Source organism: Plecotus auritus (assembly GCF_963455305.1).
Source record: "Plecotus auritus genome assembly, chromosome: 6".
In the NCBI taxonomy this organism is placed as follows: Eukaryota; Metazoa; Chordata; class Mammalia; order Chiroptera; family Vespertilionidae; genus Plecotus; species Plecotus auritus.
Genome location: NC_137773.1, coordinates 176440463 through 176647408, shown reverse-complemented (window position 1 = coordinate 176647408; position 206946 = coordinate 176440463). Strand labels below are relative to the sequence as shown.

Sequence of the window (206946 nt, the reverse complement as noted above, 5' to 3'; positions counted from 1 at the left end):
CGACGCAGGAAGGCAGAGACCTAGGAGCAGCAGAGGCGGAGCCCAGGGCAGGAACCCCTGATCCAAGGAGGAAGCACTTCCGACCGTGATTGTTGTCCCCAAACATTTACCACGCAGCCAACTCAGCGAACCACGGGCCTCGAAGGCTTCGGGCCTCCGCGAGCATGTCCCACCTGGTTCTCCCGTGGCCACGCCACCCCCCGGGGCCTTTCTGGGGATGGTGCTGGGGCAACGCGGTGGGAGACCCTGGACGGATCTGGAAACGGTATCCTCTTCCGATGGGCTCTCCCCTCTCCGGCCAGGGGGCCCGCGGCGACCTCGACGTGCCCGGCAGGAGGCAGTGGACGCGGCAGCCGGGGTCCTGGGTGCGCCAAGAGCCCGTCCCGACCTCCGCCGGGCGGGCTGAGAGCCTCTCGCGGACTTCCCTGGGCGCGGCGGGGGGCTCTCGCGCGGCTCGGGCGGCGCGAGCTCAGGCAGCGCGAGCCCCCGCGCGGGAGCGGCGCATGCGCGGGAGCCGAGCCCGCCGAGGCGAGCCGACCAGACCCGCGGCGGCGCCGGAGCCGGAGCCGGGCAGCGCGGCGGTGAGGGGCCGAGCGGCGGCGCGGGAGCGGAGGTGGCGGACAGGTGGCGAGCCCTCGCCCACACCGCCGGGGACCACTCGGTCGCCCGCGGAGCCTCGCGGCGCGGACGTGGCGGCGGCGGCAGCCTCCCGGGCGGCCTGTGAGCGATGCGCCACCCGCTGCCCCGCGCCGCCTGACCGCCCCCGCCTCGGCTCGCGGTGCGCCACAGCCGGGCCCGCGGCCGTCCCCGCCGCGCTGTCGCCCGGCCGCCGCGCCCGCGGGGCCGCGCCCGGCCCGGCCATGTGGACCCCCACGGAGGAGGAGAAATACGGCGTAGGTAGGTGAGGCTCGGCCTGGCGGCGGGGGTCGGGGGGCGCGCCCGTGCTCTCGGCCCCGCCGGCCCCGCCTCGGCTCGCGCCCGCGCGCCCCCGGCCCTGCCCGCAGGCTGCGCGGCCTGGGCGCGGGGGCGGCGCGGGCGCGGGGCGCGAGGCGCGAGGCGCGGGGGTGGGATCGGGTCCCGAGCGCGGGGAGGGCGGCAGGGGGCGCTGGCGGTGCGGCCGCGGCAGGTGCGGCCGGCGGGCGGGGGGCGGGCAGGGCCGGCGGCCGCCCAGGTTTCTGGTGCGGGGCACCCGGCAGTTTTACCCGCGAAGCCAGGTTCTGGAAATGGGGTCTCTCCGCTCCCGAACCTCAGTGTGAACGAGTTTCCGCACCGAGGGCGGGGAGCCCAGTGCTTGTGGACCGGAACGTTACACAACGAAGGGTGAAATACACTGACATCATTTTCCCAATTCACAGTTCTGCAGACATTTGACTTCCGATGTTCGGCCCGTTTTAATTTGTTTTGCCGTCAGTGTTACAAATACTACCGTGAGTGGGAGGCGATTTGGGAGATTCTGGGCGTTAAGTGCGGGGTGCACCGTAGTCCCGGCTTTGTTCAACCTGCTTTCAGAGGAGACCGTCATTCCTCTTAGAACCCCCGTTTTAATCCGTTACAAGTGTTCCATTCCAGGGGTTAAACACTCCTTACAACGTGTAATTGAAAAGAGTATTAAATGATTTAAGGGATTGAACGTCACCTTTACTTTTTATAACGTTAGGGTTCTGTGGCAATTACGTGAGGAGTGCAGGTCACATTGCATTCTTGTAAGTCACCTGTCATCTCCATCAGTTCGAAACAGATTTAAAATGCCGAGTGTACAGTCCCCCCCCTCCCCCCCGCTCCCCTAAGCTGTAATGGAAAAGTATAGATGGGTAATCTGGCTAAACATAGATTTTTGTTTCCCATTTTTTTACTGCAGCTAAATCAAGATTTAGTTCACAGTTCAGTACAAAATCACTTTTTAAACTGGCAGTGGTAGCAGACGTTTAGGAATACCATCAGGCAAGTTATGTGCGAACTGAATTTATTTAAATTTAAGGGCTTGCAGTGCGATCTGTGCTGGTGGCAGATCTTGTTTTGGAAAGGTAACTTTCTGAAGTTGGAATCAGCTCAGCTCTGTTGGCATGATGGCATGCGCTGGGAGGGAGGTGAGGACAGGAGCCCTAGCGCTGGAGTCTGCTAGCCGGACTTGGGCAGTGATGCCAAGGGGCGGGATTCACCTCGGGGGACATTTTACCCCTTCTCTTCGAGCTCCCCCTAAAGACGACATGGATTCTGTGAAGGGAAGAGTGGGTGGCCTGTCTTCTCTATAACTTGCACTCAGAACTCCCTATCTGGAATAATGAATAATTGACGTGAAAGTGGTCAACTGTCCAGTGGTACCCCATTTCTTTCCTTTTGGGGAGGTGGTACCCCATTTCTTTCCTTTTGGGGAGGAATCCTAGGGTAGTGGAGTTTGCAGAGTTGTGAGTCTTGGCTTCTTTCTTTACTGGTGTTGTGGGCAAGTTATTGAACATCATTTTCTTTTGAAAAAATATTTTTATCCATTTCAGAGAGGAAAGGAGAAGGGGGAGAGAGAGAGAGAGAAACATCAATGATGAGAGGGAATCATTCATTGGCTGCCTCCTGCACGCCCCCTACTGGGGATCGAGCCTGCAACCTGGGCATGTGCCCTGACCAGGAATCGAACCAGTGACCTCTTGGTTCCTGGGTGGACGCTCAACCCCTGAGCTACACCGACTGGGCCATCATTTTCTTACTGTGTACCTTGGGGATAATATTTACCTCCATGGTTTTGAAAATCAATTGAGAGCCTACCAAGTGCTTAATAAACGTTAATTTCTTATTTCCCCTTAGCACTTAGAGGAATAACAGCACGAGCTAGCTCTTAGCTCAGGTGTGTGAGTTCTGAGAAGGAGGCAGTGCAAGGCAATCACGACAGGCACATGTGAATCTCAGCGCGCTAGGATTTAGTATGTGATTTACTCAGGAAGACGGAATGAAACTCTTGATTTCCTAGGACTGTGGATTTAGCTTTAGAAAAATGGTTATTTCCTGTGGAGGGGCACAGCATGGGCACAGGGAAGGACTTAAATGCTTGTTAGATGAGAGAGAGTTATTCTGAAGATGTGAGCAGCTGGGGGTTAGTATAATTTAGCTGCCTTTTCTGCCAAACAAGGCAACTCTCTTCTTCTCTCATTGCTTTCTTCTTCTGTCCCTTCCTTAGTTATGGCCTGAAAGTTATTGTATAAATTGTCCAAAACTCAGGGTACATCCCCGCCCCCCCCATAAGCATGCTAGGGCTATACTCCTAGGCCTGTTCATAAAATCCAGGTCAATTTATAATGTAGCTTAAATATTGTACATAAAAGAAGAAAAATAGTCAATTAGAAGTGGTGTGTTAGCTGCATTATTTCTTTAATTACTAACTTGAAAATCTAATCATTATTTTTTCTGTGAGAAAATGTTTTTAGTTTTAGCTTTGATTTTTTGTTGTTATTATTTACTCTCACCCGAGGATATTTTTCCATTGATTTTCAGAGAGAGTGGAAAGGAGGGGGAGAGACAGAGAAACATCGATGTGAGAGAGAGACATTGATTGGTTGCCTCCCGAACTCGCCCCAACCAGGGCCGGGAATTGAGCCTGCAGTGGAAGTCCGTGCCCTTGGACAGAATCGAACTCAGGACCCTTCATTCCACGGGCAGACACACTATCCACTGAGCCAAACCAGCTAGGGCTCAGCTTTGATTTTTGTGACCAGCTTGGAGCACAGATTTCTGTCTGCTTGCTAACGCATTACCCTTACAGCAAGGGGGGAAACTTTGTATTTGTACGTCCCACCGATGGGAGGAATTGCTCAGATGTTGGTGAGGGAAGGAGCCCTTGTTGCAGCCGTGCGAAGGCGTTTTTCCCACGGCACTGGGAAGATTTGATTTGGTAAGATTTCTGAGATCCTGTAGTAACATTTTACTGCCTTTTAATTTTTAAAAATAATTTAGAGATTATGTACAGCTTATAACATTTTAAAATTAGTTGATTTATTAACTTTGGACAAGGTGATATCTGAGCTTCCCTTTCAATTAAATTTTCTGTGGTTGACTTTAGAGGGAGGGAAGGAACCTGCCCTTTTTGGAGGATCAGAAAAGTCGGTAGCCAGTGTGCCCCGGGTTCTCACTGAGGTCGAGCCATGCAGATGCCTGGTGCCGTGCTGATGTTATCTCCTCCTTCGGAAGAAACTGCCTCCCGGAGGCTGCTAGTCCTTTATTGTCCTTCAACAGTTGACTCTTCCCCTTACGCTTCTTCTTGCCAACGGCAATATTTTGTGGTGTTTTTGACTCTCATGCTGTTCTTTTCTAGCATGACGAGAGGCTGTTCTTTCCGGAGCCCTTTGTTCCATATTCTGAGTCCTTCTGTCTCGTTCCCTGATGGAGATGGTCTGCTCTCCTTCTGTGGCCTCGGATGCTTGGGAAGCCTCGCGTCCAGCCCTGCTTTATTTCAGCTTTCCGAGAAGCTTCTTGCTCTCAAGTGCATTAGGTGAGAAGAATCCAGCTATTTTTGTGAAACACCTGTCTTTTCCTATAGTGATTGCATCCATTCTACCAAATATGGAAACCAAACCCCAAGAAATACTTTTCCTGTCCTATAACCGCGGCAGCGAACACCGACAGAGAACGGTGTTTGTCGTTAAACTCCGGAAGGGGACTGGCAGTACAGGTTTGAATACGTACACGTTCGTTAGGGGTCTTAGCAGTGGGAACGGCTTCAGAAAGTCATCTTTTTCTGCTCCATGAGGCAAATTTTTAAATAATTCAGGGCATTTGTTGCTTATTCTTTCCTAATCCCCACTTAGTAGACCTTGAAAATTTCTTCTTATTACCAACCAGAATACCTTATATTTTAGTTTTGTAATGTCACATTTGTTTTTTTCTAATTTAAAAAGTAATGCATATTTTCTTTTACCTGATTTCCTTTTGCTTTATTTTCTCCAGATAGAGGGAACCCTCCCCCCATGTGGTTTTGTTTTATTTATTTATTTATTTATTTATTTAAAAAGCTTTGAGTCTTTACAAGAAATTCAACTTTTGAAGTGTCTGTGGGAACTGAAAGAACCAGTGTTTACAAAATGTCACTAAATCTGTGGTAAAGGGGCTCCAGCTCGGTGAAATACGGCGGAGGGCTCTTTAGCTGCTTGCTCCGTTAGGATCCCAGCCTCGGAAGCCTCTGAAAGGGCCCCATACCTCTCAGAGGGAAAGGCATCCGCTAGGAGAAGAGAACTGTCATACCCAAGACTGAATTCTGTTCGAAAAGCAAGGATGTGCTTGATGTGCTGTGATTCAGTGTTTACAGGGACTTCCACAACATGATTCTCCTGAGCCTTACACCATAATGTCACCCGCCCCTCTTTTTAAACAGACGAGAGAGAAACTTGAGCAGAAAGAAGTTCAGTGGCCGTGATCTGAGATACTTAAGCAAGTCCAGAGTTGAGATTTGAACTTTGGACTTTGGGATTCTGAGCCAGTTTCTTTCTTTTTTTTTTTTAAATATATTTTATTGATTTTTTACAGAGAGAAAGGAAGAGGGAGAGAGAGTTAGAAACATCGATGAGAGAGAAACATTGATCAGCTGCCTCCTGCACACCTCCTACTGGGGATGTGCCCGCAACCAAGGTACATGCCCTTGACCAGAATCGAACCCGGGACCCCTCAGTCCGCAGGCTGACGCTCTATCCACTGAGCCAAACCGGTTTTGGCCTGAGCCAGTTTCTTTTATTGCATGGTGTTGCCTTTGAAAGGAATTTTTTAGTATTGCATCTCGGTGAAAGATAAAGGATTTTTTACAGACTTTTCAGTAAGTTGGATAGTTATATCTAAGGAATTTTATTTCTATATTAAACTTTTTAAAGACTGTATAGTATTTAGTATTCTGTTTTTGAATGGAATGATTTACATTGATAGTGAGTACAGATTCAGGGCATGACATGTCAGAAGGGTTTTTTTTTTAAACAGCTCTGAGGAATATGTTGGGTACTATTGCCCTCTTTTAAAGACATTGTTAGTAGGCACATTTATTGAGTGCCTTCCCAAACAAAGAGGTCTTTGTTTTGATCTGTCATCCCATAAAGCAAACAGGAAATGATCAACTGGAAATTATCAACATTTTTAATAGAAAAGGCAGTATGCAGCAATATTCTATAGACTATTCAAATGTACAGTTCATTTTATCATGCATTCTTTTAAGAGACTGTGCTTTAGAAACATTAAATTGTAAACATGAGACCATTTTCTCTCTAGCATTTTTAGACCCATTCTGAAGTATGACGGTCTCAAAAGAATGGTCATTGAGGTTGAAAGTACTTTATACTCATACCATATTTTTACATTGGTGCTGAATTTTAATTTTTAATAGTTTGTATTTTGAATTTTTTTGAATTCTTGTGTCTTTATTCTTGATTATAAAGAAATTTCATTCGATCTGAAATTACTCCCAATGTGTAAGAGTTATTGGATATGCTATATTAGGGCTTTAATTCCAATGTTATGCTTTTCCTGTAATAAAAAAACATGTTTATGATTATGCTCTCAAGACTCTTACATAACCCCTCTTGACATATTTTGTGTGGAAAAGCAAGATTTTTTTTTCCACATAGAGGCTCTGGGAACTTAAAAATTTCATAAAATGCATTACCAAATTATTTTAGCTGTGGCCCAGGTACTTGCAGTTCATTTGCTGCATCGCAGTTAGTATACTCCAGTAAAGGCAACTACTGGGTGGGGAAATGCCGTCCAGGAGTGTTCTGTTTTCTTATGTACAATGGAATATACTGCCAACCTCCTGCTTACATCTGTTTCTTTCCTCAAAATTAACTCATGAGATCTTAGCGATTGATGAGTGAGAACCAAAATTGATGGAAGAATTAGTGTACGATAAATGCAGGGCTTTATATTGTAGACTGAGTATCATCCTTCAAACACATGTGCATGTGGCCTTTATTCACATACATGTAGTCACAGCGCCCTCACCACTTTTTGGGACAGTCAATTTTATGGTTAGAGAGCTGTGATTAGAACATTCTTCCTTATTGAATAGAAGAGATTCCCTGTCATTTCTTCAAAGTTTGTGTTCTGTTCCCACGTATAAATTATTTGCTTAAATAGCCCTTTAGTAATTCATGAAATTTTAGAATTGGGCATCTTCGAGGTGAGGATAAGGCTCCAGAACGAAGTGAGGCTAGTTGACATAGCTACGTTCATCAGGTGTTTCCAGTGCACTGCACTTCCATGTTACAGCTCAGAGGGCCTCCTCCGCCTCATCCGCTAACCTGCCTGTACTTTCCTCTTCAGCCAAACTGCACTTGCCCTCCGTCTTGACTTAATTATACCAGTGCTGCCGTGTGCCAGGACATTTGCCATCTCTTAAAAACCTCCTGTTATTTGTTGCATTATGTCTTTATTCATATTATTCCTTCTACATGGGGTGCTTTTCCCTGTCTTCATGTCTCAGATTGTTTTCTATCTGTAAAGGCTCCCTTCATGTAACGTTATTTTTGTAAATCTTTTTCTAGACCCTTGATCATACCCCTCTCTTTCTCCAACCAGAGAGATTTTATACTTCTACTAGAGGCCTGGTGCATGAATTCATGCACTGTTGGGGTCCTGCCAGCCCACCCTGGGGCAATTGGGCTGGGCTGGCGTGGGGGAGGGGACGCGAGAGGTTGACCGGCCGGCCCCGCCCCGTGGTCGAACTCTTGGTCGAGGGCACAGTTTGCATATTAGTCTTTTATTATATAAGATAGGATATTCTATGATACTTTGTACCTAACAGTGGTATATTTAATCCTGTTTCATTAGATTAATGTCTTTCCAACTTTTGTCTGATCTACAATAAGAAATACATTTAAGCCGAAACCGGTTTGGCTCAGTGGAGAGAGCGTTGGCCTGTGGACTGAGGGGTCCCGGGTTCGATTCCGGTCAAGGGCATGTACCTTGGTTGCGGGCACATCCCCAGTGGGGGGTGTGCAGGAGGCAGCTGATAGATGTTTCTCTCTCATCGATGTTTCTGGCTCTCTGTCCCTCTCCCTTCCTCTCTGTGGAATATCAATAAAATATATTTAAAAAAAAAGAAATACATTTAAGATGATCTCTATGTGTGTATGTATATATAGACATACATCTACATATGTGGAAAAGTACTTACTGTATATTTTGTACAGTATACTCTGATATTTTCTGTTCATTTCTATTTCATTAAAAATATTGGTGGCAACTCAGTTGATTTTATGGTTAAAAAACAACACTGCTTTAGAACTATGAATTATGTTATATTTATATTTGTATTATTGACAGACACAGCTCAATACCCGGGATGTAGAAGGTTTTATACACATATTTGTAGCATTGAATTGGACATTTTTTGTTAATGTGGCATAAAGCCTGGTTTTGGTGACTTTTGAGGTTGCTATTTCACACTAATTACTTATATTGAATTCATAGCAACTAAACTCTTATGTTTTATTTCATATGAACTGAAGTTAAGCTAGATCTCCTCTATCCTGAACTTACACAACCGCTAATAAGCATAAATATGATAAGCATAAATAATTTGTTTCATTTAAAAAAGATATTACATTTATTTCCGTTACATTTCATTGAGGTGAGTATATTTGGCTTGCTCTGTTGGTCCTAAATTGGGGGAGGGGCTAGATGTGGTTGGCTCATCAGTATAACCTCTCAAGTCTTTTTGAACTTGAATTTGTGATCCTGCAAAGCACTGTTTTCTTTGAACCTTCACGTAATTCACAAACCTGTCTTTTTCAAGTGGCTGATAAAAATGTTGAACAGAATCTGAAGAAATTTTATTATCTAGAGGAAAGTGTCCAGTTTATAAACAAGTAGATTTTGCTTTGAATGCAACTTATCTGGGTAACTATCGAACATTTCCTGACAGTGGATCTGGGCTACCTTGGTGAACCTGATAGTGTTTGGGGTTAGGATGGGCTCCTTGACAGACCATGATCTATAGCCAAGGAGGAAAGATGCTTCTAGGAGGTCTGTGTGGCCTTACTTTTAAGTGTGGGAGCAAACATGGAAAAGATGTTAAGTCCATTTGCATTTGCATGTATAGGAGGAGGGTGGCACCAAACTTTTGAGTTTTTTTTCTGACATTTCTCCACATTCCCTACACTGTAGGTATGCTGGACAACTCACCCCTTTCCAGACAGGCCCAGAACTTTCCTACCTCTGTTGCTTTGCAATGACAGGAATGCAATGACTGCCTTTCTGTGCCCGGAGAGTGCCCCCTTACAGAGTTCACATGCCATGCCTTTGATGCCTTCCCCAGCTCTGCCCTGTGTTAATAAGCTCTGCTTCTTGCACCTGCAGCAGTTGGACCAACTTCCAGTGTGGCACTTACCCGTTCAGAGCATGCTTAATTGCATCTCTTTGCCTCAGGGGATGGAGCGTCCCAGGATAAGGAACTTGGTCCTCACGTTTGTAACTCCAGGACTGTCACATAGTGAGCGATCAATAAACGCTTAATGAGGAGTGCAGCCCAGTGAAGAGTTTTATTTGGCTTTGTTAACCCTGATAGTATTCTAAAAGGCAGGCGGTAAATCTAATGTTTGGTGCTTAGAAATTTGTGACGTAATGAGTAGACGTTTTCCCCCTTGGTTTTTCTCTTTCTTGAGCTTGTTAGGGAGGTTTATTGCTGAGTTCAGATGACTGATTTTGGGTGGGAGCCTTAGGAGTCCAATATGAATCCATTTCACCTGGAATTCCACAGTTATCACAACAGTGATTCAGAAATCTTGCAGCAGATAATAGGGATGCAATTTGAACTTACCCGACAGTTCCTCTTTCATTTGACATCTTTGGGGAAGCTGTGTTTTGGTTGAGTGACTTTTCCAGAGAGCTCAAGGTTAAACCTTTAGAAGCACAGAGAGAAGATTCTTATTTTTTTGTTGGACTTTTATCTAAAATATAATATATTCTATACTTCCCTGTGTTGTGAATTCCTTTTCTGTGTAACATTTTCCCTCTGATTACGTAAGATACAAATTCATTATAGAAATGTTGGTAAATATAGAAAAATACACAGAAAGGAAGTAAGGTGTATCTTATTTCTGTTACCCAGGAAACTACCCTTCTCAACATATTAGTATATATTTACAGTCTCTTTCTGTACATACTAGAGGCCTGGTGCATGAAATTTGTGCCCGGGGCTGGGGGGGGGTGTCCCTCAGCCCAGCCTGCACCCTCTCCAGTCTGGGACATCCCTCTCACAATCCAGGACTGCTGGCTCCCAACTGTTTGCCTGCCTGCCTTCCTGATTGCCCCTAACCGCTTCTGCCTGCCAGCCTGATCACCCCCTAACCACTCCCCTGCCAGTCTGATTGATGTCTAACTGCTCCTCTGCCGGCCTGGTCACCCCTACCTGCCCTCCCCTGCAGGCTTGATCACCCCTACCTGCCCTCCCCTGCAGGCTTGATCGCTCCCAACTGCCCTCCCTTGCAGGCCTGATTGCCCACAACTGCCCTCCCTTGCAGGCCTGGTCCCTCCCAACTGCCCTCCCCTGCTGGCCATTTTGTGATGGCCATTTTGTGTCCACATGGGGGCAGGATCTTTGACCACATGGGGGCAGCCATCTTGTGTGTTGGAGTGATGGTCAATCTGCATATTACTCTTTTATTAGATAGGATAGAGGCCTGGTGCACGGGTGGGGGCCAGCTGGTTTGCCCTGAATGGTGTCCCGGATCAGGGTGGGGGTTCCCTTGGGGCGTCGGGTGGCCTGGGCGAGGGGCCTGTGGTGGTTTGCAGACCCGCCACGCCCCCCAGCGGTATCTGGGATTTATTTATCTTCTACAATTGAAACTTTGTAGCCTGGAGCGGAGCCATGCCTTCTGCTCCCTCCATGGCGGCAGCCATCTCTGTTGGGATTTATGTATCTTCTATAATTGAAACTTTGTAGCCTTAAGCGGAGGCCTGGGCCGGCCAGGGTGTGCGGAAAGCTTGGCTTCCTCCATCGCCGCGGGCAACCCTAGCCTCCTGTTCTTTCCAGCTCCATGGCTGCCGCCATTTCTTTTGGGCTATATTTATCTTCTATCATTGAAACTTTGTAGCCTTGAGTGGAGGCCTAGGCCGGCAAGGGCATGTGGAAAGCTTGGCTTCCTCCATCGCCGGGGAAACCCAAGCCTCCCTCCTGCTCTCTATGGCTGCAGCCATCTTGGTTGGGTTTATTTGCATATTCCCTCCTGATTGGCTGATGGGCGTGGCTGGTGGGCGTGGCTTGTGGGTGTAGGGGAGGTACAGTCAATTTGCATATTACTCTTTTATTAGATAGGATATTTAAGTAGGCATTTAAAATAAATTTATGACCATGCTGTATATATTCTTATAATCTTTTATTTAAATCTATTATACTGTGAACACTTTTTAATGTCCTGAATGTTCATTGTTTTAATGACTGCTGTTCACAAAATGGATGTACTATAATTTACCTAATCTACTTCGGAGCAGTTGGTTGTTTGCAATGAATTATTGCCAGAACAGTGAGGGTGCTTGTTTTTCTGCACCCCTGTCAACATAGGAGAGTAGTTCCTCCACAGGTTTGTGTTCTCAAAAAATTCAAGATCAGTACATGCTTGAGAGGAATAAATCGCCAAGTATTACAGAAATTAAGTGTCCCCTACTTCCAGTTCAACTTCTTGGGCATCATTGTTTACTTGAGCCTTCTGATGATTTGGTTCTGTTAAAACTAATAAGTGATTATGACGCTAATACAGGGATATTTGTTTGCTTCCTCAGGGAAATCCCTTGGAAAATCACTAATTCCAGTTGGTGGGTCTCTTGTTTGTTCCTTTTCTAATTTGACTGTGATGCTCAGGGAATTTTGGGGACTCTGACTCACTGTCAGTGTATTCTTTCTGTCTCTGTACATTTCTTTCTCTGTAGCTACTTCAAATATCATCCTTTTCTTTTTCCCATTTGCCAGCCACTCACTTCTGTTTGCTTCTCTCCCCAGCCACACATTTACAAGCTAGACCTCAATTGAACTTGTTCAAGGGAAACTGGATAATCAGCTGGTGGCTCCTTTCCTCTCCTCTGAAGTGAGATTCAGTGCCTTTGTGATAGACTCAGCTCTGCTGAAAGAACTGACTGACTCATGGTCCAGGCTCAGCTCTGTAGAAATGCCTGTTCTGGAACAGAGGCAGTGTTCTGGGAGGGACAGAGTCTGAGGCAGAGTTGTTCGGTGCTGAGGGCAGTGTCCTTTCTGGGCGGGGGCATGGAGACATGACATCTGGTCCTGCTGCACCATCTTGTCATGAGGAAAGCCAGGAAGGAGGGGTTTTGTTTACTTTCTGGTATGGGAAAGGGAAGAAGCACTTGGGGGTGCATTTAGCACTATGGATGTAGGGAGGGAATCTTTGAAAAGAAAACCTTTTGATACATTCAGACATACTGAAATATTAAAGCTCTAATGAGAGTGTATAGAATGTGTTGTTCCACAAAGCACTGTTTTTATCCATTTGCTTTCTCAGAAACTAGCAGATTTCTATGTTGTATATGTAATCTGTTTTAATTGGTTAATTCTTCACCTCAATATTGAAAAATTATTTTTATCATAAAATGTACATTTTACCCATATTTAAGTGTATAATTCACTGGCATTAAGTACATTCAAATTGTTATAGAACCAAAACTACTATTTATTTCCAGAACATTTTTATCATCCCACTCTATATCTCTCACTCCAGCTCCTGGTAACCTCTTTCTGCTTCCTGTCTCTATAAATGTGACTATTCCATATACTTCATATACATGGAATCATACAATATTTGTCCTTTTGTTTCAGGTTTATGTTACTCAGCACGATGTTTTTAAGGTTTATTCATGTTGTAGTACATATTAGAATTTAAAATTTCTTTTTATGAGTGAATACTCCATTTTATGTGTATATGTCACATTTGTTTATCCATTCATTCTTTGATGTACATGTAGGTTGTTTCCACCTTTTGACTCTTGTGAATAAAGCTACTGTGAACATTGGTATGTAAGTGTCTGTTTGGGTCTGTATTTTCCATTCTCTTGGGTATATATCTAGAATTAGACTCCTGGGTTCAAATCCTTTGGGTATATACCTAGAAATAGAATTATCACATGGTAATTCTACGTTTAGTTTTTTTGGTTTCCATAGTGCCTGTACCATTTTAGTTTTATCTCTTTTTTTTTTGCAGTGAAATGCCTGCACCATTTTACATTCCCACCAGTAATGCAAAATAACTTCAATTTTTCTATATCCTTGCCAATGCTTAGTTTCTGTGTGTGTGTGTGTTTTTAAAGTGCTTGTAATAGCCATCCAAATGGATGTGAAGTGATCTCATTGTGGTTTTGATTTGCATTTTCCTAATAATTAGTGATGTTGAGCATCTTTTCATGTACTTATTTGCCATTTGTATATGTCTTCTTTGGAGAAGTGTCTATTCAAATTCTTTGCCCATTTAAAATATTTTTTTGTCATTGTAGTTCTTATATATTAACACAATTCTTTATGTTACATGGTTTTCAAATGTTTTCTCCCATCTCACTCTGTTTTAGTGTTCTTTGACCATCAAATTTTTACATTTCGATGAAGTCTCATTTACAGTAGTCTCCTCTTATCCGTGCGGGGCATGCTCCAAGACAACCAATGGATGCCCCAAACCACAGATAGTATGCTATGTTTGTTTCCTATACATACCTTTTCATTTAAAGGAAGCGCTGTGAATTTTCTTTGTCATATCAAAATTTTTTTTAAAATATATTTTATTGATTTTTTACAGAGAGGAAGGAAGGGAGAGGGATAGAGAGTTAGAAACATCGATGAGAGAGAAACATCGATCAGCTGCCTCCTGCACACCCCCTACTGGGGATGTGCCCGCAATCAAGGTACATGCCCTTGACCGGAATCGAACCCGGGACCTTTCAGTCCGCAGGCCGACGCTCTATCCACTGAGCCAAACTGGTCAGGGCCATATCAAAATTTTTAAAATATATATATTTTAATTGATTTCAGAGAGGGAGAGGAAGAGAATCATTGATTGGCTGCCTCCTGCACACCCCCTACTGGGGATTGAGCCTGCAACCAGGATATGTGCCCTGACTGGGAATCAAAACGTGACCTCCTGGTTTATAGGTCTATGCTCAACCACTGAGCAACACTGGCTGGGCCCGAATTTTTGAGGGATGTATTTGAATCTTGATAGGAGTACACTTGGATTCTGCCAATATCAGGTGACGATTTTTCCCATAAAGAGGATGGCAGCTGCTCCAATAGGGACAAGTGGTCAGTGTTCCCAGATTGAGCTATAGTGCCATCATAAATGGAGCAAATAAAAGATGTTGAAGAGGCATTTAGTTCACTTGATTGGCAGTTTTGATGGTTACTGTCAAATTATAGAATTATTTCCCCTTTTTGGGAGAAAGAAATTCCAGCATGATGCTTTTCTAAGAAGACTTGGCCTAATAAATGAGGAGGAGCAGAGGAACAGAAAAGGGTGAGTATTTCTCAGAGGAATAGGTTCAGAGACAGGAACCTGCAGCTTATTGGTGATCCCCACTATGTAAACGGTTTTAGCACTCCGAGGCAAGGCCTGCTTTTTAGCAGTGGGGTTGAGCATCAAGAGTGTGGCTCCAGTGTCACAGAGAGACTCATTTCCAATCTAGAGTGTGGTTTCTCCAAATGGATTACGAGGGAAGGTTGGGAAAAGCCCTGCAGTTTCTTGGAGCCCATCACTGGGGATTAGGAGGACATTGGAAGTGTTGGTTCAAAGACTGAAGGTGTCTGAAGGGTTTCAGTTACGACAATCTTTTTTCCCGTGTCCTGACTGCAATAATGGCAGGAGGTAGGAGGCTTTCGGTTTTGCATAGGGGCCTTCATTTGCCAGGGCTGGAAATGAAGAACTTTAGCATTCTCCTAGGTGATTCATCGAGGCTGGGCACAAGCTCATTTGCTAAATTAACCAAATCTAGAGTGGACATCGTCTCCCATTCTATCCTCGTCATTTTAACTAAAAAAAAAAAAAAAAAAGAAATCTCGGGCCAGCCTGTTAATAAGCATATAGACTTAAAGGCTGCGCCAGTGGAGTCCACATCGGAAGGAAGATTAGAATTTTCTTCAGAAGCAGTCTGAGGATGATGATAATAGGAACAGTTTCAACAGGTTTTTTGAGCAAGCCTGCATTTCCCCCCATCAACAGGCTTAGGAAAAGCACTGTGATTGCTTGGTGGAGGTCTCCAGTGAGTGTTCCAGCATTTTCCAAAAGTTAAGGGTTTGTTTTTCTAAATTCCTTTCAGGATGTTCCCATCGAGCAAGTTTCATTCAGTGCCGAGGCTGACCTTCCCTGTCAAGCATATGAACTAGCTGATATAAGTCAGAGAAACCAGGCTGATAAGTTTGAATAACTATTAAATTCCTCACCAAATCCATGAGGATTTTCAGGTACTTCAGGAAGCTGAATAACTATGGATGCAATTTGGCCTTAGTCCAGGGAATGTAATAAACTTGGGGTTTATTAGGATCCTCAGAAGGCTTAACTTTAGAGGGACAGGTTCTGATAGGCTGATGAGGAGGGAGCGCGAAAGGTTCCCTGGAGGAGGAGGAAGATGGCACCGAGGGGGAGCCAGAGACAAAGTGGCTGAGGGAGAGGATGGGAGGCTTTGGAAGCCATTTTTTTCCTTCAAGTGCTTATTTGCCTCAGTTAATCTCAGCACTTTATTTTGTACAGAGGCAATTTTAGACTCATAGTGAAGTTTGGAAGCCTTGAAATACCAATTGAAATATGTGTTCCACTCATTTCAGAGCTATGGTTGACCAGTTTGGTTTTAAGAAAAGTAAGTTTGGGGATTTCAAAAGTTCATAATGGCCATTGGATATTCTAAATTACTTTTAGTCATATCCGTCCATTTAGTTAGAAATGTACATGAGGGGAGACTGATGCCCTGAAAATATTTAGATGAGTGGGATCCCATTTTTCAGAGGCTTTTCTTTAGAGCAGTGGTCGGCAAACTGCGGCTCGCGAGCCACATGCGGCTCGTGAGCTGCAGTCTGCCGCTCTGTTGACTAATGAGTTTGCTGACCACTGCCTTAGGGAAAAACACTTAAAAAACATTTTAATAATGTACTAATGTCTTCAACCTGAAGTCAAAACTTCTGGGTAAGGGGAATGCCTTACGCAGTGGTCAGCAAACTCATTAGTCAACAGAGCGGCAAACCGCGGCTCGTGAGCCGCATGTGGCTTGCGAGCCACAGTTTGCCAACCACTGCTCTAGAGCAAAGGCCCAAATAGCCTGCTGGCCAAATGCCAGCATCCCACTTTAAGAACAGACCATCCAGAGAAAACCAAGATGGCGGCATAGGTAAACACCTGAACTTGCTGCCTCGGACACAACCACTTCAAAACTACAACTGAAAGACAAAACGGACATCATCCAGAACCACAGGAAGGCTGGCTGAGTGGAAATTCTACAACTAGAAGGGAAGAGAAAAGCACACTGAGACTCAGAGGAGCTGCGGAAGTAAAGTGCAGAGGTACGGAGGCGCGAGCGCGGAGAGGGCTGGCAACTGAGGACGTGGCTGTCTTTTTCAATCCAGAGGGAGACACAAGCTCCCGACTGCTCTGAACTCCAGTTCTGGGCGAGAAACTGGGGACCCAGACTCATAGGGGAGAAACTGGACTGTCTGGCAGTGGGCAGAACTCGAGGGCAGCTTTCTCTCAGGTGCTTGCAGCGATTACCAAGGGACACTGACACCTGGGGGCCTCTTAGGGCAGGGCTGATGGGAAGCCATTGCTGTTTGCTCCGCCCTGAGACTCCGCCCTATCCAAGCTGTGCGCACAGGCTTTTGCATATGAATGGCCTGTTCCTTTGAAATCTAAACTTAACCTAACTGCAGCTGAGTCAGTGAGACCCAGAACATCCAAAAGAAGGCCCAAGGCTCCACAGCAGCTTGCATTGCTTCACAGCTGGGCCTCATCTGGGCACCTCCAAAACCCAAACAAAGAAGAGGAATCTGCAGATCTCTCTGTAGCTCCTGCTGGGTGGCCTCAGGCAGAGGCTAAATTAGCACCTCCTTGGAGATCCAAGAGCCAGTGTACCCAGGGGTCAGAGTGGGACCATCCAGATTACAACTCCTCAGATCCATAAGGGACACACTCGGGGGGCAGATTCAGCAAGCACCAAAGCCCCACTGAAGCAAGTCCTGCCTCATAAGGGTGTTTCCAGCACAGAAGTTCTCCCATCGTAGACACAGCTGATCCTCACAGCCAATTGGACTGGAGGTCAATTCCTCCCAGTGATACCAACAACAATCAAGGCTTAACTACAACAAGACTGTGCACACAGCCCACAAAGGGGTGCACCAAGAGTGTCCACCTCAGGTAACTGGGGAGGCTGAGCTACTGGGCCCTATAGGACACCTAGCACACAAAGCCACTCTACCAACTCAGGGAAGCAGCCAAAATGCAGAGACAAAGAAACAGGTCACAAATGAAAGAAATGGAGGAAAGCAAACTACTGGATATAGAGTTCAAAACCATAGTTATAAGGTTTTTAAAGAATTTTCTAGAAAAAGGCTGATAAATTTAGTGAGACCCTCGAGGATATGAAAAAGGACCAACTAGAAATTAAACATACACTGACTGAAATAAAGAATAATATACAGAGATCCAATAGACTAGAGGATCGCAAGAATCAAGTCAAAGATTTGAAATACAAAGAAGCAGAAACCACCCAACTGGAAAAGCAAAAGGAAAAAAGAATCCAAAAATATGAAGATAGTGTAAGGAGAAAACTTACTCTCAAACTCCAGGGTCGGAGAGAAAACAGAGAGCTCAGCGGGCTCGGTGGGTCCTCACCTGTTTGCTCACCAGCCTCGGAGCAATTAGGGCTCTTCTCTGGATCCTGTACTGGCCACTAACTAAACCTCAAACAAAAGCCAGATATTTCCCCAGCAAGGTGAGTTTATTCAGGACAACAAGAAATTGCAACTCAGAACGTGCAATCATGTGGGTCATGTCCAAGTCCACTAAAACAGAAAAGAGGAAGTTACTTTATAGGGCGAAAAGAAGTTGGAAAGGGCTATTAATAAAGAGTTTCCCTGTGCTTCCTAATTGACACAGGGCATGAGAGCTCCCCATTCTGGCCTCCCTACTTTAAATGAGGTTTCTGATGATGATTTCCGTTTTTTTTTCAACAGTGTCTTGTAATTTTCAGTGTACAAGGCTGTCACCTTTTTGGTTAAATTTAAACCTAAGTATTTTATTTTTATGATGCTGTTGTTAATGGAATGGTTTTCTTAATTTTTCATATTCATTGTTAGTGTTTAGAACTACAGCTGATTTTTGCATGTTAATTTTACATCCGGTAACTGCTGAATTCCTCAATTAGCTCTAATGGTTTTCCTTGGGGGGTGGGGAAGGAAGAGTATGGATTCTTTAAAGTTTTCTACATATAAGATCATGTCTTCTGTGAAGAGAGAATTTTACTTCTGCCTTTCGAATGTGGATGCCTTTTGTTTCTTTACCTTGCCCATTGCTCTGGCTGGAACTTCCGGCACTATGTTGAATAGGTAAAAGCAGGCATCCTTGTCTTGTCCCTGATACTTGGAGAGGAGCTGTCAGTATTTCACCATTGAGTATGACGCTAGCTGTAGATTTTTCAGATTCATTTTTTTTCTTTCATAGCGAGGTTAGTTTCCATTTCACTGTTCGTGGCCCTGCTGCGTGTGTTTGTGTTTATAAAGGCATGTAACATGTGATCTGGGCATTTCATCTCCTCCTTCCTTGCAGTATCCATGCCCCATTTTGCTGGTAGTTCTGTGTTCGTCCTCAATCCTGACTCATCCTTTCTTACATATTAGTTAATACTCAAGGTCAAGATACTGAACTTTATTTATATAATTTTAAATAATAATTGAAAATTACACACGTTAACATGTTATTGTTGGAAAAATAGCAAGTCGAGATGAACAAAAAGAAAAAATTTTACTTAGCCAGGATCTAACCACCCAGAGATACTTATTTTATGATTCTTCCCAGAATCCCCTAATCAAATTAAAATAATTTAGAAGTTGAACATCAAGACAACTTATTTTAAGTCACTCTGATCTTCTTGAGTCAACACATTGGAGTGCTTCTCCCTTTCACTGAGAGGTGTTCTAGTTGGATATTCTCTAATCGTTCATTTCGTAGAGGCTGCATAGTTAAAATAAATTCACTGTTGGGTGAGAGGAATTCCTAGAATTGAAATGATTTTTAGTTATGATTAAGAAAGAGGCAGAGTATAAATATGGTACTGAGATTACATGGTACAAAGATTGACAAGATGGTATCAACTATACTATCTAATAAGAGTAATATGCAAAGTGACCATCACTCCAAGACACAAGATGGCTGCCCCCATGTGGTCAAAGATGGCTGCCCCATGTGGACACAAGATGGCCACCACAAGATGGCCTGCAGGGGAGGGCAGTTGTGGGCAGTTAGGGGTGACCAGGCTGGCAGAGGAGAGCAGTTGGGGGAGACCAGGCCAGCAAGGGAGGGCAGTTGGGGGGGACCCAGGCCTGCAGGGTAGGGCAGTTGTGGGCGATCAGGCAAGCAGGGAGGGCAGTTAGGGGTGACCGGGCCGGCAGAGAGGGCAGTTGGGGGAGACCAGGTCAGTAGGGGAGGGCAGTTGGGGGGGACCAGGACTGCAGGGGAGGGCAGTTGGGGGGGCAGACCTGCAGGGGAGGACAGTTGGGGCTGACCAGACTGGCAGGGGAGGGCAGTTAGGGGTGACCAGGCCAGCAGGGGAGGGCAGTTAGGGCCAATTAGGCTGGCCGGGGAGCAGTTAGGCGTCGATCAGGCTGGCAGGGGAGCAGTTAGGCGTCGATCAGGCTGGCAGGAGAGTGGTTAGAGGTGATCAGGCTGGCAGGCAGAAGCGGTTAGGGCAGGGGTGGGCAAACTTTTTGACTCGAGGGCCACAATGGGTTCTTAAACTGGACCGGAGGGCCGGAACAAAAGCATGGATGGAGTGTTTGTGTGAACTAATATAAAGTCAAAGTAAAGGAGCGGAGGGGAGAGCAAGAGAACCCTCTGCTCTTTCGGCTCCGCGGGCTGGATAGAACAGCCAAACGGGCCGGATCCGGCCCGCGGGCCGTAGTTTGCCCACGGCTGGGTTAGGGGCAGTCAGGCAGAGGCAGGTGAGTGGTTGGGAGCCAGCAGTCCTGGATTGTGAGAGGGATGTCCGACCGCCCGTTTACCGGGATCGGGCCTATATGGGCGGTCAGACATCCCTCAAGGGGTCCTAGATTGGAGAGGGTGCAGGCTGGGCTGAGGGACAGCCCCTTCCCCCCCGTGCATGAATTTCATGCACTGGGCCTCTAGTAGTTATTATATTGACCGTAGGTGGATAGGAAAGTTAAATTTTATTTCTTGGCAAGAGTGGAAGAGGAAGAAGGTTTTTTTGTTTGTTTGTTTGTTTTTTGAGGTAATTTAAAACATAGGTAGTAACATGAAGTTAAAATAAGTCTAACTGGAAAGTTAAGATACCTCATTGAATTTTTTTATTGATTCAGTAGATATTTATTGAAGTTAAGGTTCTGGGGAACAATGAAGGAAGAAAGAAGGTACTACCTACTTTCAAGACCCTTAATTTAGAGGACTGTGAAAATTAGATTTGGGAAGTTTTATTTTATGATGATAGTAGATGAAACAGTGCCAGTTGACAATAGTTTTTAGCTGAGAATTATATATTCATGGAATTTTAGGCCTAGAAGGTACCATAAAGATATAACTAAACCTTCTGGTTTTTCACGTGGGATTACCAAGGTCAGAGACATTGCCTTGCTCAAGGTCACACAGTTTGACTATTTGGGTTTTGAATTCAGATCTAAGTCCTTGTACAGGGCTTTTTCTCCTATCATTGAATCTTGGATAGAGCCACAGAAGATAGGTATCAGTTTAGAAATATTTATCAGATGCTTACCATGTGGAGTATTCAGTGGAGGAAACAAACATATTCCTGTTCTTGTGTTTATCCGAAGAATTCTTTTAATTATAATTAATAGAAATCCATCTTAAACTGAAGAAGAAGGGAGAATTTATTGGTTCATGTAACCAGAAAGGCATGAATGGGTCTGGCCTCAGGTTAGACTAGGATCAGGACCTGTATGTCTTCACCTTACATTTGGCATATCTATGCGTTGGACTCTTATTTGCAGTTTGGAAACACTCTTTTAAGTTCTGGGGTTACATCTTTACAGCTCATGATAGAATAGGAAAGAGCTCTTTCCTGTTGGGAAGACTTAAGGGAACGAATAGTATGGCTCAGTCTATTTCATTTCTCATGGCCACCTGTGGTTGAGGGCGTCTGACAGCCCCATTGGAATCCACTGGAGTGGGGGTTAGGCATGCTTGGCACACAGGATAGTAAGGAGATAAGACTGCCTGATGCACATATACACTCTGCACACAAAGCTAGAGTAAATGTCAAACATACTATAGAAGTAGAATGTGCCATAGGAGGTCAGAGCCTGGGGGCACCAGGAAAGGTTCCTAAGGATGAAAGAACTGAGGCTTGTTGAGTCAGAGGGTTTTGGTTAGTGAAGAGGAAGCATGAGAGGAGATCCAGGCAGTAGAAAGCAGTGAAGTATGGATTTGAGACGTGTAAGGTGTTTTGGGGGAACTGTTAATAGACCAAGTCCTGGGACATTGGGAGAAGATTGGGAAGATAGGTTTGTCTGAGCGTGTGAAGGGCCTTGAATGTCAGAGTAAGGAATATAGCCTTTATTCTGTAGGCAGTGGGGAGTCATTGAAACATTTTGATTGAAGGACAAAGGTATTTTAGAAAGGTAAATTGAGGAGCCTAAGAGTGCTTTTAGATTTAGAGAAACTAGATAAAAGAATAATGGGATTTATTTCCAGAGGAGCTAGGCAATACTGTTCCTAACATGGAAAACCTATAATGATTGTGAACAAATCACTTAACTAACTTCTATTTGCCTCTTCAGTAAAATAAATACACTTATCTTTCCTCACATGAAATCAGAATTTATATATAATTTCACTAAGAAAATATTATGTTCTAGTCGGCATTATTGCTTTATAAATGACCTTATTACCTTTGATACATATGAGAGAGTATTTTCCTCTGTGGTATTTGGAGATGGTAAGTTGGAAATAGATTATTGATTGAGGAAATGATAGCTACATTTTATTAGTTCATAAAGTAAGTGGAATTATTACCTTGGGCTGCATTTTCTTTTAAACTTGATATTTCAATTAGTTAAATGGCAGAAACAAGTTCTGAAATGAAACTTTAGTGCTATGTGTTAATACTCTTTTTTCCTTCTGCTCTTATGATTTTCTTTATTACTAAAAATTCTCAAAAGTGCCCTCATAACTGGGATTTTTGACATATGTACCCTAAAACAGTGATAAACTTGCTCTGAGCACTGCTTGCACTCCTGAGTTTCAAGTTCTTGGAAAGAAAGCTCCTTCAACTCTTCTGTCTGCATCTCTCCCAAAGAATTTACTGTCTTTGGCCAGGATATCCTAATATATAAAAATCCGGGGTCCATAATGACCGAAGGCTCGACGGAACGCCAGGCTGTGCACGCAGCAGGCTCCAGTGGGTGGGGACTAGCGAGCGGGCTGAACTGCTGACCTCTCCGGGAGAGAGAGAAGCGGGGCTGATCACCGGCTACCGTGGCTGCTGGCTGCGGATCAGACCCTGCTTCTCTTTCTCTCAGGGCCTCGCCAGCAGCTGCGCCTCTCTCTTTCCAAGAGATCAGCAGTTCAGCCTGTTTGCAGCAGCCTGGGGTGGCTGTTGATCAGCCCTGCCTCTCTGATCAGGCCTGGAGATGCTGACTGGCATAGAAACTGACCAATCAGAACCAAATCTGGTTGAACTGCGAGGAGCCAATGGCTGCGTGGGAGGCGGAGCTTTTGACACTGACTGGAATAGAAACCAGCCAGTCAGAATCTAATCTGGGTGAACTGCGAAGGCAGAACCTAAGGTGGGGGCTAAGGAGAGGTTTTTAAGGGCAACAGCTGTTTGGTGTAAGGCAGTGGTCGGCAAACTGTGGCTCGCAAGCCACATGAGGCTCGTGAGCTGCGGTTTGCTGCTCTGTTGACTAATGAGTTTGCCGACCACTGACCTAGACTCTCAATTCCAATAATTACAGGCTGTTGTTGTTCCTTGTGATTAAGCCCCTATCCCAGTGGTCGGCAAACTCATTAGTCAACAGAGCGGCAAACCGCGGCTCCGGCTCGTGAGCCGCAGTTTGCCGACCACTGGTGTAAGGTGTAAGAAAGCGGTTCAATTTTTTAATGACTGGTTTGGCAGTATAGTGCATATGGCTGGCTATCAGTCCAGATATAGGGATTATGTATTTTTGTCTGCCAAGAGCATCTCCTCATGCTGAAAAAGGCTCCCTCCCCCTTTAAGCAATCCTATCCCATATAATCTATCTATACTAATAAAAGGGTAATATGCTAATTAGACTGGGTCAACTGGCCATCTTCCGGATGTCCGACTTCCTTCTGGACAAAGCCATGGTGGTGGGGGCCGAGGCAGAGGCAGTTAGAGGCGAGATCAGGCCGGTAGGGGAGGGCCGTTGGGGGCAAGATCAGGCCAGCAGGGGAGGGCAGTTGGGGGCGAGATCAGGCTGGCAGGGGAAGGCAATTAGGGGCGATCAGGCAGGCAGGCAGAGGGGTTAGGAGTGATCAGGCAGGCAGGCAGAGGGGTTAGGGGCAATCAGGCAGGCAGACAGAGGCAGTTAGGGACGATCAGGTAGGCAGGCAGGTGAGCGGTTAGGAGCCAGTGGTCCCAGATTGCGAGAGGGATGTTCAACTGCTGGTTTAGGCCCGATCCCTGTGGGCCTAAACCAGCAGTTGGACATGCCCCAAGGGGTCCCCGATTGGAGAGGGTGCAGGCTGGGCTGAGGGACCTCACCTCCCGTGCACGAATTTCATGCACCGGGCCACTAGTTATCTATACTAATAAAAGTGTAATATGCAAATTGACCGAACGGCTGAACAGCGAACAACTGTCCAGACAGCCATGCTATGACACCCACTGGTGCCAGGCCAGCCAAGGCGGGTGTGATGTGATTGGTTGGGGGCCTGGCCATTGCCCCGTGATTGCCCCGCAGAGTGAGGCCCAGGCCACTGGCTGGTGGGGCGATCAATCGGGGTCTCCATGATCACCCCACAGAGGGAGGCCCAGGCTACCTGGCCAGCGGTATTGCGGCGGGTGGGCAGGGCCTCCCTCTGTGGGGCGATTGATTGTGGGGCTCCCAGACTGTGAGAAGGCGCAGGCCGGGTTGAGGGACCTCCCCCCGTCACCCAGTGCACAAATTTCGTGCACCAGGCCTCTAGTTAGTGTATAAAAATGCAACTGGTTTTTGTATGTTGATTTTGTATCTTTTGACTTTACTAAATTTGCTGATTAGTTTTGTGTGTTTTTTAAATCCTTACCCAAGGAGTGAGTATATTTTTTCCATTGATTTTTAGAGAAAGTGGAAGGGAGGGGGGAAGAGGAGAGAGAGATTGAAAGAGAGAGAAAGAGAGAGAGAGATGTGAGAGAGACACATTGATTGGTTGCCTCCCAAATGCACCTCGAATGGGGGCAGTAATCAAACCCACAACCCTCTGGTGCACAGGCAATGCTCTAACCACTGAGCCACAGCAGCCAGAGCTGCTGATTAGTTTTAATAGTGTTTTGTGTGTTTTTTTTATAAGTGTTTAGGGTTTTCTATGTATGATATCATGACATTTGCAAATAGAGACAGTTTTACTTCTTCCTTTCTGATTTGGGTGCCTCTTTTTTTTCTTGCCTAATTACTCTGGCTGGGAATTTCAATGTATGTTGAACAAAAGTGGTGAGAGTGGGCATCCTTCTCTTTCTTGTTCTTGCTCTTAGAGGAAAAACTTCCAGCTTTTCACCATTAAGTATGATGTGGTTTGTCATATGTGGTTTTTTAATAATGTTGATGTATGTTTCCTCCATACCCACATGTTGAGAGTTTTTAATCATAAATGGATGTTGAATTTTGTCAAATGCTTTTCCGTGTCTATTGAGATGGTCATATCATTTTTGTTCTTCACTTTGTTCCCGGGGTGTATCACCTTGATTGGTTTGTGGCTGTTGAACCATCCTTTCGTCCCTGGAATAAATGCCACTTGATCATGGTGTATGTCACTTTTAAAAAAAATGTATTTTTATTGATTTCAGAGAGGAAGGGAGAGGGAGAGAGAGAGAGAAATATCAATGATGAGAGAGAATCATTGATAGGCTGCCTGCTGTATGCCCACTACTGGGAATGGAGCCTGCAACCTGGGCATGTGTCTTTGACTGAAATTGAACCTGGGACCTTTCAGTCTACAGGCCGATGCTCTATCCACTGAGCCAAACTGGCTTTACCTATTTTTTTCTTTTGTTGCTTGTGCTTTTGGTATTGTATCTAAGAGATAATGCCTAATCTACACTCCTCAGGATTTACTCATTTGTTTAAGCATTTTATAGCTCTTGCATTTAGGTCTTTAATTTATTTTGAGTTAATTTGATGTATAGTGTTAAGTAGGAATACAAATTCATTTTTTTTTAAAAGTATATATTTTTATTGCCCTGGCCGATTTGGCGCAGTGGATAGAGCGTCAGCCTGCAGACTGAGGGGTCCTGGGTTCGATTCTGGTCAAGGGCATATACCTTGGTTGCGCGCACATACCCAGTAGGGGGTGTGCAGGAGGCAGCTGATTGATGTTTCTCTCTCATCGATGTTTCTAACTCTCTATCCCTCTCCTTCCCTCTCTGTAAAAAAAAATCAATAAAATAAAAAAAAATAAAAAAATAAAAGTATATATTTTTATTGATTTCAGAGAGGAAGGGGATAGGAATAGAAACATCAATGATGAGGGAGAAGCATTGATTGGCTGCCTTCTGCACATCCCCTACTGGATCAAACCTACAACCTTGGCGTGTGCCCTGGCAGGGCTGATTTTATATATTGATCTGTGTCCTCAACATTGCTGAACTTTTTTTTTCATTCTAGTATTTTTTAGTGGACTCGTTAGAATTTTCTATATAAAGTATCGTATCATCTGGCTGGAATGGTATGTGCCAATAGAGTTTTACTTTTTACTTTCCAATATGGATGCATTATTATTATTATTATTATTATTATTATTATTTTGCTGAATTGCCCTGGCTAGTACCTCTACTACAGTGTTCAGTAGAAGTGACAATAGTGGACATTTTTGTCTTGTTTCTGATTTTGGGGAAAGCCTTCAGTCTTTCACATCATAATTATGATGTTAGTTCATGATGAGTTATTCAGAAGTGCCCTTTATCAGGTTGAGGACATTCACTTCTATTTTTAGTTTGTTGAGTGTTTTTATTAAAAAAGGATGCTGGGTATTGTCAAATGCTTGTTCGGTATATACTTTGATTATTGTGTGGTTGTAGTCTTCTATTAGCATTGTGCATTATATTAATTGATTTTGATATGCTGAATCAACCTTGCAATTCCTGGGGTACTCGGTAATGTTGTATAATCAAAACATTACTTTTAAAAAAAGTGTTGCTGTGTTTGGTGTGGTCACATGTTGCTGAGGGTTGCTGTGTGTGTATTAATGAGAAGACACCGGTTTGTAGCTTTCCTGTGATGTCTGTCACATTTTATCATCAGGGTAATACGGCTCTCATAGGATTAGTTGGAAACTGTGGTTTACTTCTATGTTTCTTGCAAGAGTTTATGAAAGATTGATGTGAATGACTCGCTGAATGTTTGGTAGGACCCTCCAGAGCAGCCATCTGTCCTGTGCTTTCCTGGGGGATGCCTTTCTTTGTGGGAACTTTTAAAATGATTAATTTGATTTTTATGCTTGTTATAGACATAATTAGATGTTCTGTTTCTTCAGTAATTTGTGTCTTTCTAGGAATTTGTTCAGTTTGTATGTTACCTAAGTTGTTGGCATATAGTTGTTAATAGTGTCGTCTTATAATCCTTTTTATTTTTATAAAGTAGGTAGTGATGTACCATCTTTCATTCTCCATTTTAGTAAAGTGAATTCCCTATCTCTCCCCCTTTCCAACATCAATCTAGCTAAAGGTCTGTTAATCTTATTGATATTTTCAAAGAACTAACTTTTGGTTTTGTCTATTTTTTCTATTTTGTTTAACTATTATATTTACTTCAGTTTTAATCTTTATAATTTTCTTCTGCTGCTTGTTTTGGGTTAATTTTCTATTCTTTTACCAGTTCCTTAAGGTGAGCAGTTAGGTTGAAATAATTTTTTAAAAAACCATCTGTGGCTCTTTCTGTATCTTTTAGTAGGACTTCAGCTGCCTGCAGAGGTATGTATACCTGAGGTTGAGGATTTTGAAGTAAAGGCTTACGATTTATGATTTGCTTTTGTATTCTTTGGGAAACTACAGAAATTTTAGACACTAAATGTTTTAGTGAAGGGAATCTGTAGTATGAGCAGTGGGAGCAGGAGATGAGTTATGGAGCCTGTTTTGAGTTTATGCCGAAAGAAGTTCACTTTCAAGTCCTGGAGAACTTACTGAGCACTTTGTGTTAGGCCTGGAGGCTGAGCTCCTCGAGAATTTGTGGTCACATTCAGTGCTTCCGGTGCAGTGATTCTGGTATGTCCTGGACGTGGCGGTGGCACAAAGGAAGAGTTCCTGTCTGCAGGGCGGTGGTAGTACTCTGCTTACCACTCTGAATACACGTGTTCCGCTGCAGCAGGCGTCTCCGTTCGGTGTCGCACAAGCACCTGAACTACTGGTCCAGGAGGCGCGGGCGCTCCTCCGTTTCCTCCAGCCTGTTCTGAGTTCGCACCTTCTGGTCTGACACGTGCTCTCAGCCAGGTGAGGCCAGGAGTGTGCCAGTCTGTGTTCAGCACCCACCAGGCAGTGGTTCTGGGGAACTGAGGTGAGGACAGAAGCAGCGGGACCTCTGGATTGCCGCGTCAATCTTTTCATCGTCTGCCTGCGTTCCCTTTTGGTCCGCTTCCCTGTTTACTCCCTTTCCTCCACTCACCTCCTGGGTGATTTCACTAAAACGGGGTCTTGGTGCTCACTTTCTTAGAACCTTTACCTTGCTTCTCTGAGGGTCAGGCCCAAATGTCTTAAAATGATGTAAACGCCCCTTTTACTCTGGCTTCTGCTTACCTCTCCAGCTTCATTTCCGGGTCACCAAGGTATTAGTCTGCTCTGCTGAACCTCTGAGTCAGTGGTCGGCAAACTCATTCGTCAGCAGAGCGGCAGACGGACCACTGCTAAGTAGTTTAAAAGGTGGCATGTCCTCTCCAGCCTCTGTGTTTTGGAGCGCTGACCTTGGTTTCTGTCCCTGACTACCTAACGGTAAGCCTCCTCCTCTTCATGCTACAGCCTCCCGAGTTACCACCTCCAGATCCTGGGAGCCTGCTTTCTCTGTGCTCGTCACACGTGCTGCTCGCACTCTTTTCCTCTTGTTCTCCCATTTTGTCTTACTCACACTCACCCTGCAGTTCCGTTTCCTCAGGGAGGCCTTTTCTGACCTTGGGGCCAGGTTTGATTCCTCTGCTCTGTGCATCATTACATTTTACACCTTCAATGTGCTTCACATAGCAGTCAGCACGTTTCCTAGGGATTACTTGTTTTCTTCTCCACTGAACTCTGACCTCCGCAAGGGCAGCGTCTGGGTCTGTCTTATTCACAGCTGTGTCCCCGGCACCTGGCATCTTGTTGGACACATGGAGAATGCCCAGTGCATGTTTATTGACTGTTGACCAGTGAGTGACACAATTAAGTTTGCTTGGGGTAGGTCAGGGAATATTTCAAAGAGAAGGAAATGCATGGATTAGGGTTTGAGAAGTGAATAGAAGTTTTCAGAAGATTGGAGTGAGGGTGAGTATTAGGAGGAAGGGCATTTTGGAGAACACCATTTACAAAGGTATAAAAAAGCTTGGGCATAGGGGAGCCAATTTCTCATCATTCCAACCAGGTAAAGTGTGAATCAGAGGAATTGCAGAGAGGGGAAGCTAGAGGAGGAAGAAGAGATCAGGTCATGGCAGTCCTGATATGCCACATTCATCCTGTTGACACTGGGAACCACTCATGTTAAGAAGGGAATTTTACCATCTATTAAACTCTTATTGTGTCTTAGGTTTATTTTCTTAACATATATTAATTATCTCATTTAATGCGCACAACAGTCTTTTTCCTGAAAACTGAATTTCATCGGAGCTGAATAAAGGCTGGTATCTTATTTATTCTGACATACTTGATGTTTATAATTACATCCTAAGTAGCATCAGCATTCTTTGAAGTCACTTTTGTTTTTTGGTTGTTTTTTTTTTTGGTTTTGTTTTTGGTATTATGCTTCTTTCTAGTCCACAGATAATTCAGGGCAGTGTTGACATAGTTTTATCTGTTTCCCAGTTTTGATTTAGTGTTATCAGTGCCTCTTTTATTTATTTTTTATTTTAAAAATATATTTTTATTGATTTTAGAGAGGAAGGGAGAGGGAGAGAGATAGAAACATCAGTGATGACAGAGAATCGTTGATCAGCTGCCTCCTGCACTCCACCTACTGGGGATCGAGCCCACAACACCCTCCAACCCCCGCCCCGCATGTGGCCTTGACTGGAATCGAACCTGGGACACTTCAGTCCACAGGCGGACGCTATCCTCTGAGCCGAACCAACTAGGGCTCAGAGCCTCTTTTACAGTGTCTCCCAGCTGAGCACGGCCTGCCAGCGGTATCCTGGTTCTTCATTTCAGAATAGGACAGAACTGACACTATCCGTGTTCTGTGTCCTAAGGTTTTGTTAGTTAAGTTGACAGTGACTGACTTTTTTGGGGTAACTGTTTCATGCTGTTTATATTAAATATCCAAAGCTAAGTAACTTTTTCACATGTATTACCTTTAAGACCTTTTGTATTTGTTTGGTTGATCATTTGGAACCTAAATTAGGGATTTTCATCTTTATTCCTATTAAACCTCATCCTTTTGGGTTTAGCTCCTCCTAATGCTAACTAATTTGTCTATTGGGATTTTTTTAAATGGTTTTTTTTTTGCATTTTCAGTTGACATTCAATATCTATATATATAAAAGGCTAAGTGACCGACCGTCTGACCAGACAGTCCATATTGATGCACACTGGCAATCCTGTATGATAAAAGGGTAATATGCAAATTGACCCTAATGGCGGAACGACCGGGAACGACCGGTTGCTATGACACACACTGACCACCAGGAGCTCAACACAGGAGCTGCCCCCTGGTGATCAGTGCACTCCCACGGGGGAGCTCCGCTCAGCCACAAGCTGGGCTGACGGCTGCGAGCGCAGTGGTGGTGGCAGGAGCCTCTCCCCCTCCTCTGCACACTAAGGAGCCTCTCCCCCTCCTCTGCACACTAAGGAGCCTCTCCCCCTCCTCTGCACACTAAGGAGCCTCTCCCCCCTCCTCTGCACACTAAGGAGCCTCTCCCCCTCCTCTGCACACTAAGGAGCCTCTCCCCCTCCTCTGCACACTAAGGAGCCTCTCCCCCCTCCTCTGCAGTGCTAAGGAGCCTCTCCCCCTCCTCTGCAGCACTGAGGAGCCTCTCCCCCTCCTCTGCACACTAAGGAGCCTCTCCCCCTCCTCTGCAGCACTGAGGAGCCTCTCCCCCTCCTCTGCACACTAAGGAGCCTCTCCCCCTCCTCTGCAGTGCTAAGGAGCCTCTCCCCCTCCTCTGCAGCGCTAAGGAGCCTCTCCCCCCTCCTCTGCAGCGCTAAGGAGCCTCTCCCCCTCCTCTGCAGCACTAAGGAGCCTCTCCCCCTCCTCTGCAGCGCTAAGGAGCCTCTCCCCCTCCTCTGCAGCACTGAGGAGCCTCTCCCCCCTCCTCTGCAGCGCTAAGGAGCCTCTCCTCCCTCTTCTGCAGCACTAAGGAGCCTCTCCCCCCTCCTCTGCAGCGCTAAGGAGCCTCTCCCCCCTCCTCTGCAGCACTAAGGAGCCTCTCCCCCCTCCTCTGCAGCGCTAAGGAGCCTCTCCCCCCTCCTCTGCAGCACTAAGGAGCCTCTCCCCCTCCTCTGCAGCACTAAGGAGCCTCTCCCCCCTCCTCTGCAGCACTAAGGAGCCTCTCCCCCTCCTCTGCAGCGCTAAGGAGCCTCTCCCCCTCCTCTGCAGCACTGAGGAGCCTCTCCCCCCTCCTCTGCAGCGCTAAGGAGCCTCTCCTCCCTCTTCTGCAGCACTAAGGAGCCTCTCCCCCCTCCTCTGCAGCGCTAAGGAGCCTCTCCCCCCTCCTCTGCAGCACTAAGGAGCCTCTCCCCCCTCCTCTGCAGTGCTAAGGAGCCTCTCCCCCCTCCTCTGCAGCACTAAGGAGCCTCTCCCCCCTCCTCTGCAGCGCTAAGGAGCCTCTCCTCCCTCTTCTGCAGCACTAAGGAGCCTCTCCCCCCTCCTCTGCAGCACTAAGGAGCCTCTCCCCCCTCCTCTGCACACTAAGGAGCCTCTCCCCCCTCCTCTGCAGCACTAAGGAGCCTCTCCCCCTCCTCTGCAGCACTAAGGAGCCTCTCCCCCCTCCTCTGCAGCACTAAGGAGCCTCTCCCCCCTCCTCTGCAGCACTAAGGAGCCTCTCCCCCCTCCTCTGCAGCACTAAGGAGCCTCTCCCCCTCCTCTGCAGCGCTAAGGAGCCTCTCCCCCCTCCTCTGCAGCACTAAGGAGCCTCTCCCCCCTCCTCTGCAGCACTAAGGAGCCTCTCCCCCCTCCTCTGCAGCACTAAGGAGCCTCTCCCCCTCCTCTGCAGCGCTAAGGAGCCTCTCCCCCTCCTCTGCAGCGCTAAGGAGCCTCTCCCCCCTCCTCTGCAGTGCTAAGGAGCCTCTCCCCCCTCCTCTGCAGCGCTGAGGAGCCTCTCCCCCCTCCTCTGCAGCGCTGAGGAGCCTCTCCCCCCTCCTCTGCAGCGCTAAGGAGCCTCTCCCCCTCCTCTGCAGCGCTAAGGAGCCTCTCCCCCTCCTCTGCAGCGCTAAGGAGCCTCTCCCCCCTCCTCTGCAGCACTAAGGAGCCTCTCCCCCCTCCTCTGCAGCGCTAAGGAGCCTCTCCCCCTCCTCTGCAGCGCTAAGGAGCCTCTCCCCCCTCCTCTGCAGCGCTGAGGAGCCTCTCCCCCTCCTCTGCAGCACTAAGGAGCCTCTCCCCCCTCCTCTGCAGCGCTAAGGAGCCTCTCCCCCCTCCTCTGCAGCGCTGAGGAGCCTCTCCGCCCTCCTCTGCAGCACTAAGGAGCCTCTCCCCCCTCCTCTGCAGCGCTAAGGAGCCTCTCCCCCCTCCTCTGCAGCGCTAAGGAGCCTCTCCTCCTCCTCTGCAGCACTAAGGAGCCTCTCCCCCTCCTCTGCAGCACTAAGGAGCCTCTCCCCCCTCCTCTGCAGCACTAAGGAGCCTCTCCCCCCTCCTCTGCAGCGCTAAGGAGCCTCTTCCCCCCTCCTCTGCAGCGCTAAGGAGCCTCTCGCCCCTCCTCTGCAGCGCTAAGGAGCCTGTTCCCCCCTCCTCTGCAGCACTAAGGAGCCTCTCTCCCCTCCTCTGCAGCGCTAAGGAGCCTCTCCCCCCTCCTCTGCAGCGCTAAGGAGCCTCTCCCCCCTCCTCTGCAGCGCTAAGGAGCCTCTCCCCCTCCTCTGCAGCGCTAAGGAGCCTCTCCCCCTCCTCTGCAGCGCTAAGGAGCCTCTCCCCCTCCTCTGCAGCGCTAAGGAGCCTCTCCCCCCTCCTCTGCAGCGCTAAGGAGCCTCTCCTCCCTCCTCTGCAGCGCTAAGGATGTCTGACTGCGGCTTAGGCTCGCTCTCCCAGGGAGCAGGCCTAAGCTGGCAGGTGGACATCCCCCAAGGGCTCCCGGGCTTTCATCTCTGACATTTCACTAATTTCTTCCACCTCTATTATAAAGAAAGGGCAAATGGTGATATTACGATATTTCTTCTGATTAATTTCCTTTCAGTGTGCACGAATCTGTGCACCGGGCCACTAGCTATTTTATATTAGTTTCAGGAATACAGGATAGTGGTCAGGCAGTTACATAATTTACAAAGTGATCCCCCCGATCATGCTAATGCCCACCTGGCACCATATATAGTTATTACAGTTTTATTGACTGTTTCTTTTAATTCATATGTTGGGACAGGCAAAAATAGGTTTACAGTGTATGTATATGAAAGTTTATTCCTGTATTATTATTTATTAATTATTGTATTGTTTTCCATACAAACAATAATAAACCTACTTTTGCCCACCCCTGTATTTGAATAGCTAATATATGGCTGAAAAGTCCCAAGATCTAAATGGCTACACACTCCTGTGATGTTCCCCTTGCCCCTCAGTCCTTCACTCTTCCCACAGTTGTCCCTTATGTTTTTGTATGTATACACTGTACAAGCAAACATCAACACACAGTCGTTTGCATGTGCCTTCGGTGTGGCTTCAGGTCTGTTTCCCGGTCAGGTCTTGCCTGTTTTCTAAGTTTGTTTCAGATATCTACTCCTTTGGTTGCTCCTGCACATGGGCCCTTTTGTTGTTGTTTGTATTTATTGGTTCCATGTATCGGTTGATATACAGTTGACCCTTGAACAACACGCAGGTTAGGGGTGCAGAGCCCTGTGCTGTTGAAAATCCCTGTAAAACTTGACTCTCCATAAACCTACGGATAGCTGTCTCTCATTATCCGAGGGGGTTGGTTTCAGTCCCCCCCCCCCCCCCCAAATAGATACCATGTAACCTATCTGTGCATACAGACGACAGCAGAGTGTGCCGGCACGTCACTCAATTCTGTGGACTCAGCGGAGTGCTTAGCATGTGGAAGGTTCAAGTTTTGCGTTTTGCACCTTTTGGGGATATTTTTCTTAGAATTTTTTAATTTGAAATTTTAAGTTCAGTTTCTTAAGTTCGATGATGAACGCTATTAGAAGAATATCCTCCTGAAAATTATTTTTTTCTTAGAAAAAAGAAAGGAAAATCAACACCCTGTTAGCATAGCCGCGGATACTGTGGCAGTCACCCCTCTTTGGAGATGGGGTTCCAGGGGTGGGCAAACTTTTTGACTCAAGGGCCACAATGGGTTCTTCTTCTTCTTCTTCTTTTTTTAAATATATTTTATTGATATTTTACAGAGAGGAAGGGAGAGGAATAGAGAGCTAGAAATATCGATGAGAGAGAAACATCGATTAGCTGCCTTCTGCACACCTCCCACTGGGGATGTGCCCGCAACCAAGGTACATGCCCTTGACCGGAATCGAACCCGGGACCCTTCAGTCCGCAGGCCGACGCTCTATCCACTGAGCCAAACCGGTTTCGGCCACAATGGGTTCTTAAGCTGGACTGGAGGGCCGGAACAAAAGCATGGATGGAGTGTTTGTGTGAACTAATATAAATTCAAAGTAAAGGAGTGGAGGGGAGAGCAAGAGAACCCTCCGCTCTTTCGGCTCCGCGGGCCGGATAGAACAGCCGAACGGGCCGGATCCGTTTGCCCACGGCTGGGTTAGCCCATTCATCGGTGAAGTCACTCTGGCTCAGCAGGAGCATTGTAGTCCAGAGCATCCTCACCTCCAGCTCCACTTCATCCATGACCTGAACAGAGACTCGTCTACCCTCACATTGTTCCCAGCGCCCTCCAAGAACTAGACATCAGATGTGTCAAGATTATGATGTTTCAAATAGCTACTTCCCACTTAATTTATTTTTCCTGCTTGTTCTTTCTCTTTCATTCATTTAAAAAAAATTTCTAGAGTTCTGCATCAAACTTAGCTTTCCAACTTAAATTCTCAATTGGAGGAGGAATGCCGTATGTCAGTTTGCTTCTTTTCCTCTTCTCTCCTGGTTTTTATTTGCCTCCTGTTTTGTTTAATTTTTCTCGCACAGCTGTCGCCAAAGTAAAGATCATCACCATAGCAAGGTTTTCTTCGGCCTGTAATGCTAATAACTTTCAAATGCCCGAGACACATTATCTTCCAGGTTTTCCTGGGGGGATATTTTTAAAGGGGGGGGGGCTTCATCTGGATACTTTTTACTGTATGTACCCCTGAGGGCAGCCTGGAAAGTTCCATCACTTTCTCTGGCCTCCGGTGTCGCAGTGGTAGTGAAGCCGGGAGGGTTTTCTGGTGATACTGCAAAGGAGTCGGGAGGCGGCTCCAGAGCCTCCAGCTTGCCCTGCGCTCCTTGCCGTAATCTGTCATTGTGGTCCCCGCTGCCCCCATAGGGCGCCCGGACATCCAGGTGGCCGGCAGCAGGGACCGTGGCCACACCACCGGAGTGGGAGGAGGGGATGATTTCTGATCCATGGTTGGATGGTTGAATCTGCAGAAGGAAAACCTGCAGATGTGGAGGGCGGATTGCTAAGGTGATTTTTGATATGTCAGTTTGTATATAAAATTTTAAGGACTTTTTACCTTATATTTCTCTCATGATAGATGATGAAATATTTTACCAATTTCCCAAATGAGCAAAGAAACCAGCTTTACCTGTTTGTTTAGTTTCATTCCACTGTTCTGTATTCATACTATTACAAGATATTTTATTTATTTATTTTCTAATATGTTTTTATTGATTTTAGAGCGGGAGGGAAGGAGAGAGAGAGAGGGAACATTGATGTGAGAGAGAAACATCTGTCAGCTGCCTCCTACATGCCCCTTACTGGGGATGGAGCCCACAATCCAGGCATGTGCCCCAGCTGGGAATTGAACCAGCGACCTTTGGGTGCATAGGACGACGCTCAGCCAACACCTGAGCCACACTGGCCAGGGCTACAGAATATTTTAAAACATTTCCCACAGTAACTTTATTTTTTTTAAAGTTCTAATTCTTAAACTATAAACACAAAGGAATATATGTAATGTACATATAGGTAGTAAAGCATGGTAATGAAACAAATATTCATGATGCCTCTTTAAAAAACAAGAGTATTGGCAGTCCAGGGATTCTGTTTTCAATAATGACAGAGTGAGACCCTTCTTGATGATTGCCTTTACAAAACTATAATATTTCAACATAATGAAAAAATCAGCTCCGGCTGGTTTCTCAGTGGTTAGAGCATCGGCCCGCAGACCGAAGGGTCTCGGATTTTATTCCTGGTCAAGGGCATATACCTCAGTTGCAGCTTTGATCCCCCGCCCCGGTTGGGCACATACGGGAGGCAATCAATCGATGTGTCTCTCACATCGATGCCCCCCCCCCCCTCTTTCTCCCTCGCTCTCTTTCTTTCTTTCTTTCTCACCCTCTCTTTCCCCCTCTTCTCCCTCCCTTTCACTTTCTCTAAAAAAATCAATGGAAAAAATATCCTTAGGTGAGGACTAACAGCAGCAACAAAAAATGAGCGACCTAACGTGCCTGCAGAGTGAACAGACACCACCGAGACTCTGGGGTGGAGTACACACTCTGAGGAGAGAACTGTGCAGAGGATGTTTTTGTTCTCATAGCTTTTAGTAAGGTGTGGGGTGACGGTGGGAAAATCAGTCTTTCTGGCTGGGGGAGCTAGAATAATGATGATCATGCCACTCAACAGAACCTGGAAATCATGAAAGGGAAAGACAGAGAGAGAGTGGCCTGGAATTGTGTCCACAGTTCTCGCCGGTCCTGAACTGGCATGCTCCGAACCAGCTCACTGCAGCCAGCCAACACTGACCTGCACGGCCTGGAGCTGAGTGTGCAGCTCCGTCCCCAGAGAATGCTGTTTTGACGGAAGAAATGGGGCTTCCGCGACAGGAACGCTCATCTTCACGAGTTAAATTAACAATGACAAGGAGACAGGTCCACGATCACCGGGCAGAGGCAGCAACAAGAGAGAAAAGAAAGCAGCCAGCCGCATGTGGCCTTAGATGAGCCGTGGAATTAGCAAACAACATTTTAAAGTAACATTACAAATGTCTTCACTGAAGTAGAACGAAGTATGCTTACGTGAGTAAAAAGAGACTTCATGGGAGTAAGATAAATAGAATGAAACCACATAGAAATTCTCTAAGTGAAAAATACAGTATTAGAAACATAAAATTCACTGGCTGGATATAACAACCTTTTTCTCACAGAAAAATTAACCTCAAATGTGCCAGTGACTTACCATAAAAGCTAAAACTATTGAATTTCTAGAAGAAAATAAAGAAAGGTTAGACAAAGATTTCCTCAACACAAATAGCACACCAATAGCACAAACTGTAAAAGAAAAAAATTGATGAAATGTGCTTAATCAACATGAAAAACTTTTACTTTTCAAAACACAGTAAATAAACCTAAAAGATAACCACAGTCCTGCAGCAAATATTGGTAAAACATTTATATGGCAAATGACTTGTAATCTCAAAACTCAATAGTAAGATAATAGGAGAACGGACAAAGCCTCGAACAGTCTTTACGGAAGCAGACCCGCCGATGGACAGTGAGCCGCGCCTTTGGTAGTGACTGTCCCACATCTCGTCACCCGGCGCTCACCTTGGCGGATCTGGGTGAGCAAACAAAGTACGGTATGGCCGGAGGATGGAGTGCTGCGACCCAGTGGTTAGAGGGAATGAACTGTCGCTACATTCCTTGAGTGACTTTCAAAGGGGTTATGCTGGGCCTGAAGTTTGAAACATGATTCCACTTTAATGACATTCTCCCGAAGACAAACTATAGTGATAGAAAGCCAATCATCAGTTGCCATGGTAGAGAAGGGGGGAGGTGTGACTCTCAACACACAGCAGGAGGGAGTTTTCTGAGGCGGGGACGGAACTGTTCTGAGTGTTGTTTGTGGTGGTGGTAACACAAGTCTATGCATGTGCTGAAATTCATAGAACTATACACTGAAAGAAAAAAATCAACTTATAATTTTTTTTAACTTAATAAATTTTTATTGTTCAGATTATTACAATTGTTCCTCTTTTTTCCCCCCATAGCTCCCCTCCACCCGGTTCCCACCCCACCCTCTGCCCTTACCTCCCCCCCACTGTCCTCATCCACAGGTGTACGCTTTTTATCCAGTCTCTTCCCACACCTCCCACACCCCTTTCCCCCCCGAGAATTGTCAGTCCACTCCCTTCCTATGCCCCTCATTCTTTTATATTCACCAGTTTATTCTGTTCATCAGATTTTTAATTCACTTGTTGATAGACATGTGTTAGTTCATAATTTTTATCTTTACCTTTTTCTTCTTCTTCCTCTTCTTAAAGAATACCTTTCAGCATTTCATATAATACTGGTTTGGTGATGATGAACTCCTTTAGCTTTTTCTTATCTGTGAAGCTCTTTATCTGCCCTTCAATTCTGAATGATAGCTTTGCTGGGTAGAGTAATCTTGGTTGTAGGTTCTTGCTATTCATCACTTTGAATATTTCTTGCCACTCCCGTCTGGCCTGCATAGTTTCTGTTGAGAAATCAGCTGACAGTCGTATGGGTGCTCCCTTGTAGGTAACTAACTGTTTTTGTCTTGCTGCTTTTAATATTCTCTCTTTGTCTTTTGCCCTTGGCATTTTAATTATGATGTGTCTTGGTGTGGTCCTCTTTGGATTCCTTTTGTTTGGGGTTCTCTGTGCTTCCTGGACTTGTAAATCTATTTCTTTCACCAGGTAGGGGAAGTTTTTGGTCATTATTTCTTCAAATAGGTTTTCAGTATCTTGCTCTCTCTCTTCTCTGGCACCCCCATAATTCTGATGTTGGTACGCTTGAAGTTGTCCCAGAGGCTCCTTACACTATCTTCAAGTTTTTGGATTCTTTTTTCTTTTTGCTTTTCCGGCTGAGTGTTTTTTGCTTCTTTGTATTTCAACTATTTGACTTGATTCTGCGGTCCTCTAGTCTGCTGTTAGGTCTCTGTATAATATTTTTTATTTCAGTCAGTGTATGTTTAATTTCTAGTTGGTCCGTTTTCATACCCTTGAGGGTCTTGTTAAATTTATGGGCCTTTTCTAGGAAATTCTTGAAAAACCTTATAACTGTGGTTTTGAACTCTATATCCAGTCGTTTGTTTTCCTCCATTTCTTTCATTTGTGATCTGTTTCTTTGTCTCTGCATTTTTGCTGCTTCCCTGAGTTGGTAGAGTAGCTTTGTGTGGTAGGTGTCCTCTAGGGCACAGTGGCTCAGCCTCCCCAGTTACCTGAGGTGGACACTCTTGGTGCACCCCTTTGTGGACTGTGTGCTCAGCCTTGTTATAGTTAAGTCTTGATTGTTGTTGGTAGCACTGGGGGGAATTGACCTCCAGGCCAATTGGCTGTGAGGATCAGCTGTGTCTACGCTGGGAACACTTCTGTGCTGGAGACACTCATATGAGACAAGACTTGCAAAATTGCAAAAGCCTCTGTGCTCAGCTTGGATGGGGCGGAGTTTCAGGGCTGAGCAGACAGCCTTGGTTTCCCGTCAGCCCTGCCCTATGAGGCCCCTGGGTCTCAGTGTCCCTCGGTAATCGCTGCAAGCACCTCTGAGAGAAAGCCGCCCTCGAGTTTCGCCTGCTGCCAGACAGTCCAGTTTCTCCCCAAATGAGTCGTGGTTCCCAGAAACTTTCCCGGAACTGGAGTTCATCACAGTCGGGAACTTCTGTCTCCCTCCCGCTTTAGAAAGCCAGCCGTGCACTCAGCCTCCTGTGCATTCAGCAGTCAGTCCTCTCTGCGCGCGTGTGCCTCCGAACCTCTGCCTTCTGCAGCTCCCGAGTCTCAGTGTGCTTTCTCTTTTCCTGACCGTCCAGATTCCCCCCGAACGAGTCTGGTTTCCCAGCATCTCGCCCGGGACTGGAGGTCAGTGCAGTTGGGAGCTTCCTTCTCCCTCCCACTTTAGAAACCCAGCCGCGCACTCAGCCGCCCGTGCACACAGCCGCCCGTCCTCTCTGTGTGCAAGTCTCCGTACCTCAGCCTTTTGCAGCTCCTCTGAGTCTCAATGTGCTTTCCTCTTTTCTTCTAGTTGTAGAATTTCCACTCAGCCAGCTTTCCTGTGGTTCTGGATGGTGTCCGTTTTGTCTTTTAGTTGTAGTTTTGATATTGTTGTGCGAGGCAGCAGTTTAGGTGTTTACCTAAGCCGCCATCTTGGTTTCCAGAACCTCAACTTATAATTTTAAAAATAAGAAGTTAATGTGGCTCCTCCTAGGCCTGGCCCTGGTCAGGGCTTGTGCAGGAGGCAACCAATCGATGTGTTTCTCTCACATTGATGTTTCTCTCTGTCTTTCCCTCTCTCTTTCACTCTCCCTAAAAAGCAATGGAAAAATATCCTCAGGTGAGGATTAAGAAAATAATAAATAAGTTAATATTTAAAAAGTTAATGTAAATATAAGATTCAACAGTTGTGTGTAGGTCTAATATATTGTATTTTAATAATCTATTTTTCTGTCAGTTGATATTTATATTTTCCCTCTTTTGTTATTAAGAACAGTGTTGTTATGAATCTTCTTGTGTTGCCTCCTGGCATACATGTATATTTTTCTTAGGGTGTGTGACTAGGAGAGGAATTGCATGTCTGAAAATGTCTTAATTTTATCCTAATTCTTTAGGAATCATTTTCCTTTAGCATTTTCATGGCATTGTTCCATTGTCTTCTGGCTTGCATTGTTAGAATTGAAAAGTCTGTGATTCCTCATCTTTTCGGTGCAATCTATTTTTCTGTTTGGAAGCTTATTAATAGAACCATAATTCTGCTCCCAGGGTTCTGAGATTTTACAATGTTCCCAAATTTCACAATATGTTCTTTAGTGTGAGTTTATTTTTGTTCCCAATATATGGGTACTTGGGGGCTCTTTCCATTAATTCTAAATGAATAGCATGAGAATGCCTGAAGGGTAAAAAGTTTGGATACCAGAGTTCTGAGCACCCAGAGTTGGAAGAGGGCTGGAGTGTTGTTTTGTTTTTCTGTGTGCACACACCCTCCAGTTGTTATACCGGTACTTCTCCCTGGTTCTCAGATGTGCTTTGTGTTACCCAGTCCAGAGTAAAAATTCATTTGCTCTTCCAGAGGATAAACTTACAGTCATTTCCTTGAATTGAGGAAAGGGGGTACGCTGATGGATTGGAGGAGGCGAGTTTAATGATCTAAGTGCTGTCTAGACCATTTGAAATCAGTCCTTTTTCATTTTAAAAATATGTTTTTATTGATTTTTAGAGAGAGAGGAAGGGAGAGGGATAGAGAGATAGAAACATTGAAGAGAGAGAAACATCTTTGATAGGTTGCCTCCTGCGTGCCCCCTCCTGGGGATGGAGCCTGCATCTTCTTTAGGCATGGAATTTAATTTTCAGTTCTAAATTTCCATTTTTACTCAGTTCATTTCTCTGTTAAAAACTTTTATCTGTCGTTTTATTAATCTTTTGTCAATTCTTCAATATATTGACATTAGTCATTTAAAGTTCTCTTACGCCAGTATCAACATCTGGATCAGTGGTGGGTCTGGTTAAGAACAATAGGGAGTATCATTTTCCCCAGAGAAGGTATGTTTTTTCTACAATAGGATGTTTTGAGCTGGGATGGGGCTAGGTATTACCATCAGCTACTTTAAGTTCATCCCTGGTGCTGATTATTTTGAGAATGTGATTTGTTGTACATGTGGTGTAGGCTTCTTCTTCTAGCAGGACTTTGGTATTTAAGTACCTGAAACTACAAAGACCTCTTTCTTCTTTTCTAGCCTGCCCAGCCTGCTACCTACCCACTCAGTAAAAGTCTTGCTTGTGGAAATTAAGCAGTGTGGGGAGAACGAATCATTTTGGATTCTTCTACATCCATGGGGCTATGCCATCTTACATGTTTGTTAAGAGCTTCACTGTTTTCTTTTCGTCCAGCAAGAAACAATCGTATGTTTCTATGATTATGACAGAGATTGGCCTGTAACTTTCCTTTCTTATAATGCGCTTGTCAGATTTATTACTGCCCTGATTTCAAAATAAATCCCTTTTCCCTGTTCTCTGAAAGGATTGGTGTTTTTTCCTCAAATGTTTGGACAAATTTATCGGTAAAGTAATCAGAAACTTATATTTTATTTGTGGGACTTACAGATTCACTTTTCTATAATAGATATAGAACTAATGAAGTTTTTAACTGTTCTGTCAGTTTTTAATGTTTTATTTTTTATAAAAATAAAAAAATAAATTTGTCCAGTCTGAATTTTCAAATCTGTTGGTATAAAATTTTTTGTAATATAATTTTTTATGTAAGTTGATTATTAATGACATTAATGTGGCCTTTTTTTACATCCTCATTAGAAGATTTTTTTTCATTAATTTTTAGAGAGAGTGGAAGAGGAGGGAGAAGAGAGAGAGAGACATATCAATTGGTTGCGTTCTGCACAGACCCAGAACCTGCGGTGCAGGTATGTGGCTTGATCTGGAATTGAACCTGCGACCCTTCAGTGCATGGGCTGATGCTGTAACCACTGAGCAACACCAGCCAGGGCTGTTTTTAATGTTTTGATTGCTGATATTGATATTTTCTCCTGATCAATCTTGATGTATGGTAATAGAAGGCCTTTAATATTTATAAGGCTATTCTTGGTTCTTTGTAGTCTTATATAAATTTTAGAATCAGTTTATTAATTTAAAAGACGGGATTTTGATTGGTATCTATAGATTTTGTTATACATTTGCTTTTCATTTCATTACTTTGTTTCTATTTTTATTACGGATATTCTGTTTCTCAAAGAATAATCAAATTTATTTAGTGAATCTTTGTAAAATATCTATTTATAGTAGATGACAAACTTCCACTGTTAATATTTTCTTAAGTAATTGGTACATACTTGCCCCAAAAGTACAAACAGGTCATGCTGAGGGAGAGACTATTTATAGAAATGTTTTCAGACACATGCACACACCGCTCAGGAATAGTAATTTTGCTGAGATGTACTTCATTGTCCTGATCTACTTAATCTTGCCTTTCAGAATATTGATAACATTGAAAGGAGCTTACATATTTGAGAGGGGAATTAGTGAAGAGGGGAGAGTATATATTTAAGAAAATTTAGTGCTTAATTTCAGGGACACTGACCCTATCTCAGTATTTAAAATGCTAATTGATATGTTTATCCTTGTTTTTCTAGTGACATGCAGTTTTCGAGGATCTGTTCCTCAAGGGTTGGTCTTAGAAATAGGAGAAACGGTGCAGATTCTTGAAAAATGTGAAGGTAAGTATGGTCCTATAAAGCATACAAACAGGGGTCATTTTGGGGCAGTATTGTATGGTGACATTATAAGCAATTGTTTTGAGCTGGAATTAGCTACATTATAATATACTATTATAAAATCCCCCCTGATTTTTGCTCATCATAAAGGTACAAGCTATTTTCATATAACTGTTAGAATTAGTCTTTTGCCAAGAGTGTATCTGCGATATTCTTGTGTATAGTGACAATTCATCCATTTTCCTTTTGATATTTTAAAACATTTTTATTTATTTTATCAAATTTTTATCGAATTTATTGGGGTGACACTGGTTAACAAAATTATGCAGGTCTCAGGTGCACAGTTCCACACACATCACCTGTATTGTGTGTTCACCACCCCAAATCAAGTCTCCGTCCATCACCATTTATTTCCCAAACCCTCCTCCGCCATCCTCCCCCCAGCAGTCATCATATGTTGTCCATGTCCACGAGTTTTTCTCTTTTTTGCTCAATTCTTCCACTCCGTCCCCAACCCCTACCCCACCCTTGACAACTGGTAGCCTACTGTCTATAAGTCTGTCAGGATTTTGCTTGTTGGTTCATTTTGTTTATTAGATTCCACATCTGAGTGAAATCATATGGTACTTGTCTTTCTCTGACCGGCTTGTTTCCCTTAGCATATGCTCTCCAGGTCCATCCATGCTGTTGCAAAGGGTAAGATTTCCCTCTTTTTCACAGACGAGAAGTATTACATGGTGTAAATGTGCCACAGCTTTTTTATCCACTCATCTATTGATGGACATATGGGCTGCTTCCAAATTTTGGGTATTATAACTAGCGTTGCAATGAACATAGAGGTGTATATAGTCTTTTTTAAAAAATTCTTTATTGTTTAAAGTATTACGTAAGTCTCCTTTTTACCCCCGATTGACCTCTCCCCCGCCCCCCCCTTCCCCAAGCACAAGCCCTCACCCCACCCCCTACTGTCTGTGTCCATTGGTTATGCTCATGTGCATGCACACAAGTCCTCTGGTTGATCTCTTACCCCCTCACCCCCTCACCCCCCGCCTTCCCTCGTAGGTCGTACAGTCTATTTGATGCTCCTATGTCTCTGGATCTCTTTTTGTTCATCAGTTTATGTTGCTCATTAGACTCCACAAATGAGTGAGATCATGTGACATGTATCTCCTCTGACTGACTTATTTTGCTTAACGTAATGCTTTCTAGTTCCATCCATGCTGTTGTAAATGGTAGTCTTTTGAATTAGTGTTTTAGGTTTCTTCAGATAAATTACCGAAGTGGAATCGCAGTTCCATTTTTAACTTTTAAAAAATATATTGTTACTGACTTTAGAGAGGAAGAGAGAGGAAAGAGAGAGACAGAAACATCAATGATGAGAGTGAGTCATTGATCGGCTGCCTCCTGTAGGCCCCCCACGGGGGATCAAGCCTGCACCCAGGATATGTGCCCTGACTGGGAATTGAACTGTGACCTCCTGGCTCACAGGTGGACACTCAACTACTGAGCTACACCAGCCGGACTTGGGTGCCTTTTATTTCTTCTGCTGCTGTGGCTAGGACTTCCAGTACTATCTGTATATATAAAAGGCTAAGCAACTGTCCAACTGGCCGGCAGCTATGACATGCACTGACCACCAGGGGGCAGGCGCTCCATGCAGGAGCTGCTGAGCTGTGGTCACTTGGCAACAGTGGTTCGGAACCAGAGAGGAGGGAGCCTGATTCCTCGCGATTCCTTGCGATTCCTCTCTCACTCCGGGACACCTTGGGGGATGTCGGAGAGCCGGTTTCAGCCTGATCCCTGCAGGCCAGGCCAAGGGACCCCACCTGCCAGAGGGAACCTGCTCACTCCACAGACGCCCTTTGAGCTGCAGCACTGGCCCAGGTGTGGCTGGCTGGAGAGAGGCCGCGGGAGGTTGGCGCCAGGGGTCTGGCCTGTCTTGCCCAGTCCACTCTGCCGGCCACCACCCGGGACCACCTGCATTAGTCCCTCACCAGAGGAATTGATTTCCTTTCAATGTGCATGAATCCGTGCACCGGGCCACTAGAGTTGAATTAGCGTGGTGAAAGCGGACAGCCCTGTCTTGTTCCCAATCTTAAGGGAAGTGCTTGTAGTTTTTGCCCTTTGAGTATGATGTTTCTTATATATCGCCTTTATTATGTTGAGGTATGTTTTCTCTATTCCAACTTTGCTGAGAGTTTTTACCATAAATGGGTGCTTAATTTTATCAAATGCTTTTTCTGCATCTATCGGTATGATCATTGGGTTTTTATCCTTCATCGTGTTTATGTGGTGTTTCACATTTATTGACTTGCAGATACTGTTCCAGCCTTGCAACCCTGGAACAAATCCCACTTGCTCATGGTTTATGATCTTCTTACTGTATCGCTAGCTCAGTTTGCCAATATCCTGCTGAGGATTTGTGCTTGTCATCTACCTGTCTCTGCTTTCTGTGTGGCCATTATCCTGGGCTTGGGCGTGGGGGTAAATAAATTTGCATTTTTTCTTCTGTCAGAGAAGTATATGCTACACCTTTGAAATGGAAAGTTCGCAGCCTCTTGTTGGAAGGGTACTTTTTGTTGGACTGCAGTTGGTGCTTTGATCTGGCTGGATTGGTTTGCACCCAGAATCTTTGTAAAGGACTGCTGACTGTTTACTGTCACATGGCCTGATCTATATAAAGGCTTCATTCTTTCGGTTTAACACTGCTGACTCTGTTCCGCAGCCTCTCTGTCAGTAGCAATTGTAGTAGTACTGTTGTCTCTTTTTGATAGTATAGCCTCACTCACATTGGTGACTTACATTTCACTATGTAAATAGTAGTGCATATTTAACCAAGTGCGATTCCACAATGTTACATATTATAAATATGAAAACACCTAGCATAGAGCATGGCACAGGTGACGACTATGTTTTGTCTACATGTTAAATAACCATAGCTTTCAGATGAATTCCTACTTAATATATATGTGTATGCGCAGACCCCGAATATTTTAGACCCCCTCTTTTCTTAAGTTGTATTTCTCTTCTTCTTACTGATTATTTTTCTAACCTAATGGGAGTAAATTTTTAAAAAAGTTTCCTTTAAAAAATCAGGTTTGAAGTACATTTTAAAATACGTGAAGTATATCTGGCATGACCAAGCACGGAAGGTGTAGTCCAGAATGAAGGTGACATATGTAAGCTCTGTGCCTGTCTCACTCCATTCGCACAGGAAGTGCTTACACAGCAGACAGTAAGCGCGCGCACACACACGCACGCACTAGTGTGCCCCTTTCCTAATTTTATGGCAGTTCTCTGGTATGCTCAGCTTCTTCTGTTTTTTTGTATGTTAATTACTTTTAAATAGTGTTTAATGTTTCTCTGAATTTTATTATCTTTGGAAGTATAGTGGATTTCTAGCTGTTTTTCTAAAATCTACAATTTGGTTTTTGCTCATCAGTCTGATGTGGTTATATTTGGTTTAAAATTCTATTTTCTGTACTTTTCATCTTCTTTGTAGACTAATTGCTTAAATATAATATAGTTTGCATAACTCGTAATTCTAAAATCTCTACTGATTTCAGTGTAATATAGGATTTAACATTACATCTCAATTAGGAATTTAGTTTCATTTATTACCTTATTTTTAATCACATTTTATAAAGTGTCATTTTAGAATCTAGTTTATGATACATATTTAATATATATATACATTTAATCCTCACCTGAGGATATGTTTTTTTCTTGATGTTTTTAGAGAGAAACAACATTCATTGGCTACCTCTTGCACGCCTCCTACTGGGGATCAGGCCCGCAACCCTGGCATGTGCCCCGACAGGGAATTGGTTGACACTCAACCACTGAGCACAGGGGCTGGGTTGGGGATTTTAACAAAAGATGTTTTTGTTGATTTTAAAGAGAGAGGAAAGGAGAGGGTTAGAAAGGTAGAAACATGAATGAGAGAGAAACATTGACACTGGGAATTGAACCAGTGACCTCTTGGTTCATGGGTTGATGCTCAACCACTAAAGCACGCTGGCCAGGCCATCTGGGGATTTTCATGGAGTTGGATTACATGTTCTCTGAGGTCTTTTCTAGTTTTTTGTATTTTATTCAGTTGAAAGGGCTTTGTGCCTTTTTTTTTTTCTTTTTGCCAAGTTCCTTGTTTAAAAACTGATTGGGGTGACATTGGTTAATAGAATTATATGGTTACAGGTATACAGTTCTGTAATACGTTATCTGCATAATGTGTTCCCACACAAGGTCAAGTCTCCTTCCGTCACCATTTATTCCCCTTATCCTCTTCTGCCTCCACTCACTCCCCCCACTTTCCTTCTGGTAACCACCATACTGTTGTCTGTGTTTATGAGTATTTTTGTTTGTTTAATCCCTTCACCTTTTTTCACCAAGTCCCCCAAGCCCCCTTTTCTCTGATAGCTGTCAGTCTGTTCTCTGTATCTATGAATCTGTTTCTAATTTTATTTATTTTGTTCATTAGATTCCACATATAAGTGAAATCATACGGTATTTGTCCTTCTCTAACGGACTTATTTAACTTAGCATAATACTTTGGATAGGAAGAATTAACGTGATTAAAAGCAATCTATAGATTCAATACAATTCCTATCATGTTACCAATGATGTATTTCACGGAACTAGAACAAATACTCTAAAAATTTATATGGAACCACAAAAGATCCTGAATAGCCTCAGCAATCTTGAGAAAGAAGAACAAAGTTGGAGGAATCATGACCTGATATCAAACTATACTACAAGGCCATAGTAGTGCTGACATAAAAAACAGATATGTAGATCAATGGAACAGAATGGAGGCCAGAAATAAACCAACGTCTTTATGGTCAATTAATATTTGACAAAGGAGGCATGAATATACAATGGGGTAAAGACAGTCTCTTCAATAAATGGTATTGGGAAAATTGGACAGATATGTGCAAAAAAGATAAAACTAGACCAGCTTCTTACATGATATACAAGAATAAGCTCAAAATGGATTAAAGACTTTAATGTAAGACTTGAAAACATAAAAATCCAGAAGAAAATATAGGCAGTAAAATCTTGGACATTTCTCATAGCAGTATTTTTTAAAATATTTCCTTGAGCAAGGGAAACAAAAGAAAAATGAACAAATGGGGACTACACTAAACTAAAGAACATTCGCACAGAAAAGGAAATCAGCAACAAAATGAAAAGACAACCCACCGAATGGGAGAACATATTTGTCCATGACACATTTGATAAAGGGTTAACATCCAAAATTTTAAAGAACTTACACAACTTTACACCCCCCCCCCAAAAAAATCCAATTAAAAAAAATGGGCAGAGGACCTGAATAGGTACTTTTCCAAAGAGGACATGCATACGGCCAGTGAACATTTGAAAAAATGCTCAGTCACTAATCATTAGAGAGATGCAAATTAAAACCACAAGGAGCTATCACCTCACACTTGCCAGAATGGCTATCTACACTAATAAAAGAGAAAGATGCAAATTGACCGTACCTTTGTGACGCCCACCAGCCAATCAGGAGTGAGTATGCAAATTAATCCAACAAATATGTCAGGTTAATTTGCATACACAAGTGCCAAGCGGCTGGGGGCGGGACGTGTCATCGCCATGGCGACGAAGCAGGCGTTTTTGCATCGCCCCAGCCGCTCCAGGCCTCTGGGCAGCATGGGAAGGTGGAAGGGCGGCTCCGGGCCCGAGTGAAGGCCGAAAGGCGGCTCTGGGCCGGAGCAAAGGCGGTGCCGGCAGCCAGGGGAAGGAAGGTCCATTCTTGCACGAATCTTCGTGCATCGGGCATCTAGTCATTAATAAATCAACAAACAACAAGTGTTGGCGAGGATGTGGAGAAAAGGGAGCCCTTGTGCACTGTTGGTGGGAATGCAGATTAGTGTAGCCACTGTAGAAAGCAGTATGGAGTTACCTAAAAAAATTAAAAATGGAACTGCCTTATGACCCAACGGTTCCACTTCTGGGAATATATGTGAAGAAACCTGAAACTCTTAATTCAGAAGAATATATGCACCTCTATGTTTATTGCAGCGTTATTTACAATAGCCAATATTTGGAAGCAGCCCAGGTGTCCATCAGTAGATGAGTGGATAAAGAAGCCGTGGTACATTTATACAATGGACTACTACTTGGCTGTGAACAAACAAGGAAATATTACCTTTTGCGACAGCAGAGATGGACCTAGGGCGTTACCCTTTTTGAAGAAAATTGAGAATGTTGTATTTATTGTAAGGCTGTTCCTTTTGGAGTAAACTACTAATGAAGGCACAGTTAATGTGCCTTTATTAGAAAAGTTTGCATTAATTTTTCTAACAATGCTCATGTCTCACAGAAAATGACAACAATGTGATTTTAATATCCTTTGTATGCTTCGTTTTAGGTTGGTACAGAGGAGTTTCAACAAAGAAGCCAAATGTAAAGGTACTGAATAATTTTATTACCTTTTCTAATGAAGGAGCTGCCTAGTATGTTTGTTTTCTATAAAAACAATTCTTATTTGCTCTTTTAAAATCTTTTACAGAGGCCACACTCATTTCTTCCTTCTCAGAGCTGTATCAGTCTCTGCTCTGTCTCAGCGCTGTTGGAATGGTTTTTATTTTCAAGGCTAGAAAATACATATATGGCCATAGCTGGAAAGCTTATTTTGGAAAAGCCTATTAGGACATTTAATTTTTTTTAAATTTAAATTCTTAATTGTTGAAAGTATTACATATGTCTCCCTTCTCCCCTCCCTTTGACCTCTCCCCAGCTGCTCCCTTCCCCCAGCACATGCCCTCACCCCCATACTGTCTGTGTCCATTTGTTATGCTTATATGCATGCATACAAGTCCTTTGGTTGACAAAACTAAATTGAGTTATTCTTAGGCCCAGTTTTGTGGAGCCATGTGATTAGTTAGATGAATTTGGTTTTGTAAAATACAGAATGAAAAGGTTTTCAAATAATATTCAATTAGATGTCTTTGTTGATCATAATGTTATTGTTAAAATATGAATTTAAACAAGACTTATAAGTGTAGAATACTAATTTTGTTAACTAGATTTTCTGTGTTTATTCTGTTACCAATTAATATTAATTTGAACAAACAAAATAATATTTTAATTAGCAGTTATAATATACTTAGGAACATTATTCTCAATACATTTGCAAAATCTTTCTTTTTTTTAAAAATCCTTACCCGAGGGTATTTTTCCATTGATTTTTAGAAAGAGTGGAAGACAGGGAAAGACAGAGAGAAATATTGATGTGAGAGAAACACATCGATTGGTTGTCTCCTGCACGTGCCCCTACCTGGGCTAGGGATCCTGCAAATGGGGTACGTGCCCTTGACCAGGAATCGAATCCACAACCCTTTGGTCTGTGGGCTGATGCTCTAACCACTGAACCATGCCAGCCAGGGCTAATTTGTTAGTTTTTAAGGTAATAACTATGAGAAGACAATATCTTCAAACTTGAAATTCTCATAGCCAGGGCTTCTCATCCTAGGCACTATTGATATTTTGGACCAGATACTTTATTCTTTCATGTGAGATTTGATGGGTTCACATTTATCAAAGACCTACTGTGTGTCTGATACAGTATTAAAAATTTCAGATATATTGTCTCATTTATCCTCATAATTACATTATAATGTAAGTACTGATATCACCTATATTTTATAGTTGAGGATGCTCAAGTTCAGAAAGGCTAAGCAATTTGCCAAGCCCACAATGCTCACAAGTTGAGGTTTGAGTTAGTCTAATGTGAAAGCCAATATGTTTTTATTTTATCAGGTGGGCCCAAGGTTAATAGTAATAGCTCCTTATAGCATGAATACAATGTTTTTTAGTGTATTTTTTGTTAATCCTCACCTGAGGATATTTTTTCCATTGATTTTTAGAGAGAGTGGAAGGGAGGGGGAGAGACAGAGAGAGAGAGAAACATAGATTGGTTGCCTCCCGCATGTGCCCCAAACGGGGTCAGGATTGAGTCTGCAACTGAGGTACATGCCCTTGACCAGAATTGAATCCGAGACCCTTCAGTTCCTGAGCCGATGCTCTAACCATTGAGCAACCGGCTAGGGCTACAGTTATTTTTATTTATTTATTTATTTTATTATTTTTTATTTTATTATTTTTATACATATGTGTCCTTATTCCCCCATTACCCCCCACCCCCCTTCATGCCGCACCCACCTGTTGTCTGTGTCCATTGATTAGGCTCATATGCATGCACACAAGTCCCTTGGTTGATCTCTCCCCCTTACTCCCACCGACCCCCCTCCTTCTCTGAGGTTTGAGGTTCTGATCAACGTTTCTCAGCCTCTGGTTCTGTTCTTGTTCATCAGTCTATGCCGTTCATTATATTCCACAAATGAGTGAGATCATGTGATATTTCTTTCTCTGCCTGGCTTATTTCACTTAACATAATGCTCTCCATCTCCATCCATGTTGTTGCAAATGGTAGGAACTCCTTCTTTTTTACCGCAGCGTAGTATTCCATTGTGTAGATGTACCACAGTTTTTTAATCCACTCATCTGCTGATGGGCATTTAGGCTGTTTCCAAATCTTAGCTATGGTGAATCTTTGTTGTTCAGATTATTACAATTGTTTCTCCTTTTTTCCCCCATAGCTCCCCTCCACCCGGTTCTCACCCCACCCTCTGCCCTTACCTCCCTCCCACTGTCCTCATCCATAGGTGTACGATTTTTGTCCAGTCTCTTCCCATACCCCCCACACCCCTTTCCCCCGAGAATTGTCAGTCCACTCCCTTCCTATGCCCCTGATTCTATTGTATTCACCAGTTTATTCTGTTCATCAGATTTTTAATTCACTTGATTTTTAGATTCACTTGTTGATAGATATGTATTTGTTGTTCATAATTTTTATCTTTACTTTTTTCTTCTTCTTCCTCTTAAAGAATACCTTTCAGCATTTCATATAATACTGGTTTGGCGGTGATGAACTCCTTTAGCTTTTTCTTATCTGTGAAGCTCTTTATCTGCCCTTCAATTCTGAATGATAGCTTTGCTGGGTAGAGTAATCTTGGTTGTAGGTTCTTGCTATTTATCACTTTGAATATTTCTTGCCAGTCCCGTCTGGCCTGCATAGTTTCTGTTGAGAAATCAGCTGACAGTCGTATGGGTGCTCCCTTGTAGGTAATTAACTGTTTTTGTCTTGCTGCTTTTAATATTCTCTCTTTGTCTTTTGCTCTTGGCATTTTAATTATGATGTGTCTTGGTGTGGTCCTCTTTGGATTCCTTTTGTTTGGGGTTCTGTTACAGTTATTTTTAAAAATAATAATTTTTTATTTTTCCATCACCATTTATCCCCCCTATATCCTCTTCCACCTCCACCCCCAAGCCCCCACAATCACCACACTGTTGTCCGTGTCCATAAATTCTTTCTTTTTTTTCCTTTTTGCTCAATCCCTCCCCGCAAACCCCTGCCCCCAAACTCTGTCTTCCTGCTCTCTGTGCCAGATAATTGTCTGTTGTGGGAGGCTGTCTTGTGCATTATAAGATGTTGAGCAGCATATATCACCTCTACTTACTAGATGTCAGTAACATCCCCCCTCAAGTGTGACAACGAAAAATGTCTCCAGACATTGCCAAGGCCCTGGGTGGGGGGAGTAAAATTGCCCTGGTTGAGAACCACTGCGCATAGGTCACATTTTCCCTTGCATTTCTCATTTTAAAACACACTTTCAGTTGTTATTTCCATCTTTGGAATGCTTATAAGGACACAATTTTTATTTTTTGTTTTTTATCTTGATTTAGAATTGTCAAAAATTTAGAACTTGAATAAATGAGAAATCTTATAAGTGATTGGAAAGCTGTAATTTGTGAGAGTGTGTATTTTGGTAATACCAGCCCGGTTCATGAATCTTGGATTATTGTAGCATTTATAAAAACACATATCTATATACCTTTTAATAGCTTTTATTTGTATTCTTAAACTTAAAAAATTAAGAGATGGAAAGACAATAACTGAATTTCATTTACTGAAGCAATATTTTGTAGAACTATGGTTTAAGTTTCTTTAGTGTTTGAAAAAGATAACCATTTACTGATTAACACACTTAAAATTAAAAAATACATTCCTATACATTTTTCTTAATAATATGGTCACAAGAAGAATTTCAGTAGGTTTTTCATAGCTGTTAACAACTTTAGTTTAGAAGGAACATACCTCAACTTAATAAAGACTGTATATGACAAGCCCGCAGCCAGCATCACATGGATGGGCGGCCACTGTCACCACTCTTCCTTAACATGGCACTGGGAAGTCCTAGCTAGTGAGAAAGGGAATTAGAAGGTCTTCATATTGGGAAGGCAGAGATAAAACTTTATTTGTTTGCAGATGATATGATTTGTATAGAATCCTAAGGTTCCACCAAAAAACTGCTAGAACTAATCAACAAATTAAGTAAAATTGCAGGACATATAATGAACACACAGAAATTAGTTGTGTTTCTATATACTAACAGTTAAATATCTGAAAAAGAAATGAAGAAAACAATCCAGTTCACACTAGCATAAAACACAATAAAATAGTGAGGAATAAATGTAACCAAGGAGGTGAAAGATGTGTACACTAAACTGTAAAATGCATTACTGTAGTTTACTGCTGATGGCCTTGTGAGGTATAGGCTGAGTTTATTGTTGTTAGTGCTGTGGGCCAAAGTGTATAAAAAACTTAGGCCATTTGTGGGTAAAAGAAGAAATAAAAAATGTAATTTGTGTTTTATGGGAAAGGAGTTTCATACATCAGGAAAAGGATGAAAGATTGATTGGAAAACTTAATTTTTTAAAACCAAATACATTCTTTATTCGTTAGGAATTGAAATCATGTTATGGCAAATACCCAAGTGGAAATCATTTAGAAAGAATAAAAGAAAAATTAGTTAGAGAGGCTCCTAGATTGATAAATTCTTTTGAATACAAATATTAGCCAGAGTCTGAGAATTGTTTCTCTAGCGCTGAGCAGAATAACCTGTGAGTTGTTGGCCAGACAGTATTGTTGATTTTAGATTCATGCCAAGCTCTGTACATTTTATATCCTGAGAATGATTTGATGGAATATTTTCAATCTGTAACTTAAAAAATATAGTTTGTGGTTAAGATCACAGTTTTTCCCTGAGGATAGACTCTGACTGCAAATGACAATGAATATATAATATAATTTGTAAAACATTGCATTCTTAATTAGCAAAGTGGTTGCTATATCAAGAGATCTATTATGTTGTTGATAGAGTATTTCTATGCTGAAATCTGACTTCTGTTTTAGTATATGTGAGATATTAATCACAGATTATTTTTTCTAATAGAAAATCTTTTCTCTTTTACAGGGGATCTTTCCTGCAAATTACATTCACTTAAAAAAGGCAATTGTCAGTAATAGGGGGTGAGTAGTTGGCCTTACTAAATTTATTTACAGTTTTTGTCGGTTGCAGAGGAGGGCTTTGGTGTGGTTTTTTTTTGTTTCGTTATTGTATAAATATGCTATTGACATGTTTTCCTGCCAAAAACATAATTGCTTCATTCATCATATGTAATTCTGGGACATAATTTTTTGTTAAAATACTGACAACTTTAATTTGTTTTCCTGTGTCCTGGAAAGATAACCTGAGTTGTGAGTTTTACAAAAACCATTTTGCATACAGTATTTTTTTAAATGATGTACTATTTTGAGAATAGCCACAAATTTGACATGCTTGACTCACACTATTGCAGGATGTTACTGCAAAGGATCTTCAGTCAGTTATGTGTACCTCTTTTTATATTTGCATTAATTTAAAGTTTGAGTTACACATGTTGAAAGGGCAGTACATAGTATTCTGGTAATTTATCAAAGATAATGTGGCTGTTTCTCGTGGTCTAGGCAGTATGAAACTGTGGTTCCTCTTGAAGATTCCATTGTGACTGAGGTTACAGCAACTCTACAAGAATGGGCCAGTCTGTGGAAACAACTCTATGTGGTAAGTAGTTGATAATTAGTTTATTATATCATTAAAGTTGCATTGTATCAAGTGAAAAAATTGCCTGGCCTATGACAATTGCAAAATTTTTAGGTTTCTGAATATTTGCAGTTTTTCAAATGTATGTTCTTAATATTAGCTGAAAAATAGTAGGCTGCTTTTTATCAGCCTGAAGAGAACACGTTATTCATATGCCTGCAGTCGCTCCGCCCTGTCTCAGTAAGTGAAATATAAGATCTGTAACTCCAGGGATCTTGGTGATCTTACTCATTGTTGGATCCCTGGAAGCTTCCATGCAACAGATATTTGCTGAATAGGTGAGCAAACTGGAGAGTTACATTGTGAACCCCATGGTAGGTAAAGGCCAAGAAGTTGTATCAGCAGTGTCTTACAGCTGCTAAACGTAAAGGACGTGTCCTACATGACACTCTCTGTTAGGCCAGCAGTTAATAAAAACCCAGGCGACACCCTCTGGAAATGCAGGTAGAGAGTGATAGGACACAAAATTTAGACCGAAAGTAAGTGACAGGGTTTGGGTTCTGAACAAGATGGAGTAAACCCATTTGACTTTACTCCTGATAATCACAAATTTTTTGTTAGTAACAATTCTAAAATGAATAGTCTATGTTACCATATGGAGGACGTATACTGTATTGGACATAGGCTCTTGGCTTTATTACTATTAGAAACCCTTAGTGAACACTTTGTATACTAATTTTCAGCTGCATTTTTAATAGTTGTTTTAAGTAATTGGTTAAAGAGGAAATTTTGCTTTTCAATAATATTTTTTCATTTATACTCTTACCAGTATATCAGATGTATCTTATTCTTTCACACAGCCTCACTAATATTAAATATTATTTTTTTTTGTTTTCCATTTAATAGACGAAAGAGGTCTGGGTGATTTTACCGAGGGCATCATGGAGATCTTTACTTGGTTCTCATTGTGCGGTTTATCACACTCATGGGCTTTGAAATCGGTGTACATTGTGTTCCCCATTTAAAATGACAGGTCTGCCCATAGCAGCTCCACAAGTGTGTATGAAGCACCTGCTGTGATGTGCCAGGCATTGTGCTGGGCACCAGGACATACGGAAATAATTAAAAGAGGAATTGAACTCAGAGACCCCTGTCCTACTTAAGATCAACAGTTTTCCCAAGTATGAATATGGTGTTAGAGCCACTGACATTGAATAGTTTAAATTCATTTAATAAACCAAGGATGTATGTTCCCATGATACACTCGTGTGGCCCTGCTCCAATCTTCTTTAAATGACTTTAAAATCCTGTGCCAGTGCAGCATGCTTTTGTTTCCTGGGCAGTCTGTCTTGTGCTGAACGGTATGAAATGTCTATCCATGTGTTGTCACTCCTCCATCCTCAAGTATTTGGAGTCTGAACCGTTACTCACTACTTTCTAATCGCATACTTACCTGAATAGCCTTGGTCTGGTTCAGTCTGTCATGTTCAACCAACCTTTATTGGGAACCTATCATATACCCAGACCCTTCCTGTTAGGACCTGGGGATAGAAAGATAAATGGCGTATGGTCTGACTCTAGAGAATTGAAGGAGTGGTGGAAGAGATAATGAGTAAACTGATAAAGAAAAAAAACTGCAAATTAAACGCTATGTCCACACAAAATCTGCACAAGGTTGCTTCTAGCAGATTTTTTCATAATTGTCGTAACGTGAAAGCAACCAAGAGGTCCTTCAGTAGGTGATGGATTAATAAACGGGTACCTGCAAACGATAGAATATTATTTAGCATTAAACAGAAAATGAGCTGTCAAGCCATGAAGACATGGAAGGACCTTAAGTACCTATTACTAAATGAAGGAACCAATCTGAAAGGGCTGTACTGAGTGATTTCAGTTATATGACAACCTGGAAAAGCCCAAACTATAGAGACGGAAAGGAGGTCAGCGGCTGGGGAAGGAGAGAGGAACAGGCAGAGCGCAGAGGCTCTTATGGTAGCGCAGGGAAACAACTCTGTGCTGCTAGGATGTTACTCTACATTAGAGGCCGGGCGCATGAAAATTCATGCACTGGAGTGGGGGTCCCTCAGCTCGGCCTGCCCCCTCTCACAGTCCGGGAGCCCTCAGGGGCGGGAGGCAACCCGGCGATCAGGGGAAGGTGACGCCCCCATCAGACCTCTGCTGCTGCCACTGCTGGCAGTGCAAGCCTCGGCCGGCCCTGGTTACCTGAGCCTCGGGTGGCCCTGGGCGGCTGGGCAGCCGCCATCCGAGGCTTGCCTGCGCCTCAGTCTGGCCTTGGGCGGCTGGGGGGCTGAGGGGACTGGAAGACTCCGGAGGCAGGCGCGTGGAGCGGCCGGACCCACCTGGGGTTGGGCACAGCTGTGCTCCATGCCTGCCGCCCGGTGGGGGTGAGGGGACTGGGAGTTGTCATCTTGTGGCTGTGGGCGTTGCCATCTTTGAGGGTGTGACAGTCAATTAGCATATTCCCTCCTTATTGGCTGTGGGCGCAGCCATTTTGTGAGGGTGTGATGGTCAATTAGCATATTCCCTCTTTATTAGAAAGGATTTGTTTAAACCCATATAATGTACACCAAGATGGAACCCTGATGGAAACTATCAACTTTAGTTGATAGTGTATAAATATAAGTTTATCAGTTGTAACAAGTGTACCACTCTGGTTGGGGATTTGATAATGGGGAAGGCTATGCATCTGTGGGGTAAGGGGCATATGGGAAATCTCTGTACCTTCTTGATTTTGCTGAGAACCTAAAACTTATTTTAAAAATCTTTATTAAAAATTATGCAAGTGTGGAATTACAATCTAAAATAAAATCCAAATATATGATATCCATTTATTCCTCCTTATCATAAACCCCTTTAATCATGTTTGTCTGAGTTTGTCTGTGACACATGTCTTTAAGAATGATAAATTCATATTCAACTGTGAAGATGAGTCTGGCTACTATAAATGCCATGTCTAATATGCAAATGTGACAAATTCACACTACCCCACACCCTATCCCCATCCAGTTACACAATGACATAGTTTTACTATAGTCTTTCTTAGGCGGTTCTTATTCTTACTAGAACATTTTGAGATTTGAAAAAACCACTCTATTACAGTTTACATTGCCTTTTTAAATGTTTTGAATAATCATATTCCTTTGGATTTTCTCTCTTTACATATAGTAGATCTCTTCTTTCTGTCTTACTCTGGCATGTTTTTATATTTTAATTTTATGGATTTTAGAGATAAAGAGAGAGAGAGAGAAACACAGATTTGTTGTTTCATTTATTTATGCCTTTATTAGTTGCTTCTTGTATGTGTCCTGACCGGAATTGAACCCACAACCTTGGTGTACTGGGACAATGCTCTAACCCAGTGGTCGGCAAACTGCGGCTCGTGAGCCGCGGTTTGCCGCTCTGTTGACTAATGAGTTTGCCGACCACTGCTCTGACCAACTGAGCTACCCGGCCAGGGTTGGCATGTTTTATATTTTAAAAGAGCGGCATTAAAATACTGGAGCGGCAGGTTAAATTACATAGCCTAAAAAACAAAATACATTTATCTAGAACTCTGTTCCCTACGTCGTCAGCCTAAGCTCAGGCTTATGTATGAGAAAAGGTGTTACAAAAGGGTTCTAAAGTTGTCCAAGCATAGTATCATTTATAGGAGCAGCGCACTGCGGCCTGCCATCAGAAGTTGCTGTAGCCTGGAAACTCATTGCCTAGCAACCACGTACTAACTCTGTCTGTTCTCCAGGCAACGTTCTCCAACCTGCAGTCCATTTTGTGAGTCTTGGTGTTTCATCTTTTTCCGCCATAAACATGTTAATGTTTCAGCAAAGAGTGCTTCTGATCTCTGTGATTGATTACCTCTCGTAAGGACCACAGAACGAGTGTTCTTAGTTACTTTGGTTTCTTTGCAGTCTCTCTATCACAGTACTGATTTTCTGCTGTTGAACATACATTGGTGGGATTAATACAGGATGTCCCCAAAAACGTATGCACACTTAAGAGCTGGTAGCTCAATTGATATTTCTTTCCTTTCAGATTTAACCCATTGGAATTAATAATTATTCAAAGTGTGTATATATTTTTTGGGACACCCTGTATACTGAACTGTAACAAGTGTTTCTTTATACATTGATTAATATTTAGAAATTCTATTCATAAAAGTAAAGAATATATTCTATAAATTTATCATCCTTGATAAATTTTTTAAGATTTAGTTTAGTGTATTGAAGGTAGTTGGTAGTTCTATTTTAAAATTGCCTTGTATTGAATATTTATCTGATCAGTTTAGTCATTACAAAAGTCTGTGAGGAGGTACAGTTATTCCATCTTATAAAGGAGGGTACTGAGGCACAGTATGAATTGATGGACCAACCTGGTGCATGAATTTATTAAAGCCATTTATTCTCTCATTAAGTATTGTTGAATCCCTGTTTGCAAGACCTTATGCAGAATGTTGAGACCACATATAATGGCCATTAACAGCAGTAGTTAGTTTTGGATATCAAGGCCAATATGCATATCTTTATAAAGAGTTTATTTTAATAATACTGCTAAAGTTACCAAAATGTGAAGGGCAACCAAAACTTCTCATATACAGTTAATGGAAGGCAGTGTTATAAGTCAGGGTTCAGAAGTGGGCGTGTAAAGGTACCATCCTGAGACTTGGGTTAAACATTGCTACTGCACACGAGCAGCATCCAAATATGAGCAGTTACACCGGGGCCTTGTGGCTCCCAGTGCCTTCTTCACTTGGACGTACAGTCTCTTCTTCCCTTGATCCTCGGGAGAGCTCCGTGTTTCTGGCCTTGGGGGATGTGCCCGTGCGCCTCTTCTCCTCTGACCAGCGTGGGCTTCCGTGGAGACGAGGCCGGTTATCCAGGAGACCAGGAGCTCACCCTGCACTCCCAGGCTACCAACTGGCAAACGTACCCTGGGAGAGTAGGGCCTGCCTTGGGGCTGTGTTGCCCCCAGGATCTTCAGCCAGTTGGTGCCATGCTCACATTTCTACAGACAGACACACACATTCCTGCCGTACTGTTAGCTTGCTTCATGATCCCACATTTTACTGTTGTCTTAGTTTGTAAATGCAAGTGTTATTTGGCTTTTTATTCTGCACTGGAACGGTTACCTTTAAGAACATACAAATGTGGCAGCATGGTTTTAAAGTTCCTGGAAGAGTTTTGGACAGAACCAAGTGCTAAATAACAGCTGTTGGTGATATCCTTCTGGATTCTAATAGTAAGATGTTTACGCAGACACTTCGTTAAAGAGGAAGCATAAACCACTGGTGAACAATTACAGCATGCCCAACCATTCATAGAAATGTAAACCCCTGGTGAACATATTACATACAACATGCTCAACCATTCATAGAAATGTAAACCACTGGTAAACATATTACAGCATGCTCAACCATTCATAGAAATGTAAACCCCTGGTGAACATATTACATACAACATGCTCAACCATTCATCGAAATGTAAACCCCTGGTGAACATATTACAACATGCTTAACCATTCATCGAAATGTAAACCCCTGGTGAACATATTACATACAACATGCTCAACCATTCATAGAAATGTAAACCCCTGGTGAATATATTACATACAACATGCTCAACCATTCATAGAAATGTAAACCCCTGGTGAACATATTACATACAACATGCTCAACCATTCATAGAAATGTAAACCCCTGGTGAACATATTACAACATGCTCAACCATTCATAGAAATGTAAACCCCTGGTGAACATATTACATACAACATGCTCAACCATTCATAGAAATGTAAACCACTGGTAAACATATTACAACATGCTCAACCATTCATAGAAATGTAAACCACTGGTGAACATATTACATACAACATGCTCAACCATTCATAGAAATGTAAACCACTGATAAACATATTACAACATGCTCAACCATTCATAGAAATGTAAACCCCTGGTGTACATATTACATACAACATGCTCAACCATTCATAGAAATGTAAACCACTGGTAAACATATTACAACATGCTCAACCATTCATAGAAATGTAAACCACTGGTAAACATATTATAGCATGCTCAACCATTCATAGAAATGTAAACCCCTGGTGAACATATTACAACATGCTCAACCATTCATAGAAATATAAACCACTTGCAAACATATTATAACATGCTCAACCATTCATAGAAGTATAAACCACTTGTAAACATATTACAACGTGCTCAACTATTCATAGAAATGTAAACCACTGGTAAACATATTACAACATGCTCAACTATTCATAGAAATATAAACCACTGGTAAACATATTACAACATGCTCAACCATTCATAGAAATATAAACCACTGATAAACATATTACAACATGCTCAACCATTCATAGAAGTATAAACCACTTGTAAACATATAACATGCTCAACCATTCATAGAAATATAAACCACTTGTAAACATATTACAACATGCTCAACCATTCATAGAAGTATAAACCACTAGTAAACATATTACAACGTGCTCAACCATTCATAGAAATGTAAACCACTGGTAAACATATTACAACATGCTCAACCATTCATAGAAGCATAAACCACTTGTAAACATATTACAACATGCTCAACCATTCATAGAAATATGAACCACTAGTAAACGTAATACAACATGCTCAACCATTCATAGAAATATAAACCGCTAGTAAACATAATACAACATGCTCAACCATTCATAGAAATATAAACCACTGGTAAACATATTACAACATGCTCAACCATTCATAGAAATGTAAACCACTGGTAAACATATTACAACATGCTCAACCATTCATAGAAATATAAACCACTGGTAAACATATTACAGAATGCTCAACCATACATGGAAATATAAACCACTAGTAAACATAATACAACATGCTCAACCATTCATAGAAATATAAACCACTGGTAAACATATTACAACATGCTCAACCATTCATAGAAATGTAAACCACTGGTAAACATATTACAACATGCTCAACCATTCATAGAAATATAAACCACTGGTAAACATATTACAGAATGCTCAACCATACATGGAAATATAAACCACTAGTAAACATAATACAACATGCTCAACTATTCATAGAAATGTAAACCACTGGTAAACATATTACAACATGCTCAACCATTCATAGAAATGTAAACCACTGGTAAACATATTACAACATGCTCAACCATTCATAGAAATATAAACCACTGGTAAACATATTACAGAATGCTCAACCATACATGGAAATATAAACCACTAGTAAACATAATACAACATGCTCAGCCATTCATAGAAATATAAACCACTGGTAAACATATTACAGAATGCTCAACCATTCATAGAAGTATAAACCACTAGTAAACATATTACAACGTGCTCAACCATTCATAGAAATGTAAACCACTGGTAAACATATTACAACATGCTCAACCATTCATAGAAGCATAAACCACTTGTAAACATATTACAACATGCTCAACCATTCATAGAAATATGAACCACTAGTAAACGTAATACAACATGCTCAACCATTCATAGAAATATAAACCGCTAGTAAACATAATACAACATGCTCAACCATTCATAGAAATATAAACCACTGGTAAACATATTACAACATGCTCAACCATTCATAGAAATGTAAACCACTGGTAAACATATTACAACATGCTCAACCATTCATAGAAATATAAACCACTGGTAAACATATTACAGAATGCTCAACCATACATGGAAATATAAACCACTAGTAAACATAATACAACATGCTCAACCATTCATAGAAATATAAACCACTGGTAAACATATTACAACATGCTCAACCATTCATAGAAATGTAAACCACTGGTAAACATATTACAACATGCTCAACCATTCATAGAAATATAAACCACTGGTAAACATATTACAGAATGCTCAACCATACATGGAAATATAAACCACTAGTAAACATAATACAACATGCTCAACCATTCATAGAAATATAAACCACTGGTAAACATATTACAACATGCTCAACCATTCATAGAAATGTAAACCACTGGTAAACATATTACAACATGCTCAACCATTCATAGAAATATAAACCACTGGTAAACATATTACAGAATGCTCAACCATACATGGAAATATAAACCACTAGTAAACATAATACAACATGCTCAGCCATTCATAGAAATATAAACCACTGGTAAACATATTACAGAATGCTCAACCATTCATAGAAGTATAAACCACTAGTAAACATATTACAACGTGCTCAACCATTCATAGAAATGTAAACCACTAGTAAACATATTACAACGTGCTCAACCATTCATAGAAACAAATACAAATTAAGAGGAGATAGGGACTTTTACTTACCAGATTGATAAGACTAAAGGGATTGACAATACCTAGTGTTTGATGTTGCTGTAGATATAAACATGTTGGAGTGCAATTTGGCGATATTTATTAATCTGTTAAATGCTCCCATCCTTCTACAAAGCAGTTTTACTTAGGAGATTCTGACGCAGACGTGCCTTCCCTGGGTCACTAAGATAGTAAAGGAGTGGCTGTGCACCATCATTGGTAATCGTAGAGGACAGGGACAACTAAAAGTCCAGTTGGGACCGGTAAGAATTATGGTGTATTTATTTGATAAAGTTAAAAAGGAAAAATCTCATTGCCCTCCAAGAAACTTCCACCCAGTCTTTTACTTGTTAATTTCTTTTCCTTCCTCACTTTGTACATATATGATCTTTCAATGAGCTATCTTAAGTCACTCAATTTCTCCCCATCTCAGCATCTTTTCTTACTGATCTGATTCATGGGGGCAAACTGTGTAACACTGGCCTAAATGAAGAGAAGAAGGAAGGAAAGGGGATGTGTGTGGCATTTCCATTTCCTTTCCCTTTTGTTCCTTTCTCCGTACAACAGGGACCATGATCTCTTCACAGTGCACGTGGGATCATAGTGTCCCTTCAGCGGTCAGTCTCCGCGGTTCCTGTTGCGCTTAAAATAAATGCCAGCCCCTGTCATGACCCGTCTGCGTCTCCGTCCCACTAGCCCGTTTGCCAGGGCATTACGCTGCTCACACCTGGGATCGTGGCTGTCGCTGATTCTTCTACCTGGAGTGGGCATCCCCTGGCTCTTCGCTTTCCAACTCCTCCTCATCCTCTGGTCTCTGTTTCAATAGTGCAGTAGTTTGGGAAAGACCTGGGGAGGGGGCGAGAGCAGGATGGAGGGGACCGTTAGGGGGGGAGGGGGACTCCGTAATACTTCCAGTAATAAAGATAAATAAAAATACATATTGCTTCATCTAAGGCTTTCCCTAGCAATTCAGCCGAAGGAGGCCCCCTGGGTTTTGTTACCACAGTGCTGTGTGGGTTACCTTCAGAGACTGTTTTTGGTTTTTAATTTAGCTCTCATTGTTTCCCTTGCTAATCTGTCAGTTCCATAAAGATAAGTGCTGTTTTATTTTCCTTATCTCTGTATACCCCAGTGCCTGACAGTGCGCCCTGTATGTACACATACACTCATTCATTTCCTAATGCATATTCATTGTGTTTAAAAATACACTCTATCTGTTAAGTAAATGAATGGAAGTATTGGACTTAAGAGTTATTATATACGAAATAAAAATAAGCAGATTATAGAGCAGATTTCCAGTAGGGGCGTGCAGGAGGCAATGGATTGATGTTACTCTCTCACATTGATGTTTCTCCCTCCCCTCCCCTCTCCCTTCTCACCTCCCCCTTCCCTTCCCCTCCTCTTCCCCTCCCCTCCCCTCTCTGCCCTCTTCCCCTCCCCCTCCATCTCCCCCTCAAATCAATAAAAATATAGTTTAAAAAGAATATTATGCTAAGTGAAATAAGTCAGGCTGAAAAACTTGAGAACCATATGCTATAACTTATATGTGGGATATAAAAATGAAAATAACAAATAAACAAGAAAAACAAAAACGCATAAACGCAGACAACAACATGGTGGTGACCAGAGGGAATTGGGGTGGGGGTATATTAAAGAGCAAAGGGGATCAAATACATATGGTGATGTAAAACATTTGATTTTGGGTGGTGGTCACACAGAGCAATATGCAAATGATGTATCATAGAATTGACACATGAATTTTATTAACCAATGTCACCTCAATAAATTTAATTTTAAAAAATTGAAAAAAATTTTTGACATGAATAATACTATTAACACATTAAAGCTTGCAATATTATAGATGTTTTTTTAAAAATCAAACCCACATGACAACATTGAAGAAGATAGTAGTATTTTTATTTTATAGATGAAGAAACCAAGAGTTAGAGAGGAAACAAAAATTGCCCCGTCCGTATCACAAACCTGGTCATGTCAGAGTAACGGAGTCTGACACCAGGCACAGAGCCGTCCCCCAGTCATTGCCAAGGAAGGGGGCCTGCGGGGGCTCTTTTTGGGAGGCTTCGGTGATGAAGGCCCAGAGCACCCCAAGATGGCTCCTTGCACGCCACTGCCATCACACCGCTGTCTCTGTGGTCCCAGGCCAGGACCTGCAGGCTTCCTTACATTCCAGCTGTGCATTGTTTATTTTTTCAGTATTTCCAGAATAAAAAATACACACGTGGGCCTGTGTTCTGACAGGATTTTTTGTGCTGCCTTTATTTATCTACTTATTTATTTGTTTTGCTGCAAAAAGCTTCATTGTTTCATGTGGTCCAATGCATGGGAGAGGGCCTCGGGGTGGTTAAAGAGTGGCCAGTAGTTTGGGGGGAGACTCAGGTAAAAGCCAGACCCCAGGGGGATGCAGAGGGGCCCCCAAAGGCCTCTGGGCTCCCCAGGCTCCCGGTCGTGCTGGAGGGTGAGCCTTTCGAAGAGATACTCGCCCAGCCCCGCCTGGGGGCCCGCAGCCTGCGGAGCTGAGTCAGGGGTCGCCCCTCTTCTTGATGAGCTTCACCTGCTCACCCCGGGAAGTGGCTCTCCAGGAGGCCCCAGAGCTCTGTGCGGGCAGAACCAGGGCCCGCAGCTCCAGCCCGGCCTGGCTCCGGCTCCTCTCCAAGGCCTGGGCGGCCCTGAGTCCTGAGAGTTGCCCCCCCCCCCCCCCACACACACACCTGGGGAGTCTTCACACGTCCTGGGGAGAACGCGGCCCCGCGCTGGTTTTGCAGCTTTAAGATGCTCAGCGCCCTCGCTTCTCCGCCAACTCGCTCTCGGAAAAAGTGGCCCCGCCCTCGAGAGCCCCCCCCCCCCCAGAGAGGTGGGTGTGGAGCCCCAGAGGCAGGCAGGCTGGCCGGGCGGTGGGCCGCAGCCTCCACCTGGTGGAATAATTCTGACGAACTTGGGAGCTCATGGCTGTTCAGCAGTAGGGAGTTAAGGCGGATAAAACCCGGTGTGGTGGCCGGTCCTGGAGGTGGTTCTGAAGGGGGTGACTGGATTAGACACAGGAGAGGGGCCGGAGGCTGGGAGAAGGGGCGCCCCTGGGTCTGTTCCCTCCAAACTGTTGAAGCAAGAGACAGATCCAGGACTGCCTGTGGTGCCTTTAGATGATAATCTGGGAGAAGACATACTGGAATTGCATGAGCATTTTGTTATTCTGTGGTGAAAATAGTACAGAATATTAGAATATTCTAGATTGGGGATCCTGTTGGAAATCTAGGTTATAATAGCCTTATCTGTATCTTTATTGATAGGTTTGGGGCCCGCTGTCATCAGCTGCATCTTGTTTGGGAGATTTTAGCGAAGTCTGAAGCCTAAACCAAGACAGGCAATTCATATGGAAAAGCTGCTGCAAACAGCCTGGGTGGGGCTGCAAATTGGATGCGGGGGTGGGGGTGGGGTGCCGGGGCCTCAGGGAATCCCCAGGGCAGAGCTGACAGTGTGCTCCAGACTGATGGAGACTCAGAAATGGCTGCCTGTCAGCCCTGCAACAAGGGAGGTCCCAGCACAGGAACAATGACCCTTGCGAGCACCCCTGTCTGGGAGAAAGCCGCCCCTGAGTTTCTGCCCCGATGCCAGACAGTCGGGTTCCTTCCTGTATGTGTCTGGTCCCCTACAGCCACTGGGTGCTGAGCTCAGAGGTAGCGAGTCTGAGTACATTCATTCACCTGCCCTTTGAGAGGAACACCTGGGTCTCCAGCAGCCTCCGTGTCTCTCAGCCACAATCCCTGCTGGCTTTTACAGACCGTAGTTACGGGGACTTCTCTTCCCAGCTCTGGAACTCTGGGCTGGGGGGCTGGTGTGCGGCTGGGACCCCTTGTTCCTCACAGGTGGCCTCCACAGAGATGATCTCCCTCCCGATTAAAAAAGCGGCAAACCTGGGTGCCAGCCCAGCCCATTCCTAGCCTCCACCCCTCCTGCCAGCCTCAGTGTGCTTTCTTCTTTCCTTCTCTGGTAGCAGGACTTCATTCAGCCAGCTTTCAGTTCGGAATGATGGCCGTTCTGTATTTTAGTTGTAATTTTGATGTGATTGTGGGAGGCGGCGAGTACAGGCATTTACCTATGCCGCCATCTTGGTTCTTCTCATAAAGCTAAACCAGCCATGGGCAAACTACGGCCCGCGGGCCAGATCCGGCCCGTTCAGCTGTTCTATCCGGCCCGCAGAGCCGAAAGAGCGGAGGGTTCTCTTGCTCTCCCCTCCGCTCCTTTACTTTGAATTTATATTAGGTCACACAAACACTCCATCCATGCTTTTGTTCCGGCCCTCCGGTTCAGTTTAAGAACCCATGGTGGCCCTCGAGTCAAAAAGTTTGCCCACCCCTGACTGCTAAACCATTATCTGCTGTGGCCTGAATGTTTATGTCCTCCCAAAATGTATATGCTGAAAACCCAATGCCCAGTGTGATGGTATCAGGAGGCAGGGCCTTTGGGAGGTGCTTAGGTCATGAGGGTGAAGCCCTCGTGAATGGAATTAGTGCTCTTTTCAAAGAGACCTCCCATGTGGGGACCCAGCAAGAACTTCACTCTGCAACCTCAGAGAGGGCCGTCACCAGAACCTGGCCAGGCGGGCACCCTGATCTGCAACTTCCAGCCTCCAGAACTGTGAGAAATACATTTCTGTTGTTTATAAGTCCATCTGTCTCTGGTATTTCGTTAGAGCAGCCTGAGTGGATTAAGACATTATTTTACCATGTAAAAGAACACTGACTTTTTATTATTCTTCCTTGTTCTTAACCATTGATGTATTTGTTTGAAACAACAGTATTGTACCAACTATGTAAGTCAGTCATTTCTAAGACTGGATATTTATAGAGAAAGAGAGTTAATCTAGGGAAGTGAAAAGGGACCGTAAGAATGCTACGGAGAAGCTGTGTTCTTTTTAACGTGGGAAAGAAGAGTACTGGAGCATAGATCTCCTACCAGATACCTGAGGAGAGCTAGGAAATTGGGCATATGCTGATTCACTGTTAGCTGCAGAGCATAGTGATAACAGGTGTGGGCATTGGTCTCTGGTCTCTGACAGTAGCTGTTAACGCAGGAAGGAAAGGGGAGAGAGAGAGAGAGAGAATGAAAATGAACTAGGAGCATTTCCAGCACTATTTTTAGGTATAATTTCAAAACAGACTTTTGTTTATTCTCCTTTGTATTTGAAAGTGATACTGCTGATGAATTAAATCTACTTTTTATGGATAGTCATAACATGACATGGTTTCTTTCCTGTAAGATGCAAGTAGATTGATTCTGTCATTAAAATAAGGGCCAATACTGACGTTAAGAATTCAAATCTTATTATCAATTGTGTTGCTTCTCATCTAATTAATAGCGGTATTGTTAGAATAAAACTTCCTAACATTTAATATCATTTTAACATATTCTTGGTCCCAAAGTATTTAAACTTTCAATTAAAGGGGAACTCTGATTTTCTGTCCATGACCCCTGTTTAACAGATCTTATCCCGTCTCAGTCGAGAAGATACTCGTGCTACTTCTTATTTTATTAGTTACATCATTTTACCTTTCACATTTATGACCTTACCATCTGGAATTCCTTCTCCAGATGGAAATCTGGAATTCCAACTTCACTTTTCTCAGTATTAAAGCCAGCTTCCCCACGCCACCTACTAACCAAGCTGTTTGCTCCCCAGGGAGTGCAACGCCGCCTCCACCCTGGACGGGCTGCTTGGACGAGCTGGTTCCTGGGCGCTCTCCTTTTCGTTGTCTGTAAGGCGTCAGTTTATCAGAGCGGCTTTGTGGGAGGTCTTACCACAGGGTGAAGTGAGTCTCAGTATGTAGTGGGGCCTGTCTTGTCTTTTTTCTCTCCTTTCCAGAGGTGCTGTGTCTGCTTATGGCCTTAATCCATCCACATAAATACTGCATTTGAGTTTACAAAGTTCCTTTCTAGCAAATATCTCCGGGACTTACAGTGGACTGGCTCTGAGTGTAGGCACTAGTTTGGAGGTTATTTATTTACTTACAGCGTCAGGTCATCTAACGATGAGCACTTGTTTCACGGTCTCCCTTCCTTTTAGTCTGAGGTCATCCAGACTCACAGTCTTGAGAAGCTGTACAGAACCCTGGCCGGGTGGCTCATTTGGGTGGAACGTCGTTCCGTGCCCCAGAAGGTGGTGGGTTGGGTTTCCGGCAGGGCACGTGCCCAGGTTTTGAGTTCAGCCCCCGGTTGGGGCATGTGGCAGGAGGCAACCAGCTGATGTTTCTCACATAGATTTCTCTCTCTCTCTCTCCGTGTCTTCATCTCTGTCCCTTTCCCAATCACTCTCTCCCTCCCTCTCTCTAAAATCAATTAAAAAACACACAATACAGAGAGACTTTATGTAACCTTTACTCAGTTTCCTTCAATATCTCTCCAAACTATATTACAGTGTCACAACCAGGATATTGACATTAACATAATCCGCCTGTCTTGTTCAGAGTTTCCCAGTCTTACTTAGACTCGTATGTGTGTGTGAGGGCCTTTCATGGTAGAGTGTTTTTAATTTCATGTTTTAAAGAAATCAGCAATATTTGTATATATGGGTTTTTAAATCATATATTAAAGACGACTAGGCCTTTAATGAAAAATAGTCGTTTTTTGCCCTATCTCCCCCCATTCCTTATTTCCACTGCTCACCCATTTTACTTAGCTCTTTAGTTATTTATTCTGAGATTCCCATTTCTAAATAACATAGTTTTATTTATTTATTTATTTTAATCCTTTTTATTGATTTTTTACAGAGAGGAAGGGAGAGGGATAGAGAGTTAGAAACATCGATGAGAGAGAAACATCGATCAGCTGCCTCCTGCACACCCCCTACTGGGGACGTGCCCGCAACCAAGGCACATGCCCTTGACCGGGATGGAACCTGGGACCCTTCAGTCCGCAGGCCGATGCTCTATCCACTGATCCAAACCAGTTTCGGCTAACTAACATTGTTTTAATGACATCTTGATTTGTACAATTGTAGGGCTCATTCAGTGGCCTTCTATTCCATGTGTATTAGTGTCGGCTCCTGGTGACTCTGAACGAGTGAGGTCCACACTGCCCTGTCTTCAGCAGCCCTGCTCAGCTCCTGTGGATCATGTCTGTGGCTCCTTTAGGGAATCAGTCCACCTCATGTTTGTTCCTCTGTGCCTGCTGCCCTCTCTTTGCCCCAGCAGGACTGTTTTTCCCACAGAATCCCGCTGCCGTAGGATGTGCTTCAGGTTGTCATTTTTGCCTCCAGCGATGTTTCAGGCTGAATTGGCTCCAGGACCCACTTGTTTGTCTTTCTGAGGGCCCGTGGTCTCCGTCGGGCTCTCCTCAGCACCATATTCCCAGTGAATCCGTTATTCTCTGTCAGCCTGTTCACTGTGCAAGCCTCACATCCGCACGTCGTGACTGGAAGTACGAGGGCGTGGATGGTCTCGGCCTTGGTCTCTAATGATACCGCTTTGCTCTGAATGCTCTTGCCCAGTTCTTTATTGTACCCTGAGCCTTAGCCATCTCCCATGTCTGGGCTGCCGTCTCCATCGGCACTGATGACTGATCTCGTAAGCAAAGTCTGCAGCGTGTGTTCATCGTCTCTGTGACCAGTGCATTTCCTCTGTGACAATGAGTTTTGTCTTTTTGATGTTCACACACAGTCCTTCTTTGGCACCTTCTTCTTTTACTTTTATCAGCAGTCCCATTATGGCCAGTAAGATGAGAGGGTGAGAGTTCAGCTCTGAATGTCCTTTATACTCAAACTAGTGGCCCGGTGCACGAAATTCATGCACATTAAAAGGGGATTAATTAGAGGAAATAATTTAATATTGCTATTTGCCCTTTCTGTATAATAGAAGTGTCAGAGATGAAAGAAAATTAGTAAAATGTATATGAAAACCTTCCTCCTGTCAGAGTCTGGGGCACACCATGGGACCCAGAGTCAAGTCCCCGCCCACCCACATGTGCCTCAAAATCTTGTGAGACCCAGACCCGGCCGGCCCCCCACCTCATTGGGATAGATCCAGACCTGGCTAGTCCCACCCTTGCCAGGCAGGGAACGTAGCCTTAGGTCCCCTGGCCCAGTGCCAGGGTGGGAGAGCGTGCCTTGAGGTCCCCCATCAAGCCCCACCAGGTGTGGGACATGGCCTGTGATCCCCTGTCAAGCCCCACTGGGTGGGGGGCATGGCCTGAGTTCCCCCGACTCAGTACTGGGGGTGCACCTTGAGGTCCCCTGTCAAGCCCTGCCAGGCAGGGGAGCGCAGCCTCAGGTCCCCTGGCTCAGTGCTGGGGCGGGGGGCGCAGCCTGAGGTCGCCTGGCCTGATGCTGGGTTGGGGGGTGTGGCCTGAGGTCCCCTGGCCTGTCACTGGGGCAGGAGGAGCAGCCTGAGGTCCCCTAGCCCAGCACCAGGACGGGAAGCGCACCTTGAGGTCCCCTGTCAAGCCCCATGGGGGTGGGGGAGGGTGTAGCCTCAGGTCCCTGCTGATTGCTTGTTAAGACTCCTTATGGGAACTTGGCCTCAGCTGTGGGTGCAGCCATCTTTGTGACGGAGTGATGGTTAATTAGCATATTTCCTCTTTATTAGATAGGATGCTCTTCCCCTAGCTCCACTACTTCCAAAATAGTTACATATTTTTGTTAAATCAATATGCAGTTACTACTATGCCTGTGTAGCTAATTTTATATCAGAGCCACCTAGTGAACTATACATTTATTTGTTGTATGTGAAGTTTTTTTTTCTGTTTTTTGTTAATCCTCACCTGAGGATAATTTTCCTATTGATTTTGGTGTGTTTTTTTAGAGAGCATGGAAGGGAGGAAGGGAGAGGGGGAAGAGAGAAAAGAGGGGAGAAAAGCATTGATGTGAGAGACACATCGATTGGTTGCCTCCTGCACCACCCCTACCAGGGGCGGGGATTGAACCTGCAACCCAGGTGTGTGCTCTTGGCTGGGAATCGAACCTGAGACCTTCAGTGCATGGGCTGATGCGCTCTAACCGCTGAGAACACTGGCCAGGGCAACTCTGTTTATTTAATAGTTAATAGTTGTTTCTCTTTTCTTTTGTTTTGTTTCCTCTTTTTTGTACATCCTGACCTTCGGGAGAAATGAAAACCTCCTTTGAGTATGTTAAAGAAAGTATTCTCGGTGTTTTACCAGCTTACTGGTTTTCTCAGTGATGTCCTGATAAAGCCCTCCAGCATCTTGGGTTAATCTGGCCTGAGAAAGTTCCCTGCCCTTGTCCTAAGTCCCCTTGTCTTCTGGGGTAAACCAGTGTCATCTTAATTTTTGATTTATTTCCTCATTTGATGAATCACTTTCGCCATACCTTCCTGAGAAATGTGTGTGGGAGAATTTTTTTTGGAGATTTTGCATATTTGGAACGTCTTTAGTATATCCTTACCCTTGATTGATAGCTTGGCTTGACATAAAATCCTCAGTCACAAACACAGCGCAGACGTTTTAAAGCATTGCTTCATATTGCCAGGCCCCAGTGCTGTTCAGAAGCCCAGGGTCACTCTAGCTCCTGGCTGTCAGTGACAAGGTGTTTTCCATGGAAGTTTTAGTGTCGCTGCAGTTTGACAGCGATGCTCCGTAGTTGTAACCCATTGCATTGATCGTGCTGGCTCCGCCGTGCCTTCTGCCCCTAGAAACTCATTTCCTTCCGTCCTGGCCCGTGTATTGCATTACTTTGACAGCTTCGCCTTTGTTTTCATAGTTTTCTCTTCTTAGAACTCTTTCAGAATTGGCCATGTTAGCACGAGTCACTGGTTTTCTTGTATCTCCTCCCCCATGTATTTATTGTACCATGTTTTTTTCTTCCGCTTTCTGGCAGAATTCTTCAACTTTCTGTCCTTTCTACTAGATTGTGCGTTTAACGACAACTGTCTTATTCCTCATCTCCAAAAGCCCTGTGGGCTGTGGATCTTTATCTCCTGTTATAGCCTGTTCTTACTCCACGGACGTAATGCATAACCTCTATGCTGCCTGAAAATACTATTTTATTTGAAATTTTCTTTTACTCCTAATATTGTTTCTGTTTGTTCATTATATGGTGGTGTTTTCTATTCCTAGTTAAGAATGAAGCATTAAAATATTGACAAAGTTTTGTGAGTGGGCTAGTGCTGCCTCACTGCTGGCCGTGACTGTGGGGTGATTAGGAGAGGGCCCAGCTTGTCACGGAGAAGAGGAGCAGCTGTCAGTGTTTCTGGGCTGAAGGAGGACCCTGTTTTCCCTCCTAGAAGGTGAAAGCTGGCTACCGACCCTGGGAGCTCAGTGTGGGAAAGGCACCCTGGGAGCTCAGTGTGGGAAAGGCACCCTGGGAGCTCAGTGTGGGAAAGGCACCCTGGGAGCTCAGTGTGGGAAAGGCACCCTGGGAGCTCAGTGTGGGAAAGGCACCCTGGGAGCTCAGTGTGGGAAAGGCACCCTGGGAGCTCAGTGTGGGAAAGGCACCCTGGGAGCTCAGTGTGGGAAAGGCACCCTGGGAGCTCAGTGTGGGAAAGGCACCCTGGGAGCTCAGTGTGGGAAAGGCACCCTGGGAGCTCAGTGTGGGAAAGGCACCCTGGGAGCTCAGTGTGGGAAAGGCACCCTGGGAGCTCAGTGTGGGAAAGGCACCCTGGGAGCTCAGTGTGGGAAAGGCACCCTGGGAGCTCAGTGTGGGAAAGGCACCCTGGGAGCTCAGTGTGGGAAAGGCACCCTGGGAGCTCAGTGTGGGAAAGGCACCCTGGGAGCTCAGTGTGGGAAAGGCACCCTGGGAGCTCAATGTGGGAAAGGCACCCTGGGAGCTCAATGTGGGAAAGGCACCCTGGGAACTCAGTGTGGGAAAGGCACCTGGGAACTCAGTGTGGGAAAGGCACCCTGGGAACTCAGTGTGGGAAAGGCACCTGGGATGTGAGCCTATTGACAACACAGGCTTTAACGTCAGTGTCTTTTTTAACGTCATCAGCTCTTTTGGTGCCCCCTAATGTACTGACTGTTTTAACCTCTGCAGAGAGTGCATGATCTTGTGGGGAAAGCCATCAGGTGGCGAAAGCCAGGCAGCATCGAGTAGGAGTGATGACCTGACAGTCCCACAGCCTTTTAAAGACTTTTTAACCAATTCTCCTGTTTCCATCCCCCCTGCCTCCCCCCCACACCCTTCAGACCCATCACACCCACACAGGCATATGCATAACATACATACGTTCAGAGGTGGAAGAGTAAGTATTTATGCCAGGCAAATAGATTGTACATTAGAGGCATACCCCATATTAGTGAACAGTTTAAAACAGTGGTTCCCAACCTTTTTTTGGCCATGCCCCACCTAAGCATCTCTAAAATCCTGATGCCTCCCACCCCCACCCCACCATGACATATAATTCTTGTTATTCCAAAAGTGAACTCCTACTCAGGTGGAGGAAGCCTAAAAGGCCATTAACTTGTCTAAACAAGCTCCCAAAGCACATGGCATCCATGAAAGAGAAAAAGAACGAAAGGACAGTTGAAGTCCTGAGGAAGAAATCACTAAGAAATTGTTTAAAATAATAATAATATAAAGTGATATGAAAAAATAGCAAATAAAGCTTCAAAACATAATAGAGAACTGAAATGCATAAATATGTCACAATATATATTTATATACTGTATATGAGGCCTCTAGAACTATAAGAAATGCAAAAAACTCACTGTTAATAACTCATTCTCTACTTGCCCCCTTAAAAATCACATTGCCCCCCTGTGGGGCATGTGCCCCACGTTGGGAACCACTGGTCTAAAAGTAATTTTCACATTGCTTTTTTGCATTTGTATTTCTTACAGATACGTACGTAGAGACAGTGTGAAATAGCTTGGATTTAGAGATTGTTTTGTTTCACAGGATTTTCTCTTTTGAACTCATTTTCAAGCCTTTGCTAATTATGTAGTTCAAAAACCTAAAACGAAAGTTTAAATTCCTGGACTTAAAGGTATTTGTAGCAGAAAGGCCATTAGAGTTGCAGGGACTGAAGCTGAGCTATTTTTGTATTATACTGAGAGGAGCACTAAAGCTTTGTGGTTTAATACAAACATTTTGAGTAGGATTAGAGGGTAACTTATGGTGAGAGATTTGATTGTTAATAGCAGTTTTTAAGAAAAGGAATTTTGGAGAAGTTTAAATTCAAGTTTAAAATGGTTATTTTGTTAACAAGAAATAAAATGAGAAAATAAACCATCTACCTACATATAAAGTAAATGTTCGAAAGAGGTAAAATGGAGACATCTGGGAATCTTCCCTTAACAACTTGAATTTTAGAAGTAAAGTTTAACTTCCATTAAATTGCTTTTCACCTAAAGTTTTCAGTACTGATGGCAGGACATTTGTTCTCTGAGGAGATCATTACTGTTGATGTAATTTTCTTTTAAATAGCGTTTTATAATCATGCCAGCATACCTGTATGAATATGTAGTTTTAAATAAAGGTGGCATACTTTAGGATGGATCCTCTACAGGGTTGCTCATCTGCTAATTCAGGGGCATCCTCGCAGCACAACCATTCTCCCACATTGGGTTACATGCAGTTCAGTAAAAATAATTTTTAAATCGGGAGTATTAAGCCTCCGATTTTTTTCTGCAGAGTTCCAGAGATTCTTGCACAATGAGAGGCAGATTCTACTTGGCACATGGTTGCAGCGTAACGTTATAGTTTCTGCTGCTTCTTCGGGCTGTTTCCCAAATAGTCTGACTGTTCTGGACAAATATTAGACTATTGAGCTTTTGGAGAAGCTGAATGTGTGGCTAAGAGGGGCTACAGATTTCTTCTTCCTCTTACACTTAACCCCTCCCTGCTTTTTTCAGCAGTGACCAGAGCTAGGGATGATTGTGTAGGAAAGCTAGCCCTTAGCCTGCCTCGTCACAGCGTTCCTTCATCTGCTGAGGAGAGGCCTCAGTGGAAAAGCCTGAGTGGGATACCCAGCCGGCCCGTGGTGTCCGGTGACCCTAGGTAAACCGTGTGCTCTGTGGCCAGTCGCCAGATTGCTCACCTTGAGCGGTGTGTGTACATATACACATGTATGTAATATTTTAATAGCAACATACATTATACAGTTGACTCTTGAACAACACGGGTTCGGGGTGCTGAAGCCCAGCACAGTTGAAAATCTGTGTATAACTTCGGACTCCCCCAAACCTTAGTTGTCCCTCAGTCTCCTCAGGGGTTGGCTCCAGGACTTCTCACGGACACCAAAACCTGCAGATGCTCATGTTCGCAGTGTAAAGTGACGTAGGTCAGTGCATACAGTTGGCCCTCCACATCCATGGACTACACTCATGGGTTGAAAATGTGTAGGTATTTAATATTGAAAGAAAACTGGGTATAAGTGGATTTGCCTAGTTTAAACCCATGTTGTTCAAGCGTCAGATGTACTTGGCTTAACAAAAACGCAACCTTTTAATTAATGCTCCCAGATCTGGGAAGATCTGGCCGTTGAACTCCCTTTCCCCGGCTGATTTGTGTTAGCATCTCTATGAAACTGTCTTACATCTTCTCTGTTCTCAGACTCCAACACCCGCTCCCATCCCTCTCCCTCTCAGCTGACGGACTTGCATTTTATTTCCTTGAGACTAAAGCAACCGAGGAAAATACAGTTCTCCTGTCACCAAAGCTCCCAACTGCTTGTGGCATTTGCCACATCCTGTGCCTTTCCCCTTTGTGCCAAAATGCAGGGTACCAGCTTTAGCGGAGCCTCCTCTTTTGACCTGGACCCACCTCTTTTTGGCTCCTCAGGAATTTAGCACCTGCATCATCAAATTTTCTCTCTATTAAGTCATTCCCTTCAGCATACAAATAGCCTGAAATTCTCTCCCTTGATCACACAGCCTGTTCTGCTGCCTCATTTCTTTGCCTCCAGTTACTGAAAATTCTGTAAAAGAATCGTCTATGCTCTGTCTCCATTTCTTCTTTTTTGTTTTCTTTTTAAAATTTAAATACAGTTGGCACACATTATACTGGTTTACAATATAGTGTACAATACAGTGACTCGACATTTACCAGGTATATACCTAACGATGCGATCACCACCCTAAGTCAAGTAACCATCTGTCGCGGTGCAGCTGTCACAGAATTGTAAACTACATTCCCCTTCTTCCCCCGTCCTCTCACCCCTCCTCTGGCAACCATCCGTTTGATCTCTGTTTCTGTGAATCTGTTTTTGTTTTGTTTGTTCATTTGTTTTTTAAAATTCCACGTATGTGATACCATATGTTTGTCTTTCTCTGTCAGACTTATTTCACTTAGCATAATACCTTCTAGGTTCATCCATGCTCTGTTCTCTCATGAACTCACTTCATCCCGTCAGAACTGCCCTTGTAGAGGTCAGTGATGGCCACTACCATGCCACATCCAGCGGCCAGTTCTCAGTCTGTGTTTTATTTAATCTTTCAGTGCATTTGACAAAGGCCTTTTTAAAATCCTGTTTTCAATATTGCTTTTTCTTTCACCTCCCTGCTTACTCCTCCCTCATAGTTTTCTCTGCTAGATAATTCTCCATTTTCTGACCTCTAAATGTCAAGTGTCAAATTAGCATGTCCAGATTAAATCTTGTTTCCCTCTTTCAGATGTGTTCCCAGGCCAGGAAAAGGAGTGATCTTTGACTTCATTCATTTCCCACCCCTAATCTGTAACCAGATCTTGATAGCTCTGCCGTGTCAGAACTAAGCCCTACCATTTTTATCACCACTGTCTGACCTTCCTCCAGGCAGCCAGCGTTCTGTGGATCATTGCAATGAAGAGCTTTCTCACTGGGACCCCTGCGTTCCTCTTTCTCATGGTTTCCTCTCCACAGAGCACTCAGCGTGATGCTTTCAAGACTGAAGTCATAGCGCATCACTCCTCTGCTGCAAATTTCCCGTGGCTTCCCCTCTTGTTTGGAATAAAAGCCAAAGATGGCTCACACAGGCCCGCGTCATCTGGCCTCTGACTGCATCCTCAGCACTCTCCCCTGGTTCGCTTCGCCTGGGGGCACTGCTCTCTTCTCCACGCCAAGGCCCCTTCCACATCGAGGCATCGCTCTTGCTGATTGATGCCTCTAAAACTTGCCAGTGTTCTCAAATGCTGTCACCTCCTTTCCTCCATGTTTCTACTCCAAGTTCAGCTCCCAAAGAAGCCTTGCCCTGACCAGCCTACCCGAAGGAGTACCTTCTCCCCTGTCCCAGCCAGCCCAGCCATGGCTACCTACTGTCCCTGTTCTGCTTTAATGTTGTTTCTCAGAACTTACCACCCTCATTTACTTATTTTCCTTTTGTCCATCTCTGCTCTGTGGAATGAAGACACAGGAGTAGGAACTTCTCATCACAACAAAATGGTGGCCGCCGCTCCGTGAGCATTTGTTAACTGAGTGAGCGAGTAAATGCTCACGGACGTATGCAGTGGGTTATTGCATGTGGCTCCAGGGGAAAATAATAATTCTAACGTTCTATTTTAAATTTAGATAAATTTTAAATTCATCCAAACCGCATTGCCTTTCCTGCTTATCTTCAAGGTCTCAGTTTGCCCGATGATGCCTTTGCTTAGGCCTTGCTTTTTGAGCTGGCAGGACTTTGTAAACTCTGCCCTTCTGCCAGCACTGTGTCCCATCAAGGTGCTTAACTGTTCTTCATATGCTCATGGACGACAGAAGGGCCAGAATGCCATTGGAAATGAAGTTCGAGCACATGATTCCTCAGGTTTTCCCGTTTAACATAATTTCTCTTTAAGGTGGCCCTTCAAGTCTAGTGCTCCGTTAGGCGATTTCTCAGTCGTATGATGTTTTGAACATTTGTCGTGAGATCACTGCCATCTAAAAACATGGCCAATTTGCTTTATCATTAACAAAGCAAAAACATTGGTAACTTACTGTATAATTACTTTTATTTGTAGCCACTTAAATCAAGCTTATTTTGGCAAGCCCCCTTTTAGGGGAAAGCTCAGATGGAGATTTTACTAACAAATAGTATGTCAATGATTTTCATCTCATAACACACGTAAACTAATTACTGAAGTTCTGTGACGCGCCAAACATGTATTTCACGGTTATCTGACAAAGAAGATGGGTACGGTTTTGATTCATTCACAGCAGACCGCTGTTGTGCTGCCTGTTGTCATTTTGTGTCTGACAATCTGAGGGAAACGAGGCCAGCGCCCGTTCAATAGTTAGGTGTTGATGTTTTAAAGTTCTGTGACACACCGGTTGGAAACCACTAGTATAGGCTGATCGGTCTTTAAAAGCATTCTATTCAGATAAGTTCCATTCCCAGAATTTTAATTATGTAAAATTATGCTTCCCTATAATGCAAACAGAAACCTAAAAATTCCGAAATAAAAATGTCGTTGTGAGAAATAGGGATTTCGTTTTAAATCTCTGTTCTCACATGTATCTTTTTGCTCCAGCATCTACTGTCGTGGCACTTACATTTTTTACTGCCAAGTATAGCCACTGTGACATCAGTAAGTTCACTGGAAGGTTCCCACTTACCTCCTGTGAAGGTGACACTTTTTATTAAACTAAAAAGACGAGGCATCTGTGACACTAGGGACACATACTGTTTACAGAAGCTAATTAAAGCCAGATGAGGCCTGGAAACCGGGAGCGAATGTTCCTCCGGAGACCGCGGCTTTATTTGAAGCCTTCGTGCCTTTAAATAGGGCAAGTGATTCTCGCTGTCCCTCCCCTGCTGAGTGCTCCTCCTGGGAAAGCCAGGGATGCTGCTGGATGGGTGGAATCTTCGTTGCTACAGACAGCACCTCTGTCAGAGCAAGCAGATCGGCTCCCGTGTAGCTTTCCCGTCCGGTTACGTTCGTGCCGTTGACCGACTGGGAAATGAGAGTCCAGGGTGGAGTGGGGATGAACGGCACTGGGCCCGGCCCGGCCCGGCCCGGGGCGGCTGTACTCGTTGGACGTCATGCGTAGAGGGTGCAGGTGGCACGAACTAAGGATCTGCAGATTCTTAGACGACCTTCTCTTTACATTGCCTTTTCTAGAGGTTTAGAGAAACGAGCACTTTTCATAGTTTAACTGTTTCTCTTTCTTTTTTCATTCCTTTCCCATGTCCATTTTCATGTCACCAACACCAAAATGCCCTTTCAGAAACACAAAGTAGATCTTTTCTACAAACTCCGCCACGTGATGAACGAGCTTATTGACCTGCGAAGGCAGCTCCTGTCTGGCCACCTGACTCAGGATCAGGTGCGGGAGGTTAAGCGGCACATCACCGTGCGACTGGACTGGGGGAACGAGTAAGTATGTCTGTTACTTGGGCATCTCTCCGCTTTGGTTACAGTCACTCAGTCCTCGTGGGGTTTGTACTTACCCGTAGCTTCTCTTAGCGGTTAAAAGTCGGTATGACACTCCCTACCACAGTAAGCTCTGACCATTTTTACTCTGAGTTGTCATTTCTTTAGTTTAGCAAAGGACACTCATTGGCTCTACTCACTGAAACTCTCTCAGCCTCCATGTTAACTTCTGGAAAATCAGATTGGACGACATGGTCTACTGAGGTCTCTTCAGCTCAAATTCCTTGATTATTGACCTCGGGAATCAGAATATGCTTTTGTTTTATCTTTTAGTACCTTTTTAATAAATGTGAATTTGGTGCATCTAAGTAAGCATATACTACAAATGGGAATTTTTACATCTGTACTTCAGAATATTCTTAACTAATTTTCATTCAAATATAGTCCTGTATTTATGGGTGTGATTATTTGCTATTGCCATACAAGTACAATCCTAAGACTTTGCTATGGGAAGCTAGAGTAAATAGTATTTAGATTTTATTTCTTCCTAGACTTAATAATTGATATAATTTTCAGATAGTTTTGTCTCATTCTCTTAAAATCATGTCCATTGAACTTTGAAGTGACCAGTTTACTTCCTGTTAAGAGATACATATACCTGAAGTATATTAGTACAAGTCTTTAGCTCCTCTCCCTCTCCAGACATCATTGAAATAACAGAAAATAAAAAGAATGGGAGGGGGGCCAGCAATAAATGAGATAAATGAGCCCGTTTCTACAAAGTAGTCGGAGGGTTAGTGACAGAGGAAGCCCAGCATATGTGGGGGAAATGTTAGCTAATGAAGGAGCTGCTCCTTTGTAACTCCCAGAATCAGGGCGGGTAGGAGAGTGCCTTTGGACATAAAAAGGGGGGTCGTTGAGAGTAGGTGAAAGAAATAATCCAGCTCCAGGAGAGAATGCCTGGCAGCCAGTGTTTCGAGTCCAGACCAGCAAATACAAAGACCAGCTGCCGGGGAGGAAACTGGACAAGCGAGAGCTGGGCCCGTATTGCAGAGCCTCCCGCGTTGTGGCATTGAGGGTTTCACAGTGTAATCACCAGATCCCTCCCACTTAGCAAAAAGGGAAGTTTGCTAGTCACCGCCCATGGACAGAAAACTGCCCGCACTGCTAAGGGCTTGAGGTCTGAGCGGACAATCGAGAATGAGCAAATATTTGAAGAAAGCCTTCCATAGGGAAGAGGCGGGAATCAGGGCAAACAGAACGCCCAGCTCAGAGGAAGTCATCAGGCCCCAGAGGGAATCAGAGATGAGTAAGAACTTGGTTATTTTATTTTTTCTTTATTGATTAAGGTATTACATATGTGTCCTTACCTCCCTGTGGCCCCCCACCCCACCCCCGCTCGTGCCCTCACCCTCCTAGTGTCTGTGTCCATTGGTTATTCCTATATGCTTGCATATAAGTCCTTTGGGTGATCTCTCTCCCCTTTCCCCCCACCCCTCCTGCCTTCCCTCTGAGGTTTGATGGTCTGATCGATGCTTCTCTGTCTCTGGATCTGTTTTTGTTCATCAGTTTATGTTGTTCATTATATTCCACAAATGAGTGAGATCATGTGATATTTATCTTTCTCTGACTGGTTTATTTCGCTTAGCATATGCTCTCCAGGTCCATCCATGCTGTTGCAAATGGTAGGATTTCCTTCCCTTTTATAGCAGCGTAGTATTCCATTGTGTAGATGTACCACAGTTTTTTAATACACTCATCTACTGAACTTTTAAAAAATCGCTGAGTATCCTCCAAAAGAGTCAAGAAGATCCATTATGTAGAATAAAATGCTATGAAAAAGGAACAGAGTATGTGACTTCCAAAATAAAACATTTAGGAAGATAATTTTATGTGGTCCCTAGGAAAATAAAAAAAGAATGGGAAATGATTGAAGAAAGAAGGGCAATACAGAGGGTTAGGCCAGGGGGTCCCACATCAGACATTATAATTTCCAGGAAAAAAAACCATACAAAGGCAAATAAAGAAGAAATTCCAAAGAAATGATAGAAGAAAATTTCTCGGAGCCAAAGAACCAGGAGTCTTAGGATTGAAAGGGCCACCAAATACCCCATGTGAATGAGGCAACACCCAAACCCACTGCAGGGCACAGGCAGATATCTCAGTGTCCCAGGGCTGACCAGAGGGTCCTAAGAGGTTTTCAGGCAGAAAAACCAGGCTTAAGAGTAAGGGTCACATTGGCCTCAAAAGTTGTATCAGTAACACTGGGTGCTAGGATATGATGAAGTAGTATCTTCAAAATTACGTTGGGCGATGAGCACCTGTACTGTCTAATCAAGAGTGGGGGCCAAATAAGGCTATTCAAGAGTTGAGACATTATCTTTCATGGTCCCCTTCTTAAGGAAGGACTTGGAGAATGTGTTCTTGCAGATGAGGAATCCCCAGTGGAAAATAGAATATACAACATTTAAAAAAGGGTAAAATTCTGCCTGGCTGGTGTGGCTCAGTGGTTGAGTGTGGACCCATGCACCAGGAGCTCACCAGTTCTGTTTCTGGTCAGGGCACATGCTGGGGTTGCAGGCTTGATCCCCAGCAAGGAGGGGGGTGTGTGCAGGAGGCAGCTGATCAATGTTGATGTTTCTCATCGATGTTTCTATCTCTCCCTCTCTCTCTAAAATGAATAAAAAACTTCTTTTGAAAAAAAACATGTAAAATTTAAAGAATTTGATGTAGAGATTCAGGGCCCTTGGAGAGATACACCCGAAAGAATATAGAACCAGGACCATGTCTCTTATTCACTGCTGTGTCCCCTAGTTCAGCACGCACCTGGCACAGAGTAGGTGCTAGTAAATATTTGTTGTGTTATTTTGATGCATGAATGAGTGATGGATGACAGGTGGTAAGCGAAGCCTAAATATTTTTGAAGACAGTTCACCTAAGCAATTAGTAGGACCATTTTTGAAAACTCAGCTCTGTACTACCTCTGTCTGTAGATGTATGTAGATGTGTGTCTTCTGCTTGTATCCATCTGTTTGTGTCTTGTTCAGACACTGCATCTCTCTGATCACAATCCTTACACTCTAAGCCATATATTGGCTAATGATGTAACACATACTGATAACAATTGTAACAGCAGTACCGGTTCACAGTGCCAGCAGTATGCAGAGCGCTTTACCTGGCTTAATCCTACAACAACCTCTGATAATAGGTGAGACAGTGTGGCTTGGCGGAAGAGTCAGGCAGTACAACCCGAGAGCCCACGTTCCTAACTGCCTGGCTGCTGTGAACACAGAGAAACTCCTTAAGTCCACCATTTCCTGCCCTTAACTCTTCCTTGTCCTTAAACCATAGACAAGGCCAGGAGCCTCCCTCAGAGGGGAATTTGTGGGGAACACGTGTTGCTTCTCCCTGTGCCGCCTCTCTTCCTTCTTCCAGTGAGGACAGTCGTCCAGTTTAGCTTTTGAAAACTACTCTCCCCATGGAAGTCAGTCTTAGTGGAAGGGACTCGTCTTCTGTTTTATCAGATCGCCTGTGAATCATTCTCTTATTTCGTAATGAAATCGAGACACTGAAAGGTGCCGTGCTCGGTGACTTCTAGGAGAGGGAGCACTCTGCCCTCGGGAGGGTTAGCCTGGTGAATACCAGCACCTGCTTGGCTGAGAGCCGCCGTGTTTCTTGTATTCAGCACTTGGTCGGTGCATAAAAGGTCTGTGAGGTGAGTGGATGGGTATGTAGGTGGACAGCTGGGTGGACAAGCAAGGTAAGGGTGCCAGAGTGCTAATGAGATAGAGTGTGCCTGGGTATCACTGCGTGCAGTGCACCGATTCAGAGCACATACACCCATTCCCAGCCCTACTGACTTAGATCCGTCTGGATTTTTCCTTAAGCTCTTATATTGGAAACACCTATTTTAATTGGGTTATTTGCATAGTCTTTTTGTTACTTAATTCTACTATTAGTCTATCATATATTTTGTGACCTCTAGTGGTTAAAGAATACATATGAAATTTTGCCTCATTTTTGTATTTAAAAATATTTCAGTGGCATGACTGCAGAATATTTGGAAAATGTTCTGAAGGATCACTTGTAAAATGAACAAGCGTACATACTGTTGAAAGCAGTTTCAGGGGGCCACAGCTCCACTGGACTCCAGGTTTAGAGCTGTTTTTCTAGGGAGAGAGAGGAGCTAACATTTATTGACTATAAATTATGTTCTATGTTTGAACCCAAGAGTTCTGATCATGTCCACTTAGTCACTGTCTCACACTGCCTCCAGGTCGACCGTTAATCACACGATTTCTTCCTTTCTGCCCAAGTTATACCAGATCTTCCATGTATTGAGTTCTTTGGTAGTAATCCTTGGTTAAACTTCTGTCTAAAGTTTCTTAAGATATTGGCTAATATGTGGTAATGTCTTTACTATAACCCATTGTCAGTTTTAATTAAATTTAAAATGAGATAAAATTCCACCAAAACATACATTTCTTTGCGTTTAATATCTTCAGCAGGTGATCTTGTTATGTGTCTAACTTTGGATTACACATCTTCTTGGATCCTGGATAACTTCTCTTGGTAGTGGAAGTGATGCATGACTGAACCTTGAGCATACTTGTAGGATGGGGAGAAATAAAAAAATAAATGTGACTTATTAATGATCATAGAAAACCCATCCTTCATGAACACAATCCATCTGATAACAAGGTGATATCAAATGAATCCTTCTTACCATCACAAGGGGCCTGCTTGAGCCTGGAAGTGTGTCAGCCTTACATGTTTCCCTAAAGGTGAACACGGTGAAGTATTACCAAAAGGCCTGAGCCTGGAAGTGTGTCAGCCTTACATGTTTACCCAAAGGTGAACACGGTGAAGTATTACCAAAAGGCCTGTGCCTGGAAGTGTGTCAGCCTTACATGTTTACCCAAAGGCGAACACGGTGAAGTGTTACCAAAAGGCCTGTGCCCCTGAGGCAGGGTCTGAGCCCCTGTGTCCACGAGCTCATGGCGGCCTGGGCTCAGCACATACAGAAAGCTGAGCACCCCGAGGACATGCGTGCTGAGTGTGGTCTTTCTCTCTTCTAGGCATTTGGGCCTGGACCTGGTGCCTCGGAAGGACTTTGAGGTAGTGGATTCGGACCAGATCAGTGTCTCTGATCTCTACAAAATGGTAAGAAATCTAACGCAGGGTAGCTTGTTCCTGCACACCTCCTTTTTCTCCTTTATTTTCCTAATTATGTTACGAAATAATGTTACGAAATAAAATTGTTCCTTTGTCTTTGTCCCAGAATAGTTAGGGTCTTCCTTTTTAAAAAAAATATATATTTTATTGATTTTTTACAGAGAGGAAGGGAGAGGGAGAGAGAGTTAGAAACATCGATGAGAGAGAAACATCGATCAGCTGCCTCCTGCACACCTCCTACTGGGGATGTGCCCGCAACCAAGGTACATGCCCTTGACCGGAATCGAACCTGGGACCCTCCAGTCCGCAGGCCGACGCTCTATCCACTGAGCCAAACCGGTTAGGGCTAAGAGGTCTTCCTTATTCTGACAGTGTATCACACTTGCTTTCTAAGTGGAATTCCCGTGCAGAGTGCTGGGCTGTTGGAATGTCAGTGGGGCATTTCCTGCTGGTTTTGCTGGCAAACAGCCAGAGCTCCTTCAGCCTTCACCAGTTCCTAAAATTTTGCCTCTAGTTCAGCCGTGGGCAAACTACGGCCCACGGGCCGGATCCGGCTGTTCTATCCGGTTCTCTTGCTCTCCCCTCCGCTCCTTTACTTTGAATTTATATTAGTTCACACAAACACTCCATCCATGCTTTTGTTCCAGCCCTCCGGTCCAGTTTAAGAACCCATTGTGGCCCTCGAGTCAAAAAGTTTGCCCACCCCTGCTCTAGTTGAAGCTTAACAGAGCCAGTTATTGGTTAATGTAGTGATTAAACATGGAGATAATGTGTCAATATTTCTAGGACAGAGACAACCTGTTAAATCCTTGGTTGTTACAAAAATGTATTGAGGTGGCAAACGGCCATGATCACGTTTTATAAGCTGACTGAAAAGCAGTAAATGAAAGGCACACAATTTTACTGTAAGACAAACGTCAGAAACCTCAGGTGACTATTAAGTTTAGGCTAAGGGACGGGGTGAAACCGCACTTTAAGGAGTATGTACATATTCAAGAAACACACAGGGTGCCTCGAAGTGTCCCACTTTGAATAATGATAAAGGTAGTGCTTGTTAAAATACACTTCGTTTTCAAAAATGTGATAGAATCCGCAGACATAGTGTGTGTATATTTTGGGGGACACCCATTTTTTGGAACACCCTGTATACTGGTGAGAATTACAAGTTTTAGAAAGAATTACAAGTTTCTATTTAAGAAGATGAAAAGGTGTTCAATATCACTAATCATTAGGGAAATGCAGAATAAAACCGCAGTGAAATATTACTTCACACCTGCAATAGAATGCCTGCCATCACAAAGACAAGAGATGAGTGGGGCCAGGATATGGAGCAGAGAACTCCTGTGCACTGTTGGTGGGAATGTAATTTGTATAGTCACTGAAACTGGATGGAGACTCCTCAAAAAGTAAAAAATACAACTACCCTGGGACCCAGTAATCCCACCTCTGGGTATGTATCCAGAGGAATTAAAATCAGGATCTCGGTGAGGTAGCTGCACTCCCATGTTCGTTGCCGCATATTCACAGTAGCCAAGACACAGAATCAACCTAAATAAATGTCCGCTGATGGGTGAATGACTGAAGAGAATGCTGTGTATGTATGCAGCGGAATGCTGTTCAGCGGTAAGAAAGAAGGTTACCCTGTCATTTGCGACCACATGGATGAACCTGAAGAGTATTGTGCTAAGTAAGTCAAAGAGAATGACAAATACTTTATGGTCTAATAGGTAGACTCTGAAGAAGCTGAATTCATAGAAACAGAGTAGAATGGTGATCGCCAGGGGCTGAGGGTGGGGGTGTTGGTCAGAGGGTACAAACCTCTACAGGGAAGAAGATTACGCTCTGGGGATCTACTGCACAGTCTGGGGATGCTGGGTAACAGCAGGGTGTTATGTGCTGGAAGTTTCTAAAAGGGCAGATCTTAAATCTCACACCCAGCAACCGGCAGTTATGTGAAATGAAACTAGCTTATTTCACAGCATACGTGTGTATCAAATCGTCACATCCTACACCTTAAATTCATACAGCGCTGCATGTCAATTAGATCCCATAAAGCTAGAAAAAACACTTTCCCAGAAAATAGATATGAGTCTCCGGATAGAAAGGGCAGAACAAGTATTTAGCATTTAATTGTGAAATTTCAGCTCACAAAGCTGAAAAGCTTCCTGAGAGAAAAATGGGTCACCTACTAAGGATTTGTTGTAAGAATAGCATTTGTCTTCCTAAAAGCAACATTGAAAACTAGGAATTATGAAGAACTGCCTTTAAAATGCTGATGGGGACAAAATTCAACCTAGAATTTTCTATTTACTGAGCCACATTATCAATCAAATGGGAAAGTAGCCTAAAGAAAATTTTGCTCACTTAAAGTCTCAAAAAAAAAAAATCTTTCTTTAAAAACGCTTTTCAGGAAACCACTGAAAAATGAATTATTTCTTTAAGATATGGGAGGAAACCAAAAGACGCTATTATGTGCCATCCAGGAAAGGAATTCTGACTCAGTTGAGAGGTGCAAAGAATGCTCGGGGTGACCTCAGAGGGAAGGCCCAGGTCACAGTGGTGGCCAGGAGAGTAAGTGGTCCTCGCGGAAGCAGAGGCGCCGCCAGCAGGGTATCTCCAGGTGAAAGCCCACTTGGTGGAGGGTGGTGTTTTCCCTGGGGAAATGCTATTGAGAGGTATTTTGTAGGGCTATTGGAGGGCGTAGGAAAAGGCCCTGTCATTTAAATGTACTAAGTCATCTCCGATACAGAAGCAGAAAGCAGTAGAGGAAAGGAAGTGTCGTTGGAGGACGCTCCTTGGCTGAGCGGTGAACAGTAGGTAAACGTTACAACAGTATAAACAAGTTTTGACCAAAACTTGCGAGACGTTACACATATAGTTGAAGTGAGATAGTTATAAACAAATGCGATAATCCTCGGCTCCATTATAAGAGGCCACAATAGAGAGATCGAAAATTGGATAGAGAGTATTTAAGTATGACATAAAGAAATATTTTATTATTTTAGGAAAAAACACGGTAAAGAGTTGAAAGTACCTTTTTGGGACACAGAACGGTGAACAGAGGGCTGATAACTTCATTGCAAACTTTTTTAAAAATATGTTTTTATTTCAGAGAGGAAGGGAGAGGGAGAGAGAGATAGAAACATCAGTGACGAGAGAGAATCATTGATCGGCTGCCTCCTGCTCGCTTCCCACTGGCAATCGAGCCCACAACCTGGGCACGGAGTCCCATGAATGAATATTAATAGTCAATAATAATTTGCTAATTTAACCAACAATGCACATGAATATTTAATAGCAAATACAGCTTGTGAGGTGCATTTAAGTGAATAATTTTACTTTAGTTTTATCTAGGGTTAAATGTATGTATTTGGAAAAGAAATGAGACCGTTCTCCTCAGAAACCAGTCTTTGTCCCTGGGTGATGTGGAACAGTTCACCAAATGCGCGTCTCCTCACGCTTCTAGGGCCCAAAGGAAACAGGAGAGAAACTCACTATTGAATTCACTAAGACCAGGGGCCTAATGTTTGTGAGCTAATCTTTTTTTTTTTTTTTTTTTTTGGCAAGGGTTACTTCTAAATGTGACTGCTTTTCTATAGTAACTAGTTATAAAGAAGAATGCCAATAAGAAGAATACTAATCATAGGTAACAGTGGCCAGTCACTCACAAGTATAGGTATATGCTAACTTAATCTGCACAAAATCCTGTGATGTTGAGTTCAGCACAGAATGTTATCCTTGTCCTGGCCTGTGCTCAGTGGTTAGAGCGTTAGTCCTTGGACTGAAGAGTTCCCGGTTCAACCCGCAGTCAAAGGCACAGACCTCATTTGCTGGTTCGTTCCCCACCCTCAGTTGGGGTACGTGCAGGAGGCAGTCAGTCAGTGTGTCTCTTCCACTTCGATATTTCTCTCTCCTCCCTCTCAGTCTCTCTGAAAATCGATGGGAAAACTGCCCTCAGGTGAAGATTTTAAAAAAGTCACCCTCAGTTTACAAACGAGGGAACCAGGTGTGAGTCAGGATTGAAAGCCAGGTGTCCTGACTAGGTCCCTAACCGCGATGTCGTGCTGCTTCTCAGTTTGAAATTTGAGCCTCAGCACACCCCTGTGAGGAAGACAGAGCCTTCATCTTACTGTTACAGTTCAGGAAAACATCTCGTGGAGAGAGTGAGTGATTTATGTCTCTGAAGTTTCACAACCCACTTGCGTGTGGCTGGGATTGGAATCTTCAGCCAGCAGCAAAGGAACAGCATGGAGAGCTGCTTGGGAGGGACCCTTCAGGTTCAAGGCCGCACCTCCTCCAGGTGGAGAGCCGGGGAAAGCTGGGTTCTGTAGCTCAGGGCGTGGCACAGGCGGTGTGTGGAGAGAACGGAGCCAGAGCAGAACCCCCGGAGCAGGGACTTCCTGTGATGGCGGCTCCTCCGAGCTGGAGAGCCGTGGGTCTGAATCCGGATTTTGCCACCTTCTTGCCGTGTGAACTTCCGCAAATCGCTTCCGTACGACGCCTTGGTTGTCTAAGGTTTAACCACATACCAGTAACATTTATCTAACAAGGTTATCGGAATTAAATGAGATCATGTGTATAAAAGACATGGCAGAATGCCTAAAACATGGAAAGAAGATGCTTAATAGCAGTTCCTTCCGGTTGAGTGAAGTGTCCTCTCCTTCTCTCCCCAGCATTTGTCCAGCCGGCAGAGCGTCCAGCAGAGCACGTCCCAGGTAAGCAGCTCCCGCCGCCCGGACGCCCCTGGCGGTCCCCCTGTGGGTGCTTTTCCCCTAAGGAGCCCGGCCTTTAAGCAGACCTGCCTAGGCTCCCCTCCCCCGAGCATCTGCACGCACCAGCACATGACAGAAAGGAGGCTGCGAGGCGGGTGAATCAGTCCACAAGGAAACGCAAATGTCCCTTAGGGTGGCGGCTGTTCCCAGTGCACAGTGTGAGCCACGCGCACCAGGATCAGGGCAGGGTCCCCGGGAAATGACTGGGACTGGTTCCCTGGAGAACAGGTGTGTGTGACCCGGGGGAGGCTGCGCTACTCGCGAGTCGGAATTCTCGTTCCTCTGCCCCGGCACGCTGCTTGCCTCTCCCCGCTGCATGTTGGCCAGTCGCAGCCCCGGTGCATTGGCACAGCAGCGGCCCGCAGAGGAAGGCCGCCAGGACCTCTCGGAGCGGAGCGGGAGGCCGGTCATCTCGTTTCCTTCTCTCTGGTTCGCATCCGGGAGCCGGTGAGGCAGCACGGGGTTTGCCCTTCTCGTTAGGTAGACACGATGCGCCCACGTCATGGGGAACCCTGCCGGATGCCCGTGCCGCATCACTTCTTCCTCAGCCTGAAGAGCTTCACCTACAACACCATTGGGGAGGACACCGACGTCTTCTTTTCCTTGTATGACGTGCGGGAAGGCAAGCAGATCAGGTACAGACGCCTCGAGATTCGCCGAGCTGAGGCTCTGGGTTAAGCTGGTAGAGCTGGGGTCATCCGCCTCTCTGGCCTTCAGAGAAGGTAGATGCACGGGGTGGGGGCGGGGGGCGAAACAAGATCAAGGAACTCCTCTCTCATAGCTGGCGGCTTTGCCTCAGATCCCAGCGTGCCCTGAAGGCACGTGTGTGGCCTGTTTTATCCTGCGCCTCCTGCCACATGGAGGCTCAAATCCCCGACTTGGCTGTGGGCACGTGAGGGACAGGAAGGGGGCCCCTGTTCAGTGCCAGAGACAAGGAGCAGGAGCAGCATGGAGCATGGGACAGCAGGCTCGCAGGGCCGCTCCAGCCGCAGGACGCCTGGGCTCTGCCCTCTGCGCCGAGAGGGCTCGCAGGGCAACAGGCCAGTGTGTCCTGAGAGAGGGCTCGTAGGGCAACAGGCCAGTGTGTCCTGAGAGAGGGCTCGTAGGGCAACAGGCCAGTGTGTCCTGAGTGGGGGCCGCGCGGCCCTCAGAGCCGCTGCAGCGGGGGCGGGGGGGGGGGGGGCGGCAGCTGCCGGGCAGGAGGGAGGGGCCTGGCTCCATCGCGCCTCTTGGCCTGGGCCTGGGGGAGGCGCAGCCAGGGGCTGAGGTGAACCTGCCTTCCCCGCCAAGGAGCCACCCCGGGCCCCTCTTCCTCTGGAGGCCGGCTGAGTTACGCAAGTTCTTTATACGTTCTGGAGGCTGACCCCTTAGCCCATCCGTGATTCACACACGGCTCTCCCATTCCGTAGGGTTTCTCCGTGTCCTTGATAATGGCCTTGAGTGCCCAGCAGCGTTCACTTTTCACCAAGGCCAGTGTTTCCAGTTGTCTGTCATTGCTTTGGGGTTCATAAGCACATTTTAAAAACAGTGTGCATGTTACTCTGAACAATTTGATACCAACAAACTGTACTCATACATGTAAGAATGTCATTTTGTAATAGCAAATATCTTAAGGCAGCCTAAGTACACGATGGTGTAACCTTGGAAAATACTGAGGCAAAAAGAAGTGAGGGACTAAATTACTTTCTGTTGTTCGAAACTAACTGCCACAGAGGCAATGGGTTAAAATGACCGAGTTTTAGTTCACAGCTCTGGAGATTAGAAGTCTGTCCAGGCATGGCTGGGTGCTCTGCTCAGGGTATCAGCCGGCGGAGGCCAGTGTCACCTCGGCTGCGTTCTAGTCTGAAAGCCCTGGGCGGGGGGTTGGCTCCGAGATTCAGGTCCTCACGGTGTAGGACGGAGGTTCCCACTCCCTGCTGGCTGTCAGCTGGGAGCTGCTCTCAGCCCCGAAAGGCACCTGCTTTCCTTGCCGGGGTGGCCCCCTCCATCTTCAGGGAGCAGCCGTGCGGCGAGCCCTTCCCAGGCTTGGAGTCTCTGACTTCCCTTTCTGCGCCCTGTGGGAGGACATCTGCCCTGTGAAAGGACCGGCCACCCACAGGACCTCCTCTTTCACAGGCAGTCGTGTCATAAGACCTAACCTGGTCATTGGAACAAAAGCCACTCTATTTGCATTCCTGGGGATTATGCAACCTTAGATTTAAGAGGCAAGTTTGGGGGACCATCTTAGAATTCTGCCAAAACAGGGACTACTTCTACTTCTACATTCTGTATGTAAAAGAACGTTAGTGAGATACTGTTCACAACTACATGCATAGTATGGCTGGTATTTGGGGGGAAAACTATATCTATATGCATACCATGTATATGTATTATAATCTTCAGTAACTTTTTAAAAGACTACAGTTTTTGAAAAGAATCTTTGAATTGACAGGTATTTGAAGTTTTGTTAGTAATTTTTTTAAGTAGCTGGCAATAGTCTTAAGGAAAAGACAATTATAGTGAATTATAACAAATACTGGTTTTACTATATGGAAAAAAAATTCCAAAATGTTTCGTTGATACTTGTCCCCGTCTTTAAATGGCCAGCTGGCAGTGTGGCACAAACATCCGCTTTGCTTTTCAGTGATGATGGGGTAAGGTGAGAGGAGAATTTAGCCTATAAACGGCCGGAATTTAAGATGTCTTTTCTATTTTTTCCTAATGTCATGGGTTCCCCTTCTATAAGGAAGTCATTACCTTTGTTTAAAAATATTTTTCTGTATGCATATCTACTATGACTGTTAACCATTATCTTATTATATTTAACAATTACCATATAATTACCGCCTCAAAATAGTACACACAGGCATCTTTTAAAATAGAATTGAATTATCTGTATTTGGTTCTGGATGGTACACCTGTCTTTTCTATCATGTGATTTCCCTATTCGCAGGAGGCGTGTGATTGTGTCACCGACTTGTTTTCTCTGAGGCCCTGGGTGCCTGTTAGTATGCCCGGCTCTCTCCCTGGCCCTAAGGTGTAGCAGGTGCTCTGAGCCTCAGGTGCCAGCGATTGATCTCATCCCTTCACTGCCTGTCCCCAAGGAGTCTTCTCTAGGCTGGGGGCGGGGGGGGGAGGGGTGTTCTTGTTTTTTGTTGTTGTTAGGCCTTAGGAATGCTAGGTTGCCCTCAAAAACTTAACCACTCTTGATTATCGCACGAAAACACTTATGTTAGCCATCTTTTCACAGATGCTGTGCAAAACAAGCTAAAAAATCCTCATTTCCTATTCTGCTGTGTACTCGGCATTCAGAATACCCTTGTGTAGAATAAACTTTTCCCTGAAAATCAGCTGCCTCTGTAATTGAAGTAGAAGGTTCTGGCCGAGAGTCAAGCATTCCACCCAAGTGAGATAATCTGCTTCTGAAAGTCTCAGGTGCCCCTGGAGAGAAATTTTCTTTTACAATGACGGGTGAGAACAGTGTTTACTAAGACAAGCAGTTTTGCTTCCCTCCGCAAAGGAGGTCGTGCCTACGATGCAACCGCAGCTCATCTGCAAGGGCTCATGCAGCTGGTGAGGGTCCTGCAGTTCAGGCTTCCACTCCGGCCCGGCTATGGGCCAGCCGAGCTCAGCCCACTCCCCAGCAGGCCCCCACGGGTGTTCTAAGTCCCAGCAGGAACCAGAGGGGCCTGAATCCTGGCTCTGCTGTTGACTCTTGAACAACATGGTTTTGAACTGTGCGAGTCCTCTTATATGTCGATTTTTTTCAATAAATATACAGTTGGCCCTCCAGATCCCTGGGTTTCACATCCATGGATTCCGCCAGCCGTGCATCAGAAACAGTATTTTTGGCTCTGGCCGGTGTGGCTCAGTTGGTTGGAGCGTCGTCCTGTACACCAAAAGGTTTTGGGTTCGATCCCCTGGTTGGGATGTGTGCAGGAGGCAACTGAAAGATGTCTCTCCCCCCCCCCCTTCTTCTCTCTAAAATCAATTTAAATTTAAAGAACAACTATTTTCAATTCACAGTTGGACCAACTGTATGCATTTTTCTACACCATCTAGAATAATAAAAGGATAATATGCTAATTAGACCATACGTCCTTCCAGACGAAGCTGGGGCCAGAGCGAAGCCCAGGTCCCGGAGGGAAGCCGCCCGGGTCTTGGGAGCCTGTCGGCGGCCGGAGCAAAGCCCGGGGCCCGGGTGCCGGAGGGAAGCCGGTGCCGGCAGCCAGGGGAAGGAAGGCCTACTCCTGCACGAATTTTCGTGCATCGGCTCTAGTTACAGAGAAGGGACTTGAGCATCTGCAGATTTTGGTTTCCGTGATGGGGGAGTGTCCTAGCACCACTCCTCCATGGATACAGAGGGACGACTGTGAAGTTACATATGGATTTTTGACTGTGGCCAGGGGACTGGTGTCAGTGCCCCTAATCCCCACATTGTTTAAGGGTCAACTGTATTGCATTCTAGTGGCCAAGCCAACTCAACATGCTTCTACATATATGTCCAACACATCAGATCATACTCAGAAACGTTACAGGGAAAATCTGCTAAAGAGATAGGCCAAGTGAAACTTACCCTTTAGATATGTACATTGGTCTGTGGTTAAACCTGTGTTGTTTGCATCTGAGAATAAGGTCAGAAAGTGCTCTCCTGGGTATACCGTTATACCATCTCGTTATGTTCTGAGTCTAGATGTCAGGCTGGAGAAGTTTTTATACAATACCCTACAGAGTCTGGTAAAAAGGGCAAAGGAAATGATCAGGTTCCCTGAGCTCTTTGTTTATAAGAAGTTTGCCTTCTGCTCTGTCTGCATCATAACACACAGACAAAGTAGGATAGCACTGACCCTGTCAGCATATCAGTCCGCGCACTGGGCTTTCCGTTCGAAAAGGTGGGTTCCTGCTGCTTGAAAGCAGGAGCGGAGATTGCTGAGAGAGGAAGGCACACGGAGCATTGGGTGTGCAGGCTTGGTGTCCGAGGAGCACGCGGGAGGCTGTTGTTAGGGTAACGGGAAACAGCACCGGGAAGAAAAGCCCTCGGACCAATGAGAGGAGGCTCTGAAAGGAGACGGACCCTTTGCAGTCACGGGAACCAGGAACGTCCACCGTCCGGCTTGTTAGGCAAAGGCAGAGCGATGGGAGAAATGGACGTTGAGGTGCCAAACACCAAATGCCCAGAGCTGGGCGCCTGGAAGATCTGTTCTTTGGTGGCAAACGGTGGGCCTGTTCCGGTGCAGCATGGCGGCAGAAGCTAACGCTGACCCAGCGTGGCCTCCGGGCGTGGCCGCCGCTGCGGAGGGAGGCGTCCAGCTAGCGTTCCTGGGGAGCACGGTTAGAGGAGACTCCTGTGGAAAGAGATTCCAATGCTAGTTGCTTTCCTTGAACTCAGTTCATTATGATTGAAATCCTGGCGGCCCCCGGTACTTGCCAGGGAGCCATAATACATGTTGACTTAAGAATGTCTAACCCTGTAGAGGATTTTTGTAAAAATGTATTTGAGCCAAAACTGATGACAGTTGCTGAGAAGCAGTATCTCAAATGCTCCCGAGGACAGTTTTGCAGTTTACTTTATGCATTCAGGATTAGAGGGAACATGAGGAATATTACCTGGAAGTGCGAGAAAACAAGGCAGGGATTAGTACGGAGAGTTAACAAGATTATGTGCTTTCTTGGGGGCGGTTAAGGCTTATTTCAAGGATGTGTTGCACAAAAACAATGGCAAGGCTTGCCCAAGACAAAGATAAACCTTTTGCTAAAAAAGTTACATCCTCAGGTGTGACGACCCCTGTGACCTGCCCAGGTAGGAATTTATGGTCCCATCACCCTGTGAGGTTACTTTCCATGCCTGGACTTGCCAGTTTTACCCCTTTTCGTCCACATACACTTTACATGGCCTCTTCAGATCAAACTTAAAAACTCCCTGTTAATTATCAACCTGATCATTGCCCTTGAGTTTTGAACCTAAACACAAAAATATAGCATTTTCTTTCAAGAGCTTTTAATGGAAAATAGGAATACTTCAGTATCAAGACAGAACGGAGAGATGCACTAAATAAATCAGTGACAGTGGAGGCCCAGGAGCTGGAGCCTGGGCTGAGATGGAGCTGCAGTGTGGAGGGGTGAGGTGCTCGGACACAAGGGAGTCCACCAGGGACGAGAGTCCGGTAGCGGAAAACGGAAGGCAAAGCTATAGTCTATAGGGTGCCCGGGAAAACAGGTCTTACAACCCTCCCTTGTTTATTGGACAAAAATTACATTATCTTCACTGATCATTACCTCTACTGGGCTTAGCTCTGCGGTGTTGGAGTGACTGCTGAGTGTATGTGGAGGCCGTTAACCACAGGCGGGAATACGGGGTGGACAGGTTTTAGGCCAGTAATTGTTTTTTCTTTGTGGGGCATTACTCTACAGACCACACCCCTTAAAGTAGCCCCTCCCTGGAGGCCCTGGCTTTACACTTCTGTTTATTAATATGGGGGGTGGGGGGACACAGTGCTGGCCACCCTGACGGGTTTTCAGGAACCTTGCCAGTTGAACTTAATCAGTGAGGATGGAAGGACCTGCTCTTGCCTGAAGGATCTCAGCCGTGCCTGTTCCTCTGACTCGGAACTGAGGTTTCTACTTTCCAAGGAAACAGGACGTCAGGTCCCTTCCCAGACAGGCCGGATATGCACCCCTCGTAAAGCCGGGCTTGGAGCCTGTAACAGCTGCTCTTTTAAATTTGACCGACACCGGCCCCACCCCCTCTCCCAGGGCTGGATCCGGGCGTTGGGATTAGGAACCTCTGAAAGGCCTTTCTCAGGGCACGTTTACCCCTCCGTGAAGGGTCCACGGCCAGATGTACGTGGGGGAGGGGTGGATGTGACAAGTCAGGGAGGAGACGTAAGAGAGCCAGGATGCAAGAACTGTCCTAAAAGCCAACCTCACTGTCCTCACTTCTCACGACCACCTCCTAAGCTCGCGATGAGTTTCCCGTTTAACAGGAGGAAACACGCCTGCGCCACGTGACTCAGGTCATTAAGTCAGGAACTGTCCAGCAGGGATCCCAGCTCCGCAGTTTGGACTCCAAGGCCTGTGCTCACTTCAAACGTGTCCCACAGAAGGGGCCACCCACCGCATCTTCAACCACTGATGGAACCCCGCCGGGCTGTCCCCAGGGGACCCTAAAAGCCTTTAGGACGGGAGAATGAACCACAGCCTGTCCTAGGAAAAAAAGAGACCAAGCGGGCATTGAAATGCAACCTGATGTGGGCCAATCCCAAGGTTGTTAAAAAGAGGAAGGGCGGGTTTATGCAAAACACACGGACAGCGAGCACGTAGGAAAAGCTGTAAAGAATTCTATTTACTATTTTATTTACTGCTTTCCAACAATCTATTATTTTGAAGTAAGAATAACAAAATTGAGTTTTAGAAATATTACATATTGAAAAGCAATCTAATCGTTATGGCATAAAAGCAACCACAAATGTAAAAGCTGCAGCAATGGTAAGCCTGGCGGGGAGCTGGTGCAGCACCATCCCTTCTCGGCCTTTTGGCTAAGATCAGGTGTAGTGTCTGTTCTCACCAGTTTAATATCTGATCTGTCCTTTACCTGAGGACAATGTATTAAATGGGTTTTTGGGTTTAGGAGGGGGAATAAGAGCTTGCTTGGTCCACTCCATGCATTCTTTGGGGGTGTGCCCCCTTTGGGGGTGTGCAACCTACACTGCTGGAATGGTGGGAAGCAGAGTCAAACCTAGTCCTAAAGGCCAAGGGCACTTCCGTTCTGCTCAACCAATCCGTGTTTTGTGGTTCCAGAGTGCCGGGAAGCTTGAGAAGCACTGCCGGACAGCTGAGTTTAAGGAATTGGTTGGATTTTCTTAAATTCCTTTTTTTCTTTTTTAATCACAGCTGGCATACAATATTATATTAGTTTCAGGTGTACACCAAAGTGATTAGGCATTTATATAATGAACGAAGTGATCACCCTAATAAGTCTAGTACTGATCTGACACCATACACAGTTACTAGAATATTATGAACTATATTCCCCATGTTGTACTTTACATCCCCATGACTATTCTTATAACTGCCAATTTGTACTTCTTAATCCCTTCACCTTTTCAGGAATTCAGAATCTGTTGGATTCTGGGTAGAGCTCCTACATCCAGAAGGCAGTGGGAGGGTGTTAGAAATGACTTGTCAGTAATACAGTTACAGTACTGATTTGAAAATTACTTACTTTTCACAAGTTGGAGTGGATTTGCGGTTATAATTGTAATAGTCCTCTTGTTGATTTATTCACCACATTGTGCACCTCACCACGTAAGAGGTGTTTCAGGCACCAGGGATTCAGCACAAAACCAGACAGAAAAATCCCTTTTCTGTTACAGTTAACATTCTAAAGGAGGAAGCAGGCAACAAATAAATTATAAACAAGCCCTGGAAGGTATAGATGCTTTGAAGAATTTTTGCACTGAAATTTCTTTCTTTCATTAAGAAATTTGTAGGCTATGTTAAGGCTCACTGATAAGGCTGAGCACCCTGTGGATGGCTTCAGAGGAACAGTGAACCTCGTTTACCTTAATTGGTTAGTGGCATTTGCATGGGGTCGGAAGTCAAAAGGATGGCTATAGAGGAAACGGAGGGATCGGCTGTGGTCAGCCTCCCACGGCCTGGAAGGGCATCCTGGCCCCTGCCATGGGCCTGCAGGGCTCGTGGAGGTGTGAAGAGCAGCCTCGGGCCCAGTGATCCTCGCTCGCATCCAGCTCCTGGGCACTCAGAGCTCTGAGGCCTGTCTGGCCCCGGGGTGAGGACTCCCCTGTAAGGACTCGGAGCCCCACTCTGGGGCTGGTCCTGGGCCGTCTAGGACCTGTGCCTTGGCACCTACCTCATCCATCTGCCCACTCTGGCTGCACACTCTGCTCCTGACCACTGTGGCCAGCCAGGACCAGTCTGTGCCTTGCCCACTGCCCCTGAGGGTGATTCAGCCCCAGGGCCGCCCCAGGCCAGCCCTGCCTAGGCTTCCCGCGCGGCCCTGTGTGTGAGTCGGGGCTCCTCAGGGTCCCGGCTTTGACCTCTGAGGTCTGTCCTTGCCCTCGTCCTAAACTCTCCAACGCACACCCCTAGATCCTACCTGCCTTACCATGGCTGGCGCCGCGGTGAGCTGGCTGCTAAGCCCTCCGTGCTTCGTTCCCCCAGCTGTCCGTACGAGTGTCTCCTCCAGCAGAGGGACAGTGCAGGTGAGACCCCTGGGACAGGCCGGCGGAGAGTGAACCTGCGGGGAGGGCCGCAGTCACCGTGGTGATTACATACGGGTTGGAGCTTGGCTCTTGAGTCCAAACATCGCTGTTTTATAAGCTTTCGTTGGGCTCCCGAAAGGCAGGGGGGCGAAGGAAGGTCGGCTGCCATTGCAAAGGTTCTCCTCGCCACAGAGGCACTGTCCTCGGGACCCCGATGACAAGGTTTCTGTCAGCTTTGCCTAGGCAGCAGGACAGCGAAGTCCATTAGGCTAAGCTGTCATTAGAGCCCGGCGGCGCAGCGGGCACATTCAGAATACTCATTTATTGCGAGAAGCCCCTGAGAGCTTTTAAAGCAGGAAAACGCTGTGTGCGCGCAGATAGAAGCCTTCTTTGGGGGAAACGCGCCCTTTATTACCTCTCGCTCTGCTCCCAGCTGCCGTGGAGTTTTAATTGTGCTGTCCTATAAGCATACAGTCATTAGAGTCAACAAGACTTGGTGAAGGAGGGTTTATTTTCGTTTAGTGCATCTCTATCAACTGAGCTCTGCGTGGCTCTTGGAGAGCTGCAGAGATGTAGGAGGCACAGTCCCTGCTGCTCCACAGACCAGGCCTGGGGCCTTGAGGGCTGCATTAGAGAGCCAGGGACAGCCCCTAGTGGTCATTCCCGGGAAGGACTCACGGGGCTCAGAAGAAAGTCCTGGTAGCTGAGATTTACTGCGGTGACAGAGGATAAACAGCCCAGTCTTCACAGAGACCGACACAGGCTGCAGGAATCCATGCGCAGGCCTCCTCATGCTCTCTCCTTCACGAGTTTCTAGTTCTTCTTAATTTTGGTTAAATTTAAATATAAATAACTGCATATGGCTAGAGGCTACCATCTAGGTGTAGCATAGCACCTGGTGGCCTGAGTGTGAGGGGTGAACTGGTGGTGCAGGGCCATGGCAGAGAGAGTAAACTGAGCCCATGGGCACAGGGTATCAAGAGGAAGGAAAGACATGCAGAAAAGAGGAAAATTGAGAACGAGAGTCCTTTGTAGTCTCCGATGTATCCATGTGCACACCTGTGGGTAGGTAATACTTAGAGACATGTAGCTATTTTCAGGTTGGTCTATTTCTTTTTGACCAATATTGTATCTTATTGTTACCATGCTATATAATAAAACCCTAATATGCAAATCCACCGAATGGCAGAACGACCGGTCGCTATGACGCACACTGACCACCAGGCGACAGATTCTCAAAGCAGGAGCTGCCCCCTGGTGGTCTGTATGCTCCCTCGGGGTGGGGGGAGCGTCACTCAGCCAGAAGCCAGGCTCACGGCTGGTGGGCGCAGCAGAGGTGGCGGGAGCCTCTCGGCCTCTGCGAGGCAGCGCTAAGGATGTCCGACTGACGGCTTAGGCCCGCTCCCCGTCAGCCAGACATCCCCCAAGGGCTCCCGGACTGCGAGAGGGCACAGGCCGGGCTGAGGGCCCCTCCGAATTTTGTGTACCAGGCCTCTAGCTTAAATATACATTGTGAAAGACAATTGGAATGAGTACAGGCGTTGGAGAATTCAGACTTCAGTTGAAATCTTGTCTTTATACCTTACTAGCTCTGTTACTGTAGTGTTGTTTTTTAAATAGTATCACCAATTTTCTGTAGTAAGTGAGAATAAAAAAGAATTTGACATAGTGCAGTGAACATTGTTCCCATATTTTAAACTTTAAAAAATTAGAGTTCTTAAATACTTTCAGAGTTTTAATACTTAGGAAATTTTCATTTGCTTTTGTGCCTTGATATTATTCCTGAGGTTTCCGTCCTGTGCTTTAAAAGCCCAGAAATTACCTAGTAAAATGCCTGGCAGACTTAACCATTCCTTTGGTTTTCTGGTCGGCTGCGTTTTTCTAGCTTCCATTCAGGAAAGAAGATTTTTCTGTTTCTACTGTGTACATTTTTGTTTTTATAAGCTCTGCTCTTCCTATTAGGAATCTCTCAAACAGGAAGGCTGCCTCATTGAGGCACAAAAACAGCAGCAGAAATAGTAACAAGAATCCTATATAATAAAAGAGTAATATGCAAATTAACCATCACTCCACTATACCTACAAGCCACGCCCACAAGCCAATCAGGAGCAAATATGCAAATAAGCCAAACCAAGATGGCTACAGCCACAGAGAGCAGGAGGGAGGCTTGGGTTTCCCTGGCGATGGAGGAAGCCAAGCTTTCCGCCTGCCCTTGCCGGCCTAGGCCTCCACTCAAGGCTACAAAGTTTCAATGATAGAAGATACATAAAACCAAACAGAAATGGCGTCAGCCTCGGAGCTGGAAGGAGCAGGAGGCTAGGGTTGCCCCTGGCGATGGAGGAAGCCAAGCTTTCCGCACACCCTGGCCGGCCCAGGCCTCCGCTTAAGGCTACAAAGTTTCAATTATAGAAGATACATAAATCCCCCCAAAAATGGCTGCCGCCACGGAGCAAGCAGAAGGCTTGGCTCTGCTCCAGGCTACAAAGTTTCAATTGTAGAAAATAAATAAACCCCAGATACCAGGGCCTCTGCTTGGGTCGCCAGGGGGCGTGGCCGGCCTGCAAACCACCACAGACCCCTCGCCCAGGCCACCTCACACCCCAAGGGAACCCCCACCCTGATCCAGGACACCCTTCAGGGCAAATCAGCTGGCCCCCACCCATGCACCGGGCCTCTATCCTATCTAATAAAAGAGTAATATGCAGATTGACCATCACTCCAACACACAAGATGGCTGCCCCCATGTGGTCAAAGATCCTGCCCCCATGTGGACACAAGATGGCCACCACAAGATGGCCAGCAAGGGAGGGCAGTTGGGAGGGACCAGGCCTGCAAGAGAGGGCAGTTAGGGGTGATCAAGCCTGCAGGGGAGGGCAGTTAGGGGTGACCACGCCAGCAGAGGAGGGAAGTTGGGGGCGACCAGGCCTGCAGGGAAAGGCAGTTGGGAGGGACCCAGGCCTGCAGGGGAGAGCAGTTAGGGGTGACCAGGCCTGCAGTGGAGGGCAGTTGAGGGGGGGACCCAGGCGTGCAGGGGAGAGCAGTTGGGGGGGACCAGGCCTGCAGGGGAGGGCAGTTAGGGGCAAACAGGCTGGCAGGGGAGCAGTTAGGCATGAATCAGGCTGGCAGGCAGAAGCGGTTAGGGGCAATCAGGAAGGCAGGCAGGCAAGCAGTTGGGAGCCAGCCGTCCTGGATTGTGAGAGGGATCCCAGATTGGAGAGGGTGCAGGCTGGGCTGAGGGACACCCCCCTCCCCCGTGCACGAATTTCGTGCACCGGGCCTCTAGTAAGTTAATAAGTATCAATAATGTATATCCTGGTATCCGCAGAACACTTACTAGTTACAACAGGCCAGATCTGCAGGAGAGAGAGAGAGAGAGAGAGAGAGAGAGAGAGAGTGTGTGTGTGTGTGTGTGTGTGTGACAGTCCAGGAAAAGGAATGAAATGAAAAGAACAAGAATGTTCACATATTAAACACAGAACAAAAGGTTATGGGTGTAAGTAAGTGGTGAGGGAGGGACAAGCCCAGGAAGGTCCTCTTCCCACTGAGAGCGTGGAACGTTCCCCCAGGCTCCCATTGGTCACGTGACGTGCTGCCTGAGAAAGTGCCGATGAGCTCTGATGTGCGGCACGGGTGCTGGCGTTGCTGTTGTCCTGTTTAAAGCCTCGGTGTTGGTTTCATTTCCATTCGGCGGTAGGAGTTCCAGAGCCTAACTGAACACTGTGGAAGGTCTTACGCATCGAATTCCTAGAGAGACTGGTGTTTGCTCATTCAAAAATGTCTTACTTGCAATTAGATCCTTATAGTGAAAGAGTGAATTTTTGAGGTTATCTTGTTCAGTCACTAGAATATTCATTAGGAAATGCTACTGTTAGATTATGTTGGGTCTGATCTTTCATAAAAGACCCTATATTATTATTGCAAAGGCAGTGTTTTTACAGGAGATCTTAGAGAGCAAGCACACTTCAGCCTTTGTTTAACTCTTTCCTGTTTCCAAAGTAAATAAATTGGAAAAATTAGATCAAGTTATCAATGATTTGCTCTTAAATGCTTTTTTTTTTTTTTTGCAATAGTGCTTGGTCATATATGTATCTGAGTACAGTTAAGTTAATTAAGTAGCATTCTATACGTTTGATGAAAGAGTTCTTGGCTAAGCTGGTTTTTTCCAATCTTCATTCACGTATCGATTTGTTCATCTTCCGGAACTACTGGGTGTGGGCTACTCGTGGGAACTGGGTGTGGGCTACTCGTGGGAACTGCAAGGGGCCCGTGTGCAAGGGTGGGCGCACTGTGCACACCAGCCAAGGAGCTGTTTGGGAATGCAGAGGGCAGCGCTGCTCGCACGTGGCTTCCCGCCTTCGGGCATCGTGGTTGCTTCTGCGGAACCTCGACTGCTTGCTCTTTAGCTGCGAAGCATAACACTGGGCGCTTCTTGTCCTGGCTGGGGTAGGTCAGTGGTAGACCATCGGCCTCCTCACCAAAGGTTCCCGGATTTGGTTCCTGGGCAAGGGCACTTCCCTGGATTGCAGGTTCATTCCCTGGCCCAGTCAGAGCATGCGTGGGAGGCAGCCCGTCAGTGAGCATCTTCTGTGCTCTGAAGCCGGGGTATGTGCCCTGACGGGGAATCGAACCCACAGCCTTTCTGGTGAACAGAACGGCGCTCCAGTCACCTGAGCCACCAGCCAAGGTGAGAGACCTCTCCACAATGCCTGCGCACAGAGGATGCTCAGTCCCTGTGACATGCTAGGAGTTCATGGATGCTTACTGAAGAATAACAAGGAAGGAGGAAAGCTAGAAAGCATCTCTGAGTTGTACTAGTGGTTATGAAGTGTTCTCTGGAGCCCTGAAGTGTCTCAGGGTTGGTGGGTGGGAGAGAGGGTAGGTGGGGGGTTCCTACCCCTGCCTCCTTCCTCCATCTGCTTCAACCAAAGTAGGTCTGGCTTTAAATTTTTCATATACTGGTGGACAGTGCAAGGTTTTGTTTAAAAGAAGGGGAAAGCTGGTACTAAAAATAAATTTGAAAACCACAGCAATGATTTGCCTTCATGAAACCCCTTTATGCATTTCTGTTCTTCCTGCTTTAGAAGGAAGTGGGGAACTTAAAGAACTTGAGGAATAAAGCCAAGTGAGCGACACTGGAAGATGAATCCATGAGGAAATATTGGCGATGTCCTAATCTGCTGGGTCGCACCATGTAGGAGGGCCTTGGGACTGCCTGCCTATGGTCAGCACCTGGAAGGCTATCATGGGAGAGATGCTGAGTAGTTGGCATCTGTCTCCACAGAGGACCCAGTGAGAAACTTGCGATTAAATTGAAGAAGTTGAGAGAATTCCTCTGAATTTACTGAGGAGAGTGCTTATATTTCCAAAACAGAGTCCAGAAAATTCCCTTCCTGGGCGTCCCAGACTGTCTCTGCCTCAGAGCCCTGCAGAGGCTGGAACCTCCGGGAAGTCACCCAACGTTAGCATCATGGGAGAAGCGTATGAATTAGAACTTCCATAGAAGCAAGTGCTTCTAAAATGAAGGCACTGTTAGACTTGTCACATATTCGGATTATGGAATTCATCTCTAAGAACCTGCTCAATAATATGAAATTAATGTAACTTCACGTAGTGTTCATGTATAGCACATCATAAAGACAATTAAATGCAGAGCAGTTCTCTTACAACATTGCTTATTGAAGAGTAAGAATTTATCATCATCTCATTTTTTCTCTCAGATTATCTAAGAGGAAAACTGACCTGTTGCCCTCATGTAAAGATGGGGCTGTTGCCCTCATGTAGAGATGGGGCTGTTGCCCTCATATAGAGATGGGCTGTTGCCCTCATGTAGAGATGGGCTGTTGCCCTCATGTAGAGATGGGCTGTTGCCCGCATGTAGAGATGGGCTGTTGCCCGCATGTAGAGATGGGCTGTTGCCCTCATGTAGAGATGGGCTGTTGCCTTCATGTAGAGATGGGCTGTTGCCCTCACGTAGAGATGGGCTGTTGCCTTCATGTAGAGATGGGCTGTTGTCCTCACATAGAGATGGGCTGTTGCCCTCACGTAGAGATGGGCTGTTGCCCTCACGTAGAGATGGGCTGTTGCCCTCACGTAGAGATGGGGCTGTTGCCCTCACGTAGAGATGGGCTGTTGCCCTCACGTAGAGATGGGCTGTTGCCCTCACGTAGAGATGGGCTGTTGCCCTCACGTAGAGATGGGGCTGTTGCCCTCACGTAGAGATGGGCTGTTGCCCTCACGTAGAGATGGGCTGTTGCCCTCACGTAGAGATGGGCTGTTGCCCTCACGTAGAGATGGGCTGTTGCCCTCACGTAGAGATGGGCTGTTGCCCTCACGTAGAGATGGGCTGTTGCCCTCACGTAGAGATGGGGCTGTTGCCCTCACGTAGAGATGGGCTGTTGCCCTCACGTAGAGATGGGCTGTTGTCCTCACGTAGAGATGGGCTGTTGCCCTCACGTAGAGATGGGCTGTTGCCCTCACGTAGAGATGGGCTGTTGCCCTCATGTAGAGATGGGCTGTTGCCCTCATGTAGAGATGGGCTGTTGCCCTCGTAGAGATGGGCTGTTGCCCTCGTAGAGATGGGCTGTTGCCCTCGTAGAGATGGGGCTGTTGCCCTCATATAGAGATGGGCTCTTGCCCTCATGTAGAGATGGGCTCTTGCCCTCATGTAGAGATGGGCTCTTGCCCTCATGTAGAGATGGGCTGTTGCCCTCATATAGAGATGGGCTGTTGCCCTCATATAGAGATGGGCTCTTGCCCTCATGTAGAGATGGGCTGTTGCCCTCATGTAGAGATGGGCTGTTGCCCTCGTAGAGATGGGGCTGTTGCCCTCGTAGAGATGGGCTGTTGCCCTCATGTAGAGATGGGCTGTTGCCCTCATGTAGAGATGGGGCTGTTGCCCTCATATAGAGATGGGCTGTTTATAAAATCTCATGGATAAGTTTTACTCTCTTGGCCAATTTCCCGCCCCCCCCCCCCCCACACACACACCTTTGGGAATAGTATTTTGTGTAGCTCTCATTGGCAAACAGTTATCCAACTGTGTTTGTGCAGACTATTGCCTTACACACAAGCGGGTGGTGGGTCAGATATCACGTGTCTGGCTGGTACTTAAAGCACATAAGGTTATAAGCCTCTGAAAAGTCCTAGAGCAGTGGTTCTCAACCTTCCTAATGCCGCGACCCTTTAACACAGTTCCTCATGTGGTGGTGACCCGCAACCATAAAATGATTTCCGTTGCTACTTCATAACTGTAATTTTGCTACTGTTATGAATCATAATATAAATATCTGTGTTTTCTGATGGTCTTAGGCTCTACAGTCGTGACCCACAGGTTGAGAACCACTAGCAGGGTTGCCTAAGACCATCGGAAAACACAGATATTTACATTACAATTCATAACAGTAGCAAAATTACAGTTATGAAGTAGCAACGGAAGTCATTTTATGGTTGGGGGTCACCACCACATGAGGAACTGTGTTAAAGGGTCGCGGCATTAGGAAGGTGGAGAACCACTGTCCTAGAGGACAGAAACTGTGTGTTTAATGAATTATTTCCCAACAATATTTAACCATTTCTTCTGCAGAATAGCTGTTGCCAAATCAGGAAACATTGGATAGACATTGGCCTTCAGATAGTTTTAACGTGAACAGAGCGCATCATTTATTTATCATTTACCTTGGAGAAGCTAGCACAACAGGAAATAATTATATATACGCACCCAAAGCCCTTTGAAATGAAAAAACCAAACCCCCACACAGTTATTTTGAATGTTTCACAAACTGTGAAGAAGCTCAGGTGAGACCAGAGGCATGAAAGGCTAGGACAGTGGTCGGCAAACCGCGGCTCGCGAGCCACATGCGGCTCTTTGGCCCCTTGAGTGTGGCTCTTCCACAAAATACCATGGCCTGGGCGAGTCTATTTTGAAGAAGTGGCGTTAGAAGAAGTTTAAGTTTAAAAAATGTGGCTCTCCAAAGAAATTTCAGTCATACTGTTGATATTTGGCTCTGTGGACTGATGAGTTTGCCGACCACTGGGCTAGGGAACGTGACGCTCAGGTCAGCACTGCGGGGACTGGCACTGCGGGGACTGGCACTGTGGGAACTGGCGCTGCGGGAACTGGCGCTGCGGGAACTGGCACTGCGGGGACTGGCGCTGCGGGGACTGGCGCTGCGGGGACTGGCGCTGCGGGGACTGGCGCTGCGGGACCTGCCTGAGGGGCCGCCTTTCACTTCGAGGAGGAGGAGGAGTTCTTGGGTTTGACGGGCCAGCAGCTCTGTCCACCTGGAATTTGCTTTATCTGCCCTTTAGTCTTGGGGACCACAGTTAGGGGAGCATCACCTTTAGGGAGATAAGAGCCACAAGCAAGGACACAGCAACACCTGTTGGGCAGTTTGTAGTGGCCGTTGCATGTTGCTTGGCGAGAAAAACTGCTCTCAACGAGACGTCCTTTTGGCCTGGCCCGTCCCTGGGAGCTGTTCTGGAAGTGGTCAGGGTTTCTCTGTAAACGGCCTTTTTGTTTGTTCTGGAGCATGCAGTCCCTTACGTTTCTCTGTCTCTCTCTCCTGCATTTCAGTGAGCGGTTTCTGGTGAGGCTGAACAAGAATGGTGGGCCACGGAACCCAGAGAAGATAGAACGAATGTGTGCCCTTTTTACAGTATGTGCCAATTCTCTTTCCCTTCTCAGCTCACTCCAGCCAGGGGCTGCTCTGTGGATATTGTCACCCTAGAAACAAGCATTTATTCTTGTTTCCCCACACACTGGGGAGAATGGGACTTCGTTTATGTTTCTATCAGGTTTTAATGAAATATTTAAGGAAAACTGAAATTAGTTTTTAATTGAATTTTTTATTAAAGAAATATAATCAAGTGCCTTTACTGATGTAGATTTTATAAGCTACTTAATATAACAGACACTTAAAATCTGAGAACAGTCTTTCTTACTATTCTTATTCAAGGCCACTGGGAATTTCTCTCCTGTGTAAGTGTAGTTTCTCAAAAGACATTGTCAGATTCCTAGCTTGCTGCCTTTTCAGTGAGGGCACATAGAGACAAACCAACGGTCCTCTGTCAGGTGCCAGACAGAGGGTCTCTTCCTGCGGTCCCCGTGCGTTAGGCGCCGTCCATAGAGCCGCGCTGTGACTCGCGGTCTCAGCCCGGGAACTCACCCGCTCAGAAGGCTCGGTGACGTGCGTATTGGGAAGTGCTAAGCCTCACAATGCCACGTTGCCTTGGGTATTTCTCAGGTTGATTCTGAGTCACTGGGCTTTTTTCGCCCAGTTAAAAAACGAACCGCCCCACTTGGAGTTCATTTGTGTGCTGAAGAAGAAAACAAGACGGTCAGAATTTTAAACCAGCTTCGACTGCTGTGGATTCTGTGATCTGCTCCAGTGATAATGAGATGCATCAGAACCCATTGGTGCAGGGGTCTGCCTGTGGGGGGCGCGCAGCTGTCTCTCAGCTTGCAGTGCGCCTCTGAAACACACATGGGAGTGGGTTGGGTAGGTGGCTTTCCCTGAGAGGTGACATCTCAGGTTCCTGCAGAAGCAGAAACCGCTTCTCTGGGATAGCTGTCATTGAAATGCCCCAGATGTATGGAAAGGTTTGTGAATCGGGCTCAGCTAAATGACGTTTCGTCCGTCTTGGAGCTCAGCATACAAACCTTAGGTGATAATGCGGGGAGGAAGGGCAGGAGATGCTGACCGGTGAAGACGGTTAAGGAGTTGAGATCATTTTGTCTGAGAAGGTCGGTGCTCGCTCTTTCAGCGGGAAAGGAAAAGGACAAGGGAAAGAGTCCAAACTGCAGTTAATGGGCTTAGGTGAGAGGATTGAAGTGAGAGTGCCTGAACTCGGAGGTGGGGTGCTGCGGTCACCGCCTGAAACAGCTAGAATGAGATGAGACGCCCATCTGTCTAGAAGTTCTCCATAGCTTCAGGAGGTCTTTCTGGATCCTGGTTTTCTGATCTTTGTTTTGTTTTGTTTTGTTTTGTTTCATTAAAGCAGCAAAAGAAAGTGTTGATTCCTTGCTCTTTGTGGGAGCAGAGCTGTGTGCATGCGCTGTCCTTGAATACGATGAGTGCAGTCCTTGTCTCTAGAAGAAATTAACTTAATTATGATGATTTTTTAAAAATATATTTTATTTATTTATTTTTTTTTTTTTACAGAGAGGAAGGGAGAGGGATAGAGAGTTAGAAACATCGAAGAGAGAGAAACATCGATCAGCTGCCTCCTGCACGCCCCCTACTGGGGATGTGCCCTCAACCAAGGCACATGCCCTTGACCGGGAATCGAACCCGCGACCCTTCAGTCTGCAGGCCGACGCTCTATCCACTGAGCCACACCAGTCAGGGCAATTATGATGACATTTGAATATAATTACAATAAATGAAAATTTTCATTTCACAGCATTTTAATGATCTATATGGGCCCAGAAGCCTAAGCTGTAGCTGCAACTTTTTACAAATCCGAGATGCGCGTGGCACTCGTGATGTATGTTCAGGCTGCCACGGTGAGGGGCGCCGGCTGCTGCCAAAAATACCATTTCTAAATGCTCTCTGAAGTGCAGCCCTGGGTTTCTTTTAAAAGATCCAAAAAGTGATTTGAGGAATTTTTTCAAAGCACATAAGACTTCTGAACAAAGTGGTCACAGCCAGGAGTTTAGTGTTTTACCTTCAGCTCTGTGAAATCATACTGTCGGTGGGACTGTCTTCTCATCGTCTGAAACCCGAGTTCCTCCTGCCGGCTGGAGGGTTGTCCCGATTGGCACCTGTGCTACAGCTTCAGAGTAAATGCAAGGCAGTGCAGCCCCAGCTGTGGCTGATGCGACCTGCTAACTTCCCTTAGATCAGGGAAAAGGGCACCGTCCACACTGAGTAGGTCAGCCAGTTCCTCACGCCGACGTCAGAGCCGCCTTACAGGCAGTCGCGTTGTCCCTGGCACAGCCCTGTTCTCTGGAAAACCTGTCTTCTTCTGACTTCGTTAGATCTCAGAGCTTCCCGTGCAGGAAGAGTGTTATCCAAGAAGGCGGTGTTGCGTGTTGTGTGGGTGTCTAACACGTGAGGGTTGTGCTGGCTTTCATGGTAAGCAGTGGCTGTGTGTGAGCGAGGGGGCATGTCTGTGTATTTACTCCTCACTGGACATCCAGTGCCTCACACACAGCGCCCGACAAATACTAGGACCGTGATAATGATTCCTTATAAAACTAAACGAAATGAACGTGTGAATATTTGAGTGACCAGCTCGGAGAATGAACTTGTACTGTTTTCCCTACATTAGTTGGCATCACATTTCCTACATTTATTTATACTCTTCCACATTTCAAAATAGAATTTTCGGTAGTGGAATTAAGAATGAATTTGATGATGAGTATAATGATATCACATATTAAAACATTGCCTCCTTTTCTGCAGCATAAGTGTGAATAAATTGGCTTTGTTTTATATTTGTAAATCCCATTATCGCTACTGAAAGAGGCGCAGGGAAATGAGTTGGCTTTTCCATATTTAAAATGGAATGTTAGTAACTGAGTCTAAGACGCTGAGCCCCGAGTCACTGCCCCCTCTACTCACAGTGCAGTTGGGCACTAGCTTCTAATGTGGGATTGGAGGGTATGGCCCAGTGAATAAATCTAAATTCAAACCTTGCTCATCAGCTGAACGGTGGGTGAGTCATCCCTCTTCCCATCTTTCCAGGCCTTGTGAGTATTTAATATGGATAGCCACACTGGTACTTGGTTTGAAGAGTTTCCATTTAATAACTCTGTGGTAACTATGTTTAATTATGCATTTACTTTTATTTTTTTTGGATTTTTTTCTTTATTGATTAAGGTATTACATATGTGTCCTTATCCCCCCCATCTATGCCATTTACTTTTAATAAGATGGCTTTCATATTAAAATTTGGCATTGAAATTATGTGGGACTCACAAGTAATAAATTTACTCAGAATATTTCCTTGCACTGATTATTATCACATTTATTGACCTCAGATGAATACCGTAAAGGGTTCTGGGTTTCATGTACAACATGGTCAGAAAGAGCCCTCCTCAGCTACGTGGAAAACACTATAAATCATACTTAAGGCGGCTCCTTTTATTCGGTCGGACAAAGCCACGGGAGCGGTCCCATGGCCCGATGGGGTACAGCCCCTCTGATTAGGTCTCTGGGCATATTGGGATTGACAATTACAGTGTCATTTGGTAGTTCAGACTAACATAATCCGAGCTATACAGAAGGAACCGTTTCACTTTGAAATGTGTCAGCTATTTCTATATCCTTCAGAAATAGTCATGTTTCAGTTCCCGAAACACTTAGAAATGGTCTTCTGTTTTTCAGTTTTTATTTGTTATTTAGTTGCCATCTTAATAAGTGTCAAGATACAGTACTATTTTGAGGGTATAATTCTAAATCCATTTGTAAATTAAAGGAATTAGTGAAATGGAGCCTGAAACACCCATTTTTATATCAAAAGATATATAAAACTTTCATGTAAAAATATATATTTATGATTTCAGAAATACCAATTTATGTTAAATTGTTTTTTAACCTCTATCATTGCAAGCATATTTTATTATCCCATCAAGAATTTGGCAAAATATTAGAGCATTATGACCATCTAGAATCAAAAAGTTTCAATTTCGCCATTACACATGCTTTTTAGCGTTTCCTTTCATGTGTTCAGAACCATTGTTCAGGGCAGAGCTGGGACTAGGGCGAGGCAAGCAAAGCAGAGGTTCTGAGAATGAGACCTCCTTCCGTTTTGAACCTTAGATGCCTTCTTTGCCTCACCCTAGTCCTGACCCGGCAACAGGGGTGAAACTCATAGACACAAACTTACCCCAGAGGAAAGGGGGTGGGGGTGCTAAAGGGTAAAGGGGCCAAATGGATGTGCTGGAAGGTGATTTGGCTTTGGGTGGTAGGCACACATGCAACATATAAAGTTCATGTGTCATAGAAATGTACACTTGAAGCCTATATGATCCTTTTAACCAATGTCACTTTAATGCATTTAATTTTAAAACTTAACGCAGTCCTCATTTTTAAAAATAAACAAAACAAAGCAAACATGGGGGCTCTGGATCTCAGAGCTCATTCACAATGATGGCTGCCCCTTGGTTGTCCCTTTTCCTGCTTTATTGGAGAGAGACAGGCCTCTGGGACCAAGCAAAGGATGAAAGACTGGAAGGAAGTGGAACTAAGGGACCTTTCCCTGGAAGGGAAGGGAGATCCTGGGAGCTGCCTCGTTAAGGACAGAGGCCGCTCCATCAGTCATCCTTCCTTCTCAGCAGCGGCTGGGAGGGCGCGGGGAGTTGATGACCTGGTGAAAGTCTGAGCCGTTGCTTCAAGTACAGTGTTAAATAAAGCATAAATGCCTATTTTATTTCAAAATGTGTTCTAAACATAAATAATGTATGGAATTATTTTCATAACTCTAGTTTTAAAAGTTCCTGATTCTGAATCAGACTTGTTTACTTAACGAAGCCCTTAAATTTTTCCAGATGAAATTATTTTCAGCTTTATACTCAAGTACAAATGATATATATCGAAATTTAGAAATGGAGATCAAATTATTGAGATTTCACTAAGACCAAATTAATCTTTTTCAGGCAGCACACTTAGTGTGCAATAATAATAATCATTGTGGACAGTGGAATAAACGTAAAGTAGTAAAGAATAAACTTTTAGAATTTCAGTCATTAGTGAGCTTTTTTGGTGTTTTTCCCACTTTTGTGCATTGAACATTTCTTTTGTTCCAAAATGTTAGGCAATATTAGGCAATATCATGAAGATTTCTAATGTGAGAACTCTTATAGATATTTGTTAGGCGTTCGAAATAAGAGCTGGAAAAATATTACCAATAAAATAAACTTCCAAAGGCTTATAAGATACGAGCCATTCATTACTGCAGGAATCGCATAAACACTAAACTGCGATGCGCTTGAACCTCCCTTCCCCACCAATCACATATGCTAAAGTCATAAAAGTAAACCTTAGGAGGTTCAAAATGAAATTTTAATTATTTTCTGTGTATTCATTGCCTTAATTAACTTTTTTTTCTCTTTTCTTAGGATCTGAGCAGCAAAGATATGAAGAGAGATTTGTATATAGTTGCCCATGTGATACGAATAGGTACTGTTCACCTTATTCTTTCACGTGACTAAGACCAGGCCAACTTGGGATAAGTATCTGCTGTGTCTGAGCTTTGTCTTCTCCCCACCTCTTCCCTGTTATGTCAGGTCTCAGTCTGTATTGGAACTTCATCTTCAGCTCAGCTGCTAGGGTAGCTGAGTTTGCTATAAATGAATACATTTTTTTTCACATAAAAGCTTTTAAAAATACGTTTTCATTCATTCATTTATTTATTTATTTATTTATTTATTTATTTATTTATTTATTTTAGAGAGAGAGAGAGAGAAAGGGAGAGAAAGAGAGAGAAACATTGATCGGCTGCCTCCTGCATGCCCCCTGCTGGGGATCGAGCCCACAACCTGGGCATTGCACTGACGGATGACCTCCGGTGCTTGGGACGATGCTCAGCCACTGAGCCACACTGGCCAGGGCTCACTTAAAGTTTTTTGTTCCCTGTGAGTTTTGGACCCACACCCTTTATTTCAGGTGGTCTGCTTGTAGGCATTCTCTTTATCAGAGTGCCCTGCCTCTGGCAGTCCTCTGCTGCAGAGGTCTTATGGCAGGTGGCCAAGGCTGCCAACTTAACAGGTGGTGAATGGCCTTTGCTGTGTTTTGTATCCAAAGTGTATGCTGTTCTTATTGCAGCAGATGGATGGCATCTTCTTCGGTGCCACACAAGGTGAAAAAGTGATGTTTGCCGCTGTTCTGTGGTTGGTTTGCCGAGCCTTATTTCAAATCTGTGACGTAACCTGGGCGGCTGTGACTAACCGAGTCCTCCTTCATAGGTGTGGGTTTGGGCGCGTTTTGTCAGAGGATATGTTTCAATCCTTTGCCAACAAAACAGCTCTTTTGCTGTCGTTTCGTTTTGCTTTATGTGGTAAAGCATTCGTTGAGGTCCTGGAATTACATTTGCAAGTCCTCTTGTCACTGTAGGCACGGCCCCAGTAAGCAGGAAAAGCAAGGTTTTCTCCCCTTGGCGAGGCAGGTCTTGCTCCTGTGGTGGTTCAGGGGTGGCTTCGGCAGCTAAAATACGGAACTTCCTTAATAGGCCTAAATTTTAATCTGTCCGCACATTGGCTTTTCCACGAAGGTCATGAAACCTTTGTTTTACTGTCGTGGATTAACCAATGGCCCTTGGGTGTTGGAGTGGCTGACAAGAATGGTTGGTTGAATGTGATGCAGGGGAGGAGCCTGGCCAAAGCGTCCCCCCACATAAACATCCTCGCGTCCTTGTTTAGTCCTAAGTTCGTCTTCCAACTCGGAGCATCTCTAAGATGCCTACGGCTCTGGCATCCCTGGATGGCAGTCGAGCTGGAGAGCAGCACAGCGTTCTCAGTCTGACTGGGTTTTGTGCTGTGTGCTAGGCCGGATGCTCCTGAATGACTCGAAGAAGGGCCCTGCTCACCTGCACTACCGGCGACCCTACGGCTGCGCGGTCCTAAGCATCCTGGACGTCCTGCAGTCGCTCACAGAACTAAAGGAAGAAAAGGATTTTGTTCTTAAGGTTTACACGTGAGTAATGCATATCAGAAATATGAATGACTTGTAACGTAAGAAGTCCCAGCGCTGTCCTCAGGAGCAGCAGTTCCTAAGCTTTGTGGGGCCCAGAATCATCAGGGCGCATAGGACAGAGAGTCCTTCGAAAGTCAGAGTCTTTTCTCTAAGGTAGGGATGGGGCTCCAGCCGCTGTATGTCTAATAAGCTTCCAGGTGATTCTGAAGCAGCTGAATTTGGAGCCTTCTTTCCTAATGTAAAAGTCTGGTAGTCCACATTTTCTCTTCTAGCCCGGATTAACCAGCCATCTCTATATATAAAAGCCTAAGTGGCTGTTAAAACCGGTCGACCAGTTAACTGGTCGCTCTGACATGCACTGACCACCAGGGGGCAGATGCTCAACACAGGACCCGCCCCCTGGTGGTCAGTGCGCTCCCACAGCAGGAGCGCCGCTCAGCCAGAAGCTGCGCTCACGGCTGGCGAGTGCAGTGGGGGCGGTGGGAGCCTCTGCCTCCGCGGCAGCCGCACTGCCTAGCAGCAGGGGCAGGCCTAGCAGGCCGGCGTGGGCTCCTCCTCAGCCGCCTGCCGCTTCACACACTGCTACATCTCCCGAGGGGTCCCGGATTGCAAAAGGGTGCAGGTCAAGCTGGGGGACCCCACAAGTGCACGAATCTGTGCACCGGGCCTCCAGTATATATTTACAGAAAGGCCAGTCATGCAGTTTTTCGTGTGTTTTGGGTATGAGAGTCTTCTGTGTCTGACGCTTGCCCACAGCTGTGGTAACAGCTGGTTTCAAAGAAAGCAGGAGTCAGGTTGCCCTGCTCTGAAGAAAAGCCAGGTTTCCTGAGGAGCTGGGGTCTCCCCCTTCACTCTGCCACCCCGGATCCAAGCCCCACCCAGCCGGGCATGCATTATCTTTCGTGCTCGTCAGCCCAGGGACCTGTCCTGCAGAAGCAGTGCGTCGCATCCTGACTCTTGTTCACAAAAAGGGGAAGACATAAAAAACATGTTCCAGGCATATTGTCCGACTCTGCTTCTCAGACCTGGGCATGAAGAGTGATGCTGAAACATGGTGAGTTAATGGGTTTTAAAACAAGTACAATGCTGGGAGAGTATTTTTTAAAACCTGTCCTATTTTGGTTTTAACCAAATACTGTTTTTCCAAGTTAAATCTGTCACTCACCATGTTAATATAGCTTCACCATAACATTGTATGGATATTTTTCTGTATAATCTGTTCTGTCTGGTTCAAGCATGCAGTGAACTTAACCCACAGTTACACGTGAGTTAGGCCTTTATATAATGAACCACATTTTAGTAATTAAACAAAGAGCCACATCTCCTTACCACCGTTTCCCTTCGCTCCACTCAGAGTCACGCATTTGATGAGATGAGGCTCTTCTTTTGGAATAGTAACTTACAAAGGCAACGTTGGAGGGTTTTCTCTCCTTTTATGTGCCACTCACAGACTTTCTCCATGTACATACAAATCTCTTCATTGATGGGGGGTGGGATCTGCTTTTTTCTTCTTCAATATATTTTTATTGATTTCAGAGATGAAGGGAGAAGGGGTGAGAGATGGAAACATGAGTGATGAGAGAGAGAGAGAATCATTGATTGGCTGCATCCTGCACACTCCACACTGGGGATGGAGCCGCAACCCGGGCATGTGCCCTGAGTGGGATTCAAACCATGACCAGGTCGACATTCAACCGCTGAGCCATGCCGGCCAGGGGGGGGGGCTGCTTATTGATACACCCTTCTCATTTTGGAAAGGACTAAAACAGAAATCCAGACTTCATCACCACCTTGCTTCACTCTGTCTAAGAGGTGTATAGGCAGCCCTGGAGGCTGGCATCTCCGTGCGTGTCTGAGCTGTTCTTGCTTCAGTGCCAATTCGCGTGGTGCACGGGGCCTGCCCAGCATCCCTCTGGAAATCAGGCTGTCAGGCGTAATTGAGCTAATCGCTTCTAAAACAACAGCTTTCAGTGCCAGCCTGTCACTTTGCAAGAAGTGGGGTTCGTATGTAGCTTTTGCTTAGCTGCTGCTTATGAGCTGTGTCTACTGTATCAACTCTGGAAAAGTAAAGAACAATGTTTTTATAGAGAAGATAGTTTAAAATTTTTTGAAGCACCAAGAGAGTGAAAATGTAGGCTAATTTTTCCAATTGGAAATAGTAAGAGACTTTCAAACAGCCCCCCAGCTGCCTATGTGTGCAGCTGAGCTTATGTGCAGACCTCGGGTTCGTCCTTTAAATCCACGTCAGCACAGTGCAGCCGGCCCTCGGGCGAAGCGGTGTTTTCCAGTAAGTTCCAGGGGACTTGTTGGTTAGATTGAGTTGGAAGCTTAAAGGTTTACTGACGGCTCCAGTGACTGGTGCTTTAGCCTTGGCCAGGACAGGCTTTTCAAGGGTGAAAATGTGTTGTAGAATTTTAATCAGCGAATTGGCCAAATACGTCAATTTTTCACATTCCCATCATTTCTTTCGTTATTCAGAATCAGCCTCAAACAGAGATTTAATGTTCTTGCCATGGTCAGTGCTCCGGCTTTATGGATGTTGTTCAAGATCATGTGTGTCTGGGAAGGCACCACATCCTTCTAAGAAAATTTCAACAGGAAGCCGAGACATTAAAACTAGGTCACTTCTGATGAGCCAGAAACCTTAGAAACCACACATTTAACCACGCTATGCTGCTTAGTCCGATATAGATGCCGTGTCTTTCCTCTGGGCCTTAGGGACGGGGCCTCAAGCGGGCACAGGGCTTGTTGAGCCTGCAGCCTCGAACGTGGAAGGAGAAGTGTATCAGGGAGCTATAGCCAGACCATCTCTCATGCAGCTTAAGGTTGAGGGTAAATGATCAACATCAGTGATCATGCTCTAAATATTAATTTGATTGGATGACATAATCATGCCTGATTATAATCACAACTCATTTGATTATTTAATAAATGCTTACATTTATAATTTTTCCTCACAAAAGATCCTCACGATTGGTCAAACGGTGCTGATGACACCACATCCACTCAGTTTCAAATGATCTGAGGAGCCCCTCTCGGCATTCCGGAGAGGGAGGTGTCTGAAAGGCCAGTGAGATGGTCACCTGGACCAGAGGGGAGGGGATCCTGGCTGAAGCGCGACCCCAAGAGGAGGGGTCAGTTGTGACAGACTTTAAGATAGCAGGCTCTCAGGGCATGGTGACAGCTGGGAGGGTTCTGCTCCAGTGAACCAGTGGGTTCCACTCGGTGGGAGGGAGTCTCTGGGAGCAGACAGGTGGCGGAGAGATGACCGAAGCGCTCTCGTAGCCATGTGGCCCAGGAACTTGGGGATGAGTCTGGGCTGCAGACACTGCTTTGTGGTTTGGCATCTTCTGGTGGTGGCTGAGACTAGGAGAGCAGGTGGGATTGCCCCGGAAAGCTTGTAGGGGAAGAAGGAAATGGGCTGAAGGCAGAGCTATGAAGGCCACTAATAGTTAAGGGACAAGCCATCCATTGTCTGCATCTGAATTGTATGTGTTGGGGGAAGGGGACATGTGAGTGAAATGATACAGTCACCGTTGATGTGGTCAGCAAAGCACTGGCTCTGCTCCACTGCCAAGGCACCAGCGAGAGTCTGTTTGCGAGGGAGGGAGGGAGGGAGGGAGGGAGGGAGGGAGGGAGTTAATTTTCAAGACTCTTCTTTTGAAATGGGGGGGGGCAGGACGTTATTTATGACAAACTGTAGTCAGAGTTCTGTTAAATTACTACTGATCTTGTAAACCTAGAAAGTGACAAGAAACTGACAGAAAGACGACCTTGAATCCACCCGCCGGGCACTTCTCGGATGCGCTGACGGGTTGGACGATGACTGTGATGGCAGACAGGAGGGCTGACGTGCTGCTGCCAGCCTCCCGCTTTGCACTCAGCTGAGTCTCCCCCTCCCTTTGTTTGGAAGGGTTCTGGGAGCAGGAGGTCAGCCTCCCAGAACTCCTGAGAACCAGTTCTCTGCAGGCTTGTGTAGACTGCCGCGAGAGTCCGAAGAACCGCCGATTGGCAGCAGTTAAGCTAGTGACCGGCCTCCTTTGACTCGGCGTGGCCTCTGCACAAGCCCTTTTACTGAGAAGGCGGTTGGGCTTCCACTGCTCTGTCCCCGTGACGTGCTCACGGAGGCTTCTTCTTGGAAGTGGCTGGGCTGGACTCCACCCTCTGAGCAGTCGTGGAAAGACCCGGATTTGCCTTTGTCCCTGGGTCCTGCTTTCTGGGGTCAGCGGGTCCGTACCTCCCGATCCAGCAGGGGCAGGGGTGGGGCCAGGACTGTGGGACTGCCAGTGTCACATGGAATTTTCAGGGGTTGACCCTGGTCTGATTCCAGTTGTTTCATTGACGTGTCTGCATTAGGGGGAGGCATTGCTCGTCTCTGCTCCTGAGCTGCACCAGGGGTTGTGTGGCCGCAGCCCTTGAGCTGCCCTTTACGGGGAAGACCCTAGACTGCATGCGGGAGTAGGGGAGCAGTGCTGTTCCTTCATTCTCTTTGGTCCCAGTCCAGAAGCCCCTGGGGAAGAGCGCCATTCTCCCGTATGTAGGCCTCTGCCTTCTCTGCTGAGCCCTCCTCCCCCGACTGCAGAGGGTTTCACAGTGAGCCGCGCCCACTGCTCTCCCAGACGGCTTTTACAATGTTGGTCTGCTGAAACAGAGCCACAGGCAGGTCTGCACACGGCCCTGGCTCCGCAGGGCTTCCTCTTGGGGCAGCATGACAGCTGGTGGACAGTAAAGCCCGCGCCGGGCATGTCCGTTTCTGAGCAGAACTCACCGAGAGGAGCTGTGTGTCCTCCGGCAGGGACTGGCCTCTGAGCCCGGTCTTGGTTGGTTGTTTGTGTTTGGGGTGTGTGTGTGTGTGTGTGTGTGTGTGTGTGTGTGTGTGTGTGGAAGTGCAAGAAACTAGAAAAGAAGAAAACTTGGCAGGTGGGAGAGTGCTACTTCAGAAAAGAGGGTGTTTGCCCACTTGAACGATATTTATAGAGATTTATTTTAGAATGTCCCCAAGTGTGAATTGTCCGTGCGCCTCCACAGGAAACGAGCCTGTGTGACTCAGGGAAACACCTCCTTCTTTCGGGAAGTGAGTGTGACGTGCCCTTCCCACCGGGTGGCCCGCTGGAACTGGGCCGTGGGAGCAGGTGTTTAAGACCCTTGAGAGCTCTAAGCCTGTCCTCCTGTTCCAGGTGCAACAACGAGGGGGAGTGGTCGCAGATCCACGAGAACATCATCCGCAAGTCCAGCGCCAAGTACTCCGCCCCCAGCGCCAGCCACGGTGACGTACTTCCCTGGCTACAAACGCAGCAGCGTGTCGTAGTTGCAGTTGCTAATCTCGCACCTACTCGATTTGTGCTGATCAGCGGCCGCGTGTAAAGCTCAGTTCCCTGCAGACATTTCTTCTCCTCCCCAAGGACTCTCTGTTTCTTTTTGTGATAATTTGAGATCCTGCTTAATTAATCGCAAACAAAATACATTTTCAGTTTTTTCTCTGACCGGTTCCACGTGCTCTGATAAGGAACGTGAGTTGCATTGTCAATCCCGAGTGAGCAGAAGTGTTGCAGGGTCTGTCACATTGTGGAGTCTACCTTTTCCCGAGCGGAGATTACACCCAGCCCCCCAAAGAGACAGATGTTCCCGTCTCTTCTCCTATTCCTGTTTGGTGTTGGCCTCACCAGGAAGGCCTGGCACAGTGAGAATCGGGGACTGTTCTGCCAGCGTCAGTCATTCTGGAGCTAGAGTAGGTTACAGTGGTCGCCAGCCGATGGTCCGCGGACCGCTGGTGGTCCGTGAGGTCCACAAGGTTGGCGACCGCTGGACTAGAACACCTTTATCACAAGGCGGGTTTCATCTTAGCCAGGCCTCTCCTTCCCTTTCTTTTAAAGCCCTAGTTATATAGCTCTGTCTCAATCGTGGTGTGTTGTGCACATTAGAATGGTTGTTTTATAAATAGAATACTAATTGCTTAAGTTAGAAGCACTGCTTAAAAGCCTATGAACTTTTATGTACCCTAAAGGTAGCTCTCAAATTTACATGCAACCACGTTTCTCTTGACAGTTTTTAACCTCTAAGTTATTTCACAATCTCTTACGTAACCTTATTTAACTTTCATGGACTTGTAAATAAAAAGTTGGCCCTCAATGGCAGTGTAAAGCCACTGCAAGGCCTGGCAGTTCCCAGAGCTGTTGAGACCTTGACACCCCCCCCCCCCCCCCCGTCAGGGAGGGCAGGTATTCCCGGCGGAGAGCCCTTAGAGCTGCCACACCACAGACTGCAGGGCGAGGCCTCAGCTGGGAGTCCCTCATTTGCCCACGGCGCTGTAGCAGGGGCCCTCAGGGCCTGCACTGTTGTTTTAAGTGACTGTTTTCTAGTGGGTGTGCCTGGATGCCAGAGAGCTCCATGAGTGTGATGAAGGGGGCGGAAGTCCATATTCCTCACCTATAACGAGGCTAAAGCAAGAGGCAGTAAAATCTTGTTTTTTAGGTATCGAAACTTACTAGCAATTTGGAAAACTACCCTTCACATCAATATTTATCATGTTCCTTGCTTTGTTTACTGATTTGATTTATAAAGAGCTGCCCTTGACTGTAATTTCTTGACACATGATATGATTAAACCATGGAGAACATTTTAAACGTGAGATGGTGGTAATAATACATTAAAAGCAACAGCTGAAAGAGCAGCTTTACCGTCACCTCGCCAGGTTATGATGCTGACTTTTGTCTTACTCCCAGAATGAGCAGGGACTATGCCATCTTCAGTATCTGTGGGTTTTGTCCGGAGCTCACAGACACTGGCTGTTGAAACAGTTTTAGAAAAGCATGTTCGCCCAGCCAGTGTGGCTCAGTTGAGCATCGTCCCATGCACCAAGAGGTCACCGGCTCGATTCCTGGTCAGGACACATGCCTGGGTTCTGGGCTTGATTCCCAGTAGGGGGCGTGTAGGAGGCAGCAGCCGATGAATGTTTCTCTCGCATCAATGTTTCTAGCCCTCCTCCCTCTCCCTCTCGCTCTAAAAATCAATAAAAACATATATTAAAGAAAAAGAAAAGCACTTGTTCTCTGGTGCTGGGGGCACCGCAGACTTCGGGGTGCCTCTGTTAGGATGGCCATTGTGAGAGGAGGGCTCCACACACTTGAGGAAAAGCCAGAGGAAAACTGAGCTGCTGCTTTTTGAATTGTGTGTCTGCCTGGTTCCTGGCAAGGCTTGACTTGGAAGCTGGTTGAGGTTGGGAAATCACCCTTTTCACCCCTTTCCTTAAGTAAGCGAGGACACTGATGCTCAGTGAAGTCACTGCGCGGCCGAACAGGAAGCCCAGGTGTCTAGACTCCAGGCACCGGCCTTTCCACTCCCTTCCCAGCTTCTGCCCTGGGACTTCCACGGCGTGGCCCTGGGGTCTCACGTCAGAGAATCCCACAGGTTGCACAAGGGGAGCAGTTCAGGTCTTTATTAGTCTCTTCATTTAAAGAGACTTCTTGTTTTAATACATTTTCATTGGTTTCAGAGAGGAAGGGAGGGGAAGAGCGAGATAGAAACATCAGTGATGAAAGGGAATCATTGATGGGCTGCCTTCTGCATGTTGGACCGAGCCCGCAACTCAGGCATGTGCCCTTGACTGGAATCGAACCTGGGACCCTTCGGTCTGCAGGCCGACACTCTATCCACTGAGCCAAACCAGGAGGGCTAGAAACATTGATGCGAATCGCTTCTCGGCCTTTTGGCTAAGATCAAATGTAGAAACATTGATGCGAGAGAAACATGGGCATAAGGAGACTTCTTTATAAAAAATTAATTCACTTTGCTGTAGCTGTCATCCATCTTCGTTACATGTCCTTTTTGTTTCAGAAGCCATAGGGTTTTCCCTTGAAGTCAGAGCATATGGAAATGCAGAAGGAATTGCTATGTTGGTTTGCGAGCTGAGAGTTAACGTATCACTTGGCAGGAACTCTCTTAGGTGCCGCTTTAATGTCTGTGGCTCCTCGTGTCCATTGTTGGCCTCTTACGCATGTAGCCACAGACCTCACTTTTAGCAGTTCCAGTAGGCCATCCCTGGGTGCGTGGGTTCCTGTTCACCCAGAGAAAGAGATTTGATAGCTGTGTAAAGACGCTGCAGCTAGATGAGCTGGTCGGGGCGGGGGCGTGGGGGAGGGTTGAGTACCTCCCCGGCTGCTCTCCTCTCCAGAGATCACTGTGGTCTGGCTTCGGGACCCCAGCCTTTCAGTTCATAAACTAATTGTACTTGAGTCTACCAAGTGATTAGGCTGTGAAAGATCACTTAAGGGTGGTCAGAACCCCAAACACTGATTATCGGCCCAGAATGCTAAGTGAATGCCATGGGTCTGCTTTTCGGGCCCCGCGATCTGGTGTCAAGGACACCTGGCCCACCATAGATGTAATCGCAGGTTTCCTGGGGAGCGTGAGCTTATTCACGGAAGCAGTGAGGTCATCTGGAGGTTCTGGCTGGGCTGTAGTATCTCCTCCCCGCCCCGCAGTGAGAGTACACATTCCTAGTGCATGTGGCTCTCCTGTCTGACTTCTTTCTCCACTTCTCCATCCCTCTCCCTCTCCCTCTCCCTCTCCCTCTCCCTCTCCCTCTCCCTCTCCCTCTCCCCCTCTTACTCTGCAGCTTCGCTTGTCACTGTCTCCTCCTAGCCATCACTCTTCTGATTGTTCTAATTATCGTAACATCTCCCCCCAGTTTTAGATGTTCGTTTCCCACTCGACTCCCAAGTTTCTACATCCATGAGGGTGCTTCCTGCTGACTAGCACCTAAATTTACCCTGTCAACAGCTAACCTCATTCAGTCTTGGAGGCACTTCCTAACTCCCATCTAAGCTTGACCTCACAGCCTTCTAGCCGGTGGTTGCGAGGAGCCCCTTGGGGGGCAGGGAAGGGGGCAGTTTCTAGAAGATTCTTACTTTGTGCACAACTCCAGGGGTAAAGTAATGAGCCAGAAGGCAGCGTGCCTGAGGGGACATCGCAGATTCTCCCAGGTTCTGAAGAAAGGCCTTGGGATCATCTGGAGGGTCTGAAACTCACAGAGGCTGAGACATGGCTGACCTAGCTTCACAGCAACACCCCTTCTTTTCCTCGCACTGCGGGGCTTCCCTGCAGGAGCAATGTGGTGTCTGCTCTGCTGCTCACTTTACAAGGCGGTGCCAGGTTACACGGGCATGCTGCTTCCGACGCTTTGGCATACTCCTGCCATAAACCCAGCATCTCTTACTGTGTTCGTTTCCAGCTGGTGGGACACCCTGACCCAAGGCCTTCTCTGGTCACTGTCCTAGGCTGCTATTGTTCCCGTAGGCTTCTCAGGGTCCCTGCCTGTACAGTTCATGTAGTCGACCCTCCCATTCAGTACTCAGTAGGACCCAGCCTGGCCCTGGCTGCATGCTGGGTAACAGAGAGAAAGGGACTCCGTCTCCAGGACCCTGTCTGTGTTTAATAGACGAGTTCTCAGGGTCATTGAGGTCATCCTGACTTAACTTCCTTTAGCTTTCTGGAGTGTTTCTTCAGAATAGTATATATTTTCTGCATCAATATTTTTCTCAAGAAAAATGCTGAACTTTGCACATTTGCCTCTGGAAAACAATTTGGCTCTGTCTTCTAGGACCACAGGACAGGCGAAACGTGGGTCTGAGGGAGAAACTGCTCTTGTTTTGCAGGCCTTATCATTTCTCTTCAGCTTCTTCGTGGAGACATGGAACAGATACGGAGAGAAAACCCCATGATATTTAACAGGGGATTGGCGATTACAAGAAAGTTGGGATTTCCTGATGTCATCATGCCAGGTGGGTAGAACTTCTCGGGCTGGGTGGGAGGGGCTTAGGATGGAGTCCCGTGCGCGTCTGGTCAGCGGTTGCTGAACTCTGCTGTGGAGGAACCCTGAGCCCCTAAAAACCTCTGCGTCCCAGCCAGGGTGCCGACTGCCTGCAGCCAGCGGCCCTCGGGCTCTTGTTGGTATTTGTGCTTTTCCAGAAGCCCCACCTCCTGGTGGCCAACGGGCTGAGTTGTCTGAGTGGCACACTCCTTCGGAGGGAGTGGCTCCCAAGAACTTCCTCTTTAAGGGGAAGAATAACCAGAATGTGTGCCTGTAGTGGTGCTGAGTCCCGCTCCATGTGGGAATAGCAGGTGCATTTTAACGTTGTAGAAAAGTGGTAAGACAAATGGTATCAATTAGGTTTTGTGGATTGGATTGTACGACCTGGCCAGTTCCTCAGGAATATCCCACCCACACCCCCTCATCTAATGCTCAGAGGAGAGCCAAGGCAGAAAGTGGGGGTGCATTGACCTCCGGTGTGGGTCCAGCAGGTCAATCTAGGTTCCTATTTCCTAGTCAGGCAGATGTGAGGTCAGCTGGAGAAGTGGGTCAGCCAGGCCATCGGAGCCAAGGGGCTGCAGGAGTGAGGGAAGGTAGAGGGGGGTCTCAGGGATGGCAGGCGGCCTGATAACCAGAGAAGATGTGACCAAAGCGAGGAAAATCCGAAGAGACAAATTGCTGGTTATCTGGGCAGATGACAGGAGTTATGAATCTGCCCTTTCCACTGAGTTTTAATGATCCGCTACAAGCTTGTTTGCTTTCGTGTAGAAGGCCAGGCCAGGCTAGTCTGAGCTGACGGTGAGCACTGTAAACATCCCGTCTGGAATTCTTCGTGCTGACCCGAATTCGGCCGTTGTAAATGTTTGCCAGCACATCCCCACGGGGAGTGTGGCCTGAGCGCAGAGAAGGCCCATGTGACGGACCCCAGCCGCCTCCCGCCTCCCCCACTAGGCCCAGACGTGTTTTCTGCTCCTTTGATGCCGCTGCACAGACCCTGTGCGTGCCGAGCAAGCTGCTGGGAGAGCGTCATCTCTGCCCGTGCACACGAGGAGGGGCCTCGGGTGGGAAGCCTGGGCCGCTCGGCCAGGTCCACCTCTGCTGGCATTTTTAAATGCCCAGGAGGCCTCATGCTCAGGAAAGGCTCAGCTGTGGCTGCTGTGATGGGAGGCCTTGGCGGGATGTTTCCCCTCCCGTGTCCTGGACCATTTCTCAGCCCTCCTTGGCCCTGGTCCTGGGGAGAAGAGCCCAGGTGCAGTCCCTGGCTTCTTGGCAACGTGTCATGGAAGAAAGAGCTGGTGATCGTTTTAAATTAGATACCCAGGCTTAGGAGGTGGAGTCGTATATGCTAAGAGATGTGCTTCAAGTCCTTCCTTCCTTTTATGTCTAAGATTTGGACATTGCCTTCCTGTTAGTCTTCACACTTTAAAACCAAGTGAGCAGACCCTAGAAAGGAACAAGCTTCAGTGAAATGTTGTTAAGCAGACTTTGCTTTCAAAAGTGGCATTGTCCAAACCTCACTGTGGAAAGAGGTCTTTTTGGGGAGCGCTCTGCCTCTCTGCATCATGGCACACAGGTGTATAAAGGACTGCTGGGTGTCTGGAGTCTAGACATCGCCATGGAGATCAGCCGTCGCAGGCATCGCTGAGACAAGCTGAGGTTAAGGAGCTTGCCCGCCCCCGAGCAGCTGAGCGCCCCTCGTGTGACTTGCCCCACGAGCCGAGGCCCTGGCAGTCCTGAGGTCCAGGCTGGGCTGTGGGTAGCCTGCTGGGAGCCGAGGCTGAAAGGAAGCGGGGATCACAGGCAGAAAGCCGTCCTTTGTGCATAAGCTCCTCCTCCTCTACCCTCCCCCACCCCCAGGGGAGAGGTTTTGAACAGATGGCCACTCCCAGGGTTGTGAGCTAACAACCCCCAGCCCCTTAAAGCACCCCGAGATACCAGAATGGGCTTGCGTCCTTGGGCAGGTGACAGGCTGGCCTGCAGGCCCCGCCGCAGCAGCAGAAGAGGCGCTGGAGTGTTGCACGTGGCAGGCAGCCTGTCTTGGGAAACCCTGACTGTGCTCACAAGCCCCTCGGTGAGACCTCCAAGCCCTGGCTGCAGGTCCCCGCAGCGGGTCTGTCCTTTCCCTGTGGAATGGATAGTGCACCGGGGCTGCAGCAGTCTCTCAGCCCTCACAGTGACCAAGTCACACGAAGTTGCAGCTTCTTCTTGCCACATGGATCTGTGGGAAATGAACAAAGAAATAAATTGTCAGTAACTGTGAACATTTCAACACTACGGCTGTGAAATGAGAGTAAATGTAAAAAATCAGAATTCCTCATAACCGGTGACCCTTATTTTAAAATGCCCAGCAATGGGCAGGCACTCATTTGGAGAGCTCTTTCTGAGGGTGGCCAGGTGCATCCTGGTCAGAGCACATTGACAACTCACAGCTCTGAGTCACAGAACAGTGACTGCAGTGGGAGTCCGACAGGCTCTAGCCCAGGGGTCCTCAAACTTTTTAAACAGGGGGCCAGTTCCCTGTCCCTCAGACCGTGGGAGGGCCGGACTATAGTTTAAAAAAAAACGATGAACAAATTCCTATGCGCCCTGCGGGCCCGGGACGCGTCGGCTGCTAAGCAGGACAGGCAGCGGCCCCCGGCGGGCCGGGTCAATGTCCTCGGCGGCCGCATGTGGCCCGCGGGCCTTAGTTTGAGGACGCCTGCTCTAGCCACACGAGCTCCTGCATACCGTTTCAGAAAAGGTCTTTCTGATGGTCTCCCATCTTTTCACGGGTGTGTACATGCACACCACGTGACTGCTGTGAACAGGAGATGCCCTACTGTGTGCCATAGCCGAGGCCCTGACTTCTAGATTATAGAACAGATAGATATGGGGATTTAAGCCAGATTTTGGAGCTGGGCACTTAGAGCCTTTAGTTTGTGTGTCCCGTTTCTGTGGTAATTCCTCCTCTCCACACTCACTTTATTCAGTACAAAAGCGAGTGAGTCTGTGGCACACGTTTGCTCTTCTCCTAGATCTTTTTCAAGAAGATGGGCACAGGACAGGGGTTCCAGGTGAACAGGCGGAAGTTAGCACGGTTCCCAGTGACTCACTTGTCAGATTAGCCCTCAAAAAAACGTAAAGAAAGCGGTCGGCCAGAAGACGGTCAGCAGAAAGGGATGCTTTGGCACCGCCTGCTCGAGAAGAGGCTGTGCCTTCTCCAGACCGAGCGGGAGCCCGGCCAGCCGGCACCTCTCCTCCAGCCTCTTGCTCCTTAGCTTTCCTGCAGGCTGCTCCACCTCCTGCCGGCTCGGTGCGGATGACAGCGTTTTCACTTGTTTTTGTAACCTTGGATTTTTAAGGTTATTTCCTGTGAGCGCTATGGCCTGTGCTTTTTATTGAACAGTTTTCTGTCTTGTCAGAAGAAGTCTGCCCTTTGATTTAGTGCAGGGGTCCTCAGACTTTTTAAACAGGGGGCCAGTTCACTGTCCCCCAGACCGTTGGAGGGCCGGACTATAGTTTAAAAAAAAAAAAACTATGAACAAATTCCTATGCGCACTGCGGGGCCCGGGATGAGTCGGCTGCTAAGCAGGACAGGCAGCGGCACCTGGCGGGCCGGATCAATGTCCTCGGCGGGCCGCATGTGGCCCGCGGGCCATAGTTTGAGGACCCCTGAAGTGTGTCCTAACTGAGGGCTACATTTTCCCTAAAGCAGTTCTCTCACTTGAGTGTGTATCAGAACCACCTGCAGGGCTGGGAAAACAGATTGCTGGGCCCACCCCAAGGGGTTCTGATACGGAGGATTCGGGGTGGGGCTCGGCAGTTTGCATTTCTCACAAGCACTCAGGTGATGGCGATGCTGCTTGAGGGATGCTGTGCCCTCCCGAGTCAGACCTGGCCCAAGTACTGCTGCTCTCTGGGTTGGTCTGAACTTGCCCCTTACAAGGCAGCGGTGCGGGCATGCTGCCCCTCTCGGGGGCCTGATTCTTCCCTGGTGCTCACAGGCACTGTCCTTTGCTTTGACCCCTGGTAAAAGCGCATGCTTCATCGCCGACCTGCAAGTGATGTTTTACTCTCTTTTCCTGTTTGTCTTACTTGTTCTTGTTTCTCTCTGTGCTGCCCCCTCACTCTCGCCCCTTTCTTTCTGGTGCAGAGATGAAGATAGTTGGGTGTAAGTTCCTGCTTTTGTGTGTCCTGTCTGCTTCTTGCCTGCTTTGTTCCCATCTTCATTTGTTCCATGGAATGTTGCAATACTGGGTGGGGTGTCATGTACATTATTAATCCTTCATCAGCCTCGCCCTTGGGGGTCACTGACCAGAGGTAAGAAGAGAAGCCACCAGCCCAGGCTGGAAGACGGCGTGTAACTTTGGGTGATCACTAAGGTCTGGGGGAGCGGAGGAGACCTGGGGATGTTTAGAAACCCTTCCCGAGCCCTAGGTGTACAGCTCAGAGAAGGGTTTTTATTTATTAAATATACTTTATTGACATTTTTACAGAGAGGAAGGGAGAGAGATAGAGAGCTAGAAACATTGATGAGAGAGAAACATCGATCAGCCGCCTCCTGCACACCTCCTACTGGGGACGTGCCCGCAACCAAGGTACATGCCCTTGACCGGAATCGAACCTGGGACCTTTCAGTCCGCAGGCTGACGCTCTATCCACTGAGCCAAACCGGTTTTGGCCAGAGAAGGGTTTTTATGAACAGGTCAGCCACGCCCATGGAAAAGGAAGTGCGTAGGCTTAGTCGAAGCCACAAAGAACCAGAAGGGCAGAAAGCGTCTCTTTGCAGCTCTGCCGGGCCACCTCGCACCAGGCCCACACGGGCTTTGGAAGAATGCTCTCCTCACGGGAGGGGTGCAAGTCCCACGTGTGGTGCAGAGGCCCCGGGCCGCGTGAATGTCAGATGAGGCCTTGGCGATCTGCTTAAGGGATGGTTTAGGAATGGTCACATCTGGCCCACAACAGGTTGAAAGGTCATCACACCGTCAGCCTAAGAAAGGAATTATCCTATATAGTGAGGTCATTGTGCCCATCCCTGTCCCCCTGTCATAGCAGGGAACATCACTGATTTCATAACAATATAACCAGGAGACCTGTGACACAGAAGCCAGGGTTAGAAAAACAAAGAACCTGCCGGGCCGGCGTAGCTCAGTGGTTGAGTGTCGACCTACAAGCCAGGAGGTCACGGTTCGATTCACGGTCAGGGCACATGCCCGGGTTGCGGGATCGATCCCTGTTCCTGCCAGAGGCAGCGGATCAATGATTCTCTCTCATCATTGACGTTTCTCTCTCTCCCTCTCCCTTCCTCTCTCAAATCAATAAAAATATATGTTTAAAAAATAATAAAAGTCACGTGGATTACCTTGAAAGTAATTTCCAGAGAGTTCTGGTTAAAACCAGGATAATATTTAAGCAAAGCACCTATTCTCTAGGTTAGACATTAAAATTCTCTAGACTATTCACTTTTTTTTGCCAAATCAGCCTAGAGATTGAGTAATTATTTAAACTCCATAGAAAAACTAATGTGTAACTAAAAGGTTTCTTACCACAAGGAGGCTCTGGCATGTCTGTTTCAATTGTTAAAAATTAAAGGTATAACCGACTTTGATTTATCCCATTATAATAGCAATAACCCACAGTAACGTTCCCAGTTAATTTTGAATCTTACTTTCAGGACTGATTTTATTCAGCTTCTGTCCTGACAGTAGCAAGTTGATACATTGGAGTTCCCCTTCTCCCGCTTGTCCTGGTCACCGAGGCCCGAGTGCTCTGTGAGTGACGTGGCAGGGCTCAGTGGAGGCTCCACTCGGCGCCCGAGGAACGCCTGTGCGGTGGCAAGGACAGGCCTCCCGGCGGCCCGCCTCCCCGCATGCATTTGCGTGAGGTTTTCAGAACACTTCCTCTGCGTGGTAGCCTCAGGGGCTCCTTGAGGAACAAGATGGCTTTCTCCGAGCTGTTTATGAATTCCTTTATATGGGATGCTCTTCCCTACTTGAGCCAGAGTCTTTTGAGAGCTTCATTATGCGACCAAATCACCATGATTGCACTCCCGGGGTAGGAAGGCAACCGGAAGAATGGGAGGTCTGATCATGAAGGCTGCAGAAGCCCCAGGGTGTGCCAGGCCTGGTCTGTCGCTGTGTCAGCGTACGAGATCCGCAGACACGCCCGCAGTTAGAAAGGGGCCCTCGCCATGTCTGACGCAGCCAGAAAGCTCACTCGCTGACCACGAACAAAACCCGTTTCATTGTGGTTCCAAGGCATGAGCCGGCCGATGTGCCAGTGTTCCTAAGGAACGGCTGGAAAGCCTGCTGGCTCTGGGGGCCTGCCTTACAAGGTAGCTCTTCTCTTCTCTCAGCCGATGTCTGGAGGTGCGGTACATCTTCCCTCCGGCCTTCCCGGCTTTCCATGCTGCTTTCTTCCTTGGAAGACCCCCTCCCCCCCATGCCTTTACCATGTTTTTGTTGATTTTCAGTCAGAAGCCCTTCTTAGAAAGTGTGACTAAAACTCACCGTGTGCGTCTGGGGAACCTTAGAGCAGTGCATAGGGTCTTCTCATACAGCAACAGGCAGCCCCAGCCCAGAGAGGCAGGCGTGACGTCGGTCATCTCGGGCAGCAGTTCCGGCTTCTGCCTGTCTCGAGCAGCAGATTCGGGCACCATAGCTGGAGCCAGGGCCCAGGGAGCAGCCAGAACACAGCAGATGGTCCCCGGGGCCCCAGCACCTGTGCCTCTGGAGGAGCGCCACCGTCTCCCAGGCACTTGTGACACAGAGGAAGGGCCGCCACGTAGTCGGATGACCGGCCCGGCACTGAGCAGGCAGCGGGCCTGGGAGCTGGGCCTCCAGGACGAGGGAGCAGGTGACTCCAGTCACACTCGGCAGCGTTGAGGGTTGCAGAAAGAAAACCTAGAGAATCAATAACTTCCCTTAGGGGAGGACGAGGGACTAGTTAAGACATAGACAAGACCTGATTAAAGTGGGTTCTAGAGTCTCTGTGGAGGCTGAGATAGCAGCTGCTCTCCTGGAGGGGGAGAGCCTGAGCAGCCACCTGCCATCTGAGAAGGTGCTCTGGCCGCCCTTACCGCTGCGCACAAGCTGTGCTCAGCCCTGTGGGGCCCCCGCAGGCTCTGAGCCCGTGGCTGAGCACCCGCGTGCCACTCCCCTGGTACTGTAGGGTCCATCGTTATTAACCAAGCTTGGAATGCCCTGAGCACTCACCCGAACCCCGGAGGCGCCATCGCTAGCCTGGTCCTCCATGCACAGGGGACAGTGTGGCTTCTGGGGTCACAGAGACATGGCATTTCTTCCCCCACAGGCGACATCCGCAATGACCTGTACCTAACCCTGGAGAAGGGGGATTTCGAGAGAGGGGGGAAGAGTGTGCAAAAGAACATTGAAGTGACCATGTACGTGCTTTATGCAGATGGAGAAATCTTGAAGGTAAGGCCTGCCAGCCAGTTTGGAATGGAGGCTGACCCTGAAATAGCCCCCCTGTTCTGTGGACGTTGTCCAGGACCCTCCTCGGGCAGGACTGAGCTCGGGTCGCCCGTGTGCGTTCTGCTCTGCCTCTTCCTTCGCCAGGGAGCCCTAGGCGCGCCCTGCTGACGACTCCCAGTCTCAGCCTCTAGCATTCCTCCTGGGGTGTGCTCCGGCTTAGACCTGCTCCCTCTAGTCTGTCCCACCTGTTGCCTCTGCCATCCCACCGCGCATGGAGCTGCCTACTTCCCGTAACTTCCTGGATCCCGCCCTTCATCCTTGAGCTGCTACAGGAAGTTCCATTTGCTCTGGTCCAGGGCGAGACTTAGGTCCGCGCCGGCTGGTGCCAAGTTCTGGGACACGGAACAGCAGGCTCAAGCCCTTCAATTACTGGCGGCCAGTGCACCGCGGGGATCCTGTCACTCAAAAGTGAAGGCCTGGCGCTCTTTCCTGTTGTCGGTGTCCGTTTTCCCCTCAGTCATGTCGGGGTGCGGTTCCTCACGATTCACAGCGCCTCGTTTGCAGAGCACTTGACGGACTACAAGTCAGTCTTTCAGACCTCACTCTCGTGTGTTGACAGCAGCCCTGTGAGGTGGGCAGAACAAGAACAGGCATCGACATGTTACAGAAGAAAAGGGTGAAATTAGCCCAAATCGCCTCCCACCGCAAGGAAGAAATAAAGGAGAATGTAGAAATAGTGGTCAGCACAGTATCTGTCACGTTCAAAGCCCACCTCCGGGACTCAGGCACGTCCGTTGTTTGCATGGGAGTCCTACCGAGGTCAGGAGGGCTGTCCGTGCAGGTTCCCAGACATCGCCCCGGAGATGCGCCGGGGCTGACCGGCCTCCCAGGAGGCAGCCCCGGTGCATCTTCGGGGCAATGTTTGGGAAACCGGGTCCAGTTAAACTTGGCCTTCCTTGTTGGAGCCAAGGACAGCCCGCTGGGGGCAACCTACGGTGCCAGCACAGCGCGGGCAAGGGCGGTTAGGAAACCAGCTCCCTCCACGTTAGCATTTCATTCTTCCTGACCTGGCCGTGTGCCACGCACAGTTTAATTCTCCCACGGAGTCCACAGTTTCCTTTCTCAGTAAGGATGCGGGACGCACCTCCGGGAATCAGGTACCAACTCGGCGCTCCCGTTTATTGCGGTGCGTGTGACCTCTGCCCCCGGAAAGCGAGCACGGTGCGAGTCCTTGTACCGTCCACACAGTTGTTTCCGAAGGCGTTGAATTTGGCCGAGGCAGTTCCTGGTCTTACACATTCCGCCTGGCCGGGAAATAGACCTGCACGAGACAGGGTCCTCGAGGCAGAGACATCGAGGGCCCTCCAGGAAATGACACCTTGTTTGCGTCTCCCTTCCAGGATTGCATCAGCTTGGGTTCAGGAGAGCCAAACAGAAGCTCCTACCACTCGTTCGTCCTCTACCACAGTAACAGTCCTCGCTGGGGAGAGATCGTCAAGCTGCCCATCCCCATCGACCGCTTCCGCGGCTCCCACCTGCGCTTCGAGTTCAGGCATTGTTCCAGTGAGTGGGCCATCCCCACATTCCTTAGGGAATATGAATATAACTCTTTCCACCCTGGAACAGAATTGAGAGGGTCCTAATTATTGGGGCAAGAAAACGAGGAGTTGTGAAGAAATGGCCATTTCAGAGATGGGATGTCATCAGAGACTGTTCTCTGGACAGTGATTTAAAACCAGGGGGTTGGCCCTAGGTGGTGTGGCTCACTGGATAGAGCGTCAGCCTGTGGACTGAAGGGTCCCAGGTTCGATCCCGGGTCAGGGCACATGCCCGGGTTGCAGGCTCAATTCCCAGTAGGGGGCGTGCAGGAGACAGCCGATCAATGATTCTCTCTCATCATTGATGTTTCTATCTCTCGGTCCCTCTCCCTTCCTCTCTGAAATCAATAAAACAACAGCAGAACACCAGGAGGTTGGGTATTTGCTCCTAGTGTCTGACCTGGACACTGGGTCACTGCTAGTGCCATTCCCTTTGGGTGTTTCCTGTGTGTGTATTAAACTGCTTCTTGGAAAGCCTCTAGCTAATCAAGATCCGCAGTTTTGTCTCTGTTTGGGTCTAGATAGTGTGGGCCCTGGGATATCAGTGGACACACCGCTCCTGCAGTCAGGTCGATGTAAATGAAAGTAAGGGACTAAGAAGTAAAGAGCGTAGGTGATAAGCACAGGGGGTGTTGGAAATGTAAAAGCAACGTGCGGGCTAAAACAGCTAACACTTGGCTCTGATTACAGCCAAGGACAAAGGGGAAAAGAAACTCTTCGGCTTTGCATTCTCGCCCCTGATGCGGGATGACGGGACCACTCTCTCCGATGACATCCATGAGCTCTACGTGTACAAGGTGTGGCTCTGTGGCTGAGCGCCAGCCTAGGAACCAGGAGGTCACGGTTCGAGTCCCAGTCAGGGCACATGCCTGGGTTGTGGGCTCGATCTTAGTGGGGGGCGTGCAGAAAGCAGCCGATCAGTGTTTCTCATCATTGATGTTTCTCTCTCTCTCCTTCTCTGAAATCAGTAAAAATATGTGTTTTTAAAAGGCATGTCAGCCATGCTGGGGAGTTTCTGGACAGAGCACAAACATCAACCAGAAACCCCCTGGGGCCTGACGTGTACACGTGGCGTGGTTCAGGAAGTACTCTGTTCTCTGCTTCTGCCCGCAGTGTGACGAGAACAGCACGTTTAACAACCACGCCTTGTACCTGGGCCTGCCCTGCTGCAAAGAGGACTACAACGGCTGCCCTAACATCCCCTCCAGCCTCATCTTCCAGCGCAGTACCAAAGAGTCCTTCTTCATCTCCACGCAGCTCTCCTCCACCAAGCTCACCCAGAACGGTAGGTGCTGGCGCCGCAGGGGGCCCTCCCCAGCCTCCGTTGCTGATACGTGTTAAGGGAGACGGGAATTACGGCTGTCCTGCCACAGTGGGGGGGTCCTTTTCATCGAAGCTGAAGGAATCACTGGCAGTAGCAGCCTTTGGGGTTTTTCCCTGGATTTTGGCAGCTCCAGAGTGCACACCCAGAGTTCACGATGTGTCTTTGGCCTTGATGTCAGCACTGAAGAGGCTGTGGCCCTGCTCACAGCTATTTCTGTTCCCTAGACGCCCCGTCCGTGTCTGGGAGAGTGGGCGCTGCTTGTCCTTGGCTTAGCCAGGGCTCACCGCCTGCGGGCTTGCTTTCTAGTGGACCTCCTTGCTCTGCTGAAGTGGAAGGCCTTTCCAGACAGGATCATGGACATCCTAGGGCGGCTGCGGCACGTCAGCGGAGAGGAGATCGTTAAGGTATGGCTTCCCCTCGGAAACGGTGCAGCGCTCTGTGCCGCCTGCATTCCTTTAGGCCTCCTTACCTTCCTGGGGTCTCTCTCATTTCCTCACTTTGTAACCTCTCACCACACACCCAGCCTGAGGGCTTTCCGGCTCGACTCTCCTGATCGCCTAGACCAGTGGTCGGCAAACTCATCAGTCAACAGAGCCAAATATCAACAGGACAATGACTGAAATTTCTTTTGAGAGCCAAAAATCGACTTCTGAGTATGGGCCACGAAGTTTCAATCGCACTCTACGTGCGCACCCGCACGTGGTATTTTGTGGAAGAGCCACACTCAAGGGGCCAAAGAGCCGCATGTGGCTCGCGAGCCGCAGTTTGCCGACCACTGGTCTAGAAGAACTAAATCTGCCCCGTGAACCTGCAGCTCTGCTTCTGCCGTCTCTCACTTAGCGTCCATGGCAGGGCAACTTCCTCAGGCTCTGCCTCCACCGCTCTCCCCAGTTCCTTTGTGGCAGTCCCACCTGATGGCCAAGCACGCAGCAGCGGGACCGCCGTCCCCAGCCGTCTGCAGGCGCCTCCGCGCTGGGCCGAGTGTTGGCCCCCTGGTTCTAGCTCAGGAAACCCCCAGGCACTTCCTGCTGGCGAAATCCCCACAGGGGGGGTCTCCACAATGGACTGAACTCCACTGAGGAAGTGGGGGCGCTTTGGGTGATGAGCAGGAGCAACAGAACGTAGGACAGAGAGGGAACCTCAGGAGGCTGCCCGTCCACCACGAGCATCTTGGCTCTGTTGTCACCAGTCTCAGATCAGCGACGTGCTGTCTCTGCTCCCCTTTCCCAGCTCCGCTGACTCCATAATACACAGCCCGCACCTGCAAACCAGGAACAGTGTGCACCTCTGCGCACTTCTGCGAAGTCGAGTGTGAGCTCTGTTTTAATTATGTGATCAGGGTATCGTACATTTTAGAAAGATCTCTTAACAAATAAGCTCATCCTGGTTTTTGAAACTTAAGATAAATTCATACCCGGGGCCTTTTTTCCTTCTGAACATATTCACAGTATCGTCTAGTGAACAGACAGGCAGTAGGGGAGTCCGTGATCTTTTAAGCAGGTTGTGTTCCTCACAGGAGAACGTTCTGCCAGCAGGTGTGGTTTCAGCACCAATCCTTTGTCTCGGGCCAGCCAGAAAAGAGTGTGGGAGAACACACTGGCATTTTACTTTCTACTGGAAGTTTCACACCTACACAGAAGTAGACAGAATATTATAAAGAGCCCTACGTGTACCCAGCACCCCGCACCAACACTGGCCAACCCGTGGCCAATCCTGCCCATCCAGTCCCTAGCCACACCTCCCACCTGATATCCTTTTGAAGTAAATTGTAAGCACGGGATTAGTTCTGACCAACAGAACGTTGGCTTTGATTTTGAAGACTGCTGGCATCCCAAAGTGTGTATTCTCTCCCTTGGGGCCTGCATCTCGGGCAGAAAGGTGCCTGCCCTAAAAACAAGCAGCAGCAAGAGGCAGTGCTTCGGGTCCTCTACCCTCAGTGCCGTCCTCACAGGCTGCATTCTCCCTCTCTGGGCCACTAACTTCTACATCAGAACATGGTTTCTGTGGGTAAGGCCTCCCTTGCCACATCCTCACCCAAGTGTCCTGTGTGGAGTTAGGCCAGTGAGAGCGAGGGACGGCTGAACTTTTGAGGTCCCAGGAAAGTGAGCTCTTTTTCTCAAAATGAGTTTGGCATTAGAATCACATAGCTTGTCTTGGTTTTAGGATTGCTATCCTTGCCCTGGCCGGTTTGGCTCAGTGGATAGAGCGTCGGCCTGTGGACTGAAGGGTCCCAGGTTCGATTCCGGTCAGGGGCATGTGCCTTGGTTGTGGGCATATCCCCAGTAGGAGGTGTGCAGGAGGCAGCTGATCGATGTTTCTCTCTCATTGATGTTTCTAACTCTATCCCTCTCCCTTCCTCTCTGTAAAATATCAATAAAACATTTTTTTTTTTTTAAAGATTACTATCCTCTATGGATGCCCTGGGTTTTTAGGTACTTGCTCTTTCCTTACAAGTTTAGCACTTTCCCAACAGGAAGCGCCTCTCTCTTCCTCTGGGCTGTCGGCAAATACCCCACGTCCGCCTCGTTAACCCGTTAGCTTATTTGTAAGTGGTGGTTTGAGATCTTAGGTCTTTGACTTTGTTTATGGGGAGGTAAGTGCACTGGTGCCTGGGAGTTGGACCTGTGAACAGGGTCCCGGGAGCCGAGCCCTGACGTCTGTGCTCTTGCAGTTTCTGCAGGACATCTTAGACACGCTCTTCGTGATTTTGGATGACAACACGGAGAAGTACGGCCTGTTGGTGTTCCAGTCTTTGGTAAGTCTTGTCCTTCGTGGCTCTTCCTTCTTACCGCCGCGTCCCTTTGAAAGGAGGGAAGTAGTTATTAGAGTGAGTCTGCACCGGGTCCGGATGCTTCCAGTGGAAAAGGGACGGAGGAGTACCCTCCAAGACCAACACCGACCAGGCAGACACCTACAGATCAAATGGGCAGAATGCAGCGTGGCCAGGTTCAGGCCTCAGCCTTGTGGCTCTGACACTCGGTCTCATCACAGCTGCAGCGTTGCCTGGCCCTGAAATAGTGGCCTGCACCACCCAAGGGCCCCGAGCCAACTACGGGGAAGCAGGTGGTCCATTTCTCCACGTGCGGATGTGGCTGTGAGCACCAGGAGGAGCAGAGACTCACTCGTGCTGGTCTCAGCATCACACTTCCTCCCTCTAGGAAGTCATTTGGGCGGCTGCTTAGTGAGAGTGGACAGGGGTTAGGATGTTTAGTGCACTTTGCTTAACATCTCCAGCCCCACAGGACGCTGGACGCTCCAAGTCCACCCGATAGATGAGGGCAGAGGCAAGAATGGCACTTGCACAGTTGCCCCTCCGGCTTTTCTTTTTCCTCGCTGCCCTGGCCGGCCGGCCCCACTTCTGAAGGGCGCAGCCTTTCATAGGCTGATTTGGCTCCAAGCACAATCCTTTCTCCCCTCTTTCTTCCAAGTGTTTTGCGATGTGTTAGTGTTTATGCCACCTGCACAGGTATTGCTTTGACTTCCCTGGTTCATGTTGTACACCCGGCATTGTTAGGAAGAGGCTCGGTGTAACACAGGCACGGACAGTGGAGCCAGGTCCGGACTGGGAGTCCAGGAGAGGTGAGAACAGGGCAGACAGACAGCAGTTCAGACTCGGGATGGAAGCCACACGTTCACCACCCATGGGGAGCACCAGATAAGACACTGACAGTTTGCCATTCCTTGAAGAAGCAAGAGTTCTGGTTAGTGCGGGGGATAGGTATGAGGCCTCCGGTGAACCTGGTATCTCCGCCAGGTGTTCATCATCAACCTGCTCAGAGACATCAAGTATTTCCACTTCCGGCCTGTAATGGACACGTACATCCAGAAGCACTTCGCTGGAGCCTTGGCATACAAGTAAGTTCCGTCTGGCATCGTTATTGGGGCTTGTGTTTGAATAGAAAGAGGCTCAGGAAAAGGTCGCCTGACCTTTTAGCCGTCATTGAAGAACCACGTGCTGTTTTCCATGGTGGCTGCACCATTTCACACTCCCGCCAGCGGTGCACAAGGGTTCCAGTATCTCCACATCCTTGTCACACTTGCTGTTTTCTGTCTGTTTGGTTTTCTTTTTTTGGGGTGGGGGGAGGGGGGGTTATAGGAGCCTTTCTAAAGGTTGTGAGGTGGAATCGCACTGTGGTTTTTTTCACAATTAGTGATGTGAGCATCTCTTCACATGCTTATTGACCATTTGGAGAAAAGGCTTTCAAGTCCTTTTCCCGTTTTTGAATCAGGTGGTTTGGTTTTTGTTGTTGAGCTGTGGGAGTTCTTTATATATTGTGGATACTAACCCCTGTTGGGTATGGAATTTGCAGAGATTTCTCCCATTGCCTTTCACTCTGTTGCTTGTGTTCATTGATGCACAGACATTTTCAATTTTGTTGTAAACCAGTTTATCTGTTTTTTATTTTGTTTCCTGTGCTTTTGATGTTAGACCCAAGAAATGATTACTAAGTCTAATGTAATTAAGCTTTACCCCTATGTTTTTGTCTAGGAGTTTAAAGTTTTAGCTCTTACATGTAGGTCTTTGATCCATTTTGAGTTAATTTTTGTTTATTGTACAACATAAGAGTTCAACTTCATCCTTTTGCATGAAGATATCCAGTTTTTCTAAAATAGATTGTTGAAAAGACTATTCTTTCCCCCATTGAATGGTCTTGGCTTCCTTGTTGAAAATAATTTGACCACATATACGCAAGGGTATATTTCTGAGCCATTTATTCTATTGGTGTAGATGTCTCTCTTTATGCCAGTACCATACTGTTTTGATCACTACAACTTTGTACTAAGTTTTCAAATCAGGAAGTGTTCGTTTTCTAAATTGGTTCTTTTTCAAGATTGTTTTGGCTATTTGGGGTTCCTTGAGATTCCATATGAAATTTTTTCCCTATTTCTGCAAAAAAAAAGCTGCTGTGGGTTTTCAGCTGACATTTTAAACCATAGTTTCTCCATAGGTGTTACAGCTGCAAAAAATAAGTCTTGCTTTTTCTATGGAAGGAATTAGCACAATTTGGCAACAATATGAGTAAGACCCAAGGGTAGTGAGGCCGTGGAGTCGCTGGACCTCTGACACTTTGTGTCACTTGGGAGAGCAGGCACTGTGCCATGTCTTGGACACGTGTCGCCTCATTAGCATTCCCGATGACTTCGAGATGTACGGTGTTTTCTCCGTATTTTAATGAAGAGAGTGCAGCACAGAGGGATCCAATAACCTGCCCCAGGAGACCGAGTTAGAAGCTGATGGGCTCTGAGGTGAGCCCTGCTGTCTCCCCAGGGCCTGTACTCTTGACCTCTGTGCTCCGTTGCCATGTAAACGTGCAGGCCTGTAATCCTGTTTCACTCCGCTGACCTGGTTCCGAAGGACATAGATAGATGGGATGAAGGTCGAGCGAGGAGGGGCACACGGGACTCTGCACCTTTATTCGGAGCCTACGATTTACTAGTCATGGCTGTCTGTTGTAGAGACACAGCAGTTTTAGACAAAACAAAAATACACAGACGGTCCAAGACTTTGGGAAAACTTTCTCGTAATCAAAGAAGAAACGTGTGTCAGGGAGAGTGATAAAGAGTGATTGTAATTGCTAATTGCAATGTGGCACCTCTTTATGGGCTGGGAGTGTGGCTGCTCTCAGATAATCCGAGGATCCCCCAGCTGCATTGGGCACATCGCTCCGACAGCTCAGCAGCAGGTGTTACTTCCTGAGTGGCTGATGCGGGGCTGAAAACATTGCTGGCTGCGCTGCGTGTGGACTAAAGTGGGGTTTCGGGGACTGCTCTCTCCCCCAGGGAGCTCATCCGCTGTTTGAAGTGGTACATGGACTGCTCGGCAGAACTGATTCGGCAGGACCACATCCAGGAAGCCATGCGGGTAACGTACTGGCTGACTTCGAGAAAAGTAAAAATAACAAAAAACACGTGCTTGTCTCCAAGTTGGAATTGTCCATCCCCTGACTTTAGTGTAGAATTCGCTGTTCCTTTCCCTTCATTCCCTGCTGTGTTAGTTCCTGACTGTCTTTAACACCTTCCCATCCCTTCTGTTCCCACGCCTCCAGGCCTTGGAGTACCTTTTCAAGTTCATCGTGCAGTCCAGGATCCTGTACTCGAGAGCCACGTGTGGAATGGAAGAGGAGCAGTTCCGGTCCAGCATCCAAGAGCTTTTCCACTCCATCCGGTTTGTTCTCAGTCTGGACAGCAGAAACTCGGAGACCCTCCTGTTCACTCAGGTCTGTGGGCCGCAGCGGGGCGTTGATGCGGATTCTTGTCTGTCTTAGCCGGTGATCTCTTTGTCCTCTGGCTTCCGGAGTCACAGAACTCTTGCCAGGCCCCTGTGTGTTGGGTAAGGGGTGGTTTACAAGAAAGTACCTACTAGGACGGAAAGTGGCTTTTACTTCAAAGCCAGCTGTGGTCCAGCTGCCAGATATAAAACTCCCAGTGGCTTACGGCAGAGGAGCACAGCTTTGTTCTCAGGAGTCCTCTTCATTTACTTGTCGTCATCGTTTTGTTGTTGTTAATCCTCATCCAAGGTTATTTTTTCCATTGATTTTCTTAGAGAGAGTGGAAGGGAGGGAGGGAGAGGGAGAGAAAGAGGGTGAGAGACAGAGAGAGAGAGAGAGGTGAGAAGACACATCGATTGGTTGCCCGAGCATAGACTGCAGCATGGCAGACCTGTGTCCCAGTGGCATAAACTCCCACTCCCTCTAGACCAGTGTCTACTGTCTGATGGTCAGTCAGGAGAAACAGCCTCCCTGCCCTACCTGCCCCGTGGGAGGCGTGCACTCTCACCTTCTGTCTCTCGGCGATGTTCCGTTCCCCTTTGAACGTCCTGGGTGAATTGTGTAAGAGGACTGAGAAGCGGGAAGCCTCCTTCGTGCTACCTGCATGTAGAAGAGAGAAGAATGAGAGCCAGTGTTTACTGAAAGCCTACCGTGTGCCAGGCATCCTACTAGAAACAAACTTATACACCTAATTTTTTTCCTCAGACCCATGTCAGGAGATAAGTAATAGCATCATCCCCATTTTACAGATGAGAAAACTGAGGATTAGGCAGTAACTCACCCAAGGTTCTGTGGCAGATAAGTGGTAAAGCTGGGATTGGAACTCATGTCTGTCTAATTCCAAAATGCACTGCCTGTCTCCTACACTATTCTGCCTCCCGGAGGCTCTGGAATTATCATCAGATTGTACTCAAGAGGCCACCTCCTGGGTCTTCCACAGCTGAGATTCTAGAAGAGAAGTCTCCAAGAACGCACACTCCCCCGGCCATCTAGGTCACTGAACTCTATGCCAACATCATCGAAAGTCCTCAAGAGTTCATGAATAAGTCCATGCATTCTTCATCCTTTGGATTTACCCTTGAGACCACCAGGCATCACATATGAAGGAAATAATGTCCATATTCCGTGGTTTCAAATAAATGTCTCTATTCTGGGAAAATGGTCCAGCTCTCAGCCGGTCTGCTGGCTGCACGGCTCTGAGCAGAGTTCAGTGAGTGCTGCGTGCAGGTGCTCAGCCCTCTCCGCCACGCTCTCCTTGAGAGGCTCCTGGCTGGAGTTAGGGGCCACAATTGAAAGGTCAAGCGCAGATCATAGAGACAGAGTCAGACATTTAAATCCATTTTATAAGCAAAAACAGCTATGGATATTAAGCCATGTTGAGCTGATTTCATTTTATATTCCCTTCTCTTGCCAGCAAATGCCCTGGCAAGTTATGAAAGCTTCAATGGTCTGGCCCCATCAGTTCTCTAGTTTTGATTTCCATTTTGGTTCTCCCTGCTCCATGTCCCAGCTTTACCACTTACCTGCCACAGAACCTTGGGTGAGTTACTGCCTCATCCTCCGTTTTCTCATCTGTAAGATGGGGATGATGCTCTTACTTCCCTCCTGACATTGGAGCGAAAGGCCAGGGAGGAGCCCACCCACAACAGGGCCTGCAACGCCTTCTCATCCTCTCACCGCCTTGTATCTGTGTCTGAGCATGCGTGATAGAAACACGCTGCCTCTGAGCTAACCACAGCTTCCCTTGCTTCTGCAGGCCGCACTCCTCAATTCCTTCCCCACCATTTTCGATGAGCTGCTGCAAATGTTCACCGTGCAGGAGGTGGCAGAGTTCGTGAGAGGGACCCTGGGGAGCATGCCCAGCACCGTGCACATCGGGCAGTCAATGGATGTGGTGAAGCTGCAGTCCATCGCCAGGACTGTGGACAGCCGCCTGTTTTCTTTCTCAGGTTCGTCAAGTTGGGATGAGAGTCAGAGTCACCTGTTCAGGGTGCTAGCCACGTGGCGGTCACAGGGTCAGTTTTATCAGCCATCACGTAAGAAGCCAGGAGCCCTTAGATGCAGTCTTTTTGGTAAACTACAATTATAATTTTTGGTAATAAAAACCTTTAAGTTCGAGAATGCAGTCAAGACATAGGGACTACTGCCTCACTCACAATGTATTCCTAGAGACCAGCTTGCAGTGGTACCAAGTCCTCAGGGGCCAGATGTTAAGGTCAATGTGAGCCTGATCCTTGAAGCAGAATAGCACAAGCATAGGAGAAACTTGTAGGGCACAGGGACCGTCTGAAATGCTAGCAAAACAATTACTGCATTTTTATAGTGAGAGTTTTTGGAAATAAAAACTTGGTTTGACTTCAGAAATAGAGCAGCAGTAATCTCACAGCCCAGTGCTGCACACATTTGCAATACTAAACGAGGGTTCTCTTTAAACGAGCTCGCAGCGTGGCGGGTTGCTGACGTAAAGCTGCCACCCAGCAAAGCAGATTTTCTTTCAGTGTCTGTTTAGGTTAAACGCTCTCTTCACCAGCAGCGGGACTGCAGGTTTGACCCGTGGGTTGGACACTGTCCCTGAGGCCGCCGCCACTCTGGAGCTTCGGGTGCTGCTGAGAACGATGCTTTCTCAGCATCGGGGAGGGGGACAGCAGACTGCTCTCACTGACACACTTCACTTCTAATATTTTTGCATGTGCTTGCTCCTCCCATAATCACGTAGAAAATTTGTTCTAAAACTTTATTGGGTTGTTGGGGTTTTTTTTTTCATTATAAAATTTTTATATTTAGAATTAGGCAGCTGGACTCAGTTTAGATGATCCCAATTTTGTTGGCAACATCCAAAGCATCATGGTCAGGAGCCAGTCGAACATATGCCTTCTTCCTCCATCAGGCCTGATCAGGCGTTGACCTTGGCCACATCAGTGTCATCGAGCTTCTTCGCAGCCTGTTTGACCTGGTGCTTGTTGGCCTTGACGTCCACAAGGACGCAGTGTCTTGTCTTCTGTCTTCTCCATGCTGACTCGGTGGTCGGGGGATGTGATGGTGGCACAGCGGGCAGGCTGGTTTCTCCTGGCGCTGCCCTGCCGAGGATGTTGAGGCGGCCTTCGGGGCCGAGTGTCTGGCCGTCGGAAGGTGGGCGACGTGCAGACCTTCTTTGTGTGGCTGTGGACACCTTTCAGCGCTGCTTTCTTTGCCTTCAAAGCCTTTGCTTTGGCTTCGGCTTTGCGGGGGGCAGGGGCTTCCTTCTTAGCTTCGGCGCCCGCCCTCTTCGTAACAAGCGATGGGTTTTGAGATGACCAGCCACCACCGCGCTTTCATTTGCATCTCACCCCATTGAAGGCCTGAGCCGTAGGTCTTCCCTGGAGCAGGGTTCCTCCCAGTGAGGTCCTTTAACCAGCACGCACGTTCTCGGAGCACCTTGGTTTGATCTTCAGCAGATTCTAGTAAAAAACTACTGTTTCTGCAGCAGCTGTTGGGTGTTTCATATCCTGCTTTGTTGGTATTTGGGTCTACAAGGTAGATTGTGAACTTCTCTTTTAGCCAAGCATCTTCTTATTTTTTATTATTTTTAAATATATTTTTTATTGATTTCAGAGAAGGGAGAGAGAAAGAGAGAAACATCAATGATGAGAGAGAATCATTGATTGGCTGCCTCCTGCATGCCCCACATTGAGGATCGAGCCCACAACCCAGGTATGTGCCCTGATCAGAAATCAAACTGTGACCTCCTGGTTCATAGGTCAATGCTCAACCACTGAGCCACCCAGCCCGGCATCAAGCATGTTTTTTTAAACCTAGGATAGCTGTCAGTCCATTTTATTGGAACCTATTCTAGTAAGTATTTGTCAAGGCAGTCCCCAAATCTCTGTGTGTCCTGTGATTTGTCTTTGGCTGACAGAGGTTTTCTTTCTGAATTTCATCTGGAACACTTAACTATGTTGAAATATGAACAATAAATCCAAAATGCTATGGCTCCTTTGTGTTACTCATCATCTGACTGAATGGCTTGGTGGGACCTGCAGGGCCCAGAAACACTTTACACTTGTGCTATCACACCTGTGAGTAAACGCAGAGGAGGCCATTAGCACCTCGTTCTACAGTGCTAATGGGGGGAGGGAGCCCGCAGGGAGAGGCGAGCTGGAGCTGCCGAAGGTCTCAGAGCGGGTTAATGGAGCAGCCTTCCTGTGCTGTTTGGGTAATGATGAGGAGACAGGAGAAGTAGGCTTGGTGATAAGGGTCAGCTAATTACCAAAGGCTTGTGACAGAAGTCCTGTTCTTGCTGTGGTCACACCTATCATCCCACAGCCTGAGGGGCAGCGAGGCAGGCTCGTGGCTGCACAGGTAAATGCTGGGGGTGGTGGTGCCAGGACACCCAGCCAGGCGTCTTGAAGAGGGACCGTTCACAATCCGGTCAAGTGCGCAGGCTCAGTCAGTGCAGCTCGTGGAACTGGAGTGGCATTTCACTGGCATTCTCACGGTACGCTAAGCCTTTACTTTGGAGTCTAGTCGTTAAGGGGCTTTCATCACACTCACCCTGCACACAGGGCCGCAGATACGGAGTCTTGACCAGAGAAAGACGAGAGAGGGGGAAGGATAACGCTGGGGGATGTCTTAAACTAGAAGACACTAGAAGTGGGTTCTAGGCCTGCACAAGGGGAGGGCGTGGCCTCAAGCTCAGCCCCAGCCCCAGCCCCGCCTGCCACTGGCTTCCAGCAGCGGCTGCTTCCCGCTGAGGGACTCTTTCACCTTTGTGTTTTCTCTCCCAGAATCCCGCCGCATCCTGCTTCCCGTGGTTCTCCATCACATCCACCTGCACCTGCGGCAGCAGAAAGAGCTGCTCATCTGCTCAGGGATTCTCGGCAGCATCTTCTCCATCGTCAAGACCAGCTCTCTGGTAGTGGCCCCACACCCACCCCCCTCAGCTCTGCCCCAGACTGGGGTTACCCCAGCCAGAGGCAGACCAGCAAAAAGCACTCTGTACGCTTCTCAGTCAGAGAAGCTTTCATCGGTGACAGGAAGGTACCCGAGGGTGGAGGCCTGTGTGTGCCCAGCAGGCTTCTCAACACCATTCAACTCAGTCTTGCTATTGTCAAAAGTTTCACTACGGAAACCCACCCTCAGTCCACCCAGAAGCATAGTTATCTGTAGACCAGGAAGCCCCGTCCTGGGCCAAGCTGTTTCCGTCAGTGCTGTTGGTTCTGGGCTCCTGAGAATGTCCTGAGGATGCTCGGGCGGACAGAGGGGCAGGCAGGCTGGGAGGCAGCTTGTTCATTCAGGCTTTTCTGGCAGCCTGGTCCCACCCGTAGGCACTCCTGCCCCGTGCCAGCTGAGGCCAGGGTGGGTGAGAGATGGAGTAAGTGTTGCCCACGGGAGCGCTGAGCCTCAGGGAGGGTAGAGCTGTGCTTTAGGAGGCAGGTTTCAATGCTTGTGCCTATTTCTTCCTTTATATTTTCTTTTAAAGGGAAATCTGGGGTGGAAGGGGAAGAAGGAAGTGAAAGACATGTATCAGGCATGAGTAATTTGTTTTAACGATGTTTACTATGTGTATTTATGACAATAGAAGAAATTTACATTTCTTACGGAAAATATAGGGAAGCATAAAGAAATAAATTAAAAACAAAAATGAGTTTTTTATTACACCACCTTATTAAGTTGAGATAAGGTTCCTAGAAAATAGCATTTCAAGTGCATTGAAAATGAGGGCCAGTGGCCCGGTGATGAGAACACACGGTTAGGCTAGCCGTGCACCAGGAGAGGTGCCAAAAAGAGAGTATGCTTGGTTTGAGCAGGATACAGGGACGCAGTGGGGTGCCCTGGTATCCAGACTTAAAGTACCATCTGGTGAGGGCGCAGCGTGGCAGAGCCACTGTGAGGGTGTAGGGTCCTATTGTTTACGCTTGGCTCCTGGCCAGGCCTGGCAGCTCCCTTCCCCCCAGGCCTCAGCATAAGGTGTCCTAGTGACCAAGGTCAGACTTGACAGGTGGGAAGCTTATTGCTAAAGAGGAAAAGGAAAAGGAAGAGGAGGAATGGGAACAGATCAAAGCCTAAAGGAGGTGGCTGGTTGTATTTGTGGGGCTAGACGCAGGGGTCCTCAAACTACGGCCCGCGGGCCACATGCGGCCCGCCGAGGACATTTATCCGGCCCACCGGGTGCCGCTGCCTGTCCTGCTTAGCAGCCGACGCGTCCCGGGCCCGCAGTGCGCATAGGAATTTGTTCATAGTTTTTTTTTTAAACTATAGTCCGGCCCTCCAACGGTCTGAGGGACAGTGACCTGGCCCCCTGTTTAAAAAGTTTGAGGACCCCTGGAGAGTTCGGTGCAATTAATTGCTTACAGTTTCTCAAAGAGGCATCACAGGTGAGAGGTTACAGTCAGTTCAGCAGATGAGAGACAGCTTTGGGCCCAGAGCTGCTCACATTCTTCATGTGGATCGGGGCAGGGCGGCGTCGTGGTATCAAATAGACGGGCAGGGGCTGAATGCGATGGAAGCTGCATGAGACAGAGGTGTTATCTTCCTGTCCACCTCTGTATACTCAGGTCCTCAAACAGTGGCTGGCACGTGATAAATGCTTAGTGAGTGACGGATGGATGGCCATTTGGACCCGTTATAACCAACCTAAAGAGGCTGGAGAAGGGGCCATGGGGACCTCTGTGAGATCATGGAAATGGGGCTGCGGGATGAGATTGAATGCCAGAGGTCGGTAAAGGGGTAGCACAGGCTCGTCCTGAGTTCGGAGCCTCGTGGCTGGGAGGCAGCCTTACGAGGAGGCGTGCTCTGCGCGCTGCTCAGGAGACACAGCCCAGAGTCCTCCAGGGGGCAGCACCCGTGAGCGAGAGCGCTGAGGAGCTGGGGGCCCAGGCACACCCACGGGGCAGCAGCCCGCTGCAGAGGCTGAAGCCGGCACAGAGAACCCTCAGGGTTCAGGAGGACTAAGCTCCGCGGTGTGCGGTGTGCGTTAGCGATGGGGAGGGCTGCCCACGCCCCGCGGGTGAGCGCGTCCCCATCTTCCCAGTGTTGGTCGGCAGGGTTGTGCTTTCTGCTGGCATTGACAGGGAAATGAAGAAAACCTGTAACTCGGGGCCTTTGCTTCTGTCCCGTGGATGAAACTAACGTATTTGCCTGCAGTTCAGAATTGTGGGTGTCCGGTGGTGCTGCTAAGGCCTCAGCCACCATCCTGGGCATCAGCGCCCGGTGTCCCGCCTTCTCAGAGCTGGTGCCCGGGTCCCCTGACACTCCCCTAGTGAGGCCGAGAGCTGTGGGGACAGCCCAGTCCCGAGACCAGCCCTGAGCGGCTGGCCTAGAAAGTGCCGCCGGCTGCACGCGCCAGGGCAGCGCTAACCGTGTGCTCTCTGTTGCCCGCTCCAGGAGGCGGATGTCATGGAGGAGGTAGAGATGATGGTGGAGAGCCTCCTGGACGTGCTCTTGCAGACTCTGCTCACCATCATGAGCAAATCGCACGCTCAGGAGGCGGTAAGAGGGCAGCGGTGCCCGCAGTGCACAGCCGAGATCACTGTTAGTAACTAACATCAGGTTTCCTTGTTTCTTGTCTAACCCGGGGCTCCTTCACACCAACCCCATCTCCCCGCTCACCTCCATCTCCGCCTGCCCCGCATGGCGTCAGCATGCTGCCGTCTCCCTCCCCCACCTCCGCCCACCTCCGCTCTGAGCCTCCGGGTTCACACAGAAGCCCGCTTCAGGGCAGCCCAGGAAACGTGTCTGGCCTGGCCCCTGCACGCTGTCTTCGATGGCCTCTGCCTTTGAGGCAGGCCAGTCCTCTAAGGGGGTGAGACAGAGACGCAGGGAGGAGGAGTAAGGCTGCCGGTGAAAGGCAGGCTCCTGGGAACAGGCTCTCCTCAATGCAGAGGGGCTTTCTCGGCATTCGCTTGAATTACAGGTCAGTTGCTCTTTCTGTAATGTTTATATCTCAGTGTCAGGCCTCAGGAAGAACGTGATGAGGTAGAATCGCGCTGGCATCACTGGACAGCGATCTCCGTGATCCAATGAGAGAGAAACAGACAGGAGAAGCCTCTCGGGAGGCCAGAGAGGCAGCCCCCAGAGTCCCCTCTCCTATGCCCGAGTTGGAGCGGGATGAACATTGCCTGGGACCTTCCAGTCGGCAGGTGGCAGGTGGCAGTGATCTCTACGAAGAAAGCCCTCTGTGGGGGCAAGCCATGCTCCATGTGCCCAGGCCAGCAGGGCGAGCAGAGGGCAGGCCAGCGCTCTGGAGCACTGGGCTGGCGGCGAATGTCCGCTCCCGTCGGTGAGGGCGCCCTCACTGTAGGCAAACCCATACACACCTGCATGTCCTGGTAACCCGTTCTAGCTGACAGGGACACAGTGTGTGCTGTGGGCCCGACCCTCTCTATGCCCTTTACAAACATTAGCTCATTTCTTAGCAATACTTAGCTTTCCAAGCGTTTCATCTTACGAAGATTTAATGAAGGTGATAGTGGCTGCAGTTTATCGAGCACTTTTTCTGTGCTGGGCCTTTTACTAAATGCTCATCTGACCCTTATAGTAGATCTAGGAATTTGGGTTGATTATGCCCATTTTTCAGATAAAACTGAGGCTCACGTGCTAGTACATGTCTATATCTTGCATACATATATGTATAATAGTCTTGTGGGTCTAGAAAGGATTTGAGAGACTAAAAACTGTTGGCAAATTCCCATGAGTTGAAGACGTTTGACAGTTGTCCGAATGAAGTCATTTTGCTCCATTTTTTTCTGAGGCGGCATCTTCCACAAGGAGGCCGTACCCGCCTGCTGCCCGCTGCCCGCTGCCGGGAGACGGTGAAGTCTTGGAGTCCTGGCAGCAGGCTTTTCTCCCACGTGCCCCACTTGAAATTTGAAGAAAGTTTAAAGACTCCTCTTTTATCTTTAAATTATCACTTGTCTTAAAGCTCAAAGCTTGTCTTCTCATACAGGTCAGTTTCGATTCCTGTACTTTCCAGACAGTTATGTTGACCTACTATGTTCCAGTTGTTTGGCCCACTAACCACATGTAAGTCTGGGAGGTCCCCGAGGAGTTCGTTGTAGAAGGACCCAGCAGGATGGGCAGAATCCAAATTCTGTTCAAAGAAGGCCGAGGGCCCTGATCCAAGTGGCCCCTCCAGACTTCTCTCTGGTGTCCGGGCCTCATATAGTGACAGAGGACTATGCTCCCAACTCTCCTCGGAGAAAAGCCGGGACATCCTCTTACCTTGCGGAGCTTCCTGATTACAGGTTAAGGTTCTGAACCGGCCCCGCTGCAGGATCTCCTTCAGCTCCCACGCCCCAGGCCGCTTGGCAGGAAGGAAAGCTCACGTTCAGGGCCAGAGCTGTCGCCTTCCCTTTCATGACCATGGGGCCATCTCAGACCCTCCCTTCTGTCCTTCCCTCTGTGGGTCGGGGTTGCCCTTGTAATGGTCTGTGCTAAGTGTCTCTCGGGTCTCCCCAGGGTGAGTATGTGTCCTGCCTTCTCTCGCTGCTCCGCCAGATGTGTGACACCCACTACCAGCACCTCCTGGACAACTTCCAGAGCAAAGATGAGCTCAAGGTGGGCAGCAAAGCACGTGCCTTCCACCAGGGGGCAGCATGTGGCTGAGACTGCAGGGCCTTCCCCTGCCAGGGATAAGTGCAAGTGACCAGGCCAGGGCTGCCAGGGGGTGAGAGTCACAGCCCCTTTCCAGCTCACCGATGGCTTCGGGAGGCTGAAAGCCAGCAGTCCCATGCACCAGACCCCGGAAATGCTGGCATGTTTGTCCTGACTGGTGGCAGCCTTGTGACCGTGTGCCTTTATGGGAAGCTACTCGGGGCCACACTCGCCGGCAGCACACCAGGACTCCTCCCTTTCTATGCCTTCTATTTTGCCCTTACAGACCTGGCTTCACTGTCTAATAACTACAATAATAATAATGGTGACAGCCCTTCCCCATTTATTTATTTTTTTTAAATGTATTTTACTGATTTTTTTACAGAGGAAGGGAGAGGGATAGAGAGTTAGAAACATCGATGAGAGAGAAACATCGATCAGCTGCCTCCTGCACACTCCCTACTGGGGATGTGCCTGCAACCAAGGTACATGGCCTTGACTGGAATCGAACCTGGGACCCTTGAGTCCACAGGCCGACGCTCTAGCCACTGAGCCAAACCGGTTAGGGCAGCCCTTCCCCATATAAAATGTGTTTCTGGAAGATGCCCGTAGAGAGCAAAAGGGAGCGCTGTCCGTTGGCTGCCAGACTCTGGACCCGGAGCCCTGAGGGGCAGATCGCGCAGAGAAATGGGTCTGAGTCAGCCAGAGGTGAGGGATTAGGCTTTGTCGGTCTTTCCTGGGAGTGTGTACGGCCTTGTGCATCTGTGTGACCTTCTGGACTCCAGGGATATGCCAGAGCTTTTCCGTGAACACAGACACCGCATTTCCCAGCTCTTCCTTTTAAGTCCTCCCCTGAGGGTGTGTCTGTTGATCTGAGAGAGAGTGGGGGGGAAAGAAGGAGAGAGGGAAGAGAAACATCTGTGAGAGAGAAACATCCCTCGGTTGCCTCTCGTACGCACCCTGACTGGGGACCGAACCCACAGCTAGGTGTGACCAGGAACCCAGCACGCAGTACTTCGGTGTGTGGGCTGACGCTCCAGCCACCTGAGCCGCCCAGCCAGGGCCCAGGGTTTTCTTTTAAGTGTTGTGGGCATTCTCTTGTTTGTCCCAACTGACACGGCTGCTTCATGTAGCTGGGATGTCAAGTTTTATGGCTGATGTTTTTCAGCAAATGCTCTCGCGATAAGGCTTTCCTCACTGAGTGAGCCCTGGTCAGCTCAAATAGTCCTCCGAACGGGCCTTTCCTGGGTGGCCCCCAAACAAATCCAAGGCAGCAGTTCTCTGGGATGGCATGGCCTTTTCCAGGAGCTCCAAGGCCACGCGGCCCCTCCAGTGCCTGCTAGGCTGCCGGGTTCCCTGCACCCTGGTTCCGCAGCTGCTTGTCTTCAAGGCTCCCGTGGAGGCGGGGGAGCGGGGCCGGCCTGGGAAAGCGGACACAGAAGCTCACTGCTCCTCCTGGGCCTCCATCACGTTTCCGGAATAACCCTCCTTGGATCATGGCCAGCCTTAGTCATCCGCTTTGCCACTCGCATTGCTTCCTTGCAGGGAGTCTTCGGAGGTCTCCCTCTGCCATTCCTAAAGTGCTGCTCCCGGCGACGTGTCCCTAACATCCCAGAAGGCAGAGTCTGAGAGCCAAATGCTCAGGGGCCGTGACCCAGAGCGTGAGACACCCCCCCCCCCCCCACCGGCTCAGCTGGATACCAGTTCCTCTGCAGTCTAGCCCTCCTGGGCTTGGGGCTGTCGGCACGGGGCTGCCTCTGTGCTGCCAGTTTGGATCTGCTCCCATTCTGACCTGGGAGAGTGCCTAGAACTCCCTCTGAGAAAAGCAGCTCAAAAGGGAGCCAGACTCTAACCCGCTGGTCAGACCCACTCTCGCGTCCAGAGGCGCAGAGAGCGCTGCTGAGGAGACGCGCTGCCGTGGAAGTGGGGAGCGGGGGCCATGGCAGAGCTCCTTGTTGTTTCAGGAGTTCCTGCTGAAGATTTTCTGTGTGTTCCGGAACCTCATGAAGATGAGTGTCTTTCCTCGGGACTGGATGGTGATGAGGCTTCTCACAAGCAAGTGAGTGTGGAAGGGCCTCGCACTAGCATCCACGGAGTTGTTCTCAGACTAAGGGGAGCGTGTATGTGCAAGAGAGAAAGCAAGGAAGAGGTCAGGACCAAGGCCATGGGGACAGAGAGGAGAGGGAATGTTAAAAAAATGTTTTAGGCACAGTAAGCAGGGCTTGACCATTTACCATAAGTTTAAAGAGAAGAAAGAATCAAAGGTAGTTGTTTTTTTTTGTGTGTGTGTGGTTTTTTTTTAAATTGAGCCTAGGTGCCTGGCAAACGATGTCGCGGGGAGGGGAGAAAAGGAGATGCTGAGGGTGTGCAATGTCATACCCAGAGGAGGGTCTTTCTGAGGGAGCCTGTTTAGTGGCCCATTGGCTTCTGAGGCTCTAGTTTCCTAGGCAACCCCCCCCACCCCCAACGCAGTGTCTGCGTTGTCTGCCAAACACTGCTTGCCTCCCTGCCGGAGCTTCTGACTGACAAACCAGAGAAGTGATGCCGGAGGTGAGTGCATTCCACCTGGTCTCCCTCCACTCGGGACGGCCACTGGCCGCGCCTCCTCCCGCTGACCAGCCTTCCATGTTGGCATCACGCGGTATATAGAGAGATTACTTAAGTTCGCTGTTAGCAAGGTGTCAGCGTGGTCTTTGCTCTTCATACCTGGGATCGTGCCCTTTCTTCTGTATTCAGAACCGCAGGCATTTTATACAGAACAGAGCAGAAGAGTGCTTATAATCAGAGTTACGCAGATATCTCCTCACGGTGGGTTTTCCACTTGACTCCCTCTCGTTTCCGTCTCTCAGCTCTACTCAGAGCTCCCAGGCTCCCAGCCTATCCTGCAAGCGCAGCCTCTTCTTTTAAGGCTTTTTAAAAAGATATGTTTTTATTGATTTCAGAGAGGAAGGCAGAGGGGGAAAGAGATAGAACATCAGTGATGAGAGAGAATCATTGATTGGCTGCCTCCTGCCCGCCCCTCAGTGGGGATCGAGCCCGTAACCCAGGCATGGTCCCTGACCGGGAATTGAACCCTGACCCCCTGGTTCATAGGTCAATGCTCAACCCCTGAGCCATGCCGAGCCGGGCTCTTTTAAGGCTTTTCCCTTTCAGATGTGCCAGCCCCTCTGCTGGTGGCGTCGTCTCCCTGACTCACTGTCTTTGCCTTCCTCCTCGCCTGCACCAGAGCCCTGTGGTCATTGTTAGATAGCCACAATGCCGGGCAGCGTGGGCCCTGTCATCAGGTCCTCACCTGCCTCTTCCGTTTCACTCCCTCTCTGCCCCAACCTGTGCCCTTGGCTCCAGCAGGCCAGCCCCTCATCACCCGTATATGTGCCCGAACTAAAATTAACAGTGATATTCTACACCAAAGGCTGGAGTCAAATGACTTAGAGATGAAAATACAGACATTTAATAACTACAAACCCCCATTAGCATGAAAGAGAAATAAAATTATCCTCTAAGTCCTCTGGTGGTTATAATGTATGTTCATTACCCAAAAGTCCCCCAAATACTAGAATCACTCTTTGAACTGGAAGAAACTTTAAAAAACCATCAAACCCCGCCCGCCCCCTTTTATAGGCAGGGAAACGGGCCCACACAGGAGTACCCAGGCCCGGGCATGGCAGAGCGGGGCCTAGAACCCACTATTGCTCTGTGCTGTTCGGCCGACAACGGGGCGTTGCTCCCAGACTGATTTTCTGTGGCGGTTGTACCATCTGTCTGTCTCCTTTATGGTCCCGTCTCACTGAGAGCACATTGTACCCAAGACGTTTGCACACAGGCCGTAGACAGTTGATGCTAAGCTATCAGATGCCCTTGTGCGTTGTTAACTCGGCCAACACCTTGTTCCCTCCCTGCAGCGTCATCGTCACCACCGTGCAGTACCTGTCCTCCGCCCTGCACAAGAACTTCACAGAGACGGACTTCGACTTCAAGGTGGGGCTCCTGAGACCAGCGCCATCTTTTAATGACCCTCGGGAGCTAAAAACCACGCTCATAGTTTGTTTTTGTTTCACTTAAAACAGCTATTGCATTTTGCTTACAATTTTACAGGTCAGGCATTTGAAAAAGACTCAGCTACGTGTCAGCTCGAGGGCTGGGGAAAGCTCGCTGATTTTTTTATTATTATTATTATTAACATGTTCGTAGTATCAGACGGCTTCCAAGCTTGACAGTGACTAGAATATCACCTAGAGCGAGCTCCGCTTCGGGAGGTGTTGGGAGCCAGACGGCCCTGAGTATGCTTCCCAGGCCAGAATTAACACTGTTGGCTTCAGAGGAGTCAGAAAAGAGGGAAAAACCATTTGCAAAGATATTTAAAAAGAAAAAAACCAAGATCTCAAGTTGTAAAATGAATTCTGTGCTACATGCGTGTGTTTGGAATCTGTCTTGCGAGGCTAAGGACGCGGGCTGCCACATGTCCCTCTCTTCCTCTAGGTGTGGAATTCTTATTTTAGCCTGGCAGTTCTGTTCATAAACCAGCCAAGCCTCCAGCTAGAAATCATCACTTCAGCCAAGAGGAAGAAGATTCTAGATAAGTAAGACATATGTCTCGTCCCTCCTTCCCACATGCCCAGGCGGGCTTGTGTTCTTACGGGAGGCCCTGCAGACGGCCACAGGCTCCCGGGGCAGCTTCCCGCGGGCCCATGAGGGGCAGCTGGCTGGGAGACGGGGCGACACTGGAAAGCGTGCTGAGGTGCTGGCCTCCCTGGGTGTAGCCTTGTCCTCCTGAACCTTCTCCCCTAATGACGGGCTCCTGTGTTCCTGTCCAGGTATGGGGACATGCGTGTGATGATGGCTTATGAACTGTTCAGCATGTGGCAGAATTTGGGTAGGTCTCCTCTCCTTATTTGTCCCTTCCGCGTCTTGCATAGCCAGATAAAAAGTGACAAGACCAGTCACTTCCCCCAGGTTTTATGAAAGTTAATTTATTTTTTTTAATTTTTTAAATATATTTTATTGATTTTTTACAGAGAGGAAGGGAGAGGGATAGAGTTAGAAACATCAATGAGAGAGAAACATCAATCAGCTGCCTCCTGCACGCCCCATACTAGGGATGTGCGCGCAACCAAGGCACGTGCCCTTGACTGGAATCGAACCTGGGACCCTTCAGTCCGCAGGCCGACGCCCTATCCACTGAGCCAAACCGGTCAGGGCTATGAAAGTTAATTTAGACCCAAGAAATCTTCCCGTGTCTTTCACATAGCACTTCAGATGGGTGGTTAGCGCCTGGGCACCAAGCCCGGGCAGGAGCGTGGGGCTGAGAACTAAGACCCCAGCGATACATATTCCGGTCCCCTTTTTGAGAACCAGCCGTCAAAGGGAAAAAAGAAGGTGAGGGCTCCGTCGTACTTTCCGGTTTGAGAGCGCCTGCCTGCGAGACCGCCCTGCTCTTCCTGCCCCGCCTGGATGTTGCAGGCTGAGGCGTAGGCCTTGGAGATGCTCAGCAGCACGTGACGAGGGCAGCTATGCATTTTAATAAAGTCTGAAGCCCTTCGTGGGTTTCTGGAGTTCAGGCAAGCAGATCACATTCCTGACACCCATGCATGAAGGGTGGATGAGGAAGGGCATTTCAGCCCGTAGGTGAGACTGGTTTTAGCTGGATGACTCTCTGTACAGCTTCTCTGACATCCACCGCTCTGGATCTGAAATTGTGGGAGCGGGGTTAGCACACCTGGATCGCCCGGTGGGTGGGTGGGTGGGTGGCCATCCTTCGGTTCTGCAGGCTTTGCTGGCCTGTCAGTGCTGGGGGCGCGCTGCTACTCTTCCTAGTAAAGTCTGTTTTCAACTGAGCTCTTGGTTCTGAAGCCTTAGGAGTGAGGGCCATAGAGTCTCCTAGTCCTTCATTGACCATCCCTGTCTCTAACACGAGAGGAACCAGCAGAGTGTGAGCCCTTCCTGCAGCAAGCACGGGGCCTTCCCCCAGGAGGGGAGGTGTGCTCCCCACGCAGGCTTCCCAGCTGCAGGCCTCTCGCTTCTGCATCGAGCACAGGAGGGGATAGACTCTGAAATGCCAGGAACACCGTGGACCAGCAGCTGCACCGAACACCACTAGGGGAATATGCACAATCAACCTCAGGGCTAACATTTGACCCTCAAATAAGCTTTTCAAATAGAAGAGATTTAAAAAGATGTCACATTTGCCTAACAAAGCCAGTCCTTCCTCACTGTTTTTGATGGAAATGGCACTTCCTGGTCCTCAAGAATGACGTGACTTTGCTGTCGCCGTGGCTGTCACACGGCCCACGGTTTGTCCCTCCTTCCTGTCTGAAGGACGCAGTAGGGCTCTGGCAGCTGGCGCACACGGGGTAGCCGCCCTGGGCTTCAGACCTCTAGTGGCTGGACCAGGGACAGAACATCCTGATCACTGAGGCCCTGGGCTAGAGGTGGGAACCCCAGGGAGTGTGCGTTGCATGTGGACGAGTTTTTTGCTAAATGACGGTTGTGAGCAGACTCGCTGCGACGGTCACAGGTTACACAGAACTCCAACCCTGGCCAGAGTGGTGAACTCTGCCCCGACCCCAGAAAGGTTTTCAGGTCGTTAGTGGAACCTCCCGGTAAATGCTTTGGAAAGGCAATTTGTGCCTGTCCAACACCTGTTTTCACGGGGCTGGGCCAGTTTTGTCCATGAATGCGCCTCAGCCAGGAGAGGGAGAATCAGAAAGCCGCGGGGGGGCCTGCTTGCTCTGATGCTTGCAGGGCCCCTCAAAGCCTGGCCCACTTGGGGCGCGTCATGAAGAGGCAGAGCAAGTATGAACACCATCTGTTGGGTTTCGTTGTTCAGGTGAACATAAGATCCACTTTATTCCGGGAATGATTGGTCCTTTTCTGGGTGTGACACTGGTCCCACAGCCAGAAGTGCGGAACATCATGATCCCCATCTTTCATGACATGATGGACTGGGAGCAGAGGAAAAACGGCAACTTCAAGCAGGTAAGGGGACACCTGGCAGTGTTGGGGGCTCCTGTGAAAGGTGCTCTCCGCCCAGGGAGGGGACTTGGGTGGCCAGGCTGAGGTTCCGTGGGGATGAGTCGTAGCTTGGCCATCTTGAATCCTGCTCAAGCGTTTTCTCTTACTTGCTGGCCAGAATTGATCTGTGGGTTTGCCTCATGAAGGGAGAGGCCAGGAAAGAATCAGAGAAAAGGCACGAGTATCATGTGAAAGGCACTTTCCGACCAAGGGGAGAATGACGGTCACCTCCCGGTTTAATCCAGGAGAGGGCCTGGGAGGGTGGTGTTTTCCTCTCTGGGGATCCCAGAGTGTGGTCCAGGCATTGCGAGGGCTGGAGCCCTGGCCCGATGGCTTCTCGCGGCTCAGGGAAGCCCAGGATTTCACAGACTCCTGCACAGGGGGTGCGTCCAGGAGGTGTACGCCTTGCCCTTGACCGCGTGGCTGCGGCTTGTCCCTCTGCACAGGTCTGCCGCCCTGAGGTGGAGGAGGGGCCCCGCCTCAGAGCTGTGTCCAGCGCAGCACTGGGCCAACCCAGGACTGTTTCCTGCTTTTCTTCCTTAGAGCCACCAGGGGTGTGGGCCAGGTGGGTTCGGGTTCGTGGAGATGCAGATCAAAGCCGACCCCCAGGGAGCACCTCCCAGGCTGGCCGGGCTGAGGACGCGCGTTAGCACCTACGGCTCCCAGTGAGGGGGCCTGGGCTCGGGGCAACATTGCTCCAGAAGCAGGCAGCTGCTCTGTCACAGGAACATGCTTGTTGCATGAATGAATAATGAGGCGGCGCTTCAGGAATATTGGTTCTAGTCATGAAAGTCACCCCTCAAACCTAATCAGTGTTGCCAGTTATGACAAGCTGTGGCTGAAGAACTTGGCATTCGACGTGGGGTCACTGGTTTTTGCTTCCACGGGTCCTCAGCACCCGGTTTGCATTCCTCAGTTTCTCCTGACTCTTTCCTGTATCGGGGCCGCAGAGGGTGATGAAGGAACGTCCCCATCCCTGCCCTCGCCAGCTCCTCTGCCCAGCATAGAGGTCTAGGCCTTGAAGCATCAGAGCTCCTGGGAGGCTTGTTGAAGTACAGACCACTGCCTCCCCGCTGCTGCGTTTCTGATGCGGTGGGAGCCTGAGAATTTGAATTTCTAACAGGATCTCTGGTGACTGGTGCAGCTGCCCCGGGGCCCATGTGGGGACTCCAGGGAACTGCTCTGCCCAGGCTTGCTGCTCCAGGCCCCTCCCCCCCTGCCCTGTCTGGGAAGCACGGTCTACCTGTGCCTGCATGCGTGAAGGGAAACCCCTTGTTACCTACCCACCGGCTTCCCTGGGGGGCGGTGCCCCTGACTGACCAATGAGACGAGACCGGCTTTGAACTGAGGGGATACCTTGGCTTCTCGGCCCGCTCTTCCTGACTTCCCTCAACCCGAGACAGGTCCCCGCCGGTGCCTCTTCTATACACAGAGAGAGTGGAGGGCGTCAGCCCTCAGGACCCCTGGCCTCAGCTTGCTGTTTCTGGTGCAGCGTATATTCAGGCAGCTCACTCATCAGGCCACACAACTGTGTGGGAGGCCGTCCCGTCCGTCTCGTTTTCTGCTCATGGGATTTCAGAAACCATAACTGCCGGCAATGCATTTCCTAATTCAGTTATTCTCTTCTTAGTTCATTGCCTTAGGGCTCTTTGGCCCTAGTGGAGTGAGAGAATGTTTCTGCTACAGCTGATTATTAAATGCAGCCATGCCCTTTTTTGTTTATATGAAATAGCTACATAAATAACGCCACGATACCACGTTGTCAAGGCTGATGAAGGTTTTAAAGATTTTCTCTCACATCACGTCCAGCTCGTCTCTCACCTCAGAGTCACCCTCATGGAGCCCGTGGGAAACGGCCGAGCACAGGGCCGCCCTGCTGAGGACCCAGGCGCCTAGGTCCTGGGGGGACAGGGGAGCCTTCTTTCCTGAAGGAGCGTCTCGAAGGAAATCCCTCCCTCAGCCCAGCCTAACGGTGGTCAGAGGGTCCCAGCCCCAGCTCCCGCCCTTTGTAACTGGCTGGCTGCAGGGTAAAATTCTAACCAAATGTGTTCTCTACATACTAATTATTTTGAATGAACATTTTTTAAGAAAGAAGAACCTTTGACAAAGGCCTCTTTTGGATCCAAAATATGTTTCTCTCCAGGGAGTCCTCGCCTTTTGCCCCTAGACTGGAAAACAGTATCTGGGGATTGTGAGTCCAGCTCTTTAAAACCACTGGAGCGGGGTCTCCCTGGCGGGGGGGGGGCAACGTGGTTTCTCGGGCTGAGATCAGAGTCCGCCTCCCTGGGGCTTATTCGGTGCAAAGGCAAAACAGGAAGGAGTCCCCGCACCCTCGCCTGCCTGCCGCAGGGTCCGCTCCAGGTCATCGAGTCTCTGCTTCCCTCTAGGTGGAGGCCGAGCTGATTGACAAGCTGGACAGCATGGTGTCGGAAGGGAAAGGCGACGAGAGCTACCGGGAGCTCTTCGGCCTGCTGTAAGCTGCGCAGCCCCAGGCACCCCGTGTTGGGGGAGGGGTGAAGAGGGCTAATGCAGGGGAGGGGTGCAGCCCCACGCTGGGCAGGCTTCAGAGGGTGGGTGTCAGGGGAGATCTGGACTGCTAGTGGGAGCAGGGACCACCTGCTGTCCATAAAGAAAGGGGCCTCATGACAGCAGGCTCTCTGAGATGGCCGTGGTTGGCGGCAGAGGCGAGAGGGCCGTTAGATGTCTTCCTAGCATGCACCGTACCCAGCTGGGCAAACCGCTCCTGGGGACTTAGTGAGGGCTCAATGCTGGAGGGGTGAAATCCGTGCTTTGTAAGAGTGTGCAGTCGGCTTGAAAAACACTGACATGGATGTTGTGACTTGAGCAAGCCATACCCCCTCTCGAGGCCAGGTGCCCTGCAAAACAGGTGATTGTACCGATGACGTCAAGGCTTCCCCCAGGTCCACCATTCATGGCTCCTGGCTTGAGTTCGTGGAGGCCAAGAGCCGTACAGGACTGACTCCGCAAGGAGGGCCTCCGGGGGCCATGGTCCTCCCAGGCAGACAGTGACGTTGGATATTTTATCTTTCTAAAAAACAAAATCTTAAGACATTGACCACTCTCGTCTCCTCCCCTCTCGTTTCCAACTTGAAGATTTTCTTTGTTTTAGTGCCCTGTTGAAGACAAGCCTGTAACATACTTTTCCAGTAATAACACTGCACATCTGCTTAGGACCTGACGTCGCACAGAAGGTGTTGACGTTTCCTGGTTAATCCTCACGGCACAGCGGGTGGCAGGCAGGGCGGGCAGGTCTGGTCCTGATGAATGGAGGTGATGAGACAGCCAGAGCCTGGCAGGCGCCCCCCTGCGGGAAGCAGCTCGGGGCGGGCCCGGCTCCGCGGGTTTGCAGGGGGCATCTTTCTGATCCGCCATGCCCACTTGGCTCCTAGAGGAGGCACGCAGTGACATGTGAATTTCTCTGAAGTTGAAGTTCTTACAGTTTGTGCAAGTGCATCCATCTCGCAGCATTTCTCTCCTAGCTGAAGCTGTTTCTAATTGTGGAATAAGACAAGGAAAGCTCCTCCGTGCCGCTAGCGGGTGGCTTGACTACAAGGGAAGACGTAGCACGGACGTAACTTGCAGTTAGGCCACCTGGCCCAGCAGTGCCTCACAAACCTTCCAAACGTGCCTGCGGGCCGGAGCCACTGGGAACGGAGCAGCGTGTCCCAGTTTGTGTTGGGGAAGCTTGTAGGTATGCTAGGAAAAGAGTAAGTGGGCCACGGGCTGGTTCGTTTAGAGAAGTCGCACCTGAACAAAAAGAAACGGGCCTCTGTAATTGTAGGATTTCTCAAAGCCCTGAACGTGCAGGGAAAGGTGAGTCTCCAAGAGGAGCGTGTTGCGCTCGGCACTTCCCATGCTTGTGTGCTCACAGAGCACCTCTCCCTGTCGCCAGGACAGCAGAGCTTTGTCGAGCCCAGTTTGGGGGCTGCTGACACAGTGGCGTTACCCACGTGGGCCAGAGGCCAGAGCCAGTGGTCCTGCCTTCTCTCCTAGTCACATGGGAAACCCTCACTTTCCCAGAAGTCTCCGCTCAGACGGTCATCCTCATTGCAGCATTCATAGCTGCCAGGCTGTGGCTGTGAGTCCCCAGTGGTGTGCCCGTAGCGCGGCCTGTCACTCCAGGTGACTTTTCATGAGCTGAAGGGGCAAGGGACCGTGTGGCAGGGAGCCGGGAGAGGCCTGTGGAAGGCAGAGCTCTCAGAAGCCAGCTTTTTGGAGAAGCGGAGGCCGCCCTGAGGTAGCAGGGCCTGGGGCTGCGGTGAGAAGACCTGGGCGTTCGCCCTGGCTCTGGCACGTTTTGCACGGAGCATCTCCCGACGGTAGAGGTGGCTGGTGTAGCTCCGGGAGCCGAGCTGGGCCCTCGCGCCAGGCGGGAATCTCACTTGTGCGTGAAAGGTTGATTTGTATGTTTGCTGAAGATGGCGCTAAGCCAGGGGTGGGCAAACTTTTTGACTCGAGGGCCACAGTGGGTTCTTAAACTGGGCCGGAGGGCCGGAACAAAAGCATGGATGGAGTGTTTGTGTGAACTAATATAAATTCAAAGTAAAGGAGCGGAGGGGAGAGCAAGAGAACCGGATAGAACAGCCGGATCCGGCCCGCGGGCCGTAGTTTGCCCACGGCTGCCTAAGCAGTGATCGCAGCGGTCAGCCAGTTGGCAAAGCCAGGCCCGGCCCTCGGTGGCCTCTCACTCAGCTGCCGCTTCAGAGCAGACCTCGGCGTGCACTGGGCGGGGCCAGGCTCTGACCTCCCTCCCTCGGTGCAGTGGCATTCTTGGGATCTCGTACAGCAAAATGGAAAAGCTGTTTATTCGCTGTTGCCGGGTCAGTAATTGCCTTGTCCTTGCTTTGTGCTGCGTGGAGTAGAACCCAGCTGTTTGGGCCCTACCCCAGGTAAGGCTGCGGTGCGGTGCGGTGCGGTGCGGTGCGGGCCGTCTCCAGGTCTGCGGGCCCGGCCTCTAGCTCTCGCTCCTGTGCCCGGAAGCTCATGAATTGCGTGTTGTGCTTGTTCCCCTCACTCGCCGCACAGCCTGCTGGAGAAGATTGAACAGGAAACATGGCGGGAGACCGGCATCTCCTTTGTGACCTCCGTCACTCGCCTCATGGAGCGCCTTCTGGACTACAGGTATCCGCTCAGGCCCCTCCGGCCGCAGGAGACCTCTAGCGAGGGCATCCCTTGACCTGAAAGCGGAGACCGGGTGCCCCCCGGGGAGGACTGTGTTGGTGTTGCATGCCATCACCAGTCATTGAGAACCTACTGATGGCCAAAGCAGGGTGGTGGGGGGGGGGGGCTGCCTCCTGGGGCCCCTCCTGATAGGCGGGCACATGTTGCCAGGAAACACCCAGAACATGCAGCCATCTGGCTGTCCGTCAGAGGAGCGGGCTCAGCAGGGAGGAGAGGAAAGCAAGGCGGGGACGAGCTGTAGGTCCTCGGTGTGGCCTTCCTCAGCCTGTGGCAGGTGCGCAGGGAGTGTTGCCTGGGACAGAAGTGTGACCCAGAAGGACTTGCGGTTGGCGTGTCCATGGTCCGGGGACCCCACTTTTCCATGCCTGCCCCCTCTGCCTGGGGTCTGTTCACGTCTGTCCTTCGGTGCTGGCGTGAGCAGGCAGAGGAAGCAGACCATGACCGAGCGCAGGGTCTTCCCGCTCTGTTCGATCTGGGAGTGCGTGGGAAACGGGCTTTTGCGTGCACACCTGCCTGCTCCATCACCTCATGGCTTTGGAATTCGCCTGAAAGTGACAGTGGAGCTGCCGCGACAGCCTTGGTTGTCCTCTCGGCAGAGTGCAGTGCAGCGGCTCGGGGGCCCTGGGACCTCAGAGGGAGGTGCCAGGAGAGGAAACAGCCCGAGCAGTAGCTCTGTCTCCTCTGCGCTGCAAGACCCGGGCGCACCAGGGAGCCTTTTTACCCAAGCACCAGAGCATGTGAGCGAGGTTAGCCCAGTCGCTGCTGCGCAGGAGAAGGTGCTGCTGTGCCACGGCTCTTGCTGTGCGGGGGCTCGGTGCCCAGGGCAGGGCTGGGTACGGAGATGGAATTCTCGAGAGAAGTGCTCGCATCTTGAGCTTCCCTCTTCCTGTAGCGCAGTTGTGCTTGTGTGAGCTTCACACCCTTGTTCCTGGGCCTCATGAGGTCACAGGTGGCCTTGGGGAGCCCCTGGTGGACAGAGGACTGACTTGTTCACAGCAGAGACTGGGATGGCCTCGTCTCCTGCACCTGCCGTCACCCGGGAGGCCGGGCGGACAGCGATCCTAACGGCTGGCCCTCCCCTGTGGCCTGGGAAAGAGCAGGCGCTGCGTCTTAGGCCCCGGCCTAGTTCTAGCTGCTTGTGGGACGGCTCCGCCTTCTTGCACAAGCAGCTCAGACGCGTGGCCAAACCAGTTTTGTTCTCCCCGCTTCTGTCTCAGTGGTAGTACCTGCAACACGCAGTTCACTCTTTCCCAGGACACGAGAGGCTCTTTGTAAACGGGGCTTCGCCCACGTCTCCAGCCCTATCTCCTGCCAGTCCCCGCCCCCCACGCCCTGCAGCCCAGCCTCCCAGTGTGGTTCTTTGTTCGCACCCCAATCGCGAAGGCTTCCCAGGAGCTTAGCCGGCTGTCTGCACACCTCTTTCGGAGCATGCGTCACCTGGATGATGACCTGTGTCACCTTTCTAACTCATCCAGCAGAAGAGAGCCAGCTCCTTGCGGACAGGAGCCTGGGCCTTGTCTGCCTGGCTCCCCGTGTGGAGTCTGGAGAGTCCCTGGCAGGTGCATAGCACAGGTTATGGATTGGATAAACTTACTGTAAGGTTATGCAGGAGCCAAGAAGTCTCTTCTACCCCCGTGCATTTAGTTCGACAGGAACTTACTAAGAGAATAGCTGTTTAGAGCCAAGTATATACTATACATACATACATTTACAAATAAGCACTAGGTTGTACTCCAGAATGCCTTGAACCTACAGTGTGAGAGCTTTATACCGGCATGAACCGTAGGTTCTCAGTATAGGTACTCAGTATAGGTACTCAGTATAGGTACTCAGTATAGGTACTCAGAGAAGCACCTCTTCAACTCTGTGTTAATGTCTTCAACTTCTGCACGAACCCCAGACATTCTGCGTTGGATATAAAGATGCTCATTGGTAGCAGCTGTGTTTCCCGCTTTAGGAAGCCGAGCCCCAGAAGGACTCTCGTGGTCCCTGAACAGACAGCACAGAGCCAGGGTTGCCGGGCCCTTGGGCTCTATCAGAACCTCCACCTGGAGGAGGCAGCTGGAGGCCCCGGAGCCTTCCGTTGCCAGCCCCCTGCCGTCACACGGGCTGCCCAGCCGCAGGGGCAGGCACAGGCAGCCCTGCACACAGCCACAGCCGGAGGCTGCACAGCCTCTTAGAAAAGAGTCTTCCTGCTCGTCTGCCGGGGGACGCATCGGGAAAGCCGTTCGGTTGGAGAGCACCCCAGTGGGTTGGGCGCAGCAATGCCTCCGGAGGACTGCAGCTGTGCACGTGGTCCCGCGGCCCGCCTCACGCCACGGGCACTCACCTGCGCTCTCCTTCCAGGGACTGCATGAAAGGAGAGGAGACGGAGAACAAGAAGGTCGGCTGCACGGTTAACCTGATGGTGAGAGAACATGCCCTTCCCCCGTCTGCTAGTGGGTCACCCTGCCCGGCAGTGCGATTGGCTCAGCCTCCTCCAGCACACGGCTGTCAGCCACGAGTGTCGTCTGGACATCCCATTCCGGGCCTCTTGGAGCGCACATCTCCCCAGGCCTGTTCCCGCTGGGAAAGGAATGAAATGAGCTTCTCTTTGGACAGAGCTCTAGCCCGGCCTCTTGGGGTCCCACCCGCCCTGACATACCCTAGCTCCCAGCCTGCCCTGACCCCCGTCTGCACTGGCACTCCTCCTCCTCAAGGCTCCCCAAGACCTGCCGTGGCTCCACCCCGAGCTGGCGTGCCCCCGGCGGGCCCTGTCTTTTTCTGGTTGGTGCCTCCGCAGCTGCCGCCCTGCCGCCCGGCACCCCAGGGCTGCGGCCAGCTGCCGGGAGCTCAGGGAGGGCCTCCGCCGTGGCAGCCTCGCCCACCTGTGTGTATTTCCTTCTCTCCTACAGAACTTCTACAAATCGGAGATTAACAAAGAAGAGATGTATATTCGCTACATCCATAAGCTTTGTGACATGCATTTGCAGGCGGAGAACTACACAGGTGAGCGGGAGAGGGAGCCGGGCCTCGCGGTGAGGACCGACTGGACGGATAAGCACAGCTGGCAGCCATGGCGCTGGCTGGCGTCTGCCGGACCTTAGCAGAATGCTGGGCCTGGCTGCCCCCCACCTCCCTCCTTTCCCAGCCCCTTGGTAACGCGGTGGGGAAAGCAGGCGGAACTCCCACCTGTGCCTGGTGCCCTGTTCTCTGCCCGCGGCTGCTGTTCCAGTCTCCATGCCTCCCACCCCCCCACCCCCCTGAGGCCTCCTGGGTGACTTGCGGGCTCTGCTGCTCCAGGTGAGAGCGTCCTGAGCCCTGCCCCCCCTCACGCAGAGCCTTTCTAAGCCCCTGCACAGCGGGCACCGGGTGCGGCCATGACACAGGAGCACGTGCCTCGCCCTGGGCTTCCAGACCACACAGCGTGGAGCTCCCGGGGGTCGTGGACAGGGCTTCCTGACCGCCCTTCCGCTGCACCTCCATTTAACCCACGACAGGCCTTTCCTCACAGAACACGTTGAAAAGCATTTGACTGCCCTGCTCTGAGTCAGGAGTCCGCCCTTCACCTTTGCCATAGTTACCCCCCCGCCCCCCCGCCCAGCCACCTTCTTCGCTGTGACCAGCTGCTACATCTCAGCCCTTGGGCCACAGGGCTTACATGTGTGTGCTAGACAGGAAATCCAAGCCATCACCCACAAACATGGATAAAATTAGACGGACTTATGGAAACAGAATCCTTTTTCCTTATCTCTCGATGTTAGAGTGATGGGCACAGAAGCCACCTGTTCTGACTGCACGGCCTGGCAAGAATTAAGAGATGACAGGACTGACTCCCCTTCTCTGCGTCCACTTCCACCCGTGACCCTAGCACCCTCCAAGAGAACGTGTTGTTTCCTAAGCTTCAGAGGCAGGACTTGAGGGCCCAGGGGCTTGTCTCGGAGAGAAAAGGCTCCCCCCGTCCAGGAGGAGGCCTGTGCCTCCCGGCGCAGGAGGGTCCCGGGGCCCGAGGACAGGCAGAGCGGCAAGGGTGAGGAGGAGCCCGGAGAGTCTGCAAGCGCGTGGGCCTGGCCACAATGGGAAGTGGGGCACAGAGTAATGAGAACTGAGGTTCTTAGTCGTGAGGAACAGGCCTGAGTGGGGCCTCGGAGGCCAGGCAGAAGCTAGAACTAGTTCACTTGCCAGTAAGAGATCAGCCATGAAAATGAGCAAGTAGAGCAGGAAGGAGCCGACGATGTGGTGAGGACCCCACTCTGCAGCCGTCACTCATGGTGGCCCATTCGGTGGAATTTAGGGAGCCAGGGTCTTGAGCAGCGTTTCACGTAACCTCTCTACCTGGCCCCCATGGAGGCGGTGTCGCTGGGCCTCTGCCCTGGGTCCCGATCAGCATCCGGTTCCTCTGGGATGGAGCTTCCGGCTCCAGCCACCACACCTTTATCACCACTGGCACTTCCTCTCTCCTTTTAGAAACGGGAGCAACGAGGAGAAGGTCATTCCCAGGGGCAGGCAGAGGTCAGAAAGGGAAGGTGGAGGCCGAGGCCGGCTCAGGGAGGGCAGAGAAGCCTGGTCAGTGCCCACTCCTAGCGCCAGTACCGATGAGCTTGGAAAGGAAGCTCTAGTCGCTGAGCATAAAAAGAAGAAAAAACCACCCCAGGGCGCTCACATGTCCATGTCTCCCAGAGCAAGGCACCTGTGCACCGGCTCCCGGTCGCTGGGCCAGCCTTCATGTGGAGCCAGAACAAGTGACTAGGCCGTGGGGGGAGGTGTCTCCCGGGGCCTCGGGCCCCTTCGTGCTGTGGTTCTCCGATGGCTGGGCAGCTCCTGTGTCTCCCCTTTGGCACCCAGGGCCCCTGACCTGGGCTGCACGGGCCTTGCCCGCAGTCTGCCTGTCCTTGACCTCCACATGGCCCGTCCCACAGAGGCTGCCTTCACTCTGCTCCTGTACTGCGAGCTGCTGCAGTGGGAGGAGCGGCCCCTGCGGGAATTCCTCCACTACCCTTCGCAGACCGAGTGGCAGCGGAAGGAGGGGCTGTGCCGGAAGATCATCCACTACTTCAGCAAGGGCAAGGTAGGGCCAGCGGGCGGCTCCGGCCCGGCTTCCGCTGTGACACTCGGGCAGTGGCTGCAGGGGGTGAGGGGGTGTCTGGAGGGGGGGGAGGGGGTGGATGCCCGGATGTGCACCAGGTTTGCAGGCGGCATGGTTTTCTCCTGGGTGGCGGGTGAGGGGGTGAAAAATCACTGATTCTGTAGCTTGGAAGCCAGTTCCAGTTTGGGGAATGAGAGACAACTCCACACACCAGCTCCCCATCTATCAGTGCTGAAGCACCTGCAGCAGGCTCCTGGGCCCCCACTTCTGTGTACCCCATGTGGCTTCCTGATCCGCCATGAAATGGGCTGTGAAAGGAACGGGTCTGAACTCCAGCCAGCGGAGCCGGTGCCGCCCTTACGGGTGCCTGCTCGTCTTGGATGTCTCTCCCAGGCGCAGCTAGCCTTTTGCTTGGGGCTGTGCCCCCTCAGACCGGGTGCTGTGGGTTGGCGGGCATCGCCGCACTGGCTCAGGCTTCCCTGGGGATTCCGGCCCTCGAGCTCTGTCTCTGGGAGAGCTCCTGGCGGGCCCTCTGCCCCCACCCCCACCCCCGTGTTGGCCAGACACTGGAGAGGCGGGAGCGCTTGCTTGTCGAGGGGTTCTTCCCTACTCCGCTTGGAGCGTGTCTTAGAGACTGAAAAGGCACCCTCAGGGAACTAGAGTGGCTGAGCCCCTAGCTTGAATGGACATTTTAAGTGAATTTTTCATCATGAAGAAGAAAGATTTAAACATGAATGGCTTTTGCCCATAAGTCAGGAAACATCAGTTTTGGGGGTGTGTCTCCCTTCTTCTCTCTCTAAAAAGCATTTTAAAAACATATCCTTGTGTGAGGATTTTTTGAAAAGCCCAGACCCACCAGTTTTCCAGCACAGTCCCTCAAGGCGGCAGAGTATTTACAGCTCTTGGTCCGAAGGTAATGGGGTGGGGAGGGCTTAGAGCAGCAGGCTGCACTTTAGGGCAAAGATGGTGCAGGGCAGAGGAGCACTGAGCCCAGGAGGGGAGGGAGCCGCTGCGGCAGGCAGAGCGCCTTCCGCCCGAATGGGCCTCCTCGCCTAAGTGAACAGTCCCCACAGGCGCTCTTGCTGGTGGCGGAAGTCTGCACACGGCTCAGCCACTTAGCCAGCTGCCTGCCACGCAGACCTTGTGTGGGCCTTGGCTGAAACCTGCCCGAGCAGCACTTGGAGCCCGGGGTGTGCCCCCTGGAAGGCTGGGATATGGGGGTGCGAAGGCCTTCAAGCTCCCTGAGGCCAGAGGCGCTGTATTGGGGCAGGGAGTCAAAGTCTGTTTAAAATTCTCTTTCTTGCCCTGGCTGGTTTGGCTCAGTGGATAGAGCGTCGACCTGTGGACTTAAAGGGTCCCAAGTTCAATTCCAGTCAAGGGCACATGCCCAGGTTGTGGGCAGCCAATCCATGATTCTCTCTCATCATTGATGTTTCTCTCTCTCCCTCTCCCTTCCTCTCTGAAATCAATAAAAAAATATATTTAAAAAAATAATAAATAAAATAAAATTCTCTTTCTTTTTTCCGGTCTTTTTCATTGGACCTGCAGTTTTGATCCATATGGCATTAGTCACTTCGAAGGCTAGAAATAATACGCTCTTTTTGAGAAACACAGACCCAAATGAGATATTATTGTCCTTCTCCCTGATGGTGTTTCAAATAGTGTTTTTTAAAAACATAGTCCTTGCCCTGACCGGTTTGGCTCAGTGGATAGAGCGTCGGCCTGGGGACTGGAGGGTCCCAGGTTCGATTCCAGTCAGGGGCATATACCTTGGTTGTGGGCACATCCCCAGTGGGAGGTGTGCAAGAGGCAGCTGATCGATGTTTCTCTCTCATCGATGTTTCTGGCTCTCTATCCCTCCCCCTTCCTCTCTGTAAAAGATCAATAAAATATATTTTAAAAAAATAAAATAAAAAATAAAATAAAAACATAGTCCTTATTGTTCATACTGAAATACGTATGGGTGAAATTATGTGAGATTTGCTTCAGAAACTGTAGGGAGGAGTCAGTGGGTGGGGCATGAATGGTACAAGACAGGCCATGAATTGATCGTTGTTGAAGCTGGGTGATGAGTACCTAGCCTTTCACTCTTCTGTTCTGTTCTTCCACATGTTTAACATTTCCTATAATATAAGAAGTTTAAATCGTATTTAGATGTTGAGGAGAAGAACCTGGCTGAGATAACCAGTGATTCCCAATTTAACCAAGAGAAAAAGCACTGTTTAAAAAAAAAAATGGCGCAGCTGGCATGGCTCAGGGGTTGAGCGTCCACCTATGAACCAGGAGGTCACGGTTCAATTCCTGGTCAGGGCACAGGCCCGGTTGTGGGCTCCATCCCCAGTGTGGGGTGGGCGGGAGGCAGGCAGTCAATGATTCTCTCTCATCATTGATGTTTCTCTCTCTCCCTCTCCCTTCCTCTCAAATCAATAAAAAATATATTTTTAAAAAATTTTTAATAAAAAGAAGAAATGGACAATATTGCTCTGCAGTGAAGGCCATTATAGCCCTCCTCAGGCTCCTGTTCAGTGGGCCTGTCACCATAACGGGGGCCACACCGCGGAAGCAGCCTGGGCCTGGCTAGGCAAGGACTACCTGAAGCCACTTTAGATTTGACTCTTTCCCCGTGGCTGGTTAGCTCAGTGGACAGGGCGTTGGCCTGCAGACGAAGGGTCCCGGGTTTGATTCCGGTCAAGGGCACGTACCTCGGCCACAGGCTCAATCCCTGGCTCCTGGTCGGGGCACACAGGGAAGCAACCAATCGATGTGTCTCTCCCATCATTGATGTTTCTGTCTCCCTCTCCCTTCCTCTCTGAGTCAATAAAAATACATTTTTAAAAAGAGATTTGAATCTTTCTCTCAAAGAAATTATCAGGTTTGGTTCCATACTTGTTTCTGAGCCTAAATAATCTTTCTTTAAATGTCACTGTTTCCTTTATTAGCTCGTTAACTGAACCGTTACTGAGTACCCGCTCGTGCTTAGTTCTGTTCTAGGCTCTGAGGATAAAGTAAATAGACAGGGTCCCTGGCCTCTTGCCGTCCATCCTCTAACTGAGACTCACACAACAGCAAATGTAGCTAGTGTTCACACAGACAGCTCCAGGTAAGGAACAGGCGGAGGTGCCCGCCCCTGCCAGGCGGCCAGGGGGCGGCCTCCGGGAGGAGGAGGCGTTCGCGGAGAAGCCCGAGTGCTTTGCTGGGCGCTGCAGATGGGTTCTGAGCAGATGATCTGTGTGGCATGAGCTACAGGAGGCCTTGTGCCCTCCGCTGTGGGTGATGTGGGCTCAGGCCCTTCCGAGGACACCTGAGGAGCTGAAGCCTTGTTCCTGTTTCTGATGCAGAGCTGGGAGTTTGGCATCCCTCTGTGCAGGGAGCTGGCGTGTCAGTATGAGAGCCTCTACGATTATCAGAGCCTCAGCTGGATCCGGGTGAGCTTGCCCCTTCCCCGCCCAGCCCCGGCTCGCCTGGCCGCGGTTTCCGTTTCGGAGAGCATTCACTGCAGGCCCAGCCCTCGCCTAATGCTGGGCGTTGAGGAGGAGCAGAGGCCAGGCTTCGGCCTTCGAGACCCTTGCCGTTTGGCTGGGGAACCAGCACACACCCTTGATCAATGATTCCAGGCGTCCTCAAACTACGGCCCGCGGGCCACATGCGGCCCGCCGAGGACATTTACCCGGCCCACTGGGTGCCACTGCCTGTCCTGCTTAGCAGCCGACTCGTCCCTGGCCCGCAGTGCGCATAGGAATGTGTTCATAGTTGTTTTTTTTTAAACTATAGTCCAGTCCTCCAACTGTCTGAGGGACAGTGAACTGGCCCCCTATTTAAAAAGTCTGAGGACCCCTGATTGTGACCCTGGTGCTCAGGAGGTGAGCGGCATGCACCCGCTGGAGCAGCTCCCGGGAGCAGGTGCAGCCCGCCCTCACGAAGAAGCTCTTCCTGAAATAATTTGCTCAGGGATGCTTCCTCCGAAAACGCTGTGCGGCCGGCCGTTCCCTGCTGTGGCTTGTGGTCCCTTTCGCTGAGGCCAAGGACCTCATCTCTCTCCCTCCTTTGAAGCAAAATATTCAGAACTTCGGTGAAATGCCCAGGGGCTCTGAGGGCCGCCCCGAGGTTTCCCTGGCTCCTGGCGCTGGGCTCGGAGTGCTGGCAGCTGCTGAGCTCATGACGGAGGGGGGCCGCAATGTCAGCTCGCCCTCCTGCGCCTGCTCAGTGCAGCCAGCTCTGCTGCGTTCCCGCCCCGCTCGGATGTGGGCTTGTGTCAGACAAGGCCCTCCAGCCCCAGCTTCACTGGGCTTCCTGGCAGGCTGGCTCCACTGAATACCTTAGAGCGGTCTTCTCAGAGTCCGGGGAGTTGCTCTGACTGTAGAGCCAGGTCAGCAAGACTGAAACCTTACCGGCCTTGGAAATGCTAGGCATCATGGACAGTAGCTCAGCTTTTAAAGTTTAAAGTCTCCTAAATTGGAACCAGTACCAGTGACGCTGGCAATTGAGCCTGCCTTAGCCTCGTTAGTCCCACGATAGATGATCCAAAGCGAGGCAGTTGGACTGATGCCGGATGGTGCTGAGAACTGCTGTTAGTCACTTGTGAGCCCGCTCACCCCGGGTCAGGCGCAGTGTCTTTCAAAACCAGGAAATCTGGGGGAGGGAGGTGGTGGTGCACATGTCTCCTGTGGGAATGGGTGCCCCTGAACATGCAGGAGCCTGGGTCTCTGTGGGACGGGGTCCACCCACTGGGAAGGACACACAGAACGGCCTCCCGGGCTGCAGGGCAGGCGTGCCCCCCGCCCCCCCCCCCCCCCGCATCAGATGACAGTGGAAGAGGAGGGGCTTCCTGGGGAGAGGCCACGCATGGGTCTCATCTAAACCGAGTTGTGGGTTCCTTTGACGAAAGACCGTATCCAGTGGGCCTGGGAGGACTTGCTCCGGACTAGCAGTGGGGCCAAACTGAAGGCAGCTTCTCATCCACAGAAGATGGAAGCCAGCTACTACGACAGCATCATGGAGCAGCAGCGCCTGGAGCCCGAGTTCTTCCGCGTCGGCTTCTACGGCAGGAAGTTCCCCTTCTTCCTCCGGGTGAGTCCCTCAGGTGGTCACAGGGCCATCCCGCTTCACAGGCTCCTGGACAACCTGCCCTGCCCCGTCCCGTTGTGCTCTCCCCTTGTTCCCTGGCCTCCTGAGCCCTCCCTTCGAAGGGCTGAGCAGCCAACAGAGGCCCTTGGCTTTCCTGCCTGCGCTGCCTGCTGCTTAGACCCTGTTTGCTCTCTGCTATCGAGTGCCTCCTGAACCAGGTTCCGCAGGAAGTGACCAGGGTCTGAGCCTGTCACATTGGCATGTTTAGAAGCTTCCCCTCTCCCCGCGCCCCCCCCCCCCCCCCCCCCCCCGCTCTGAGGGCCTGGCCGCCTCCATGTGCCTGCCTCAGCCAGGCAGCACCCAGTCCAGCCCTGACCTCGCAGCAGACCGGCCTCTGAGGGTTCTTCGGGTAAGGTGATGGTTCTTTGCCCCGTGGCACTGCAGGCTGTGCAGCCAGCATGGAGAGCTGTGGATCTGAGACAACCCGAGGACAGCCCCTGCTCGGGCTGTGGGAGGCCTTTTAGGCAGCTGTCTCTCTGCCCAGGTGAAGACAGACATGTCTCCCCCCCACCCCGTTGCCCGGAGGCTGGGCTGGAGCATGAGCATGGAGGGATGACTGAGCATAGCCGTCCTGACCCCAGCTGAGCAGCTGTGATTTTCTCCTTTATTCAGCGCAACCGGAGGCTCCAGGAGGCGTCAGCTGTGGGCTGTAGCCATGGATTTGTCATGCTCAGATGCCCTCCCTGAAGTGTGCTGTGGGCGGGCCTGGGCTGCAGTTGAGACCTAAGGCAGCTCCGATGGCCCCCAGTTGCAGTGCTTACTGAAGTTCAGTGTCCACACTCTCAGCACGCAGATGGGAAGGTTCAGGGACTCTCCTTGATATGTCTGGGATCCTGTCTCCTTGGAGACATTACGTGAGCCAGTGAGCTGTGAGCTTGGTATCCCACCAAAGGTCAACTGTGCTCGCGCTCCTTTTAAAAAGCCGGTCTGCTAGTCAGAGTCCAGGCCCTCCAGGTCTCAGATGGAAGGCAGGGCAGCTTGCACATCTCCTGGGTGAAAAGAAAACGATTTCTGTAGGAACTAATAATGCTGACAGGGTGCCAGCACATGCTGTGGAGTTGTCATCCCCAGGAAGGCTGCAACTCCAGCCACAGCCGCGATTCTGGCAGCAGAATGCGAGTGAGCCGAGGCCCTCTCGGGGGCTGGGCCTCCTTCACACTCCAGGGACCTTCCAGCCCAGGTGCTTCAGAAGCGGCACATTTGTTGCCCCGTCAGCATAGATCACACTACAGCAGGGAGCGGAGGTCAGCAGAGGAGGAAAGATTTCTCCAGAAATTAGAAGCCAAAAGCCTCTCTAGAAAGTCCTTTGACAAATGAATGATCCTGGCACTATGACTTCTTTCTCATTTCATCTTTGCAAATTGTGCTTTATTGTCATTTTATTCTCCTTTTCAGTCCCACAATTTGTATATGATAAACCAAATTTTACTCCAAAGCATCATCATTTTGGATATAGGTTACAAAATCACGCCCTGGTGTCCCCATTTCTGTCCCTGCCAAACAGGAGGTGTCATCATGGTTGGACCTGGCTCCCACCCCCCATGCTCACGTCACAGGGCACAGCAGCGTCTCGGGGCTCAGAGCATTCTGCGAGTGGGACCTGGCACAGAACCTGCACCTGAGCCACCAGGTGCTGCTGCTGTGACGTCTCGGTGTCCAGATGTGGTTTCAAGGGGGCCAGGAATGGCAGGAGAATAACAGGTGTCCATCTGTCCCCATGTCCGCATGAGGCGCAGTCCCTAGGAGTGATGATTTATGCCTACACATCGGCCTGGTCTGGCCCACGTGCTCTGCTGCCCAGTTCATCTGCGGCAGGTGGAGGAAGTCCCAGAGGAGGTGGCTGTTCGCTGGTGGGTGGCAAGGACACAGTGCAGGGCCGTGGCAGCCGCTCTGTCTCGAGTCGGGTCCTGGGGCTCTCGCCTGAGCAGATGAAACTGACAGTGAGCCTCAAGGTCAACACTGTGTGCCTTCCTGCTGCTGGGTCTTCCCTGAACACAGAGGCCATCGATGACGTGGGCTCTGTCAGCGTGGCTTCTCTAGGCCATCTGCCTGCCTCCCTTCGCTAGGGAGGTCTGAGAGCCGGCTCAGGCAGGAAGACCCCGCCCCTGCTCGGGAGTTCTTTCTCTCTGTTTGACCGACCGTGAGCAGGTCCTGGGGAGGGGCGACATTGGGAGTGGGTATGAAAAGGCCAGTTCTTCATCATTCCCTTTTCGGTCAGTTCTGCTTATCAGGCAAGGGACTTGGCAGTGTCTCTGTCCTTTGACCGCTGGTCTGTTCCACTGGAGAGGCCAGCCAGCTTCTTGTGACCTTGACTTCCGTCCTGGGGTTGCCCTTCCATTCTGAGCCATCAGACGTGGCCTAACCTGAGCTGGCTTCTCCTACAGAAGGAGGAGGGGGTGCGGATCCTACTCCAGACAGGCTGAGGTCCTCCACGGCCCGGCCTGCGGCCCTCCCCACCCGCGAAGCATCTGCTGGCCTGTGGAACCTCTTCCTGTCTGTCCCCCGAGACAGGCCAGGAGGGGCTGCCTGCCTCACGCCTCTCTGTCAGAGTGGGTCTGGCCGCAGCTGGGCAGGCAGAGAGAGGGACCCGCAGGCTTCAGGGGAGCCTCCCCGGCTGGGGGCAGACAGAGCAGAGGGCTGAGGGTGCCTTGTGACTTCAGTCCAGCAAGGGGCAAACTGAGACCTCACCCAAACCGAATGTGATAGAGCACAGAACCGCGTGCTTAGAACGACACCAGTTTGTTCTGCTGTGGCATCGGCAAGGGGATCACTGCAGTAAACAGTCCTGAGTCCCTACCAGCCACGGGGCAGTGGTTTCTCCCGGCCAACACAAGTGGCCCTTCAGAAGCACACACCCAGGCCTCTGCAGTCACCCCGCCAGTTCTCCACGCCACCGTCCTCCAGCTGCCCCTCCCCGCTCCTCTCCCCCAGGCTGACCCAGCTGGGCCTTCAGGACCCCCACCTGGCACCCCTTCCCGGTGCCCTCCATCCTCCCAGCAGCCTGTGCCCCTCCCGCTGCCACCTCCCAGTGCAGCTTTTCCTTCCTTCCCTCTTGACCATCATCCCCTGTGGACAGGGACTGCCCCGGGCCTGCCTCGGGCTCCTAGGCCTTGCTCGTGAGGCCCACGTGGAGGCGGGGCCGCAGGCCGGGCATCGAGTGCTCTCCTCTTTGCAACAGAATAAAGAATACGTGTGCCGCGGCCACGACTACGAGAGGCTGGAGGCCTTCCAGCAGAGGATGCTCAGCGAGTTCCCGCAGGCCGTCGCCATGCAGCACCCCAACCACCCCGACGACACCATCCTGCAGTGCGACGCCCAGTGTATCTTTCCACGCGGCGGGAGGAGGGCGGGGCCCCGCGAGGGGAGGCCACAGTCAGCTGTCCCGCTGCCGTGCCGTTGGCCTTGGAGACTAGGTTACCCATAGGTCCTGAACCAGAGCGTGTCCTCACCACCAAGCCCACAGGGAGTGGGGCACTCGTGCCTCTCAGAGAGGCCCTGGCAGGCCCTTAGCCATGGGGGCGCCTAGGCATCACAGCCTCAGAAGGCCCTCTGTCCCTGCGGCTGGCTGCTACCGCCCTCACCCTGCTCTGAAGGGCCTTCCTAGGTAATCGGGAGCAGTCACTATACAGGCCCGTGCCCTGCTGTGCCCCGCCTGCACCTGTTACTCTCCTGAGTATCTGTCGGACTGAGGCGGGGCTCGGGGATGGGGCGGGGCAATGGGCAGGAGATGGGAGCGCCTGTGGTCTGGGTGGCACGTGGGAGTCTAGAGGCAAACACTGGCCCTCGGGCCGCACACAGCTGCCTTAGAGCCCTCACAACGATGGGCAGCTTGTTCGGGGGGCGGAGGGCCAGGTGGATGCCCATAGGTTCTCTCCCTCCGAAGAGTATTTTATTAAAAGATTGTTTTACCGTAAATAGTTCACTTACAGTGGGCAGGCCCCGGCCACTCTCACTCCTGTGGGCACCTGCATGCCCCTGGCCCTTCCCCTTCTGGGTTAAAGGGGCACCTGAGCGCACTTGGCATTGACAGCTCAGCTGGCTGCGTGCTCAGGAGACACGTGGGCTCAGGGAAGGGCTCAGGTCAGACGTGGTCTGACCCACCGAGGGCTGTCCCCTCCTCCATCAGGACAGAGGCTGTGATGCTCCTCCTTCGGGGGTGACGTGGGGCAGCCACTCAGGTTCACCTCTGGCAAATCTGGGTTCCCCTTCACTTCCTGCGCAGACTTGCAGATCTACGCGGTGACGCCCATTCCAGATTGCATGGACGTCCTGCAGATGGACAGGGTCCCGGATCGCGTCAAGAGCTTCTACCGCGTCAATAACGTGAGGAAGTTCCGGTACGACAGGCCTTTTCACAAAGGCCCCAAGGACAAGGAGAATGAGTTCAAGGTGATCAGCCTGGAAGGCGGGGCAGCGCTCAGGGGCCAGGGCGGGCTCCGCGTTTTCGGGACCTTGTCACTATGTCATCCTTCAGGCAGGCGGGTGCGGCCACGGCGGCCTAACGGCCTGTCCCTGCCTGTGCCCTCCCTCCCCGCAGAGCCTGTGGATCGAGCGCACCACGCTGACCCTGACCCACAGCTTGCCTGGCATCTCCCGGTGGTTCGAAGTGGAGAGGCGGGAACTGGTGAGCCATGCGGCCATGGGGAACTTTCTCTGGGGGCTGGAGAAAGCCGCTGCGGTCCCGAGGGCACTGTGCGGGGCGGGGGGTGGGGGGGGGGGGCGGCGGGATAGAGGTGGAGGGGCTGTCGCACCTTCTCAGGCCTCTGCCCGAGGCAGCGCCCTTGCAGTCTCCCGTTCACAGGGCGGAAGGGCCCTCCGGGCTCTGACCTCGCCCGGTGCTCTTCCCCTTTCCGGTGCCCAAGGGCCCGGGGAGTCGCGTCCACAGGGACAAGGCGGGAAGCGGCTTCCGGGTCTGTAACGAGGGCGGGCTGCTGGGCCTGTGGTGACCCGTGTCCGTGTGCCAGGTGGAGGTGAGCCCCTTGGAGAATGCCATCCAGGTTGTGGAGAACAAGAACCAGGAGCTGCGGGCCCTGATCGGCCAGTACCAGCACAGGCAGGTGCATGGCAACATCAACCTGCTCAGCATGTGCCTGAACGGCGTCATCGACGCTGCGGTCAACGGAGGCGTCGCACGCTACCAGGAGGTGAGCGGCCCCCAGCCCCGCCTCCCAGGACAGCTCCCCAGGCACCCCTCCACTCTGCCTCGGCTGACTGAGGGTCCTGGGTGAGGCTTCAGGCTCCCTCCCTGTTGCTGTGGCACAGCTCTGGGAGGGCCCTTCCTTTGTATTCTCTGAACTCTGCCAGGTTAGGAACCTTCTGATTGGGGAGGCATGTTAAGTGACCCCAAGAGGAGTGCTGAAGCCCAGCGCTTCACCAGAAGTGAATTGGGGGCCGGCTAAGACCCTAACCCCACACTCCACCCTGGCGACCAGCCCATCCGGCCCCGAAGGACAGGACAGGTGTCCAGGCTTAGATACTTGGCCGCCATCAGGCCGTAGACACAGCAGGCACCTTGATTGCAGGAGGGTCACGCCGTCCACTTGAGGCGTACTGGGGTGCGTCCCTGTGGGGAGCCCACGGCCTTTCAGGTGGCCCCTCAGACTGAAACTGCTGGGCCCCATCCAAGTGGCCGTCCGGGGAGCGTCTTTCTGACGTGGCCTTTCCTTTCGCAGGCCTTCTTTGATAAAGACTACATCACCAAGCACCCCGGCGATGCCGAGAAGATCGCCCAGCTCAAGGAGCTCATGCAGGAGCAGGTATGTCTCGCGGGGCCCGGGGCCAGCGGCCAGGAGGGAAGGCTGTGCCCCCGGAAGGCTGCTCCCTGCTAACGGAGCGGCGTGGTCTGTCCCCTGATAGGTCCACATCCTTGGAGTCGGACTGGCAGTTCACGAGAAGTTCGTGCACCCGGAAATGCGCCCCCTGCACAAGAAGCTGATCGACCAGTTCCAGATGATGCGGGCCAGCCTCTACCATGTGAGCTGATGCCTGCGCTGCCCCTGCTGCCGCAGGACCGGGTGGCACTCCCTCCAGACCCGTGAGCAAGCGAAAGGAAAGGGGGGAGCTGTCTCCACCGCAGAGTGGGCCTTCTGTCCCGGGGAGGGAGGCCCGAGCCCCTCATCCACTCCCTTCCTAAGGAGGCGTCAGATTCAAGGGCAGAGACCATTTTTTCAAGGCGCTGTGCCCTGAAGAGAGGCTTCCATGCGCAAGGAAAAGAGCCAGAGTACTCGTAGAGACCTCTGTGGAGGTATTTTCCATCCCAAGAACGTGAAGCTGTGAGGCATAGCCTAAGCCAGCCCCCTCTCCCCCCTCTCCTCTCTCCCTCCCCGTCTTCATCCCCCTCTCCCTCCCCCTCCCCCAACGCTCCCTCCCTCCCTCTCTTGGCCTCTCTTCCCTCTCTTTATTCTTCCCCTCCAGGTGCCTTCCTTCCCTCTCCCTCCACCATGTCTGGTGACCCAGGCTCACATCTGAGGACGCCTGGGGTGGAGAGTACTTGCATACTGGCTGCTCAGAGAGGCCAGGCAGGCTCTGGGCTGGCTCTCGGGCCTCCACGGCAGGGTTTGGCCCAGGACTCATGCTCACAGCAGAAGCAGGGCCTGTATTCCAGGACTGTTTTCCCTCCAGGGGCCTCACAGGGAGTGCTGGCTGGCTGAGAATACGGTTCACACGGTCTCGATCCCCGTTCCATACCTCACCCCCTGTTCAGCCATGGGATAACCCCAGGTGTTCTAGAGAAGCCCTCCTGCTAACAAGCTGGCTGCCAGGTCTCCAGGGGCGAGAGCCCAGTTACCTGTGCTCTCATTCCCCCGGACACTGGGCAGAAGTGGCCAGGAGGCACGGGACACAGAGCTGGTCGGGGGGGCAAGGCCATGGTGCACAGACATTCCCCTTCCGGGTCACCACTGGCCGCAGAGGCCCTGTGGGGAGCGGGGTGGACCACTGAGCCTCCGTGAGCTGACCTGTTAGAGTTGCCTTGTTCTTGGAGGCGGGGGGCTGGGGTCGGCTCAGTCCCTTCAGGTCCTCAGTGCAGGCCCCAGCCTGTTCCTGCGCAACGTGAAGCTGGCCTGCGTGCTCCGGGGAAAAGCCCATGTCCTGAGCTGCTTCTGTAATGATGGTCTCTTGGTCTCTCACGGTGGGAAACGCTGAGAAAATCTCTTTGGTTTCCCCTTAAAGTCTGGATGTCCGTGTGGTAAAGAACCGGTAGTGGCCCGGACTCCGAGGGGTGTTCCGTTGCCTCTCAAGTCGCTGTGTGCACACTCCCTGTCACAGCAGGTGCTCAGGCCAGCGAGAGCCTGGCCCGGCAGTTCTCTGCTTCGCAGGCTCTCGGGCCCCTGCAGCGAAAGCACAGGGCGCTCACCCAGCTCGGCGGGGCGGGGCCAGGGCCCAGCGGCGTGTCCTCTCGGCGGCCGGCCGTGCAGGTCTGTCTGCCGCAAGCTGTGGCTGTGGCAGGAGCCTGCCTCTTCAGGCCAAGCTCAGAGACAGCCCAGTGCGCCCAGGAAGGGCTGGGGAGGCCAGCGGGTGCTTTCTGTCTCCTCGGAGTCACGAAGAGAGACACGCACCAGTGTGCTGCCACCCAGGAGGCTGGGGACCGGAGCTTCCTGCGGAGAAGTCTGCACGCTTGGGAATCCAGTAATGCCGACATCGCCGGCGCTGTTTCTCAATTACTTCCACCGGGATTTTGTGTCCTGTTTCCCCATAAACTGGGTCACAGACAACTTAGCCCAGGTCACAGAGCTGGTCCGTTTAGCAGCCCTAGGAAAGCCAGCCTGTCCTATGTAAGAAGCGCCATGCCTGACAGCGACACTCAGCTCGTCCTCGCCTGCCTCCAGCGCCTGCTCTCCTTCCTCTGCAGTGAGGGCGCCTCTTAGCAACGCCCTCCTGTGAGCTCAGGCCCCTTCAGCCGTTTAGCCGTCCAGCTGTGCTCTCTCAGCGGGTCAGCCCAGGGCTCCCCAGGGGAGGAGGGTCCTTGCCCAAAAGAGCTGCAGTCCTGGCTCAGCTCACAGGACAGGGCTCTTTTCCCTCTCACATTCCCCCTCGTCCCCGCCCCCCCCCCCCCCCGCCCCCTCCGGGCCGCTGCGGTCACTTATTGTTGTTCCATCTCTCACCAGGAGTTTCCTGCATGCTCAGGCAGCAGCACCCCCCGGGGCAGTGTCCTAGCATCCCACAGCCCCGTGAGCCCCGAGAGCCTCAAGATGACCCACCGGCACAGGTAGGCCTCAGGGCTGGGAGGCCCCTCCGCAGAGGGCAGTCTGAACGTCCAAGGTCAGAGAGGGAACGTCCAAGGTCAGAGAGGGAACGTCCAAGGTCAGAGAGGGAATGTCCAAGGTCAGAGAGGGAATGTCCAAGGTCAGAGAGGGAACGTCCAAGGTCAGAGAGGGAACATCCAAGGTCAGAGAGGGAACGTCCAAGGTCAGAGAGGGAACGTCCAAGGTCAGAGAGAGAAGTCCGAAAGAGCGCCTGTGAGCTCACTCGCACGCCCTCTGACCCAAGTACACAAGGGCCACGCTCTGCGTCGTCGTCCTGGGTGACAGGGGACCCGTGGTAGTGTGGGACCCGGAGGAGGGTCATTTGGGGTGAGCCAGCGTGGAAGATAAACAGAAGTTTGAAGGCAGAAAAGAGTTTGGGGTGGGGGAGGTGATGGAGCAAGACCCAGGCAAAGTGACGGACGTGCACATTCGCTTGGGTGGGAGCGAGCCAGCCAGGTCACTGCACATCGAACCAAGAGGCTGCAGTGCAGGGGCCAGGCATGGGGGCCCGGTGCCCTGAAGGGCCTTGTTCAGTCATCCCTTTGGACTTGAGCCCACGGGAATGGGGATCGCCCCTCGGTTTCAGGAAGAGAACCAGGTGGTGATGGGGATGTCGAGGTGAGGCTGCTCTGAGTTCAGGAAGCCAGGCCAGGGGAACGGGAGCAGCAAGGCAGCCCAGATGCGCACTCAGCCAGAGAGGAGGAGGGAGGGAGGGCCGCCTCGTATTGGGAGGGGGAGGGGACCGCTGCTGGCGAGCTACGGCCACGGACATGAAAGGAAGCCCAGAGATGCTTCCCCACGGCCCTCCGATGCCTTGCCCCTGCCAGGAAGACACCTCACCATGGAGCAGACCCAGCAGAGGGTGGGCACAGTGCAAATGGACCTCCATAGCCAGGGGGACCTCAGGCCTGGGGCCAGGCTCGGGGGGTCTCTGTCCTTCCCCCTGAGAACCTGCTGCTGTCAGCCGTCTGCGTGGCCATTAGCCATTAAGTTCTAGGTGGAGCCAGTGCCCGCCCGGATCAGTCCGCCCAGGGCAGCCCTCAGCGCAGCGGGCTCGGGGCTGCTCCAGGCCCTCCAAGCCAGTGTGGCTGAGGCTGGGGTGACGTTTACACACCCCTTTCCACGGCCCCCCCCCCCCCACCAGCAAGGTTCCTCGGCTCCAGGTCTGACTGCTTCCGTGTCCTGCTCTTGTTCGCAGCCCCATGAACTTGATGGGCACAGGTCGCCATTCCTCGTCCTCTCTCTCCTCACACGCGTCTAGTGAAGCGGGAAACGTGGTGATGCTGGGCGACGGCTCCGTGGGCGAGGCCCCCGAGGACCTGTACCACCACATGCAGGTACCGGGGCTGCTCAGGGGAACGGGCCCGAGCTCAGACGTGGAGGGCTCTCCTCTCTGCTGGCGGGTCTGGTCCAGGCCTGACCGCCCGCCTAGTTCTCCAGTGACTGCGTTCAGAACACCCAGAGCTAGCAAGACTGCCTCCCGCCAACCCCCGGGGCGGCTCCCAGGCCTTGTTTCCCCGAAGGGAGTCCAGCTTCAGTCCCAGGGGTAGACCCTCTGCCAGGCTCCTGCCTGGCGTTCGTGATGGCCGAGCCCTGCTCCCCGCAGGGGCACCATCGCTAGAATCCACCCAGCAGCCCTGCTCCATGAGTGGGGTGGCTGACCCTTGCGCCAGCCATCAGCCTGGCCTCCATCAGGGCCCAGGGTACGGCATCAGACACCAGGTCTGGGCACCTCATGGCATGAAGAAGCCAAGTCTAGGCCAGTCCCACAGTCCTGGCCATTCAGACCTCTGTCCTGCTGATCTCTCCCTCTGCAGCTCGCATCGCCCAACCCCAGGTACCAGGGCTCAGTCACCAACGTGTCTGTTCTGTCCTCGTCCCAGGCAAGCCCTTCTTCCTCCAGCCTGAGCTCCACCCACTCAGCACCATCCCAGATGATTGCCTCTGCCCCCTCCAGTGCCCGAGGTAAGGGGGCAGGTGCCGCCTGCAGAAGGGGAAGGGCCTCGTGACCCCACTGTCGTCCTCTCACCTGTGGCTTCTGAGAGCATGCGCACCTGTGCTCCCAGCGCTCAGGACACAGGTCTCTAGCTCCAGACCGCTCTCCGGCTGGCGTCAGACCCGCTCTGAGCTGCCCCCAAGTAGCCAGCTCTCGCCGCTCCACCTCAGTAGGACACAGACAGGGGTGGGCAAACTTTTAGACTCGAGGGCCACAATGGGTTCTTAAACTGGACCGGAGGGCCGGAACAAAAGCATGGATGGAGTGTTTGTGTGAACTAATATAAATTCAAAGTAAAGGAGCGGAGGGGAGAGCAAGAGAACCGGATAGAACAACCGGATCCGGCCCGCGGGCCGTAGTTTGCCCACGGCTGGAGAAGCTCCGTCCCTTCCCCCTGAAATGTTTGCAAGAGTAAAGGTCAGAGTTAAGGCAGCAGTGCGTCTCGAGGAAGTAAGCGTCACGCACAGCATGGATGTTCAATGTGAGCGCTAAAATCAACCCTGGAGAACATTACTCTGAACAGTGTCACCACCCAGAACACTTTGGTCTGTTGGGAAAGGCTTGATCAGGTGAGGTGGCTCTGTAAAAAGCTATTTACTTTGCCCAAGTTTGCTTGATTTCTTATTCAAATGGACAAATACTGTTCTCTGAGAGCCCGTATCTCTTTTACATTCGGATAGTAGTTACTACAGTGAAACTTGATTTTTTTGTCCTTTTCAATAGAAGTCTTTGCAGTGGAATGAAATTAGCTGTGGCAACGAAGCTCTAGTGCGCCCCAGGGTTGGCTATGCAGGATAGTAACAGACGTGCAGTCCGTGAGGCCAACCAGGACCAGGGTGGGGAAGGGACGCCGCCTCATGGAGAAGGGGCATGTGTGTGCTGGGAGGCGAGCGTTGAGGGTCACCATCTCTGGAGACACGCTGGCACGGTGGCCCAATTCCAGCTGTCTGCAGAGCACGGCTGTGAAAGCCCTCCCGTTTGTGGCATTGGACAGTACCGAGTACAAAAGTGAAAAAAAGAAAAAGTTAAATAGATTTGGGCCAAAGTAGGAAATGGTGGGAAGAAAGAGCAGGAAGTTAGTTCTTGGCTACAACCTCCACGTGCTGGCCGCCTGGGGAAACGGTGCCCGCCCTGATCAGGCGCAGCATCAGGCCTACGAGGCGCGCAGGAGGCCAGCCCGCCCGCCCCAGGGAGGCCTGCGCCGAGGAGCAGGTGCGCCGGGCCCGAGGGAAGTGCTCCCTCCCTTGGGGTTATGGCTGGTGTCATGGGCGAGGAGGCGCTTTCATGGAAACGGGACTCTGGAGAACCCTGCACCTTGGAGTCACGCCCCCACTTCCAGGAGTGGCCACGACAGCAGGGCCTTCCTCACCGGCCCAGCCACACTCGGCTGTGGTCCCTGTGGCTTCGCAAACCTTCCAGCCGATTGGCTGGCAAGGCACAGCCTAAGCCAGCCGTGGGCAAACTACGGCCCGCGGGCCGGATCCGGCTGTTCTATCCGGTTCTCTTGCTCTCCCCTCCGCTCCTTTACTTTGAATTGATATTAGTTCACACAAACACTCCATCCATGCTTTTATTCCGGCCCTCCGGTCCAGTTTAAGAACCCATTGTGGCCCTTGAGTCAAAAAGTTTGCCCACCCCTGGAAGCTCTGGTAGGTCGGCAGCTCCACTGGCGGTCAGAGCCTGGGGCTAGGAAGCGTGGGCTGCGATGGACCCTCCTTGAGTAATTGCCATGCGGGGTCACCAGACCGCCCCTCTGTCATTGTGAAGTCCTGGGACACAGAAGCCCTGTGTCAGCTTAGCAACAGGTTAAATGTTTTCCGAGAAAGGAGCTGACACTCTCTTACCATGGGGTTGGCTGCCCCGCGCAGAGGGCAGTGGGAGGGAGGTGAGATGCACAGCTGGGAGAGGTGGTGGTAGCACGGAGCACCCGTTGTCACAGCACCACAGGGGCCTCCAGGGGCAAGGAGTGTGCACATTTGGAGAACTTCCAAGTTATCCGTCCCCGAGGGAAGACGGCAGTTAACCTCACTGCTCTGTGCAAGGTCCCCTCGAGGACATGCCCCCAGGGCCCTGGGCCTCGAGCCGTGCCGTGCATCGATGGGGCCTGGGTCACACCACATCGGCGCGGCCTGGCCTTCGTGACATCTCTCGGGCCAGAGGAGGTTACACGGAGGCCTCACAGGACAGGAACATGACCCCAGTTAACCCCAGAGCCTGGGGAACGCCCCACAACTTCCAGACTGACCCCCTGGCCCCATGTGCATGGGGTGCAGGTCTCAGAGTGAGACACCCTGAGAGCCACCTGGCTTCCGGCCACAGCACAATGGCCAGGGAGGCGGAGGCCAGGCGCTGGGCCTGGGGTCGGGGAGAGGTGGGAGGAGGCTGGCCGAGAACAGGGCCCGTGGTGTCCCGAGAAGGTGAGTGTGTGGAGACGGTGTGTCCAGTAAGAACGTGCCGCTGTGTTGTCCGATGTGTCTGTCTCTGTGACGGCTCCATTGCAAGCTGGGCCCCTGAGCACCAGCATCCAGGCCACGCCCCTCTCCACCAGAGCGACTGGCCTGGCTCTCCTCGCTCTCCCCCAGCCTGCCTGGGCATAGGGAGGGGGCCTGTCGGGGGCTGCGCCGCCCAGTGCACCCGCCTCCGTGCGCCCGCAGCCGCTCCATCCTCGTGCTCGCTGAGCCCCTGCTCACCCACTGCAAGGCTCGCCTGCCGGTCCCCGGCCCCCAGGGCGCTCGCCCGCCGCCGGCGCTCCATCTGTGACTCGTCATCTGTGCGTGATTGTTCTCACTTGGTTACAGGCTCTCCCTCTCTGCCAGATAAGTACCGCCACGCCCGGGAAATGATGCTGCTGCTGCCCACGCACCGGGACCGCCCGAGCAGCGCCATGTACCCAGCCGCCATCCTGGAGAACGGACAGGTAGAGCCCAGCTGCGGACTCGGCACCCTCGCTAGCTTCCTGCGCTGTCCTCCGTGCCTCCTTCCCTGCACGGCCTCAGGAGGCTGCTGCGCTCCCGGGTGGGGACTGCAGGGACTGAGGACCAGCCACCCAGACAGCGTGCAGCACGGGTAGGAGGGCGGCCGGGCTGGCACTGCCATTGCTGGTGTGGCTGTCTGTCGTGGCCAGCCTCCTGGACTCCTCATCCCTAAAGTCTGGCAGTGCCCCAGGAGGCGGAACTGGCCAGCACCCGGGGGGAAGGGTCCCTGAATCCTTTCTGCCCGTGCGTCTCCCTGCAGGACAGACGGACACAGCTAGACAGCCTCCGGTGCCTGTGTCCTTGGCCACGCCCAGGGCAGCTGGCGCCCAGCCCGACATGGAAGGGTGGTGCCTCGATGCTGCACGGGCAGCTGCTCAGGCCGCAGCCGGACAGCCCCCCTGGGCGCCCAGGGTTCCGGCACCTCAGGCGTGAGCTGTGCCTCCACTTTGAGTTCTCTGCTTTTGGAATGTCCTGGCACCTGTGGCCCACAACACTGCCCCAAGGTATAACTGGTCATCTTCACCCTCTTCTGATGTTCTTTTCTTTCCCTCAGCTGCCAAATTTCCAGCCAGCCCTGTTCCAGCAAGTGATCGGAGCCTGCAAACCCTGCAGTGACCCCAACCTGTCTGTGGCTGAGAAAGGTATTGCTCCCCTTCCCCAGTTCCCCCTCCCTCGGTGCCCCCACCCGGAGCATCTGACTCTTGACCCTGAGCACCAACTGGCCTAGGCTGAGCCACACGTCAGCATCCAGGCCTGTCTGTCTGTCCAGAGTCCTAACCAATTCCTGTGCTCACTGTTCAACCAATGCTGCTTGATGCTAAAATTCGGATCCTGCCCCAGCCGGTTTGGCTCAGTGGATAGAGCGTCAGCCTGCGGACCAAAGGGTCCCGGGTTCAATCCCAGTCAAGGGCATGTACCTTGGTTGCAGGCTCCTCAGCCCCTGCCCTGGTCGGAGGCAACCAATCAGTGTGTTTCTCTCACATCGATATTTTTCTGTCTTTCCCTCTCTCTTCCACTCTCCCTAAAAAAAAAAATCAATGGAAAAATATCCTCAGGTGAGGATTAACAAAAAAATAAAATAAAATTTGAGAATCAGAAACATTCTAAAAAATAAAAATAAAAATAAATAAAATTCGGATCCTGTTAGTTTGTCTCTCTCCCTCCCCAGTGCCCAGCTCAGAGCGGTCCTCGCGACCACCTGCCCGGGCCCACCTCCGTGGAAACTCGGGCTGCCATATGCAAGCAGGGCCCCCACGCCCCTGGGCACCGCCAGGTCAGCCCAGAACTCAGCAGGCCCCGTGGCCCCTTTGGCGCTCAGCGTGGGCCCTCGGGGCCCTCCTTGTTGCTCAGAGCCAGCCTGCAGCCAAGCAAGCCCAGGAGGAGCGGGGAGGACAGGCCAGGGCAGAGTGGACTGGCCAAGTCCTGGCAGGGAGGCCCGGTGCAGGAGGGAGTCCAGTCCCGGCAGCCCCTCTGGCCACAGTGCTAAGTCCTCTCACACGTGCCGGCGGCCCAGATGTGCACGCGGCCCGAAGTCCCGAGAGCAGAGCTGCTTAGCCAGAGTGCTGCCCTGTGTCCTGCTCCAGCTGATGGGAGGGCCAGGCTGGGACCCACATGACCCCGGCCCCAGCCCCAGCACGGAGACCTGAGTTAGTTCTAACATAGAGGGGGTTCTTCCTAAGCCTGCTACGACTCTGGGGACTCCGCTAAGCCTGCCCCCGCACAGAACCTGGGCCCCATCAGCCCATCTCCCGGTAGGTCCCCTCCCCTCCTCACCGAGTGATGTCTGCTGTGCGCGCTGTCATTGTTGCTGCCTTGCTCTTCGGAGGGGGCGTGCCGTGTCCTCCAAGTACAGCAAACACTGGCCCACGAGCTCGGTGGACTGCTGGGTGCTCACCATAGAGGCCATAAAAACTGCCTGAAGATGTCTTCCTGGCCTCAAGGTGCACCCCCACATGCGGTGACCTGCACCCTGCGCCCCACACCAGAGGGCCTGTGTGGCCTCCATCAGCACCCTCCGCGGCTTTTCTTCATTGAGATGTGGAGCCATCGCAGAGCTGGCGAGAGCACCGACGGGCTCGGAGATCAAGCGTGTGCCGGCGGCCAGACAAGGACCTGACGCCACTGGATGCTGGAGAACTTCAGGCCTGGAGCGGGCCGTGCCGGAAGCCGGCCACACTGCCGCCGGCGTGGGAGGAAGCGGGTGTCCCAGAAAAGAGGCCGAGCCCAGAGCAAGCGTGTCCACGCCGCAAGGCCAGCAAGTGCCTCGAGGGAACACCAGGCCAAAGCAACCACGCCCGTGTCTCCACCTGGATCCTCCAGGGCAGGAGCTGCATGAATTGTCACCCGGATCCCGAGTCCCAGGATCCCGAGTCCCAGGGGGGCTCCGCGTCTCACTTGCAGATGCCTTTCTTTGCCAGGCACTGACACTGGACCTGGCAAGCTGTGCGCTGGGCACTGGGCACCACCGCCCGTGCTGGGCCACAGTTACACAGAGAAAGAAGCGGCCGGGACACTTCTAAGAGGCGCTGCACCTTAGGTTCTCTCTAGCCCCAGTGCCCGCGTGCTGCCTGGCCGAGGTGCCCTGGCCTTGCCGCTCCCCAACTTGATGGTCTCTGGTTCACAGGGAGTGGCCCGGGGCCGCCCTAAACCACGGCAGCCTCGCTGCTTTCTCCCCACAGCCTCCCTGACGGCAGGTGGGCCCTGGGGGTGACCTTCTGCAACCCCATGATTCTCTCAGAGCCTACATGTGCATCTGAGATCTTGGGCTTCAGAACCCCTTTGGAGAAGTTGCCCAGACCCACCTCCAAGCCACTTACTCCCTGAGGTTCAGCAGCTTTTTATGGAGACAAACTTTCCTGCTGGGGGAGAGCGCTTCAGTCTGAGGACCAGGAAGCCGGCGCTGCGTCTTGGGGAGAGCCTGTGAGCAGGGCCTGTTCGCAGTCAAGCTCTCTGAGGCCTCCTGGTGGAATCCACCTGATGCGCAGCCGAATCCGCTTTCTTTCCTCCCCTCCCTCAGCTGAGCACCTGCCCTCCCTCCAGCCATCCCGGGACTGAGCCACCTTCCCTGGAACGGAGGCTGCTTAGTTCTACCCTGTGTGCCGCAAGCCCGTGCCGGTCCTACCAGTGAGGAGGAGAGGGTGGGCATCCCCATCCTCCCTGGACCACATCGGGCGCTGCCTCTCCTCCTGGCCAGGCCTCCTCGGAGGCTGGACTCCAGCTCCTTCCCTTCCAGAGCCTTTCAGGCCCCTGGGGCCTGGCTTGCCCCTCAGTCCCGGGAGCAGGAAGACCCACACCCTGGCCTCCTCGGCTCCCTGTCCACTACAGCCGCCTCGGAGCAAAGCCAGTGAGGAGCCCTGGCTGTGCGCTCCCTCCTGCCGCTTGCCCCGCTCCGGCTCCGTCCGAGAGAGGGCAGGGTGACTCTCATCTTCACTCTCAGGAGGAGCTGGCCAACCGGATTCCACGTCCCTGCCGCTCCTGCCGCTGCCCTCGAGCCCCCAGGTCCCGCCATTCCTCCTCTCCCGTCCCCTCCAGGAAGTCACTCGCCCAGCTGTGCCGAGGGGCCAGGAGTCTGGCCCTGACCCCTTTCTTAGGTGGACACTGTTTCCCTCTGTCCCAGGCCCACTCCACCTGCATCTGTGGCATGTGGGTGCAGGACGGGGCTGCTCTGCATGCCCCAAAGCACCATGGGCACGCCTGGGCATGACGCGGGCTTTATGCTTGCCCTCCCGTGGGGACAGTGAATGCTGGTCCTTGCCTAGAAAACACCTCGCTCATCCCAAGCCCCACCGGGGGGCACAGAAGCCACGGGAAGGGCCAAGCTTGTGTTGCCACAGGCCCTCGGTGAGGCCCGTTGGGGGCAGTCTCTGCCCCCCCCCCCCCCGCCCATCCTGCTCGCCGCTTTCCCGGGACCCCTGACGGAGCAGCTCTGGCCGGAGCACCCTGTCCCGTATTCTCAGCCCGTCAGCCGGCTCCTCGCCTCTTCTCGCCTCTTCCGTTCCCTTTTCCTGGCGAACCCGGAGGCTGCAGGCGCGCACCTGCTCTCAGCCGCCTCATCCTGAGTGCTCCTCATGCTTCGGTCGTTGTTGCCATCTTTGCCGATCCTGTCCCTGGCCACGCCCCCTAAGGGCCAGTGTCTTGCTTGGCCAGTGTTCCTGCCCCGGGGGCTGGCACGCCCCTCCCACCTGTGCTGGGTGCACAGCGCCCGCCTGGAGAAGCCATGCACCGCAGGGCGGGCTCCCTCCCCGGAGCGGCTGGAGAAGTAAATTCCCTTCGTGCCTCTGTGTCCGCCTTCAGCGGAGCCCGAGAGGCCCCGCCCTTCCTGTCCGCCCCTATGGGGCGCATCCTCGCGCCCCCAGTGCCTCCCCGAAGCCTGCTGTGTGGTAGAAGACCTCCAGCGGGTCCCCCGATAGTCCCTGGTCGCCAGCTCTGCTCAGGGGCAGAGGCAGCAGCCTGCCAGGCTGAGAACATGGCCACGCTCTGGGCTGACTTGGCCCAGGAAGAACCAGCCCCGCCCCAGGGGGGCCCTGCTGGGGTGAGCTCAGTGAGGAAGACCAGGACCGGCCTGTCATCACCCAGCAGTGGGCGACACTGCTGCCTGCGGCTGTTCCCCGGCTGACGCACTGGCCCTCACCGCCCGCCCGTGTAGCACGAGTGTCTTGCACTGCAGCAGCCTGTTCGGAGAACTCAATGAGATGTTTCTGTGGCCTTCAGTGCTGGGGCTCCCAGGATACCCTCCCCTCGTCTGACCCGTTGGCCCAGGAAGATGTGCTGGCGTGCAGCCCGAGAGGCCCCAGCTAAGGCTGTGGTTCTGTTCCCTTTGCAGGTCATTACTCCCTACACTTTGACACCTTCCACCACCCCCTGGGTGACACCCCCCCGGCCCTCCCTGCCCGGACCCTGCGCAAGGTAATGTACTGAAGCCGCAGCCCCACCCGGCTGTAGGTGTCAGCTCATCTGCTCTACCCCCTGGGTCTCCCCAACTCCCGGCTCCCCCTACCTCTGTCCTGGAGAGCCCGCCTGGCGGAGCCAGGGGGCCAGAGCCACACTCGGGGTGCAGGTGACCAGTGTGTCCGCAGCCCCTGTGATGGGGCAGAGGGTTAGAGGGCCTTGCGGGCAACTCTGCCCCCACCACCGGGGTCAGCACGCAGTCCCGGTGGTAGAGAAACAGCCCGTGGTGGACGGCAGAGCGTTTTAAACCAGAGTCCAGTCGAAGCAAGACGCATCGGGCACCAACGCTCTATTAAAAACTCACTCATTTTTCTGCAAATTGGAAAAGACTATCACGGATTTTAGCAGCAGAGTGCACTCGTCTGGTCCGTGGCCAACTAGGTTTTTCTGCCGGCCCAGCCGGCCTGACCTAGCCCTTCTGCAGGTGCCCGAGAGCCACAGCCAGTGGCCCAGCCCCTGGCTTCGGGGGGCACAAGTGCCCAGCAGCCGGGGCAGGGCCGTGTTTTGGCCACAGAAATGCAGGTGGTTCTGGGGCTCCCTGGGCCTCTGGGGCCGGAGGGAGCAGGGGCTGCTGCTGAAGGTCCTTTTGAAGTTCACTGATAAGCAGACTTGGTCTTCTCCACACCTGGCTGTCGGCCTGTCTGGAGAGAGGAATGCTAACATGTCCCCCTTTCTTTTGCAGTCTCCTCTCCACCCTATCCCAGCCTCCCCCACCAGCCCCCAGTCGGGCCTGGACGGCAGCAACTCTACACTGTCCGGCAGCGCCAGCAGTGGCGTGTCCTCCTTGAGCGAGAGTAACTTTGGGCACCCCTCAGAGGCCCCGCCTCGAACCGACACCATGGACTCCATGCCCAGCCAGGCCTGGCATGCCGACGAGGACCTGGAGCCACCCTACCTCCCTGTTCACTACAGCCTCTCCGAGTCGGCCGTCCTGGACTCCATCAAGGCCCAGCCATGCCGCAGCCACTCAGCCCCGGGATGTGTCATCCCTCAGGACCCCATGGACCCGCCTGCGCTGCCACCCAAACCCTACCACCCCCGCCTGCCAGCCCTGGAGCATGACGAAGGTGTGCTGCTGCGCGAAGAGGCCGAGCGGCCTCGGGGCCTGCACCGCAAGGCCTCACTGCCTCCCGGGAGCACCAAGGAGGAGCAGGCCCGCCTGGCCTGGGAGCATGGCCGCGGGGAGCAGTGAGGCAGGCAGGCGGCTGGGACGCCGCCCTCAGAGCAGCTCGCCAACCATTCCAGGTCTGAAAAGCAAGTCCCCCCAGGGAGCAGAGAGGCCTGGCACTCAGGAGAGAACCACCGAGTCTACATTCTACTGCCGTGAACTTGTGTGTTGCCATGTGCAGAGGCCACAGCAGCATGCGGGTTGTGGCTTCTCTTTTCATTTCATTTCTACGTCCCCATTTCTATGGGTTTCCCTCTCATTTGTGCGCAGTAGATGCTTTCTCCCTCCTGCAGTTCCAGGCCACGTGGCGCTCTGTGGAGGTGTTGCACAGACAGAACCGCTCCGCAGCTTCGCGGGGGCCCCCTCCGGGGTGGAGACGCACAGAACGGAAATTGCACTAGGACCTCTTCTTTTGCTGTGTGGACAGAAGAGCCCATGGTTGTATTCAGGGATTGCGCGGACCACGTGGACTACATGTCACAGGTGGTGAACAAGTGGCTACAAGCCGTTTTGCACAAATGCCTGCCCACCTGCCCACTCTTGTCCAGGAATACTCAACTGAGGGGCTGGTTGGGCCAACCTGCCAGCTCAGGCATGTGACTCGGCCTGACTGCATGCCCAGGGCACACTGCCAGGCTTCCACCGGCCAGTCCTGCCTCCAGCTGTCTTGGATTTCCCCTCCATCGCTTTTATTTCTTACCACTTGCTCCCTTCCACTCAGTACACCTCAGCCCTGCGGGAGCCCCCTTGGCGAATGGATCTGCAAAGGTTAGCTCCCACCCTCTGGGGCCTGAGGGGGGTGTGGAACCAAAGGGACTAGCCACCTTCCTCCCCAAGGCCCAGGAGGCCACGTGTTGAGATGAGCGGGTATAGGAGTGAGGCCGAGGTGTGGCAGGGGCCGGAAACCCTGAGCTTTCAAAGGTGGCCAGCCTGCCTGACATGCAGCTCCTGATCAGGGATTTTCAGCACTACCTCTGAGCAGAGGGCTGGCTGCCCAGCCAGGCTTCCAAGCCCTGAGGACTCACGGTCAGGTTCAGCGAGCTCCTGGGTGAGCAGGGGGAGGAGGGGCGTCTCCTTTTGGAGTCAGGGAGCCATGCAAGGTGAATTATCCTCTTCCAAGTGCCAAGTGCAGGGCCCTGCTCCGGGCGGTGGGGACCACCACTCAGGGTTCAGGGCGGGCAGGAGGGCAGCTTCTCCAGCCTCCCCAGTCTGCTGGGCAGAGCGCAGTGGACTCCATGGGAAACTTCCGGGTCAGAGCACCGGTTTTCCTCTTGCTTTATTATTGGGGGGAGGGGGAAGCAGTAGTATTCTGTCAGGGTGCTTCTACGTTACTTTAAAGGTCGGCACACAGGCTTTTTCTTTTGCTCGAGTTCACAGCTCTGATGGTCACAGGCTGCCTTCTCCTTGGTGAGCAGGTGTGCTCTCCCTAGCACCTTCCTGCTGGCCTGTCTGGCCTCCGTGGCTGGCCCTGGGCCCACCACCCCTTCGTCATTGCCCCTCTTTCCAGACAAGGCTGGTCAGGGTGTTTTTCTCTTGCAAACACACACCAGCTGTTTAACAGGAATGCCAGCGAGTAACCTTTGAGGAAAGACAGAGGGCAGCATTGCCTTCAGGGCCTGAGGGTGGGGGTGAGGATGCTCCCGCCTCTGGAGCGGCTGTCACCAGGCCACTGGACTTGGAGGGCGGAGGGAAGCCCCGGACCTGGTGGTCAGTGTAGAGGGCTGGGCCCCAGCTTTGTATCTGACTCCTAGGTAGGAGGGGTCAGGCTTTAGGGCGCTCCTGAACCTGTCCCGGACAAGGCTGTCCTCACCTCACATCTACCTTCGCCACCAGGTGGCCAGGTGGCCAGGAGGGCAGAGGGCAGTGGGGGTCCATTTGGCCTGCCTTCTTGCAAGGTGAGCCAGTGGGGGGTTTGCTCTCCATTTCCCTAACTGGATGGAAAGAACAGATTCCAAATCCCTTTTGTTGGAGAATCAGCCAGTCTGAAGGGAAGTGGGAGGTCAGAGGTGAGAATCCTCTGAAGATTGTGAAATACTGATTTTCATTCTTTTGAGCTTATTTGTAAATACCTATTTGAATGCTGTGTATTTGTACAGGAATTTGAGCAAAAAATGTATAGAGTGTGATGTCCAATTGGTGTTCAGCCCTATAAATGTGTTTTTAACCTCTGGCATTCTGTGCTTATTTAAAATTAGAACACTTCTAACCATTTCCTTTGTGTATTTATGTTTAAAAGCGGGGAGGGGTGACTTAAAAATTATCTGTACCAGAGAGCAAAGTTAAAAGAAAAAAATGTGTACTAGTGTCCCAAGAGGTACTTCACTGTATATATTGTGGTCGCATGTTCTAAAGCTAACAAGTAATGTGACTTTCAGATGTAAATATCTGCCCTTGACCTCCGCCCTCCCCCGCTCCCTTGATTGCTGTGATGTGAATTAAAGATGAATACCTGACACTGACCCACTGCATTCACTGGCCGGGAGCAGCCCCAGTGCCCTCCGACCTTGGCCGCTGGGCTCCAGGCCTTTGGCCCCTTAGCCCCGAGCAGAGCAGCCTTTCCCGCGTCCGGCCTCCAGGGCAGGCGGCCAGCCTTGCGCTCGGAAGGAGGGCCGCCAAAGGAAACCTCCGCAACGCTTCTCGGGGTCCCCGACCCTCCCGAGGGGCCCTGGCAGCCGGGGCCTGACGCTCGCTGGGACGCCAGCCACCTCGGCCAGGCTTCCGGGGCTTGGGAGCCTCGGGGAGCTGCTCCGAGCGAACAAACCTAAGCCTCCTCCCTCCCCCTGCCAGGCGGCGGGCACCTCGCCCTTCCTAGGGGAGGCCTCGGCCCGCGTACGGCGCGCCCGGCTGCGGGAAAAATTCGGACGCGACCAGCGGGCCCGCACGCGCCGGCTCCCCCGCAGAGGCGGTTTCCCGGCCCACGGATCGTTGAGGAGAAACAGCACCTCGTAGCCTTGCCAGCGGCGGCCGCCCTCCCTGCCAGCCTCGCTGGGTCGCGACTGACCCCGGAGCCCCTGGCCTGCGCCACTGGTCGAGGCCCTGGGCGGGCGTGGGGCCCAGAACAGGGAGACGGGACAGTTCAGCAGGCGCCGGACGGCGGCCGACGCCACAACAGCTGCCCCTACCCAAGATGGCGGTCGTGCCGCTTCCGCCGTCACCGCCCCCACTTCCTGCGGACGCCCTCCTTCAATCAGCGGCCGACAACTGTCTAGGGCCGGGGGCGGTGCCGCTACCAGCCAATGGGGAAGGGCAGCGTGGAGCCGCCCGTCTGGGCTCTGGCAGGCGTGGTCCAATGGGGGCGCGGCGTGTGGGAGGGCGCGGGGCTGCCCGCCAATGGGGAGCTACGGCGTGCGTCCGGAACCTGGAGGCGGCGGCGGGCGCGGTTCAGTCGGACGGCGGCGGCGGCGGAGGAGGTGGAGGATGTGGGCCACGCACGGACTGGCGGTGGCGCTGGCTCTGAGCGTGCTGCCGGACGGCCGGGCGCTGCGGCCGGGCGACTGCGAAGGTACGGCGGGGCCGGGGCGGGCCTGACTCGACGCTGAGCCGCCGAGAGGCCGGGACCGGAACCGGCGGGGCGGCGGCGGCCTGTCCCAGCGGGATCTGCCCGAAGGGGGGCCGACGCTGGGCATAGAAAACATTACGTGGGGCGAGAAAAAGTTAGGACTAGGACGTACTGAGGGCGGACTGAAATGGGGATAACGCAGTGTTCACCTTCCCCACCACTGGGCAGAGGCTCTCGGGAGGGCGGCCCTGGGCACCGCGCCGGGGCCGGTGGGGGTGCGAAGCCGCACCTCGGGGGCCGGTGTGGTATTTGGAAATAAGCAGCACTTGGTTCGTCTGCCCTTCGGCCTCCAGTTTGTCCATGTGTGAGGTCACAGGGAGTCCATCTCCAGGCCACGTTCCGTCTGGGCTCAAACTTCATGGAAGAAAGGGAGGAGCTGTCTGTGGGCAGTGGGTGTACCGGGGACCCCGGAGCCCGGAGAAAACCGATGGGGAATTGGCCTCCCTCTGCGCCTCCTGTTAAAGCTGCTGCCGCGTGACCTCCCGTGGGTGGGTGCAGCTGGGCGCTTGCTGAGCATCGCCTCCTTCCTCTCTTCCAGTTTGTGTTTCTTACCTGGGACGATTTTACCAGGACCTCAGAGACAGAGATGTCACCTTCTCACCAGCCTCTATCGAAAAAGAACTTATAAACTTCTGCCGCGAAGCAAGAGGCAAAGAGAACCGGTTGGTGAGTGAGTGACTGTCCCCGCTGGCTGGCTGTGTAACCCCTGGGCGGAGGCCCGGCCACTTGTCTGGCCAGGAGGCCTGAGTGGGTTCTGTCCGTGAACTCGTGCGGGACTGAAGTGCTTTCTCTGCCGTTGTCCTCAGTTTAGTCCTGTTCCTATTGACTGAGCACCTGCTCTGTGCCGGCGCTGGGGCTGTCTGGGGAGAAAAGGGACAGGCACAGGAAGGACAATGGTGGGTGTCAGGAGGAAAACGGATGGTGGGGTGGAGAGGACAGTACAGGTCGGGAGTCTTTCTGGGGAGGGTCATGGGTGGGGGAAGAGCATCCCAGACCGAGGGAACAGCCCGTGGGAGTGCCCAGAGGCCAGAACGAGCTTGGCGTGAGCGAGGACAGAGGTACCAGTGTGCACGGAGGGGGGGGCAGGGCCCGATGGAGGACAGGACCCCCAGTGAGGCGGTGGCGTTTGTAGCTTTCATTTTCGTGGCAGTCTGGTTCTGCCTGTCTGTCTGTCTGTCTGTCTAAAGGTTTGAACCCTGGTGGCTCCTAGCCTCACGTGGTGGCTGCCAGCTCTGGGACTGGGCGTGTATTACGACTCGGGGCTTACACTGCCTGCGTCTGACCGCCAGCACAGGCGCAGCTGGGAGAAGGAGGCCCTGGCAGAGAAAGGAGATGCTTAGAGATGTCGGTGTGTTTGGGAGGAGATGGCCACTCGAGCGCCGTCTCCTGAAGGCCATGTCCTTTCTGCTGTAGTGCTACTACATTGGGGCCACAGATGACGCCGCCACCAAGATCATCAACGAGGTGTCCAAGCCGCTGGCCCACCACATCCCCGTGGAGAAGGTGTGCGAGAAGCTCAAGAAGAAGGACAGCCAGATCTGCGAGCTGAAGTACGGTGAGTGTGGCCAGGCCTGCGTCACAGGCCCTCACAGGCCCTCTGCGACTCGGTGCCAGCGCCGTGCGGTCTGCCTTCGAGCCGGGTGATACACGAGAGCCCTGGGTATGTGGCAGAACATGGCAGATGGTGCTGAGTGGGGGCTGCAGATCTGGCATCGTGATGGGTGGAGGTCAGTAGGTCTCATTGGGGTGACTTTTCAGCAAACTTGGAAGGAGGTGGGACATTAGCCAAGGGAATAGAAGACATTCCAGACAGAGGAAACGGGCAGTGCAGAGGCAGCCAGTGTGGCATGACAGGTGGTGAGCTGGGCACAGGGCGGCTGGCAGGTTGGTGAAGGCTGTTAGTCTGGACAGAGTTGGGGACATGGATTTGAGGGCTGAGGAGGGTGACCTCCCTGGGATTTAACGGGCTTTCCTGGCTGCAGGCTCTGAAGGCCGCGACCTTTATAATCGGGAAGGAAGTGCTGTGTCCACACAGGCAGGCCGGGGGCGCTGCCTTGGGTCTCCTGCTTGAGTCGGTCTCTGCTGGAAAAGAAGGGCCAGGATTGGTTGTTTCCTTCCATGCCATTTCAGTGTCACCAACATGTTTCATTGGGTTTGAGTGTCCAAAGTCCTGTATTCACCCCCTGTGTCAAGGACGTCTGGACTTCCGAGAGAGACCCCGGGAGGTGCGGTTGGCACAGGTCTCTCGGTCACAAGTAGTAAAGCGTAAGCTCCTGACTCGGGGCCTGACCAAGGCCTGTGCTGGGAAATGGGCTGGGGTCTACCTGCTGTCGCCCTGAAACTGTCATTTACAGTAACTTGACCCCTACCACGACTGTGTAAGAGGCGCTTGGGCCAGTGGGAGACACGTACCTCCTGAAGGACCAGGCTGTGCCTCCATCCCTGTCCCTGGCGACGCTCCATATCTGGTGGACACGCCAGCATGAGACCGGCCTTCCTGGTGGAGAGGCCAGCCTCCCCCTCGGGGGCATGGGCTCCAGCACACCTGTGTGTGTCTAGAACTGTCTCCCACGACCGGTGGGGCTGCTTGTTTAAGAGGTGGTTGGGCTGTGCAGGGGTCCCGCCTGGGCCTGCTGGGGGTCTGTGGCCGCCCCGCCCAGCTGGTAACTCTCCTGCTCTCCCGCAGACAAGCAGATCGACCTGAGCACAGTGGACCTGAAGAAGCTGCGCGTGAAAGAGCTAAAGAAGATCTTGGACGACTGGGGGGAGACGTGCAAAGGCTGTGCAGAAAAGTCCGACTACATCCGGAAGATCCATGAACTGATGCCGAAATACGCCCCCAAGGCAGCCAGCTCTCGGACTGATCTGTAGTCAGCCCAACCCTGCGGCACTTGAGGGAAAGAAACAGTTCAGCTGTGTCTTCCCCAAACAGCGTTTTGTAATTTATTTTTTAGACCAGCTCCTGACCATGTCAGGTGTGGAGCCTGGAGCTTTCCTGATGGTGCTGGCTCTCCAGCACCCCTGTCGGGGGGTCACTTCCTTCTGTTGCTGGTTTTCTCTGGGACTTCAAAGTGTGTCTGGGATTTTTTTTATTAAAGGAAGAAAACTTCTAGCTGTCCTTGGGGAATTGAACACTGAAATAGGGTCTTACCCCATGAAGATCCCACCGACTGATGCTTTCCAGTTTACAGAGTTTCCAGGTCCATTCACGTTTGTGCTGGAGATGCCAGGGTGGGACGCGGGCTGGGCTGTCAGCTTGTGGGGGGTGGGGGACCCCAGGAGGAAGCTGGGCTTAATTCCCACCGTGACGGTCTCACCCTCCTGACGGGCTGGAGGCTGCAGTGCTTCTTGGGAGGCACGGGGTGGAGTCTGAAATACAGGGAAGGGCTTACGTCCAGGCAGAGTGGTTTCCTGTGACGATGACTTCGGTTGCTGTTCAGCACTGTACGTTTCTGAGATGCTCTTGGCCTGGCTACTCCGCTCTCCACATCAGGCCCTGTAGGTACTTGCTCGTCGGAGTTTGAGGTCTAGTGTCGGCACCAGCCTCTGAGGCCTCATTGGGCCTTTGCAAGACCAGGAGGAGTCGGTTTGGTTTGTCAGAGCCCGCGCAAGGCTGCCCTTCGTCTTTGCCCGAGAGGGCTAGCAGCTGAGGCCCTCGGGCTTGTCCCCACATCTGGTTTTTCGGTTGCTTTCTGTGGGGTTGGTGCTTGGAAACGCAGTTGTTATCAACGGGAGCTGTGACTCAGTGGAAACATCTGTTCCTCGGCCGCAGAGACCACGTGAAGGGAAGGACAAGCAGTTCTTGCCAAGGACTTGGTCAGCCTTGTCATTTGCCGGGCCCGAGTTCAGTCTGCCTGCATAAGGCCCTCCGTGCAGCCCACGAGTGCGTGGCAGCACCGTGTCTGAGAAACGCCAGGAGGTTGAGCCACTTCTCGGGCCAAGACTTCCCTGATTGGGGGAACGGGGGCTCTTAAGATCTGACAGGCAGTGTCCTGGGCCCATAAAGTGCTGGGGAACCCACGGTGGGAGCCAGAAGTCTCAGAAGGTGGCGCTGCCTCAGCCTAGCCCCCTAGGTCTGTGTCCCAGGGCTGCCGTGGCCACGAGGCCACCGGAAGACAGCCGCCTGCCCGAGCTGACCCCATGGTTACGCAGGAGCAGGCTGCAGCAGGTCGTGCGGTGCCGCAGGTGTTTAAGGCCTTTCCCCTCGCGCCTGCCCCGGAGCTGCCTTCCAGTGTGGGAGGAGAGAAGGCGGTGGGCAGCCACGGTCCTTGGGCTTAAGTTGTGGGCAGGTTCTGCGTTGGGTCCAGCACCTCTGCCGGGCTCCTCACTTCACCTCGGAGAGGAGGTCCTGCCCCTGGAAGAGGGGTAGGAGGGCCCTGGCCAGTGAGGTAAGCGTGGCAATCAGGTTAACGGGTGGACTTAGCCTTCCCTGCGCCCTTGCAGCCCGCTGTCTGGGGCCAAGGAGCCTATTCCCACCCCTTAAGTTGCAGGTTTGTCTGGGATCTCTGCCTCGGCTTAGACAAGTCTCGCCCCCACATGAGCAGCCACGGCCTTTGGTGGGAGGGGATGGGGAGCTGGGGGCGCTGCAGGTGAACCGAGTTGTGTGCGTGGGTCCTGGACCGGGCCTAGGGAGCGGCGTGCTCCAATCCTCGGGGTGGTCAGTCCTGAATCCCAGTCGGGAGACGCCGCGGTGGGGACAGGAGGGATGCTGCGTCCAGGCGCGCACAGAGGGAGGGTCGGGAGCGGTGCGAGCCGCGCGCTCGCGAGGACCCACTTCAGCGGAGCCCCAGCCTCAGCTACGTTGGCCACACGGTGGCGCCAAAGCACCGCCCGGCCGGGCTCGCCCTCAGGCCGCGGGGTCAGGTGGCCCGGGACGGCGCAGTCCGCTTACGCACGCCCGGCGCCGCCTCGCCCCGCCCACCTCGGGTCACGTGGCGCGGTTGGCGCAGCCTGATAACGCGACGCCCAGCATCTGGGCGCCGCTCCGCCCCGCCGCCGCGCCGAGTCCTTTTGTCCAAGATGGCGGCGCCGGGGGCGCTGCCTCCTCGGCCGCCGCCGCCTCCGCCGCTGTGAGAGGCCTGAGGGCCGCCCGCCCGCCCGCCGCGCCGGCGCCATGAAGAGGCAGAGCGAGCGAGACTCGAGCCCGAGCGGGCGCGGCTCGTCGTCATCAGCCAAGCGGCCGCGGGAGCGCGAACGGGAGGCGGAGGCGGGCGGGCGGCGGGCGGCGCACAAGGCCTCCGGCGGCGCCAAGCACCCGGTTCCAACGCGGACCCGCGACAAACCCCGCGGCAGCGGAGGCGGCGGGAGTGGGCATCGTGACGGCCGCGGCGCCGGGGACGCCAATCACCGTGTGAGCAGCGGCCGCTCTTCGAGCTCAGGCGCCGGCGGCGGGGGACGCGGCGGCAAGGCCTCGGGGGACCCCGGAGCTTCAGGCGCTTCGCCTCGCTCGTCTCCACTACCACCACCTCCGCCGCCGCCCGGGGCCGAGCCCTCGGGTCCCGGCTCGTCGGCGGCCGCGCCCGAGTACAAGACGCTGCTCATCAGCAGCCTGAGCCCCGCGCTGCCCGCCGAGCACCTCGAGGACCGGCTCTTCCACCAGTTCAAGCGCTTCGGCGAGATCAGCCTGCGCCTGTCGCACACGCCGGAGCTGGGCCGCGTCGCCTACGTGAACTTCCGGCACCCGCAGGACGCGCGCGAGGCCCGCCAGCATGCCCTGGCCCGCCAGCTGCTGCTCTACGACCGGCCGCTCAAGGTGGAGCCGGTATACCTGCGCGGCGGCGGGAGCAGCCGGAGGAGCAGCAGCAGCAGCGCCGCCGCCTCCACGCCGCCCCCGGGGCCGCCCGCGCCCACCGACCCGCTCAGCTACCTGCCGCTGCACGGGGGCTACCAGTACAAGCAGCGCTCACTGTCCCCCGTCGCTCCCCCGCCCCTGCGAGAGCCCCGTGCCCGCCACGCCGCTGCAGCCTTTGCCCTGGATGCTGCCGCCGCCGCCGTGGGACTGTGCCGGGAGCGGGCCCTGGACTACTACGGGCTGTACGATGACCGCGGGCGCCCCTACGGCTACCCGGCTGTGTGCGAGGAGGACCTGATGCCTGAGGACGACCAGCGGGCCACGCGCAACCTCTTCATCGGGAACCTGGACCACAGTGTGTCAGAGGTGGAGTTGCGCCGGGCCTTCGAGAAGTACGGTATCATCGAGGAGGTGGTCATCAAGAGACCTGCCCGCGGCCAGGGTGGTGCGTACGCCTTTCTCAAGTTCCAGAACCTAGACATGGCCCACAGGGCTAAGGTGGCCATGTCAGGCCGGGTGATTGGCCGCAACCCCATTAAGATTGGCTACGGCAAGGCCAATCCCACCACCCGGCTCTGGGTGGGTGGTCTGGGACCTAACACCTCACTGGCCGCCCTGGCCCGGGAGTTTGACCGCTTTGGGAGCATTCGGACCATCGATCACGTCAAAGGAGACAGCTTTGCCTACATCCAGTACGAGAGCCTGGACGCAGCCCAGGCCGCCTGCGCTAAAATGAGGGGCTTTCCCTTGGGTGGTCCAGACCGCAGGCTGCGAGTGGATTTTGCCAAAGCAGAGGAGACTCGGTATCCCCAGCAGTACCAGCCCTCCCCACTCCCTGTGCACTACGAGCTTCTCCCAGATGGGTATACCCGGCACCGCAACCTGGACCCCGACCTGCGGGTGCGGGATAGGACCCCCCCCCACCTCCTGTACTCAGACCGAGACCGGACCTTCTTGGAAGGAGGCTGGACAAGCCCGGGTAAGAGCTCTGACCGCAGGAACAGCCTGGAGGGCTACAGCCGCTCGGTGCGCAGCCGCAGCGGGGAGCGCTGGGGAGGAGATGGGGACCGGGGCCTGCCCAAGCCCTGGGAGGAGAGGCGGAAGCGGCGGAGCCTTTCCAGTGACCGTGGGAGGACAACCCACTCCCCTTACGAGGAACGGAGCAGGACCAAGGGTGGTGGGCAGCAGGCCGACCGAGGCTCCGACCGCACCCCTGAGCGCAGCCGCAAGGAAAATCACTCCAACGAAGGGACCAAGGAGTCGAGCAGCAACTCCCTCAGCAACAGCAGACATGGGGCCGAGGAGCGGGGCCACCACCACCACCACGAGGCTCCAGACTCTGCCCACGGGAAGAAGACACGGGAGAGCGAGCGCAACCATCGGACCGCTGAGGCCGAGGCGAAGCCTCTCCAAGAGCCAAAGCACGAGACCAAAAAGCTCAAGACCCTTTCGGAGTACGCCCAGACGCTGCCGCTGGGCTGGCGCGGGCTGCTGGTGCTCAAGAACAGCTGCTTCCCCACGTCCATGCACGTCCTCGAGGGGGACCAGGGGGTGATCAGCGGGCTCCTCAAAGACCACTCTTCGGGGAATAAGTTGACTCAGCTGAAGATTGCCCAGCGCCTCCGACTGGACCAGCCCAAGCTCGACGAGGTCACGCGACGCATCAAGCAGGGGAGCCCCAATGGCTACGCAGTGCTGCTGGCCACGCAGGCCGCCCCCAGCGGGCCTGGCCCTGAGGGGATGCCCCTGGTGGAGCCAGGCCTACAGAGGCGGCTTCTCAGGAACCTGGTCTCCTACTTGAAACAGAAGCAGGCGGCGGGTGTCATCAGCCTGCCGGTGGGTGGGTCCAAGGGCAGAGACAGCACAGGCATGCTCTATGCCTTCCCGCCCTGCGACTTCTCGCAGCAGTACCTCCAGTCGGCACTGAGGACACTGGGCAAGCTGGAGGAGGAGCACATGGTGGTCGTTCTAGTGAGAGACGCTGCCTAGCCCGGACGGCTCCCAGCTCCACTTCGTCACAAAAGCAGTCGTTTTAAAACCTGACCCGCTGCCTCCATCCTACCCCTGGTTTCTTTCTGCTGGGTGGTTTCGGTTCATTAGGTGGGAGACCAAAGTCCTGTCCCCACCAAAACTGAGTCCTTAGGTTTTGGGGATTTTTCTACCGTGATGAGAAGGGACTCCTGTCATGTTGCTTTCTAGTGTACGAGATACTGTCTGCTGTGTTCTGTATTTTTTTTATTTTTTGACTAACTGTATGGAAAGTTGTCAGTAAAGCCTTTGTCAGAGGATGGATTTTTAATCCTGTTCAGAGTCCTGGTTTAATCAAGTTTTTTTCCCTCAAAGATGGAAGACCTTCCCCACAAAATGCCCTACGTCGTCTTCCTGGCACCGGCATATTGCCAAGTCCTGCTGCGTTGGTGGTTCTCAGCCCCTCATCTCCTCGGGCTGAGTCAGAACTGGATTCACGTTGGTTTTCCATCTTGGCCGAGAGCAGGTGGCTTCAGGTTGCACACTGCCGTGCCAGCTGCGCAGAGCTCATGCAGAGGAGGGGGTGTGCCTCGGGTCCGTAGGGAGCAGCTGCGGTAGTGGTTGGTTTGGGTTGTTCGGCCCTAAACAGCCTGTGTCCATCAGTGTGAGCTGTAGCTGTTGGACAGAGCACCCCATCGCCAGGCCTTTTTGGAAGCAGGTGGTCTAGCAGCTGTGTGATCTAATATTGCTGCCCGAGGGGCTTGGTGCTACAGACCGTGCGGACTCCCTCTTGCTCAGCCTCCCTTCTGGCCTTGATGCAGCCACCCAGGGACGCCCAGTTGGACACGGAGCTGTCAGACTCCCAGGGACACTAGCGGCCACGTGCTGGAGTGAGGGTGGGAGGCAGCTTTGCTTGCGTATTGAACTTGTGAATTCCAGCGCTCCCTGGGGCCGCTCGGAACTGATGGTCACTGTGGAGGTCTGTGCCGTGTCCCTAGAGCTTGGTGGGGGACGCTGAAGATGTTTGTGATGCTGCCGTGGAGGCAGCAGGTGAGGAAGATGCTGTGACCTAACCTTCCCAGGTGCAAGGTGAGTGTCCTAGGCCTCTTGCCCGGATACTGAGGAGGTGGAGACCCCTGGGAGATGGGTGCTCCTGTGGGGAAAGGGTAGCCTCGGGGTGCTGGGCGTGCAGGAGCTCTGCTCCCATCAAGCCAGGCTGGAGGGGCGGGAGGCGCTTGAGCTGGGAGGGGGACGCGCTTGACGAAATGGTCATCACGCATCTCTGATGAGAGAGAGTGGCCAGTGCTGGCAAAGGAAGCCAGCGTCCTACAGCCGTTGTCACTGGAGAACAGCGCACACACCATGGGATGTTCATGTGGTGGTTCGGATGTTCCAAAGGGTCACTGCCAGGACGAGGGGGAACGGAAGCTCCAGTGAGAGAGACGAGCCCCCTCGTGGCCAGGCCATGCTTGCAGGTCTAGCGCGACCCCAGCTGGCGCTCGGCAGTGCAGGTGACTGCTAGGTGGTTTTGAGGGACCGGCGCGAGGGCCTGGGGATGCCTGTCCACAAAGAGAAGGCGGTGTCTGAGACCTTGAGATTTAAAACAAAAGGGGGAGGTGCCCGGGAAGCCTGCTCCCTGGGCTTGTGCTGGTGCTCGCCCAGGAGAGTAAGCAAGTTTGTAACAAAACATTTGCACAGAAAGAAATGGGCAACGGGTTTATTTGCCTGTTGTGCTGGAGCGAGGGGAGGTCTCAAATGCGGGCCACAGGGACCCACAATACCGCCTCCAGCCCTCTCCGAACAGAAGCCTGGGAAATCTGGCTGGAGACACTGCAGCCTCGCCTTGTCCCCCTCAGGGCTACGCACGTGTTCTCTGGTCCCCAAAAGAACTCGAGTTTTGGTGATGAGCCACAGCCTGTTGTGTGACCTCCCTCCTGTCCCTCAACCCTCGTCTCAACCGCTTCCTTCGACTCTTAAGACACAACAGGTGCCGTGACCTGTCAGAGGGGCCTCTGCAGCACAAGCCAGTGGGGCAGCTCGGTGGGCAAGGCCGCAGGGGAGACGCTCCCACCGCAGGCGCCAGCGCCTCTCCTGGGGTCCTCCCTAGGGCGTTGCTCAAAGGCAACGTCAACATGAGGCTTCCTCCTAAGCGCCCAGGTGGCAGGAGGACGAGGGCTGACGCTTCCGCGGCCTCTCAGGGCGCTCCTCTGCGGGTGTGTTGTCAGGGCAACCAGAATTTGGCTTTCCTGCCGGAGGCCCCTCTCCCCCGAGAGCCGGGGTGCTCCCAGGAGCTCCTGCCAGTCAGGGACACAGTGGCTCCGATAATGACTAGAAGAATACAGTGCTTTTACTATTTCTTTACTTTTAACCCGTTTTCTTCTAATCCATTCAGCACCAGCAAACTATCTACTGGTTAGGTGTTAGCAACCTATTTAAGCTGAGGCATGACGCAACTTAGGAGCCGAGACCTCTACTCTCTAGAGGACCAAGAGGTACCTGAGCGACACAGGCGCGCTTCGGGGTGTGCAGCTTGTGGTGCTCCGAGCCCAGCAGGGCCTCACCAGCCCCTGGTGAGTTTAGCTGTC

General features: G+C 50.2%; 3 protein-coding genes across 9 annotated transcripts; all 3 read left to right on the top strand.

Annotated features, from left to right (window-relative positions):
- The first annotated feature begins 512 nt into the window (after window positions 1-512).
- Window positions 513-195213, top strand: DOCK3 (dedicator of cytokinesis 3). 7 transcript variants are annotated; one of them, XM_080671836.1, is made up of 53 exons: window positions 523-897; window positions 42909-42992; window positions 49384-49424; window positions 54332-54387; window positions 54865-54961; window positions 80404-80552; window positions 85628-85712; window positions 90398-90439; window positions 90977-91131; window positions 108269-108350; window positions 113759-113819; window positions 115184-115331; window positions 120509-120597; window positions 124985-125110; window positions 132430-132554; window positions 133952-134114; window positions 134840-134946; window positions 135263-135434; window positions 135780-135877; window positions 138145-138228; window positions 139228-139328; window positions 141255-141336; window positions 141521-141691; window positions 143499-143691; window positions 146506-146633; window positions 149105-149251; window positions 151178-151276; window positions 153277-153371; window positions 155215-155290; window positions 155792-155892; window positions 156127-156185; window positions 158139-158287; window positions 160711-160796; window positions 163207-163233; window positions 163370-163465; window positions 165872-165932; window positions 166420-166513; window positions 168424-168572; window positions 171929-172015; window positions 173553-173657; window positions 176893-177034; window positions 177937-178103; window positions 178252-178338; window positions 178679-178858; window positions 179387-179470; window positions 179571-179687; window positions 181820-181920; window positions 183156-183294; window positions 183775-183922; window positions 186752-186870; window positions 187482-187569; window positions 191751-191833; window positions 192558-195213. In XM_080671836.1, the coding sequence occupies exons 1-53, from the start codon at window positions 861-863 to the stop codon at window positions 193065-193067; spliced, it is 6072 nt and encodes a 2023-aa protein (XP_080527962.1). In that variant the 5' UTR covers window positions 523-860; the 3' UTR covers window positions 193068-195213. The 7 variants fall into 7 exon arrangements, with proteins under 7 accessions (XP_080527956.1, XP_080527962.1, XP_080527958.1 ...); XM_080671832.1 differs by having other exon boundaries at window positions 721-897; window positions 149105-149209; XM_080671835.1 differs by having other exon boundaries at window positions 721-897; window positions 183841-183922; window positions 186770-186870.
- Window positions 195214-196385: 1172 nt separating this feature from the next.
- MANF (mesencephalic astrocyte derived neurotrophic factor) lies at window positions 196386-199714 on the top strand. Its single transcript, XM_080673375.1, has 4 exons — window positions 196386-196545; window positions 197141-197268; window positions 198016-198157; window positions 199289-199714. Exons 1-4 carry the CDS (start codon window positions 196461-196463, stop codon window positions 199471-199473), a joined length of 540 nt encoding a protein of 179 aa, XP_080529501.1. The 5' UTR covers window positions 196386-196460; the 3' UTR covers window positions 199474-199714.
- Window positions 199715-201615: 1901 nt separating this feature from the next.
- RBM15B (RNA binding motif protein 15B) lies at window positions 201616-204692 on the top strand. The gene has a single exon (XM_080671822.1). The coding sequence runs from the start codon at window positions 201716-201718 to the stop codon at window positions 204380-204382; it is 2667 nt and encodes an 888-aa protein (XP_080527948.1). The 5' UTR covers window positions 201616-201715; the 3' UTR covers window positions 204383-204692.
- Window positions 204693-206946: the final 2254 nt, after the last annotated feature.

Excerpts from the sequence above, each read along its gene's own strand:
- DOCK3 (XM_080671836.1), top strand. The coding sequence starts at position 861 with ATGTGGACCCCCACGGAGGAGGAGAAATACGGCGTAG. Across the intron at positions 135,878-138,144 it reads GCGGAGAGGAGATCGTTAAG|TTTCTGCAGGACATCTTAGA; the intron begins GTATGGCTTCCC and ends GTGCTCTTGCAG. Across the intron at positions 178,339-178,678 it reads AAGTGGAGAGGCGGGAACTG|GTGGAGGTGAGCCCCTTGGA; the intron begins GTGAGCCATGCG and ends TCCGTGTGCCAG.
- MANF (XM_080673375.1), top strand. The coding sequence starts at position 196,461 with ATGTGGGCCACGCACGGACTGGCGGTGGCGCTGGCTCTGAGCGTGCTG. Across the intron at positions 196,546-197,140 it reads GCGGCCGGGCGACTGCGAAG|TTTGTGTTTCTTACCTGGGA; the intron begins GTACGGCGGGGC and ends CCTCTCTTCCAG. Across the intron at positions 198,158-199,288 it reads GATCTGCGAGCTGAAGTACG|ACAAGCAGATCGACCTGAGC; the intron begins GTGAGTGTGGCC and ends GCTCTCCCGCAG.
- RBM15B (XM_080671822.1), top strand. The coding sequence starts at position 201,716 with ATGAAGAGGCAGAGCGAGCGAGACTCGAGCCCGAGCGGGCGCGGCTCG.